This window comes from Felis catus, chromosome B1 (assembly GCF_018350175.1).
Source record: "Felis catus isolate Fca126 chromosome B1, F.catus_Fca126_mat1.0, whole genome shotgun sequence".
NCBI classification, from domain to species: domain Eukaryota; kingdom Metazoa; phylum Chordata; class Mammalia; order Carnivora; family Felidae; genus Felis; species Felis catus.
Window position 1 is genome coordinate 145,063,253 of NC_058371.1, and position 288,358 is coordinate 145,351,610.

At 39.6% G+C, this 288,358-nt stretch overlaps 5 protein-coding genes, 2 long non-coding RNA genes and 1 pseudogene across 9 annotated transcripts; 3 read left to right on the forward strand and 5 right to left on the reverse strand.

Annotated features, from left to right (window-relative positions):
* Positions 1–4,434: 4,434 nt before the first annotated feature.
* EREG (epiregulin) lies at positions 4,435–25,132 on the reverse strand. The gene is made up of 5 exons (XM_045056224.1): positions 24,780–25,132; positions 10,538–10,624; positions 7,942–8,065; positions 6,935–7,084; positions 4,435–4,724 (listed from the first exon to the last, which is right to left on the reverse strand). The coding sequence occupies exons 1-5, from the start codon at positions 24,826–24,828 to the stop codon at positions 4,643–4,645; spliced, it is 492 nt and encodes a 163-aa protein (XP_044912159.1). The 5' UTR covers positions 24,829–25,132; the 3' UTR covers positions 4,435–4,642.
* A 29,809-nt stretch (positions 25,133–54,941) lies between these two features.
* On the reverse strand, positions 54,942–67,395 carry EPGN (epithelial mitogen). Its single transcript, XM_019829365.3, has 5 exons — positions 67,071–67,395; positions 66,410–66,499; positions 63,576–63,696; positions 62,685–62,837; positions 54,942–61,038 (listed from the first exon to the last, which is right to left on the reverse strand). The coding sequence occupies exons 1-5, from the start codon at positions 67,111–67,113 to the stop codon at positions 60,984–60,986; spliced, it is 462 nt and encodes a 153-aa protein (XP_019684924.2). The 5' UTR covers positions 67,114–67,395; the 3' UTR covers positions 54,942–60,983.
* Positions 67,396–72,678: 5,283 nt separating this feature from the next.
* On the reverse strand, positions 72,679–218,450 carry MTHFD2L (methylenetetrahydrofolate dehydrogenase (NADP+ dependent) 2 like). Of its 3 annotated transcripts, XM_023253046.2 has the most exons (8): positions 218,151–218,449; positions 200,170–200,354; positions 199,028–199,150; positions 168,671–168,823; positions 167,369–167,476; positions 146,242–146,334; positions 101,751–101,876; positions 72,679–74,244 (listed from the first exon to the last, which is right to left on the reverse strand). In XM_023253046.2, the coding sequence occupies exons 1-8, from the start codon at positions 218,291–218,293 to the stop codon at positions 74,132–74,134; spliced, it is 1,044 nt and encodes a 347-aa protein (XP_023108814.2). In that variant the 5' UTR covers positions 218,294–218,449; the 3' UTR covers positions 72,679–74,131. The 3 variants fall into 3 exon arrangements, with proteins under 3 accessions (XP_023108814.2, XP_023108815.2, XP_023108816.2); XM_023253047.2 differs by lacking the exon at positions 167,369–167,476 and having other exon boundaries at positions 218,151–218,450; XM_023253048.2 differs by lacking the exons at positions 72,679–74,244; positions 101,751–101,876; positions 146,242–146,334; ... (2 more) ...; positions 199,028–199,150; positions 200,170–200,354 and adding an exon at positions 215,443–216,088 and having other exon boundaries at positions 218,151–218,421.
* LOC102899829 lies at positions 102,203–104,411 on the forward strand (annotated as a pseudogene).
* A 170-nt stretch (positions 218,451–218,620) lies between the features above and the next one.
* On the forward strand, positions 218,621–228,300 carry LOC109499120. The gene is made up of 2 exons (XR_002156262.3): positions 218,621–218,702; positions 227,944–228,300. It is a non-coding gene; the product is annotated as an uncharacterized LOC109499120 (long non-coding RNA).
* A 22,166-nt stretch (positions 228,301–250,466) lies between these two features.
* LOC102901432 (formin-like protein 5) lies at positions 250,467–252,868 on the reverse strand. Its single transcript, XM_023253049.2, has 4 exons — positions 252,424–252,868; positions 252,195–252,318; positions 252,003–252,086; positions 250,467–251,216 (listed from the first exon to the last, which is right to left on the reverse strand). The coding sequence occupies exons 1-4, from the start codon at positions 252,851–252,853 to the stop codon at positions 251,201–251,203; spliced, it is 654 nt and encodes a 217-aa protein (XP_023108817.2). The 5' UTR covers positions 252,854–252,868; the 3' UTR covers positions 250,467–251,200.
* Positions 252,869–252,899: 31 nt separating this feature from the next.
* Positions 252,900–257,054, forward strand: LOC109499121. The gene is made up of 2 exons (XR_002156263.3): positions 252,900–253,617; positions 256,800–257,054. It is a non-coding gene; the product is annotated as an uncharacterized LOC109499121 (long non-coding RNA).
* Positions 257,055–262,813: 5,759 nt separating this feature from the next.
* On the reverse strand, positions 262,814–264,850 carry LOC111560177 (growth-regulated alpha protein-like). Its single transcript, XM_023253050.2, has 4 exons — positions 264,631–264,850; positions 264,408–264,531; positions 264,216–264,299; positions 262,814–263,443 (listed from the first exon to the last, which is right to left on the reverse strand). The coding sequence occupies exons 1-4, from the start codon at positions 264,716–264,718 to the stop codon at positions 263,428–263,430; spliced, it is 312 nt and encodes a 103-aa protein (XP_023108818.2). The 5' UTR covers positions 264,719–264,850; the 3' UTR covers positions 262,814–263,427.
* Between the last annotated feature and the right edge of the window lie 23,508 nt (positions 264,851–288,358).

Sequence of the window (288,358 nt, forward strand, 5' to 3'; positions counted from 1 at the left end):
ATCAGGGGGCTTGCCAGATCAGTGATGGGGGACAGGAGATATTAAGGAAGATCCAGCCTGAGACTGAGCAGCAGGTGAAAAGCCAGTTGAATGTCGTGTCCTAGAAGCCAAGTGAAAAAAGTATTTCGAGGAGTTCTTTTTCTTAACTCTCTGGGTTCTCAGACTTTGAACAGGGTCAATCAATGTGAGGGTTCTGTGAGATTCATTTTAGAAAAATTTTTGTTTCTCCCAAGAATATTCTAAACTACCTCTGAGACTTCACTCACCTGATGGCTCTGCCGCCTCTGACATGGCCAGAGCTGCTGTGGAATGGGGAATCAGGAGACCTTATTACTCATGCCAACTCTACTTTTTCCTACCACTGTGACTCTGAACAAATTACGTTTTATCTCCCTATGAAATGGTCCTAGCTATGCCTCCCTACCCTATCCATAGGCCAACGAAATGATCCAAGGAGCTAATAGGGGGGTAGAGTATTCTGTGGGTTGTTGAAGTATGTACAAGGATACCATCACTGTAACTGGGGTCCAGCAGGACCAATATTTCTTGCTCTGAAGGCCCAGGGAAGCCAAGCCTCTTGGTTGGCGGATGCCGAGGGAATCATGAAACACATTCTGGCTCACGTGTCCTTTCATAAATTACTTCTCAGTAGGGTATCTTTTGCTTTTAGAAATACCTTTTTTTAAATAGTCTTTAAATATATTCTTTAAAAAGATAATAACAGCTGGGGCGCCTGGTGTCTCAGTCGGTTGAGCGCCTGACTTTGGCTCAGGTCGTGATGTCACTGTTCATGAGTTCAAGCCCCCTCAGAGCCTGCTTCAGATCCACTGTCCCTCAGATCCTCTGTCCCCCTCCTTCTCTGCCCCTCCTCGGCTTGCACTCTCTCTCAAAAAAAAAAATAACTAAAAAAATAATAACCACTAAAATTTTATAATTAATGCAACTCCTTTTATTTCAAAAATCTTCATTGTGGTAGGCCATAAGTGCAATAAATTTATAAGCTACTTTCCCAAACTAAGACCTTTATCTTTCTATATTTAGAAGTCTTTATATCTAAACACATTGTAGTTCTATCACTGCTTTTAGGCCCTCCAATTTATTATGGAAAAAAAGAAAAGAGAGAGAGACGGTATTTATCAGCGAAACTCCTTTGTGCATAATACTTAATGCATTTTTATTTTTCAGTTGTCTTTTTTTCCAGTTCCCAACAAAAATAAATAAACATTAACAATATCTCGTAAAGTAGCTATATTCTCCTTCAATATCTTAAGGTACACAATTATCAAAGCTGATATTGAACACAAACAAATTGATACAATTCAGTACTCTGATAAAATCCATTGTCAAATAAGTTAAACTGCATACAACTTTATGGTCCATAGCATCTTCAATATAAACTGCATACCAAAATGGCTCTTCAAACTTAAAAAGTGCAATTACAGGTGCAAAAACAGCAAAGAGGAAAAATACACTATCTTACACTTAACCTCATCCAGTTTGAATAACGGGTATGCTTTAGATAAAATCACTCTTTTGCTAGAACAGTAAAAAAGTACACTGCTTATGCAAGTTGTTACTCCCCTTCTCCCATATACATAAGAATAGAAAAAAAAATCAGAAAATATTGAGCAGCCAGTTAAACACATTTTTTCCCTCCAAAGTCTACAGAGTGGATATAGGAGCAAAAATGACCACGTGGATCAGACATGAGCTTTTAAAAATCAGATTATTGAATTCAACAGAAATTAGAAACTGATACATATATCTCTAGCATGAAAATTGGTTTGATGCCTGACAGCACGTATTCTCAGTACTTTGGAGGTATATAGAGAAATATGTATCGTGAGAAATCTGTAAAGCAAGAAAGACGAAACATGAGCCCAAATCTTTCCATTGTTGGAAATTTGAGCTGATGACAATCATCGTCGATACCTGCTCAGCATCGTCCTCATTAAAACAATTACTTCTGACATATTGTCACTGGCAAAAAGCAATCTGGGTCGCATCCTTTCATTATTTAATATACATTTATAAACAAAGATTTAACTTTTATAGGGGTTAGTTTTTTAAGCATTCGTAAGCAAAGATTAAAAACACCCCCAAACTACTTACAATTTGTTACTTAGTAAGGACTGAGACGTTTAAGAAAAACCAATATAACCCTCTTTGGTAAGCAAAATAAGTGAATTGCTATTGATATCTTGGTAAGTCAGTACATTTTCTTTGACACCGACAAGATCACTTAGAGTAAGCAGACTTCATTTACATCTAGGAGGCGTCAGTAACAATGTGTAGGGCTTAAAATGTGTTCTTACACAGCACTTTTGATTTCAGCTATATTAAAAGGGAAATGGAAATATCCTTTTAGGTCTAAAAGTTTTATTTCTTTTTTTTAATGTTTATGTATTTATTTTGAGAGAAAGAGAGAGAGAGAGTAGGGGAGGGTTGGAGAGAGAGCAAGAGAGATAGAGAGAACCCCAAGGCGACTCCAGAGTAAGGCTCAAACTCACAAACCACGAATGAGATCGTGACCCAAGCGGAAGTCAAGAGTCAGACTAACCAACTGAGCCCCCCCCCAGGTGCCCCTTATTTTATTTCTCTTTATCTTGTGTTTAAATTTTATGCGCTGTTGAATGGGCAACAAATGACTACAATTCTATGAATGAGCTCATGTGTCCATGTGTATTTGCATATGAATTTGTATATTACATAATATGCATATATATATGTTTGCTTATATATATGTTTGCTTATATATATGCATATTTTATGCACACACGCAAGTGCGCGTGCGTGCGGGCGCACACACACACACACACACACACACACACACACACGTGTTTTTCCTCTAATAGTGAGGGACCAGATCCAACACTTTAGAAGAGTCATGTGAGAGCACCATGGTACAAATAAAGGGATACATATGGCGGCAAGTCCTGGCACCTAGCACTTCGGAAGTCAGCTGTTGTTTATTTTCTCTTTGTTGCCCTAGCACCTGCCAGGAAAAAAGGTGGACAAAGAGGAGACCCTCCCTAACAAGGTGTGCGATCCTGAGGGACTCTACCCAAAGGTCTAGTATTCCAAGAGGCAGTGTCCCCTGAGACCTGGAGGTGTTGACAGCTGTGGTTCCTCACGCGGTTGCCCCCAACTACCCTTAGTAACGCAACGAGACCATGGGCTCAAGCATAGGAGGAATCTTCATCTTCTCCAAAAAAATAAACAAAAGACAGCAAGCAGGGCCCTGGTTTCACCTCAGTGTCCAAAAGAAGGCATGGTTAAGTCTCTAAATTTTAAAAGTTTTCAAATGAATTTGTTCATTTGGGAAAATACACTATGGTCTGTATTTCTTATTGTTTTCCACTTCCTACATCAGGATATGATTTTACACATTTAATCTTAAATTCTAGAAGAAGCTACTTACTGCATTGTTTTAAATTAAAACTCTGTTGCATAGAAGATGAAATAACCATATTTTCCATCTTTAAACAATATACAGAATTACTGTCTTAGATTTTAAAATAATGATTAGTCCATCAAATTTTGGACTACGATTTAATCTTAGAATTCTTGGGGCGCCTGGGTGGCTCAGTCGGTTAGATGCCCGACTTCAGCTCAGGTCATGATCTCGTGGTTTGTGAGTTCGAGCCCCACGTCGGGCTCTGGGCTGACGGCTCGGAGCCTGGAGCCTGCTTCCGATTCTGTGTCTCCCTCTCTCTCTGCCCCTCCCCCACTCACACTCTGTCTCTCTCTCCTTCAAAACTAAACATTAAAAAAAAATTTTAAAAAAATCTTAGAATTCTTAATCAAAGTCCCTATGAAAACAAATACTTTTAAAAAGAAGCCCAAATTTTGGCCTCAAGTGGGGATTTTTTTTTAATTTTCTCATGAACATATGTTTCTCAAGAAACATCGTGAAGCTAGAAAACACCTACTATTTACATAAAAGATGGCATAAAATGAAGTTGTCAATTCCTTTAATGCAAGAAGAATCTGCAGCTGGGTGACTCGTGTCCACAGTTGTGAGCTGGCAGAGGGCACTGTCCACTTGCCCTCCAGGCCAGTCACCATGGAATCAGAGCTGAGGGTAGGGACTGAAGGATACAGCCCTCCTGGGTCTACTTCGTTCCCCGCGTGTAGTGCTTAGCACATGATATAGACTCGCTTCTCCCCAATTCCCATTGCATTAGTGTTTTAATACATGACACAATACATCAAACTGTGATACAGTCAAATCAATTATCGCTCATGTGAGGAGCAGGAAAATATTCACTCGATTTGACCATATATATTTAGGCTTAACAGGAATCTGTCATTTGCTGACCCTTCCTGAGTCATGAACTGGACGTCGCTCACTCCTAAGCATTGTGTAGCTGGCAAGTGAGCTTTGAAGCTAAAGCATTTGGCCCCGGAAATGATTTCTTACAAAAATAGGACTTCTTTCCATATTATATATTTTGTATACATTATACATTAGCAAATAGTCTGTCAAAAATAAAACAAAAATAAAAAACTTTTCCAAGTATATTACAAATGCACCATTGTTGACTTAACACATGATCCAACATAAATATTATTAATAAAATAGGAATATTAACATAATCAGGCACGCTGCGCATCCCTGCCCATAGCTGGACGGCAGCACTCAGACTTGTGGCAGTGCCGGATCCCCTGACGTCACCCTTTCGTATTCCTTCTTTGGTTCTTTACTCTTTTGATTTCTGTACCTAGAAATATTCAGAAATTGAAACTGTTAGCACTGTAGTTAACAGTAAGAAGAACAAAGTATGCTAACAAAACAAACCAACATATGGACTCAAAAGAAACATCAGCACAGTGTTTCCAAAATGACAAAAGTCGACAGATTTAGGTTGGGCAAGAGAAAAAAAAAGGGGGGAGAAGGGGTAGGATTCTGTGGTCAATTTGGGGAGGAAATGGTGAAACACAGTTAAAGGACTCTTCAGAGGTTTTAACATGTCCTGAAAATTACCAAATTCCAGGAAAGCATGTGACCATATTTAAGCCTGGGTGTTTTATTCTCTGTCCCTCTTTCTCTTTCTCTCTCATTTGTTTCTTTCCTTTCCCTTCTTTCTCTCAATCTCTCCCTCTGTCTTTCCTTCCTTCTTTTTTCTTCCTTCCTTCCTTCCTTGCTTCCCTCCCTCCCTCCCTTCCCTTTCCCTTCCCTTCCCTTCCCTTCCCTCCCCTCCCTTCCTTTCTCCTTCCTTCCTTTCTCCTTCCTTGGTTCTTTCATTCTTTCCTTCCTTCTAGAAAACTAGTATGTGAATACCATACTACATCATTACATTCTATCCATCACATTGATACAATGTTATCACCAAAAGCAATTAGAATAACTTGTTATTATTTATCAAGCACTAATTAGTGGCTGACAATGCCCGAAGTGCTATACATTCATTACTCATTCTATTCTCACATTCTCACATTGCCATTATCATCCTCATTTTATAGATGATGACAGTGAAGTACAAATGGGTTACATAAGGTCAAGTTCTGCCAGCCAGGATTCAGAATCTTCATTCATTCATTCGTTTGTTCAAGCTATCCTCCTAATATTTTGAATTCATTTTCTACCCATTTCGGAGATGAGGCATGTAGCCTTGAGGAAACTGCACGTGTATGCTTAGTGGAGGAATACAATTTGAAAGCTTTTGTTCAGACACAGACACAGTTCTGCCACTTGCCAACTATATGAGCTGAGGCATGTCAAATGACCTCTCTAGGTCTCATTTCCCCCATCTTTATAAAGGAAAGGATTGTAGTCAAAGATCTTTTAGGGGTATTTCAGTTTTAGTAGTGTTCAGTTCTGTGATCATAACTAATTAGGAAGGCGTTTTCATTTGATGAATACTTAGAATCAATCATGGGCAAAATAAATTTAATCTTATAAAAGTAGCACACTTTCCGACCTTCACAAGTAGAAGCACATTGCTTTCAGCAAACAAACAAAATGACATCCACTCAGATCTTCACTGAAAAATTTGTACCAGCCCCAAAATAAGAAGGATTTCATGGAGACAGTTCAAGGCAGCTGTTATTAACTAATTCACACTGTTCCCAGACCCTGGTCTTAAACCCTAAAACACAGCCAACAGTCTGATACACTGTCAGTAATTTCAAAACTCATTGTATTTTTTTTTTCTCAGTGATCAGCCTCCGTCAGTATAGTATTATACAACAGGGTGGGGTGTCACTGTTCTGGGAGACGGGAAAAAGTAAGCTCTTAACAACTGTCCGGAAATTCCTGTCTACAGGTCTGCCTTAAACTTTAAAATCCTAAGCCTCTAGGGTTATTAATTTACAAAGCACATGCTTTATGAAACACAAAATTTAACCTAATAATTAAATACAAATGGTTAAACATAACATTGACATCATGCCTTATGGTTTCTTTAACATGCATGATAATACTCAATGCTGAAAATGGTCCTGTCATTAACGTAGAAGATTTCTATCTGTATATTATAGAAGAAAGAACTGATACTCTAAGCTTGGCTTGTACAGCTTATAGAGACAATAAATAGCAGAGCTAATATTAGAGTCAAATCCATATGATCTGCCACGGAAACTTCTTTTTTGTAAATATCATCAGTGGGGGGCGCCTGAGTGGCTCAGTTAGTTAAGCGGTCGAACTTTGGCTCAGGTCATGATCTCACAGCTTGTGAGTTCTAGACCCACAACGGGCTCTGTGCTGACAGCCCAGAGCCTGAAGCCTGCTTCAAATTCTGTGTCTCCAACTCTCTCCGCCCCTCCCCCCCTTAGAAATAAATGTTTTAAAAAATTAAAAAAATACGTATCATCTGTGCAGAGTCCATCGTATCTCTCTAAATCACACTTTGTCCATAGTCTTACCCAGTTTTTTAGCCTGCATTGTATAAACATAATACGTAGAAGCAGAGTGCAGAAACCACCGGCTTACCATCTGCAGAAGTAGTATATGGAACCGGCAACGATGACGAGAAACAAGAAAACGAGAATCACAGTCAAAGCGACATATTCTTTGCTCAAGGGCTGTTGGACGGTTAAAAAGAAGTGCTCGCAGCGGACCCCAGTGTAACCCACTTCACACCTACAGGAACATGGGAGAGAAAGATCGGTTATTTAAAAAAGAAATTATCATTAAGAATTCGTTTTGTAAGGAGCCGTCTCACACTGTGATACAGGAAACCGACGAGGGTTGCTGACAGCTGTAAAGAGGAATTCAAAGACTGGCCTCAGAGCGGGGCCCACATTGATATCAGAGCTCCACACAGCTCTCAGCTTAACTGTGGTGCTAGGTGACAGGCTGGCCCAGCTGCCGGGGTGGCTGACAACCCACAAGGGGGTTTGGAAAGTTTTCGTAGGGTGGAGGTGCATTTTGTCTTAATCAGTTCAATCAATCCTTAAAACAGGGGCTGAGGGGCACCTGGGTGGCTCAGTCGGTTAAGCGTCCGACTTCAGCCAGGTCACGATCTCGCGGTCCGTGAGTTCGAGCCCCGCGTTGGGCGGGCTCTGGGCTGATGGCTCAGAGCCTGGAGCCTGTTTCCGATTCTGTGTCTCCCTCTCTCTCTGCCCCTCCCCCGTTCATGCTCTGTCTCTCTCTGTCTCAAAAAAAATAAACATTAAAAAAAAAAAAACAAAAACAAAAACAGGGGCTGATGTAGAAGTCCAGTGGAAAGACTAAAAGCAGAACCACCTTCACGGTCTATGAGAAGGAGGCATCAAAGCCTACCCGACTCTGTACCCTGGAAATATCGGTACAATTTGAGAGCTACTGTTTCTTCCAGAACTTAAAAAACAAACATGCTTAATAACGTTACTAATAGCACATATAACTGCATGCTAATAGTATGTATAAACTACAGCCCCTGGAAACACATCAACTTCAAACAATTAAAAAAAAAAAGAGTATACGTCTAAAAAACACTTTTTTTTTTTGCCTATTACCTGCAATAATTTTCACTCATGTCCACCAGGTAGATGCACTGTCCATGCAAACAGAAGCCATTCATGTCAGAGCCACACTTTGTTATTGACACTTGAGCCACACGTGGATTGTCTTCTGTCTGAACTGTGAAGGAAATGGAAAATTGGGTATATTCCGCTGCCTTCTTCGAAGCATGAATCACCCTTTCATATAGTCATTGCTGAGATACTGTAGCAAAGCAGGGCAGGTACTAATCAGTCGAGGAGACTTTTCAGGACTAAGTCCCTCTAGTTATCACAGTTCCTAGGCCCATAAACAAACATTTGACCCCTAAGGAGAAGGACCAACAGACTAAACAAACAAAATAAGACCTAGGCATTTAATTCACAAAGGATAATCTTGAAGGATAGAAAAGGAAAGTTTACGACACACCAAAATCATTACCCTCCAAAGTTATTCACTTAACCCAAATGTGTCTGATGTTTTTCAAATCTCAAAATAATTCTGCAGTTCATTACTCCAAAAGCAACTGCAAACTGAAACCATTACTTAGTTCAAGACAGCAAAGTTTTATAGTGGGTTTTCTTTATTTTATTTATTAACTAACTCACACTGTTCCCATACCCTGGCCCTAACCCTAAAACACAGCCAACAGGCTGATATACTATCAGTAGTTTCAAAACTCATTGTATTTTTTTTCTCAGTAATCAGCCTCTGTCAATACAGTATTGTACGACAGGGTGGGGTGTGAGTGTTTTGGAGGACTGCAAAAAAGTCAAAGATCTTTTAGGAAGGCATGTTTTGGTGTATATTCCCAAATTTTTGAGGGTACCATCAAAGAAATCAACCAAAGCCTCCCCAACATCTGTAACCATGAGAACTGAACTAGACAAATTTTGACTTCCAAATGCCTGGGGCTGGGTAAACACAACAGTGAAAATAGAAGCCTTTTTAGAAGTAGTGTTGCAACCTGTATGTAAAATTCATTTTAGGATTTTTAGTTACTGAAATGTGAAGGATGCTTATGAAATAATCAAATAATAGCATCTTGATTGTAATACTCCTGCTGAAAGAAATAAACAAGCAAACAATAACAAAAAAAGGGAGGGAGGCAGACCAAACTTCTGAAGAGTCCAGTGATGAAGGAAGAAAAGAGAACAGAAATACTAATCCAAAGGAATGCATACGTCCCAATGTTGATAGCAGGGCTATCTACAATCGTCAAACTATGGAAACAGCCCAAGTGTCCATCGACTGATGAATGGATAAAGATGCGGCATACACACACACACACACACACACACACACACACACACACACTGGAGTGTTACTCAGCCATAAAAAAGAATGAAATCTTGCCATTTGCAACAACGTGGACGGAGCTAGAGGCTATCATGCTAAGTGAAGAAAGTCGGTCAGAGAAAGACAAGTACCATATGAATTCACTCATATGTGGGATTTAAGAAACAAAACAAATGAGCAAAGGGAAAAAAGAGAGAGAGAGAGGTAAAGCAAGAAACAGACTCTTTATACAGAACGAACTGATAGGAGGTGGGTGGGGGATGGGCAAAATAGGTGGTGGGGATTAAGGAGGGCACTTGTGATGAGCACTGAGTGTTATAGGGAAGTATTGAATCACTATATTGTACACCTGAAACTGATCTTACACTGTATGTCCACTAACTGAAATTTAAATAGAAACTTAAAAAAAAAAAAAACCTAAATAGTGGAGGCATAACAAAAAGGAGGGTAAGAGAGAAGTAAAATTATTGTGGGAAATACCCTGGTACCTCAGGATAACCTTCGACTCAATATTCAGACTGAGTCTAAAGTAGAGCTCTCTTGAACCACATCCAGAGTCCTCAGGGGTCCCCGAGGAAAATAGACTATGCGTGACTTCTCTCTGTGTTCCTATGCCTATGCACAGTGTTTGGCATGTATTAAGTACTCCATAAATATTTTCTGAATGAACGTTGTAACGGAAAGAAAGGACATCATTTGTTCCTTTTACAAAAAACAACAACAAAATATATTGATTATCTACTGTGTACCAGGTTAAATTAGCCTACTTTGCCTGGGATCTAATCTCTAGCAATGGTTTCACAGCAAAGTTCTAAGGAATGGCCAAAGGGCATCTGATTTTCCTTGTCCTATCTCTTTAAGATCTACTCATTCCAGAGAACTAGATGCCCAATCCCTCTCCCACCAGTTATTCTTTTATATCGTTTTTCCAGATCTAGTTCATAAATAAGGTGCTAAAAAATTATCAGTATTATTATTTAAAAGTTTATTTATTTTTGAGAGAGAGAGAGAACACAAGTGAAGGACGGACAGAGAGAGAGGGTGAGAGAGAATCCCAAGCAGGCTCAGTGCTGTTAGCACAGAGCCCCACTCAGGGCTAGATCCCTTGAACCAGGCGATCATGACCTGAGCTGAAACCAAGAGTCAGACGCTCAAGTGACTGAGCCACTCAGCACCCCCCCCCACAATTATTTTGTTAACACAGAAGCTGTTCCTCTCCCCTTTCTCTACACTGTCACATATTCATAGTCTTTGAGTTCATTTCTGTTAAGAATGTGTGACCGTCCGGGGCAGCACTGGCAAGGCCGGACTCACCTAAAGCTGTACAGTTATCTTCGGATTCTCCTGGGATGCATGAAGGAATCACGGTGGTGCCGAAAACTGCTTGGAGAAGATGGCAACCTAATAACGGGGGGAAACCAAACATATAAACAGTGCTTCAAAAAAAGAAACCTTGATCACAGTTTCATGTAACCACACTACTTACAGGGTTGTTTTAATGATTTCAAGAATTTGATCCATTGAAACCATAAAAGAAACTGATTTGTAAAAACAGGAAATAATTAAAAATCAGTGAGCCCCCAGCTCTCGGTCTAGGGGTAAAAACCTTGGCATGACATTCCTAATTTCAGATTTGCCCTGTTCCCAGGGTCAAAGACCTGATTTTGAAATTTGATGTCCTAGAAGCTTAGCAACAGAAATTGTAGAGACTTTCCACTATTTTGCTCCATGATGTATTTGGAGCAATGCTCCAAGATAGAGCTTATTACACACACGCATACACACACACACACACACACACACACACACACACACACAAAGGCTTAACTGACAATCAGTTTCTATTTACAGTAACCACTAAACAGGACTCTCAACCATCGATATGTTCCTTTGTTGATTTAAGTGCCCAGCTTACTGTTTGCATTGTATTATGCACAAAAGTAGATCTTAATTAATAAAATGTAATCTAAGTAAAGTCAGAATATATCTTATCTAACGTGGGAGCGAACAAACACGATAGATGAAGCACTGAGCCCTAGAATCCAGTTTCTGTCAGCCCAGTAAAAGTTTGAACAAGGCATTTCATCGTGTGTCCCCACTTGATAGGCCAATGTTGGAAAACAGGCTCCGGAATGACTTAAGTAGTTTCTGAATTCCATAGAAAGTGTAAGAAGAGTCCTTTCCATTGCACAGATGTTTACTGAAGAGGGTTTAGCTGCTTGTGTTCAGGAGTCAGGCATTTGTACTTCACCCCTCTTTCTAGGCTAGACGAGTAACTTATATAGTAAATACTAATGGTGGTGATGCAGTTGTGGATAGCAGTTAACATTTCTTGAGCATGTACTATATGCAGGCGTGGCTCTTGTCCTCTTTATCTATATTATCTCATTTAATCCACCCAGTGACTCTTTGAAGAAGCTACTACTGTTATCCCCACTAAGCATATGATAAAACTGAGACTTAAGGAGTTTAAGTAACTTTCCCAAGGGTACATAGCAATGTTGTTAATGGGCCACATTACGGAACCTGGAAAGGGGCAATAATACAGACATCACACAGACAAACCAGGGTAAATATGATTGAAGCAGAGTATTTTAATGCTCTAGGGAGGCAACCAAGTGTGATGGAAAGGCAATCCTGGGGGAAAACTTGGGTTATGTGATTTTGGACAAATTAATTAGTTTCTCTGGCTCTAGATTTCCCGCACCTTACAGAGTTTGGGGGCGAATTAAATTAAATGATCTTTGGGGCGCCTGGGTGGCGCAGTCGGTTAAGCGTCCGACTTCAGCCAGGTCATGATCTCGCGGTCCGTGAGTTCGAGCCCCGAGTCAGGCTCTGGGCTGATGGCTCGGAGCCTGGAGCCTGTTTCCGATTCTGTGTCTCCCTCTCTCTCTGCCCCTCCCCCGTTCATGCTCTGTCTCTCTCTGTCCCAAAAATAAATATAAAAAAAAAAAAGTTGAAAAAAAAATAAAAAAAAAAATAAAAAAAAAATTAAATGATCTTTTTCCAAAATGCCTAACACACCAGAGACTCCCACAAATGTTCCAGGATACTCAGGGTCTAGCCTCTAGTTTTAGCAGTATGTGTGCGTAGTGCCCTCTCCTGGTCTATAACAAGATTACAGATCTCTTTGTAATTTGATATTTTAAAGTATGATTTAATCCAAGTAATAAAAGATTTTATCTTATTTTTTTTTCTCGATCAGAGGAGACATGGATATGTTAAACATACTGCATATTATTGCTAAAAACTACATTACACATCTGCATCATAGCTTCTAATTTCATAAGTTTCAAACTTGACCCTTAGAACAATCCTATGAAGTAGTTAGTAGCCCCCCCAAATTTAACATCAGGGAAGTTAAATTAAATGTCTTGTCCAAGACCGATTACATAGTGAGCATAGAAAATAAGAGTTGGAATCTATGTTTGGACAGCAAGTCTCATAATCTTCCAATGATTTGACAATGCCTTTTTTGAAAAGTTTAGAACTATCTCCTTCCTACCCCTTATTTCTCCTACAATATAAATAACTGCTTCAGTTGCTCATAAAGGAAAAAAAATCATCTTTCTTAAATAACAAAAAAAAAAATCCTAAAGTCTGGATTTCATTGTCATTTGAACAGAGATAGAAAAAGATAATTTGTTCCACAAAGCTTTTTTTTTTTTTTTAATATTTATTTTTGGGAGAGAGAGAGAGAGAGAATGCACTCACGAGGGAGGAGCAGAGAGAGAGGGGGACAGAGGATCCAAATGGGCTCTGTGCTGAGGGGCTGGAACTCAGGATCCCTGAGATCATGACCTGAGCTGAAGTCAGACGTTTAACCGACTGAACCACCCAGGTGCCCCTCTCTATATATCTTTTTATGAAGAATGAGCCATCAACCAGGCCAGCTTTGTTCTACTTCTCAATATAATTTGGCCATGCATTTGCCTATGGCAGAATTAAACCCTTTAACTTATACAGTCGGCTCAACACAAACAGGAGCTCTAGCTGTGTGTTTTTACATTCTTGGTGCCGGTCTTCCTCCATGCTTCTTCATCTGAGGAAGGCTTTGGAGAAAACGTTACCAGTGCTCCTACCAAGAACTTTGCCCGTCAGCCCCGTCCACCGTGCAAACACACATTGGAAGCTCATTTCTCTATCCTTTGTGGAAATCAGAAACTAGCCTTTCCTGTTCGGATCTGCTTACACCTGCAATCTGCAACCATTATAGAATTCAGCTAATTGTTTTGGGGTGTTGCTTCTTAGTCTTTTTTTTTTTTAAGGTTTTTAGTAGTTGTTAGTTTTTCCACTGTTGGAAACTTTGTTCCACCTGGTCAGGCCACAGGTGACATATTTGTCTTTGTGAATTAAAGAATGTTCAGTGCAGGGCGTGTCTCCACAAAAACTGGGCTCTGGTAACCTGTGACGCTCCCTTGGACATCGTCCACCGCTTGGGATGGTTTCTGCGAGACTAGCTCTCGCTGCATGAATTGAACATCCGGGTCTTGTACAGATGAACTGGTAAATAATTTTAAATGCTTTCCTCAAATGAAAGACTGCAGCTCCATCATGGATGTACATAGCCAATAAAATAGCAAAATTGGTTCTAAAGCTGTGTCCCTCTGCAAAGCTCTGTGTCTTTAAAAGAATGATTCTCGAGCTTCTGTCAAGTTCGTCTCTGCTCCAGGCCCTTGCAAACTCGAGTAGGTGGAGCTGATCAAAATATTTAAAAAGGGAACCCATGGAGAATTCTGACATCCACCACCTTGTCACCCTTAGGAAACACTACTCATTACTTTAAAGTCAGACAGGGAAGGAATAGACGCTAAAGTCATATACATACATTTCCTTATCTTACAGGTTTATTCCCTGCCGTTAGTGTTATTTGAACAATGATGGTCTATGATTCTATTGCAAATATTGTATTTGAGTTTTTGATTCTTGACCATGGGTCTCTGCTAAGAAAATAATTCACTAGGATATTAAGGATTTTGGATAGCGTGTGTCCAGAAGACAGATCTGGTGACAAGCCGTACGTTGGTAACTGAAGTATAGAGGAACTGCGTGCAAGGTGGGATGGGGCAGACGATCTGTAAACTCAAAACGGTCTCTTGGCACTCTGTTTCAAGAAATGCAAGAAAAGTCAAATTTCCATCAGAGGCTATTATTTCTGTCAAATTTCCCAAATGAGTTTTAGGAATTTGATGCACACCTGCTCCTCTCTGTACCTTAACCTTTCAGAGATTGTGTTTCAATGAAATCTCGAAGGTGCCAGCAGGAAGTGGTGTAGGTGATTCACAGGATACAAATCACCTCTACTCGGTGAGTCAGGGCCGAGCCCACATCCTTACACAATATTGGGGCACCGTGCGTGGGAGAAGAAGTTTGAGGATCATTATCTGAATGGGGGCAGCACGAAATGCCATGGGCCCTGAGGCGCCAAGAAGTGCTTGCCCAACAGTCAGGAGGAACGCCAGATGTAGAAAATGTCTTTCTTACTGGATGGGGTTTCCTTCACCTTGCTCCTTACGGCTACACCGAGGGGCTCAATTAGAAGGAGGCTGGGATTTGGGGATTGGCTGACCAAGCCGATACTGCAAAGTCAAGGGCAATTCTCCAGGAGAAAATGGCTTTCCTGAATAGCAATGAAGCAAAGAAAAATGACCCCAAATAAAATGAGGTAGGTTACAGAATGAAAGAAATCATCTTATTTTCCCAATTTAACCTTTCAGAATATTTAGACCAGAACGGTAAACTCATAATGAATCATGATATTTGCCCGTCCCAAGCAGGTATCAAAATCCGCTTTGTTCACGCTTTTGGTGTGGTCACATGCCTACCCTGCTCACGGACTGTTAGTTTTCTACCTTCTTCCATGGCAGTCTATAATTTTAGAATTTGTCTGTAACATAGTAGGCTTGTTAGGTCTTGTATAATTTCAAAGAGTGAATATGCTTTCACCATTTCCAGATGCCTTGTTGTTTAAAATTAAAATTTACTATTAGATAAGGTGTGGCTTCACCTTGGCTAAAATAACTATAAACTCTTTATCATGTCAGATCCCAAAAAGAACTCTGTCAGTATTTTTGAACATAGTCTCCTTCCCAGAGAACTACATGAAAAGAGAGGGAGACAGAGAGAATATAAACCTTGCCTTTTTCCAGAAATCATTCTCTTCCTACAGCTTTTCAGTGCTAACCTCATAACTAAGCTTCATTAAAAAATAAATGTAGGGGTGCCTGGGTGGCGCAGTCGGTTAAGCGTCCGACTTCAGCCAGGTCACGATCTCGCGGTCTGTGAGTTCGAGCCCCGCATCAGGCTCTGGGCTTATGGCTCAGAGCCTGGAGCCTGCTTCCGATTCTGTGTCTCCCTCTCTCTCTGCCCCTCCCCCATTCATGCTCTGTCTCTCTCTGTCCCAAAAATAAATAAACATTGAAAAAAAAATTAAAAACAAAAATAAATGTAGGGGTGCCTGGGTGGCTCAATCGGTGGGGTGTTCGATTCCAGCTCAGGTCATGATCTCGCCATTCATGAGTTCGAGCCCTGCGTTGGGCTCTGTGCTGACAGCTCAGAGCCTGGAGCCTGCTTCAGATCTGTGTCTCCCTCTCTCTCTGCCCCTCCCCTGCTCTCACTCTATCTTTCTCAAAAATAAACATAAAAAAAATAATAAATGTAAAAACCAACTATAACTGTTCAAATCAACAGGATGAAACCAGAAGTTGATACATAATAACAAGTTACAAATAAGTATTTTTTTTAAGTTTATTTATGAGAGAGAGAGAGAGAGGAGGGGAGAAAGGGGGAGAGAGAAAGAATCCTAAGTAGGCTCCATGCTGTCAGCACAGAGCTCAACGTGGGGTTCAATGTCATGAACTGTGAGATCATGACCCGAGCCGAAACCAGGAGTCAGGAACTTAACAGACTGAGCCACCCAGGTGCCCCAAATTAGTATCTCTTTTAATTTTGAGTCTTAAAAGGTCGCCATAGGATCTTCCTTGCCAAGTGGCAAGAAAAGATTTATTAGGCCATGCTTTTTAATTCATAGGCATGAAATAACACTCTTCAATTCTAGTAGTAATTCCTAAATCATACTTCAATGTACTCATATATTTTAGTCATCATACAATACCGTACTTAAAGCTATTCAATTGAGAAGCAGTGAGTTAAAATGTGAAGGTATAGTTTACTTCACCCTAAAAATGGATTTAAAGATGAGTATCTTATTCACAATGGAAGTATTCTCATAATGCAGGAGAATGCATATCAACTCTTGTGGAAAAGGTACAATTTATACTAACCTGGGTGTTTGGAATTTTTTGATGAAGAGCTCTAAATGTGGGACTTGCATTCCTTAAAAGCCAAAGTTTTGGGGTGCCTGGGTGGCTCAGTTGGTTAAGCGGCCGACTTCGGCTCAGGTCACGATCTCGCGGTCCGTGAGTTCGAGCCCCGTGTCGGGCTCTGTGCTGACCGCTCAGAGCCTGGAGCCTGTTTCAGATTCTGTGTCTCCCTCTCTCTCTGACCCTCCCCCGTTCATGCTCTGTCTCTCTCTGTCCCAAAAATAAATAAACGTGAAAAAAAAAGCCAAAGTTTCATCTCTAGAGTATTCCAAATCTCCTATTGAAACTATTATTTTTAAGTTGTTAGGTGGGAAGTATTTTTATGACCCTGTCTGCCTCTACTCCCTTTCATCTTTCTTCTCACACCTATCCCTACTGAATTCAGAAATTCAATTCAATTCAATTCAGACATTGAAATTACTATCACATTACTGTCTCAGAAGAAAGACCTCGGAAAGGAACAAGTCTGTACTATAACTGCTCACCGTGAGCCTCCTTTTCATTACGGCCATATTATGGCCTGAAGCTTTGAACGCTTAATGGTGTTTTTAGAAGCGCATTGGCTATCATATCATTCATTCTTTATAGAGGCCTACTGCCAAAAATGAATTTGCCAAAACACAGAGTTTTAATAAGTGACCATCAAGAAAGAAAGGAGAGAACAAATACATAAAAGGTAATTTTTAAAGCCTCAAAGTTAATTATACTTCATGCACAGGAACTGTGTAATGTAAGCAGCACATAGAAGCTGCTAAGAAATTTTATTTTGTGAAAATACATTTTTTTTTGGTTAACTTGGGGGATTTCAGTGAAAAGCCCATTTGCATCGGTAGTGTGGTAGGAAGGTGGAAAGGGCTTAGTTATACTCTATAAATGGAAAGGCAGAGGGTAGCTTACTTACTTTTAGTAACCATATATGTCAAATTCCATAAATATTGAGATTTTTCTCTATGCAAGAGATTGGACAAAATGCTGACAGGAAAATTAATGCAAAAGACATAGTTTCTGTCCTCAACAGAGTTAATAGGCTAGAGACCTGGCGGGGAGAAACAAGGAGAGAAGTGAGAGGTGATGCCAAGTTCCTGAAAACACCAAGGATGGTGATGCCATTAAAAGAGTAGAAAACAGGGGCGCCTGGGTGGTGCAGTCGGTTAAGCGTCCGACTTCAGCCAGGTCACGATCTCGCGGTCTGTGAGTTCGAGCCCCGCGTCAGGCTCTGGGCTGATGGCTCAGAGCCTGGAGCCTGTTTCCGATTCTGTGTCTCCCTCTCTCTCTGCCCCTCCCCCGTTCATGCTCTGTCTCTCTCTGTCCCAAAAATAAATAAACGTTGAAAAAAAAATTAAAAAAAAAAAAAAGAGTAGAAAACATAGGCAGGGCAACAGTTTGTGGTGGCATTTGCAGCTAGGGGGCGTGAAGGGGGGACAGAATGAATAAAGGAATTTGAGATCGTATTTCATATATTACCTGTTTTTATTTATGAGGCATTTGGGAATACAGTTCTTTTTTTAAAGTTTGTTTATTTATTTTGAAAGAGAGAGAGAGAGGGGGGAGGGAGAGGGAACACGAGCAAGAGAGGGGCAGAGAGAGAGAGAGATTGAGAATCCAAGCTGGCTCCACACTGTCAGCACAGAGCCCAAACCCATGAACCACAAGATCATGACCTGAGCCAAAGAGTCAGAGTCTGATACTCAACTGACTGAGCCACCCACGCGCCCTGGGAATATAGTTCTTAGATAAAAGAATAAGAATGGATTTGTGGAGTCTATTTGAAAGTCATATGTGGAAATACGACCTTTAAAGGCATAGGAGTGATTCAGACGTTCCCAGATTTTGGGAAATGAGTGATGAGGAATGGATAGAAATGGCCAAGAAAACTGGAGAAAAAAAATAAGTTCAGTGTTGTGGGATCCAAGAGAGCACTGAGTTTTAAAAGGAGGCATGGGGTGGTCCGCAACACAGTGATTGTAGAAAGTCATTCATTATGATGAATGGCTCCATCGTAAATAAGATTCACCTTTATTCAAGGCAACTGGTGCTAAATCAGCAATAAAAATTGCTAACTGGATTTTTTTTTAAACACTAGCATTGATTTTGTATTTGCACCTACCATTAATATTAATTTTACTTGTCTTGGCAACTCGAGCACTAATTCAAACTGTGAATTATGAGTGGCAATGTGTTATAGCAATGGAAAATACATTAAGCTTGTGGTTCTCAACCTGGAGTAATATTGTCACCTGGGGAACATTTGGCAATGTCTGGAGACATTGTTGTCACAACTGCGTAGGTGCTACTGACATCTAGTGGGTAGAGACCAGAGTTGCTGCTCAACTCCCTGCAATGCACAGGAGAGCCCACAACAAAGAATTAGCTAGTCCATACTGTAAATAGAGCCAAGGCTGAAAAAAAACCCTGCACTAGACCTGTTAGGTATGGAGTCCACCTCTAGCTCAGATAATACTTTTATCCCACTGTAGCTCCTGCAACTGAGTTATCTCTGAAAACAGAGACCTAAGGAGTGGAGTGGACTGGGGAGGGCTTGGGGGGAGATGGAACTTTTAGATTACTCTAAGGTTCCTTTCATTTCTAAAACAATACTTCTCTTTCTCTTACTATCCATCATCCAGTCATATACTGCTCAGTCCCTCTCTCTTGTTCTCTCTCTCTCTCTCTCTCTCTCTCTCTCTCATACACACACACACACACACACACACACACACACAGTGCAGATATACTTAAATTTTATTAGGTATACCATCAGTGAACACAGACTATATTAAGTGTTAGAAATGAGAAAAATAGGGAAGAAAAAACACTAAACTTTATTATTAAACACACTGAATTTTCAAAAACTATTGCATAGTCTCCAAATATTTTGCTTCTCAGACACATTTTCAAAAGACAGCTTCGAGTTCGACACATAGTGATGAGAACTTTGAATAAAGTACCATCCTAATCGTCCATCCAACAAACCTGTACTGAGTGTTGAAAATAAGTCAGTCATGAAGTGGATGGTCAAAGAGGAACACAGTACCAGTAAGGCGACTTGGGGCGGACACAGACTTACAATGGGACTTAAAAAGGGCAGGACCCAGGATGGGCGTGGTGCAAAGGAGGCAGAGGTAGGTTGCACATTTATTTTGGAGTGGTGGGAGAAAGGAGGAGGGGGGTAACTGAGAAGGTTTGATACTTCTCTTCAGTCTTTTTTTTTTTAAGTTTATTTATTTATTTTGCGAGAGAAAAAGAGAATATGAGCGAGGGAGGGACAGAGAGAGGGGGAGAGAGAGAATTCCAAGCAGACTCTGTGCCACCAACATGGAGCCCGACATGGCACACGAACCATGAGATCACGACCTGAGCCCGAATCAAGAGCTGGAGGCTTAACGGACTGAGCTGCCCAGGTGCCCCACTTCTCTTCAGTTTTAAAAGGTGAGTAAAGCATTCGCCAAAAGGGAGTGTGAGCTGGGGCACAGTAGAGGGCACAGCATATTCAAGCATGGAACCTTACACACTGGGTTACTCACTTCTTTTTAAGTCTGTTTTCTCCCTTGAAAACTGGGAATATTAATACATTTCCCAGCCTAAAGGGAGTTATTGTAAGGATGCAACGAGGCTTTTTCTAAGAAAGCACTTGATGATGGTGATAATGGTGATAACAGCTCTAATTTTAAAAGTGCTTTTTATTATTTTATAATATCATCAGAGTAATTAGATTTGTATACAATTACCTGACAACATAGCTGCTATGATCTCCATTTTACAGATGAGAAAACTGAGGCTCAGAGAGGAATAAATCTTTCTGAAAGTATGAAATAAAGGAACAGGGGTATGGAAACTGTCTTCCATACACAATGTCTCTTGACTCAAAACTATGTTTGACATATGTAAACATGTGTGTGTTTATATATAAGTATGAGAGGGGGGCTTTTTCCCCTTCCTTGGGGGAAAGTTATATTTATATTCAGGAGATATTGAGATTCACACACACATATATATATATATATATATATATATATACACACACACGTATATATGTGTGTATACATATATATATCAGATATATATATCATATATATAACATATATATATCAGATATATATATCATATATATAACATATATATATCAGATATATATATATCAGAATATAACTCAGTTATATTCAGGAGGAGTTATATTTAACTCACTTTCATGCCTCAAATTTAAAATTCAGGATTTTGGGGCGCCTGGGTGGCTCAGTGGGTTGAGTGTCTGACTTGGGCTCAGGTCATGATCTCGCAGTCTGTGAGTTCAAGCCCTGCGTCGGGCTCTGTGCTGACAGCTCAGAGCCTGGAGCCTGCTTCATTCGGATTCTGTGTCTCCCTTTCTCTCTGCCCCTCCCCTGCTCGTGCTCTCACCCTCTGTCTCTCTCTCTCTCTCTCTGTCAAAAATAAATAAACATTAAAAAAATTTTTTTAATTCAGGATTTTGACCTAAGAAATTAAGGGTTAACATTTTTTTTTCATGACAATTATCAAAGCATCTTGTATATTGTAAATAGTAGCCTGGTTAATGAAATCATGACTTTAACCTAGAATGTCACTGAATCTTCACTGGCCCTATCATTAGACACCCAATTTTACATAAACCGTATCACCAGAGGACACGGAGTCTGTTACGTTACTTCATTTTTTGCAAAGATTCCAGAATTGCCATGCCAAGGTGATGGCTGTGAGGATCATTCTCCCTAAGAATCCCTCCTATTACAGCTTTGGTGAATCTTCCCATTCTCGTCCAAAGCAATGGTCCCCACGGCAGTTGCAGCCATATTACTTAGACAATTTGCGTAGGCCAATACCCAGAGCGAAGACTGACAGGTGTGGAAACCACACCTTCACTTCCAATCTCTGTGAAGGGGATTTCTTACATGTCATTTGCATCTCTCAGCTTATCATGAACTAGGAAATGGAAGATTCTTGGGCAAAAAATGGACAGAAGGCATTCAAGTTCATTTTTTCCAAAACGAGTTGGTGCGTATTGTACTTTTTTCTTCCAAGGAAGTATGTTTATTTTCTCACTGTTGGAAGAGATGTGCTATAGATTAGATTAGATTCCATCTTAGTTCCTTATTGGTATTATGTTAAATTCACTATAATATAAAAAGATACCGGGAATGAAAAAAGGCATAAGTACGCTTCTCCTTACCTATACGTCTAGGTACATGCAGAAATAAGGCCTCAGTTGATTGGTATAATGACTCCTTGGGAATAAAAGTCATTTCCTAGAAATTGCATTCATTAAAAATGCTGAATGTAGGGTAAGTAAAAATTCAACATATTTTAGCACCGCTTAAGAAAACAGTGACATGTTTTCTGGGCTTGATTTTGAGTGACACCTTACAGATACCATCTTTGTACATATGCTTGTCCTGATAACGGATTCTAAGCCTTGGGGCAGCCTCCAGACTACTCTGAAACATCTTTATTAGAACCTGTGATTTTTATTATGCTCCTGACGATCCTGAGACCCTCTGGCTCCTCCCACATCACTCCCGAAAGACCATGCCATTGACTATCATCTCTAAGTCCTTGTAAGGTATTTGACTTCACTTAGGGTTAGTCTCTTCATTTGTCACAGGGCTAATCACACCTACCTCACAGAGTGATTTTAAGGAATAAATGAGATGATTGTGCATAAAGCACTCAGCACGCAACGTGGTTAGCTCACAGGTAGCATTTGGTAACTGTCCGTATCTTTCCCAACTCCCGGATTTGGGCCCCGGTGCTGAACCACACACCCCAATTACCCAAATTGTTTATATGGTAAGATGATGGAGGAAGGCAGACAGGTGATGCCAATACTCAGGCAGTTCATAAACTCTCAGGGTCAACAGGAAAGATCCGAGACGAGCCAATGTCTCACTGAGACGTGTGCTGCTTATATTTTCAGGAAAGAATGCTTATTCTGCTCAATTCTCTGTCGTTGTGCAGTGAGGTAGGACTAAACTATCTTAGAGATGGCATTCGGGAACATGCTCAAAAGCGCATCTGGGTATCAGTGAAAATGCTGGATTTTAGATTAAGAGCCTTTCTAAACATTAGCTGCAGAACTCAAGATAAAAATTTCTCCTCTTTGTTCTGGGCCAATCACAAGATTAGAAATGATAGTTCAGCTCTAAAACGGCAGATTACTTATAAATACGTTATCTAGTTTGGGGAATCTCAACCATGTACTTAGTATTGAGTAAGCTAAAAGTGCTGACAAATCCAGGTGTGACCTTCCTCAGTTGAGCCCTGCTTTTCTACAGGAACTTGGGTCACACTTTCCCGGCATATAAAGCAAGAACATCAATATCAAATACTTACAAAATTTAAAAGTAACCAATTGATTGTATGAATGTGTAGCAGTTTAAATCTGCACGTGTTGGAGGCAGAGGATGAAACCGAAGGCATCTATATTTTTTCCACAGTCATACACATACTTTCCACCAAAAAAAGCAGGAACAAAATATTTGCTGAAGTCTGAACTAATCTTTGGAAGAACAGGCATTTGGGAAAAGTATTTCTAGGTAATCTTTCATTGGGGGTGGGAGTCAATTTCAAAAATACCAGGTGGCCTTGTCTTTTGTTACATATGCTTTAGAATAAGACTATCGGACTTGCATACCTGATTAGAGTATAGAGATATGGCAGAGAACTTCAAACAGGAACTTTCCTAGTGGCAGAGAAATATCTAAACAAACTGGGAAAACAGAAACTGACCTAGCTCATTTGGAAATGGGCTTGGCGGCTGATGAAATAGGTGAACTATAATTAAGTAATGCAATAAAGGAGTTAAACACTTTCATGACAACAAAAACACACACAACACACTCTCTAGGTGGGTAGTCACCAGGTTATTCATAGGCTCTTGCTGTCTCAAATTAGAATATTCAATGAGTGGCCCAGAACAGACACTTGCATTGTTCCCAGGCAGCCCTACAGGTGGAAAGAAAAAAAAGCACGGAGCCTTTCTGACCTCTAGGTTCATTTCTAGCTCTAGGAAGACAGTCCCCTTTCCAATTGTATTTTTTTCACAGACCCTTCAAAGCAAAGATAGCCAAGCCAAATCATTTACTGAGAATCTTCTAGCAAATCACTCTTAGCACAGTTTTGGCAGAAACCACAGACCCAGTTTCTACTTCAGTTCCTAAACTTGTACAAGTAACTTCCAACTATGCATAGTATGCATGCCATTAGGTCTCCCAAGCCCTGAGATAAGGCGTGTCGAAATCATAATTTAACTGTCACATCCTGCATAGGTAGAGTTAATTTGTTAGGGGAATTTGCCCCATTGCAACCCCAGAAGGAATGTGCGGCTGGCAACTTTTATTTCCTTATTAAGGTTTTCCTATACACCTCCAAATCCCTCTTGAAATTTAAGGAATTAGAGAGAAACGATATTTTTTTTTTCAAACCAGAAAGTTTACAAAGGATCCCCTTCTCCCCCTTCCCCCCCCCGCCCCCCATCCGCAAGAACTAAATCATCTCAAATAGGCATCCAACTCATCAATTTCAGGCTATGGGGTGCAACAAACAGCAAGAGAAAATTGCCTGACCGGTCTCCCGCGGTGCAGGCTGGGGGGCGTGGGGGTCCAAGGGCTGGAAACAGCTCCAGGACCCGCCCATGTCCCTCCAGCTTCTCGGACGCCAGACCACGTTTTAATTCCGTGGCGCCTGGAGCTCCAGCAAAGCTGCCACCTGCGTGCACCAGCGCCCCCGTGAACAACCAGACACGACAGAGAAAACCGAGGGCGAGACCGGAGGAAAAGCGCTTCTCTCCAAAAGGTCTCTTTTGCCCGGGTCCGGTCTCTACTCCTGCCCTTTGACCCGGTCCCCACCCGCCCCCCTCCAACAAGAAAGAACAGAACTTGAAATGTTAACAGTGCTTTCCCGGCCTCTGGATTTCCAGAACCGGCAACGTTTCTAAAGAAAGAAACAAAAACTTTGCAACGTCGTCTGTGGCCTGTTAGCGAGCTGCATTAATTCAGGCATAACATTTGTGGCAATGGTTAATTCATCGATGAAAGGCATTTTTAACACCGATACCCCCCTTTCCCATCCCACCCCAATCGGTCCCCGGCTTGAGGACAAGACGGACTCGCGGAACGGCAGACGTCATTTTAAACGGGGCGCACTTCACCCTGTGGGGGGGAGGGGAGGGGGGAGCTCCGGGCTTCAGCCAGCCCCGCGGAGGGGAGGCGCGGGCGGGGTCTTACCCAGGCACAGCAGCAGCGCGGGGACGCGGCCCGCGCGTCGCGCCTCCATTGTCCTTTCCGCCGGGAGCAGGGAGCAGCGGCGCGGGCGCTCGGGCAGGGCAGCGGGCGGCGGCGCGGGGAGAGCGCGGGGCTGCGGCTGGAGCGCGTCGGGGAGCCCGGAGCGGTCGCGCCACGGCCGCGTCCCTCTGCCACCCGGTCTGTCCGGCAAGTGAGCTCAACCGGCCGGCGCTGCCACCTTTATAGTTGTGGGGAGGGCCCTCGGGCCGGAGGACACACTAGCGGGGTGAGGTAGAAAGAGTCCAGAGTTTCATAACAGGTCCGGGGGAGGAGCGGCCGGAGACTGTCCGGATGTCATCCTGTCATCCTCCCTTTCTGAGCACCTGAGAGTGCTTGAGGAATTAAAAAAAAAAAAAAAAAAAAAAAAGCCCTTCTGCTTAGCCGGGGACTACTCCCCAAACTTTTCCATCCCCATCTCCGACCTCTGCGGGAGGAGGTGGGGAGCGTGGACCAGATGGATCGGTTTGCTCCGTGGGGTCACCTGCCCAGGAGCGGGTGGTGTTAGCCGCTTGGGTGACAGGCCTAACTTGAATCAAAGTCAGTCTTCCAGCCAGGGCTGGCGTTGGTCCAGCGTGCGCTTTTGGAGAGCCGCGCGTGCCAGTGAGTGACTTGTGATTATCCCTGAGGTTTGTCAGTGGCTCAAGAGTCCTCCTGGCCTGAATTCGCCACTGCCCGGAAGCGCCTTTCGTGTCCCCACTCTCCTTCCCTGCAGCTCCGCTTCCAGCGTGGTGCCGGCATTTACAGCTTCCAAGTCTAGTCATGAACAGAAACCCTAAATTATCCGATCTCTGTCCAGTTTGCTGTCCATCAGGCTGCCGCTTTTGATTTTGCTTCAGCAGATTGCGCCTTAATCCCCTCACTTCCCTCTACAAACTCTTTGCGTGAGCCACAGACCTGCCGCAGTGTGGACCAAACCAGTCTTTTCAAACTCGGCTTCCCGCTGGTATACCAGACGAATTGTCTCTCAGCTCTGCTGGGCTGCAAAACTCTCCTCCTGCCTCTGCTGATGGGGTCACAGTTTGGGGCAATGACGGCCTTTTACTGGAGCTGGCCAAGTCCTTCTCATCTTGCTGTTTCTCCAGAAGGGCCTGGACTTCTTGAGCCTCCGGGGATCTCTTTTCGCTCTGATCTCTTATAGCTTGTATTGTTTTTCTTCCCCCCCCGGAGGTTCATAGAATTCTAGATCTCATACTTCACACGTGGTGAAACTACTTTGTGTTGGGTTTTTGGTTTGTTTTCTTGTTTGTGAGTCTTATGTTTAGATCTGTATGAATACATAAATTGTCTTACTTTTCCTTGTATTTCCCTGTAGGGCATAAGAAGTGAGTCAATTTAGCGGTGATGAAAACATATTTGAATAGAAAATGGAATCTGCCGGATGGTGAGAGCCCCTTACCTTTCTACATTTTTGTTTTGTTTTGTTTTCTTGTTGTTCCTTTCCTTTTTTTGTTTTGTTTGTTTGTTTGTTTTGACTTTTTTCTTCCTCACCCCAAGGGGTGCCTGGTAAGGTCCAGAACTCTCCCGTTGGCAACAACTGCTTCATCCCCCAGGAATGAAGCTCCCGGGTCTTGCATTTAGGCTGTCTGCATGTGAATCCCTGGACAAGTTCTTTACTCTCCCTCAGTTTCCTCATATGTAAAACAAGGGTAATAATAGTATCTAACTCATAGGAAGATAATGAAAGTGCTTCCCACAGTGCCTAGCACAGACTTCACATGTGTTAAAAATACTTACGATTGCACGTAAATACTGATGCATAGCATGATAGTACTTGGACAGTATTCATGACTTAAATGAATTAATGAACAGTAGGATAGAGATAAGATTTGGGGTTCCTAAGTCTAGCTTCTGAATCTACCAAGAAACGAGCAGTAAGTGACCTCTCACTTAACTGGTCTTTGGTAAAAGAACTCGTGGAACCAAGAAAAGATGATCCTGGCGATGCGTTAGTTTTATGGAGCGTTGAGAGGGATCCCAAGTTCGCTAAATTAGAATTTGGAAAAGGGACCACTGGCGACATAATGCCTTTTAAAGTTTTCCACCTGGTCTCTGGAAAAGAAATAGCTCTAGTGGCTAAAAAACTAGAGCAAAACTTGAAAGAATGGGGTGTCACCTGGAAATGTTTCCTTATTCTGCACACAGATGCTGTCAGATACTTGCAAGGAGTGACCGGAAGAGGAATTTTATTAGTCCTGATTAATGTCCTGTTTCATCAAATACAGTGTTGCGCTTTGTGCTCAAAAGAAGGATGGGGTGGGAACGCGTTGGGGAGAATGGGGTCATGCTGCAACAGTCAACTCTGTGGCATTGACATGTGGGGAGGAATTTTTTCACTTTGCAGCTGATGCCTTGCAAGCATGAGATATCATCGTGAAAAAATCCCTGTGCTTATCCCAAAATTTTCCATGGCAGCGTGCTCTTCCCTGCGCTGATTTCACACGGCGTGAAGAAATCTCTTCTTTATTGCTTTATTGCTTCTATGTTTACTCAATTTTCTAGCCATTAGTTTTTGAGAATGACTCCGTCATGACACATCAGGGCATATCTGCCACTGCCTCCGCAAAACAGTCTTCTTCTTTTTTTTTTTTTTTTAAATAATTGGGAACAATTTTCATTAATCGTTCATTTAAATATATATACATGGTATGAAGTACAATCATGATTCCTCTTAAAGGCACAAGACATATTTGAAGATGGAACAGTTTGGGAAGACAATACTCAAGTCATAGGGAGTTTTTTAGCTAGGAGGTTACTTACAGACATCAGATCAGCAATTCTCAATCCGAGAGTCCTCGTGATTGTTTTTCCAAGGGGTTGGTAAATCTAAATAACATCTATAGACTAAATATATAATATATCTATCTAAAGCTGTTTTAATGTATTGAGGTTCTGTTGTGATTCTTAAAATACATTCATTTTAAATTGATCCTGAGTTCAAGGTGGCTTGATGCCATATGTTTTTTCAGTTGACACATAACAATCATGCAACTGCCATCAGGCAGGGAATATGTTACAATAATAATGTCTGTACATGAGAAGGGGATCCTTTTAGAAGAAGTGAGGACATCTGGACTGGCATATACATACAGGCCCAAACTGGTATTAGGACTGCAGACTGCAGCCAGGGCAAATCCTGGGCCCAAACAGAGAGCCAAACGTCTAGCCTCAGAGAAGAACTTGGAAAATTCGCAATTCTTTGATCTCTTGCTTTTTCCTTCAAGTTAGGGCTGTCTGGGACTGCAACTGGCACTTGTTTATTATGAGATCACTGCTTTTCAAACTGACAACTAAGGATACCTACTCTGGTGAATTAGCTTTTATATAACACAGGATGTTTAAAGTTGTTTATTAGCTAGTCCTTCGCAAGAACCACTGGGATGGGACGGTATCGGATTGCTTTTCTACAGGGAAGGCATTGACAAATACAGGAAAGTGTCCAAGATCTGATTGTTAAGTTTAATACTTAAAATTGGAGGCATTGAACATGAACTCTGTTCTGTCGGATGCCAATTTTTGGAAAAACCGATTTTATTCGAAACTTAATCATCTGGGGCCTTTTTAACAAGTTTCATTTAAATGAAGAATTTATGTTTTTTAATGATAAGTATTTAAATATATGTTTAAATTAAATAATATAAAGTACAGAAAAAGCACAAATTTCCGAGCAAAATTCTGGACTCTCTTTTTCCCCATAACCTTCACAAGACAGTGACTGCTTTGCTTTTCTCCTTAACCAAAAATCAACGGACTATAGTGCTATTTAGGGACGTGTCTCATTTGTTTTTGTGTTCAGCAAATATTTACTGAACGTCTCTGAAATGGTATTATTACATTATTACCTGATATAGGTAGATAGAGATATAGAGATATATCCCTAAATCCAAAGAACGTTTAATCGACTTAAGAGATAAAAGAGAGAAAAGGAGGAACATATATTGAATGTAGTGATATTCTTTTTTATTTAAATAGCCTCTATCATAGGCTTTTAAAAAAGTGTCTTTTTCCTCTGGATTAATCCATTCTTAATAGAAAAGTAGTGTAAGAATTCAAAATGGAAAGCTCCCTTGTTTATGTTTCATTGTATAATTAAAGAAGTAGAAAAACTTAGATATTAAGGCATTTGGGTGGCTCAGTCAGTTAAGCATCCAACTTCGGCTCAGGTCATGATTTTGCAGTTTGTGAGTTTGAGCCCCATGTCAGGCTCTGTGCTGACAGCTCAGAGCCTGGAGCCTGCTTTGGATTCTGTGTGTGTGTGTGTCTCTCTCTTTGCCCCTCCCCCTCTCAGAAGAGGGGCTCTGTCTCTCTCTCAAGAATAAATAAACATTAAAAAAAATAGATGTTGGGGCGCCTGGGTGGCTCAGTCGGTTAAGCATCCGACTTCGGCTCAGGTCATGATCTCATGGTCCGTGAGTTCGAGCCCCATGTCGGGCTCTGTGCTGACAGCTCAGAGCCTGGAGCCTGCTTCAGATTCTGTGTCTCCCTCTCTCTCTGACCCTCCCCCGTTTATGCTCTGTCTCTCTCTGTCTCAAAAATAAACATTAAAAAAAAACAGAAAATTAAAAAAAAATAGATGTTGAGAACATTTTAAAGTCTACTAAATAGTAAATTATATTTTCTCATTGACCAGATAATTTGAGGTTTTTCTTAAATTAAAAGTGATTTTGCATTTGCAACTACATGGATGGAACTGGAGGGTATTATGCTAAGTGAAATTAGTCAGAGAAAGACAAATATTATGTGACTTCACTCATATGAGGACTTTAAGAGAAAAAACAGATGAACATAAGGGAAGGGAAACAAAAATCATATAAAAACAGGGAGGGAGACAAAACAGAAGAGACTCATAAATATGGAGAACAGAGGGTTACTGGAGGGGGGGTGGGAGGGGGATGGGCTAAATGGGTAAGGGGCATTAAGGAATCTACTCCTGAAATCACTGTTGCCCTATATGCTAACTAATTTGGATGTAAATTTAAAAAAATGTAATTAGGGGCGCCTGGGTGGCTCAGTCGGTTGAGCATCCGACCTCGGCTCAGGTCATGATCTCACGGTCCGTGAGTTCGAGCCCCGCAGCGGGCTCTGTGCTGACAGCTCAGAGCCTGGAGCCTGTTTCAGATTCTGTGTCTCCCTCTCTCTGACCCTCTCCCATTCATGCTCTGTCTCTCTCTGTCTCAAAAATAAATACACGTTAAAAAAAATGTAATTAAAATATTTTTTTTAATGTGGAAAAAAAAAGAAAAAAAATTAAAAATGATTCTGGAGCACCTGGCTGGCTCAGTCAGTAGAGCATGCGACTCTCTTGATCTTGGGGTTGTGAGTTCAAGCCCCACGTTGGGTGAAGAGATTACATAAAAATAAAATTTAAAAACAAGTGATTCCAACATATTTGAAAATGTACATGTCTTTTAAATGTTGAATGGATGGTGTGTATGGCTAATTAACTGATTAGGTGAGTAGAGTCACTAAAAACAATATCTTCTGTTTGTGGTTTAACTTAGATTCAGAACTATAGGTGGAAAGGAACATGAAAGGAGTTCATATTTGCTCTTAAATCTAAATGAGATGTGCCTAATAATGTTGCTAATCATAGCAACAAATATTCATATCTAACATTTCTAATTCACTAGGGAGCTTAAAATATATTTGCTTACTTATTCCTCAAAATAACCCTATATTTTATTCCATTTTACAGATGAGACTAAGGCAAAAAAAAATATTAAGAATTAGTCCAAGGCCCTTCAGCTTATAAACAACAGAGACAGGATTCAAATGAGACTGACTCTAGCCAGCACTAAACTTCACCACATACTACGTTGGTTTTACCTGTAACATTTAGTGCGCTGAAAGTGCAGGGTTTGCTCTATGTGCGATGCTCTCATATATTTTCATTAAAATCGACGTTTCTGGAGGGCACCTGGCTGGCTCAGTTGGTTAAGAGTCTGACTTTAGCTCAGGTCATGATCTCGCGGTTCGTGAGTTCAAGCCCCGCACTGGGCTCTGTGCTGACAGCAGAGAGCCTGCTTTGGATCCTCTGTCTGTCTGTCTCTCTCTCTTTCGCTCTTTGCCCCTTCCTGACTGCCTCTCTCTCTCTATCTCAAAATAAATAAAAAAACTTAAAAAAAATCCACATTTCTGGGGTTCTCTAGTCTCAGATTACTTACAAAGAGTATTCATATCCCTTTGTGGATAGTTTTGATACCCTTCCATTAGGAATAACGTTCTATGTTGTCATTTTCCCGTTTAGAAGAAAATCATGTGTACCAGTCTCCCAGCGTCCAATGCCAAAGCATTTGTTAATCTTACTTTTTTATTGTTCATTGTGCTTATGAAAAACATTTTTTTTTATTTTTTAATTTTTTTTCAACGTTTATTTATTTTTGGGGGGACAGAGAGAGACAGCATGAACGGGGGAGGGGCAGAGAGAGAGGGAGACACAGAATCGGAAACAGGCTCCAGGCTCTGAGCCATCAGCCCAGAACCCTACGCAGGGCTCGAACTCACAGACTGCGAGATCGTGACCTGAGCTGAAGTCGGACGCTTAACCGACTGCACCACCCAGGCGCCCCGAAAAACATTTTATTCTAAAAACGTCATATTAAAATGCCATCTGGGAATCTCATCAACAGAATCCTCTGAAAAGTCGTTCAATAATCACAGAATGTAAAAAGTTCCAGATACTATTTGATCTTAGGAACCAGCTGTTTCTGAGGCTGCTACTTCTCCTTCCCGTTTTTGCCCCAAGTTGTGCCCTAATAATGGAAGATCTTCCCCTCCCATCACTTATGCATGCCCACAGAGCATTAATTACACACGTAGTGATGATGAATTAGAAATGCAGCTATCCTATTTAAAGCAGTGCTGTTTCATGTTTGACTAACACCTAGTTGCAGGGAATGATACGTTGTCTACAGCCAGGCTGCTATTCCCCTTCAACTTTTTAGCATCAAAATGTTAACTTTCGTAGTCGTTGGTTCAACAATCAGTTTATATGTGGTCATTCAACAAACCTTTTATGTCTCTTATGACCACAGATCAGCCTTTGAGGAACTTTGCATTGTACTGCTAAGCCATTTGTGTGATGATTGCATGATTACATACAGATTTACATGGTTTTATGAGTTTCTAATGTTAATGTTCATTGTAGATGTGGAAAGAAAGACAAAATATACACAAGAGACATTTTAGCTTGAAACTCTCTTGTCTTTCCATCTCCCAAAGACACCTGAATTACGTTCTAAATTGAAGTCTCCATGAACCTTACCTAGGATGGCCAAATTTATGCAGACCCTGGGGGTAAACATATCTAGGAGGCAGAGTGGAATGCCTCAAAAGTCCTGGGAATGTTTTATGATTGGTACTTTTTTCTCTGTTTAGCACTACCACTAACAGACAAGTAAAAATTGCTAGTAAAGCAATAAAACAATAGCTATTAAAGTCTTTGATTTTATTGTATTGTATGTCACTGGGAATATTTGACTTAGAAAATATCACCAATAAAACTACACATAAATAAGATTATATACTATCTTGCAATGCACCTTTTCTATAAAGAATTATTTATGTAAATCGTTAATATTTTGCTGTTTGGCTGGCTAGACACACATTCTCACCCATGGCTGTACTTGAAAATCACTTGGTCAGGTTCAGAAAAAGTAGATGCTAAGGCCTTATCTTCTCAGAGATTCCGATTCATTTGGTTTTGGAAGGGCCTCAAATAAGTGTATTTTTACAAACAGACAGCCTGATGCTTTAACTAAAACATGGAAAGAGAGAAATAATACCAAAGCACATATTTTAGACCCAAGTTCTCGTCCTAACTGAAAATAAACTGTTGAGTGGTCTTGTATAGGTAATTTAACTATTCTGGGCCAGACTCTTCTCATCCTTAAAATGCAAGTTTGAACTTCAGGATCTCTAATGGAATGGCTTTCTATGACCTCTGAAATACGGTACTAAGATGTAACCACAGTTTTATTATCTCTGGATTATATGTGCTTTTTAGCATTGAGCAATTTTAGGCAAGTGTGCAAAGGCATTGGCTTAAATATCCTAGAGTGATAGCAGAGATAATGCCCTCAGGATATGCAAAAGTAGTTCATCTTATAAACAGGCTTCTCCAGTTTTCTAAAATCGTGTCTCAATCTCCCCTGGATCTTTGCTTAGGCCTTGTTTTCCTTTTATTAAAAAAATTTCTTCCTCCCTTTGCTCACAACTTAAGAATCGTGAGCTCCACCAAAACAAAACCAAAACAAAAAAGAGTGGGAATTTAGAAACTAGAAAATCTAGACTATATTCATATAATTTCACTGATATGTGGAATTTAAGAAACAAAACAGATGAACATAGGAGAAGAGGGGAAAAAAGAAGGAAGCAAACGATAAGAGACTCTTAACTATAGAGAACAAACTGAGGCTTGCTGGAGGGAGGTGGGTAGGGAATGGGCTAAATGGGTGATGGGCATTAAGGAGGACTCTTGTTGGGATGAGCACTGGGTGTTATAAGTTAGTGATGAATCACTAAATTCTACTCCTGAAACCAACCTTATACTATACATTAACTAACTAGAATTCAAATAAAAACTTGAAATAAAAAATCTTGTAAGTAGTTTTCAAAACAATAAAAAATAAAGGGGACTGTATTGTTTTATGACCCAAACCCTATATAAAGAAAGTTTCGCCCTTTCTGTTGGAAAAAAAACCCCGTAAAACTTGGAGACAGTTCTTCCTGTCTTTCGCTCATCTCAGTATCTTCACGGGACTCAAATGAGATAATGTTGAATAAAATCGTGGTATTAATTGTTAATTTTAATAAATATCAGGTATGTATTTAGTGCCAGGATATATAGCAAAGTCACACGAGCTTAAAGGACGGCCACGCCAGTGCTGCATTCCCAAAGCAGAAGGAAGTGGGAGTTACAGAGACAACGCAGATGCGTGGGTGAGACAGTAGGAATGGAGGAAGAGATTTGGCAATAATGAGGTCACCGGTAACCTTTCAGGAGAAAGTTCAGTAGAATGGCGAGGACAGAAGTCAATACCAAATATTGCTCTCGGAAATGTGTTGCCTGTGAGTCTCAACATGGGAATACTTACAGCCTCTCGTAAGTCGTCAGAACTAAGCGTAAAAGCCATGCGGTAGAGATGAATCATTCTTCCACGTGGGCCTTTCTTTAATCCCCACGGTATTCCAATGAATGAGACAGAGAAGCTGCTGCTAGTGGGTTTCACTCTGACACACATTTCTTATCTTTTCCTTATAGATTTTGGACGGAAACATCCCAAGTAATTTTTCTTTCAATATTACGTAGCTCTAAGAAGCTCTCCTTATACATTGCAATAGGCAGATTAGGGACAAAGCGATTTTCTGCGATGCTGAGATTCTATACTTGTTATCTCACTCACTCCTTATTTAAATTTATGGGTCTCGCTTCTTATTTACTTTTTTCCCCACTTACCCCTATTCCACTATTTGTGTGTGTGTGTGGGGGGGGGGAGAAATATACAACGGATATTTTATATACAAATATATTTATATGCATATATAGTATTCTGTTTTATCTTCAGTAGGGGCAATAGTTGCCTCTAGAGAAACAGACATACGTCAACATCCTCAGTCTTTTTATGATGCTGTGGAATATAAACTGATTTGGATTTCAGAATGACATAAGATCAGAAAAATGATGACATGAAAGGAATATCAGTTTTATGACTGTTAGATGATACCCTCAAGTTACTGTGTCTGTCGGGCCATAAATCTAGACTCTGAATCCTTCAGAACTCCTGTCATCTCACCAAGCAACTCTACAAATTCCCTGGAAAAGGATTAATTTTCCTTCCTCTAAAGACACCTCCTAACACATACCTATTTGTGAAATCCGGTTATCTTTCTACCTTTGTACTAGAGGAAATAGTATTTCAGATCTTCCCTTCTTGGCTTAATGCAGCTTCTGTGTGCCTAAGAGTTTATGAAAAATGAAGTTAAATAAAACCCAAAATCTCACCAGAAGAAAACCTGAGTTGTGTGGGTTTTTTTTAATTTTTAAATTTGTTTTTTTTTTTTCCAACGTTTATTTATTTTTGGGACAGAGAGAGACAGAGCATGAACGGGGGAGGGGCAGAGAGAGAGGGAGACACAGAATCGGAAACAGGCTCCAGGCTCTGAGCTGTCAGCACAGAGCCCGACGCGGGGCTCGAACTCACGGACCGCGAGATCATGACCTGGCTGAAGTCGGACGCTTAACCCACTGCGCCACCCAGGCGCCCCTTAAATTTGTTTTAATGTTTATTTCTGAGAGAGAGAGCACGAGAGAGCACAAACAGGGGGAGGGGCAGAGAAAGAGGGAGACACAGAATCTGAAGCAGGCTCCAGGCTCTGAGCTGTCAGCACAGAGCCCAATGTAGGGCTCAAACTCATGAACCACGAGATCATGATCTGAGACGAAGTCAGACACTTAACCGACTGAGCCACGCAGGCCTCCCTTTTCTATTTTATTTTTAAGTAATCTCTCCACCCAATGTGGGGCTCAAACCTACAACCCCGAGATCAAGAGTCTCATGCTCTACTGACTGAGCTATCCAGGCCCCCATAAAATGTGTATTCGCAATACCAAATTCTAATACTCTTGAAATCAAAATGATGTCTAAGTTGTGTTTGGATAACTTGTTGTCTCTAGTTTAGTGTCTTGCGTACAGTAGGGACCAAATACATACTTGCTGAATGAATTTGTTGATTACCAAAGCTGAATTCCACATTATACATTATAGGAAGAGAAGGAAATTATGTTGGGACTCAGTTGTCCTATATTTGGTAGTGATCAGCCATTACGATGTTAATAATTATTGCCATTGCAATTCCTATTATATTAATGATGGGCATATTATCTCAGCTAGCTCCTGGACCAGTTTTGTTAGACACCTGTGAATCAGATTTAGGGCTGATGGTAAGGAAGACCTGACCATTAAACAGGCTTCTTAACAATACCTCTCTGCTTTCATCAGAACCCCTCACAATGCCATATGATGGGTTAGGTGTGAACAACCAAAAGCCTATTGATCAGAAGAAATACTGCAAGCAATCTTCAGAGTCTGCTGCCTGTTGAAGACTCTGTGACATTTTGAATCATGCTGAGAACGGGTCAGAGACGAGATGAGCTGTTTTCAGAAAACACTACAGCTTAAGGAGCCAAGGGACCGCTTCTATTGGCACCCCACCAATTAGGAGGTCCACCGACACAAGGTCCTGTGTTCCATATTAAAAAGACCTGTTGACATTTGGATGCCCCCTACTATGAAAATTCACAGAGGAATGATTCTGAGACCAAAAAGATGAACATATCTTCAATGTTATTAAGAGAAGTGGCATCACTAACTCCATGGATTAACCAACCTATTGTTATTGCCACTTTTTACATTTTTCCCTACTTATAACTGGAAGCAATAGGATCACCATGTTTTAAAGATATTGTGGGTCTTCAGTAAGCATGTTTAGAACTGCACTGGGCTCACTCTAAGAATTCTGTCAAGTTTAGCCACTTGGAGTGTAGCAACTTGGAAACTGTAAAGCGTGCACAGTTTTTATTGTTTTTAAAAAGACCGAGATGGGATAAAAGGCTAATGTGATACAGTAAACCCATGGTATTTGACTGGTTAATAATTTAAGCGTGACTGCTGATATTCAGTCCCAAAGGTAGGAACTCGGAGTAATTTGTAATTTTACCTATTCATGAATTTCAATTGCTAGTACTGTTGGTCTTGCATGCGAGATGAATCTTTTCTCTGGAGAGTGTGCCCCAAAACATTGCCCTCAGCATCTGACACCTCCTGTAATTACATAGTCATTACCTCTTTTTCTAATAAGCACTATAAGGACAAGGATGATGCCTGTCTTATTTCTAGAGCCTAACACAATGTTAAAAATAGCTGGGGCGTCTGGGTGGCTCAATTGGTTGAGCGTCCAACTTGGCTCAGGTCATGATCTCCCAGTTTGTGGGTTCGAGCCCTGCGTCAGGCTCTGTGCTGACAGCTCGGAGCCTGGAGCCTGCTTCAGATTCTGTGTCTCCCTCTCTCTCTGCCCCTCCCCGGCTCATGCTCTGTCTGCCTCTTTCTCAAAAATAAAAACATTAAAAAAAAATTTAAAAGTAGCTACAAATTATGGCACATGGCAGCTTCTATGCTAAGAGCTTATATAATTGACGTCAATTAGTATCTCATCCAATACAACATCTCTTCAAAGTTGGCACTATTATTGCAACAGATTATTGTTCAAAAATGTTCACTCCCCTACCCCCATTTTCATGTGTAGAAGGTACTTTCCTTTTGATTGTGGGTGCAGCCATATGACTTGCTGGGACAAATGGGATGGAAACAGATGTGATTCAAGCTGAGGCTCAAGAAGCAGGTGCACGGATGTACTTGCTCCCTGGCCATCTCTGCCATTATCACGACAAACAATTCCTGGTCTAGCCGCTGGTCCCAGGAGAAGGGTGACAGACATGTGGAACAGAGAGCCAAGTCCCCAGCCAAAACCACTCAGGATCATCCCACCTCCCGACAAATTCCAGTTATTAGGGAGCCCATCCCAAATCAATAGAACTTCCCGGGACCCCATAGAGGCACTGTAGCCTACAAATTTTAGTAAGTTTTATTTTTATTTCACTTAGGTCAAAATTGTTTTAATTTTACCTGAGACTTCTTTGACTTGTGTGTCATTTAGAAGTGTGTTATGGGGCACCTGGGTGGCTCAGTTGCTTAAGCATCCATCTTCAGCTCAGGTCATGATCTCATGGTCTGTGAATTCGAGCCCAGCATCAGGTTCTGTGCTGACAGCTCAGAGCCTGGAGCCTGTTTGGGATTCTGTGTCTCCCTCACTCTGCTCCTCCCCAGCTCACACTCTGTTTTTCTCTCTCTCGAAAAGAAACATTAAAAAAAAATTTTTTTAGAAGTGTGCTATTTAGGGAAGCCTGGGTGGCTCACTTGGTTAAGCGTCAGACTTTGGCACAGGTCATGATCTCATAGTTCCCAAGTTCTAACCCTGCATTGGGCTCTCTGCTGTCAACGCGGAGCCTGCTACCGATCTTCTGTGCCCTTCTCTCCCTCCTCTCCTGCTAGCTCACAAGTGCTCTCTCTCTCTCTCTCTGTCACAAAAATAAAAAATAATTAATAACATTTTTTAAAAAGTGTATTATGTAGGGGTGCCTGAGTGGCTCAGTTGGTTAGGCGTCAGACTCTTGATTTTGCCTCAGGCTATGATCTCACAGTCTTGAGATCAAGCTCTGCATGGACTCTGCAGTGCTAAGCATGCAGCCTGATTAAGATTCTCTCTCCCTCTCTCTCTGTGCCTCCCCTATTCATACTCTCTCTCTCTCTCTCTCTCAGAAAGAAAAAGTGTGTTCTTTAATTACAAAATATTGGGGATTTTCCAGCTATTTTTCTGTTACTGATTTTAAGGTTAATTCCACTGTGCTCTGAAATCAGTCTTTGTATGATTTCTAGTCTTTCAGATTTGTTGAGGTATGTTATAGGGACCAGTATGTGGTCTACCTTGGTGAATGCTCCATGTGAACTTCAGAATAATGTGTTTTCTGCCTGTGTTGGATGCAATATTTTATAAATGTCATTTATGTCATGTTGATTGATAATGCTCTTCAAGTCAACTATATCTTTCTGCCTGCTTGACCTATTAACTACTGAAAGAGATGTTGAAGTTTCCAACTATAATAGTGTGTTTGTTTGTTTCTCTGTCTATTTCTTCTATCAATTTTGCCTTACATTTTTAAATACAGTTATTAGGTGCATACATATTTAAGATTGTTTTGTCTTCTTGGAGAATTGAACCCTCTATCATTATATAATACTCTCTCTATCCCAGGCAATTCTCCCTATTCTGTAATCGGCCTTTTCTGACATCAATACAGCTCCTCCTGCTATTTTTCATTAGTATCAACATGGTATGTGTTTCTCTATTTCCATACTTCTAATTTTTTGAGTCTTTATATTTAAAATGAGTTTCTCATAGACAATGTGTACTTGAGTCTCTAACAATGTCCTTTAATTGCTCCATTTAGACAATTCTCATTTAAATTGATTTTGTTTATAGTTAATTCAATATTGACCATGCTCGTAGCTGTTTTCCATTCATTGCGTTTGTTCCTTGTTTCTATTCTTGGGTTCTACTATTTTTCTGTCACTTGCTTTGCCTGTGTTTTTTCTTGCCTTTGATCATACCTTGTAATTTTTTGTTGAAAGTTGTACATTATGTATCAGGTAACAGAAACTGAGGTGAATAAACCTTTAGTGTGAAGTTTTATGTTACTCTGGCTAGGAGTTGGGCTGTATGTAATGTTTGCTGCAGTGGTAGGAGTAAGAGACTTAAAAATTCTTCTAGAGTTTGTGTGTGTGTGTGTGTGTGTGTGCACGCGTGCGTGTGCACTCATTACTTTGGACTTCCCTAAGTACTCTTCCTCAGAGAGTCTGTATATCTTTCAGCTCTTCCAGTTATAATCTTCTCTTTTATACTAGAATCCTATTGCATTGGTATAAGGTGTGTGAGAAGAGACGTGTTCTATAATCTTACGATGACATCTGCTTTTTCATGAGTCTTTGTCTCTGGTCTGTGAGCTTCACAAGTGTTCCTTAGCTTGTTTTTTCCTCCTTCGGATGAGTTAAAAGGACTAGAGGGAGCCAGAATGGTTTAAATGCCTTTGCCCCAGGAGGGATAAGGCTCTGATAAAATATTTCCTATGGAAAATAGGTTTTTGTTATGGAGAATGTTCTATGCATATTTTGTAGGGTTATGCTTCTTGTCCCTAGTCAGAGCCAGGAAGGTCTCTTCCTTAGCTCTTCACCAGGAGAAACCTAAGACTTCCTGAAGATAAAATCCATTGAAGTATGAAGACCTCCACCCCCAAGACTATAGCCCCCAGATGTTTCTCGCTCCCATAGTATTCCACACTCAGCCTCTAACAAGTCATCAAAATTACCATCTATTGACTATTAACATTTGATGAATTACCTGTTCATCAAAATTACCTGTCAGTTTATGGCTCCAGGGTCTTGTGCCTCAGATAGAAGCAGCAGATTTCAGCAGTGGTTCTCTAAATTTATTTGTCTTTTCATCTGTTTTTTTTAGATTTGGGGGTAGCAGTTGGTCCTGCGACCTCAGTTCTCTGATCAGTCAAGAAAATTTGTTGATTTTTAGTTTGTTTGTCTTTTTCTTATTGTCAGGATGGATGTGATACCTCCTAAGCTCTTTACATGTTGTAGCTGGACCCAGATAACCATCCAATCATTTTTCAAATAGTGAAGATGTTAGTCATCAATTACCTTCTGACTTGAAATAGATTAATCTCATTCTTAAATTTTTTTTATGTTTATTCATTTTTGAAAGACAGAGAGAGACAGAGCACAAGCAGGGGTGGGGCGGAGAGAGAAGGGACACACAGTCTGAAGCAGGCACCAGGCTCCGAGCTGTCAGCGCAGAGCCCGACATGGGGTTTGAACTTACGAACTGGGAGATCATGACTTGAGCTGAAGTTGGATGCCCAACCAACTGAGCCACCCAGGTGCCCCAGATTAATGTCATTCTTAACAGCATCCCTCAAGCCCTACTCGTGTATTTTCCAATTTGTAAAAGCCCTGTTAAAAAAAATCTGGGACTCAGCAATTTTGCCATTATCAGAAGACTATGTGTATTCAACTTTTATCTGTGAACTTTTTTTCTGCTTGGGTCCTCCCCCCTACCCAAGATAGAACCTGTGAATTTAATTGTGTGATAAAATTGTACAGTGACATCAGAGACCAGATAAAGACAGCATCCAGAGAAGAAGTGCCTATGAATCTACTGTTTGTACCTGGAAACAAAGACAATGTTGGACATTCTAAGAAACCATGTAAGGGGCGCCTGGTGGCTCAGTCGGTTAAGCATCAGGCTTTGGCTCACGCCATGATCTCATGGTTCATGAGTTCGAGCCCCACATGGTGTTCTCTGCTGTCAGCACAGAGCTCCTGCTTTGGATCCTCTGTCTCCCTCTCTCTCTGCCCTATGCACTCTTCGCTCTCTCTTTCAACAATAAAAATTTAAGAAAAGAAACTATGTAAAAACGATTACCATTATCATCACATCAGAATGAACAATAATTATGTCATAGGTATGGTTATAGGAATATCCTGGTAAGGATATAAGTAAAACTCATTGGATTTCTTTCATTGATCTATTTGGGGAAATTTTTATGTGTTTAACCTCATCCTATTATTCCTATTCATCTCCTTGTTTAAATAGTCAGTCATGCAGGTAGTTGTGATAGGCTGAGTGAGCTCCAAGAGAGCTAGCCCAACTTGGAGCCATTTCCATTGGAAATAAAAGCATGGATTAAGGCTCGCAGTTAGACTGTTCATGTGAGTACAGATGGACTCCAAGAGTTTGCTGGAACTGTGATTTGACAGCAGGATCACCCAGGGAAGCCATGACAAAACCTGAGAACACACTCAGATCAGTGCCCGCGTGGGAATTTCAGGGCTGAGCAGAAAATCAAGCACAGCCACAGGAATGGGGTGTGTTGAATGGACAGAAAATCTTTAAGTTTTGAGTGGTGGTGAACAGACTTTCCCTCAGCTGAAATGAGACAGATTGGGTTGTTCTCAAAGGCTAAGATGTTTCCGGGAGGTACTCAGGCCTGTAAGTGTGGAGACTAGACTAGATCACAAAGGATCGGTGTAGGGTTGTCTTAGAAGACTAAGGTAGGGTGGGGGAGTCAGACTGCTATCTGTGGTTGAGGTGTAATTTTGTCAAACGACAGCAAAATGGATCAGATAACTTCTTGAGGGGATTGACTCTGCTAATAATGATTTTCACTTTTTTTTTAAACTTCATTCTTGAACTCCAGCTCCTACAACTTAGCTTGGGGTTGTTTAATGATTTCGAATCAGTTTTTATCCGTAGAATGGAGTTAACAAGTTACAAACACTCATCCCAAACAAGAGCAACATTGTAAGCAACCTGAAATTTATCGGTAATCGATAAATTCTGTAGTTATCTATAAAACTGCAGGTTAAGGGGCGCCTGGGTGGCTCAGTCGGTTGCGTGTCTGACTTCGGCTCAGGTCGTGATCTCGCGGTCCATGGATTTGAGCCCCGCATTGGGCTCTATGCTGACAGCTCAGAGCCTGGAGCTTGCTTCAGATTCTGTGTCTCCCTCCTTCTGCTCCTCCCCTGCTCTCAATCTCTCTCTCTCTCTCTCTCTCTCTCTCTCTCTCTCTAAGAAATAAATAAACATTAAAAAAAAAATCTAAAAAAACCTGCAGGTTAACTAATATTGGCTACAAATACTCATTACATTTTTTTCCTTTACATTTAAACCTTAGTCACAGACCACATGATTTTATTGCTGGCTTTAAAATATAACAATTTTTACAGACAATTATTTTACATCTACAGGGTCACTATTTTTGCATACCTTTACCATCTCTGCCAGCTAAACTAATTGTGTTGGTTTTGTCAGTTTTGAGTGAGAATAATTTTGCACTATCAAGATAAAAAACGATATCATTTGAAACAGAATAGATCATGATGTGTGTCATGGGCTGAATTTTGTCTCTCCAAAATTCATTGCGTTGACATCCTAACCCTCAGGACCCCAGCATGTGACTATTTGGAAATAAAGTCTTTCAAGAGGTGATTAAGATGAGGCCCTTAGGGTGGGCCCCAATCCAATCTGGCTGGAAGCCTTACAGGAAGAGGAAGTTTGGAAACAGGGAGAGACATCAGATATAGCCATGGGCACAGAGAACATGTGAGGACATGGCAGGAAGGCAAGCCCAGGTCAGAGACCTCAGAAGAAACCAAACCTGCCAATACCTTGATCTTGGATCTACAGAACTATGAGAAAGGAAATTTCTTCTGTTCAGCCTACCCAATCTGTGGTATTCTGTTATGGCAGCCTTAACATACAAATACAGATTTGATTCCTACAAACCACTAAGAGGAAAGTACAACTATAATTTTTTATTTATTGTTATTTTATAGAGAAAAGGAAACAAAACAAAACAACTAAAGCACAGGAACCAGAGTTTGAACACAGCAGGAAAGGATCAGAACCTTGTCTTTGACCTCCAAGCTTTCTTCCCCCTGGTGCACTATGCAATGCTATTAAAATAATATTTATATTATACATATTTATTTTATCGTCTCATTGAGTATATTGTTATGGGAGGAAAAAACATATAAGTTATGGGAAGAAAAAAACCAAGAAAAGCAACAGAGAAAAAAAATGCAGGTTTGGAACATCCATAAGAAAAATATTTCCACTGAGCAGATAAAAACCATGACGATACATTGCCATAAACTTTCATTGCTTAGAATAATAATCAAAGTTCACATAGATAACATGGAAGGCCTCAGGGCCTGTGTGGAGGCAACAGAATGACTGGAGGCATGTTGTCAGCACTCAAGAAAAATTACAGAAGATAAGTAAACTTTTGTATGAATGAACACCTTTTTGAAATAGAAAAAAAAGACAATATGCTTAAAACACGTAGGGGACATAGAGCACAGAATTGAGAAACAAAAGTAAAATAATACTTGTATTATATATATATAATATATAATATGTATAATATATAATATATTATATATTATATAATATTATAATATATTATATATTATATTATAATATATTATTATATTATATTGTATTATATGTATATAATATATATTATAAATATATATAATATATATTATAAATATATATTATGTATATGATATATATTATAAATATATATTATATATATTATATATAAATATATATAATATATTATATTTATATAATATATAATATACTATATTATATATAATTATATATATTATATTATATTATATTATATTATATTATATTATTATATATTATTATATTATATTATATATTATATATTATAATTATGTATTATTATATATATTATATATACACACAATATATATTATAATATATATAATATGTATTATATATATTATATTATATATATTATATATATTATATATTATATTATATATATAATACTTGTGTATATAAACAAAATTAAAATAATTACTGAGCAGAAAACCTTCATTTGTTTAAATTTTACATTAATGATAAAGAGTAGAGACACTATGGTATTTTGAATTAACCTTTCCACAGAGAATCACTAGAAAAATTGGAGCAAAATGAAAGAAGGCATTTATCTGAAGGCATCAGACAGCTGGCCAGGCAGTAAGGAATTGATCCCCACTTATGAGGGAGGGTGGTGGAATCCCACTTTGGACTGCTCTTCCATCTGGATGATTCCCAACACAGAAAATAGAGGATGAGGGACTGAACGGGGCTATTGACATGCTTACAAGCACAGGAGCAAACATTAGACTTTAGAACCAAAACGGAGGTTCCTTGTTACCACATGTCCAGACTTTCATTTGAGAATTGAAGAGTTACATCCTACTAGTAAAGAAAGAACCAGAAATACACCAGGTCTCATATTTTACAAAGAAACCAGTACACAGAGAGGTTAAATAATTTGCCAAAGGTCCTACAATCACTAGTAGCAGAACTGGTATTTGAACCTGGGTAGTTGGGCTCCAGAGGTCATGCTTTTTATTATCATATTACAGAATTAAGTCTGCATAATATTGATACCCAAATCCAACAACGACAGCAGAAATGAAACTTGAGACCAATTTCATATAAAAATTTTGATACAATAATCTCAAAACAACCCAGAAAACAAAATTCAGCAGCACATTAAAAGAATGTTATAAGACTGGGCACCTGGGTGGCTCAGTCGGTTAAGTGTCTGACTTCAGCCCAGGTCATGATCTCACAGTTTGTGAGTTCAAGCCCCGCATCGGGCTCTATGCTGACAGCTCAGAGCCTGGAGCCTGCTCTGGATTCTGTCTCCCTCTCTCTCTGTCCCTCCCCATCTTTTACGTACTCTCTCTCAAAAGTAAACAAATAAACATTAAAAAAAATTTAAAAAGAATGCTATAAGAGAAGCAGGCATGATTCAGACTAACAGTGCAAAGAGGATTTACCATGAAGAAAAGTATCAATTCAATTCAAAATATTAATACAATAATGGCAAAATCTCAATAATATCCGTAGGTATTCAAAGTTATTTTTATAAAACGTAATATCCATTTTTGATTTGAGAATACTCTTACTAAAACATAAACAAAAAGATGTTTTAATTATACATAGATGAACTCAAGAGTCCCTATCATATTAATGGAAAACACAAGATATATTCATACTAAAGTTGTAAATGAGACAAATTATTACTGGCTAGTATAATTATCAGGATTAGATCAGAGAAAGAAATAAGAGGCAAAATATTTGAATAGTGAGAGGTAAATTATCATTATTAATAGAATAAATTCTTTTATAGTTTTAAAAAACAAGAGAATTGCCTTATAAATTGTGATCAAAGAGACATTTTAGTAAGATGGCTGACACAAATATGATATACAAAATTTTATGGCCTTTCTATATAGAATCAACAAACAGAATATGAAATGGGAGAAGATCCAAGTTATAGTAATACCAGTATGATTTTTAATGTTTATGAATAACTTTAACAAGAAATGTGCAAGAGCTCTGTGAACAAAATATGAAAATGCTATTATTAGATATAACAGAAGACTTGAATCAATTGGAAGATGCACCCTAATCTTGGATAGAAATACTCAAGATCATAAATACATAAATTCTCTCTAAAATAAGGCCATGCATTTGATACAATCACAACAAAGTAACAATATTGCAGTTTTTAAAAGAGACTAAGTAAATCAATGACAGGAAACAGAATCCAAAGACAGGAAGCACTATGGGAGTAGTCTAGAATATTAAGGTAACATTGCAGATCAGTGCATAAGAACAGAGATTACTCAATAAATATTGAGAAATCCAAAAAGGCATTTAAATAATAAATGACTTTATTTACTTACTCCTTGCACTAAAACAAGTTTTAGATGGATTAAATTTTAAGCCATAAGAGTCCTAGAGAGCACCAGGGAAGCTTTTCTTTTCTTTTTTCTTTTCTTTTCTTTTTTCTTTTCTTTTCTTTTCTTTTCTTTTCTTTTCTTTTTTTCTTTTCTTTTCTTTCTTTTCTTCTTTTCTTTTCTTTTTCTTTTTCTTTTCCCTGGTTGTTTTGTTTTGTAACCTCCAAGTGAAGGCTGCATTAAGTATGAAAAAAGAAACAGAAATCATAAGATAAAAGATGGATAAATTCAACAACATGTAATGTTACAGGTATCAAAAAGCGCCATAAATATTTTAAAGACAAACGACAAATATTTGCAAGATATGTCTAAAACAAAGGGCTACTTTTCTATAAATGGTGCCTATTACTGACTAATGGTGTGGGCCCTTGGGCTGATAAAGAAATGGAAATACTAATATATTTTAAATATAGGAAGAGATGTGCCTTTGAACTAGCAATCCCACTTTTAAGAACCAGCAACTTCATTTCCAGGAACTTATCCTTCCATATTTTCCATATGCTTCCATTTCTGTAACCAGGTGTGCATTCAAGGATGGTCCTTGCAGCCCTATTTGTTGTGATGAAACTAGAGGCAATGTAAATATTCATCGAGTAAAGACTAGTTAATTAATACGGTGAAGCTCTGGAATAAATGATGTAGGCTTAGATGCACTTGCATGAAAAAATCTGCAAAGATACAGCGTTAGATAAAAAACAAAAACTAGTATATATAGTATGGTTTGGTTAACTTGTAACCTAGAGATCCAAAATGTTTGTTTTAAAAACTATACTTGTTAAAATATTTACTGCAGCAAACTATTCACTTATGCTTGTCATAGAAAACTAATGTGAAAGAAACCCATTATGTAGGATATCATTGAATTTTTGTAATCTCAGTTATATCCAAGTGGTTTGAGTACACTTTTTAGAAAACATTAACATCTTTTGTGGCTGAGTGTCTTTATTTTGTTCTATTAAATGGGGTAGAGTTCCATGGGAACATTGATTTTACCTAATTTCATTTCATTTCATTCCATTGTATAATAATCTGTTTCTCTGATGGGAAATTTGCTGGAATTCTGATTGACTTCTTTAGGCAATCTATCTTCTTTTCTTGGCAAATTGGAAGAGTTTTTGGTCTTTCATGTTCTGTAGCAATTGTGATTTGTTTAGGTGTGGATTCGTTTTCACTCATTATCTAAAGAGCAGGCATACATCTTCAATGTGAAGGTTCATGTCCTGCTTTGGCTTTGGAAGCCTTTAGCCATTACTTCTTGAATATTTTCTCTGACCTATTCTTTCTTTCTGGAGCTCATATTAGACTTATTTTGAAAGTTTTCATGCCTTACACATCTTTTTTTTCTCTGTGCTACATTCTAGATGATTTCTTCCAATCCTCCCTCCACTTCGCTGATTCTCTTTGATGTGCCCAAACTACTGATTACTCTAGCTACAGGATTGTTTTTAATCTCAAAGACTGTATTTAAGATTTTCACTTGTCTAATTTTTCAGTTCCTGGATCTTATTTTATGATTTCTTTTATTTCTTTGAACAATTTAAGCTACGTATTTTAAAAAGCCTTTTAGATCACACATCCTCTACTTAGGTATTAATTCTACATTTCGTGGTTCTGTGAACTCTCTTCTCTGATATTCTTCATATGTTTTATAGTTTTGGTGCATGAGGTCATCTTAATGGAAAATATGTTCTCTAGAAGGCCATCATATACAACTGGCTATGAGACCTCTTTGTAAGGCATTATGATGAATTCTGCTTAGGTACAATTAGGGCCCTAGGTTTTTAGTCTTTCTCTTTTGTCTTACACTCAATTTCTCAGATTGGGATTCCCATACTATATGAGCAATGTGATTTCAGGCCCCTGTACCTTTATTTAGTACATATTCAAGCTCTGTTTTCTTGAAATCGATTCTGTTTCTACTCACAGCCTAAATTGGGTATTTTTCCATCGACCAAGATCCTGGCTGTCTGGTGGAACTTGTCTCGTCTTTGTACATAAATTGAGCAAAGCTTTTCTAGCTCAGGGCTCTAAACATTTACCCAGAAGATCTTAACATCTGAGGCCCTAAAACATATATCTATTATAGATACTTATCCTTTTCTTCCCATATAGCTTCAACTTCTGCTCCATGGCTCTGAGATCACTCTCTTTTTGATACATAATGGTAACCATTTCTTTCTACTGAGTTCAGTGATGCAACAGCAATTTCTGACACTGAACTCATTTTCCAGGTTAAAATATAAGCATAACATGATGCATTTGTGATGATACCGGAAACCATAGGAAAATAACTTTACAAAGTTATGCTTTGAACCCCAGTGATGGCATCAGATTCTGCCGCTGTGCTAAGTGAGAAATATGACAGATCTGTAATGCATACTTTTGTTGTGACAGAGTTGTATTAATGGTAAATGATCATTCTTACTGAGAGGATATTATTGAAGTTCAACTTGTCTCACTTTGTACTTCAAAGTTTTCAAAGTACTTCAAAATAGAACTGATTGTTGAATAGTCACCTGTATTTTTGAAATGATTTGACTTGGATAACATGATATGCAATGAAGGAGAAATTACCAAAATGAATAGGCTGAAAGGCAACAATTCGACACAAAAGAAAGTGTAGAACATTCTCAGTGCCGCACAACAGGATTTGACATCGATTTACATGTCAGCACATTTTCAGATCTATTCTGAAAAGGAAATTTTCCCCTCATTTATTGTGGTGAAAGTGACACTAATCACATTTTATTTGGCCTGACAGTCCCACATTAATAAGAATTAGCATATGAAAAACTTTACATAGATGACACATAGGAAAAGTCATGATACATAATTTTTACCTCAATAAGATTTGTTTCCTGTTTTATTCATGCTGCTGTTCAACAAGTTAGAACAAATGTACTCATGTAATTTTGAAGCCAAAAAAAATAAATCCTGTGGTTAAATTTTACATAAACATCTCTTTCCACATCCTTTGAACAAGAGGTTTTAAAAGCAATCTGTTTGAGGGGTACCTGGGTGGCTTACTCGGTTAAGCAGTTAAGCATCTGACTCTTGACCTCGGCTCAGATCAGGATCTCGTGGTTCATGGGATTGAGTCCTGTGTCGGGCTCTGTGCTGACAGTGTGGAGTTTGATAAGGATTCTCTTTCTCCGTCTCTCTCTCCCCTCCTCCTACAAATAAATTTAAAAAGGAAAACATTAAAAACACTAAAACATTAAAAAAGAGCAACCTGTTTGAAAATCTTTGATGCTAAACCTTTCAAATTTGTTCCTATTTTCTAAGAACATAAAGAAAACATGACAGAGTTAGAAGCAATAGTCTCCTTGCAAAGAAAACACTTTTATTTTCTGTTTTTCATCTCTGCTATCAAAGATCTCCAGGATGCCTGGGTGGCTCAGTCAGTTAGGTGTCTGACTCTTGATTTCAGCTCAGGTCATGATTTCATGGTTCTTAAGATTGAGTCCCATGTAGGGGCGCCTGGGTGGCTCAGTCGGTTAAGCGGCCGACTTCGGTTCAGGTCATGATCTCACAACTCGTGAGTTCAAGCCCCGCGTCGGGCTCTGTGCTGACAGCTCAGAGCCTGGAGCCTGTTTCAGATTCTGTGTCTCCCTCTCTCTGACCCTCCCCTGTTCATGCTCTCTCTCAGTCTCAAAAATAAATAAACATTAAAAAAATTTTTAAAAAAAGATTGAGTCCCATGTCAATTGGGATTCTCTCTCTCCCTATCTCTCTGGCCCTCTCCTGCTCTCTTTTTTCTCTATCTGTCTCAAAATCAATAAACTTAAAGAAAAAATATCTCTAACAGTGTGTTTCTATGACTAAGTGGGACTGGGGAGGGGTGTGTACAGTACCATTAAAAGTATCGATTGGTAGGCACTGCCTCCTGGAATTCTGGTTCTCTTAATCTGTGTTGGAGTCCCCAGATCTGCATTTTAATGAATGTCTCTTCCACATGATTCCTGTGCTCACTAAAGTTTGAAACAAAAATACTAATTCGAAGGGATACATGCACCTTAATGTCTATAGCAGCATTATTAATAATAGCCAAATTATGGAAGAGCCCAAATGCCCATAAACTGATGAATGGATAAGGAAGAAGCAGAATACACACACACACACACACACACACACAATGGAATATGACTCATATAAAAGAATGAAATCTTGCCATTTGCAATGATGTGGTCGGAGCTAGAGTGTAATATGTTAAACAAAATAGAGAAAAACAAATACCATACGATTTCATTCATATGTGGAATTCAAGAAACAAAACAGATAAACATAGTGGGGGGGGGGGAAGAGGCAAACCAGAAAACAAACCCTTAACTGTAGAGAACAAACTGAGGGTTGCTGGAGGGGAGGTGCGCAGGGGAAAGGATTAAATGGGTGATGGATACTAAGGGGGGCACTTATTGTGATGAGCACTGGGTGTTGTATATTGTGCACCTGAAACTAATATTATACTGTATGTTAACCAAATTTAAATAAAAACTTGAAAAAGAAAAAAACAAAAAGACAAAACATATCATCCTGCCATTTAAAACTCATACACTCTAGGGGCACCTGGGTGGCTCAGTTGGTTAAGCGTCCACCTTTGGCTTGGGTCATGATCTTATGGGTTTGTAGTTTTGAGCCCCAGTCGGGGTCTTGGCTGACAGCAGGGAGCCTGCTTTGGATCCTCTGTTTCCCTTTCTTTCTGCCCCTCTCTGCCTCTCTGCTCATCCCCTACTCACGCTTGCTCTCTTTATCTCTCAAGAAATAAATAACAATAAATAAATATTTAAAACTAATTAAGTAAATGAATAAATAAAATTTATATGTTCTATGCTAGATCTGCAAAATCGAATCAGGAAAATACCAAGAACATTTTTTTCAGGGGGAAACGGTACCAAGGAAGTGATTAAAATGTGAATGAATATAAAGAAGTATGTGTGAACCACAGGGATTTTGATAATGAATCAACCCTAACATATCTGATGGGAATAATTTATTGATGGATTAGGTAAAAAAAAAATACACAAATTAATAGAATTTATAATTTAATTGAATTCAAGTACTATGATTCCTAGAATATTATTGGCAGAAATTAACTCATAAAGTAAATGGTTGAAATTACACAATCAAATTTATTATTCATGAAAGCATTTATATTGGGTGATTGAGCAGTCTTAAAAATTTTATTTGTCAAATAAGCCAGCTTTTAAACTTAATGTTATTAAGATAAGCCATGAATTCACTTCCTCTTTTTAGCTTTTAAAAAAATTCATTGTTGCAATATTATTACTTTTTAATCATTATGGTTAATGGAGAAAGCAAGTATTCAATTTTAGGTTTGAAAATTGATAGGCACCTTTGCTCCTCTGTACTGCATATGAATAGAACAAGTTTTCAGAGTCTTCTTATTTTATTGCTTCTTAATTAATTTTTATTTTCTTACACACTTGTTGAAAACAAAAACATTAAAAGCACTGTAATTTTATTTATTTATTTATTTATTTATTTATTTATTTATTTTCCAAAGGTTATTTATTTTTGAGAGAAACAGAGACACGCAATCGGGGAAGGGGCAGAGAAAGGAGAGAGAGAGAATCCCAAGCAGACTCTGCACTATCAGCACAGAGCCAGATGGGGGACATGAACTCACGAAACTGTGAGAGCGTGACCTGAGCCGAAATCAAGAGTTGGACGCTTAACCGACTGAGCCACCCAGGCGCCCCTAAAACTACTGTAATTTTAATAAATGTCAGCATTTATCCGCACCCATCAGTCACATGTAGAGAAGCACAAAGCAAACACTTTAAGACAAGGGGAGTCCAACTACAGTGCACAGTGGCTTTGAGGTGGGACGTCCCATCAGAAATTCTGCATCATCATCATCTTTATCCATACATGTAAACATTGCACGTTTTTCCCAAGCAATACCAAGGATACCAGAAAACTCTTTAAAATGTCTTCAGTTGTTTCACCATAAAGAGTTCACAAATGTGTATCTTTACAAACATCATCCACAAATTTCATAACAATGTGCAGCAATTTAATTCTCTGTTTCCATCCAATCTTAAGATTAAACAAAATTGGATTGAGCTCAATCTTTTAATCGTTTGCTTACTATTAAAATGTGAGCTGTTTTATGAAAGTACCTTCATCGGCTCGGCCTGTTTGTGGCTGCATGAGCAATGCGGGGGCTCCATAAAATATTCTCTGGTTGTATCCGATTTACTGTTCAATGTGGCTCTGAAATTGACTTTGAAGGCAACGTTAAACAATTGTAATTTGGTCCTCTGACTGGGTTTTCTATTCTACCTAGTTAAGACTTCTTTCTTTGAAGCTGCGAAATAAATGGAGGATTTTTTTCAAGTGCGCATCATGGTTTTGAAACACACAGTAAGGGGCACCTGGTGGCCCAGTCAGTGGAGCATCCGACTTGAGCTGGGGTCATGATCTCAAGGTTCAAGAGTTAGAGCCCCACATTGGGTCCTCTGTTGTCACCTCAGAGCCTGCTTGGGATCCTCTGTCCCTTTCTCTCTCTGCCCCTCCCCATTCATGCTCTCTCTCTCAAAAATAAAAAATAAAAATAAAATACACAGCAAGATGGATGATTTTGTGCATTTGTATCTTTCGGTTTTCTTTTTCTTTTTTTTAAAAAAATTTTTTAACTGTTTATTTTTGAGCGAGCGAGCGAGAGAGAGCTGGGGAGGGGCAGAGAGAGAGAGAGAGAGGGAGACACAGAATCCGAAGCAGGCTCTAGGCTCTGAGCTGTCAGTACAGAGTCTGACGTGGGGCTTGAGCCCAGGAACCATGAGATCTGACCTGAACCAAAGTCGGGTGTTTGACTGAGCCACCCAGGCGCCTCTCTCTTTGGTTTTTCTCACCAAAGAAACACCAATATTTTGGATCATTTGCAGCTTCACGGCAACAAGGCTGACCTTCAGTTGAGCATCTAAGTGTCTCTTACACTTTGTAGATGTGCTGCTCCCGCTTGCCCCTGTTGGTTCACAGTTTGTGATTGACAGCCTGCTCTCAATGGCTTCACTTTCAAGTTCAATGCAGGAGGCCAACTTTTTTTTTTTTCTTTCTGCATCATTTGAAGACTTTTGAACAAAAGCAACAGTCTCCTCAGAGGGTGAAAAAAAAAAGAAGAAGAGAATAAATCACTATGAAAGGAAGGAAAATCAGAACTCTTTTCCTATTAGTACAACAGTAAGTCAGTAATGTTTGGGGGAAAGCCATCTTAGTGTTAATTTCAGAAGAGTCATGAGGTCTTCTATCCATTTAGAGCCCAGCAAAGGAAGGAACAAATGTTGTGATACCAAGTTTGTCTGAGAGAACTTGGATCCATAGTAACATGGGCCCTTGGAATTATGCCCTTTTTTAAAAAAAAATTTTTTTTAATGTTTATGTATTTTTGAGAGAGAGAGACAGAGTGTGAGTGGGTGAGAGTCAGAGAGAGAGACACACACAGAATCTGAAGCAGGTTCCAGACTCCGAGTTGTCAGCACAGAGCCCGATGGAGGGCTCAAACTCACAAACCACGTATCATGACCTGAGCCGAAGTCGGACGCTTAACTGACTGAGCCACCCAGGCGCCCCTGAATTATGTCCTTGCCACTGCTGTAAAATTTTACTTGGGGAAATGAGGGCTTTCGTAATTCTCCTTTAGTGCCTAATATAATCAGAATACTTCGCATGCCTGATAATTATAATTCAGTTTTAGTTTGAGAGACAAAAAAGTTGTGATAATTTCAAGGTAGTTCTGTTTGAAAGCGTATTTTGAAAACATCCATTTGTTCCAACATAAACGGACAATTCGAGCATTATAAGGATTTTGTGTTTGCTCACGCATGATTTCAGCCAATAGAACTGCTAGGTGAGCGGTCCGTGGGTGTCTCAGTCAGTTAAGCGACTGACTTTGGTTTTGGTTCAGGTCGTGATCTTGCCGTTCTTGAGTCCGAGCCCGGAGTCAGGCTCTTTGCTGATAGGGTGGCCCCAGCTTGGGATTCTCTCTCCCTCTCTCTCTGCCCCTCCGCACTCATGCACTCTCACATGCGTGCTCTCTCCCTCTCTCTCTCAAAATAAGTAAACTTGAAAAGAAAAGAAAAGAAAAGAAAGGAAAGGAAAGGAAAGGAAAAGAAAAGAAAAGAAAAGAAAAGAAAAGAAAAGAACTGCTAGAAGAAGCCACAAAGCCACTGCGCCAGCTACATGGGCTGCTCAAAATACACACACGTGCCTGGATCACAAACATCAACCGGCTACCTTGGTTCACTTTTGTGTCACAAGCTACCCTCATCCACATCTGCTGGTACAATTCTCTGTCCCGTTTGTATAACGCTTCCTCCATCATTTGACAATAATTCACCATCAACTCTCCTGACACCCACTTCCGCAAGCAACGGCTTATGTTCTTCAAGATAGAGCGCCCTATATACTGAGGCGTTGATTTCTTAACCATTTAAAATGTAGGAACTGCGCTGTGGTTTTTGGTGGATTTCCTTTTTTTTTTTTTTTTTTAACGTGTCACTGACAGTTGTCGAGCGTCATACCCCTAACCTCAGTTTTCCTGTGAGCACTATGGTTTTTGTTGCTCAATTTTACAGTGTGAGGATTTTTAGGAAGGCATTTGTCCCATTATAATAAAACCAACTGTAATGAGTAACAATACAAGCTTCAACAGAAGTTACAAATATTAAGTAATTATAAGTAATATTTATTGAATGAGCTCTGTGTCCTAGATTTTTACATATATTAGCCATCTAATTTAACTTAGTCTTAAAATGACCCTAGGGAGGTGTAGTTGTTATCCCCATTTTATAATAAGATTTAGTGCAGTTAAATAATTTATTCCCCATCACAGAACTAATAAACAGTTGGGATTTAAAGCCCAGCTCTCTTAGGTTGCAGATCCTGCTTCAAACTACAGGGCCAAGCGACAGCCATGGTCTAAGTCGTGTGCCTAGGGAATAAGGCCTTGAAATTGGCCAGCCTTGGGGTCAAATCCAGGTTCACCACTCACTAGCTGCATAGTATTAAACAAGTTACGTCAACTTTCTAAATTCAGTTTTCTAATCTGAAAAATGGAAGGCGATCATAACAAAAGAGCTAATATTTATTGAGCACTTATTATTTCTCCCAAAACACTTAAGGAGATAAATATCATCCCCTTTCTACAAAGGACAAAACTCAGGCTTAGAAAAGTTGAAGAATTTGATCACAGTGGCACAGCTAGTAAGGGGGTGGAGCTGGGGGGTAAGCCTCAGTCTGTTTTCCCGAACCACTCTTCACCGTAACCCCCAACAAAACCTTCCTCCTGGCTGCTGTCTCTGAGGGTTAAAAGGGAGGCTGTAAATAAATGACTCAACACTGTGCCCAGTCTAAGGCATGAACTTAGCGAATGAAGTCAGTTATTATTACCACTGGCAGTTAGCCAGGAGCAAAAATCATTATAAACAAGGTAAAATGTAAACGCTGCTTGGTTTGGGACGCGAAAACGTTGGGGGAAGCGGGGTGTAAATATCCAGGGAGTTCAAAGGAGGAAAATGGGGTATCTGTGACTAGGCAGACAGAGATGGAGAGATAATATATGTAGAGCAAACGGCAGAGACCCTAACTAACATAGATAGGAACTGTGAGTCTGTTCAGGGAACAGAGGGCAGCTGAGGGATGGTCTGTGTAAGGAATGCTGGAAGGGTAGATGAGAAAGAGAGACCACCTGAGCGTCCCTAGGGAGGGCCTCCCGCTGCCAGGCGAGGAGTCTTGGCCAAACATGGGGCACGCTGGGGAGTCAGTTTGGTCTTTGAGCAGGGAGGTAACATAAGCAGGGTTGAGCTCCGAGGAAACAAATCCGATTAGGATTACAGCAGAGAATGACCGAGGGCGTGGGCAGGGCAGAGTGTCTGAGTCATCAGACGCCTCCCCTGCCAGCTTCCAGGTGAGTGTGGGTTCTCCTGACGAGCACATTCCTGGGCGACCTGGCCTCTCGTGTTCCTTTATGGCTTGTTCAGTGTGCGGTACAACAAGGCCCTCTGCAGGCAGCCTGCCGGCTAGACTCAGAGGAACTGAGATGAGGCAGGATCTTACAATTCATCCAGTCGAAGAACCAAGGTTGCAGACCGTGGAGGCCCATAGAAACCCTGAAGAAGCAGCACTGTGACAGAAGCAGGCTAGGTGTGGAGAGCACACTTCTGACCAAAGCAATGGAAGCGTGGGGGACCAGCGCTCTGTATCCTCTGTTTTCCAAAAGCAGCTTAAAAAGCTAGATTCTTTTTACAGGAAAATATCTTGTTCTCTAAATGTAATCTTGTTTTAAAGGAAACACCATGAACGTCAAAGGAAATGAATCTGCAGGCTGAATCTGCCGTAGAGGCTGCGTGTTTTTCACATACCACTTTCAACCAGGGACGCGATGGAGAGATGGTCCTTAGAGTCTAACAGACAAGAATATCATGTGTGGAGGTTCCCAACAGAGTGAAATAAGCACGCAGCTGGACCAGATCACAGGTCGTTCAAGTGTCCATCCCCCGCGGAGGGTTTTTTAGTGGTGCTTCCAATTTTTGCCCCTCGCTTAGACTGCTGCCATTGGCCATCTTTCTTCAAAGTGTTTGTGGGACTCGGGGTAGGGTTGTGTGCGTGACATGGCGGGAAGGAAGTTGATGAGATTTGTCTGTGGATGGGAAAACCACTCAGTCCCCATCCCCTCACCAAACCAAGCCAGCTGTGCCCCAGTTAGGGGACCGGTGCCAGAGAACCCTTGTTCACAGCCTGGGGTCAAGTGTTTGCAAGTAACCTCTTCATCCCCTGAGTCCTGAAGATAAACCAGGGTCTATTTACAGCCCACAGTCTCTCCCTGGAACGTACATTCATCTGTCAGCGGGCACTTAAAGGCTGTTCTAGCCCCACCCTCAGGATGGTATGCATATCTTAATAATCAGCAGATGACAGCAGGGAATTTTTGTGGTTGATCCATGACCAAGGTTATTATTTCATACATTCTAAAGAAAGGAGCTTTTTTTCATTTGCATGCAAACCACTTGGGTATTATCTCTAAGCTCATCAAGAAGCCAACTATTAACATTAATATTTTCCATAACATTTAAGGAAGCATTCTCAGACAGAGTTTAGATGAGGGACTTGAGCGTAAGACCTACCTGGCTCAGTTCTAGGCTCTGCCACCGAAAGGCTAAAGTGACCTTGAAAAAGCAATAGCCTTTTCTCTGAGCCTCAATTCCATACAGGTGTGAGTTAATTAAAATAATGCTAATAATGCTTTTCAAGCATTGTAAGTGCTCATAAGTGATCGCTATATTACACCATTTAACTTGATTTGTGAGGAGACTTAGTATTGAATCAAAATTTTCGGGCAATTTTAAAGATCTGTAGATGCCATTCTTTCCAGAAAGATGTAAAGCCTAATTGCCATCCTCTTAAAGATCAAAAGCACTGCTAGTTTGATACCTGCTTGACTGCGGTCCTAACCAAATTTCAGTCTAAGTGATTTATGCTCCAGTAATATCCGAGACACAAAAATTATAAAGAAAGGTCATGAGATATATTAGCGATAAGACCTGACGAAACAATGCGATTCCCCCTCGTTACCATATAATCATATTCCTCATCTTTATGGGATGTTTCTTTGGAGGCTGTGGGTGTTGCCCACAGTTTGGAATATCCATCATGTTTAGTTTTGGCAGAGGAGTGAAGTAGAAGGGTAGTACTCGTTTATTCACGTGGATATTCTCCAGGGGGCCTAGCCTTTGAATCCCGAGGAAATGAATGGCTTATGCTCTCGTAGTCTGAACTGTGCATTCATTCCTGAATTGAATAATTAACAGAAATTTGGAGCTGAATTTGGAAGATCTGCTTCTGACCGTGCTACTGAATAGGGCCGCACCGAGGCTTGGACAGAAATGTGGACTCACCCAGATTAGCAGTGCCAGACTCTGACAAATTAAATTTCAACACCTCCGGTTCATCTTGGCAGATGCTAGTAACCTGATGTCATGCAGCCATGATGTAAGCCAGAAAGAGTGGTATTTTGCAATAGAGAGATTCTGGTAACCCTTCCCATGAATGTGGGTTGCAGGATATCAATATTTACATCACACTACAGAGGGTTTGTTACATTTTGCAACGCAAGAAGTTAGGTGGCTTACTCATGGTCTTCTGCAGAGACAAACTGCCCTTATGTCCAACATCAAAAGCTTAGATTGCTGATGTTTGCCTTGTTATTTTCTGAAGACACTTTCTCAATTACATATAATGAATGGAAATCTCCTTGACATCACCAAAATGGACATTTCCGAATTAAAGGATTAGATTTGTATTGTGGCCAGAAACACTAAAAGATAATCTATGTTATAATTTCATCTACTTCCGGGATTATAAAAAACATAACATACAAAAAAGTAATTTGGGAGGGGGCACCTGGCTGGCTGAGACAGTAGAGCATGTGACTGTTGATCTCGGGGTCATGAGTTCAAACCCCGTGTTGGGTATAGAGATTACTTAAAGAAAAAAGTAATTTGGGGAAAGAAGATACAATAACAAGTAATTATAATTTTCTCTGTGAATTTACTGGCTCACATATGTTTGAAATTATGGTGTTTGCCCTCACCCTTATCATGCTCCGAATGTGAATTAATGAAGCACTTATGAATATTGATGACTTAAGGACGTGTTCTCAGAGATTGAAGGGTAGATATCTAAAGAAGACAGAATGGGAAATGAATGAAATCGGTGAACCCCTTATCCTGCTTGATTTAGTCCAAGGTGCCAGAAACATGTTTTCCTTTCTTTCCTGAATGAGCCACACCACCTAATAATTCATGACTGATAGCTGGAAATGTAATCTTGATGCCAAGGGCTTCCCTGGCAGGCTTTTCTCAGGGTCTTGCACAGGAAAAAAACAGAAGATAAAGAAGTTTGCAGAACATCTTGTATTTATATGCATTGTCTCACTTAAGTCCTACGTACATGTGTAAATATTGCCATAGGAATGCCGGAGATTCCTCTCTGCAAAATGAATTCTAGGCTTCAGGGGACCAGACGATTACTTTGTATGACAGACCACCAACAGATGGCTTCTCATAAGCCACATTCTAAATGTCTGTATGGTCTCACGGGGGGGATTTTATACTGTTAATGCACACTCTTCCACACTGAAAAACTCAGAATCCCTATTGGTTTCTGTTTTGGTTTGGCAATCTGGACATTTTAATTCTCTGTCTGGTGTTTCTTAGTTTCAATTATATTGTGTTTACAGTTTAGAAATATTTATAGACAGCAGATATTTATAACTTTTTAGGTTATCACCTCTCCAGACTCCAGCGTTAGTTCCTCTTTCCTTTCATCAAGAGGCAGTCCTTAATTAAGCTTTATTGTCTCTTCCTGGACTCTCCCCAGCGTTTTAACACCTTTTTGAAAAGCTCGGGAAGATCATAGCTTTCTAGGTGCGGTCGCTGGAGTCACTGGGAGGAAACTTCACCTCCCCACTTTTTGGTATGATGTAACCTTTGCATACTTTGTGAGGACAAGCAGAAAATGCTGACGTGTAATTCATCGGCATTAAATTCCTTATGAAGGAAAAACAAAGCTGGCGAAATGCCTTCTACTCAAAGGAAAGCAGAATGTAAAGTTTTGTTTAGGAGCGAATGGAAAAGTCATTACAGAAGTGAAAGTCTTGTTACCATTGTAGGCACATTCACGTTTGATCCTCCTTTAACCCATCTTGTGATCAGAATTGTTTTGCTTATCTACATGGCCATGGAGAAAAAATAAGGTCCACAGTTTTAGATTGAATCCAAGAGAAAATTGGTAGATATTCTTCTTCTTCAATTCCATGTTTCACTTCCTCTAAAGACAAAATTTTAAATGATTGTTTTGCAAACCAAACACTCAAATAGACACCTAAGATGACATCCGGTGGTGTGTTTTGGGGTTTGATGTGGCGTGGGGGACAGAGGTGGTGTTGAGAATAATTCCACTTGCGGGACAAATATGGAAAAATTTCTCTTGACCCACAGTCAAACTCTAAAAACTAGCAGGGCCTTGTAGAAGATAAAACCAAAGCCTGAAGAAATTAAAGGACCTGCACGAGGATAATCCTACTGATGTGGAAGAAGTATGATTAAAGAGGAAGGGACCCTAATTCCCAAGTGGGGATTTCTATCATTGTTCATTTTCTCTCGCTATGTGCAAATCTGCTGTCAAGCGTTCAGAAATGGCGGAGAAAGTTTCCACAGGTTGTCGGCTGGTGAAACAAGTCCTATGTCCGATTCTTCAGTTTCTATTTCAGGGCCGATGGTAGAATTTTATTTATTAGTAGAATTCTACAATTTCAGGCCAAATGGATAGTCACCAGGTAATTCCACTAACAATAGGAAGAGGTGATGAACATAAACATTAGGGGACCACTGAGTCCGACACAAGGTTTTATAATCCATGCAGAAACAGAAATGTTTCCCCTACTCAGGGCTCAATATCCAGATAGCTTTTAGTCATCAAAAACTCTTCAACTCATTCCACATTTCACAGATACAGGCTACACAGTGTTGTCGCGAGCTGGGTATGGTTTATGTTTGCCTTGGACATTCCATTTTCTTTTCCCTGGTTTAGGCTTCAAGCACTCGCTTGCATTGCTGGAGGTGCCATAACACTGACCTCATCCTAGCATTAGACACCATGAAAGCAGCATGCTTGGGACTAGGTCCGTAGCGCAGTGATCTAAACTACTGGTGGTAGCCAGCACGTGAAGAACCCAAGCTTGGCATTGCTTTGGCTTGCTGCAAGGTTGGTAATTATTCCCATGAAAATTCACATCTGACGTGGTCAGAAGCATGAAGCTCAGTCTTTCTGCAGTAAGAACAATAACCACACAACAACAGCAACACACCCAGAGTAGGACTATGAACTTGACTTCTGTCACAGTAGCTTGTTCACTCGATTCCCATGGCACCCTAACGATGGCAAAGTCTGAAGACCAACGTTGAAGTTTATAGTCTCATTTCATCACGATCCCAACGTCCTTTATTTTCGAGTCCAGTCAGCTTGGGAAGTTTTGTTGTTTCATTGGAAGATTTCAATTTGGGGCCCACTGATTTTTATACACGCCTCACGAAAATTTCTTACGAAGGCCTCACAGTGGTCTTCCTCCAGAACAGATGTTGTAAGGTGATTTCAATTTTAGACACCTAAAAGAGAACATTGGTTTCCGTGTGAATTGGACGGCTGCTCGTATGGTTTATTGAGAATGATATATATGCTCTGGTACAACAGTTGCTCTGGGTTCTCCACCCAGGTCCCCTTTCCCCACTGGTGGGCCCATCCCCCATTGGCTATGCACGTTAACTGGCTCAGAGCCAGATCCTTCTCCAGAGGATTGCCCTTGGCCAACAGCACCTAGCCTGAAGATCCCTGGGAGATTCCAAGCTCTCACCTCCTTTCCCATGCTACCCGTACCCTTTCCCATACTGCTACCCATGCTTGATGACACAGAGCACTAAAACCAAGATCCCTCACCTTCTTGGGAAAGGTCTACTGTGCCATCCATATCCTAGATCTCCCTGTGGAACCCAACTGAGGCCACATCTTTGCTCACTGTCTTCCTCTGCTCTGGTTTTCCTTCCTCCATTACAGGGTTCACCTTTAGAGCACTCCCTCAGCCAATGACTTGCACAAGAATCCCCATCTTGGGTTTTGCTTCTAAGGAACTTGACCTCAGACAGCTGTCTTGTTGGCATTAAAAGGCCTGACTTCCTTCCCCTCCCCCCACCATTCTTGGTCTCTTAGGCAATTGATGTAACAGATTTTATCTCAATTTATCTACAATTGACATAACAGAGGTTATTCTAAGATACAGTTATTAAGCAAGCAAACCTTTTCTTATTTTGCACACTCAGTCTTGGTCATTTTAAAAACGACAACTTACTTAGTAGGCTACAACAAAGGAAATGTGTTTGCGCTTTTTCCTTTAATGTATCTCACATTATTTCTTGACTTTTTCCAAGTTACATGGATTTCAGAAAAAATCACCAGTGTGGATAAAATAGAAATTAGAACACACAAGTAACTTATACTTGTGGATCAAGCTTATTGTCTTAGGTTTTTAGCAGTAGACAGAATCTCCTGTATAAACACTCAGCGGATGTCTGAAAAGAAAGTGGCCCATGTTTGTCATCCATTTTCATTCATTTAATACTCATTTCTAGAATTGTTCGTTCAACACATATTTTCTGGGTGTCTACTGTGTGCCAGACATGGTATTTTATCACTGATACATAACTGTGAACAAGATACACTTAATCTCTACTCTTGTGGGGCTTGCTGTCCTCCTTACTCATAACTTCGACGTAGGCAGAGAGACGAGGTTGAAGGGAAACTGTAAATTGGAGCTATTGTATTGCAATTGCAGGTAGATTTTTACTGCTTGTCTATGTTTATAAGAAAAAGCACCAGGGGTGCCTGGGTGGCTCAGTCGGTTAAGCGTCCGACTTCAGCCAGGTCACGATCTCGCGGTCCGGGAGTTTGAGCCCCGCGTCGGGCTCTGGGCTGATGGCTCAGAGCCTGGAGCCTGTTTCCGATTCTGTGTCTCCCTCTCTCTCTGCCCCTCCCCCGTTCATGCTCTGTCTCTCTCTGTCCCAAAAATAAATACACGTTGAAAAAAAAAGAAAAAAAAGAAAAAGAAAAAGCACCAAAACAAATCTATGTAGGAAGTTGCCAAATTTGCCGCCATTTTTCACTAAAAAATTCTACATGTCAGTGTTTGGTACGATGTAGGGGCTCCATAAATATTCATTAAGTGAACAAGTGCCCAGTGACTTCATATTTTTTTTCATACCTCTTTGTTATGTAGCAGTAAAAAATAGCAAGAAAACCACTTAATAATAATCCAACACCAATCCCAATTGCAATGTATTTTTCATAAGAATCCACAGCATATGAAGTTAAGGTCAAGTGTTCACACCTTTCTCCAGTATAACCAGTAAAACACCTTTAAAGAAAAAAAAAAAGAAAAGAATGTATAATTTGAAAACTCAGAGTGATAGAAATTCAAAGAAATGGCCAATTTCAAAGAATGACACATTTCAATAAAAAGTAAGTAATTTAAAGAGGAAAACACCAAATGGAAGCCAACTGCTAAATGTATCGAAGAAGCTATGTATTTTACAATAATCAATTCATTAAAGCCCCGTAGTAATGTAACTCCCCTCATTGGTAGAAGGGAAAGGTAGCTGCTTGCATGAGTTGATCCAGAAAATTATTAACCTACTCTTTCGTAGGAGATTGCCCAGAAACCAATGATCATAAAAATAGTACTTAATTGTTCTAGAACTTTATATTCCTGAAGTGTTTTTGCTATAGTCTATTTCATCTCATCCTGTAATCAACCCCGTGAAAACTCAGAATCCTCTTCGCAGGTTGCTAAAACACACGTTTGCATTCAGGAGTCTTGAGGTAGGGCATAAGCTTCTGCATTTCTGACAAGCTCCCAGGTTACACAGAAGCTGCTAATGTGGGAACTGTATTTTTGAGTAATGTGGGTTAGGTAGTTTGGAAAAAGACTCCTTAGATATTCAAATATAGTGAGTCATGTTCAGATGATGTACCCTTTTTACAAGATAAGAGAGAGGTGTGTGGAAATGTACTAGGTGAAACACATAGAAACACTAGGTGAAACACAAATGCATCTCCTCCCATCTCTAGGACTTGGAAAGTTCTTTGCAATTACCTGCAGATGGCTTTTTCCAGCTCATGGTGGAATGCACAAACACCATTGATGCAGTAACTATTGTGGTCTTCCAGGCAAGGATGTGAGAACTTCAAGGCTATGGGCCCTTCTGTGTAGTCAGCTAGGAGAAGGACATACAATATGAACAGATGAAGGGGGTCACACTTTTATAGTAGGTTTGTTACACACGTGTAAAGAGACCTTTAATTTGAAGAATATTCTTTGGGTGCTCTGCCATTTAAACTATTGGCTGATTCCAACAGCAGGCTATATTCACAAAGGTTAGGTTAATATCATTTGGACACATCACTAATTAATTAGGGGATGGAGGTGGATTGATTGTTCTATTCTCTAGAAGCTACATAATAAGGTAGAGATACAAGGTGGCCAAAAGGTGGCAGCATTGATTCTCATTTTAGCAGGCTGTGTTGAGCAAGTCTCCCCAAAAGTATGCCCAAATACGAGTAAACGTAGAAGATCGCACCCAATTTTTCATTCTCCCCTTTACACCCGAGAGTCTGCACTTAGGAAACTTGGATTTACAGAGCTAATGAACTTGATTTCTCTTCATTCCCCCAAAGAAGACGAGAATTGCCTGCTTCTTCTTCTGTGGACTACCACTGAGAAGGTAACTGCAAAGGAAGCACTTCAGTGCCGCATTTCAGAAGAGGCATTATTATGACCTATACAAGAACCAGAAACAAGTTATGGCTCAAGCTTCGCATAGTTGAGACAACATCTTTGAATATTAATTGGCAATTTTACTCAGTTAAAGATACATTACAAGACAGTGGGAAATGCCCTAGAAACAGAATGAGAAAATCTGGGTTTTGACTTCTAACACTGTGCAAATGACCACATCTGGCAAAACTTTTGTGCTCAAGTGTCCAGAAGCCTCTGCATGGGAAGCTTCCTCTTGGGAAGCTGTGTTTTGGCAAAACAAATACATTTCAGGATGTTTACTCCTCATTCCCTGATATACTGAAGACATATACCTATGCCACCCTTGGGGTATATTCAGTGGGGATGACCCTTGGTTAAAGCACAATTGGGTCCTTTTTGGTAAACATTTAATTACCGATCTTTAAATTTGTCCCAGGCAGAATCAGTAGTGTTTTATTTTGTCGTTATTATGAATAAACATACCTCCCCGTCGTTAGTTATCAAGTTATGTCATATTTGCCTTTGCTAAGTAGATTCACAGAATCCTACTTATTTGTTTTAAGGGGAAAAAATCTAAAAAGGCATGTATTTTTTATATTGAAAATACTAAATCTTAGGTACTAAGCCACCAATAAGACACTGTGTCATATAACTCCATGTCGATTAAGAACACAACAATATTACCTTAAAATTTGCCTTTATCTTGTTGAGTGTGGTGTTGTGAATCTAGCGTCTCATTTTAATAATTAACTCTCAGCCCGTGAGAATTTCCCATGATAAACTGGGCTAGGTTCTTCCTGCTTCAAGACTAAATTAATTGAATTAGCCAAGCCTGAACCAGGATTTGCTAGGAAATGTGAGAACTGGAAGACACCTCCAAAGAAAGAATGTGCCAGAGAGACTCCTCTTTCCTCTAAAAAGAATATTAGTTTTAAGTTTATGAAAAATTTCCTAAGATACTGGATGCAGATGTTTGGAGTAAATTTAAAAATGGAAAAACTGAGGTTCTCTATCAAGAAAGCAAAGGACAACTGTAGAGATGATATACTTGATCCCCTGTTTTCCATTATTATTATCTGTAACTTGGGAATCTTGCCTTGCAATGTCATTGTTAAGGACGTAAGAAGGTGGTGCTGTGTGCACTGTTCCCAAGTCAATCACTGAGAGGAAAGTCTACTTGAATTTTCTACCGTATTATCTTCCAATGAAGATCTTTTCCTCTTTGCTCAGAGGCTCAGAAGACATGAAGACGTTGGCTAAAAATGATCCTAAAGCTCACACGGAGTTTGTTTTGCAAACGGATAGACATTTAAAACTCAAACTGGCAGAATATTTTAAGTAGATGTTTTAATTTAAAATTATTGGTAAAATGAGGCATGTTGAAATATTACTATCTTTCGTATTCAGAAACAAAGTATCTGACATGATCTTCTTTTATTTGCCTGGCTCTGAGCATAAGCTATGGCGTTTCCTCTGTCCTGTCACATCACCAATCTTCACAAGAGGGGGTGGTGATTTGGGTGAGAATCATAACCACCCGGTACACAGGTCTTGGCAGGTAACAAACCTTCCAAGTTCACCTCTGAGAGTTCAAACAGGTTCGAAAAAAATACTGATGCTCGCTCAACAGCAGCCAGAAGCTATTCTAATAATAACAGTAATAGCGATAATACAGGAAAAGAAACACACCATCACCATAACAACAAAAATTGGGTACACGTGATTAGGAAACAGAGCATACGTTAAAACAACAACAAAAACCCCCCAAAACAAAACAAGAAAAATGATCTTTCCGAAGATGGATTAAGTCTTCGCCTTGTCCTAATTTCTTCGGCTGCAAAGTCATAGTCACAGATTAAAATATGATACCAAAATATCAGTCATCAAAAATGCCCAAATGGGGACAAACTGCCTCGGGACACAAATGGATTATTGGGGACCAAGCTGGAGTCAAGCAGAAGGCAATTTTTAAAAGGCATGTCCTTGCTTGCACTTTTATCTGTCACGTCTATTTAACAGCATCCTGCTTAAAGAGTTGAATGTCTAATAATAAAATGCACATTAAAAGATTTCCAGTGTTGCTTTTGATCACAATCCACATTTCTCTCAAAAGGTAAAAAAAAAAAAAAAAAAAAAAAATCACTGAAAATACAAAAGTGTGAAGAAAATACCTTCTGTTTTGTTAACTGTCCAGTTGCTTTGCTGGGTTGTGTTTGAAGGTGTTCCAGTCACGGCTGCCTCTTCAGTCAATGCTGTCATTGCTATATGAAGGGGTGGGGGGGTGGGGGGTGGGAGGGAAAGGATGTTTAGCAGGTGAGCCTCCTTCTATGTGCAAGCAACAGATGGAAAGTTATGGACAAGCAACAGATCAAAAGTGATTCTTACTCTGCTTATTCGCACTTTTGTTCTTTTCCCCATCGATGTACATTTGAAAAGCATAACCTGATTAGGACAGTTTCCTGACAGTTTCTCATCCATACCTACTTCCTCGACTACCTTATCATTCCAGAAAACAGAAATACATTCATTTTTAAGAGCACGTGGATTCATTTATATACTAATTCAATCGCAAGGATGCTATGGCATAGTGGTTAAAATGTATCAACTGCTCTTCGGTTACAGAAAGCAAACATACAGGTCTCAAAAAAGGGGGTAGCATAATCTGTTAGGAGTCTGTATTACATAATAAAACTCAATTAATTCACAGGTGGCTTGTGCTGTTCTTTGTCGTGAAGAACGGCGGTTAAAAGCCAACTTCTCACTAAAACAGAACAAATCCTATTCATAGTTTACATTGAGACAAAATTAACAAGACAAAAACAAACTTCCTACCTTTGAATAAGAGATAGACTGATATTGGCACTCCGAAAGCCATTTCCAGCTGTTGTTAAACAGTATCTTTCTTATCCTCCCAGACTGACGGGTGGAAGGTTTTTATTGAGCTCTCCCGAGTCTTTCTTGCATTTATATTTCATGAAGCGTCACCTGCCGTTCTTACCAATCAAAAAAATATGTACTTTTGGCAGGAGCTGTAGGTAAAGCCCTTGAGGCGCTCACACACTTATTTAGGATACCTGCGTTATCTAGCAATGTGATCAAGTTTTCTTTTGAAACACTGGTTTCCTGTTACCTGTGGGCATAATCGTGTGTGTAAAAGTACTTAAAACAACAAAAAAGAATCTAAATTCAGGAAAGGCCCCATTGCTGCGAACAGAATTGTACCAAGCTCCAAAGTTACTAGGGATTTACATAGGACGCCAACAAGGGGGAGTTCTGATAATTTGCAAACCAGGAAACAGCATAACCTGTAAATGAATCAAACATCTCTGAAACTGCAGTCAGTTACACCACCTCTCAGTACAGACTGTGTTCTATCGCAAATTAAGATATTTTGTAATTTAGCCGTGGCGGGGGTGGGGGGGGGATTAAACTTGTGTTAAAAACAGAGGATTAATATTCCATTTTATTTTTTGCTACTCCATGTTGCTATTTTCAAGCTCTGTAAGGACAATTATTTTTAATAGCATAACATTTACCTTTATGTCATTCTGCCATTTAAGATTTTTCGAATAAATGGAATGTGCTACCCATCTCCTTAGGACTACAATGCTCCAATTTGTGTTCCAGTGATTAAGCTAGATAGAGCCAGTAAAGTACCAAGATGATGGTGATGATGATGTCTCCACTCAGATAAACTATTTAGGTTTTGAATTTTTTTTTTTAACGTTTATTTATTTTTGAGACAGAGACAGAGCATGAACGGGGGAGGGTCAGAGAGAGTGGGAGACACAGAATCTGAAACAGGCTCCAGGCTCTGAGCCATCAGCACAGAGCCTGACGCAGGGCTTGAACTCACGAACCGCGAGATCATGACCTGAGCTGAAGTCGGACACTTAACCGACTGAGCCACCCAGGCGCCCCAAAATATTTAGGTTTTGTATGTCTAGTGAATAAAACATTTTATTTATTTTTTTATTTTTGAGAGAGAGAGAGAGAGTGTGTGTGAGTTGGGGAGAGGGGCAGAGGAAGAGAGAGAATCCTGAGCAGACTCCACACTCTGTAGAGACCGAGGCGGGGGCTCAATCCCACGACCCTGGGATGGAGACATGAGCCGTTGGACGCTCAATTGACTGAGCCACCCAGGTGCCCCCAATGAATAGAAAGTGTTAAATTCAACACAACATTCAAATTGTTCTCACTGTTAATCTAGCTGTAATTATGAAAGTGCCATTTTAACGGCCGACACATGTGATTATTGCTATTAGATTTTGTGACTGTAGGAGCTTCCCATAAATTTTCACCTGCCCCAGATTATTGTGAAGAACTTATGTAAATGTGTTGTACTGTGGTGTTGTGCTTTTTCGCCAGGAATTTCAATTGCTCATGTTTTCGGTACCTTGAAAACCCGTTTCAGATAGGTTACCACTTGCATCGTGTCCATCCCGTAAATTTGGTTTACCAGAACAGATCTCTTTCGCTATTGAAATATGAATTTGGCTTTAGAAATCACACAAGAATGAGCTTGTTGAACTCATTATAACTTGGGCAATCACCACAGGAGTCATCATTTTAAAGTTAAAAGAAGATACAGCACTTGGCTCACTTTAAATGGGCCTGCATTTTGTATTTCTACTTTTGTGGGTTTTTTTTTTTTTTTAACGTGATTGTTAAGATAATTTCCGGATAAATGTTTTTCCCGGGACAATACTATTTGAGTTATAAATCAAATAAGCATGCTCTGCACCTCTGGCGTGAATTTAAGATGAAAACATTTACAAGGGGTTAAAGAAGCCATTAGAACCAATAGCAGTTTTTGGAGGGAGATGCTAGGCCCAATGTGAAATATCTTTATTTGTAAGGTTGGGATATAGGACTACAGCCATGTTGGTTATAACCGTTAACTGGAGTTTGCATAGAGCTTTGTGTTTTGCAGGGTTTTCACGCACATCTCGAGTATTTCTTCAGTGGTCCTGGTCCCAACAAATTCAGTGCCTAACATATAGTATGTACCTAATGACTCCATCTTGAGTGAATAAAATAATAAGCAGTAGGCCTTCTATCTAGTCCCTTGTGACAACTGAGGAATGGAGACCCGAAAGAATTAAGTGACTTACCAAAGGACATGTCCTAGAGTCAGGACTGGGATCCATGTTCAGATTCCAGATCACATGTCCTTTCTTTTTTCCCAGCCGTGTTCTCTGGTAGGAACCCGTAGACTGATCCCAGAGAAATTCTCTGAATTATGTCCTAAAATCAAACCTGAAATAAGTTACCTCTATCCTAAGAATCTAAATATGAAATGAACTGTGACTTTCATTCACATTTGGGCTGAGAGGCATGGACCATGCTCTTTCCTGATGTTTCCCCGCTCTGGTGAATCAGGCCATATAACACAGGCCTACCACTTTATTGAAGGCTCATAGCAGAAAATAGCTCTAGTCACCTCACATGGATCTTTCCTCCAGGACTCCTACTGATGGATCCCAATTACACTCGCTTCAGGAGAGTCTCCTGCCTTGGCTTCTTCAGTCTCCTCACAAAAAGTCCTTTCCCCAATCCTGAAGAATGGGGAGATGGATATTGTAAGGTGGCCTCACTGATGCCTTCATTCATTCTTGACACACAGTGGATCAGGTTGGAAAGAGAAAGGGGAAAGAAGGCTAAGTACTTCAGCACCCCACCGTCAATTTTCCCTCCTTCCATTTTTTCGGTCTTCTTAATTTATTCATCTCTCTCCTCTTGTCTACCATCTCTGAAAGTGTCTTCTCTTCCCCGCCCTTCCTGTCTTTCCCCTCCCTTCCCCTCCCTTCCTTCCCTACTCCTCCTTTCCCCTCCCTTCCTTTTGTTTCTTTCCCTCTCCTTTCTTTTCTTTCTCTTTCTTTCTTTCTTTCTTTCTTTCTTTCTTTCTTTCTTTCTTTCTTTCTTCTCTTTCACTAACTCCACCAAAATCTGTTGCTAGGCATTGGCAGGAAATGCTCATCAGGCCATTGTTTTCTCTCTCTTTCAACTCATTCTGTTAATTCTCATGGATGCAGTTGTCATTCATTCAATCATTCGTTTATTCATTCATAAAATATTGAATGCCCACAACATCCATGGCCCTGGGCTGGGTGTGATGTTAGCAAGAAAACTGGACAAATCGTTCATGGACTCTCACCTCAAGGACCTAAAGGGAGTTAAGGAAGGCACAGACATAACTACAGGACTGGGTGAGAACTGATCAGTGCCATGACTGTGTGCAGAAATGGCTATGAGAGTTCAGGGATGGGATTGAGGCAAATTCTCAAGGCAGTTTCATGGACAAGTTTCATGTGAATTTTAAATATCAAGTGAGATTTAGATGTGTAATAAGAGAGAAGATTCCAGGTGGGGGAGGGCACTGACAGAGGCAACATGGTGGAATGAAAAGAGTGAGCTCTGGCTCCCATCATCCCAGACCTTGCTTCGAATTCCAATTCCACATCTACTCTCCATTTAGCCCTGGCCAAGGCTTTTTAATAACTCCAAGGGTCAACTTCCTCATGTATAAAATAGAGATTGTCAATAACAACAACAACAAAAGTAAAGCATTTAGCACATGATGGTGCTCTCTTAAGGAGAGCTTTTATTACCAAACAACAGTCGAAAGACACAAGCTGTGTATAATGGTCAAGAAGATCAGAGTTTAGTGATGAACACACTTCACGAAGTCCTGAATTTTCATCACTAGTCATGAGTTCTTATTCTCTTCCCAGACTGATGTTAAGTCAGGGCTTAAGTCTGGATTCTGTCATCACCTCACACTCAACGTGTCTTAAAGTGAACATATCTCTTCTCCAGCATCAGCTCCCCTTTACAACTTCCTCGTGTTAACCAAAGAAAACATCTTCCAGGCTCTAATTACAATTCTCCTAACTTATGAAACATGGTCTGAATTATCCAGGCTGTCTCTAATCTATCTCTGCATACTTATCCAGCCGTATTTCCACCACTCTCTTAACCTCTCTAACACACACTTTTCATTTTAGTCTGACTGTGACTCTTGCTTTCACACACACACACACACACACACACACACACACACATATATATGTATATATCTGCTAAACCCCTTCTCACCTCTATCTTTGTATTACTATTCAACCCCCCTTAATTCTTCAGGGTCCTTTTTACAGATAGTTGCAGAAGGAAGTTACTTCTCCAAAGCTCCTCTACATGGCTAACATATGTCTACCTTTTATGCACCCCAAATATCCATAAATAAGGTCATGGTACAAATGAACCAACTTCATCTCCTTTATGTGTTGACAAAGGCTTCCTTCTTGACTGAACTTGAATCAGTTGCCTGTGAGTCCTCTTCTCAACCAGGCCTGCTGAGCCCAGTTGTAGCAAAGGATCCTGCTAAGTGAATTTATAGAGACCCCCCCCCCGCAACCCTATATATTGTCAAGTTCCCCATGTTCCACCCTTGATATCTGGCCTGCCTTTAGCAAGAATCCTGGTAAGCTAGTTTAGCAAGAATCCCCCCACCCTTGAAATCTAGTCAAGTTCCTCTTATAGTAATTTTGTACCTACTGATCCCTCTGCTCATTGGATATAGATCCATAGCTACCTTTGCTGTATTTGGAGCTCAGTTCAATCTTCTCTGTTGCAATAGTCTTTTTTCTTTCAGTGTTTATTTATTTTGAGGGGTGGGGAGGAAGCACAAGTGGAGGAGAGGCAGAGAGAAGGAGAGGCAGAACCCCAGGCCCACTCTGCACTATCAGCACAGAGCCTGATGTAAGGCTTGAACTCAAGAACGGTGAGATCATGACCTGAGCCGAGATCAAGAGTTGGATGCTTAAGTGACTGAGCCACCCAGGTGCCCCACAATAGTCTTGATCCCATTACAATAGTCTTAGATAAAGTCTTCCTTACTATTTTTAACAGATGTCAGAATAATTTTTCTTTTATAGTATTTTAGTCTCTAGAAAGTCTCACTCCTGGATTGTAGCCCAGCCAAAGGGTAAAAACCTTCCAAAATTAATTCCTCTTGCACTTTGAGGGTTTGGGGCAGTACTCTCAAAACTACAGACTTCACCTTTTCCCATGTACATGCATTTTGGGTCATTTTGTCTGTTTGGGGGAATTTGGGGCCCATATGGATAAAACAGGCCCTTTCTGAAATGTTTGCTTGGGAGCTTTGAATTTAAACTTCTGTTGGGGTTATCAGGCCAAGACTGGTCTGGACTGATGGTAGAATGGGCTATAGACCCTTTTCTTGCATGTTTAAAAAACTTGTGCATTTCCCCAGCATGCTGCAAAGAAATAGGTAATAATTCTACTCCTGAAACCAATATTACACTGTATGTCAACTAACTGGAATATAAATAAACACTTGAAACTACAAAAAAAAAAAAATAGGTAACAAATATATGAACAAAAAAACTTATAAATGTCTTAAGGAAAAAGAAGACAGGTATTCTTCAAATCGCTTTTATTATACAGTTGAAATATTAATTATAAGCCTCTAGTCTATTTTCACACAATTGATCAGGAGCACACACTGATAAAGCATGCACTGGGTATGAATCATGGTTGGTACATTAACACACTGGGATAAGGCATGAAAACAATACAATTATGTGCTTAGGGTAGGTTCAAAATCGCCTTCAACTGACATTCAGTGTATTTCCTAATTTACATTGTGTTAGAAATATGGTATCTACTTTGAAAACCAAATGCTGTAACAGAAGAGGGAAGAACTGTGGGCAAGAGAGTGGTAGATTTCTAGTTATAGGCTAAGGTTTAGCTTTGGCATATTGTGTCATATTTTCCTATTACTTTCTGAATCTGTGAACAGCCATTTGTTCTTTAATGACGTCCTTGCTCATACTATATCCTATTTTTCTAATATTTGTGGGAGAATACAACCATACTTTTGTTTTCTATGTCTGTTTTGGGATTTTTTCCATTATTCCTCAAGGAAGAGATTATCCAAATATTTTTCTGGAAGGAGAAAGAAATTACACCTTAACCTAACTTATTCCTATTAGGCTTTTACTATCGCAAGCAGTCATTTACAGTTTGAAATGATCATTACCTTTTTAAAAAATTTTTTTTCAATGTTTATTTATTTTTGAGAGAGAGAGACAGAACATGAGCCGGGGAGGGGCAGAGAGAGATAGGGAGACACAGAATCTGAAGCAGGCTCCAGGCTCTGAGCTGTCAGCACAGAGCCTGACGCGGGGCTCGAACCCACCAACCGTGAGATCGTGACCTGAGCCAAAGTCAGACACTTAGCCAACTAAGCCACCCAGGCACCCCTGATCATTACTTTTCCAAGTAGCACTGCGTATTTTGCTTTCTTCGTTTATTTTTCTTTCCTTGAATAGAGTGTCATTTCTCATTAAGATACCTCATAGGATCCATTTATGAGATATACAAGATCAAGATTTTATTTTTACTGTTTTATCTTTCTTTTACAAGTAAGCTCTTTTTCAGCATATGAGACACATAAAATATATAAAAATTGAGCATGCTTATGTCCAAACCTAAATTACAATTTATGAGGGCACCCATTTGGCTGACAAGACATTTGTTGAAAACATACTTTGTGTGATATTTGTGTCAAAAATATATTCATTTATTATGAGCCCTTTATTGTTTAATATTATGAACAAATAGTATTCACAAAATAAACCGTTGTTACCAAAGTTTTCATTGGAATTATTTTGTTTTATCCTAAAACTCAAAATCTGTTAGCAGGAAATGCATAAAGTCGTATGAATCATCTGGTCCAGTATGATTCCATCCATGAAAAAATAAATACAATGTAGAAATAAATAGCTTTGTAGTAAAATATAAAGGTGTTTACACCCTTTGTCAAATAAATAAATAGCATGACTTCAGTTTGCTTTATTCTTTCATGTGAATTAGTAAATGAGTTTTTTAGCTGCCAGAAGGGTGTTCTTCAGAAGCATTGCCACTGTCATGGGTCCGACGCCTCCTGGGACTGGAGTGATATAGCTAGCCTTCTTCTTAACAGCTGATGGAGAAAACAGAAAGCCATCTTTATTTTTAAGTTTTTTTTTCCTGAGAATACGATATTTTTAAACATACTGAACTATTAAAAGATAAACTGAGATACATAAAAATTTTTTTTCAGATTTTATTTTTTGGTGGGGGGGGCACTTAGGTGGCTCAGTCGGTAAAGAATCCAACTCTTGATTTTGGCTGGGGTCATGATCTCAAGGTTGGTGGGACTGAGCCCTGCATCAGGCTCTGTGCTGACAGCATGGAGCCTACTTGAGATCCTCTCTCTCTCTCTCTCTCTCTCTCTCTTTGCCCCTCCCCGACTAGCATGTTGCTCTCTCTCTCTTAAGAAATAAATAAACATGATAAAAAGATTTTATTTAAAAAATTTAAAGTAATCTCTACATTCAACGTGAGGGCTCGACCTTACAACCCTGCGATCAAGAGTCATACTCTACCAAGTGAGCCAGCCAGACACCCCTAAAATTTTTAAAGTTTATTGCAGTATTTACCAATTCGAATTGGACAACAACAAACTGGAAGTGGTCAGGAGTGCTCCACCAACAAGGAGCTAGCTAGAGATTTGTAACAGAAGAGGCAGAAACAAAGCAAGGTCATTATTGATTGGCTACAACTTAAAGCCTAATTGGTATTGGTGACTGGTCGTTCTTAGGTTTTGATTTTGTAACCTGGAGGCGTTTATAGGCTTAGATTTTGGTTTGCTTACACACGCTGCCATGGCATTAGAGCCATATGAGTCTAACAGCCTCCTTGTTTAACTAAACAGAATAGAGTGGATTTTTCTGCATTACACATATCACTCTAACAACGTCAAAACATTTTTAGAATGATTAGGCTAGAAACACTCACACACTTAGATAAACAATCCTGTGTATGATGTCTAATCATCCTAAGACTGTAAGTTGAATCTCCATGCAGTTGGCTTGACATGATAAAAATCCGTAATCCATGATTGACCCAACTACCCGTAATTCTCATTAACTACTCCTAAAATACATGCTATTGGTCACAAAGGGGGAACAGGACATAGACAGTTCAGCACACGCCATTTGTTAAATTGGAAAATGCCTGTCGTAACAACAGCATCATTTATGTGTGGATAATACATTCCAGTGTAAGTCTAATAAAAATCATCAAACATATCTGAACTACTGAGCATATACACATAGTCCTGTTCTAAGGTATGCAGACTTCTATTCAGTGAATAGACTCAAAGAAAATGACAGAGAACTTTCAGCAAGTTTTATTTAAGAATGTTTTCACACCCACATTATTACACATGAATGGCTCCATACTTTGACCTGCTGGTTTAGCGCTTCACCATGTGAATATGAACAATGAAGTTTTCCCAGATAACTTACAAAATTAGCATAGACAATGCTTCTTCAACGCACACTCTGGCATTCTTAATCACATGTTATTTAAGATATATTGCCTTTTACAAGTTTGCTCGTGTGTGCTTCCATATGAATCAAAAGTAACAGATCTTAAGTATTATTTACTATTATAGTATTAGACTTTGTAGACCTTAAGTATTATTTTTGCAGAATTTATATTGCCTTCTTGAAATAGGGTTTGTAAAATTTACATTTATCTTACTTGAAGTTAGTAGTACACAAGCAAAGGAATAATATTCTTTTACTTGAAGAAAAGTCCAAATAGGCTTAAAGACATCACAAAAAGAAAAATAGTCTAGCTACTATGTATTATCAGCCTTCTCATGGTATGTAACCAAGAGGAGATAAGAATACTTATGATTTGGAAAGTAGTAGATTAGTTTTCCAAAAAGCCTCTCTACACATGAACGTGCCATTTCCCTCACCACACTTCTATCCAACGTCAAACACTCGGCTAGGTCAACAGCCATTTCACAAATAGCCATGAATTATCAATACTTTCTTCTTGCACTCTAGCTATTCCTTCCAACTGGAATATTCTTCTACTTTATCCATATAAGAAAAATCCTTATTATTCTTTAAAAGCCAATACAATGTTACCTGTGCATGATTTTTCTCAAAAACTTCCCCCTCCAACGTTGACTTCAAAGCCCCACCATCTGGGTTCCCAGTAACTTTATACGTTACTCCGTTATGGAACTTAACACACTGTGGTGTCTGTCCCCTTAACTAGACCCTAGCACCTGGAAGGGAGAAACCAAGCCTTGACAGCTGTTGCTGTCGCCATTGTTTTTAATCTCAGGAGTCTCTCCATGCACAGATTAGCCATTTGGTAAATTTTGTTAAGGTGAACTCAATAGCCCTTGAAATTTAAAATCTAAAATCAATTTGCAGGAATGTGTCAGAGGATGCAAACAATTTAGTTCATGCTAATTTACTAAAAAACTCAAGCTACTAATTTACTTGATCATGACAAACTCCATTTTTTTACTATTTTTTAAAGTTTATTTGTTTATTTTGAGAGAGGGAGAAAAAGAATGAGTGGGGGGAGGGTGAGAGAGAGAGGGTGAGAGAGAGAATCCCAAGCAAGGTCCGCACCGTCAGCGTGGAGCCCGATGCAGGGCTTGAACTCACAAACTGTGAGATCATGACCTGAGCTGAAATCAAGAATTGGATGCTTAACTGACAGAGCTACCCAGTCACCCTTACTTTGTGATAAGCTGACTTACTAGCATGACCAGTGCCTTCCAGGACCTTTTCGATAGACTTGGAAAAGCCATGCCTTTAAAATATCAGCAGATTTCGAGAAGAAATGTACTATATTACTACTATTTACACTGATTGTATAGAAAATCATGTATTTGTAAAGTACTAACTTTGAAACATTAATGGTTAAAAATAAAAGACTACTGAATGATATGGTAAATGAAGAATCAAGTATAAACTAAATCTTCAGTGGAAAACAAAATGGTTCATTTCACAATCAACAAGTGGATAAAATTCATTGTGTCAGGGAATCTGCTGTGGGTAAATAGTCATTTTTATATAATTTGGTTTTCAACTTGGAAACGTAAAGCAGCTTGGAATTATGTGTATATAAAAAATAGTAATAACCCTCAGTTATTGAGTAATACTGAGTAATACTCTCAGTTGAGTACCTACTTCTTGCCAAAAACTTTATATATATTATTTGAATAATTCACATTGAATTATTACTTCATTTTAATAGATGGAGAAAGAATGTCTCCCCGAAGTTAAAGTGACTTACCACTCCCTTGTATGGTAGAGACATTATTTACAGCCAGGTTTGAAACATTCCACGATGCCATCATTCCACCCCATAACCCTGTGCAACTGCATTACCATGACCCGAATAAATATAAATATCCCAAGAAAGACTCAGGTGCCAGAAATGAACTCAGTTTTCTCAAAGGGGGAGGAGGATTGTCTGAGAAAAGAAACAAAGCGGAAAGTCCGAATAAAACATTTTCCTGCATATTTCCTGTGAGTCCTCACAGCTCGTCGTCTTTGAATTACGTCCAGCACATCAAATTACACAGCTGGCTTAGCAGTCTGAACTGCTTTCTTCCTGGGCGTCAGATCAGATAAACCACGGGTCTGCTCAGGTATCATGACACTCCTCTTCCAAATTATGTTTTTCACAATATGCTTACCATTGCGTTCTTCTGCTCCAAAAAGTGAGGTTTGGAATGTTGGGAGAGGGAAGGGGAATGAGCTGTTGTGCAAAATAATACCTGCTGGAAATCTGGAGCTTATGTCTGCTTTTTTTTTTTTTTTTTTTTTTTACATGTTTTCCTGGTAAAAACTAACACACACGTATCTTGTCCTGCCTATTACTTCATAGAAATACACTACGTGATGGGTAGTGGGCCTTCACCTGATATGGGCTAGGGGTTCTCTGGACGTTCATAAGCATTCAGTTGCATCAGCTCTGTACATTACTCACTAAGCAAAGGATTATGATATCACTATGAACACACACCTGGCTATCCAAGTCCTTGCTTCAAATATTTTTTATCTCTGAAATAAAGTGGATGAATATGAAAATGAAGTGGGTATAATCACGAGAGGCCAACTGTGAGGAGTTTGATTGAAAAAAAAAAACATCTTGGGTGTTTATCCCTTTTGATTGGATTTTCATGAGAATCTACATCTGAGAAAGAAATATAACTGTATCTGCTGCTGGCTAGTGTTAATATATCGTCTATTTACATAACAACCAGGATATGGAAATATTGATTTCTCAAGAAAGGTAGGGAATTTTCATTGGCAAATGCCAGTGGGTACAGATGCCAATGCTTAAAAGCATTTCTATAGTCTAATGATTTTGCATGACTATTCCAGGGCTGTCCTACACGACATATTTATGAAGTCTCAGAAGTGGCTTCTGAGCTAAAATTAGTCATGTGAGAAAGAGTTAAACTCAATACGTTTGATGCTCTGAAAAGCATCTTCCCCAATCATGTCTGCAAGAGAGTAAGTTAACAAGCATTACATCACCAGAATAATCTCTCATTGGCTGGTCTTTCCCTGAGGGCAGACAAAGGTTTGCACTTGCTCATAGAAGATGATGCTTTTAAAGATTAATCCTATTCTGTGCGGGGGGGGGGGGGGGGGGGAGCGTTCTATATGCTCTATTGAAAAGAATTATGGAAGCACTTTAAGGCAGTAATTTCCTTCAGAGACTTATTTACTCTGTGTTTAGGTGTGAGGGAGTATGTGTGTATGTTAAGGGAAATGCCAAATTTTCTGGATGTATGAGAACAAGGTTCAGGCTCCCCCTCTGCTATCCAAAAGTAGAGCATTCCTACGAAAACTTTCATAAGTCAAAATGGTATGAAGCTGAGGCAAATACTATTAATTTGTATGGAAAAAAATGTGAGCATTTCCAGACCTAAAAACAAACAAATGAACAAACAAACAAACAAACAAACACACCTCTCTGGCTTTTCTGACACCTTAGGACATATTTTGCTAACAGGTGCACAAAATAAATGAAGATAAGCATAGATGCTCACAGACACAGTTCAAAGCTATGGCGGCTAGATGTTGCATTGTTCCCGACGAAGGAGCTTGGTGGGGCCGCTCAGGGTGCACACTGCCTCTGTAATGCTCACTGCAAAACAAATGCTGAACGTTTTTCGTTTTGCCCTTTTTTTTTTCCAGAAAAGCTAAAATCCTCGTTGGATTTCTTTCACTTAGGAAAAACAGATACTAACGTAGGTTTTTTTGTAAAAGCAAAGTGGCAACATGAACATTCAACCAGCGGGGGAGCACGCATTAGCTCTTGATCAGTATCAGGATTTCCATGAGAGGCTCAGGGATGGCAAAACCAGGTTGAGATTCAATTTTGTGAAGTTAACACGATTTCAGAGTTACTGAAACTGTTGGACAATGGAGGCAAATAAAACAATCATCAAATCCTACTGTTATCTGCATGGAATTTGCTCTGGGGAATGAGATTCAGATGGAAATGAGTTGGTCCTGGTTAAAGCAAGTATCTGAAAATAAAGACTATTTTGAAGAAAGGCAACAATTAGCATGACAATCTATTTGAATGACCTCCCTATAAACTTCAGACACTGCAAAGGAAATGCTATAGATTTCCTTGAGGATGATTTAGAATATTAGAGAGTCCACATTCAGTTGTATAGCAAGAAAAGAGATGACCAGTTAAAATCAGTTATTTGAGTTGCAAGATTTGCCTCTGTACATACTACTCTCTTTCTTTGACATACCCTTTCTGCATTTCCTCACCTGATGAATATTTATTCTTCCCTTGCAGATTTAGTTAAATGTCACTTCCTCTGTGGTGCTCATTAACTCCCCAGGCTGAGTTCACTCATCGATCCATGAAACTTAGCAGTGATTTTCAATTCGCAGTCACAACGTATGCTGGAGTCTCCTGAGAAAAGCAGTCAAACTACATCTACTTTCTCCCACCTCATGATGTTAGGGCACACCACTGAGAATCGTTGCTGAAGTGAGAGAGATTTCTAATAGTGGTTGTGTGAGGGAGAGGGTGTCACACTCACACATGTTAACAGCAGCAAAGGGGAAGTTTAAAACATGGTTGAAATTCATTGCTTCATTAAGGATACTTCACTTGGAGACCTCCAGGTCTCCCAGTCAGGCCCCAGGCAAACCCTGATGTTCAAATGCTTGAATCACAGTTGCTAATGCCCCATCCATCAAAGCAAGTTACAGGGTCAAACTCAGATTTGAAAGTCTGGGGATAAGGATGTTGGTAAAGTTGCGTCACCGAAGAGATGAATATATGGGGACAGAAGAAATGTTTACTCATGTTTTTATAATCTACCGTAGTAGTCTTTGGGTTTAGAAATGAAATCTCTAACCTGCTGCCAGATTTATTCTTTAAAACAGAGTAGATCATTTCAGCTTTGGAACATTTGATGAATCTTCACCATCTCCAGGATAAAGTATAAATTCTTTGTTGTGGCCGTTAAGGTCCTTTATGATCTGGCCCTACATCTGTGTCTTGCATTATTTCTGAATACTTGCATATTTTCCTAACTTATTCACTATTCCCACACTGGCTACAGATTGGCCCAGATAGAATCACCACAAACGTTTCCGGAGAAAGATGGCAGCCACAGCCACTGTCCCTTGGAACTTACAGTGTAACTGGGTGAGAGATATTAAAAATATAATCACCTAAATGATCACTGAACTATGGATATGAAATGTCCTACAAATGTGAATGTTAGGAGGGAGGACCTAACTGAGCACTACACGCATTTGTGGTATTTACCTATGCCAAGTCCAGAAACATGAAGGATAAATCACTGTTTCCATGGGAAATGGAGAGGTGGGGAGTAGACAGTGTTCTTGGCAGGGGGGAACCATGTCTGTGACAAAGGTGGAAAGAAGCCTCCCTCGGGTTGGAAACATGGCAAGAAGGCCAGGGGGGCTGACATGTAGAGTGAAGAGGAAGAGTCCTGCTCATGTAGAGCCTAGAATAAAATGTTAATAATTTTAGATATTAACCTAAGAGCAATGGTTAAAGTACTTTTAAAATTTGAGGAAAAAATACATTCTGAGGCAATATAAGATCAGATGGGGAAACTGTCTGTTTTGTATTGGCACATTTCTCAAATGAGTTTATCATCAGGGGTGGAGGAAAGGGAGATAAACAAAAAGTAGGAACATCGACTAAAATGTGTAGGATGGTAATAAATGCTGGTTGTATGCGAGTGACTCAAGGAGGGAACAGGAATCAGATATGGGCATCAGAGAAAGATTTGTAAAGTGACAGAAAAGCTTCAAGATCTGATGGATGCCAGCGTGTTAAGAAAAAGGAGAGAATACAATGCGGACATAAGGGAATAGTAAAAGCAAAGGAGGTTTGATCCGACAATGAACTTGATGCAGCAGAGGAGCTGACAGAAGTTCGTCACGATGGAAGTACATGAGGAAAACAGAGTAGATGAGGCAGGGGAGGTGGACACGGGCTACGTGACCCGGAGGTGAGGAGTCAGGACACTTAGGTTGGGTGATGACAGCTGTAGTTATTGTGTCCAGATGAATAAGCTTTTAGGAAAGACCGTGAATGAACACACTTCTATATGTAGGAATAGCCAGTTCTGCAAAGTGAGAAGTCGGGAGTGAAAAATGTATACAATTTAATAGTTTTTAAATCAGGTAACTAAATTACGGAGACATTCATGTTGTATTTTCATAAAGTTTTAGGTCCCTGAATGTCATTAAATTATTATCCAAGAAATCTTTGTTTTTGTTTTTGAAAGAGAGAGAGAGAGAGAGAGAATGGGAAAGAGGGAAGGGCAGAGGGAGAGGGAGAGGGAGAGAGAGAGAGAATCTAAAGCAGCCTCCACATCCAGCACAGAGCCCAACATGGGCTGGATTTCATGACTATAAGATCATGACCTGAGCTGAAATCAAGAGTCAGGCACTTAACCGACTGAGCCACCCACGCGCCTCCTCCCCCCAAGAAATCCTTTTGTAGTCTGAGATCTGGAATCTGACCTGTTGTGTTCCTTTTTCTCCACCATGTGGATGACTGCTTTTTTTTCAGTTACTGGCTTCAGATTTCTAAAGCAAAGAATTAAGATCGGCGCGCTTGACATCTTTTCCATTATTCTTACTTGAAGACAACCATGCTTCAAGGTCAGGACTAGAGCCAGAACTATGGAGCAGAGGTTGTTTCATGTTTCCAATTTGAGGGGATGACAGGGATGATGGAAGAAACTAGGTGCCCAGTCCAAGGTGTGGAAAGATTACTCACGAAGGATACAAGTAGCAACTTAAGAGACATCAAAATGCCCTCTAACAACTTAGGTAAGAATAAAAGAAAATGTATGGGATCGTTAATCTTTGGTACCAGTAATGCATGCCTCATGACAGTGTGTCTCTGGCTTGTATGTTTATTTCCCCTGGAAACTTTACGTTCTCAGGTTCCTAGCGTCTGGACTTAATAACCCAAACTCTCACCTAACATACTTTGTTAGGAAGACTCAATAATTCTTTGGCAGATAGTGAATTTCTGCTTCAGCACATTATATACTACTCCAAAGGTTCCAACTAATAGAGTTTCCGGATATACCTACACCATTAATTTTGCTATTATGGCTTGGAAATTGTATATTCTGGCAAAGTCAGAGAATATATTTGTGCTTTATAAATGTATTTTTGGGTGGAGGATGAGAAACTGGTGTCTCAAGTTCCTGTAATATTGTTTTATCTCTCTTTGTATTTTGTCCAGTTCTCTGTCATTCTTAAGGAAGTACTCTATGGCCATGTCAGATTTGCAACAATGCCACAAATAATTTAAAACAATTTTTTTAATGTTTATTTATTTTTGAGAGAGAGAGCATGAGTGGTGGAGGGGGAAGAGAGAGAGGGAGACACAGAATCCGAAGCGGGCTCCAGGCTCTGAGCTGTCAGCACAGAGACTGGAACGGGGTTTGAACTCATAAATTGCAAGACCATGACCTCAGCCAAAGTTGGATGCTCAACCGACTGGGCCACCCAGGCGCCCCTGCCACAAATAATTTTTAAAACCAACTTCCTTCCCCAAAAGGAAAAGGAATGATTCCTTATGTGTGGCAAGACAGCAGATGGAAATTTTCTTGTTTCTCTCATATGAATTTCACCAGTCTAGTATACATGGGTAATTGTCTAAATTAAATGCTTAGAGAATTTTCCCATGCTTCTAAATGCAGGCCATTTAGACATGACTTCTATACACATCCACTATAATGAAGTGGAGACAAGCTTCAGGAAAATGAAGTACATGAATAACAACCAGAAAAACCTGACTGGCATAGGACTGGAAAAATAGTATGACTCAGGCGGTAATATGGAAAACACTCCACTTTCTCATATAGTTGATATAAAAATGACACTTAAGAGCATTTGATGGTGAACCAGAGAGAGTAAAGGGCTCCTTGACAAGTGAATGGCTCACCATTGAACTCTTGCAAGGCAACAAGGAATCAGATGCCCCAAAGGTAATTTACTATGCTTCCTCTTGCATTTATCTGGTTGGCTGATTCTGGGGTTTCTACAAGATTTCTACATGTATGAGGACATTCATTATCACAGCACCCTTTGGGGCACTAATGGGATGGACAGGATTAATGTCCTGATGGATTACAAGAGAAAGAGACTCTGATCCACATTTCTATACAAAGTGCATTGGCTTCAGTAGTTTGGTGGGCTGCATTTAGATCAATGCATCCCTCACCTATTTATAATGCTATCTGTATGTGTAGGGTGGCTAAGCCTTTTTTTCCTTTACCTTTCTCCTTACATTAAATCAAATCTCGGGGCGCCTGGGTGGTGCAGTCGGTTAAGCGTCCGACTTGAGCCAGGTCACGATCTCACGGTCCGTGAGTTTGAGCCCCGCGTCAGGCTCTGGGCTGATGGCTCAGAGCCTGTTTCTGATTCTGTGTCTCCCTCTCTCTCTGCCCCTCCCCCGTTCATGCTCTGTCTCTCTCTGTCCCAAAAATAAATAAACGTTGAAAAAAAATTTTTTTTTTAAAAATCTCTATATACCCAGCGACCTGTCTCATAGATGTGAATACCAAAAAGTACTGCTCAGACCACCCAGAAGGCATTCGATGGGACCAAACAGCAAATCAATCACCAAATGAAAATTTGAAATTGCTTTCTGTGAACTCTGTCTATGACCCATCAGTGGAACCTCCTTTCTGACCATGGAGGGTGTCAGCTACCATTGCCAATTTCCATTTTGGTAGGCCAGAGTAAGGATCACTGCCATGTATGTTTCTAGTACTCTACCAAAAAGACTAACAATATGTCCTTTTCATGACTTCTTTAAAAGAAACATAATCGTCATTTACTCCTGTCATTCTTCCCAGTCCTTTTTCCTCAAACCACTGAACATTCCTATCATACAGTGACACATCTGTAAACTAGATGGGTTGTTTGGAGCATCCTCCAAATCTCCTGGCAAGGCCTTAATGTTGGTATCCTGCCATAATCAACCCAAGATAGTAGGAGATAAAATATCCTCCCATCGATATTTGTATTGTAATATGGGGTCCTGACAAGCAACTACAAAAAAAAAAAAAAATCTCATCATTAGGCGTAAAAGAAGAAGAGAGACTTACAGAATCACTGGGCACTTCTCTTGTTCCTGTGGATGTCCTTTTTATGTTTCGACTTTATTCTCTATAAAGGTAGGTTGCTCGATGTCAAATACAACCTTCTGAAAAGATCTTTAAAGCTGACCTGATTTCAAAGATCTAGACTTCGCAACGAGCATCGCGTCGTAAATTGTAGGCATGTTGTGAGCCACAGTGGGGGCAGCTGGCTCACTGACAGAGATCTCACAGTGACCATTACTACTTGTTTTATGAAATGAGCTGCACGGGCACTATGACCACAGCGTTAGTAACAGTCTCTCTCAGAGAAGCTTTTGCAAATTTCCATCAACTTTTTCGAAACGACTGGAAGAAATCACCTCTGGGTTAAAGTGTTAGGCCTTCCCTTATACTTGAGCCGGATTTGGGGGCTACCTTGTAATTACCTACCACAAAAGTTGATATCTTGAGTCAGATTGACCATATTGTTATGAACTGAATGTGTGGGTACCTCCAAAATTTCTATGTTAAAATCCTAATCTAGGATGCGATGGAATTAGGAGGTGGGACTTTGGGAGGTGATTAAGTCATGAGGGTGGAGCCCTCAGGAATGGAACTCATGCTTTTATTGAAAAGACTCCACAGAGCTCTCTCACTCGTTGTACCAGATGAGGGTACAATGAGAAGTTAGCTGTCCGTAACCCAGGAGAGGGTCCTCATCCGAATCCGACTATGGTGGCACTGTGATCTTGGACTTACTCCATCCAGAACTATAAGAAAATAAATGCTATTGTTTCAGCCACCCAGTCTGTGGTAATTTGTTATGACAGACTGAACTAACATCCGTATCATCAAATTAAATGATTAACACTGAAAATCGTGTTGGTAACTTTTTTTTTACAATAGTAATAATAATAATAATAATAATAAAGTGATCAAGTTGTTCAAAACTAGTGCCATTTCCTTAGAAACTGGCAATACTCTCTGACTTTCCCATCTTGTATAACACACACTTGGTAGTAAGCAGTGCCAAACCATTTCCAAAAGATGCTTACTTTAAAATAAAACAGATGAGGGGCGCCTGGGTGGCTCAGTCGGTTGGGCTGCCGACTTCGGCTCAGGTCATGATTTCACGGTCCGTGAGTTCGAGCCCCGCGTCGGGCTCTGTGCTGACAGCTCAGAGCCTGGAGCCTGTTTCAGATTCTGTGTCTCCCTCTCTCTGACCCTCCCCCATTCATGCTCTGTCTCTCTCTGTCTCAAAAATAAATAAACGTTAAAAAAAATTAAAATAAAATAAAACAGATGAACATAGGCGAAGGAAAAAAAAGAGAGGGAGGCAAACCACAGAGACTCTTAACTACAGGGAACAAAATGAGGGCAGCTGGAGGGGAGGTGGGTAGGGGATGGGTTAGATGGATGGTGGGTATAAAGGAGGGCACTCACAATGAGCACTGAGTGACAGAAGTAAGTGACAATTTACTAAATCCTACTCCTGAAACTAATATTGCACTGTATATTAACCTACTGGAATTTAAATAAAAACTTGAGACATTACTTTTTTTTTTAATTTTTTTTAATCTTTATTTATTTTTGAGAGAGAGAGACAGGGTGCGAGCGGAGGAGGAACAGAGAGAGAGGGAGACGCAGAATCTGAAGCAGGCTCCAGGCTCTGAGCCGACAGCACAAAGCCCGATGTGGAGCTCGAACTCATGGATTGTGAGATCATGACCTGAGCTGAAGTTGGACGCTTAACCGACCTGAGCCGCTCAGGTGTCCCAAAAGAACCTCACTTTAACATGTAATCTGGAGAATAGAAATTCCATGAGAGCAGGAACTTTATATTGTGCATGGCTATATCCCCAGTACCTTGAAGATACGTTGAATGAGAAATGTGTGTTGAGTAAATCCACGAATGTCTCAGTGGACGTATTATTACTGGATCTGGATTGTTGCAGGTTAATAATATGTTTGATGCCACCTCAAGTGGCAGCTTTTGTCCCCATTAAGGCAACTTTAAGGAATTACTCCTGTAATGTAATTGTAACACTAGAGATTTGTAAGTACAGAGGATGATCATACATGTGACCCGTGGTATGACTAAGAAGGAGAAAACCGGCTGTGGGATGGAGATACAAAAGGAATACAGGGCAAGAAGCTTACCTTACAGAGGCATACAAGGCAGGAGGGAACAACCAAGTGAAAGTACAAGGTAGTACAGAAGCAAGAACAAAATGAACAAGGCAGGTAAGACCTTCTATGGGAGTTTCGAGAAGATGGGGATAAGCATGAGTGCCTTCAAGTTGATTCATATGATATTGGGGTGAAGAACAGATTTGACCAGAAGAGAGTGGAGGTCAGAAAAGCAGTGAGGAGCAGGATGGTAACTGCAACGCAAAGTTAGGTGCTTCTGGATTAGTACCAAAGTAAGACTGGAGAGAAAAGGCAAATAATGAGCATACACACAAACACACACACATACTGTCTTCTGCCAGGGACCATACTCAGCAAGCTACATACATTAGCTCATGTGAGGTGATTATTTCACATAATCTTCATAACAACTTTATAAGATAGGCATTATTATCTGTTTTCCAGATGATAAAATCAAGTCTCAGAGAGGTGAAGGGATTTGCCTAAGATCATAATTGTTTTATGCAACAGAACTAGGATTCATACCTAAGTCAGCCTGACTCCAAATTGAAATCGTTTTAAGAAAGATTGGACATAATCTACGAAGAGCACGGACAGAAAAGGTAACCCTCAGGTTTCAAAGGTGAAATACTAGGCATACACAAGAGATCTATGGTAAAAAAAGGGAAAATGTAGATTAAAAGCTGCTTTAAAAGCACTCCAAGGTTTTAGTTTCACATCTAGTAGTTTCTTAGAAAATGGTACTATATAATTCTAGACCCCCGTTTGTCCTCATATTTTGACTATGGGGTTGGAAGTTTGAGGAATAATTCTGACCAGATAGAGTCCCAAATTATAGACTCCCTTTTGTTGTAGGAGGGATTTCCTGTCAAGTAGAGATGCTTTGAAAAATGCAAAGTAAGCCTCCAGCTGCTTGGGGCACAATTCACAATTGTTTACAGTGTCATACTTCCCTACTTCAACAATGTTGAGCTACTTTTGAGTACAAAAGACCTTTTGCAATTTTTCTTCTTTGCCTTTGATCCGCTCTTTCTCACCTGGAAAGAGCCCCTTCTTCTCCCTCTGCCCCCTCTCCACCTTATATACGCACACTTAGGTGAAATTCATTCATCTTTTCAGACTCATCTCAAAAGGGTTCTAGAACTGGCACCTTCGCTCTTGCTTATTTGAAAACTCTTAGAGTCATAATTGATTCTTCTCTTTCTTTTATATCTAATCATTCAGCCAATCATTCCGACCCTTCCTTTAAATTATATCTACCATCTAACCACCTGTTAACACTTTCACCCATTACCATGCTGGTCCACACCCCATCTTGGATAATTTCTTTCTTGGATAATTACAATAGCCTCTTAACAGGTATCCTATTTATATCCCAGCCTCTCTAAGGTCTACTTGATATTCAGTAGCCTTGCTACTTTACTTTACTTTACTTTACTTTACTTTACTTTACTTTACTTTACTTTACTTTACGGTAAAATCCAAATTCCTTTCCATGGCCTCTAAGGACCTACATGATATGGCATCCCTGCTGCTACCTCTTGGACTTTATTCCCCCCGATTCGTCCCCTTATTTACTCTGTTCCAGTTACAATGGTCTTATGGCAGCTCATGAAAGCCATTAGGCATGCTGATCCTCTAAATCTTCACACTTTCTGCTCTGCGTGGGGGGATATTCCTCTCCCATAAATCCACAGCTCCCTCCGTCACTTTGTTCAGGTTGGCAGCGAGTCTTCCCTGAACACCCTCTTTAGCGACCTTACTCTATTAATTCTCTAGCCTCCCTTATCTGGTTTTATTTTTGTAACACCAAACACTGCTTAATATATTACATGGATGTGTATGCATTTGTTTATTATCTGTCTTCTCCAACCTGATGTAAGCTACCTGCGGGTTAGGACTTTGCCTATTTAGATTATCGTTGCATCTCAAATGCCTGTCACAATGCCGGACACATAATATCCCTTCAACCCCTACTGCATCCCAGCCTCAGCCCTGCTCTGGCTTCCAGGAATTCCTGAGAGGGCCATGGGTGGCTCCTTCCCTTCTCACTGTGCTCGTCAGTGCTATTTGCAAAGGGCTCTTGTGAGGGGCCAGAGAAGCCCCTCAGACTGTACAGTGCTGGGAATCATGGGACAAGAACAAAAAATCATTGGCAGGAAATGTAGGCTCAGCTGTTGGGACCCCTGCAAGACTGGGGTGTACCATTCTTGATGTAGTTTAAGAAAAGAGCAGGTTGTAAGATGGACAGATGAACCAGCCCAAGATCTGGGCCTTCTCCTTTTCCTTAATGTCCAGGGCAAGTCAGGTTAGGAGCTCCCTTTCCCTCCCTCCCTAGGACCATCCTCTCCCCATCCACACATTTCTCCCAAAGTTTGAGCACGGACTCTCATGAAAATTGTTCCCTCCAGTAGTTCAATGAGCTGGTGTTGGTCCTGTGTCATCCCTCTACTGCCTACAGGGTGAGATAAGCTAGCTCCAGGAGGACACTTGGCCACACTGCTCTCCCAGCCTATCCATGGGAGGGTGCACACAGAATCCCATGGGAGGCTCCAAAGAGCAAGCAGGGCACTGAGGAGCAGACAGCAAACAAATAACACTGGGAAGGGAAGGCCCTACCCATGCCCTAGTCCCCACTGTGTCCCAGCCTGAACTTAAGATTCCCCGCGCTGTCGTTTTTTTTTTAATTTTTAAAATTGAGATATCATTTATATAAAACATTGTGTAAGTTTAAAATGTACAACAGATTAATTCGATACATTTATATACTGCAATATGATCACCATCATAGCTTTATTTAATACCTGTATCACACCACATAATTATCATTTCTTTTTCGTGGGAAAATACTTAAGATCTAGTATTGTAGCAATTTTGAAGTATATAATATAGTATTGTTGACTAGATTCACTATGATGTGCGTGAGTTCCAGAACTTATTCATTTTCTAGTTGCAAGTTTGTACCCTTTAACAGCATCTTCCCAGCTTCCCCCACCCCTGCACCCAGCCCCTGGTAACTACCATTCTACTCTGTTTCTACAAATTTGGCTTTTTCAGATTCCACGTATAAGTAATACCACACAGCATTTGTCTTTGTCTGACTTATCTCAATAAGCATAATGCCCTCAAGGTCCATCCATGTCGTCACAAATGGCAGGATTTCCCTCTTGCTCATGGCTGAAAATATTCAATTGAATATGTATATATGCCACATCTTCTTTACCCTTTCATCTACTGATTGACACTTTTGTTTCCATATCTTGGCTATTGTGAATAATGCTGCAACAAACATGATTACATAGATCTCTTTTTGATATCTTGTTCTCATTTCCTTTGGATGTATACCCAGAAGTGGGATTGCTGGATCATAAAATCAACATGCAGAGGGGCACCTGGGTGGTTCAGTCGGTTAAACCTCTGACTTCGGCTCAGGTTATGATCTCATGGTTCATGAGTTCAAGCCCTACATTGGGCTCTCTGCTGTCAGCACAGAGCCTGCTTTGGATCCTCCGTCTCTCTGTTTCTCTGCTTCTCCCCCCGCCCCCTTGTGCACGTGCATGCTCTCTCTCTCTCTCTCAAAAATAAAAATAAAAATAAAACATTAGAAACAATTAAAAGAAATAACATCAACATAAAGAAATTGGTGTTATTTCTATACACTAACAGTGAAATATATGAAAAATAAATAAAGAAAACGATCCCATTTGCAACAGCATCAAAAGCAATAAAATACTTAGGAATAAATTTAACTCAGGAAATGAAGAATCTTTACAATGGAAATTACATGACTTTGAAGAAGAAAATTGAAGAGGACACATGCAAAAAATGGAAAGATATCCCATGTTCATGGATTGGGAGAATTAATAGTGTTAAATTATCCATATTACCCAAAGCCATTTATAGATCCAGTGGCATTTGTCACAGAAATGGAAAAAAAAAATGTATGAGACCACTAAAGACATTGAATAGTCAATAGCAATACCGAGAAAAAAGAACAAAGCTGGAAGCATCACACTTCCTGATTTCAAACTATACCAGAAAGCTAGAGTAATTAAGACATTATGGTACTGGCATAAAAACAGACACATAGAACCAATGGAACCAAGTAGAAAGCATAGAAATAAACCCCTGAATGCAAGGTCAACCATTATTTGACAAGGGAGCCAAGAACACTTAGTGGGGAAAGGATACTTTGTTCAGTAAATAGTGTTGGGAGAACTAACTACATGTAGAAAAATGAAATTGAACCCATATCCAATACTACTTATAAAAATTAAGTCCAAATTAATGAACTTAAATATAAAAACCAACACTATAAAATTTCTAGAAGAAAACAGGGGAAAAGTTCCTTGATATTGGTCTTAGGAATGATTTTTTTTTTGGATATGACACCAAAAGCACAGAAAACAAAAGCAAAAATCAACAAGCAGGACTACTTCAAGCAAAAAAGGCATCTGCACAGCAAAAGAAACAGTCAACAAAATGAGAAGGCAACGTACAGAATAGGAGAAAATATTTGTAAATCATATATCACATAAGGGGTTATTACCCCCAAATACCTTATCAAAAATACTTGAGGAATTCAAACAACTCATTACAAAAAACAAAAAATCCAATTAAAAAATGGACAGAGGACATAAAAAGACATTTTTCCAAAGAACACATCCAAATGACCAACCAGTACATGGAAAGATGCTCAACATCACTAGTTATTAGCGAAAATACCGGGCTGGGCATACATACAAAAACTTTAGTACTCGAACCAGGAGACATGCAGCGTCTATGTGGGCCCTGAGCCCAGGAACAGCAGATGGGACTTTCTAATAGGCTTTCCCCTAGTTCCTGCAGGTTTCACTAGAGCTTACTTAAAGTACCACTGCCCTCACTACTGGAGTCTCTCTGGGGTATGCCTGGCCAAGGCCCTTGGTCTCTAGCTGAGCCCCACAGCAGCAGCAATAGCTCCATTTCTTAGGGTTGGGGACCCTGGGTCCACTGCAGATTCACACCCTGAGGCCTGCAGCCCTACCTCTTGTTCAAATGACCCAATTTAGTCAAGGCTGGCCTGTCTCTGCTATTACCCTATCTATCTGGGATCTTAGTATCACCCGCTCTGACCTACCCTGGGACACTTTGGGAACCCTTGCCCAAGAAGCAGGTCCCCTGGGGCCAGTTTGTGCCACAGCAAGACCAGCAGGGGCAGAAGGAAGCTCAGGGACCACCTAGCTGGCTCCCTTCCCAGCAGACCCTAAGTAGACCTCATGCTCTCCTGCCGTGTCTCACTTTGTGGGTTTCTCTTTCTTTTCTGGTCATAGCAGGTGGTAACTTGCATGTCTTTCCTATTCAGGATGAGTTGCAGATGGTGGCTGAGTCAAGGCAGGTATCTAGATCTTCTCCCCTAGCTATGTTTCCAAGTCGTGAACATATTGTATGACATACATTTCAGTAAAAAAGTATGACTCAAAGAATTTGCAGGGCTATACTGAAAACATCAGTAATGACCAGGAGATCAAAAGTAAGGTCAGTAAAGAGACATGAAAGTGGAAACCACAAAGGGACCTGATATAATTTTCAATATTGCATGAAGTCGTCAAAAAGTGTCTTGTCTTTACCGATGATTGAATAATAAAAATGAGTTTAATTAGAACTGAAGACATTTTGGTGAGATTGTACTATCTACACTTTGCAACAAAACAAAACAAAACAACAACAAATATATATATATATTTATATATATATACAAATATATACAAATATATATATATATTTATATATTTCGAGAGTGTGAGCAAGCAGGGGAGGGGCAGGAGAGGGAGAGAGAGAGTCTTAAGTGGGCTCCACACTTAGTGTATATATTTTATATACAGAGTTCAGAGTTAATATTGTAAGATCTGACCCAAGACATGACTTCACTGATATTAGGCATCCACTGACCCCACAGGAAAGAGTTAATACGTGGATCTTGTTTTGAAACTGACTAAAAAAGCAATGAGGTATTCACAACTAAAAGAATTCAGGGTAGACTGAATGGTATGTAGATGCTGGATGAGGAAATCTCTCTGTGTCTTTGTCTCTGTCTCTGTCTCTCTTTTGTCAAGAGATTAGTCTTCAAGTTCTTATGCACAGAATGGATCATTATTCATCCAAGTATGACTTCCCATCTAAAGCCTATGGATTCCACATCCTTTTTGCTCCCACATAGAGTAGCCATGTGGCTATATTCAGGTCAACAGGATGCTCGCAGAAGTGATGCATACAACTTTCAGTTCAATTTTCTTAAAGGTAAAGTCACATGCCCTCGTCTCTCTTTTACCTTTCGATGGAAGAAAACACGGATGAGTAGGCAATTCAATTTCAACTGTGTGGATAAGAAGAGGGTTCAGGTGGAACAGTGTTATGGGCTGAATTGTGACTCCCCCAAATTCACATGTTGAAGTCCTAACCATCAGTCCCTCAGAATGTCACCATATTTGGAGATAGGGTCTTTACAAAGGTAATTAAGAGGAGGCCATTAGAGTGGACCCTAATCCAAGATGACTAGTGTCCTTACAGGAAGAGAAAATTTGAACACAGACATGTACAGAGGAAAGACAAAGTGAAGACAGGGAGAAGTTGGCCATCTACAAGTCAAGGAGAGAGAAGCCGCAGATGAAATAACCCTGGGGACACTTTGATCTCTGACTTCTAGCCTCCAGATTTGTGAGAAATAAATTTCTGTTTAAGCCATGCAGTGTTTGGAACTTACTTATGGCAGTTTTATCAAACGAACACAAACAGCAAGATGGATGAAAACAGTCTCCCTGAATGAAGAAGGGCTGTCTAACTCCATAGACTTTTGTAGAAGACAGCTAAGCTATCTTGGAGTTCAGGTATTTTGCCATTCCTTTGTTACAGCAGCCTCATCTATCATCTGGTATAATACTGAGAGAGGGGAAAAATAGAAACAACTGATAATTTAACAAAGAGACAGAGTGAGGCAAATTATGATATATTCACTAAACATAACCAGGAACCAGGACTAATGGGTGGAAAATGGCTGATAAAAATCTAAAGGTATAAGACATATTCCTCAAGCAACATAAAATATGCAGACGCAAAACATCTGGAAGCAACTATAGTTTAAAAAAAATTGCTTGTGTTAGAGTAGACCCTCTTTTCCATATAATGTGGCTTCTTTACTTTTATAATTTAAATTGGTTTCATCAACACTGTAATGTACCTTTAGACTTAGCTCTGTAATTTCTATGTAGTCCTATACCTGTAGGGCAGCAGAGAGGATCACTCTTGGACATCAGCCCCACCTATTCGGACTCTGAGAAAAGAGCCTACATGTTGTTCCTGCCTCTCTCCTTCCTTTTTCAGCAGTTCTTTCCAGCATCATTCTATTCCCTGTTTTGGTACAGACCAGTGAGTGGAGAGGTGTGGTCAGGAATGGAAGACAGGGAGGTAAAGAACAAGGAGCAGACAATCCAGTCCCTTTCATTCCATTGCAATCCCTGAAGAATTCATCATAAAACTGAAGCAAAGCTATTAAAAGCTTCAGAAGACTACAGAAACATCTGTGTGGTAGCTAGGAGGTGCAAATGGGGCCTGAGAACTCGCCAATGTGAACCAGGTTAGCCTGAATTAACAGCACGGGAAGTCATTAATTAGATTGTTCAGTTCACCAAATCCATTCAGAGAACTGCTGTCATAAAAGCAGCATAATTATGAGCTTGTCCAAGACTACAGACTACTTTCCAGTCAGAAGAAGCAATTTACAACTCATACCACATAATCTCTTGTTTCCATCTTATGAGGATACAGTCTTATTTGTTAGAAATGAATGAAGTTTCTCTCAAAGCTACTAATAGAAAATGACCAGGGGAAAGTAGACAGGTTCCACTGCTGTTATTATTTTTTTTAATCTGTATAGGAAATCTAAATTTTTCAGATAAATTACTTGTTGCATGATTGTTAGTTATTACAAAGAATTCTTAGACATACAAAATAATTTTTATCACAGATGCTTTTTAAAATACTGGTCTTCTTTTACTGCTTTAAATTAGAAGGGAGAGACATATTCAGGTAATGGAAGGGGAATGGTGGTACCTGTCAGAGGCTGGAAGCAATGATGTACCATCTTGAATTCTATGATCGAGGATCAATTCAAACCAAAATAGCATTTCAATTCAGTAATAACTTTAAGTCCCCATTAACTCCTCAAGGGACCCAGAGAGGAATGGTGTTGAAGAAAGGTCCTAACTTGGATCTATTATCAAGAAAAGCACCAGTGTGGATTCCCTAGGAAAGGTGCTAAGCCAAGCGTACCTGCAACCCTCAACAACATACCTGGGTAGTAATCCTGAGACACTATAATCAAACACAATTGAACAGTCACATAGTAGAGGCGATCACGGCATTGGATCTGAATTTGAACTCTACGACCACTAATTTCCCTAGACATAGAGATAAATATGGGCAGTGCTCACTTTTCACGGTAGCAGAAAAAAAAAAAAACCATACAAATGACTGTGTAAGCTGAAACAGCGCAGAGCAATTTTAATAATCATTGGAGGATATTACATTTGTTCAGTAACCTTTAAAAATGTTGGTGAAAACATTAAAAATTCTCTCTCTATGGTTTATAAACGTATAGGGAGTTGAAAATAGTAAAACATTTATTTAGTATGCCATAACTAATAACTAAGTTATAACTAAGTTATTTAAAATATTAGAAACATTGAGTATTAAAGCCTTTTATTTATTTGTAAAAACTTATCAAGAGTAGTTTGAACAATTTTTGTGTTCTTCTGGTCATATACCATGCAGTATATGGTGAGCATCTTTCCTATGCCTTGGTGAATTTCAGATTCCTTTCCAAATTTGGATCAGCTTCTAACATTTTGTATTTGCATGTTAATGCCATTAAATATACCTGAGAGTTCTTTTATTTATTTGATTGATTTATTTTAAATGTTTAATTATTTTTGAGAGAGAGACAGAGCACGAGCAGGAGAAGGGCAGAGAGAGAAAGAATCTGAAGCAGGCTCCAGGCTCTGAACTGTCAGCACAGAGCCAGACGTGGGGCTTGAACCCACAAACTGTGAGATCATGACTGGAGCCAAGGTCAGACACTTAACCGACTGAGCCATCCGGGCACCGCTCTGAGAGTTCTTTTTATGTGAAGTTTTATGCCAGTGTCACTTCCTCTGGGACACTGTTGTCCTTTTAGCAGCAACTACTTTTCTCATTTACATGGAGAACTTCACCTTTGCTAAGTTCCTCTGGCTCCATATCCAGAATCTTTCAGCATTATCACTTTTTATATCTTTGCTGGCAATTCCCTCTGTTTGTGATCTACTTTTATAAAATGTCATGTGGTTTATTAGTGGGAAAAAAGGAGTCAATAGAACTGCACACTTCACTGAACTGAGTAAGATGTCCCATGAACAATCACCAACAGACTTAGGAGAAGTGATGTCATTGGCCGCAGATCACTGTGCATATTTGTTATTTGCATAATGATTTCTACGTTGAAGAGCTGGCAGAAAAGTTTGCACTTAATGCAGTTATAGGTAATATAGCAAACTAACTGAAATTCAAACCACTGTGTTGCAGGATTGGTGTTATTTAACTAAACCATGGTAACTGATATCTGTGCATATCAGAACCACTTAGAGTGAAGACAAACACTGATACTCTTGTCTAGATACTTTTAAACCTTGCTATTGTATATATCCTAGGGGGAACATAAAAGAAATAACTTCATGTCTTAAAAGGAAGTATTGGGGCACCTGGGTGGCTCAGTCGGTTAAGCATCTGACTCTTGGTTTCAGCTTGGGTCATGATCTCATGATTCGTGGGTCATGATCTCTGACAGCACAGAGCCCGCTTGGGGTTCTCTCTCCCTCCCTGTCTCTGTCTCTCTGTCTCTCTCTCTCACAAACACACACACAAAATAAACTTTAAAAAAAGAAAAATGGAAGTATTAACATAGTTAAATACAGAATAGTGAAGACAAAGCAGGGTAGAAATTCCAAATGCCTGGCTATGAACACACAGTGTCCCATTATGTGTCATCTCTGGGCAAAGATGCCCAGGCTTTGTGTGCCTCTGTAAAATGGGGGATAATAACAATACCTTATACGGCTACCTTATAGGGCTATCATAAGAATTAAATGAATAATTTAGGGGTATAAAAGGCTGAGAATGGTAACCACCTCTCAAATGCCAACTACTATTATCACTGAATAAAGAATAATTCCAAATGACCTGAGAAGAGGGTTTCCCCATGCAAGAAAGCCTTTCCTACCTTCCTTACTCTCCGCATAATTTTCTACTAGATTTGCCTGCCTCCTCTCTAAGAATATTGGCAATTTTGTGACCAAGGTGGAAGGGAGTTGTTGGAGGAATGGTGGAGGGAGGGACAATTATTTCCCTCTAGGCCACCAGCTCAGGAAGGGCCATTTGACTCTATCCTGGGCTCAGGAGAAGGAGAATGGAGAAAGAAGGAAGCAGAGAACAGAGCAGAGAAAAAAGTGAGAACAGGAAACCCTAGAAGATGAAGGAAGATGTAGTCTGGAGACAACTGTATTTACACCAAAACCAAAACCTGACATTAGCAACAGAAAGAAATATTTAGGATGATTTATGTCTCCTTCCATCAAGAACTATAGTAAAGGGTGATGCAAGCCTCACGCTGTATCTGATACAAAATAGCACTCAGAGGAGAGGCGTCTGATTCAAAACCGAGGCCAAAACATCTAATAATAAAGATTACACGTAGGCATCCATATTTTCTTAGAAAGAAAATAGATACAAACGACTCCTGGTTTCACAAATCACTGAATTTGCAAATATTTACACATTTCTAATATTTCTCAAATGGGGTCCATGAATGAAATTATTCTTTAAAAATCATTCCCACCAACGGCCACCCTGTTTCCTTTATTCGAGAGCTGAAAATGTCTGCAAGGACACTTTACTTTAACATTTGACTTTACCTACACCCATTTGTTTATCTTGGCTATACAGTGAGAGGGAAATGTTCACCGATACTCACAAAGCAGCCACACTTTCCCTCTGGCAACCTGCAGCCACAGCTGCCTACAAGTTTTACGGCATAACCCAAGTTGGAGTTCCTCCCTTGCAGCCGAGGGATCATCCCTCACCTCAGGTTAAGTCCCGATGAAGAACCTGAAGAGCAACATGTCAAAACCTATCACTTGCATGTTCCTCCGGGTGGCTGAGTCACGGCCTCACTGGCAAGGTCTTCTTTACCAAGTCCAGGTCTTCCTTAGGGCCCTGGTTCTGTGATCCAGGGGGTGAGCAAGGGTAATATTATCAATAAGATGGGCGTGGCCTTATGACAGAAGCAGAAAAGCCTGACCTACCCAAAGTTTCTGTGTTTCTACATAACCGTTTGGTAGCACTCAGCTGGATGTCCAAGATGCAGCACACACAAGGGCTGGAAGGAGCCACTCCTGTCACTGCTACCATTTAACCGATAACACCACTGACAGCCAGGGAGGCTGCAAAGTTCCTGGGTTACGATGCTAGGTCTAAAACACCTCTCTGTCTCCCAGCCCAATGCACTTGCCTGTTTATCTTACGTCTTTGTTTCTCTTTGTCATTTCCCTTTTTTATTTCATTATATACCTAGATATGCATAACTGCAGTTCAGTTTAATAGATTCCGCCAAATGGAATGGTATGCGATCTGAAGTGCATATTCGTGTGTGACTAAGCATACGCGCACACCCCCAAAAGCTCATTTTTAGTGTTTTTATAATACCCCACAAGCAAAAAACATTCTTAGCTAAACATAAGAATGCGTGTAGGGGCGCCTGGGTGGCTCAGTTGGTTAAGCGGCCGACTTCGGCCCAGGTCATGATCTCGCGGTCCGTGAGTTCGAGCCCCGCGTCGGGCTCTGTGCTGACAGCTCAGAGCCTGGAGCCTGTTTCAGATTCTGTGTCTCCCTCTCTCTGACCCTCCCCCGTTCATGCTTTGTCTCTCTCTGTCTCAAAAATAAATAAACGTTAATAAAAAAAAAAAAAGAATGCGTGGAAAGGAAATGCTTTGAGACCAATGAACAATTATACGAGAGAAGGGTCTCAAAAGATGTGTTGCACTGCTGGGTAAGTTTGCTCTACGAGCAGAGTCAAGGTTGCGAACTGCAAACATCTCTGCTTTTCTTGCCTCGAGCTGGCTATCACGTTCTGTCTGTGCCATCTGGGTGCACCAGAAGCGTACGGTGATTTTGCAATAAACACGTGGTAACTGTAATGTCACCAAGAAGCAGAATGACAGTGCAAAAATAAAGAGAAAAAACGAGGTCAGGTTTTAAAACGAAATGTATCCTTACCCTTTGAAGTTGATAAATTCACATAAATTATTGATATCTGATATTACCGATTGAACATGACAAGTGAAATAAAGAAATGAGGTCACTTCCTGAGGAGTTCAGCACGTACACGTAACACGCACATGTACACAGACAGACAGCCGTGGTTACCCGCAGGGATCTCCCTGCTGACCTGAATCTCCATCACTGGCAGGGACCTTGCGAATGACCGCCTACGAGAGCAGTGTGCTGTCGGTACCTTGCTCTTATTCGCCATTCTGTCCCCAGAATGTATTGCTGCACATGTGTCCTCAGGTTTTCCTTCCTTCCTTCCTTCCTTCCTTCCTTCCTTCCTTCCTTCCTTCCTTCCTTTCTTTTTTAGCACCAGGCTCAGACTGCCTACGTGATACAACCTGCAATCTCACAAACATGGGACCAATACCCTAGAACACTTGGGTGCCTGCATGTTAGGTTTCATTCAATACCATGCTAGGACTTCGGTAAATCATTGCCTGATGACCAGATTCCAAGAGGAAATGTACAATTGGAATTGTTTTAAAAATCACATCATCTAGGGGTGCCTGGGTGGCTCAGTCGGTTAAACGTCTGACGTCAGCTCAGGTCATGAACACACGGTCCATGAGTTGGAGCCCCGAGTTGGGCATGTGCTGACAGCTGAGAGCCTGGAACCTGCTTGGATTCTGTGTCTCCCTCTCTCTCTGCCCCTCCCCCACTCACACTCTGTCTCTCTCAAAAATAAACATTAAAATTTTTTTTTAAAAATCATGTCATCTATTATTCCTTTTAGTTTATCTATAAAGACACACCTATGGCTGATAAAGTTCTTGACATGGCCCTGCTTTTTTGGCCAAATGATTAATCTAATATATATGTATACATTAGATTTCTAATATGAAAATACCTCCATTTACTAAATTTATATCTTATTGGACAACTAAGGATTCCTAGATTATACTGAAAATCTGAATGCATCCAAGTATCTGACAAAGATATGGAAGTAAAATTGGATTAGGGGTCAGGTATCTAAAACTATCTGTGTAGGGGCTCAGTAGAGATAAGGCATTGAGTTACAACTGTTTTTTGTTACTACATATTTGCTGCCTTATCCCCTTCAATGGCCATAGAAATGTTATCCTAGTTCCTCTTCCTCATCCTCTTTAAAATACAAGTGAGGAATGTTGACTTGAATTATCCAGGTAACTCTCCAGATCTGAAATATAGTTAGGATTAGCAAACACACCCCAAGATGCCTTCTGGCTTTACGAGTGAATGGCTGAAATTGTGGAAAGAGCCTAAATGTCCATCAACTGATGAATGGATAAAGAAATTGTGGTTTATATACACAAGGGAGTACTACGTGGCAATGAGAAAGAATGAAATATGGCCCTTTGTAGCAACGTGGACGGAACTGGAGAGTGTGATGCTAAGTGAAATAAGCCATACAGAGAAAGACAGATACCATATGTTTTCACTCTTATGTGGATCCTGAGAAACTTAACAGAAACCCATGGGGGAGGGGAAGGAAAAAAAAAGAAAAAAAGAGTGGGAGAGAGCCAAAGCATAACAGACTCTGAAAAACTGAGAACAAACTGAGGGCTGATGGGGGGTGGGAGGGAGGGGAGGGTAGGTGATGGGCATTGAAGAGGGAATCTTTTGGGATGAGCGCTGGGTGTTGTATGGAAACCAATTTGACAATAAATTTCATATAATAAAAAAATAAAAAATAAATAAAATGCGCCTCAAAAAACAAAAAAGAGTGAATGGCTGAATATATAGCATGGATAGCAAAGTATAGAGACACTCCAAAAAAAGTAAAAATAATGCCTGGTACAGAAGGCCAGCTGCATTCTTTCACTAAAAACCTGCAAAACCTGTACCATAAGGAACTTAATCTTTTTTTTTTAATGTTTATTTATTTTTGAGAGAGAGACAGAGCATGAGTGGGTGAGGGACAGAGAGAGAGGGAGCACAGAATCTGAAGTGGGCTCCAGGCTCCAAGCTGTCAGCACAGAAGCCAACACGGGGCTCAAACTTGCGAACTGAACTGGGAGATGCTGACCTGAGCAGAAGTCTGATGCTTAACCGAATGAGCCACCCAAGTGCCCCTAATATAAAACTAAATATTAATGGTGTAATTGTATTTTCCTCCCAAGAAGTGAGAGAAGGAAAGAAGGAAGAAGGGAAGAAAGACAGGCAGGGAGGATAGGAAGGAGGGAGGGAAGAGGGAGGGAAAAAGGGAGGGAAGGAAGGAGGAAGGTAGGAAAGAAGGAAGGCAGGAAGGCAGGAAGGCAGGAAGGCAGGAAGGCAGGAAGGCAGGAAGGAAGGAAGGAAGGAAGGAAGGAAATATGGAAGTGACTAAACTTTTGCCTCAGAGGAAACAGGTGTAATGATTATCAACTTAATAATGCTTGAGTCAAATACAAAGTTTCTCTTTCTACCATAAAAACATGCAAAGTAGAATCTTTCATTTTCTTCACTTATCAAAAGAGGTAGTTTATTACCTTCAAAGTCCACATCTCCAACCAGTTTTGTCTTTCCTGTCACTGGGTCGTGGACATAGTTGATACCCACGTCAATTACAGCAGCACCTTCTTTAACCATATCAGATGTGATCAACTTAGGAATACCTGAAAGCAAAACACAGTTGTAAAACACTCTGGAAAATATTTAAACTTTGTCCTTGAGCATACCAAAGGTTTATACAGCTAATGTTTTGTTGTCATGGCTTTAAAAAAATATACAACAGACACTGTTTCTAGGAAGAGACCAACGGCACTTGATCATTTCCGATGAAGCAGAAGAATAAAGGCAGCACATGGGGACTTCTGTGCTTAAAATCCTACCTGGATTTACCCTTTCACCTCAGAGATTGCTATCAGATTTCTCCAGATGGATATCCACTAGAGTCGGCATCCTTGTATATTTCACATACTATAAATAGCATAGGGACGTCATGGCTATGAAGCAGGCTCCTGTTGAGGTTGGGTGGAATGAAAACTACTTGGAAATTGGAGGTAGAGACAAAGAAGGGTGAGATGGGGTGGGGGTGGGTTGGATAAAAAGAAAAAAATGAAGTGAAAATAATTTAAATGCTCAGGGTGGTGGTAAACTTTAAAGTGCCACACACATAATGGTATCCTATCAACTCCAAACATGAAGTGTTATTTTGAGCTTTCTTCTTATTTTTTCTTTGCTTCTTTGCTTCATTATGTCTGTATATGACTTGGAAAGGTATAAGATATACTAAACTCTACTATTTCTCCATTGCAGTTGGAAAGATCGCTCTACAGAGAGCTTACATCACCATGCATTTTCTATAATTATTTTCAAACTTTATTTCAAGTACAACAGCACCAGCTAACAATGGTTAATGTTCCAGTTATTTTTGTTAATAATTAAAAACCATTCCTAAGCTTAGTGACTTAAAATATTTTATTATTACATTTCGTGGTTCTGTGGGATGACTGAGCTCTGCTGGATGGATCTTCACTGGAGTCTTTCACATAGTTGGACTCAGACAGTGGCTGAGGCTGGAGTCACCTCAAAATGTGACTAGGCTGGTTGTCCAAGATGGCTCACTCACACGGCTATAGTTGTTGCTCATAGTTGGCAGAGCTCAGTTGGGGCTGTCAACTGGGGCATACAGGCATGGACTCTCCTGTGGCTTGGGCTTCCCACAGCCTAGCGTCTGGCTTCCAAGAGTCAGTGCTCCAAGAGACAGGAAGCAGAAGTTGCCAGTCACTTAAGCCTAGAACCTGGGAGCTGGCACAATATCATTTCTGTCATATTCTATCAGTCAAGCAGTGACAGAATCTAGTTAGATTTAAGAGGACAGACAGAAACTCCATTTCTCAGTGGGAGGAAAATCAAAGATTCTGTGGCCATCTTTAGTCTATCACAATGCTTCTGGTGGACACCATGTCTCGCAGGTGATTTACTCATTTTCACATTCTACATCCTTTGCATGAAAAGGACTCAATGTTGTGTGGTCAGAGGCTTTCTTCTACCTAAATTATCCACTTATGCATTCCAGATGGCATATGATTTTTAGTACAATTAAGATTTTAGTGGCTATAAAGAAACAGTCAGTGCTAAAATAGATGTAGCTACCTGATACATGCCTTAGTCACATAATAATATAACCAATGAGGCGTCAATGTTTGAAATATGTTTTTTTTTCTCATGCTCTCCTACCCTAGCCCATAGAACTTCTTCTTATCAGTTCTAGCATAGACATTGAGTATTGTTCTACAGATAGTAATAAAATCCCATTTTTTTCTTGGAATCCAATAGAAAAAGAAAACCTAGCCTTTTGGCTCCCTGAGCAGGGCCGTGGCAATCTGAAGAAGCACCTTAAGAAGAAAGAGCCAAGAAGAAAGTGATTGATCCATTTTATAAGCAAGATGGGTATAATGTGAAAGCGCCAGCTGTGTCCAATATAAAAAATATTGGAAAAACACTAGTTATAAGAACTCAAAGAACCAAAATAGGATCTGATGGCCTCAATCGTCATGTTTTCGAAGTGAGCCTTGCTGGTCTGCAGAATGATGAAACTGGATTTAGAAAATTCAATCTAATTACTGAGGATTTTAGGGCCCAAACTGCCTGACTAATTTCCATAGCATGGATCTTACCCGTGACAAAATGTATTCCATGGTAAAAAAAAAAAAAAAAAAAAAAAAAAAAAAAGGCAGACCATGATTGAAGCCCATGTTGATGTCAAGATTACTGATGGTTATTTGCTTCATCTACTTTGTGTTGGTTTTACTAAAAACTGAGACAATCAGATTCGGAAGACCTCTTATGCTCAGCAGCAACAGGTCCACCAAATTCAGAAAAAGATGACAGAAACCATGACCCGAGAGGTGCAGACAAATAAATGACTTGAAAGAAATGGCCACTAAATTGATTGCAGATAGCATCAGAAAAGACATAGCATCAGAAAAGCCTTATCAGTCTATTTATCCACTCCACGATATCTTTGTCAGAAAAGTCAAAGTGCTGAAGAAGCTCAAGTTTGAACTGGGAAAGCTCATGGAGCTTCATGGGGAAGGTAGTAGTTCTGGCAAAGCTGCTGAGGACGAGACCAGTGCTATATTGAACGAGCTGATGGATATGAGTCTTAAACAGTCCAAGAATCTGTTCAAAATTCAGACATTTAATGGTGACAAAAAGTCTTATGTGTGATGTTTAATTATCGATCATTCTTTTTAAATAATCTAAGCTTGGTGAATTCGATGTTCCGATGTGAACTTCTCTGAGTTGTTTGGATTTTATCCATTGCTCTTAGTTACTAAAGAGTCCTGAAAGGGTAGCGATCTATTTTAAGCTGTAGTGATCTGGATGCAAGTTTTATAGATGGTTAATAAAATCTTTTCTTTTTTTTAGAAAAGCCATAAGTTGATTATAGATAGCTGCCGAAAATATTTTTAAGATGAAAATGTTGATGAAATAGTTACTAAAATCCAGCTTTTGAGAAAGATCCAGATTTCTCTCTCGATTGTAATAGTTCATTACATTTGCTCTGAGAATATCAGACTGGCAATAACAAATGCACAATTTTCAAAATAGAGATAAATGTGAGCTTGATTTTAATTGTTACGAAAATTAAAAAATGGAAAAACCTTAAATATGTGTTTATTTTTTTCTGATGATGACATCACATATGTCCACTGTAGAAAATCTAGAAAAAATCTAAAAGTTTAAGATAAAAATAAAAATCACTATAATCATGCCATTCAAAGATAATAAGTATATTTTTATTGTATTTCTTTCTAGGATTTCAAAATATTTGTATATTAGATATAAAATATGATACCTATAACTTTGCTTATATTGTGACTATAAATCCTACCATTTTGCCATTAAAGTTAAATTATGAACATTTTTCCATTTTATCAATTATTTGAAATTTAAAACCTACATGAAATAATTTATCACATGGATTATCATAATAAGTTATCATAATAAGTTATGAACTCTAATATTTTGCTATCATAATTAAATGTGGTGATGACCACTTATGTTCAGAAAACTACAGATGGTTTCTTAGTTGCAGCATCAAATTTGACAGTTTTTCACTGAACCCTTATTTACACGATGGAAAACTGTGGGTTGGATGAAAGCTCCAATTGGTACAATCCTGGATAGTTAAATAACGTATTCCAAAACTATTGGTCAATGCATCTGTAGGAAGGTCTGCAGAGGTCTTCCATGAAAAGTATTTGTCAGTACCATTTTCCAAATTTTTAATAAAGAACTTGGAAGAACACACTGTCACTGTTATGGTTATTTTATCTTTGTTTTCCTCCAGGTCTATTTTCTGCCTTTCTCTGCTCTCGTCTATGCCAGCGCCAGGGCTAATCCTTAAAGAGGTCTTGTGTGCTACCTATATCTCCTGGAACCCTGTGACAGCCTTGAGGACAAGCTCAAGCTAGCCTACTGGAGGATATAAATCCTGTGGAGGGAAGCTGAGTCATTTCAGCTGAGGCCATCCTACACGAGTCAGACTCTAGCTAACCACCAGCTGAAGGCAGATGCTTGAGCAAGCCCAGTCAAGATCAGAAGAAACAAGCTACGGTCACTGTAACTGACCAGCTGAACCCAAATTCATGGGAAATAAAAAAAAAAAGTGATTCTTTAAGGTGATTGAGTTAGTTTTGTTTTTGTTTTTCTTAACACAGCAATAGCTGCATAGCCCTATTTGTAAATGAACAAAATTGGATAGAATAGCTAATAGGTAGCCCACTTTGGAATGATGGACTATACAAGTTGCAAGAAAAATTTAAAAGGGGATAAATGTATAATTCTGACCAGGTGCTTTACTTGACTAAAAGCTCATTAAAAACTATTAGGCTACTCTAAGACAAACAGTGTCCAGATATAAGGATATAATGTTTTCCTCTATATTTTTAGCAGACTCTCTCTGGAGTCATTGGTTACATCCAGGGGCTGGTCTAGAGAGGGATAATTAGAATGTATCTAGAACTCATGCCATATGGAGCAAGTGCTATCGAACTAGTTGGTTTAATTGCTCACTACCAGTCTGCAACAGGGTAAAAAAGCTTCTGCACAATGTAAAACAACTATATCACTAAACACATTGTTTGATTCAGGTAGCTTTATTTATTCATAGCAATGTGTTTTCAGTGATGTTGATTTATGTTCTGGTGCAGCGCCTTATCTTGTTGTGGACCTAAGGTTCCCAGAGGTAAGAAAGAGTCATGGACTAATACTGGTCCACACACTGAATACCTCTGAAATAGAATGGTTGAATAAACTCAGGTTGCCTATCTAAGGAAAAACAAAACAAACAAAAACAACTGAAAACGAAAGCAGAACCCAATAATCGTGGTCCTGTTGTCAATATGTTAAATGAAGAGTAAATTTACTCTACATGTTTGCAGAAAGAAAAATGAAAGAATGAGGGAACAAAGGAAATAGCTTTCGCTCATTATAGAGAATATTTTAAGAATAAGAATATTTTAAGAATAAGAAAACACTACAGAAAAAGAAACTGTATACTGCCCTTATTCCTCACTAGAAATATTTACTATAGGGTAAAGGAAGAATTAATTAATTAATGTCTTCTATTTCTATGATTTAAACATTGTCTTTTTGTGTCATCAAATTAAATGTTCTTTTCTTTCTTCTCTCAACTAATTCATTTCTGATCCTTGCAGACTTCTAAAAATTTTTTTTAATGTCTATTTATTTTTGAGGGGGGGGGAGGGAGAGGGCGTCAAAGTTGGCCACTTAACCGACTGAGCCACCCAAGCACCCCTGATCCTCGCACTCTTCTGACCCTATCATAGAAATAATACAGATTTTACTCAATGCTGGAATTATAACAAATGGACATTCAAAATCTGTTTTAGATATCTTAAATATTCTAAGTCATCCATCTACATTGTTGTCTTGTAGAGGCAAATGATTGGAAGTATAAAGTTGTCCATTAATTACATTTTTAAAGGCACTGAAATTTCTTAGACATGATATATTTAGTTCTCCAAGTATACAAATACAATATATTTACATTCTTACTGTTTGATAACAGTGAAGTAGAATTAAACGCCATTTAAATATTTAGTAAATATTTAAATATCAGTAGGTTTTTAATGCCATTAGTATGTGGAGTCAGATCGTTCTTTTTTTTTTACATTTTGTTAAATTTGCAAATGAACAGTGATTTCAACTATTTCCTATGGGATTTATTTATTTACTTATTTCTTACATTTTGCCAAGATAATTCTATGGAAACCTATCCTTAAATCTTATATAATTTGAAGGCTCAAGCATTATATGTGAGAACCGAAACCATCCACACCCACATAGCTTACTGTAGACATTAATATGACTTTACTATTCCACTGTTTTCATCAACATGACTTTATTATTCTAGAAAACCCTTGCTCAGAAAGGTAGAAGCTACAGATAATTTCACTGTCTCTGGAAGTTACTAAAAAACTCATTTAAATTATCATTAAGTTGTTTGACTTTTCCATGAGTCGTCCCAAACGGCTGTTTGTTCTCCAAGACTCTTGAAACCCCTTGCTTCAAAACCCTCTCCCTGTTGTACCCACCAATCCCTGTTATGCTCCTTACCCAATCCTGAGCAAGTCTCTGCATTAAAAAACTTGCTTTAAAACAAATTTTCAACCTCTAAGCATCTCAGCTTTGCTTCTATGCCACAAGACACTACTCAGATAAATAGGCTCTTGGGGTGGGGGTGGGGGCGGGAATCGCTGATTTGAGGAATTTGATGATTTCTGTGGCATAAATACTCCTCTATGGCATAAATATCCCTACCACGACTGACTTCAAGATAGCAAGTGACATCACTGAACGCAGAGTTGGAAAGAGATGCTCAGAACCAACCTTCACAGGTTGGCTGATGGTAGAGAGCTCTCGTGCACACGGCCCCTAAAAGACTGCCAAGACAGTGTTTTCCCATGCTTCTGTAATCATAAGCTCAGATTTGTCTTATCAATGGGCTGTTTGGGTGTTCAGGGAGAGCCAGTATTCAACAACATTGCGGATCCATGAAGATTTCCTCTGTTACCACTCTTAACATTCAAGACCTCAACTCAGAAACCACAGGTGTCTCTGTGGCCCCTTGAGTCTCTTGCTATGATAGAAAACTGTTAGTCTCTCCAACTAGAATGATAAGGTAAGTCTAGTAATAAGTCTGAAATTTGGTTTATTTTGTTAAAGCTCCCCAAATGCTGAATTTATTTCATTTTTTTTATGAATAAGGAACCCTTTTTCGGAATCCTTTGATTACCCAGTTAAAAATCTTTTATCCTTAGTGGAAATTGGTCTTATTACTTGCAATACAATTTGTCTATATCTATTATTTATTGTTGTATGTCTATATAGGAGAGGTGTGAGTAACCTGGACAAATCCATTCTTCAAACTGACCCTGAGGCCTGAAAAATTCAAAATATGTCTTTTGAACTTTGGAAAATCCTATGGAAAAACTTTGCCTCAGGTCACTAAGCACAATTTTATAGGAACTTTCCTCAGTCTCGTTTCATCTGTGAAATCTCCTGAAACCTTTCTCTCTGGGGAGAATGGCCTATTGGTCAGGTTTGCAGCTGGAGATGGGCCAGCCATTAGACTTGGGGGGCTGAGGCATGAGGTATATAAGTAGTACTTTCAACTGACCAGTCCCAGACTCTCCCGGATTTGCCTCAGTCTAAACCCAATACCATCTTCCCCATTTGATGTACACTCCTGCTTCTTACACATGTTTACACCATATCCCAAATTCTTTAAAACAAAATTTTTTAACGTTTATTTATTATTGAGAAATAGAGAGAGACAGAGCATTAGCATGGGAGGGGCAGAGAGAAGGGGAGACACAGAATCTGAAGCAGGCTCCAGGCTCTGAGCTGTCAGCACAGAGCCCAACATGGGGCTCGAACTCACAAACCATGAGATCATGACCTGAGCTGAAGTCAGACACTTAACTGACAGAGCCACCCAGGCACCCCAACCATATCCCAAATTCTTATACTTACCTTTCTAGATGGCATCACTTCACCAAGGATAATTTAGAATTATAATAGCCATTCTGAAGAACTTTTGAGGTGAATAAAAGTGTTCATTGGAGAGGTGTCTTAGAACATACAGGGAATACAATTCCACACATCCAGTGGTCTGCATTTTTTTTTAATTTTTAACGTTTTATTTATTTATGAGACAGAGACAGAGCATGAGCAGGGGAGGGGCAGAGAGAGAGGGAGACATAGAATCCAAAGCAGGATCCAGGCTCCGAGCTGTCGCAGAGCCCGACACGGGGCTCGAACTCACAAACCGCGAGATCATGACCTGAGCCAAACTCTTAACTGACTGAGCCACCCAGGCGCCCCTGGTCTCCATTCTTTAATGTTTTGAGGAAGTATCCAAAGGTATTCAGATTCCAAAACTGTTCCCTTAAAAGATGTCTTCACCATGACAAACAAAATGGAAAAACCTAAAAATGGTCTCTCTTCTAGATTCCTTCAAATCTCAGCACAACCCTAATAGCCTTCATCCTATTATTCCTCTTTCCTCAGCTATTTCCCCCATTTTCTTCTGACTTATTCCTTTCACTCCTGGCTGGCCAGAAACCCCCAAAATGCAGTTGCCTTGCAAAGTTAAATCCCCCTCAGAACAGGGAAAACTGCTTTGTTTTAAGATCTAGTTTTATTCTGAGCTGAAAGTCAATATTAAAGATTTTCCAAAACCTAGTCAGCTAACATTTGCAGAGGATTTAATAATAGTTTTAGGAACAAATAATTCAGTACTCCCAAATATATATCAAACAGTATATATATTCATATACAAAAGAAGTGGAGGGGCGCCTGGGTGGCTCAGTGGGTTAAGCGTCCGACTTCGGCTCAGGTCATGATCTCACGGTCTGTGAGTTCGAGCCCCACGTCGGGCTCTCTGCTGACAGCTCAGAGCCTGGAGCCTGTTTCAGATTCTGTGTCTCCCTCTCTCTGACCCTCCCCCGTTCATGCTCTGTCTCTCTCTGTCTCAAAAATAAATAAACATTAAAAAAATTAAAACAAAAAGAAGTGGATAGAAAGGTAGAATTCAAAACTCTAAATCACATAAGAAATCAAAGGAAATTAGATAAATTGTATATATTTGACAAGGTCTTCTGGAAACTATCCCTAAAATTATTCCTGTGAACATAGACTGGATTCTTACCCAGTCTTATAAGTAAAGAAAGGATCTGTCCATTGGGGAATTCAGAGACAAGCTCTTTGCTTTAGACAGAATTCAGAAGTAACTCCTGATGCAGATGTAGGGAGCTCTCTGTTAACTTTTTGTGAGTAACCTTAAGCTTGAAATAGGAGATTTAAACACAGGAAAAACCACAGTGGGAAACAGCCCCAATGCCAGACTTCCAGCACCTTTCTGAACATTCTGGAAGGGCTGAAGAACAAAACCAGAATAAGACTTGGAATAAATTTATAGCCTTACAAGGGAAACAATCAGACACTTCCAATCGTTAAACACAAAGAGGGAGTCACTTGGTAAAGACATCTGTAGAGACGATAAACAGAAAAAAAAAATTGACAAAAAAAGAAAAAAGAAGAGAAGAGAAAAAGAAATCTTAAAGAAAGGAAACAATGTACTTGGTTATTTGAGGAAGAGGAGGAGGAGGAATCAAATTCCCAATCTCCCATTTTCCCTCAAATTTGCAAGGAGAAAAGTTCTCACGATTGTTAAGGGACAATCTTTTGCTTGATCTGAGCACTACTTTACTAGCCTGAACTCTGCCATTTTTGTTCAACGTCTCCCTTGGAGTAAATGAATTACTCAGGTGGTGAGTGTCTAATAATCCTCAGACATTCGGCACGTCCTGGCCCAGAGCAGGGGTACAATCTTTCCTCTGTGACAGCACACCTGCTAACTTGATAAGAAGGGATGCAGTCTGAATATGGACTTTCCGGCAGATTAATGACATTTTGATGGTCTCTTTCTTAAAACCCCTGAAAACTCCCTATTCATAATGCGGCCACAGTTCACTTGACTATTGACTTAGATTTACTGGTACCTGTGTGTCTAACTCAAACCCAGACTGAAGATCTCAAAGAGGTGCCACAGTTTTCGTGGATGACACTTCTATGACATTGGCACGATTAATGAGGCTGAGCCCACCAAGGTTCACACTGACCTCTTTAAATCTCTATCTAAATTTACATAATACTCTTTAAAATTTTTTTTTAACATTTACTCATTTTTGAGAGAGAGAGAGAGAGAGAGAGAGAGAGAGAGAGAGAGAGAATGAGCGGGGGAGGGGCAGAAAGAAAGTGGGAGACAGAATCTGAAGCAGGCTCCAGGCTCTTAGTTGTCAGCACAGAGCCCAACACTGGGCTTAATCAAACCCACAAGTCAGGAGATCATGACTTGAGCTGAAGTCGGACCCTTAACCAACTGAGCCACCCAGGCACTCCACATAATACTCTCTTAAAGCACAAGCTAAAGTAATAAAGTAAGTGAATAAACAATTAAGTAATAGAGAATGGAATGATTTTTAAAATATTCATCCTCCTAGTTAAAAATCCCAGTGGGTGAGGATATAGATTCATTCAGGACTTTAGAGTCACAAGTAGAATATTCATTCCCTGGTCCCTGTAGTAGCAAACTCAAATTCTATTTTGTCTTTGTGCCTGCTCAGGCAATATATTTTAGTTTTAGATCTGTATTGTGTTTTCTTGAGAGTCCCTTTAGATCACAATAATCAATACTTATTCGTCTTCTTCTGAAATTATCAACACTATACCTATCTGGGCCATTATGCCCAGGGTTTACTAAGGCACCTCACCTTTCATTAAGTTCTCAACCAGGGCCTAAAGAATTCAAAAATTCCCTGGAATTCTGCTCTTTTATTCAGAAGCTGAATTTGAAGTTTCTAACAGTTCAAAGTACTTTTACATTACGCTGGTCCATCAGTGCATGTATTCCTGAAGTCCATACGACAGAAGAAACATTGTAAGTACAATAAACCAGCTATTGGAATTTACAGAAGCATTTGCTGTCATGACCTCCCACCTTGATACTTAGTAGTTTTCAAAACTCATATGGACCGGTCTGAGTTCCTGAGGAAACATTTCAATTCTCTATTCTGGGGTATTCAGTAAAAAATGAAATTTAATTGTTATATACTTAAAATGTCATCATTAAAACATTCTAGCTTTCAAATATAATTACACACCAAAGCCCAAGGCAGGTTTGGAAGCCTGCCAATTAATCCCAAGCCACTCAATCCATCTATGAATAGATTTCTGACAGAAAACAAGACCTATTATTAATACAAATTTTGAGAAATAACTGGGATAATTATTTTAGGGGGAAGTATTCCCATCAGAAAATTTAGTGAGAGGATTTCTGATTTATCTAAGATTTCTCAGTTGTAGGTAGAAAATCTCCTTGATTGATAAGTAGACTAACCCATGGGTTATCTACACAGGATCATGATATTTCAAAAGTTAGGGCTTTCTTATTAGGTGACCGCAAATCTGTTATTGTGTATTCCTTATATGACAGACATGAAATAAATCACCAGTGTTATCTTACCAAACTATAATGACAAAACATAACATCTTACAAACAATGCCAATACCTAAAGCACACACAGAGCATACCAGTATACTCTAGGAGCTAAGTTCACCCTGATATGAAAGTGTAAACATTACCCTTTGTGCAAGTCTGAGGCTATATCCTTATTAATTAGAACCCCAGCTGGGTATTTTTGGATGCCTATTTGACAATCTCAGAATCGAGTTCGCATGAGCTAAAAAAAAAAAAAAAAAAAAAAAATCCTTTCCTTAGGAATCCTATCATGGTCATCTTCAAGTCTTTATAAAATGGCTCAGTCAAGGCACCCTGATAAAAGGAAGCACCATATTTACACATCCATTTAATTAGTAGAGTTCAAAGGGCTGTGCAAACATTATCTAATTAAACTTCACAACAATTCAGTGAAGCAAGAGAAGGTTTACCCATTATCCTCATTCACAGAAGAGAGATTTTGAGGTGCTGAGAGGCCAAATGATTTCTTAGTTTCACAATGATGAGTCAGAGGTGAGGCTGGGAACAAAACCAGAACTCTTTTTCAGATATAAAAGTAACACCATGGAAATGCTTATTCAGGTGGATTACTCCTTCAGCTGGAAGCTGTCCTACTACATGAATAACAAGAGTAATTGCAGTGGAATTTGTATGAATGTATATGTTTCTTTGTAGATTAGAAAAACTTTCTTCAGCATTATTTGCTCTGGAGACAGTCCTATGGTGGCTAAATGCATCCTTACTAAATAGAACCTATAATACTAGTAAGAGGACTTCAGTATCTTCCCCCCAGAAGTCCCCCTGTTATGTCTAGGAATCCTCAAGAAGTATTTATAAACCAGTGACTCAGTGGCGATGACCACAGAGTACATCTTCTTTTTCCCTGGTTTCTTTGTTTCCTGTTGGATGTTTGTTTGGCTATGACGCCTATCATCAGAATACCGTCCATAACAAGAACAATTTCTGGATGCTTGCAAAGCTTCTTGGGATGCCAGAACAGTGCCAGATTCCTGACAGCACTGAGGGCCACCAGGGCCCTGCTCTGTGCCATACTTGATCATTTAGGAGGATGGAATCCCTTTGTTCCCAGAAATTCACAGGATCGCTCTTGAGTAGTTCCATTAGCTTCTGCCTTGGATCTTTTCTCTGCAAAATCCAGTGAACCTGTGAGGGCTGGATGCATGCTTCCCTTCCTTTAACCAACCGAACCTTGTTCCCTTCAAATAGGCATTGGTGCATCCGGGACATGAGCAGGGACTGGAGGGCAGTGGGGGTAATAGGCGAGGGTCTACATTACTAACCACCATGCTGTAGACAGAGTATTAAAGTCAAATGAAATAGGTTTCAAACATTTGTAATCCTTTCTTTAAAGGAAAAATGTTTACGAAGCTCAGTATGTAAAATGATCAAAGCGAGGAGAGATGTACCAGTTGAAAAGAGCAGATGGAGGGAGGGGCTCTACCGCCAGCCAACAGCCCCTTAGGTTTCCCAGAGTCAAATGTGAAAACCAGTGAGTACAATTCCTTTGCTTTAAGGACGTAGCTCCTGAAGGCCGCATGGTCTAGATAAGGCATACAAATGACCCGACATTCAGGAAACACAAACCATTTTTTCACAATCCCTCTAATTCCCTTTGTCTGTAGCGCTAATCTTCCCTTCTCCTGTCTTGTTATGTACTCGTCTCCGCCTGTCAGTAGCCAATATTGTGGCTGGACGAGCCCTTGTAGATTTTATTATGACTGTAAGACACCTTCAGCAATAACCATCATGCAACTTCGAGAAAAAGAAAAGTGTATTATTTGTAAGAGCTGGAAATTGCATAGCACACCAGGGGGCACACGCTGAGATCACGGGCAGGGAGAGAATGCACAGGCCTGGCATTCTGCTTTTATTGTGATCAACGGTAGGGGCCTAGGGTTTCCTGGGCTCACTCTTTATCGGAATTTGCGTTATTGTTATAAGTTATTGTGAAGTTAAAACACAAGAGTGGGAATTCAAAGTTCTGGAAGAGAAAATGTAAACAGCCCAAATGCTCAGTTATCAAGGTCAACCAAGATCTCTAAAACAAAGAAGTCTGGCAGGGAGAGGCAGCCTGGCTCTTTATCTAGTAGCTGGCGAGGTGTTTACTTGAGATAGCCATCTTTGAAATGGATGCCTCTTTGAATCAAAGCTCTTGGGCCTAACTTATTCGGCACTTGTATTACAAAAAGAAAAGCCAACTACCTATCAGGGCTTCTGCTACACATGTCCTTTGAGCCTTCCAGCAGCAGCTGAGACAATCTGTGCTTATTGATTCAGAGAAGTGATGCAGACAAGAAAGGGAACAGAGAACTTCCTCTCTGGCTCCTGGATTTCAAAGACTAACACTTAGGGAGGACAGAGGGACTCAAGCTAGAAAATGAAAGGGCCAAATATAAAGTCAGGATAGTTGGAAGAGGTGATGAGAGCTTAGACTTACGAGGTTCCAAGGGAAAGGAATGTGCCTTGGGCCGTGTCTTGGACGGTTGGCAAGAAACCCAGTATTGGTTTGGGATGGCCAAGAACAAACGAATCTTTTCCTCATAGTCTGGGTAGCGGGTGAGAAGGTGTCATGGCCCCAAATTCTTAAATGGATGCAAGAGGAGCCTAGGAAGATGCCTTAGAAACTTTTTAAGAGTTTCCTAGAGCAAAGTTATAAAGCCACTGGAAACAAAAGGACCAGCCTATGTGTAGACAGTTGGCCAAGGACCAGATGAGATGAAGGACAGCTCACCGGCCACATGTCCCAATTAGGTAAACTGCATTTCTTCCTCATCTACCACACAAGGTACTGCTCTAGAAATCTTGCTGCTAGACAAATGTTGATAAAGAGAGTATTAAACATGGCAGATGGTACAATATGTCAAATTACTATTTTACTAACCTATGTATTTAGGATTACCCATGACAAAAATACTAGCCACGGCAAATTTTAAGTGCTTGTCAAGTTTCCTCTGTTGCTTGGCCAATATCTAAGACTCAGGTTCAAATCCCAGGCTGTACAGATAAAACCTTAGGGAACCTTGGAGAAGTGCCTATTTCAGTCTCAGTTTCTCTATCTACATATCTAGAATAATAACAACTTCATAAAAGTGGCTAGAGAAGTAAATGAAATGATGTATATAAAGTACTTAGCACATGGCCTGGCATATTAGAAAATACCCAATACATGCTCAGGATACGCCAAAGTTATTCACAGATTATCCTGGACAAAAAAAAAAAAAAAAAAAATTGGAAGAAGAGAAAGCTACTGTATATGCACATGTTATGTTTAATGTGGTATTGACAGAGCAGGCAGTTAGTTAGACACGAGCTGGGGGCCAGGACAGTGATCAATAGGTTACATTTTAGAAGCCTGGGGGGCACACCATCCTACCTTAAATGCTTGGGTACACCACACCTTGACCTTGTGGCTTCCAAGACCCCAGGGCTAAGAAATCAAGAGCCACAGGTGCAAAAAAAAAAAATATGCGCTCTCTTCTTCCACCTCTGCCAAGGTAACCCTTAGACTCATTATAATGCATTTGCATTGTGATTTCAGCCCCCACCCAAGGCTGTCATGACAGTTGCTGTACAAACCTTGTAGGGTCAGAAACTCTGCCCTCCAACCTGTAGGAGGGGTCCCCCAAGTGATTAGAAGCAGCCTCCATTACAGATGCCCCATCCCTGACCTGAGACCCTGTTCACTTAAAAGGAAAGGACCCCTATAGCCTCAGAGAAGTTGCCACCCCAAGTGGGCGTGAGCAGTGGTGGGGCGGAGAGAGGGACAGAGAGAAAGAATCCCAAGCAGGCTCCACGCTGCCAGCCCAGAGCTGGACTTGAACCCACAAACCGTGAGATCATGACCTGAGCCCAAACCAACAGTCAGACGCTTAACCCACTGAACCACACAGGCACACGGGACTCTCCTCCTTGAGAGTGTACAGTCCCTAATAAACTGCTTTGTGCTTGCTACTTTCCTCCTGGCTGTCTTTGAGTGCAAATCCTCACGTAAATCTTTCCTGGGGAATCCAAGGACGGAAAGATCCATTCACACAACACAGCCTATCTCACTGGTAAGAGTATTTTTCAAACTGTGAGTGGTGACCCATTAATGAGTCATGAAACAATCCAGGGGCAATCAGCCTTTCTTTCTTTTTTTTTTTTAAAGGAATAGCACAGCATGATGTGGCACTGCATCAATCAAAGAGCAAAACACACAGTAAGGGAAAGCAATCCATCATAAAAATTTGTCTTATTTTATATATACGTATGTAAGTATATATTAAGTCATGAGATGTATTATATATTGCATTAAAGGCCCTGATTCTTTATCCCCATTCCCCCTGTATTCGAACTCCTTACCATGTGACTTTGCAGTTGCTTCATTTAAGAGGTGAAGTCTATTTTTCACGCTCTGGACCTAAGCCTGGCCAAGGGAATCAATCTGACCAATAGAATGAGATAGAATTGACAATGTGCCAGTTCAAAACCTAGCCTCAAAGGTCTTCGTATTGCCACTTGTGCTTTGGCAACCTTGCAATCACTGTGAGGTCACATCTGGGCCTGTTTGCTGGTCCTAGGTTAAGAAGGAGACACGCATGGAACAGCTACAACACATCACTCCAGCCCAGAGTAGAGTGGAGCCTTCAGGAGACTTGACGACACATAAGTAAGCCAGTCAACCTAGAAATACACGAATGAATCAATCTGAGATCAGATGAGCCTCGTCCAGCAGATCAGGCTCCCAGCAAACCACAGACTTGTGAGTGAAAATAATGACTGTTGTCTTAAGCCACTGAGTTTTGGCATGATTGTTCTGCAGCAATAGTGTGAACTAAAACAAATAAATTGGTCGTAATTAAAATGCTTGAAAGACACAGATTAGAAATGGATGCATATTCTATCAATTATAATGGGCACTGAATTTTTTTTCCAATGGCTCAGGTCATGATCTCACGGTTGGTAGGTTTGAGCCTGCATAGGGCTCTGCACTGACAGCATGCAGCCTGCTTGGGATTTTTTTCTCTCCCTCTCTCTCTGTCCCTCGCCCACTCATGTGCTCTCTCTCCAAATAAATAAATAAATTTCAAAATTCTTTTAGGGGTGCCTGGGTGGCTCAGTCATTTGAGCATCTGACTTCGGCTCAGGTCATGATCTCCCAGTTTGTGAATTCGAGCCCTACATCAGGCCCTGTGCTGACAGCTCAGAGCCTGGAGCCTGCTTCAGGTTATGTGTCTCCTTCTCTCTCTACCCCTCCCCACCACGCACTGTCTCTCTCTCAAAAAAAATAAATAATAAATAAACATTAAAAAAATTTTTTTAAGTGGTCAGAAGGTAGTCTTTGCCTTATTCTTGATCATATGGGGGAATGCATTCATGCTTTTACTGGAAAGTATGATGTTGGCTGTAAGGTTTTGATAAATGCTATTTACCAGGTTGAGGAAGTCCCCTTCTCACTCTGCTCAGAGGTTTTTTGTGTAATGAATGATGGATTTGGTCAAATGTGATTTTTAAGAATATTGAGATGATGATGATGATGATGATGATGATGATGATGATGATTGTTTGGTTTTAGTTTGTTAAAATGGTGAATTACATGGATTGATTTTCTAATGTGAGACCAATCTTGCACTTTTCTGTGGTAAACAAAACTCAATTTGGTCACGATGTATTATACCCTTTAATATATTACATTAAATTTGGATAAGTTTTGTTCAGAATATTTGCATCTATATTCATGAAAGTTATTGGTCTGTAATTTTCTTGTGATATATTTGTCTAGTTTGGTGTCAGAGTAATGGTGGCCAATTGGAAAGTGTTCCTTATTTTTCAGTTTTCTGGAAGAGTTGGTATAGAGTCGAAATGGTAATATTTGTTCCTTAAATGCTAAGTAAAATTCACCAGTGAAACCATTTGGACATCAAGATTTCTTTGTGGGAGGAACTTTATAAATGTAATCCTTTTGATAAATACACAGCTATTTTAGGTTCTAGATTTCTTTTTTTTGTTTGTTTGTTTTAATATTTTTTTTAAATTTATTTTGAGGGAGAGAGAGACTGAGCTGGGGGAGGGAAAGAGAGGGAGAGAGAAATCCCAAGCAGTCTCTGTACTGTCAGCATAGAGCCCTATGCAGGGCTTGAACCCACAAACCGTGAGATCATGACCTTAGCTGATGGACGCTCAACTGATTGAACCACCAAGGTGCCTTAGATTTCTTCTTGAGTAAGTTTTGGTATCTCACATCTTTCAAAAAATTGGTCCATTTCATCTAACTTGTTAAATTCATTGGCATATATTTTGTCATCATACTCCTTTGTTATCCTTTTAACATCTGTAGAATTTATAATTATATTAACTCTCTTATTTCTAATATTGGTCATTTATATTTTCTATTTTTTCCCCCTAATCAGTCTGGCTAGAGGTATGTCAACTACCTAGATTTTCTATGTGTTCTACCCAACACACTGTGAATCTTGAGTTTTTCCAGTCTGGATAGTAGAAATAGGTACTACTCCTGGTCCTATGAAGGTGCTGGGCACTATTCTCTCTATTCCTTTCAGGTGGTACCTTCTCTGCCATGGATAGTTTCCTTATATACATGCACCCTGAGTACTTAAGAGTGACCCTCTGAAATCCAAGTTCTCTCTCTGTGCAGCCTCTCCTCTTTAGTATTGTGTCCTGTGAACCTCAGTCGTGATGGTCTTCCCAGACTCTCAGCTCGTTCTCCTCTGCTCAGAGAGTCCAGCATGCTTTGCCGGGGCCACCCCCATCCCATCCCATGGCACAGCCTTGAAACCCTCATGCCAGTCAGATGGGGCAATCAAAGAGCTCACCTCATTTGTTTCCTGTGTCTCAGGGATCACTTTTCTAAGTTGCTGAATGTCTAGTGAATGTAAATTGCTTTTTCATATATCTTGTCATCTTTGTTTTTGTTTTTGTATTTCAGTTGTCTCAGGCAAGAAACAACCCCTGTTCCCACGTCTTGGTCAGAAGCAGAGTCTCATGATTATATGACTATAGGTGAATACATTTTTATAAGGAAGGTTCACACCAATACCTATAAACCTAGATTATTCCTTTCAAGTGTCATCCACTGTGTGTATGCACACCATTTTATTTATCTATTCCTCTACTGGTAAACACTTGTGCCATTTTCAGTTGTTCGCTATTAAAATAAACAACAGGAAACATTTATGTATGTATAGACAGATTTCCCTTTAGACATAAAAAAAACGAGATATCTAGGTCATACACAATGCACATTTTGAGATTTACTGGTATTTTCAAATTACCTTCTGGAGTGACTGAAGTGAAACATACCTTCAGCAGTGTATACAAGTATATGCTTTCCTACATTCTTGCCAACAATTAACATCATCGGATTTTTTTATTCTTTGCCAATCTGATGTGTGAAAAAGTGTCTCATCTTGTTTGGGTCTGCCATTTGTCTGCATTAGTGACACTGAGCAATTTTTCATGTTTACTGACCATTTAAACATCTTCGATAAATCACCTTTTTAAAATGTCCATTTATCTATTTTGAGAGAGAGAGCATGCACACAGGTGGGCAAGCAGAGGAGAGGCCCAGAGAGAGAGGGAGAGAATGAATCCCAAGCAGGCTCTGGGCTATCAGGGCAGAGATGGATGCAGGGCGCGAGCCCATGAACTGTGAGATCATGACCTGAGTTGGATGCTTGCCCAACTGAGCCATCCAGGTGCCCCTAAATCACCCTTTTTAAAACTAGGTTTTTGTATGTTCCATAATCATTAATTTTTTTTAATGTTTATTTATTTTTGAGAGAGACAGATACAGAGCGTGAGCAGGGGAGGGGCAGAGAGAGAGGGAGACACAGAACCTGAAGCACGCTCCAGGCTCTGAGCTGTCAGCACAGAGCCCCATGCAGGGCTCTAACTGATGAACTACAAGATTAAGACCTGAGCCGAAGTCGGTGTGTAACCCACTGAGCCACCCAGGTGCCCCCGTAATCATTTTAAAAAATTATTTATGAGATTGTTCCTTGCCATGGTAAATCCTTCTGTCACCATGGGCTACAGGGGGGCTTTCTGAGAGACCTGAGCTCACAGGCCCCATGCACTGCATTGTCTTCTCATAAGACTCAGGGTAATGCAATTTCTGGCCAGGAAACAAGGGCAGGATCATGGCATTCCCCAGTGTATTCGGATGGAAGCTGGTAATAAAATCAGGTACAACTCTAAGAGGAGACATGGGAATGGTCTATAAGCTGGGTCTATAAGGAATCACACAAGAAATGGCACATGTATTTGTGCTGTGTGAGGTCCCTTGCTCCTATCATATCACTCTGTAACATCACGTCTACCTGGATGATAGAACATGTTTTATTAGGAATACGATTTCCCTCTATTTCTATGCTTTTGCAATAGTAGATTAGTTTAGTGATAAACACGTGAGGCCTTTTGTTTGGATAATAAATAAAATTTAAAAATGTATTTGCATATGCTGGATATAATGCAAGTATTTTGTTACAATATAATGCTTGTATTTTAACTTTGTTTAGTGGGCACCTTGTTCTATAGGTTTTAAAAATTTAATGTGTTGAATTGTGTCAAGATTTTGCTGATTTTCACTTCTGTTTGTATCTGTGTGTTTGTGTGTATCTTTTCCAAGGAAGTTTTACCTGCTCTTAACTCATGAAGATATTTTCCTGTTAAATTCTCCAATAACTTATTTTATCTATTATTATTACTTTATTCTCCTATTCCATCCATAATTAATTTTTATGTATAGGGTAGGATAAGAATCTAGTTGGAATTTTTTTTCCTAAATGGGAAGTCAATTGTTCTAACACTATTATATTGAATTATTTCCCTCAGTGTTTAATGACCATACCTTATTTCATACATGTATATGTGTGTGTTTCTGGGTTTTTAAATTTCCTCTCCTCTTCTCCTTTCCCTTTCTTCTCTTCCCACAAATCAGTTTGTATAAGACACAATTATGTGTTCTTTAAAGAATAGAAATTTTCTCAAAATCATTTACTGCTTATATTTTTTAATATGAAGAACTCTACCATTTCTATTTTTTAAATATTTAATAACTTAATCAGAGTTCCTACTCCTTGAGTTAGTTTTGGCCATTTTTCCCCCTTAGGTTTAAAAATAGTATCTAGGTTTTAAATTTAGTGGCATAAATTTATTTATATATTTTTATTATAAAATGTTTCACAATCTCATAGTTACACACAATGAAACATTTTCTGATGTTATTTTCTGTGCCATTTCTCTCTCTCTCTCTCTCTCTCTCTCTTTTTTTCCTTTTCTTGCCCCTAACTTTGCTCCTAATGACTACTTTACATATGTCCATGAAAATTTTGGTGTATTCTAGTACAGATTATAAATTTATTTTAGTCAGTCTTCCTCTCTTGGTATCATACCCGGTTTGTGGGCTCCACTAATTGTCAATTGATTGCTCCATTGTCTCAAGAATACCTTGGGGGAATGAATTGCTTTACAGTCTGATTCAGTTAGATTTAAACTTCTTTAGAGGGATAGTCTTTGAGGCCAGTCTTTTGTTCTATTGGCAGGAGGTGTTCTCTTTGCTTTATTTTTCCTTGTTTTTCTCCATTAAACATAGAGCTGCTCTGTGGTTTAACAAGTTGCTCTGAAGGACTATCAGCCTCCTCTCAAGTTGTCTACCACCAAAATCTCCACAATTTTTAACAGTGCCTTTAGGCTTGAACTTCCTTACAGTCACTCCAGATAAAGTCATTTCCCTTACAAAGAACTATGTTGCTCTCTGTTCTTACAGCCTGACTTTCCCCCTAGACAAAATCTCTGAGCCACTCCTCCAGACCTGAGGGTGGGGACAGTGAGTTTCAAAGAAGAGCCAGACACTCTGAAGATCTGAACTGATGTGGTCTTCTTGGTCCCATACTTTTACTCACCCTTCACAATCTTTCTCCACGCAAATCCTGTAATATTGTTGATTGGAAATTTTATTTCCAACTTATCAACCACGTTAAATTGAATGGTTAATGTTATTTTATACAGTCAGCACTCAGACAGACATATTTTTAGAGGAGAGCTCACTTTTACATCTTATCTTCTACTACTGTCTGGGAGACTCATTCTAAAGGAGATAAACTTTCTGAGTCCTTATATACCTGGAAATTTTTTTATTTCACTATCACTTCTGAGTGATAGTTTGGCTAGGTACACATTTCTAAATTAAAAAATTTATTTCTCCTAAAATTTTTGAAGATATTACTCTATGGTTTTCTGTAATCCAAAGCCATTGATAAGTAATCAGTCTTCAGTCAGATCCTTGTTCATTTGTAGCTACTCTCTTTTACCCTTGTAAATCTTAGGATTGGTAATGTACTGAAGTTTTTTAAAATTTTTTTTAACATTTATTTTATTTTTGAGACAGAGAGAGAGCATCAACTGGGGAGGGTCAGAGAAAGAGGGAGACACAGAATCTGAAACAGGCTCCAGGCTCTGAGCCGTCAGCAAGAGCCTGACGCGGGGCTTGAACTCACGGACCGCGAGATCATGACCTGAGCCGAAGTCGGCCGCTTAACCGACTGAGCCACCCAGGCGCCCCGGTAATGTACTGAAGTTTTAATACTACGTGTCTAAGTATAAATATTGTGCTTTAATATTTCTCATCACTTAGCAAATTTTTTCAAACTCCTATTTGTCTATAGTTTCATAAAATTATCAATCTTCCTTTGAGATGTTGTCTACATTATGCCTACTGTCCTTTCCTTGAGGAGTTTCTTAATTTATCAGCCATACTCCAAGCCATATTTTCTAGCTCTTTAATTCTTTGTGTTAAATTGTGGGATAAGTTCATTTTATTATCCCAGTGGGTTCATTTTTCTGCTATGTTTGCTGTATTCAGTCTACTTTTATAGTTTTATTTTTAATTTCAATAACTATATTTTTATCTTCAGTGTTTCTAATCATTAATTTTTTACAATTATCTGTTCTTGTTGCATAATCCTATATTCTTGTTTTTAAAGTTTCATTCTCCTCTCATGGCTATAATCTCTTATCTTGCTAATGGCATCAAAAGTGCTTATTCTGTGGGTGCCTGAGTGGTTCAGTCAATTAAACCTCTGACTTTGGCTCAGGTCACGATCTCACAGTTTGTGAGTTTGAGCCCCATGTCAGCACAGAGCCTGCTTCAGTTCTCTGTCTCCCTCTCTCTCTGCCCTTCCCCTGCTCTCACTCTCTCTCTGTCTCTCAAAAATAAAATAAATACATTAAAAAATAAAAAAGTGCTTATTTTGAAGTCCTTTTTTGGTTGTGCTCATATGCCTATTTTCCTTACTGTCAGCTTTTCTGTTCACCAAGTTTGCTGTCTGTCCATATTGTCTTTGTGAAGTACCTATGTAGTCATTTTCCATGGGATATCTCCTCCGAGGGCCTCCTAGGGCATCTCTTACAGCAAGTCTGTGGTGGCCTCTGCATAGGCTCTATTGGCAGTCTGACTCCCCTGCAAGCCTGGCACTCAAGGCTGCACTCTTCAAGTTCCATTTTCAGACTTGCTCCTGCTAAGGCTCAGCTCCAGACTCCCATATCTATACAAGCTGTGCTACAAGAGACCCAAGCTAAATGGCAGGAGGTACTGCTGTCCTAAGCTCAGCTGAGAGAGTAGAAAGCAGGTGGCATCTTTCCCAGCACGCAGTTTTACACAAGTTGCACACATGTGGCCCTGAGTTATGTACACAACTTGTGTGGGCATAAAGATGCCAGAGCCTTTTCCCCAGCATTCACCTGGGTCCCAACCCTTTCCTGCCTATGGACTGACTTCATAGCTCAGACTGTTCTGAACTTCATTTGTTCCCCATTGCTTGTTTCTTTTAGGGAAATATACTTACTCCAGTCTACAGAGATCTCTCTTTCTTGTTTTCTAGAAAAACTATGTTTATTAATTTAAAAAATGTTTTGCTCTGATGTTTGAGCTTGTAGCAGATAGGATAGGGTGACTTTCAGTATGTACTCAATGCACCATTATTGACCAGAAAATCATACAAATAATTTCTTTACACAAAATGTTCTATATTATCTGGGGCACCTGGATGACTCAGTCGGTTAAGCGTCCAACTCTTGGTTTCAGCTCAGGTCATGATTTCATGGTTTTGTGAGTTTCAGCCCCGCATTGGGCCCTGTGCTGACAGGGCAGAGCCCGCTTGGGATTCTCTGTCTCTCTCTGTCTCTCTCTCTGCCTCTCCCCCACTCACGCTGTCTCTGTCTCTCTCAAAATGAATAAACTTTTTAAAAATTTCTATATTATCAACACTATAATATATACAGCATCTATAACATATAAGTCATAAAATATGCAGAAATATAATTTCCCATACATACAGAAAAATCTTACCTAATGGAGAAGTAGGTTTTAAAATGAAAAAAAAAAATTTAAGGGTACTATGCTGGAAAACAATCTACTGCCTCTCAGTGAATCCAACGTGACTGGTTTTCTCTCCAGTACTTGATCAGATCAGTTTCTCTGGTTGATAACAGAGGTGATGGCTGGCTCAGGTTTAGGGGACATATTGAATGAAAAATTCATCTCCAAACTCTTTCATCTCCAAACTCACATACAATGCAGCACGATGCCTGAGTTCTAAGAGACACATAGGAACTGAGACTGTACAAAGGCAGAGCATATTCATATTTCTATTTTATGTTCACTCTTAGGCATAACCTAATTAAATAGAATGCCAAGTAATATAGCCTGCATTATTTAAAATACTATTTCTCACTCATATTTTTTACTCTTTCTGTTGCTTTAAAAATTTATATAGGTTAAGTGCAAGTACTATGCAATTCACCTTACCATATGTTGTGCTATATTAGTGATCTCATGTATTTCAAAGGAAATACTTGAGCATTTACTATGGAATGTCAGTGGGCATAGTTTCAACCATTAGGGAGATCGCATGAGTTGTGGTAACTGGACAACCCAAGAACGTAAGCACTCCCCCCAAATATCTGACTTATATGCAGGAGAGTACTTTCTTACATAGCAGCACCTAAACCATTTTTAACCAACCAAAATCAAAGTCGAGAAGCACAACATCAACAAAAAAACCTGCAGAAAATTCTAAACAGCCAGGGCACTGAATTAAAGTCAGGAATTCTTAGATCTGGGACGTGGTACATAAGAATGTATATGTATGCATGTAGGAGTATGACCCAAGATACACATATGACTATTTGGATATCACATGCAAAATACGAGTTATGAATATCTACTCCCTAAGAACACTTTGGATATAAATATTTCATAAAATATTCACTAATTAATTATTCCCAGCATATAATACACTTATTCACCTGTCATTCATCTACTTGACAGGCACTTATTGATGGTTTGTTACGCATTATGCTCTGTATGGATGCTTATCATTCAAAAATTAAGAAAAATACATGGTCTGTTTTTAGGGGTTCATGATCAAACAAGAGAGTCAGGCAACTGTAACAGAATATGGCACTGTGATGTAGAAATGTGCAGGATGTGGAGGAAAATCAATCAGGGAGGGAACCTCTACCCTCGCCTGTGGTAGTGAAGGTTTATTTTCTAGTGGACTGTGATGATTCTGAGATGCCTTGAAGTGTGTAAGGCAAAAGGGTGAGAAAAGCTGTTCTAAAGAGAGGTACCCAGCTCTACAAACAAATATGAACTTCCAATGAGCTTCATAGGTTTAAGGAAATGGAAAAGAGTTTAAGATTGTTAGTCTAGGGTGTGTGTTTAAGGCAGTGACTGGAGATGATGCCTCAGTTTGAACACGACCACCACGTGATACAGAAGATATTTTATTTCCCACTGTGCACTTAGGAGAAGAGAAAGGCTGATTCTCATTCAATTGATCCCATTCCAGTTCGGGTATATCCTGAATTAGCAAGAGACTTGTTTCTCCATTGAAATTACCAGAAGTAGTAATTACTAGTTTCATGAAACATTCAATTCTTGGGGGAGGGGAAAAACTATGGCTGGGTGTATCCAACGATCCAGAGGGATAGGCATGACAGAGTCCCTATGGAGAGGACTGAGGAGCCTCTGAGGGACAACCCACCCAGGTATGTACATTAGAATCATCTGGGGAGCTTTAAATATTCTCACTGATGAGGCTGCTGTCAGAATTTCTGTGGGTGCAGCATAGGTATCAGCACTTTGAAGTTCCTCAGTTGTTTCAAATATGTGGCCAAGGTTGAGATCCTGCTCTAAAGAAAGAAGTCAGGTGTACAGATGGGCTTATGCCAGCATAGCATTTATTGTTAGGGGAGAGATAAGTCTAAATAGATCTTCGTGTTCTTAATTCAGATTGGGCTCTACATTCTCCCACAGAGTTCATTCAGGGCCACTGGAGAGGGAGAAGCCACAAATAAACAATGGCAAGGGCTTTTTCCTTAAAAATCCCACAGTAGGCATGTCTGGGTGGCTCAGTTGGTTAAGCCTCTGATTTCGGCTCAGGTCACGATCTCACGGTTTGTGAGTTCAAGCCCTGAATCAGGCTCTGTGCTGACAGCTCAGAGCCTGGAGCCTGCTTCAGATTCTCTCTCTCTCTCTCTCTCTCTCTCTCTCTCTCTCTCTGCCCCTCCCCTACTCACACTGTATCTGTCTCTGTCTCTCTCTCAAAAATAAATAAACATTAAAAAAACTGTATGGTAAGTTTTGTGCCCCCCCAGAAAGAGTGCTGCGAAGAGGCATTCTTTTCCATTTTGCAATAGAACATCACGTACTTCTCCCTTGAGGGCTCCAGCATACCTAGGATGAGATGTGCAGTCAAGAGACCATGTCTGGCCATGGTGACAGGAAATATGGAATCTCATACCATATGAACGTGTTGTGGGAAGAGGGTGATAAGGGGGTTGAAGCAGAAGAGAACACTGTGTCAAAACTGATTGGATGTGTTCGGTAGTACAAAGACCCAAAAGAGACTCAAAACAACGGCAAAAGTGTGAGGCATAATCAAAAAGAATTACACATGGCATCTCTAAAGCTTTAGTACTACAGGGAAAATATCCACATAGGAAATATTTTCATTATTTCAACAGATATTTGCTGAATAGCCACGATGTGCCAGGTACTATAGTAGGTGAAGGAGATAAGGTAATGGACAAGACAGACAAAACTCTGTTCCCTAATAGAACCGACATTTTCATAGAGAGAATAGCTAATAAACACATAGATACATAATACAATGTCTGCTGATGATAAGTGCAGGAAACAAAACTAAAAGATTGCTATTTTTAGATAGGTGTCTCTAAACATATGCCATTTGAACAGAGACATGGATGGAAAGGGTGTTACTAGGCAAATTAGTGGTTTGAGAAACTTTTTGGTTTCAAGACTACTTTCCATTCTTAGAAATTACTGAAGACCCCAAAGAGTTTTGCTTATACAACTTACATCCATTGATTGTACCACATAAGCAATTTAAATTGATAGATTATTTAAATATTTCTTTAATTCTTCGAGAAAAAAAGACAATAATAAACCTATTACATGTTAAAATAAGCAATAAAATTTATTTAAAATAACTATATATCCTAAAACTAAAAAAAAAAATAAATTAGTGAGAAGAGAGGCACTGTTTTATAATTTTGATAATCTTTTAACGTCCAGCTTAGTAGAAGACGGCTGGATTCTCATATCTGCTTCTGTATTTGGCCCCACACCCATACATAGTTGGAAAAGGGAGAAGTGTTGTATTAGCCTTTTAAGATGATTGTGGTTGTCTTTCTTTGAATGTATGGCAAAACATGACAAGGAATAATTTCTCAAAGATCAGTTTCAACGTGGAACTGAAGCCATTTCAATAAGCTCTCCATACTCTGTAATACTGAAGTCCAATAGTGGTCTATCTTGCATTTTGAATGAATTTAGTGACATCGTGCATTGCTTATTTGGAAAACATTACTTCATGGAGTTAGACAGATCTTCCAAATGTTGTCACCTATTATTATACAATAAAAATATCCTATCTGTTAATATCACCATTGATCTCATGAGAAGAAAATGTTATATTGGGAAGCTGTCAAGCTTACAGCAGAAACACTCTTTTTTGCCATATTTTGATTTCTGTCAAGCTATCGCCTAACCTAAAGGGCTAGTACATAACTACCATAACTACTATAACTGCCCTGGGTGCCTTTTGTACCCCCTGTTAGTCTTTGCTTTGATATGTCCCTTCCCACTAACAAGAGCAGACCGTCGATTCATTTCCTGCAAAGCTTTCCATAGAAGGATCTCTCTCTATCAGTAGGCACAGACCTCCCCACCCCATCCATCTTTCTGGTCTAAAGTTCATATCACTTCCTAACAGATTGGAAAGACTGTGTTGATAAATATAACTAATGATCGCACATCTTCACTGGAGACCCCACCCACCCCCGACAAATAAGGAGTGGCCTTAATCATATAATCATGTAACAACAGTTGAAACAAATAGTAACAAGATTGTTCTGTCACGCCTATCAACAAACTGAATGGTGTCATTTTTAATTCTGGTCCTCCACGAAGCATAAAAACACTATCATTAAACAGTGACCAAGGCCAAACCTCAGAGAGTCCACTGCCATAGAGGAGCTTGGGGTGTAGGCCAAAGTCAGGAAAGGATGGGCACTTTGAGAAAATGAAGAAAGCTCTCTGTTCTCTTAGGGATTTAATGGGTGGCTCTGTTACCCTGCCTACAGCTTTGTTTTCGGAGAATTGCTAGTTGTTTATTATATGCTTTGTGATGTAAGGACCAAACAAAAAATAGGGGCAACGTGTTCATATTTGTTTAGAAACACTAAAAATATGCAGAGCGTGGTGCTCTGAAAAGGTCTGAGATGAAAGCAAGGAAATCACAGGGATCGTTTTTTAATTAAAATAAAAAATGCTCATTAAAAACAAACAAGATGACACTACATACCAAAAAAGGGCCAATGTTCATTTTAAAGAATGAACAAAATCCACAAAAGTGGGTTTGAGAAAGCTTCAAGACTTTGTGGGAAAGTTCCTGTGCTGCCATAACAGCCCCCTCCCCAGGCAGTCTACCAGGAGCGCGAGGAGACATTCGGCTGACAATTGCAAGTTCGAGGGTCACTGACAGAGCCCCTGTCTCCAGGGGACGCGAATGCACTGTGTGGAACAGACTTGTAAAACTGAAACACACTGCAATAAAAATGTACCAGATGGGGCGCCTGGGTGGCTCAGCCAGTTGGGCATCCGACTTTGGCTCAGGTTGTGATCTCGAGGTTCCTGAGTTTGAGCCTCACATCGGGCTCTGTGCTGACAGCACAGAGCCTACTTCAGATCCTCTTTCTAGACGCTCTCTCTGCCCCTCCCCTGTTCACCCTCACTCGCTTTCTCTCTCAAAATTAAATAATAAACATTTAAAAATATATATATACCAGATGTACTAGCTGAAGGTGGTAAAGGGAAAGAAAACTGCAAGGGTCTTTCTTGCCAATTATTAACAAACCCTTGAAAAGCATATGCCAGTCAAATAGCCATTTCCTCTGGGATGTCCTCTGGGGCTACACTGATCTTGATAGTAGGTCAAGTCCCTGTCTATATATGCATCTGTGGCCCCGCATTTCCTCACCAATTTTCAAATTTTGCCATTACATTTGCATGTTGTTACTTGATTAATATCTATTTAAACTATAAGCTCCGTGAAGGTAGAAACTAAGTAGTTTCGTTGTGCAACCAGCACCTAACAGTTCCTGGCACTACTAGGCACTCAATAAATGTGTTGGGTTGATAAAGGGAGGGAGGTAGAGTGTAGCTTTGCACCAGCTTGATGTGTCCATCCTTGGAGGTGGCACATTAATCTAATTGGGAGAAAGACAAAAGGGAAAGAGTCCCTTTGGAAAATAGGAGAATTATCAAGGCTTCTGTCCTGGATACCTGAACTTGGTAAAGAGGAGTTAGTAGGAGAAGGCAATTGAATACAGTTCAGTAATCACATATCGGACATCTTCAGATAACAGATAAATCCTCAGAATTCAAAGTATTTTTTTAATGCTTATTTATTTATTTATTTGTTTATTTACTTATTTTGAAAGGGGTAGAGAGCTGGCAGGGGAGAGACAGAGAAAGAGGGGGGACAGAGAATCCCAAGCAGTTTCCCACTGTTAACGGAGAGCCCCAGGCAGGGCTCAAACTCAGGAACCGTGAGATCATGACCTGAGCTGAAACCAAGAGGCGGACGCTTAACTGACTGAGCCATCCAGGCGCCCCTCGAAGTATTCTTTATGAGATAAATTTCTTTTCTCTTGGTAGTCGGGAGGAAAGAGCCTCCAAGAGGACAGTAAACATTGAAAAGTTTCTCTCATTTGTGCCTTATCATTTAATTGGCTTGGCTGGCACTGCAGGGCCATAGAGAAGGAACAAGAAGGTGAAACAGCTCGAAGTGTCTCTGCAGGTCTTGGGAGTGTCTTACCGGGCTGCGACAGCAAGGACAGCAGGAGGGGAAAGAGAAATGAGTGGAAATTCCAGGAGTTCCAAATCCCAAATCCCAGGGGGAAATGTGGATGTATGCTAGTTACTCCGCTCCATGTGGCATAACAGGACTCAGTAAGGTCTGAGTAATTCTTCATGTGGGAAAACAGAATGATATTGACAACTCGACATTGGGAACTAGTAGTTACCCTGCAGGTAGTCAGCTTGGCCATCTGGTCTGCACAAGCATGCCATCTGACTCACTGGAAAGAACTTAGACCCTGGAGGCAAACAGATCTCCACCTTGACAACTATAAATTGTGTGATCTTACACTAATGGTAAGATTATATTCCACATTTACAAAAATAAGCACCATAACACTTCCTACCCCTTGGCCTAGGTTTGCTGTAAAAGTAAAATTAAGTAGAGGAAAGCACAGAGCATGCTGCCTGGCATACAGTAGCATTCAATGAATGACAACTGCCTTTGGCTTCTCAGCTTTCTAATGAAAATCTCAAACACAATACGAATCTTGTGTTATACACAGCTTTACTAACAATAAATGACTGTAAGTGACCTTCTTTCTATGTAAATAAAACATGTCTTTTTTTTTGTGAGTCACTTCAAACCTCTTATTTTTTCTCCAAAAAAAAAAATCAAGGTATAATTAATTTTCAAAAATAAATGTCATTGCTAATCTCCTTTTGGCAATTCTAGCCATTCAATTTAGTTTCTGAGTATCTCTAGCCATTACGGTTGGGTAAAAAACAAATTTTGCTGAAAGGATCAAATATAAATGAACTAAAATTGCCCTGATTTGACCTGTTTTAGCCACTATTGTATTGGGACAATGATCTCCGCTAATTTTAGGAAACCAATGTCATAATTAGTGAATCATTATTTTTTGTCTCTTTGAGGTTGGGGGGAAGCTTTCTTTTCTTTACATAATTATTCTAGGATTAGCAATATACCAACTAGTTTCCATCTAGAGTTTATAGGCCAGAATCCCTAATGAGGTACATTTGATGATAAGAAAAGATAAGCATTGGGTGTTATATGTAAGTGATGAATCACTGAATTCTACTCCTGAAATCAATTCTGCACTGAATGTTAACTAACTAGAATTTAAATAAAAATTTGAAGAAAAAAAGGGAACTATTTAATGAATATGCAAAAATAAATAATGGGTAAAAAAAAATCTTGACTTGATAAATTAATTCCTTGGCCATCAGAGTCATACTAAAAATGTACCAGGAGGTTAAGTTTTTCCAGTGGAAACACATATTTTCCTAGAAACAAATATGGGTCTTTGACAAAAAAAAAAAAAAAAAAAAAAAAAAAAAGAAGAAGAAGATGAGGGGATAATTTTGCTGTTTTTAAACAGGTTATTAATTTCTAAAGAATGTTAGCATCACTCCACGAGAGTATGTTCTTCATCATGACCACCCATGAAAGGGACATATATGGCAGGGCTGTGTTTCACAAAAGCAGGACTAGAAAAAAGATGTAGTGATACTCCACTCAGCTGAGAAAAATGCCAAGGTTTTTTTTTTTTTTGCTATCTGAATACATGAATGTGAAATGTTATTTACTCCAGAGACTTATAGAATTATAGCCCCAACTCTGCAGGCTTTGCAAATTCAAACACATGCTCGATTTTTGTCTGCCTTAAGTTCGTCCCTTTGGTTCTAGTAAAAAAGTGTTACCGATAAAACGTGGAGTGTGACCAACATAATGACAAAGTCTCGAGAAACTGCTCTGCATGCTGGATGCCTGCTCTTGCAATTACCGTAGCACCTGCATGTAAGATAAAGCAAATAAACAAGGAAGATAAAAGCATGCCCCACTTCCCCAAATCATGGCAGGAACAGCCAAAAGCAGAATGGAGAATCAAGATTGGAAGCTCTAGAGTAAGATGTGGTTCGCAGTCTTGGTTCATATGACCACGGACAAATCAATTCACTTGAAGTCTCAACTTTTTGCATCTATTCTACAAGGATAGTAACCTTACTCACCTGCTAGGGATGTTGTGAGATTCAAATAATATAATGTTTCAGAAATGCTTACGAAGTATTTGCCATTGTTAATATTAAAATAAATATTATGAACACTGGGGCGCTGGACTGGCTCAGTCGGTGGAGTACGTGACACTTGATCTTGGGGTTGTAAGTTCAAGCCCCGTGTTGGGTGTAGAGATTGTGACTAAAATCTTAAAAAAATAAAATGAAATAAAAATTATGAACACTGATTTTTAAATAAATAAAATGATGAAATGCCTATACTGAAAACTTTCCATTCAAAGATTATTTTAAATTTCTTTTTGATAATCACTACATTAAAAAAAAAAATCTCAGAGTGCCTGGGTGGCTCAGTCAGTTAAGTGATGGACTCCAGCTCAGGTCATGATTTCAGGGTTCATGAGTTTGAGCCCCACACTGGGCTCTCTGCTGTCAGCACTGAGCCTGCTTCAGATCCTCTGTCTCCCTCTCTCTCTGCCCCTCTCTTGTTCTTGTGCACTTTCTCTCTCTCTCTCCCTCTCTCAAAAATAAATAAACATTAAAAAAATATCATAGGGGTGCATGGGTGGCTCAGTTCATTGAGCATCTGACTTCAGCTCAGGTCGTGATCTCATGGTTTGTGGGTTTGAGCCCCGTGTCAGGCTCTGTGCTGATAGCTCAGAGCCTAGAGCCTGCTTCATATTCTGTGTCTCCCTCTCTCTCTGCCCCTCCCCCACTATGTTCTGTATCTCTTCAAAAATATAAACATTAAAAAAAATTTTTTAAATATCATAATACTTAGAAACATGAGAATGTGTTAATTATTTAATGTTATAGAAAAAATCTGTTAATATCCTTGTACATCTTTTTAAGAAACATCAAGAACTAGCTAGTGCTAGAGATAAATCTGATAAATTTGAAACTTAAATAGGTTTTCCTAATGTTTAAAATATTTATATAAGGGGAATGGGATGCCTGGGTGGCTCAGTGGGTTAAGTGTCTGACTCTTGATTTGAGCTCAGATTGTGATCTCATGGTGGTGAGATCAAGGCGGGTGTAGGGTTTTATGCTGAGTGTAGAGCCTGCCTGGGATTCTCTCCCTGTCTCTCTGCCCCTCCCCGACTTGTGTGTGCACACACTCTCTCCCTCAAAATAAATAAACATTTTTAAAAATAATAAAATATTTATACAAGGGCAAAAAAATATGAATAAATGTGCCCGCATTTATTGCAAAGCTTGCTAGAGTTAAAAATCTGGATCTGCCCTCAGCTGACTATAGAAGAAGGACGTATGGATGATATGTGAGTAGCCCCGGGGTCATGAGGCAAGGAGAACTTCAGCAGCAGGGAATGTTCAAGACAGAAGGTAGGAACTACAAGGAGGGCAGGGAGAGCTTTTCCGTTCCTATCTCTTTCCCTCGTATTCTTGTCCCACTCCGTCCTCTTGGTGCTAACTGAAAATTAGATGACTTCTTTCTACTGTATATTTGAAAATGAATTTAAAAGCCACCATCACCCTCAGTTTCAGCATCCCCAGCTCTTTCCATTTCCCATTTCTCTTTTTTTAATACACCTTATTGAGATATAATTTATACCTCATACCATTCATCCAGTCACATCTCTTTTCATTTCTCCTTTTCTCCCACGAAAAGCCACTTAATGAGCATATGTGGCACTTTGTAGGAGATGAGCCATTTCAGTTTAGCAAACTGCTCCTCCGTTCCTCCACAGTAAAAGGTCAACAGCCTCAGAAGACAAACGGACAGCCGGCAGAATCTTGCCAGGAACAGGTAAGATTCTCAATCATGTCAATATTTTTTATTTCCTTCATAATTATAAAATCGATATGTCTTGAGGATAATTTACATGGAGAATTCAGAGAAAGCTGAAAAAGGAATCCACATTTATCTATCACTTATTAACCATTCGCCAGAAGTAACTACTCCATTCAAATTGTACTTTTTCTTCCCTCTTTGTTTTTCTGTCAGTGTGTGTGTATATGTATGTGTGTGTGTGTGTGTGTGTGTGTGTGTGTGTGTGTTCCTATTTGGATTTCTATCATAGATGCAATCTAATATAATTATTTTCAAGTATAATTGCCCGTAAGAATTCCCTTTTATAACTAGACCGTCATTCAGAGTAAATATTCCCATGTTGTTGGATGCTTAGGCTGTTTCCAACTTTTGGCTGTCAGAGATGAATCTGTGATGGAGATCTTTGAACATCATCTCAGTAAGCCTCCTTACAATTCTCTTTAGGATAAATTCCTACATGCAGTGTTTTGGAAGCTGAGATAATGTCCATTCACAAGCTTCTATCCCAAACAAGTTTTTAACTCTATTTATTGGTATTTGAAGAAATTTACCCCAGTTTACTATCTAGTGCCCATGGTAAACGAGTGGCATTTTCTGAGTTCTTTCCAAGCCACTGAGTATTCCTTTGCAGAGCTTCCACTAAGAAGTCAGAAAATTTATAAGAGGGGGGAAATGCCTTCAAATCATTTTTTATTCAAATAAAGTTAAGTTTGGGGTGGTATCTTAGTGACCTAAAATAACTCATGGTACTCTTAGTATACAAGAGGCAATCTTCATTCATTTTGACATGGAATACCACATTATTTCACCACAAATATCCTCACCAACTATCCTGGGAAGAATGTATATTATAATGTATCCCTTGTTGTGTGTGTGTCTATGTGTTGTGTGTGTGTGTGTGTGTGTGTGTGTGTGTGTGTGTGTGTTTTATAGAGACAAGAAACCATCCTGGCTATTTTAAAAATAAGTGTAAGTATGAATTATGTAACGCAATAGAAACTGAATAGAAGTATTATTGAAATGCACCTGCCTTTTTCTTGCAGTGTGATATCTGATCCCTGATATTGATGACTACCTTGATTTAATGGGCACATGTAAGGATATTAAGGCTGAATTACCTGCAATTGGCACACTCAGAGAAGGACTATGCGTATTTGAATTCGTTCCAACCACAGGCATAAAGCCCACATTCATGCATAGTACTCATTAATCCTCAGGTTTTGTAACAAGGGTAAGTCATTCTAAAATAAGCAATTATTAATTAGCCAAGTCAGAAATAAATTTGGGGTAAATGCACTTAGGTGTGGGATGAAGAGCCAGGGCCAGAAACTTTTCTCTGACCATATAAATGGGTAAAAAGAAAGGACTTTCATAGAAAGCTGCCTGAGGAGATCTATGCCAACAGGGTGCTTCCTTACTTCTTATCGCTCCCCTTCGGAAACGAAGCCACACCTAAAGCAGGTAGCCAGGCGCACAGTCAGATCACCCATTTCAAACACCGCCTCTGTGTGGATTATTACACGAGTGTTGATATGTGACATTTTGATCCCGGAATTTTTTTTTTTTCCAATTTTCGCTTTTCCTGGATGAGGTGAATGGATGTTATTGCAAAGCCACAACGAATAATGACCGACTGTAGATCTAATGAAATCATTTCACTTTCTGCCAGTCAACACATGTTTGGAGGAGACATCCCACAATACCACACACTCGGAATCTACCACAGGAATGATGACTTCACCAAAGAAGGGCTCATATTGTTACCCACACTAGAAGGGAAAGCTGCAATATTTTCTTGTTCTTTCACTGAAGACAGTCATCGTTTCTCAGTTGTCTCTCTGCCTCCTCCCTGCCTTACCTTTGAATTCTGCAGGTGCAAGCTCTGAGTCAAGGGTGCTGATGGAATGCCATATTAAGCCTTCGTGAAGTGGAACAGCCCCAAACAAGGTATTAAGGAGAATCTAAGGCTGCACGGACCTGAAAGAGATCATCTGCTTCTATGAAGGCCCTCCTCGACTTCTAGGAAAAAGGCTTTCAACCAAGCACCTGAATTCTAAAGAAGGAAGCTTATTCATTCCACAGCGAGTTTTCTAGTCCCCAGTGCAAAGCTCTTCACTAGGTACAAAAACTACAAAGGTAAATAAGACACGGTCCTGGCTAATGGAGGTCACAATACAGCAGGAGTCACTTTCAATGCTGTCCCTGTAATTCTCACTATTCTGCCCTCATCACATATCTCATCGAGGTCCTCTGTATTTCCATTCCCCTTCTTCTCTTTTATTATCCTGTTACACTTCAAAACTTGTGCCCCCCCCCATCTTCAACTCCTCCCAAACCTGCTTCCTCTCTATGTACGCTCCCTCATCAATGGTCACACCGTATGCCCAGGATGCGAAGACAGAAAAACTTTCTCGTCTACCTTCTGTTTCTCTGTCTCACTTTCAGCTACTGCTGTATTAGTTTAGGGCCACGTCAGTGCTACTTCCAGCCTCATCCCTGCCCAGAGGCTACCAGAGTAAACATTCTAGAATTTAAATATGATTATGTTACTCCAATACCTACAACTATTTAAAAGTTGCCCCCAGCTGGTAGGATAAAATCCAAATCCCTTCATTTATTCTGCTCTCTGGCCTTTCCTAAATACTCAGCTTCATCATTCACCACTCGCAGACAGACATCTATCATTTTGACAGGCATCTAATATTTTCTTTGATATGTGCATAGTGTTTTTCAGCTCTAAGCTTCCAGAAGTCCCCTTCTCTTAGATTCTGCCCAGTGACTTTCTGTTCATGCTGTGGCTGGGGCCCAGTTCTACCCGTTCATCTTCAAAACCAGTGAAGCAGGGCTCATTCCTCCTCAGTGGTGCTCTCTCTCTGTCGCTCTTGGTCTGGGTCTCAGTCTTGGTCTCTTCCTCTATATCTGTCTCTGTCTTTCCCTCTCTCTGTGTGTCTCCATCCTTCTTGGTCTCGGTCTCTCTATCTCTCTGCCTCAGTCTCTATCTCTCTCTTTCTCCATTTCCCTTTTTCTAGATGATGGATAGACAGACACACACACACACACACACACACACACACACACCCCTCTAATATTATGTTAGTGAACCGTACTTTACTAATTTGTTTGTACATCTTTTCCTCTGCTAGACTCCGAACTTCTCAAGAGCTGGAATTATATTTTATGCATCTTTGTTTCCCAGCACCTGATGTAGGGCCTAATATATGCAGTGGCAAAATATGTGTTGATATATCAGACTTACATACCACAGCACTGTGTGTAATAGCAATAAATTAGAAGTAACATGCATATCTATCAACAGAAAATGGATACTCAGTCAACTGAGTATCATACAGATAGTGCTACCTCTAGAACATAACACTAATAGCATAACATTAATTAATAATTAATTAATAAATAACATTAATCAGAACAAAACAAGTTGCAGAAACGTACAGCATGTAGAAATTAAAAAACACCTCTAAGCCAAAACATAAGAGACTCTTAAAAACTGAGAACAAACTGAGGGTTGATGGGGGGTGGGAGGGAGGGGAGGGTGGGTGATGGGTATTGAGGAGGGCACCTTTTGGGATGAGCACTGGGTGTTGTATGGAAACCAATTTGACAATAAACTTCATATATTGGAAAAAAATAAAAAAAATAAAAAACATCTCTAATGATATTCAGGTTTGAAAATCTGGTGGGTAGGTGTTAGCGTTGTTTTTTTGCTCACTTTGATGTGCATTTTTAAATGATGCGCATTTTTAATACTTCATAATGTAAATTTTTTTAAAGACCTGGCCATGAAAACCTAACAGAGATAATGCCAATGGCTAGAGACATTATCTTGAAAGGATTCTTCCTCCCTGTGATCCACATATATGCAACCCAGTGGAATTAGCTCTAAATGACATTATCATTTAACAATTCAAGATATATTTCAAAGAAAATCTCTATTTCTCCATAATAAAGATAGATCTTTGATCTAATTGCTCTTTACTGAAGTACCCTTAGATATTGCTGCTCAACACTTGTTTTGCTCAAGAAAATCAGGAAGCAGAAAAACATGTAAAGGAAAGAACCTCCAAAGAAAGATCAATCTCTGCTTCCCACATACTGATATCAGCTAAAAACACTTGGTGACGAAAAGATCATAACCCCTTTTGTCCCAAGTCCGTGCAATCACAAGTTGAGAAAAAAATTATAAGGGCCTCAGGAAAAATGAAGAAAAAGAAATAAAGCCTTGGGATGCTTCTTAGGTGCTCAGTTTGGGGGGAAGGGCATTTTTGCTTATTTGAAGATAACACGGGTCAAGGAAAAATTTACAAGGTCATACGCACCTTTTACAGTCTACGTGTCAAAGTAACAGCAACTTGACCTTTTGGTGCTGCATGACAAATTTTCATTTAAAGCATATGGTAATTTTAGTCAGAGGGTCACAACACAAAGTCAGACTGAAGGGAAGGGAAACTACATTTCTTTAGCACCACTTATGTGCTGGGCACTTAATTCTTACGGCACCCTGTACCATTGGTATTATTACTTCCATCTTACGATAGTTTCAAATGAAGCCCAGAGAATTAAATGTGATTTTTAAATTCGAACTGGGTGAAACTGGATTTGAACCCAGGTCCTCCTGACTTTAAAGGCCATGCTTCTATGCACATCCTGCTTCCGATTCTTGTCCCTTCCCCCTTACGCCACACCCTGCCATCCTCCTGTGTGCATCCCTAAGGCCTGGTGGCATACTGATGTGTAATGGCCGATAGGCCTACAGAAGGGGTTACAAATAATACACGTCCATTACTTTTGTGTGTGGTAAGGCTGTTTAACAACGCCCATGAAAGGCATAAAATATCGCTTGGTATTACATGCACATATATAGTTTCTGTTATACACAAAGCTTTAAATATTAGTTTTGTTTTTGAAAATACAAGTAACCATTCGTTAGCAAATAAAGCACTTAAGACCAATATAATAGATATTACAGGTTCCTTGTGCAAATAATCACAGGTGCTCACAAAGGTGTTCACAGTTGTTTACTACAATGTTCATAATAGTAAAAACTGGGAATAATCTAAATGTCCCCCCATCAAGAACTGAATAAATAAATTATACCCAGCAGCATAGAATACTATGAAGCCATAAGAAATCACGTTTCAGAAGAATGCATTTTATGAGGAAACAGGTACACAGTGTGGAGCTGTAAAATGCAAATGGTACAGGCAGGGTGAAGGAACTATGTAACTATTTACATTTGCATGCAAATATAAAATAGTGGAAGGCCAAACACCAAACTGTTAACTGTGGTTGACTTTGGCTTATGGTACATGTTTGCTAGGTTCTCACGGTAGGGATGTACTACTGACATCAGGAAAACAGTCAATAGTCAAGCACCCTCTCACACTGTGAGGAAGCTTCTGTATTGTGCATCAGGGAGGCTCTGGGGATGGCTTAGTTGGTGACGAACTTTCACCAACTATGACACTCTGTTAATGTGCAAGTGGCATTGATGGTGTGGGCTAGAATGGGAGAGGGAGACTGAAAGGGTGGACAGAGGTCTGAGAGAATAAACCCCTTCAGCTAAGTGTCTCTCCTTCCCTAACCTCTCCCAAAGTCATACTGTACCACAAGACAAAGGCCACGAGGGTCTCATCCAGGGAGAACAGAATGCACAGCTACGAGCAAAAGGCAGTATCCCAAGAAGCCATAAATCTTAAGTAAAAATAAATCTTTTATGAAGTTGGTCTCTTCTCTGTAAGTCACTTCATTCATTAATTTATGTTTATGATGACCAGTCGACTTTGATACTATGGTAGTATCAAAAGTAACCAAAAGTCTTTTCCCTTAGTTATATCAGAGTTGTAGCTTGCTAATCAACTGATTTCTTATTTCCAAATCACTTTTAAATTCATATGCAATGGCCCAAGAAGGACCAACAGATAACATATTAGCATATGATTTGTATCGGGCATTTGCAATATGCCAGGCACTGTGCCATGTTCCTTCCCCGGCCTGGCTGGCTTCACAATACAGTGTTAGAAACCATAATTCTTTACACCAATGATCTGAGGCTCAGACACGTGGGGTGACTTAACCAAGGTTACACACTTAGCAAGTGGCAGGGCTGGGATTTAAATTCTGAAAATTCTTACTCTATACCATTGAAGATAACTGACAAGATTGAGATAGATGATGCATTTAGGAAGGCAGGAAGGACTTCTAAGTGGGGGAACTGAGGCTACAGGGCCAATATGGAGAATAAGAAATAGCATATGGAGGAGCGCCTGGGTGGCTGAACTGGTTGAGCGTCTGACCCTTGATTTCAGCTCAGGTCATGATCCTGTGGTTGTGGGATTGAGCTGAGCATGGAGGCTGTTTGAGATTGTCTCTCTCTCTCTGTCTCTCTGACTGTCTCTCTCTCCATCTGCCACTCTCCCCTGCTTGTGTGCATGCTCTCTCATTCTCTCTCTCTTTCTCTCAAATGGAATAAATAAATAAACAAGCAGGGGCGCCTAGGTGGCCCAGTCTGTTAAGCGTCCGACTTTGGCTCATGTCATCATCTCACGGCTCATGCCGGGTTCTCTATCTCATGGTTCGTGGGTTTGAGCCCCACATCCGGCTCTGTGCTGACAGCTCAGAGCCTGGAGCCTGCTTCAGATTCTGTGTCTCCCTCTCTCTCTGCCCCTCACTCACTCGTGCTGTGTCCCTCTCTTTCTCTCTCTCTCAAAAATAAATAAACATTAAAATTTAAAATAAACAAGCACACAAACAAATAAGATATGGAAAGAACACTAGCATTAGTGAAACCATGAAATGTGTTGGCATCCACTCAGAAAGCGCCCAGGGCTGTAAGGAGGCAAGTTCCACTCCTGAGTTGCATGAGCTGTGGATATGGTGGAACAGAAAGTTTCCATGCCCCACCCCTTGGAATTTCTCAGTGTCCTGGCATCCAGAAAATTACTAACCCTGCTCCAAGGAAGAAGAAATCCACCAGAGGGAAAACTCTATTGAGAACCTAAGATGATGTTTGATGGGAGTGTATCCAAAACCTGATGATATGATGGGAAAAGTCGTGAAAAGAAATTGGTTGGTCACCTTTATTTTATGACGAGTAAGTATGAGTACTCCAAATTACTCTACTGAATTGCCTATTTATCCTGTTTTATATTACAGTGTCTGTCATTAAAAGTGTTGCAATAGAGACGCTAGAGTTACGACTGTGAAGGTTCATTCATCACGCTGGAGGGGATGGCTTAGTGGACAAAACGCCAGCTTTCACCAACTATGACACTCTGTATCCAGAGGTTAATATGCAAGTGGCATTGACTCAGCAGCTCGTCTTCTGAATGAAGCTAGCTCAGTTTACTCACATGGGTGGGGGGTCTTCCGGACAATGTCTGGAAAAAACCTGCCTATCCTGCTTGAATAATGAAGATTCCTAGAACTTTTATAGACTTAGGGTTTCCCCCAGTCTCCTGGAAGCGTGAGATACAAATGAGTCAAAGGATCTTCTAACGCACTCTTAACATCGGTGCCCTGTCCTGGCTGGCTTTTCCTTCTTTATCACTAGCCTTGCAGAGCCAATGAGGCCTTCCCTTAAACCATTTCTTTCCATTCAACGGTTTAACAGTCTTACTATATTTTAGATGTCTACGACAGTCTCTTTACTGTGTTCACCCTGCTCAGAATTTCTTAATCTTAATATTTCAAATCAAATCAATCCAAACATCCACTTAATGACACAAACTGCTCTTGTATGGACAAATCTTTCACCTTTATGACTTTATCAATTTACTTTACGATGACAAACTAGGAATGTTTCGTAGTTACCAAAGTCATGCTACCACTGTGTGATGCAATCAGTAACTAGAGAGATGATTCATTCCACCTTTATAAAATTATATTCTTAACAATTCATCAGCTAAATTTGTATCAGTTTGACGAAGTCCATGCTCCAGTTGTAATTTCAAAATGAATATGGCACACACTCATTGAGTACCCACTATGTGTCAGATTTTGTCTGAAGCACTTATATACCAAGTTAAAAAAAAAAAAAATACCAGTCCCATCCCTGCTAGAGTCTAGTGAAGGTGACAGAAGGTGATAAGTGCCATAAACATGGTACAGTAAAGTGCCCTAGAAACAGATTCATTCTCTCTGTGAACCTGGAGAGTAGTTTTGAGGAGGGACCTGAAGCTTCTTATTTCAGAATGCATAGTTTGACAGGATCTGATTTTCAGATTTGAGCTTTGAAATTAAATGTCCAATGTGCGGAGAGGTGTTTAAAAAGTAAGTGATTCATTGTTAAACCTATAAGGATAGGACTATGGGAATTTGAGAAGCTAGAGGGGTGAGATTAATATTAACATAAGCTAATTTTATTCATGCCTCCGGATCTTTACACAATGATTTCCTTTTTTACTTTTTTCTCCTGCAAGCCCATTCCAAGATTTCATCACTCACTACATTCTTTTCTGTCATCCCTCAGACATTGTCGAAAGACATTATCGATCTCTCTGATACATCACACACCACTCCTCCTTCTCTTCCTGACTTCTAGATGGGACTGTTTCCATATATGCTGACATTCTAGTTATGACAACAATCCAGCCCTCCCTGTTCCAGCTACCTCTGCCATTAGATCACTATCTTCTTCTTTAATACCCACTGCTAATTGTAGTTGTTTATTTCCCACACATAATGCATGATGTGGTCATTTTTGTAAGATTTCATTCCTATCGTCCGATGATACGGAGTTTCTTTTTTATGTTAATTCATGCTTTCTTTAGAATTTCACTGTAATTTACCAATATCTATATATTTTATCCTTCAATTCACCAGGTAATTATTAGGGACATGGAAATGTAGCAATCTTTAGTTATTTTTTATGGACTCTCAATTTTCTTTCTCCAAACTTCCCACTATCCAAATATTTATTCCTTCAGGACAGCTGCAGGGTTATCTACGGGGCTGTCTTCTAGCATTCTACAAAATGCCTTTGTTTCTAGTTACAGGCATTAGAGCTGGAATACGAGGCAGGCACAAGACCTGTTCACACTATCTTCATCCAAAATGTCCTCCATGACTGGGATGGAGTGTGGTAAACTCCATGGACTGTGGATGGAATGTGGCTGTCTATAATAGCTGGCACCTGACTGGTGCCCTCTGGTGGTAGCAGGATGCCTTGACTGGGATGGTTGCTAGACAGCCTCAATACTGTCTCCACACCTACGAGCCTGAGTACCTCCTGGCTCCTCTCTTGTTAATTTTATAGAGGCTTGGTCCTCCTTTCCCTTCCCTTCCTTCATTTCCCTTTTTCTTTTCCCATCTTATTTTTTAACACATTGTTCTCAGTGCTGATTCAGGCCTCTACAAAGGAGCAAACAGTGAGTCTATAAGAGACACTGACGGATGATGACAGTGATGGTGATAAGGACTGTGACATAAAGTTTGCTTTATTCACAAGAGAATGTCAGTGGTTCTTGAAAGAGGACCACCCATCTGCCATTTCTCATGGCAAGAAAAACATAAGCATGAATGTACATTGAGGAATTTTTGCCCCACTAGAAAAAAATATTCATTCAATATTTTAATTGATAAATAGAAAGTAAGATTGATTGTGAAACATTCTTTACCAGTTAACATTAGAGTCAAGTAGCACCTTGTAAAGAGAACGTAAATTTCACTCTGTCTAAAGTTTGGGATGAATGAAGATGACCAAATTCTTCTCTACTCACTGAATTCTGACTCTTGTAGGTAAATCCAATGTTTCTAAAAAGAAGTCAATTTTCATAATCTTCTTTCATAAAAGAAGTCAATATTCATAATCTTCTATGCATATATCAGTTGCTGCAGTAGTATTTCACTGTAGTCTGACACTTTTTATTGCATCTCTAAATATCTGTCTTACTCCTCTCAATCCTGTTAAAAAGTTCTCATTTAATATTACCTGAATGTAATTTCTCAGAAAAACTGGAAATGTGGTTAGCTGTACCAGCTTACTGGGGACTTCTGGAAAAGGGAATATTTCTTTTTTTTTTTTTTTAATTTTTTAATGTTTATTTTATTTTTGACAGAGAGAGACAGAGCATGAGCGGGGGAGGGGCAGAAGGAGAGGGAGACACAGAATCTGAAGCAGGCTCCAGGCTCGGAGCTGTCAGCACAGAGCCCAACGTGGGGCTCGAACTCATGGACCGTGAGATCATGACCTGAGCAGAAGTCGGACGCTCAACTGACTGAGCCACCCAGGCGCCCCTGGAAAAGGGAATATTTCTATGTTTACTCTATCAGGAGGCAAATTACTCTACCTGGAGTGATCACATGTATATTCTGAGTTCCTGAGAAGGGCCTATAACAGAATAAGAAAGTAAACTAAATTTGGGTGAAACTAATTTAAATGACCATTATCCGCTTCATCAAACTGTTTCTTCTGGAACTTTTGCTTTGCTTTCATAGTTTGTAACTACTCAAAAATTCAGATGTAAAGTCTAGAAAATACCAATAACATCTAATTGATAAAATACAAAAGGCTCTCGTTCAGCCTTGGATAAACAAGACGATTCACAATTGTCTGCAATGTAGAAATCCTATGTGTATGTAGCAAGAGGAAAGGTAGAAGCAAAGGGTAGAATCATTTTTGTACGTGTGAATAGAAAATGAGGAAAAATCCTACATCCAGTAAATGAAAATGCAGTAACTGTCCTCTGTTCCTACTCTTGCTCCTCTCGAATACTCCTTGACATAGTGTAAGCGCTCTTCTAAAAACATAAGCCAGGCCATGTCAACCTCCTGCTCTCAGCCTTTCTTGGCTTATATCAAAGTCCTTCCAAGGGTCCCACAGGAGCTAGCCCTGGCTATCTTATCAAGAGCATTTCCTACCAGCCTCCCCATAACTCATTCACATTTAGAATCAACCATGTCTATGAAGGAACTGGCAACCTGCACATTTGTTCTTGTGCTTAACCTGTCATTCCAAAGGCTACTTGGGTTTTCCATAATGAAGTGACAAATGTTAACGCAGGCACGACAAACCACTATAATAATTGCCGAGAGACAGAATCCAGTCGATGGAAGTTAGTCATACATATACCGAACTCTCCCAAGAAGCTGTTTTTACAGACATGTCAGCAATTAGGGCAGGAATTACTCTGCTGATGACATTCCACCAAATAACAGCCACCAAAGACTTACCGGCAGCTACTATGATAACATCTGCCAGCTGCATATGGATCTTCAATTGTTCTTTGGGAGTGTATCTGTGAGCTATTGTCACGGTTGCATCACCTGGAATGGAGAAGAGCTCCCATTAATAGGTACTGAGCTTTTTCAAAAGTTATGGATGCTGTCATTCTAGGGGAGATTCAGTTATATCCTAAGAGTAGGAAAATTGCTTTCAAATGATTACAACACTTTAAGAATAAAAGCTAAGATAAGAAAACCTAGATGACCGAAAATATTATACCCTCCAATCAACCAGTGGAAAATCAAATAAGACCAAATGAGAGTATGTGCTGACCATCAAAAGAGAGATCTAAGTAAGGTCCTAGAAACCCAGCACGTGAAAGTTCTGTATTGAGGTTAATATGTAAATACGTGGGATACTTGTTGGCTTGATAATTAGGTATATAAGCTCTGAAAACAGCAAGTAAGTGCATCCAAGATGGGGCAATGCATTGTGGGAGCACAGCTGAGAGATTAATTCTGCCTCCTCCTGAGGAGGTGTCAAGGAAGGGTTCCTAAAGGAGGCAATATACTTTAGGTCTCAAAGTATGAGCCGGGGTGTACCAATTCAAGAAAGAAGAAAAGGGCATTCCAAGCCAACAGAAGAACAGGAAAACTATGGACCAACTTTGAAATTACGTGTTTAGGAAATAATGAAGAGGCTTTAGATATAACAGGAAATATTCATACATGCTTTAACGACGTGGTATATGAATAAGAGAGGTTACCAGCCTGACGGCTTCCAGTGCTTTAAGTGTGAGCCAAGGAAGAGAAGTGAAAGAAAGGCAAGGATGAGAGTAGTCAGAAAAGGACTTCCAGTCAGAGCGTGGCTGTGTGAGACAGTACCTTGTCTCTTCTCCTAGATAACCTACAAGTGCTACACATTTAACAACAACAACAAAAACTATATAACCTCCATTTTTAGCAAAACCAGAAAGACATATTTTCCATAGATTCCAAAAAATATGTGCGAGTTACCCAGAAGTAGCGGAGTTAATATATACACACAGGGAGAAAGGCAGCGAAGAAATGCAGAGAATAACAAGATGGCCAGTAGCAGCACATCTCTGAAAATGACCGCAAAAATACACTGTTCGAAGGCGCAGGGTCCACATCAAAAATACAAAATATATCTCTTATCTGTAGCAGAGAAGAAAGAAATAGAGGCAGAAGAGGCCCACTCGGACCCAGGATGGTTCACACTGCCTCGTAACTGAAAGACTCAAGTGGAGGGGCCATTTTAACGGGAAGCGGTTTGACTTTGTGTAAGTGGTGAAGAAGGGACCTGAAGGCTGCCCAGCACCTTCTCCCCAGTCCCCAGCAGAAGTACCTGACCCACAGGAGGTCCAAAAGATCTAACTCACTCAATGATAAGTAAGCAAAAAATATTTGACACAGAATTAGTAAACGAATGCTATGTAAAAATCAGCCCAGGGAAATTTTGAGGGTGATGGAGCTGTTCTGCTTCTAGTGGAGTTCCGTTAAATTTTATCTAAATTTATGGCACTGTACACCGAAAAGAGTGAACTTTACTATACTTTTTAAGTAAATAAAAGAATATATTTTAAAACTGGCAGCCCCCCCCCCAAAAAAAAACAGAAGGAGTTTTTTTTTTTCAAGAATTTTCCAACGTACCGGTGGGCCCGGGGGGCTCAGACAGTTAAGTGCCTGACTCTTGATTTTGGCCCGGGTCATGATCTCAAGGTTAGTGAGATCAAGCCCCATGGCAGGCACTGTGCTGACAGTGAGGAGCCTTCTTGGGATTCTCTCTCTCTTTCTTTCTCTGCCCCTCCCCTGCTTGTGCTCTCCCTCTCTCTCTCTCAAAATAAATAAATAAACCTTTTTAAAAAAAAATAACTTACCAACATACCAATACACTCAACAACAAAAAGTGTCGCAATGGAAAAGTTGAATGTTATGACCAAACATTATGCCAAAAATTTAAAAATTAAGAATGTAAAGTCACAGGACCTGGGGAAAAAAACGACTTTGAATCCATACAAATTGACCATAATGGTCAATATTGAGAAAAATTTCAGTAAAGTAACTGGATTGTAAACATCAAAGAAGAAGAGTATTACGAGCAAAAATTCAAATTTGTATCTTCAACTCCAGAAAACAGAAGAGCAATATTTGCAAGAGACTCATGTAAAAAAAAAAAAAAAAAATGGGAGTCACAGTCAAATGATTCTCCAAGAATAAAGGTTACAATTTTGAAATTGTAAGCACTCAGGGAATACTGTTCCCTTGTGTTTTTCCTAAAGAACTTGTTAAATGATTAATTTTAATGAATCAATATCATATATCTAAGGAAAACAGCAAAAGGACTATTAGAAAGTTTGGAATATATTTTTTTTCAACGTTTATTTATTTTTTGGGACAGAGAGAGACAGAGCATGAATGGGGGAGGGGCAGAGAGAGAGGGAGACACAGAATCGGAAACAGGCTCCAGGCTCCGAGCCATCAGCCCAGAGCCCGACGCGGGGCTCGAACTCACGGACCGCGAGATCATGACCTGGCTGAAGTCGGACGCTTAACCGACTGCGCCACCCAGGCGCCCCAAAAGTTTGGAATATATTTAATCATAAAAGTAAGACTAAAAAAAAATGAGAGCTGGGTGATGGACAAAATGTAAATCCTATTTGCTCTAAATATGAAAAAAATGGTATAACTAACAAAATTGGAACGGGAAGGGCAAAGATGAGAAAGTTTGCTGATTGCGAACTAGATTAACATAACATTAATTACGTTATCTAATGACTAGGATCAAAAAACATTTAAAACTGATCAATCAACTAATAGAAGAAGAAAAAGATTTAGAAGTACAAGGTAAAAACATTACAAAGATAATTTTTATTGGCAAATATCAGGTCGGAGACAAAAGAAATGGAATCAGGGAAGAAAAATAAAAGCATTTTATCATTTTTATTTATTTATTTATTTATTTTGAGAGATAGAACTCACACGCATGCACACCACACACATGTGCAATTGGGGGAGGGGCAGAGAGAGAGACAGAGAATATGAATCCGAGGCAGGCTCCACGCTCACTCTGGAGCCCGACATAGTTGGGGCTTGATCCCGACCGTGAGATCATGACCTGAGCTAAAGTCAAGTGTTGGATGCTCAACTGACTGAGTCAGCCAGGAGCCCCCATTTTTTAAATTAGACTATCAATAGATACCATATGAAGAAATAGACAACTAAGAGTACTGCATAAAGTTATAACTATTAGAGTAATGACTAACTTTCCTAAATATCAGAAGAACCATACATAAAAAAGAAAAACAACGTAAAAAATAAGTAAAAGCCATAAAAACAACAAACAGAACAGAAACTAATACACAGCTCAGATCAGATATATTTATCTTCATAACAAATTTTCCTAAGTTATCTATTTAAAAGAATCCTATTTCCAAATTGGCTTGCAAACCAAAAACAAAATCTAACTCTATACATAAGGTACATCTAAAACAAAGCTGTTTGGATGTCAAAAATAAAAGATAGGCAAATGCGTAGCAGGGAAAGGACAAAAAAGAGATGATGTTCTTATTGTCAGATAAGGAGAAATTTACCATTAAATAGGACAAAGAAAGTACACATTAAAATGGAAAGATGTGGGGCGCCTGGGTGGCGCAGTCGGTTAAGCGCCCGACTTCAGCCAGGTCACGATCTCGCGGCCCGGGAGTTCGAGCCCCGCGTCAGGCTCTGGGCTGATGGCTCAGAGCCTGGACCCTGTTTCCGATTCTGTGTCTCCCTCTCTCTCTGCCCCTCCCCCGTTCATGCTCTGTCTCTCTCTGTCCCAAAAATAAATAAACGTTGAAAAAAAAAATTATAATGCAAAGATGTGATTCAAATGAACTCACAACAATGAGAAATACATAAGTAACATGTAAGAGAAATATAATTTATACAGCAGAAATTACAAGGGATACAAATCAAAAAAGAAACACATTGTATTTGCTGAATTTAATTCACCTTTCTCAATCCACAACAGATCAAAGATAAAAAAAATGCAAATAACATAATTAATGTTATGTACCTTATTGCAATATATCAAATTTTGAAAGCAGAACATACATTTTCTTTTCATGTAGCCAAAGAATATTTTTTAAATGGTATTCTCTTTGGCTACAAAGAGAATTTTAATTAATACCAAAAAATAGGTTGATAAACTTCAGATATTTTCTTTCATCACAAGTCTATAAAGTTATAATTATTGAAAAAGTCAGAAATTAAAAGGTTCTTTCTGGACTCCTGGATGGCTCAGTCGGTTAAACATCCAATTTTTCATTTCGGCTCAGGTCATAATTTCATGGTTTGTGAGTTCGAGTCCCGCATCGGGCTCTGCACTGGCAGCAGGGAGTTTGCTTGGGATTCTCCCTCCCTCTTTCTCTCTTTCTCTCTCTCTTTCTCTCTCTCTCCCTCTCTCCCTGCCCCTCCTCTTCTTGTGCTCTCTCTCTCTCTCTTTCTCAAAATAAACACACAAACATTTAAAAAAAGAAATCAAAAGTTTTTTTTTTTCAGTGGGATTTTTTTAAACCCTATTTTAAATAATTCTTGGGTCAAAAAGAAAACACAAAACAACAGTGCAGAAATTCTAGAAACATTTATAATGAAATTACTATATATTAGATCCTATAAAATAAAGATAAAACAAAGAACTAAAATGATTAAATCAATAAAAGAAAACAAGTGAATCAATCACTTAACTTAAAAAAAGTAGATAAGGAACCAAAAAGAAACAAAAGGAATGAGAAGATTAGTAAACATAAAGTCAAGATTTTAATATTAAATAGGTCTGAAAATTGTAATATAAGCAGTGAGAGAATTCAACAAATTGCCAAATAAAAAGTAAATATACAGTAATAAATAGCTTTCATATATAACAAGACATTAGAAGATAAAATGAAAGACAAGACTCCATTAGAATAGCAATACAAGAAGTAAAATACTCAAGAAATAAACTTAACAAGAAATGTGCAAAACCTATGTGGTAAAAAAAAAATCTCCAGAACAATACCAAGAGACATCAGTAAGACTGAAGAACTAGAAAGATAAACCATGTCTTATGTAAAAGACTCAATATCCTAGAGATAACAATTCTCCCTACGTTCATTACAAATGGAATACAACTCCAATAAAAACTGGTAGTTTCCATTTTTTTGGAAGAATATAATTTCATCCTGAAGTTAATAAGGAAAAAGAAAAGTCAATAACCAGGAAAGCTTTAAAAAGGAAGAACAATGAGAGACAGCGGTACTTGATAGCAGTCTTTTTTTTTTTTTTTTAGTGAGAATAGGCTGGGGTTTTTTATTTTTATTTTTTTATTTTTAAGTTTATTTGTTTATCGAGATAGAGAGAGAGAGAGAGAGAGAGAGAGAGAGAGAGAGAGAGGGAAAGGGAGCACATGAGCAGGGAAGGGGAGAGAGAGAAGGAGAGAGAGAATCCCAAGTTTGCTCCACACTGTCAGTGCAGAGCCTGATGCAGGGCTCAAACCCATGAACCGTGAGATCATGACCTGAGCTGAAATGGAGTGTCAGGTGCTCAACCAACTGAGTCACGCAGGGGGCCCTGTTAGCCGTCTTTCTCCTTTCAGTTCATGACACCACCTTCTGCTCAGCTACACGGAGCGGAATCTGTTTACGAGTTTCCCTTGTGTTTCCTCTTCTCTTTGACTTGCTATAAACCAGTAATAAATAAACCATCTCTACCTTAGTACAGCTTCCCTATATGCAGAAAGGTCCTCTCAACCATGGAAGCGTGTCTTCTTGCAGGGGAGCTTCCCAAATCCCCACAAAACCAAAACCAAACAAAAACTTCCCACTTTGTCAGTACTGATGGTTTCAGCAAGGAATTGAGGGATACATAATAATCCACTGAGTTGTATATACATACAATGAACAACCTGTAAAGTGTCAAGCAGAAGAAAAAAATATTAAGATGAATTTCAATAAGCGTATAGAAAGATCTTTTAGGTAATTCCACTCCCCCGTCAATAATATCTTGTGAACTTGTTACTCCTAAGTGAGTTGGGCTAGTGATACCCATGGGAAATATCAAACTCATATTTCGACTTGATCAATGAGTTTCTGATTATAACACTATCCACCCGGGGAAAGGCTTTCAGCCTACTATGCAGGAGACCACAGTGTGATAGCAAAAGAGAGATAAATCAAGGGAATTAAATATAAAGGTGTTCAAATCATGCCTCAGTCTCTTCTGCCTTTGCCCCTTGCAGATGAGCACCTTGATACCTGTCCCTGCTCCTGAGAGCTGACTATCCGGCACATGATATGCTAGTTAACCTGTGAAAATTCTTGTCGTTCCTGTTTTCAGTTCTGGTGCCCTATTACTTTTCTCCCGAGAATCCTCTGGCTTGCTGTACCTAATCCTTTCTAACTCCTCAACTCTTCCCTGGGTAGCCAGTACTGACAAGTCGGAGCAGCTACTCTGTAGAATGATGCATATCTCTGACCCTCAGATGACTTTTTCCCACACTCAGTTTTATCCTCTTACGGTGCACATGCTATCAGCCTGGGCGAGGGCCTAATTTTTCTAACTATCACACGGACCCAGATAAAAACGTTTATAAGCAGAGTCTTAAGCAACTTCTCGGTGCCCAGTGCTTTACATCATGTTTGTAAGATAGAGCAAGAATAAAAAACTTAGAACCTATCTCCTAGAATCTGAGAGTTCTGTTAGAACTTAATAATTAACTGCTGGGCAAGATAGGCTTCTTACTATACAAGAGTCCACAGTCAGTCACGAATGGTCTACTGGGAGCTGTCTGAGCAGTTTTCTAGGCTATCATTACACTGTAATTTATGCAAAATTGCAGATTGTGGCGAAGAGTTGCTGGCAACTAACCCAGAGTGCCAATTTGAGGGATAAAAATATTTGCTATTTAAAAAGAAGCTGGAACAAACAGCACAATATGCTTCACAATAGAATAGCAGTTTTTGCTTAGAACAACTTAAAATGAGGAGTTTCTTTTTGTTGGACATTTCTAGGTCATTCCCTACCTTCATTTATTCAACGATCAAGAAAGAATCCCAGAGCTATGTGAAGCGATGGAGACGCACGATTCCACACTTTCATATGAGAAACAGATATGTAAATCAGAATAGGAACACAGCGGGGGAAGTTCCACGCTAAAAGGAGTTTATAAGTTTTTAAGTTACATGTTGGCACAGAGCATCTCTCTCTACTCTGGCTGAGAACAGCAGAGGGGAGTACCGCAAATTCTTAGAGAAGACAGATTTTGATGTGAGTAGGAATCTATTTTGTTTCTGTATGCTTTCTCCATCCTTGCCCATCTGTAAATTAGTTTCTATAAGAATGTAAGAAAAGCATGTCATTTAGCCCAGATGGTCAGAAACTTCTTCCTCGCAAGAGCTGAGGTCTACCTTTTTGCAAGATCTACCATGATTCTAGATCTAACTTGGACAGCACCACAGAACAAGTCTCAACTTCCTTTTCCATGAGACAAGTCTTCAAATACTTGCTTGTACCTGCATCCGCAGACGAAGCAAAATGGCAAGTCCAGTAGGAGCTAGAATCTCACAGGTAAGGTTTTGCTTAGTCACTTTCTCTGGATAAGACAAAACGGCATCATTCTCCCTGCATTAACTCATACCATGGTCTGTTTTTTTTTTTTTTTAAGTGTTTATTTATTTTTGAGAGAGACAGAGACAGAATGCGAGTGGGGGAGGGGCAGAAAGAGAGGGAGACACAGAATCTGAAGCAGGCTCCAGGCTCTGAGCTGTTAGCACAGAGCCTGACGCGGGGCTCGAACTCATGAGCTGTGAGATCATGACCTGAGCTGAAGTCGGATGCTCAACCGACTGAGCCACCCAGGCGCCCCCATGGTCTGGTTTAAAGGAACAATCACTGAAGACATTACAGGCAGGAAAACTCAGCATTCATCACCAGAACAGCACCCAAAGCAAGAAAGAAGCCTGAGTTCTGTTTTTGGACAAAGGTCTCCAGAGGCCCAAAGACTCTGGATTAGAACGCGTGTCTCTTATTCTCTTGTAAACTGCTGTTCCATCTCATAGCATAAAACAAACAAAAACCTCCCTACAGGGAAAATCTCTGTGGAAGCTAAATGGACAGAACCTACATGTATGTGATCAAAATGGCCCTTATGTGAGAATTTACCACATGTCTATCATTGTTTTACACCTCACGCATGTTATCACACATTTTCATATCATACAGTCTTCACAAAACACTGTGAGGGTATTTTTTATAAGGTAGAAAATAATGCTATTTGCACTTTACAAATGAGGAAACTGAGGACACACACAAAGTCCAATAGTCTGTCCAAGCTCATACAAACCATATAAGGGTCAGAATTCAAACTAGTTTAGCCCAGCTCTAATGCCCTGGCTCTTTTTATTTAAAAAAAAATTTTTTTTAACGTTTATTTATTTTTGAGACAGAGAGAGACAGAGCATGAACGGGGGAGGGGCAGAGAGAGGGAGACACAGAATCAGAAACAGGCTCCATCCAGGTTCTGAGCCGTCGGGCTCGCCCGACGTGGGGCTCGGGCTCAGACCTCGAGATCATGACCTGAGCTGAAGTTGGATGCTTAACCGACTGAGCCACCCAGGCACCCCAAATGCCTCGGCTCTTAATCATGTCACTCTAGAGCCCCCATCTACACTGGGCACAAACAAAAAAGCATTGCTGAGTTCATAGATATAAAAGCAGAGCTGGCCAACTGCTACATTTTCACTTCAGTCAGCAGAGCAGCATTTCTGGACCACTGTCCTGCCTCTTTTAGGAAGCCAGGGAGGGATCTTCGATGACACTCTGCCTTCTGATCCTACCTGGTGTGCACTGGCAGTACTGGTAAGAGACCAGCTAAGGACCGAAAACACACGTGCCTCTATCACAAAATTTAATTTTTACCATTTGTAAAATGATCAAGGGGCCCATTTCCCAGATCTGGAAACAATACTGCATTCTCTTGACTCCTGCATTCCATTTACTGTAAGTTTTCTATTTCCACTTGAGCTGCCTTTTCTGGATTAAATCACTTAAATAATTTCGGATATATTTACAGAGCACTCAGATCTAAGCCCTCCTTTCATGCTTAAAATGGGCCAGGCTTTAAATGTGTTTGTATCTGGTCAAGACCTGCTTGGTCTGATTTGCTGTTGATCAGTCGTTCTGTTACCTTCCAAACACCTTGGGCCATTAGGCAGATGACAACTAAGGAATATGGCTTCACTTTTAATTAGTCAAATGCCCTTTCAAGCTCACTCCTTTTAGACAACTATCTCAAAGTAACTTTGAGAGAAAGTATTAGGGAAGACTCACTGAGTCCTGACAACCAGTGTCTCTAGAGATTTAAAAAAATCTACCCCTGGACTCGGCCAAAAATTATTGAACTGAAGTCATGGACTCATTTTTTCAACAAAGACAATATATAAGTGAAAAACACACATATAATAAAATTCTATGTAGTAATAAATGTCATGAAGAAAGAAATGCAGAGTGAGTACAGAATAATAGCATGAGTGTTATTTCGATAAGGTAGTGAGGGATGGCCTTAGGAGATAACATTTGGGCAGAAACTCGAAGGTAGTTAGAAAAATAATTTATTGTAAATAGCTTCAAAAAAGAGCATTCCAGGAAAAAGGAAAACCAAGTCAAAGACCCAGATACAAGAGCATGTATGATGTGTTCTAAGGAAACAAAGGGCAGCCACGGCTGGAGGGCAGTGACAGAGGGTTAGAATGGTAGGAACCGAGTAAAAAGATGCAGCCCAGGTCAGGTCCTGTAAGGTCTTGCGTATTGTTTCAAGGAATTTGGATTTTATTCTGATGTTATGTGTTTCTGAATGTTATGGGCACCCACGGGTGATTCAGAACGACTGTGTGAAATATAGACTACGTATGGGAGATAGGACAAGGGTGAATGCAGAGAAACTAGTTTGTAAGTTTAGTAGTGCCTCAAGTGAAAGATAATGGCTGTCTCCACTAGGATCTTTTTGGTGGAGGTGATCATGGGTATATTTTATACAGACTGCTAAAGGATAAGACACAAGGTGTGAGAGACAGAGGTCAAGGGTGGCCTAAGCAACTAGGTTGCATAACAGTGCCACTTCCTAAAACAGGACAGATTATAAGGAGTAAAATTAAGATTGAAGATCTGTATATGGTACATTTGAAATGCCTACTGGTCATCCAAGTGGGCTGACATGTCGAGTAGACAGTGGTTACATGGGTCTAGAAACATGGGAAATACTGATGGTATTTAAAGCATTGGGACTAGAAAGGATGACCTAGAAATGGCTCTGGAATGAGACGTGAACCCCGAGTTTATTCCAATGTTTTGAGCAGTTCTCCTCAATCCTGACTACATTAGAATCTCCTATGGAGCTTTCTAAAAAATACTGATACTCTGGTCCAACTCGAAAGATTCTGATTTAATTGTTCTGTGTTGGGCTCAGGCAGCTATATTTTTAAAAGTCCCTAGATAATTCTAGTGGGCAGCTAAGGTTGAGAACCACTGGTTTAGAAATTGGGAAGAACAGAATGACCCATAAACAGAGAATGAAAAGACATGTCTAGTGAAATAAAAGATACACATGCCAATGGTGGCTTTATGCTTAAACAATGAAAGAAATAGTCCTATTAGATGTGGCCATTTCCTGAAATTAGAAAGCATGTTATGAAGATTACTCAGTTCATTGTATAGTTTCCTGTGTATAAGACCCCTCAGGAGAAATTATTTTTCAGTCTTAATATCAGAAAATGTTTTCTTTATCTTGAACATGTATTTATTTTTAATCCTAAAGCCATTTAATTGGGTAAGTAGTCTCTCTCTTTTTTTTTTTCCTGCTAAAGAGCTCTCAAGATGAAATTTGTGACCCAATCATAGAAAGTATAGTTTAGGCTCAAATAAATAAATTCACCAAACATATATTCAGCACTAGTATACGAAAAGCAGTGTGCTTGGCAGTGGTAGTATATCTATGAAGATTTAATGATATGCCTATTTTTAAAATTTTTAAAGAGTGTTTCTTCTTTTTTTTTTTTTTGAGAGAGAGAGAGAGGAGGGGAGGGGGAGAGAGAGGGAAACACAGAACTAGAAGGAAGCTCCAGGCTTCGAGCTGTCGGTGCAGAGCCTGATGTAGAACTTGAACCCAAGGACCATAAAATCATGACCTGAGCCAAAGTCAGATGCTCAACTGACTGAGCCACCCAGGGACCCCGATATGCCTATTTTTAATAGCTTTATTCTTGGCCCTGTTTTAGTTCTAGGCCTTGCTTCCTCCTTTTCTTAACTATTTCTCATTTGCATTGTGTTTTATACATTGCTGTGACCCACCTTAAATACTCTTTAGAATAAGCTAACATGTACTCAACACTTAGAATGTATGAATAGTAAACTCTTTATAGGTATTAGCTCATTTAACTCTCCCAAAAACTGTACATACATGTGAGATAAGGGACATGCACGAACATAATGTGCAGTCAGGCAAAATGACCAAAGAGTCAATGCTCATTAACAATAGGTTTTCCTGCTCCGAGAGTCAATCTTCATCAATCAAGACTGCAGCTATGGTGTGAACAACATGGCAGTCATAAATGAAGATAAATGGCTTTGAAGCCTTACATTCTAGGATTACTTTCTTATGAGTAGGGATGAAATGTTTTGAGTCATCTACATGAATCAGTTCCCCAGGTGGCCAAATTTCCCATGGTACCAAATTGCCAAGTCATGATTGATAGTAGCATTTCTGACTGTGAAACAGATTTTAAACTACGCAAAGCTAACTAAGGCAATCAGACCCTTTCAATTCCTAGCCAAAATGAGCTGGCCAGCTCAGCCATGAGACAAGGGTGTTAGCATGAGTCAAAGTATTGCTTTTCCTTTCTAGTTGCCTTGGCTAGAAGGGATGTGTGTGTGTGTTGGTAGGGGAGGATCTGTTTGTTACAGCTTTATGTAAGTTTTGCATTTATGCTGTGCTCTTCAAGATCAACAGTTGAAAATAAACTCAGGGATCTTACTACAATTGCAGGATTCTGTAAACATGCTTGAAAGAGCATATTCAAACACTAAGTATTCCCAAGGTTTCTGTCTGCATTTGAGAGTGAAAAAATGCAGACATGTCAAAGAACAATGTGCTGCTTACTGTCCTTTCTATTCTTCCTCTCTGTGGAAAAAGGCTAGACCTCTGGGGGTATACTAATACGAATATAGCAAAAATATAGATATAAATATACATACTTTGTTAGGAAAAAAAAAACAACTTCCAGAGTGAAATACTAAATACGATTACCTTCTCAAAGATTCACGGTGCTCACTATGTTAAAAGCTATGCTGTGCTATATTACTATATTAAAGTCTCCAAGAAATATCACAGTCAAGTTGGATGTTTGATTTTGTTTAATCCAGATTTCCCAAATTTATTTGACCAACTAACTCCTCTCCTCTAAGAAAAGAATCAAACCCATTTAAGATTTTGCAGTACATCAGTGTTTCTAAGAATGTGTTTTATTAATAGTTGTATTAAAATTTTCATTACAGAGGTGCCTGGCTGGCTCAGTCCGTTAAGCATCCAACTCTGGATTTTGGCTCAGGTCGTGATCTCATGGTTCATGGGATCAAGTCCCCTGTCGGACTCTGCACTGACAGTGAGGAGTCTGCTTGGGACTCTCTCTCTCTCTCTCTCTGCCCCTCCCTGGCTTGTGTGCATGCTCTCTCTCTCTCTCTCTCTCAAAATAAATAAATAAACATTTTTAAAAAACATCTTTCATTACAAATCAAAACCACGATGAGATACATATCACACGTGTCAGAATGGTTAAAATTAATAACACAAGAAACAACAGGGGTTGGAGAGGATGCAGAGAAAGGGGAACCCTCTTGCATCACTGGTGGGACTACAGATTAGTGCAGCCACTCTAGAGAACAGTATGGAAGTTCCTCAAAAAACTAAAAATAGAAATGCCCTATGATCCAGCAATTGCATTAGGTATTTACCCAAAGGAAACAAAAAGACAGATTCAAAGGGATACATGTACCCCAATGTTTATAGCAGCAATATCAACAATAGCCAAACTATGGAAAGACCCTAAATATCCACCAACTAATGAATGGATAAAGATTTGTATCTATCTATCTATCTATCTATCTATCTATCTATCTATCTATACAATGAAATATTACTTAGCCATCAAAAAGAATGGAATCTTGTCATGTGCAACAACGTGGATGGAGCTAGAATGTATTATGCTAAGCGAAATAGTCAGAGACAAATACCATATGATTACACTCATTTGTGGAATTTAAGAAACAGAACAGATGAACAAATGGGAAGGGGTGGGGGGGTAGAGAAAAGAGGGAAACAAACCACAAGAGACTCAACTTGTCTGTTGGGACAAATAGAGAACAAACTGAGGTTGATGAAAGGAGGTTGGTAGGAGATGGGTTACATAGGTGTTGGGTATTAATGAGGGCACTTGTTGTGATGGGCACTGGGTGTTGTATCTAAGTGATGAATCCGTGAATTCTACTCCTGAAACCAATATTGCACTGTAAAATAAAAACAGAAACAAACACAAAAGCAAAGACAAACCTTTCATGACACTCTTGGTCTACAAATAAAGTAAATTTATCCATTCATTTGTTGAACAAAGACTTTCTAGGCAGCCATTGGGTTAGGTGCTGGAGATAAAATGGGAAGATACACAGATGTGGTCTTTGCTCTGGTGGGGTCAACAGTCCAGTGAGTGTGGTGAACATTAATCAAATATTGACGCGAAGAAATGCTCATCACAAACTGATAAATGATGTGAAGGAAGAGTTCTTCAGATTCTCCACAGTGGGGTGTGTGAGATGGTAGGAGAGGCTATCAGAGAAGCCTGATCAAGAGGCTACATCTCAGTTGAGCTGTATATACGTGAGGAGGAGGGAGCACTCCTATCTGCAAGGCTGAAGGATGATAGGTAAGGGGTTAAATCAGAATAAGGAGGGAGGGAGCAAAGAGAAGCAGTGCTGGAAAAGTCCAGAGAGCCTGAAGAAACGTTCACGATGGGAAATAGAAGAAGACCTCAGAATAAGAAGAGCAACATATTATAAGAACAAAAAATTGGAGAAACTTCCGAGATATTTACTGATCAAACAGAATAGAGCCGACACTCTTTTAAGGATATTTAGTACCTTTGTATGAGAACCCTCTTGGCATTGACTTTATTTTTTTTTTAATCACCAAAGCATCATTTGTATTCATGGTATGAATTATTTATTTTGAAGAGAATGAAGTTTTTTCTTCCACATTTTAGAAATTTTTAATAATTTCAAGTAGAAGATATTTTTGGTTTTGCCTCTTAGGTGGGATTTTTTTTGGTCTGAAGGGAAGAATCGTAACAGGAGGGTAGACAATAAAAGGGTATCAAATTCACACAATTAGAAATATAATTAGAAATCATTCACTCCTTCCTACAGCCAAATTTTTCATTATAGAAAGCTCTACCTCTCTTTTGCAGCACTTTGCACAATTATAGTGATTAGTCATCATACCTAACTGTTTCATGGTTGTCTTTCTTACCAGATGGTAAGTTCAAGAGGACAGATCAAGAGCTGGTTTAATCGCCTTCTTATTCCCCACACTTAGTAACAAAGAAACCAGCTCCTCTGTAAGAAGAGGCAGTATCTGTCAGTAGCCTGAGGCAGGGGGAAAGTTGGTCTAAAGAAAATGATACATCCTAAATGTTTTCCCTGGAAAAACACTGTGACCTCTTTCAATTAATGCTGTCAGCAATATCCTCTCCTCCCTTCCAGTGACAGGAGATCTCTCTCTTTCCCCTGACTCTTCCCGCTATGATCTGATTCTTGGGGGGAAGAGCGTCTTAAATTATATTTTCATATAAACTCCTCTAATTTTATTTTTTTAATTGTTTTTTTTAATGCTTATTCATTTTTGAGAGAAAGAGTGGGACAGAGTGTAAATGGGGGAGGGGCAGAGAGAGAGGGAGACACAGAATCTGAAGCGGGCTCCAGGCTCTGAGCTGTCAGCACAGAGCCTGATCTGGGGCTTGAACCTCGGAACTGTGAGATCATGACCTGAGCCGAAGTTGGACGCTTAACCGACTGAGCCATCCAGGCACCCCTAAACTCCTGTAATTTTAAAATATGAAGGAATTCAGGCGTGGTAAGCACCTATCCACTTCTCTCTCCTACCTCTTCCTTCCCAATATACAGGGATTTTCTTTTTCAGTAAACAACAATGTTTTATTTTAAATTCCTAGCCTGTAATTTTATTGTCTACAATATTAGCACAGTACTTGACACACAGGAAACACTAAATAAACTTTTCTTGGTGGACTGCCCAGTTGCCTTATTATATGCCAAGCCCTGTGCTAAATTTCAGAGCTACAAAAAGCAAGAGACAAATATGTGTCATTAAGAAGTTCATGTTTCCCAGGCCATCCGGGTGGTTCAGTGCGTTAAGCGTCTGACTCGTGATTTCAATGCAGGTCATGATCTCACAGTTTGTGAGATGGAGCTCCAGGTCGGGCTCCGTGCAGACAATGCAGAGGCTGCTTGGGATCGTCTCTCTCTCTCTCTCTCTCTCTCTCTCTCTCTCAAAATAAATAAATAAATAAATAAATAAATAAATAATAAAATAAACTTCAAACAAAAAAGAAGTTCATGTTCACTATGCGTGTGTAGGAAAGGAGAATAAGTAGACATAAGTAGACGATCAATATGCAAGAGGAATAGTATTGTGATGGCAGCATATACAACATGCATACAGTCAGAAGATTTGGGCTGCATCTTGTAAGCTGGGGGGGGGGGGCAGGAAAGCAGGTGAGTGGTGGGAAACAGCGTTCCCTACAGAGGGAACAGGCGATATGAGGGCAAGGAGGCATGGAAGAGAGGGCATGTTTGGGGACCAGCATGTAGTTCTCTGGAACTTCAGCATCAGGTGCCAGGAAGGCACCGCCAGGAGGAGTGGCTTGACAGGCAGTGTGGAACAGACCACAATAGCCTTACGAGTGACTGAACAATCAGGCTTACAGACACTAGAAAAGGGACGCTTTGTTCTGGCAAGAAAACAAATGTCTCGTACTCTGAAGTCATGGGGAAAGAGAGAAAATGAAAGGGAAAGAGAAAGTTTGGGATGCCACTTTACACTTTAAATAATGTTTAATGTTAATTGCAAGAGTGTAACTGTCCCAACTGTCCGATATAAGAATACATGATATTTTCCAGGCGTGCCTGGGTGGCTCAGTCGGTTAAGCGTGAGTTTGAGCCCCACGTAGGGCTCTGCACTGACAGCTCAGAGCCCAAGCCTACTTTGGATTCTCTGTGTGTGTCTCTCTCTCTGTGCCCCTCCCCTGCTCATGCTCTGTCTCCCTCTGTCTCTCAAATATAAATAAACGCTAAAACAAAACAAAACAAAAAAGGAACACATGATATTTTCCAAATACAGTGCTTTCCATATAAGAGCTGGCTGAGTTAAGGAGGTATTAAAAATGAAACAGTACTCTCATTATTCAGCTTAGAAAAGGAGACTAGGGGTTACCCGGGTGGCTCAGTGGATGAGGCGTCGACTCCTGATTTCGGCTCAGGTCATGATTTCACAGTTCACAAGACTGAGTCCCACATCAACCTCTGGGCTGACAATGTGGCCTGCTTGGGATCCTCTCTCACCCCCCCTCTCTCTGCCCCTCACCCCCTCACCCCCTCACACTCACTCTCTCTGTTTCTCTCTCTCTCCAAAAATAAACAAACTTTTTAAAAAAAGAAGGAAAGGAGACTAGAAGAAGCATCTTTTTTCCTATGGCTTTCCACTGTGCAAGCACAATGCTGGAATTCAGTCAAGCCTAAACAACACAGGGGCAACACAAGACATAGTATATCTCCAATAGCTTACCATGGGTGTTTCTAACTCAGGGGTAGTGGGACGGGAGGAACAGAGACCGAAATGCCTGCCATTCTCCCTGCCCCAGTTTGATAATGGTTCATTCCACGGAGATAGGGAGCACCTTGCTCTACTCTGCTGCTGACAAGACTTAGAGTCTCACTCTGTGCGGTGTGATCCTTTGTATGACTCCTGCATTCCTAGGCGTTCCTGTTTGGCTCTTCTCTTTGAAACCCGGGAGTGCCTGGCCCAACCTGGCACTGGACTGAGCTTAATGACGCATACCACTCATAGTATGTTCCGGCTGCACCGCCTGGAACATCCACTCCTGTATTACCGCCTGAAAGCACTCCTGTAGGTGAGAGATAACGCTCCCAGTCTGGCAAAAATGTTCATTCTCACAACGAGAGCCAATCGTCCCAAAGGAAGGGCATTCTCTTGGCAAAAGGTCTTGTGGTTTTCTACTCAGGTAGGAGGCGCCTTGCATGACAATTATACCCGAGGCACGGAAAGTCGCAGCACGAGGACGGTGTGAATTCAAACACTGAACACCAATGCGGAAGCAGTGCTTTGAGAAAACACAGTTTTCTTTCGGAAGAGGAGCCCTAAGGATGCAAACTGTCATCTTCCAGAAACCAGAGAACTAAGTCTTTTCTACCACTGTTCCCCACAGCGTTTCACAGAGAATTGAGAACTGAATGCGTATTGCCTGAATGAAATCAAGAAGATCTCTGGGCCCACAGGACTCTAAGCAGGGCTGATTCTTTCGAAATGCTCTTTGAAAAGGTCCCTGCACCAATGCAGGCACTGAAGTGACACCACAACCTTTCAGTTAAAGGAGAAGCATGTGAGCCCATGCTGTGGGCATTTGGGGGGATCTATTTGGATGAGATGCCCTACATAAGAATTGAAAATACGCAGAAAGAAATTTACCCTAAAAAATGTTGAAATAAAATCCAGTTCTGCATTCTTTTGGCGACAAGTTAATCATCTTAACACCTGGTCACTAGGGTGCTTTGTTATCTTGAAGGAGTTTCTGTTTTAGCAGAACTGAAGAACTTCTCTTTCACTTCCTCACCGTAAAGCTAAAAATCAAGACGCTGGGTTGAGACCAATGGTAATCAGTTTTCATTCTGAAAGAAGGTGAAACGGGGTAGGTTACTACGCACAAAGAAGTTAAAAGAACACGCAGTGACCTACAGGCGGTCGCAATGGCACTTAAGCATCCTTATAAGTAGTGGAGTTCCTGAGAAGAGATTGTCCATTGTCAGTATCTTTATGCCCCTTCAATTAACCATAGGCTTTCCTAAGCAAATGGAATGTTTGCTTAGAGATGCCAAATTTTATTTTGTGCCATTGAACATTTACAATTTAAAACAACTTGTGTATCATGCACCTCTGTATCTACACCCCCTGTTAGTACCAAGACTATAAGATCCTGAAGGACAGGAACCATCTCTCACCCACTATAAACTACAGAGCACCTCAGACGCCATGTCCTCTGTGATAACATGTCCTCAGCAGAAGGTAATGTCCCTGCAGCATCCTGCTGTGTTGAGCATCAACACTACCCTTTACCCCAAGATTGTAGCGCATTCTCTGTCTAAATATTCCAAGCCATTCTCCGTCTAAATATTCCAAGCCCTTGAGGAATTAAAAGAAGTTTTTTCTCACCAAACAGCTGGGATTTATGTCCCACATGATCAAGACTGAAAGCTAGCCAAGAGTAGACACATATTAATCAAGTTAAATTACAGTATGGCCATTTTTCTTCCAGGACAATTATCGTTGGCTTTAAGACACAAATGAATCATTAGGGTTCTGAATCTCTCTGGCAAAGAAATACAGTGTGAGCTGAATGCTCAACACTGTGAGTGTCATCAGAACAGCTCTATAGATATGAATTTGCCGAGTTAATCCCCCTTCATTATCTCCATTAGCTAACAATGCACTTGTAGTCACCGCACATAATTACTGCTCTAACAGACAGGGACGTTTGAAATATTAACTTTCCCACAGACTCCAAATCTTCAGTAAGCAGCTCTCAACAATTCATTATATTAATCATATATGTCACCATACTCCTATTAAATATGCATGAGATTAAACAACACCCATGTTGCAAACTGCCCAACATCATTTTTAATACAATTTATTACTTTTTGGATACTGTAATTATAACGGCACCTAGGTGCTGCTATGAGAAATGTAAATTTAACTACCTGGCTTGTAAGTAACCGGTATTATAACCAATTCCACGTTTATTCAATTTTTAACATGCATTCAAGTGAGAATATTTTAAAACACAAAGTATAAAATATTTATGAAGTTAGTATGTACTAGGACATACTGATGTCCAATTTAAAATTGCATAAAGAAGGGATAAATTGATTTTCACAGACTTAATTTTATAGACAAATAAGTAATTCAAAATGGAAATTTATCCAGAAAGCAGCATGTAATATATTGATATCTAAGAGAAAAAATGCAATGAACTATATGATTTGGAGTATTATGGTGTCATATTTCTAATCAATACTTTATAGACTTTATAAATTCTATGTTTATACAGATTAGTACAACAAAGACTAGATTTGATCCAAAAACAAAAGGCAAACATAAATCCCACCAGAAAAATACAATAAAATTTCAAATGAAGGTGAAAAATACATTAACCTTGGATCATATTACTCTAAACTCTATAGTTAGTATGGTCACAGATTATTAAATTAAGCACATAATGGAAATAATAGTAATAGCCACAGTCCATATGGACCAAGCAAGCTCTTACTTAATTTATTGTGTCAGGCAATGTAATTAGAGCTTCCCATTCTTACCTCATCTAAAATTCACAATAACCCAGTGAAAGAGATATTAATATTATTTGCACTTTACAGATGTGAAAAGTGGAGACTTGCATGGATTAAATGTCTTATCCAAGGATACAGAGCATATGGCAGGAGAGGGATCTGACTCCAAGTACATCCTCTCAAACCCGGTCAGCACCCAGCTCCCAGCTCCCTGCTCCGGATTCACTACTTCTTGAGTGGCCTTGGGCAGGTCACCGGAAGTCTCTAAAGCTCATTTCTTTTAGCTGCAAAATGCAAATACTATTAATATATGCCAAAATTACTGAGAACGAAATAAGACAGTTTATTAGAAAGTACCATACGAGTCGTGGAAAAACATAACGCTGATTGTTATGTTATTGATGAGATTGGAAAATAAAGTGGTGAAAAGGAAGAAAAAAACTCCATGTACCGACAGAGACTCAAAATTTTCCAACAAAAATGGTATACCTAGGTAAAAACTTCTGGTTGGTTTACCTTGTTTAACATAGAAACAATTGCATAAAGGCCAATATGAATCAATATCTTTATTATACCTAAAAGACAGATGGATAAGCACTAGCAGATGAAGTTACAAGTGAATAGTAACAGTAGAATTGTAGGCATTCACCACAAAAATGATGTTCACACTACTAGACTTGGCCTTTCCAAGAGTTTCTTGAAACCAAGGGTTTTAAACTTACCTGGAGTCATTATCAGGCCCTAATTTACTATGATCCCGATACCCATTTTGATTTGTGGCGATATTTAAATGCTTAGGCCCAGGAAGGAAAAGTAATATTCAAAAGTCTCATCAATCATCATTTTAGATAAATGATGCAATATCACTGGGCTTCTTTTTCCATAGGGCATTGTGGCTTAAAAAATTATTTCATATGCCTTATGACAACAAAGATCCTAAAAGAAATCTTTAAAAATTTAAGGTCAAGAAAGTGGAATTCACCAAGGTTAACAATGAGAAATAATCTATATATTTGTACATTGAACCCTAAAGATGCAGACTGTGTGTGTGTGTGTGTGTGCGCACGCACACGCGTGAGGCAGCAGAAGGCTATCAGCATGTGATTGTCATGTATCTAGTGGCTTTCCACTTTTCTTAATGTTTATATTATCAATTATTTAAAGAAAGTGTATAAGGCCAAAATAATAGTAGTAATAGGAACAAAGGGGCCATATATGTCTAGCAATTCTTTTATTCACTTTCAAGGTGCTCATGTCACTGGATGAAGAATAAGGGGAGATTTTATCTGCATAAATCCACAAATATGCCAAATCACATTTTCAAACATCCTTACTTGATGATTTTAAGAATGAGTAAAATTATAAGAGTACACAGAATCTCCAAGGTCCTACCTACCTCCTGGCCGTTCGTGCTCTCCGTCAGTGTGTAAAAGCATGGCAATGGGCATCCCTACATTCTTGGATCTTCCAGCTACAACCACATTTTTCCCAAATGTTTCAATCCCTTAAAACACAGAGTTTGATTTAAATGAAGGATCAACAACAAGAAGCAAATTAAGCATGTGAACAGCCAGCTGAAACATTCTTTAAAAACTTCTAATTAAATTTGAATTACTGTGTGGCTTGTCTATAATGCGCCCACATTCATTATTTATAAATATTCTTTTTATGCTTCTCGGATTTGTCACTTCCTCTGTAATTGCCCTCATTAAAAAACTGCATTTGCAAGTTGCCATTAAATTACTTTTAAACACAGAGATTCACGTGAAGATTTAGACATGCAAAGACTTACTCTATATTAACTACTAATTATGAAGTAAGCAAAGTACGACAATGGCAAGCTTAACTGGCAATCAGACTTTCAGTGAATCTGGAACAAAATGAGGTGGGAAAAAGCATATTTTTTACAAAGTTCATGCACTTTACCCCCTAGAGAGCTGCTGAACTTTCAGGGACCCGGAAAGGATGAAAGATACAACCTGCAGATACAATGCACTCTACCTCCTTGGGTATGGTTTCTTCCTAAGTACAATGAAGCAGTTAGAATTAAAGTTTTCACAAGTACTAATGTCCTAAGAGGGTGGTTCTAGGATCTGCTTTCTCTTGGAAATTTTCAGGTTAAATAGTAGGTTAGAAAGGAGAAGATGCTGTCAGAAATGGAAGGGACAGCGATGAAGGTGGGGCAATTACAAACATAAGGGCAATTTGGTCTTGCTTAACATAGCGGTAAATATCTCTATACACCTCAAGGGCCCAAGAGAGTATCACTGTATTTAGAGCACAAATTCAAATGCAAATGACTATAGTAAAACCGTAGGGCATTAGAGATGGCGCATATATGTTCATCAAATTTTGTTTCTAAAAGTAAGGACACACAGAACTCATTTTGGAAAGTGTCCACCAAAATACATTAAGTTTACAATTTAAAAGCAGGGAGACAAACCTACTAGTTGAAAAATTCATGCCCAAAAGGGGCAACAACAGTTACCTATAACCTGGCACATATCTCTCATTTTATTTATTTTAGATTTGTTTTTTTTTTTTTTACTTTTGTCACTTTATAAGTTTCTGTACACCGAAGTTTTATAGCTGATCATTTTCTTTTACTCAGTAGGATGGAGATGTTTCCAGCAAGGCAATGTACATGTGTTCAGTTTGGCATTCAGCACCCCCATCCTGCAGGCCACAAATTACCAACCTGTTCTTTTGATTATTTCCCAAACAGCACTGGCAGTGGCCGGTATGAGAGAATTCTGGTCAAGGCACAGTCTTCCAATATTGATAATATGAAATCCATCTACATCTTTTTCAGGGGCAATTCCATTGCATACTGTTCGCTCATCCACGTGGTCTGAAAAGCAAATAAAATCGGTCTTAATTTTAAAATGGTCAGTTATTTGGAGGTCTGGAAAATGAAATCTGAAGACCTATATTATGATTCAGTATCAGGAAAGGTGTAAAATTCTTACTCAATTCCTTTTTCTTTCCACCAAAACAGTAAGTCAAAATGCTTTTGACTGGTGGTTATAATTAACCAATCATAAGAGTGTATGCGATTACAGGGCCAGAAGTGGCTGGCCTGGTGAAGGGGAAAAAACTGGTATTTCACAAGTTTTATTTTAAAACAATACCAATGAGATCTGGAAAGAGGCCCTAAGTCTTTGCCTCAATAAGTTTACCTACGTATGGTTTAAATTTATGTTTTCCCCATATAAGACACTTATACAATAGGCCTCTATTGAATATTTCTAGGATTACAGATTAAAAGGACTTGTTGGTGCTAAAATAATCATAACATCATGAATGCCTAACTTCCTCCCAAATGACATAATAAAAAACAAATCACACACACACACACACACACACACACACACACACACACACACCTCCTTTCTCTGAAGAACTAGCACACTGATATCCAAAATACCATTTTGGTTTTCCATTTGGAAGGAAAATAACATAGTAAGAGTAATAAACCAAGCAAAAGAGATAGAAGATGGCAATCATCATCTCATTTTGAAAAGTAAGTAGTAAAAGTGAATATTAAAATCAGGGGCTCCTGGGTAGCTCAGTCAGTTAAGAATCTGACATCAGCTCAGGTCATGATCTCACAGCTCTTGGGTTCAAGCCCCGCATAGGGCTCTGTGTTGACAACTCACTGCCTAGAGCCTGCTTTGGATTCTGTGTCTCCATTTTTTCTCTGCCACTTCCTCTCTCTCTGTATCCTTCTCTGTCTCTCAAAAATAAATAAACATTAAAACATTATTTAAAAAAATTAAAATCAGAAGGGACCCCACATCCCTTCTAATCAAGACATTTGATAACCCTAACGTATCCCAAGGAATCCACTGTTTCTTCTAGGCCTCCAAATACAACAGTATTCCTAAGTTAACTAATACGTGCCTAAACATATGTAGAAAAGCATCAGGTATTTTACAACCAATACTTTCTTTCCTTATAGGAGTAAGGGAAATAGATTTCATGTTTTTGACTGACTGCTACTTAAAGTCCCCTAAAGTTTCTCCCTTGGAGCCATGACTTGAAGAAACAATCATGAGATTCAATAGCATCAATTTTTTCACAATGGTTGTAAAACATTTTTGACCCATAGAATATGTGCAAAAAACTAGCCACTTAAAATCCTACCCAAATGAATAGGAAAACTGGTATTATTCACTCTGTGTTTCACCTCTATTTACAATCATGAGGTAATTAAATCATACCACAAAAAAAAAAAGTCCTCAAATTATAACCATAATATTACAATAGAACAGCTCAGGGACTGCCTTGAGAGACCGGTCTATAGAACCACAACACTGTGTGTTGGGTTGTATGTATGTGTGTCCATATATGTGTATGGGTTTATATGTATTTAGCATTTAATTGCCTTTGGACAATGAACAGGAAAAAAAAAAAGAACAAATTATTGGTTTACTTTCCATCCAAGGATTTTTACATGTCTATTTAAAAATACCTCCTTCCACTGCCTCAATGCCTGTTGGCTAAGTGTAAGCTCATTAGCATAGTAAATAATCCCTTCCTCGACCTGGTTGTATCTTCTTCCTAAAGCCTCCTCTCCAAGCACTCCATCCCTTTCCCAACCACCATTATGACTTCTTCTTCTCTAGTCACACTAAGCAGTGTCCCATTCCCAAGCCCTTAGCATTAACTTTTGCATTTTTGTGCTATTGTTCGTAAAATGCATGATGACCTTTCCATAACTAATTCCTTCCTCCCTGTTCTTTCCCACCCTAGTCATTCCTAACAACACATTGATCGATTGCCACCTGTTCCTTCATCACAAATTGAAATGACACATTTTCCTCCTCTGCTCTCCCACAAAGCTGCTATAAAAAGTACTTACTACATGGGCGCCTGGGTGGCTTGGTCAGTTAAGTGCCCCACTCTTGATTTTGGCTCGGGTAATGATCTTGTGGTTCATGAGATAGAGCCCCAAACACATCAGGCTCTGCACTGACAGTGAGAAGCCTGCTTGGGATTCTCTCCCTCCCTTTCTCTCGGCCCCTCCCCTGCTTACAAGTGCTGTCTCTCTCAAATGAAAGAAATAGACTTAAAAGAAAAAGTACTTAGCACATTATTTCAGTTAGTTGATAACATTAGTTATTAATTATCTCTCTGGCTTATGAGTGTGAGCCTTAAAGGGCACAGACCTTGTCTTATTAAACCAATTCACCCATCGCTTTCTCCACTCAGTTGATGGCAATTCCATCCTTCTGAACTGCTTGCCAAAAAAGTCTGGAGTCCTTTTGACTCACAGTCAACATCCACTCCATTGGAAAATCTGTTGAATATTCCTTTATAATGTATCTAGCACCTCATTAGTCTCGCCGTGTCCACTGATACTAGTCTGGTTTGAGTGGCCATTAATTCGCCTGTGAATTCTTATGACAGCATCCCAATTAATTCCCTGCTTCTACATTTGCATCCATACAATCTATTCACAGAATAGCAACATGATTACACTTCTGAAATGCACATCGTATCACAGGAGTCTTCTTTCCAAGACCCCGCATGATGTGTACTGCTCCAAAACTTTAGTTGTCTGTCTGATCTTATACTGGTTACTCTTCCCTTGTCTTGTTCTTTTGGTGTCACTCTGCATTTCTTGCTATTCTCCAAATATATCAGGCATTTCCCACATTGGTTATAGTTCTTCTGTCTGCCTGGAGGCTTCAAAACAAACAGTCACTTTGGCCAAAACCCCCCCTTCTTTCAAATCTTTCCATAAATTCTATGTTATATGTAAGGACTATTCTGACCACATTATTTAAAGAAGGCTCCGCTTCTGAGGATGGTGAAGTTGTTTATCTTGGACCAAACTTCTCACAGACAATAACTGTAAACACTGGAAAACACATGTAAAAAAACAATGATCTATAGTTGTAATGTACACCATCGTGCACTGTACCTTGCTGGTGTAATATACAGCATGATCACCATAGTTAATAATATTGTATTTCATATTTGAAAGTTGCCAAGAGAATAGATCTTGCAAGTTCTCATGACATGAAAAAATATTTTGTAACTACATATGGTGACAGACGTTAACCAGACTTACTGTGGTGATCATTTTGCAATACGTACACATATGGAAGCATTGTGTTATATACCTGAAACTCATAGAATGTTACATACCAATGATACCTCAATAAAACTTTTTTAAACAACTACTATTTAAAATGAGCCATCTGGAAAACCCTGGAGAGTCACTAGAAGCAGGCAGATTTGGAGGAGAGTGGGCCTCTGAAAGAAAGGGACGCCACTCAAAGAATTCAAAGGACAGCTAGAATTTGGATAATAATCTGCAGTCTTACCTGCTTAAGGAATCAAAGCACAAAGTTTGTGGCTACCAGAGCAGCTTAAAATTGAAGGGATATAACCAGAAGGGGAGAAAGCCACAGAGCGGAGACTCAAAATATATCTATAAATTCTCAAATCTCTGACTCCTGAACAATAAAAACAGGAGGAAAAACTCCAAGAAGCCCATCCAAGGCTAAGAGAACTAAACACAAATTGCAGCTGTGGTTCAGCAAAGACAAAACAAAAAGCTTAAAGTCCTCAGTGTGATAGGCATTTATAAAAACACAAAACCGGGGGGCCTGGGTGGCTCAGTCGGTTAAGCGGCTGACTTCGGCTCAGGTCATGATCTCACGGTCTGTGAGTTCAAGCCCCGCGTCGGGCTCTGTGCTGACAGCTCGGAGCTTGGAGCCTGTTTCAGATTCTGTGTCTCCCTCTCTCTCTGACCCTCCCCTGCTCATGCTCTGTCTCTCTCTGTCTCAAAAATAAATAAACGTTAAAAAAAAAAAACACAAAACCTTACAGCAAATATTATACTTAATAATGAAATATTGGATCTCCCTCCCCTCCCCAAGACAAGAACACAAGGGTGTCCACTCCCACCACTTCTTTCCAGTGTTTTATGGGAGATCCTGGCAAGTGTAATAATATAAGGAAAAGAAAAAAGAGGCCTAAGATTAGAAAAGAAGAATTAAAATGCGCTAGTCACAGATGGCACGGTTATCTATGTAGAATATCTTAAAGAATTTACAATACAACAAAACACGATAACTAATAAAGTGGATTTAGCAAGGCCAGAGAGTGCAAAGTCAAAATTGATACCAAAAAATCAATGGTATTTCTGTATACAAGCAGCAACTATTTGAACATGAAATTTCAAAAATACTGCTTACAGTAGTTTACAAATCATACCCTACTTAGGAGTAAATTTTTTAAATTTGGAGGGTGACACCTATAATGAGAACTATAAAACACTGTTGACAGATGACCTAAATAAGCAGAAGGTATGTTGTGTTCACGGACTGGAAAACTCACTAGTGTGAAGATGTCAGTTCTTCCAAATTGATCCGTACGTTCCATGTAATCTCAATCATAACTCTATGAGAACTTGTGGTAAAGGTTGACTGCTGCTTGAAACCATATGACTATGCACAGGAATATCCAAAGCAATCTTGAAAGTGAATGAAGTTAGGGGACTTACGATCCCTGACTTCAAGACTTGCTACAAAGCTGCAGTGGTCAGGACAGTGTGGCACTGGTGTAGGGACAGACAAATACATCAACGAAACAGAATAAAGAGCCCAGCTTCAGATTCACATTTATATAGTCATATGATTTTTTACAAAGATGCCAAAGCAATTCAATGGAGAAAGTAAAAACTTTTCAGTAAAAGCTACTTGAACAACTTGTTAGCTGTATGAGGGGAAAAAGTGAACCACAATCCCTACTTCATACCATACAGAAAAATTAATTATAAATGGATTATAAATCTAAACATAGAAGCCAAAACCGAATAGTTTCTGGGTGAAAACTTTAATTTGTGTGCCGGGTACAGGCAAAGTTTTTCTTAGAATACAAAAGCATAAGGTACAAAAGAAAAAAAAAACTGATTCATTAGGCTTCAGAAAAATTAAAATGTAATGCCTCTTAAAACACAACATTAACGAAATAAATACCAAGCCAAAGGCTGGGGGAAAATATCTGCAAAATACATACCTGACAAAGAACTCGTATCCAGGTACAGAAAGAACTCTCAAAACTAAATCATGAAAAGATAAATAACTCAGTTTTTAAAAATGAGCGAAATATATAAACAGGCATTTTACAAAGGAAGGTATTCACATGGGCAATATGCATGTGAAAAACACAGACCAGTGGATCCCAGAGGGTGAGGATGAAGGTAAGGACAGGGTTGACTGGGAAGGAATCAGAGAAAACTCTCTCTAGTGATAAAAAACATTCTACATTCTGATAGGGGTTTAAGTGACAAGAGAATTCACATTTTTTTTTAAACTTACAAAATAGTACACTTATGATATGTGTGCTTCAAGGCAATATAAATTTCACATAAAAACAAATATTGATCTGCAGTGAATGATATGCACCCTGAAGTTTTAGGGATACGTGTGTGTTCCTACCTGTAAATGTTTCAGAAACAAGATGGAGTGATGAATGAATAAATGGATAGACATGTGACAAAGCAAAATAGCAACATGTTAACGGTTACGGAATCTAGGTTGGGACCATCTGGGTGTGCATGTGCCATTCTTTCAACTCTTCCGTATGTTTGAAAAGTTTTCATAATAAAATGTTGAAACAACAAACATCCAACCTGTCCCCCAACATCTTGATCCCCTTTACCATGCTCTACTTTTTTTTTCCTCATAGCACATTAACTTCTAATAAATATGGATGCATATTTATTATGTTTACTTTTTATTGTCTGTTTCTCCTGCTACTCCACAAGGACATAAAGTTTTGTCTTTCTTTTTTTTTTCTACTGTATTCCTAGCACAAAGAACAGTACCGGAAGAGGAGGGACTCAATACTTGTTGAATCCATGACTACTAGCCCTGAATTACAGATGAAGAGACTAAACCAAACCAGTGGACAACTAGGAACAATTAGAACATGCTGCCATAGGGATTCTTCTGCAACCTCTGACATCCATCCTTTAAAAATATAATGAGGGGCGCCTGGGTAGCTCAGTCTGACTCTTGATCTCGGCTCAGGTCATGATCTCACGGTTTTTGAGTCTGAGCCCTGCATTGGGCTCTGCGCTGACAGCCTGCTTGGGATTCTCTCTCCTTCTCTCTCTGCCCTTCCCCCACTTGCACGTCTCTCTGTCTCTCTCAAAATAAATAAACATTATATATATATATATATATATATATATATATATATATATATAATGAAAAACCAATTAAAATCATTAAAATCTTTGTCAGTATCTTTACATCTACGTTGTTATGTATCTGGCATTTTATATCTTCAAATATAAATTTGAAGTCAAAGATTCATGTTTGTTTTTCGTTGATGTTTTCCTTTTAGGACTTGCAAAATTAGAAATTTCAGGCAAAGCTTTATGCTCATAGGTTCAAGTCCACACTCTGAACATAAATATAAGGCCCTTGAAAATTCACTCATTTATTCATTCAGTAAATATTTACTGTGCATCCACCATGTGCCTGGTACTGTTCTGAAGATTCATGAAACACAGTGAACCAAAGAGACACAATTCTTACCCTCTGGAGCCTTCTTTCTAATGGAGTAAATGTCTGCCTAATCAAATTATTTGGCCATAGTCTCTTAAGGAGTTAATTATTTTGTAGGAGTAAATAAGAGAGATACTTTTGGAAGCGGTGTTTCCTGTTCTCAAGCCAATAAGTAATATTTAAATTACACCCTTTGGGTTCCACATCAAGGTTTCGAGACAGAAAATACTTATCAGGTGCTTACCACTTACTTGCCCAACATCGTTTAAGAGTTGTTTCATCACTGAGGAGTGAGGGGACAAAAAAGGAATGGGAAGTGAGTCTAATCTCGCTGTGCTACTCCACCCCCAAATTTGGGAATTAGTAGAGCTTGGAGGTGGAGTAGGAGGTGTTGTCGAGGCCAGAAAGGGGTGGATCTGGCCCTCCACCCTTCCTTAGCCTCTTTCTCCTATAGCCACAGAAACTGCACAGGACATTGCTGGGAAGACTTACTTCACCGGCTGTGAACAAAAATGTAATGGAGTGGGAACCTACATATAACACAAAAGTTGCTACCTTTGCCCCTCATAATTCTCTTGAGTGACCTGAAGAGTACATGCAGATCCAAACGTTGCCTTAACTCTTCACTAGTGGTATTGAAGACACCCTGGTTTATTAAGCCCTCAGCTTCCTAGGCGCTAGACACAGTGACTTCTGTCTAATATGCCATACTGCCCTCGAAGCGGTGCATATTCCATGGAGGAAGACACTCGGATGAGCAAGCAGGTCTATTCTAATGAGCTTCTCTTACACACAAGGGAAAAGAAGAGATGTGTTTTGGGGCCCTTGCCTGCCAACTTCTCAAGGACAGTTCGTCTCCACTGTTTCCTAACTACTTCTTACCCCTGGTGCCCGGCACTGAGTTATGTGCAGATTGGAGAAATGCTGTTTGAACTGGTAAATGAATGAAAAGGGTCAGAGAGCAATCATAGAAGCAGATCTTTTCAAAGGTTTTGACAAAGAAATATTCAGATGTTTCAAAGGGTCTTTTGATTTGGTAAATTCTTTACCAGTGCTGAATGCGCTCAAAAATAGATGAGGACATCAGGGTAAAGGAAAAAGAAAAAGGTGAAAAGTACAAGAAGTAATTACTCTTGTTCCAAGAAATTCTGGATTTTGAAGATACTCTGGGTGTCTTCAAGTTACATCATATAACCTACTTATGACAGCAATTGCTCAAAAACAGGGAATTCTATAGATCTTAGGGACCTCCGGAGGGTTTCCACCTGGGAATGAATAGGAAAAGACATACATGGCTACAGGGATCAACCCACCCTACTAATATGTAAATCATATCAAAGTAATTTACTCAGCTTGCAGTATAAACCATTAGCCTTTTTAAAAATCACTGCTTGCTCAATGCTGCCACCATTTGGTTAACATACCCCACTTGTAGGACAATTATCTTCCACTTTGTTCACCTTGCACATAAGTTTGTTGATAAAATGTTACCTATAAGAAAAATTTTTTACGTAAGTGATGAACCACTAAATTCTACTCCTGAAACTAATATTTCACTATACGTTAACTGACTGGGATTTAAATAACAACTTGAAACAACGAAAAAAAAATTTTTTTAAGTGTGGGGAATTTAAAATTTTAATTTTAAATTTAAATCAGAAATCAATATTGTTTGAAATCTCTCTTTTTTCCATATGAATAAACTTCAAATGCACAAATTGGTTACACCATAATTCATGGCTTGTGACACAATCTCAATATTGATCCAAGCATGGTCCAACTTTAAAAAATTGTTTTTCATAATAAGCTAGGCATATGCAAATCCACTACCCAAAACAAAAATTATGGCCTTGATAGTAACCTATATTTAAGCACACAGTACATCTATTAACCCATCCCTTTTCCTGCTCCGACCTAATGGAAACTTCACCCCATGTGCTGGGCTTATCATTACCTTGACTTCCTTTCCTTGACAGTTTTATTGCATTTATTTGTATTCCCAATAGATTTGTTTTTCTAAACACAGCTTTAAGAATACTTGAATATAATAGACCTCACATATTTAAGGTATATAATTTGATAAGCTTTGACATATGTATACGCCTATGAAACCATCACCACAATCAATGAACACATTCGCTACCCTGAAATTTCCTCATGACCCTTCCCTCCCTCTCTTTCCTCTCCCCTCACCTCCAACCACCAGTAACCATTTGCTATGGGCTGAACTGTGTTGCCCCAAATTTATATATTGAAACCCCAAACCCTATTGTATAGTATTTAGAGATGGGGCCTTTGGGAAGTAATTAGGTTTAGATGAGGTCATCTAAAGGTTTAGATGAGGTCATCATCAGGATAAGGTCCTCATGATGGAATGGGTGGCCTTATGAAAAGAGATACCAGAGGCAGTTTGCTCTCTCTCTCTCTCTCTCCACTGTGTGAGGATACAAGGGGGGGAAAGGGGCTGTCTGAAAGCCAAGAAGAGAGCTCTCACCAAATCCAACCATGCTGGCTGGCACTCTGATCTCAGATTTTCAGCCACTAGAATTGTAAGAAAATAAAGCTTCCATGAACATGCATATACAAGTCTTTATTTTAATATGTATTTCCTTTTCGTTTAGGTAAATATGGAGACATAGAGTGGCCGCACCATATAATAGATACATTTAAGACACTGCCAAACTATTTTCAGAATGAACCATTTTGCATTCCCACCAGCAACACATCCTCACCAATATCTGGTATGGTCAGCAGGCTTTCTAATTTCAGCCACCTTAGCAGGTGTGTAATAGAATCTTCTGACAGTTTTCATTTGAACTTCCCTAATAACCACTGATGCTGAGCATCTGCTCATGTGCTTATTTCTTCTGTGGTGAAGTGTCCATTCAGATCTTTTGACCATTTTTGGTATTTATCCTACTTGAAGTTCTCGACAGTTTGGTGTCGGTCACTAATTTTGGAAAGTTTCAGCCATTATTTCTCTTGCCCTGTTTCTCTCTTCTGTTGGAATTCCAGTTGCGACTGTGATGTACCTTTTGAAAATGTCTTCTGGTTCTTGGATGTTCCGGAGGGTTTCCCCACACCCCCTTCTTGTTTATGTCTTTGCATTTCAATTTAAGAAGCTTCTCCTTGGGGCGCCTGGGTGGCGCAGTCGGTTAAGCGTCCGACTTCAGCCAGGTCACGATCTCGCGGTCCGGGAGTTCGAGCCCCGCGTCGGGCTCTGGGCTGATGGCTCAGAGCCTGGAGCCTGTTTCCGATTCTGTGTCTCCCTCTCTCTCTGCCCCTCCCCCGTTCATGCTCTGTCTCTCTCTGTCCCAAAAATAAATAAAAACGTTGAAAAAAAATTAAAAAACAAAAACAAAAAGAAGCTTCTCCTGGCATATTATCAAGTTTACTGATTCTTTTCTTGGCATGTCCAGTCTACAACTGAGCCCATCAAAGCATTCTTTATGTCTGTTAGAGTAGTTTTGATTTCTAGCATTTCTTTTTGATCATTTCTTAGAGATTCCATTTCTCTGCTTTCATTGCCCATCTGTTCTTGCATGTTAGCTACTTTTTCTACTAGAGCCCTTGGTATATTAATCACAGTTATTTTAAACTCCCTGTCTAGCAATTCTGAAACCTTTGAATCTTGTTCTGATGCTTGTTTTGTCTCCTCAGACTGTTTTCATTTGCCTTTTGGCATGCCTTGTGATTATTTTGTTGAAAGCCACACCCAGGACTAGGGGCCCAGGAGCTTCTCATTCTTATTACACCTTCTGCCTCCAAAAATTCATCCAAATTCCATTTAAAAGTTCCTATCAGTTTACAGCTCCAATAGCTTCTATTCAGTGTGAGTAGATCCTGGTTGTGAGTCTCTGAATTTGCCTCTCTCCAGATTTTGGGATGCTGGTTTGCCCTACAAACCTCAGTTCTCTGACGAGTCAAGAAGAGGACTGATCTTCAATCTGTTCAGTTTTTTCTTGTAAGGACAAAAGGACTTACATTATTCTGGCTAGGACTTGGGTTTTATTTAACTGGGTTGTTTTCATTTTCTTGACAGTGATTTTTGAGAGCTCTTCTTTTTAAAAAAATGTTTATTTAGTTTTAAGAGAGAGAAAGAGAGAGAGAAAGAGCATGCACACACATGGGTGAGGGGAGGGGCAGAGAGAGAGGGGACAAACCCAAGCAGGTTCTGCACTGTCAGCACAGAGCCCAACTTGGCGGGCTCAATCTCACAAACCGTGATATCATGACCTGAGCTGAAATCGAGAGTCAATGCTTGGGGTGCCTGGGTGGCTCAGTTGGTTAAAGGACCGACCTCAGCTCAGGTCATGATCTCATGGCTTGCGAGTTCAAGCCCCACATCAGGCTCTGTGCTGACAGCTCAGAGCCTGGAGCCACTTCGGATTTTGTGTCTCCCTCTCTCTCTGCCCCTCCCCTGCTCATGTTCAGTCTCTCCTTCAAAAATAAATAAACATTTTTAAAAATTAAAAAAAGGTGTCTCGCGTCCATGAAATATAGCCAGAACAACACTAAACCATCCTGCATACCTAGAAAACTGATTGGAGGATTAACACAACAATCTGCACAATCTGAACCACAGAATTCAGCAGGTACGCGGTGCAGAGAGGTGAATTTGGGGAGAGGCTGCAGAGGGTAGGGAGCCGCTTTTGTGGGTGGAGAGGACGCAGACTGGGGCGGGGGGAGAATACGGGAAAGGCACCCCTCTCCAAATGCAGCTGGAGGGAAAGTGGAAAATTAGAAATAGCTGCAGGGACTAAACTAAAAAGGGAGAAAGGAGAAAGGAGAGGGTTTAAATGCCATTAAGACTGTAAACAAGGGGAGCGCAAAGTCTGCAACTCCGCAGCTCAATACCTGGTGGTGCTCTGGTGTGAAGGGCGAATCCCCAAGAACAGAGTGGGGTCTGGGAGGTTCTCGGGCCACATGGGGAAAAGCGGTTCCACTGCTGGAAGGACATTTGGTAGAGACTGTTGAAGACACCTGGTCCCAGCAGACCCCTGAAGGCCGCCACATTTGCTGGTGCTGGGGCAAGGTCGTTGAGGGTGAAGCCTGGTGTCAAATGTGTGTTGTAATTTTCCACAATCCCTGAAACGCTGCTGCTACACTATCTCGCGAACTTTTTCTGGGGCGGCTGGTGTCTGGCCGCAGTCTGGGGCACCAGCAGCAGCAGGGTCCAGCAAGCGTTCCTGGGAGCAGCCAACAGTCAGCCATTGCTCATTTGGCCATTGGTTGATGAGACCCTCCTGCAGAGGGGCGGAACAGGTCAAAGCTGCAGTCCTTCACAAGGGGCCAGGGAAAACAGCCACATCTGAGACAAAACTCGGGAGACAGGTACTGCCTGGGGCCTGGTCACAGAGAGTGAAAAAGCATGGAGTGGACGAAAGATGAAGACAGACAACGGGTGCACAATTGCTGACCTGGGAGAACAGACTGGGTAGCTGGGTGGCACCATTTTCACCACTCCTGCGCATGCACGTACACACCTATGAGCACAGCAACAATCCACCCCAGGAGGCTAGCACCGCCATCTAGTGGAGAGCAGAGCCATTACACTGAGCCCCGCCCAACTGGGCCAACTTGGCTCTTCAGGAACACAAGTCTCACCACCGGCTTAGTTTATAGACTATAAAGTGCTACATAGACTGACTTCTAGGGGAAAACCAAGTAATTTCAGTCCTACTTCAATCTGTTAGCAGGTCCATCTATTCAATTTTCTTTCTTTCTTTTTTTCTCTTTTACACTTCTTTTCATTTTCTTGAATACAGAAAGAGAAACAATTCATTTTTATTTTCAATTTTTATTAAAAATATTTTCCTTAATTTTTATTACTATATTTTTTACTTTTGTGTAAATTTTTTCAAATTCTATTTTACTTCTGTCATTTTATTTTAGTCTACTTCAGTGTAGTCACTCTTTCAAATTTTCAAACAATTTCCTTTTTTTCTTTCTGTTTCTCTTTTCTCTTTTTCATTCTCTTCTTTTTCTCAAATACAGAAAGAGAAAAACTTAATTTTTACTTTCAATTTCTATTAAAAATATTTTTCTTTAATTTTTTTACTACATTTTTTGCTTTTATGTAATTTTTTTCAAATTCTACTTTACTTCTGTCAATTTATTTTAGTCTACTACAGTGTATTCACGTTTTTAGATTTTCAAACGATTTCCTTTTTTTCTTTTTTATCTTTTTTATCTTTTTTGTTTCTTTTCTTTTTCTTGAATACAGAAAAAGAAAAAAATTATTATCTATTTTTAATTTTTATTAAAAATATTTTTCTTTAATTGTTTCTACTATATTCTTTACTTTTATGTATATTTTTTCAAATTCTATTTTACTCCCATCATCTCATTTCAGTCTGCTTCAGCGTATTCCTTTTTTTCAAATTCTCAAACGATTTCTTTTTTTTCTCCCCCCCCCTTTTTTTTCTCTATCTGTCAAACCACTTTCAACACCCAGACCAAAACACACCTAAGGTCTAGCATCATTTATTTGATTTGTGTGTGTGTGTGTGTGTGTGTGTGTGTTTGATTTTTTAATTTTAATATTTTTTAATTTTAATATTTTTTAATTTTAATATTTTTTAATTTCAATTTTTCTACCTCATTAATTCATTTTCTCCCTTCAAAATGACAAAATGAAGGAATTCACCCCAAAAGAAAGAGCATGAAGAAACGACAACCAGGGATTTAACCAACACAGACACAAGCAAGATGTCTGCACCAGAATTTAGAATCACAATAATAAGAATACTAGCTGGAGTCGAAAATAGATTAGAATCCCTTTCTGCAGAGATAAAAGAAGTAAAAAATAGCCAGAACGAAATTAAAAATGCTATCACTGAGCTGCAATCATGGACGGATGCAACAGCGGCAAGGATGGACGAGGCAGAACAGAGAATCAGCGATATAGAGGACAAACTTACAGAGAATACAGAAGCAGAAAAAAAAAAAAAAGAGGGAGATTAAGGCAAAAGAGCACGATTTAAGAATTAGGGAAATCAGTGACTCATTAAAAAGGAACAACATCAGAATCATAAGGGTCCCAGAAGTGGAAGAGAGAGAAATAGGGGTAGAAAGGTTATGTGATCAAATCAGAGAGGAGAACTTTCCTAACCTGGGGAAAGACACAGACATCAAAATCCAGGAAGCACAGAGGACTCCCATTAGATTCAACAAAAACCGACCATCAACAAGGCATATCATAGTCAAATTCACAAAATACTTAGGCAAGGAGAGAATCATGAAAGCAGCACAGGAAAAAAATTCCCTAGCCTACAAGGGAAGATAGATCAGGTTTGCAGCAGACCTATCCACAGAAACTTGGCAGGCCAGAAAGGAGTGGCAGGATATATTCAATGTGCTGAATCAGAAAAATATGCAGCCAAGAATTCTTTAGCCAGCAAGGCTGTCATTCAAAATAGAAGGAGAGATCAAAAGTTTCCCAGACAAACAAAAATTAAAGGAGTTTGTCACCACTAACCCAGCCCTGCAAGAAATTTTGATGGGGACTCTCTGAGGGGGGAAAATATGAAAAAAAAATATCTATATCTATATCTATATATCTATATATCTATATATCTATATCTATATCTATATCTATATCTATATCTATATCTATATATATCAAAAGCAACGAAGATTAGAAAGGACCAGAGAACACCACCAGAAACACCAACTCTACAAGCATGATAATGGCAATAAATTCATATCTTTCAGTATTCATTCTAAACGTCATTGGACTCAATGCTCCAATCAAAAGACCTAGGGTAACAGAATGGATAAGAAAACAAGGTCCATCTATATGCTGTTTACAGGAGACCCACTTTAGACCTAAAGACACCTTCAGATTGAAAATAAGGGGATGGAGAACCATCTATCATGCTAATGGTCAACAAAAGAAAGCCAGAGTAGCCACACTTATATCAGACAATCTAGACTTTAAAATAAAGACTGTATCAAGAGATGCAGAAGGGCATTATATCATAATCAAGGGGTCTATCCACCAAGAAGACCTAACAATTATAAACATTTATGTGCCAAATTTGGGGCACCCAAATATATAAATCAATTAATCACAAACATAAAGAAACACATCGATAGTAATACCATAATAGTAGGAGACTTCAACATCCCACTCACAGCAATGGACAGATTATCTAATCAAAAAACCAACAAGGAAACAATGGCTTTGAATGACACACTGGACCAGATGGACTTAACAGATATATTCAGAACATTTCATCCTAAAGCAGCAGAATATACATTCTTCTCCAGTGCACATGGAACGTTCTCCAGAATAGACCATATACTGGGACACAAATCAGCCCTAAGTAAATACAAAAAGATCGAGATCATACCATGCATATTTTCTGACCACAATGCTTTGAAACTCAAAATCAACCACAAGAAAAAATTTGGAAAGGTAACAAATACTTGAAGACTGAAGAACATCCTACTAAAGAATGAATGGGATAACCAAGAAGTTAAAGAGGAAATTAAAAAGTATATGGAAGTCAATGAAAATGATAACACCACAATCCAAAACCTCTGGGATGCGGCAAAGGTGGTCATAAGAGGAAAGTATATAGCAATCCAGGCCTTCCTAAAAAAGGAAGAAAGATCTCAGATACACAACCTAAACTTATGCCTTAAGGAGCTGTTAAGAGAACAGCAAATTAAACCCAAAACCAGCAGAAGACAGGAAATAATAAAGATTAGAGCAGAAATTAATGCTATCAACACCAAAAAAACAGTAGAACAGATCAATGAAACCAGAAGCTGGTTCTTTGAAAGAATTAACAAAATTGATAAACCACTAGCCAGTTTGATCAAAAAGAAAAAGTAAAGGACCCAAATAAATAAAATCAAGAATGAAAGAGGAGAGATCACAACCAACACAGCAGAAATAAAAACAATAATAAGAGAATATTATGAGCAATTATATGCCAATAAAATGGACAATCTGGAAGAAATGGACAAATTCCTAGAAACATATACACTACCAAGACTGCAACAGGAAGAAATAGAAAATTTGGACAGACCCAAAACCAATAAGGAAATCAAGTTAGTAATAAAAAATCTGCCAAAAAACAAGAGTCCAGGGCTAGATGGCTTTCCAGGGGAATTTTACCAAACATTTAAGGAAAAGTTAACACCTATTCTCTTGAAGCTGTTCCAAAAAATAGAAATGGAAGGAAAACTTCCAAACTTTTTCTATGAAGCCAACGTTACCATGATTCCAAAATCAGACAGAGACCCCACTAAAAAGGAGAACTAGAGACCAATTTCCCTGATGAACATGGATGCAAAAATCCTCAACAAGATATTAGCCAGCTGGCTCCAGCAATACATTAAAAAACTTATTCACTACGACCAAGTGGGATTTACACCTGGGATGCAGAGCTGGTTCAATATCCACAAAACAATTAATGTGATTCATCACATCACTGAAAGAAAGGACAAGAACCATATGACCCTCTCAATAGATGCAGAGAAAGCATTTGACAAAATACAGCATCCTTTCTTGATAAAATCCCTCAAGAAACTAGGGATAGAAGGAGCACACCTCGAGATCATAAAAGCCATATATGAATGACCCAATGCTAAAATCATCCTCAATGGGGAAAAACTGACAGCTTTCCCCCTAAGGTCAGGAACAAGACAGGGATGTCCACTCTCACCACTGTCATTCAACATAGTATTGGAAGTCTTAGTCTCTTCAATCAGACAACACAAAGAAATAAAAGGCATCCAAATAGGCCAGGAGGAGATCAAACTTCCACCCTTCACAGATGACATGATTGTCTATATGGAAAACCCAAAATATGCCACCAAAAAACTGCTAGAATTGATTCATGAATTCAGCAAAGTTGCAGGATATAAAATCAACGCACAGAAATTGGTTGCATTCCCATACTCCAAAAATGAAGCGACAGAAAGAGAAGTCAAGGAATCAATCCCATTTACAGTTGCACAAAAAACCATAAAATACCTAGGAATAAATCTAACCAAGTAGGTGAAAAATCTTTACGCTGAAACTATAGAAAGCTTATGAAAGAAATTGAAGAAGACACAAAAAAATAAAATGGAAAAAGATTCCATGCTCCTGGATAGGAAGAACAAATATTGTTAAAATGTCAATACTACCCAAAGCAATCTACATATTCAATGCAATCCCTACCAAAATAACACCAGCATTCTTTACAGAGCTAGAACAAATAATCCTAAAATTTGTATGGAACCAGAAAAGACCCCAAATAGCCAAAGCAATCTTGAAAAAGAAAACCAAAGCCAGAGGCATCACAATCCCAGACTTCAAGCTACACTACAAAGCTGTAATCATCAAGACAGTATGGTACTGGCACAAGAACAGACACTCAGACCAATGGAACAGAATAGAGAACCCAGAAATGGACCCACAAACATATGGCCAACTAATCTTTGACAAAGGAAGAAAGAAGATCCAATGGAATAAAGACAGTCTCTTCAGCAAGTGGTGCTGGGAAAACTGGACAGCGACATGCAGAAGAATGAACCTGGACCACTTTCTTACACCATACACAAAAATAAACTCAAAGTGGACAAAGGACCTCAATGCAAGACAGGAAGCCATCAAAATCCTCGAGGAGAAAGCAGGCAAAAATTTCTTTGATCTTGGCTGCAGCAACTTCTTACTCAACACGTCTCCGGAGGCAAGGGAAACAAAAGCAAAAATGAACTACTGGGACCTCATCAAAATAAAAGCTTCTGCATAGCGAAGGAAACAATCAGCAAAACTCAAAGGCAACCACAGAATGGGAGAAGATATTTGCAAATGACATATCAGATAAAGGGTTAGTATCCAAAATCTATAAAGAACTTATCAACCTCAACACCCAAAAGACAAATAATCCAGTGAAGAAATGGGCAAAAGACATGAATAGACACTTCTCCAAAGAAGGCATCCAGATGGCCAACCAACACATGAAAAAATGATCAATGTCACTCATCATCAGGGAAATACAAATCAAAACCACAATGAGATACCACCTTACACCTGTCAGAATGGCTAACATTAACAACTCAGGCAACAACAGATGTTGATGAGGATGCGGAGAAAGAGGATGTCTTTTGCATTGTTGGTGGGAATGCAAGCTGGTGCAGCCACTCTGGAAAACAGTATGGAGGCTCCTCAAAAAACTAAAAATAGAACTACTCTACGACCCAGCAATTGCACTAGTAGGCATTTATCCAAGGGATACGGGTGTGCTGTTTCGAAGGGACACATGCACCCCCATGTTTATAGCAGCATTATCAACAGTAGCCAAAGTATGGAAAGAGCCCAAATGTCCATTGATGGATAAATGGATAAAGAAGATGTGGCATATATATACCATGTGGCAATCAAATTATGTGGCAAATCATATTATGTGGCAATCAAAAAGAATGAAATCTTGCCATTTGCAACTATGTGGATGGAACTGGAGGGTATTATGCTAAGTGAAATTAGTCAGAGAAAGACACAAATCATCAGGACTTCAGTCATATGAGGACTTTAAGAGACAAAACAGATGAACATAAGGGAAGGGAAACAAAAATAATATAAAAACAGGGAGGGGGACAAAACAGAAGAGACTCATAAATATGGAGAACAAACTGAGGGTTACTGGAGGGGTTGTTGGAGAGGGGTGGTCTAAATGGTTAAGGGGCACTAAGGAATCTACTCCTGAAATCATTGTTGCACTATATGCTAACTAATTTGGATGTAAATTTTAAAAAATAAAAAATAAAATTAAAAAAAAAAAACTAAAAAAAAAAAGAGTCAGATGCTTAACAAACTGAGCCACCCAGGTGCCCCAAGAGAGCACTTTATATATTCTGTATATTCATAAGTTAACAGATACATGCTTTGCAAATATTTTCATCTGGTCTATGGCCTATCTTTTCATTCCTTTAACAGAACACAAGTTTTACATTTTGATAAAGTCTAGTTTATTAAGTTCTTGTTTCATATCTGTAAGTAGTCCAATTTTTCAGCACCAGAATCATACCTTCCTGTGCTACTTTGTCTTCCCACCTTGTCAAAACTCAGATATTGATAGAGGTCTGGACTTTGAATTTCTTTGCTTGATCTGATGATTCCAATTATATACTGCCTTGTTTATTGCAGCTTTATAATTAAGTCTGTTTTTAAATTGTTTTTATTAAGGTATAATTGACCTCTAACATTATATTAGTTTCAGGTGTACACCATGATTTGATATTTGTATATATTACAAAATGATCACCACAACAAATCTAATTAAATCCATCACTATACAGTTACATTTTTTTTTTCTTGTGATGAGGACTTTGTTTTTGAGAAGGAAAGAGAGAGAGACCCAGGTACCCCAAGAGATGAAAAGTTTAAGATATACTCTCTTAGTGACTTTCAAATAAGCAATATAGTATTATTAATTTGAGTACATGTAGTACATTATATCCCCATGACTTACTTATTTTATAACTGGAAGTTTGTACCTTTTGATTTTAAGATTTTTTATTAATCTTCAGATTGGGTGGTGTTACTCTTCCAACTATGTTACTCATTTTCAAAGTTATTTCAACCATTTTTTTTTTTTTTAAGTTTACATCAAAGTTAGCTACATTATAGTGCAATAATGATTTCAGGAATAGACTCCTCAGTGCCCCTTACCCATTTAGCCCATCCCCCACCCACAACTCCTCCAGCAACCCTCTGTTTGTTCTCTAAGAGTCTCTTCTGTTTTGTCCCCCGCCCTGTTTTTATATTCTTTTTGCTTCCTTTCCCTTCTGTTCATCTGTTTTGTCTCTTAAATTCCACATGAGTGAAGTCATGATATTTGTTTTTCTGTGACGAATTTCGTGTTCTGACTATTCTAAGTATTTTGCATATCCATATAAATTTGCCCATCAGTTTGTCAACTGCTACAAAAAAGTATGATGGGATTTTAATTGGGACTGCCATGAATCTACAAATCAATGTAAAGACGACTACATCTTAACAACATTTAGTCTCCCGATACATGGACGTTGTATGTTGATCCACTTATTTAGCTTTTATTTAATTTATTTTAGGAATGTCCTGCAGTATTCGATGCATAGATTTTTCACATCTTTTGTCAAATTTATGCCTCAAGATTTCATTTTTGGATGTTATCTTAGTGTTTTTATTCCAATACCTGGTTTTTGATGCTAATAAATGACAATTGCATTTTGCATATTAATCTTGTATCCTCCAATCTTGCTAAAAATCACATCACTATTAGTTTTCTTTTTCTGGATTCCATTGGATTTTATACATAGACAGTCATATTATCTGCTTTTTATTTTCTTTCTCTTGCCTTATGGTGCTGCTTAGACTCTCCGATACAATGTTAAATAGACATGATAGGAGTGGACATCCTTGACATCTTCCTGATCGTAGGAGGTTAACGCTCAGTTTTTCATGATCAACTCTGATGACTGTAAATTTTTCAGATGTGCCCCTTATCACCTTCAGGATATTCCCTTTACTATTACTTATATGACAGCTTTTTATCAGGAATCAATGATAGTCTTATCAACTATTTTATCTGTATATAATGAGTTAACCATATGGTTTTTCATATTTAGTTTGTTAACGTGATTAAATACATTGTTCGATTTTCTAATGTTAAAGCAATGTTGCATTCCTCGAATAAAACCCTTTATTTCATGATGAATGATCCCTTTTCTATATTGTTGGATTTTGTTAGATTTTGATCACATCTTTTACACTGATGTTCATGAAAGAAAGTGGTCTATGGTTTTCCTTTTTTGTAATGTCTTTGCCCAGTTTTTGATATCAGGGTAATGGTTGCCTCATATAATGAGCTCAGGAGTACTCCTTCCTTTTTAGCATTTTTTGTTTCCTCAAATATTTGGTAGAATTCACCAGTGAAGCCATCTGAACATGGAGCTTTATTTGTGGAATGGATTTTAAGTACAAAATCAATTTTTTAATAGAATTCTTCATATTACCTACTTCTTGAATGGGCCTTGGTAGTATGTGTCTTTCAAGAAAGTCATTTATTTCATCAAACTTGTCACATCACTTGCCATAAAGTTGTTCAAAATATTCCCTTTTATCCTTTTAATAGCTTAGAATCTATAGTGGTGTTACCTCTCATTCCTGATACTGGTAATTTGTATCTTTTTTTTTTTTTTTTTGCCTTGATCAAACTAGCTTGTGTTTCATTTATTTTCCTCATCATTTCTGTTTTCTATTTTCTTCCTTGTCCTTCCTTTGTCTTTAACTTGCTCTTTTTTCTAGTACGTTAAGGTGGAAACTGAGATTATTGCTTTGGCACCTTTCGTCTTTTCTAAGATAGGTATATAGTGCTATATATATCCCCCAACTACTATTTAGCAGCATAGCATAAATTTTGATATGCTGTGTCTTCATAAAAAGTTAAAAAATGTTCTAATTTCCCTTCAATTTTCTTATCTGATGCATGTGTTACTTAGAAGTGTGTTATTTAGTTTCTAAATATTTGGGAACGTTCCAGATATTTTTCTGTTAGTGATTTTTAATTTAATTCCACTGTGGTCAAGGAAAACACTTTAGGCAGCATGAATCCTTTATATGTGAGATTTGTTTTATGACCTAGAATGTGCTATTTTTTTTGGTAAATGTTCTACGTAAACTTGAAAAAAAGGTGTGTATTCTGTTGTTTGCTGGGATAGTGTTTTACAAATGTCAATTAGGTCAAATTGGATGATACTCTACTTCAAATCTCTATCCTCACTGATTTCCTGTCTATTTGTTCTTTCAATTATTGACAGAGAGGTACTAAAATGTATGATGATAATTTTGGATTTATTTTTCTTGTAATTCTATTAGTTTTTACTGAAGGTTTCTTTTTAGGTATATAAGTGATTAAGACATTTCTTTTTGTAAGTTTACTTATTTTCAGAGAAAGAAAAAGAGAGAGAGAGAGAGAGAGAGAGAGAGAGGCCATGAGCAGGGGACGGGCAGAGAGAGAGGGAGAGAGAGAATCCCAAGCAGGCTCCCCATTGTCGGCACAGAGCCCAACGTGGAGCTTGATCCCAAGAACCATAAGATCACCACCTGAACTGAAATCAAGAGTCGGCCACTTAACCAACTGAGCCACCCAGGCACCCCAAGACTGTTATTTCCTTTTGATAAACAGATCCCTTTATTACTGGGGAATGATCTTCTTTATCCCTGGTGATATTCATTGCTCTGAAATATACTTTGCCTGATATTGACAAAATCACTCCAACTTTCTTTTAATTAGTGTTAGCATGGCATATCTTTTCCATTGTTTTGCTTGTAACTTCTCTGTGTCTTTATACTTGAAGTGTGTTTTTTGTATGCAGCATACAGTTGGCTCTTACTTTTATCCAATCTGACAACCTCTGACATTTTATTGGGTTATTTACAACATTATGTCATTAAACTTATCATCTTGCTATGTGTTTTCATTGTTGTCTTTGCCCCTTTATTCTTCCTTCCTTTGGAATAATTGAATATTTTTAGTGATTCCATTTTATCTCCTTGTTTTATTAGCTACAACTATTGTGTGTTTTAGTGGCTGCTTGTGGTTCTATAGTATATACCTTGAATTTATCTCAATCTACCCTCAAGTGATATATCACTTCCCATATAAGAATCTAACATTAATATCCTACCATTTCTTCTCTCCCAATGTTTGTGTTACTGTTGTAGATTTTACTTATATATGTTACAAATCACATATTACATGGTTTTTGTTTTTGATTAAACATCAATTATATTCTAAGATGATTTGAATGGTAAGAAAAATGTCATCTATATTTACTCATGTAGCTACCATTTCCAGGGCTCTTTATTCCTTTGGATAGATACATATTTTCATCTGGTATCATTTCCTACTGTCTGAAGGACTTCCTTTAACATTTTTTGGTAGTATGTGTCTGCTGGTGATTGTTTTCAGCTGTTTCTGGGTTCTCCCCTCCCTAAATTTCTGGAAAAATACTTTTTTTTGCCTTTGTTTTAAAAGATATTGTTACTGAGGATAGAATTCATGATTGACAGGTTTTCTTTTAATACTTTAAAGACCAAGCTATTCCCTTGTCTTCTAGTTTACATTGTTTCTAGCAAGAAATTTGCTTCCTTCTTTGTGTTCCTCTCTATGTAATGTAATTTTTCTCTCTCTTGTTACTTTTCATACTTTTTCTATCACGCTGGTTTTGAACAATTTGATTATGGTGTTCTTTGGTATAGTTTTCTTCCTATTGCATAGGCTTAGACTTTGTTGAGCTTCTTAAATTTTTTTTTTAACGTTTATTTATTTTTGAGACAGAGAGAGACAGAGCATGAACGGGGGAGGGGCAGAGAGAGAGGGAGGCACAGAATCGGAAGCAGGCTCCAGGCTCTGAGCCATCAGCCCAGAGCCCCACGCGGGGCTCGAACTCACGGACCGTGAGATCATGACCTGAGCCGAAGTCGGATGCTTAACCGACTGAGCCACCCAGGCGCCCCTGTTGAGCTTCTTAGATGTGTAGGTTTATAGTTGTCATCAAATTTGTGCATATGTATGTGTGTGCTTTATTCTGAAATCTGAGTCACTTATGAAAGGATATTTAATTCTTATTCATGTAAAGCTCCATAAGAATCCCACTTCCCAGGGCACCGGTGTGGCTCAGTCAGCTAAGCATTTGACTCTTGGTTTCAGCTCAGGTCATAATCTCACATCAGGATCTATGCTGACAGCACAGAAATTCCTTAGGATTCTCTCTCTCCCCCTCTCTCTCTCTGCCCCTCCCCCACTAGCACTGTCTCTGTCTCCCTAAAATAAATAAATAAACTTAAAAAAAAAAAAAGAATCCCACTTCCCTCCCTCCTATAATTTAAAATCATCTGTAACATCTAGCTTCCATAATAACTGCAATAAAAAAAAAAGGAGGGGCCGTGTAGCACAATAGCTTTTAACCATCTCAGTCAAGAAATGGCTCACAAAAGTCACTTCCCCTCACAATCCAGCTGAAGGTAGTCACATGGCCCCAACGTAACTGCTCTGAGAAGCTGGGAAATGATGGGAGCATGTAGATACTGGAGAACTTTTCCTGCCACAGAAAAGGCAACTCTGAAATAGAGAATAACAGAATTAAAATAATTTCAGAGGATGTGGGTTGGGAAGGGTTCTCTGAGGCAGTGTGGCATTTAAGCTAAGACCTGACGGTTGGAAAGAAGTCAGCTCTGGTATGTGTGACAGATAATCAATATAGTTAAGAGGTCAGAGGCTAAAGCCATATTCAATTAAAATATTCCATGCAGAATTGTTCTGAACACTCAAACACAGAACTGGGCTTTCTTCTCCCTAGAGAAAGAGGGAAAATGTTATAACAAAGGTCAAGTCAAAATTTGGAAATCATTTAGAAATAAACAGAATAAAGGGTTCTACAACCATGAAGAAGTCTAGGGTGATGAAAATTTCCCACTCTGGTCAAGAACACGAAAAATACAATAATAAGTATTCTGCATACATACATTGCATAACCTCTTAAGAAAAGCAATTATGGCAAGGACTTTTTTTCTCCAAATGAGGAATTAAGATTTAGGAAATACATATATCTATATGCTAATTAATTAGGTCAATCTCCCCATTTTGATGCCTACTAATTATTAGAAAAGTTGATCTTTGTTAAATCTACACACGAGACTTTAACTCTTCTTACTCACTCCCTCCAGATTCAATCCTTTATTCCAATATTTTATTCTAATATCTTTTTTTTAAATTTTTTTTTTCAATGTTTATTTATTTTGGGGACAGAGAGAGAGAGAGAGAGCATGAACGGGGGAGGGGCAGAGAGAGAGGGAGACACAGAATCGGAAACAGGCTCCAGGCTCTGAGCCATCAGCCCAGAGCCCGACGTGGGGCTCGAACTCACGGACCGCGAGATCGTGACCTGGCTGAAGTCGGACGCTTAACCGACTGCGCCACCCAGGCGCCCCGCTAATATCTCTTTTTAATCCCCTTACATAAACTGGAAGATGTTGATATTCAAAGATGTCACATTCAATAGCTGAAAAATGATTTTAGAAAATGATGGATAAGATGGAATAAGTCTTCTCCTTCTACCTAATCATTTTATTTTAGAAATAAATGAAAAGTAGACTTTAGAAAGCAAGAAAACACGAGATGAGCAAACATCTCCCTTGGTATGTGCCTTGAAATCTCCATTGGAGGACAGTGATGGCAGCTGAAAGGACAACATCATTGCTTCTGCCGGCATTGTTCTGCTACTTACTACCTCCCTGATCACATAAGTTACTCAGTTCTTTTACTATCCTTCACTGCAAACCACAGATTGAAAGGCATAGCACCTACCGGTAAGAGTTGTTGTAAGCATTATACAAGTTACCATATATAAAGCACTTTATAGTTTCTCTTTTGTTGCTTTAGTTAGAAAAAATTGCTTCTGAATTTTTAAAGATCATTATTATACCTTTTTTTAACACTATAGGCTGATACATACTCTACAAATGACATAACTTTTAATATAATATCACTTTAATAGATATAACTCAATAAAAGCTAAGAGCAAATAATACATGACTGGGAGAAAAAATACATAGAACGTGAATAGCAGACATCTTTCTGGCTTGACAAAATGACCACTTATTGATACTAACAGACTCTGATCACAGTCAGGATGGGAGTAGGGAAGCATTGCATGTGGTTGTTTTTATTTCTCTGTGGTTTGAGGGTCAACTACAGGAAAAACAGCCAGGCTGTGTGACCAAGGACACACGGTTATATCCTGAATACTGCCAATCCTGACCCAAGTTGCAGAGCTCCTGAACATGAACAGAGGTGTAGCTTGAAACAAACTTATCACCATCAAATAGGGAAGAATTCTATCCCAGTTCTTTGGTTTTTATCTAAGTGAGAGGCACGGAAACTATCTGTACATTCTGAGTCATCCCATGCAAAATTGTCCTGCAACATCAGAATTATAATTCTAATTCAGAATTTCTTTCACTCAAGATATTTCCCTAATGGTGAATAATAATCCCCAATTTCTAATCATGAGACAACCTGGAATCCAAATTATTAACCAAATGATATAAAATGCAAGGCATGATCAACTCGAATCACCTCATCTTTTTCATTTGCTCGTTGTTTCACTGGTTCCTTCTAACAATTGTATTAAGACCGGGACAGGAGACATTAGCTCAACCTACTTCCACATAGCCAACCTACTGCCATGACACAAAGAGTTCCATTTCTTCTGTAAAACATGAAAGCTGATGCTCAGAGCTCACAGAACAAATCAGAAAGTAGTTTAACTATGCCTGCCCCTACCAGTTGACCTTCATGATAATCAAGTCTTTCCCAATCTGTTTTTGCTAGTTCTTTCACAGTAAATAATGTGATGTAATTAAAACAGTATAAACATGACAACAGAGTGTGAGAAGAAAACAGCTGTTATTTCTATAAAAACTAAATCGAATGTTCCGGAAAGGCTCTTGAGAACTAAAATGAATTAGTAAGGATTTAGATATGAACAGGACAATCATGAAGATTGGGAGATTTTTTTAAACATTTATTTACTTATTTTGAGAGAGAGCTCATACATGCACATAGGTTGGGGGAGGCGATGGGCAGAGAGAGGGAGGGGTAATTCCAAGCAGGCTCCACTCTGTCAGCACGAAGCCTGATGTGGGGCTTGATCCCACAAACAGTGAGATCATGATCTGAGCCGAAATCAAGAGTCAAGGGCTTAACCAAATGAGCCACCCAGGCACCCTGGGAGCTATTTTAAAAAGCAGTAAGAATTTTCACTGAGATAGTTTCACCTCAAACTGAAAATCAGAGGCAATGATTCATAGGTATTATTAATACCAGAAGATGATTCAAAATTCCAATCAGTAAGTTCCAAAGATCTGTGGACCCACATCAAAAGACTGATGAATAACTGAGTATTTAAATGATTTATGTTATAAAACAATATTTAAGGTAAATATGCATTGTTCTATAATTTTCTACTTTAACCAATTTTTTCTATTCATCAACACACCGTATGTCCCAGTATAACATAGGTTAAGTAATATAGACGAGTCTACTCATATGTAAAATAAAGAAAATAATTCCTACTCATAAGGCTGCTTTGAGGAGTAGATAAAATTATCCGTATAAAGGAATACTTGCCACATAGTATGATACATTACTCACTAGCTACCACCAATATGCTGGTGAGGGTAACACGATGGTTAAAAGTAATGGCACGAGGAACCAGTCTTCCTTCCATCCCAGCTCAATTACTTATCAACCCGGTGACCTTAGGGGAAGTTACTTAAGCTTTCTGTGCCTCAAATCTTAACACCAGTGAAATGTCCATAATAAGCGCTCCGACTACCCAGGATTAGTATCAGGATTCAATGAAGTAATAAATGTAAAGTTCCTGAGACATAATAAATAAATGTTTAATGTAATAAATTTTAGCCATTCTTATTTTGTATATTATTGGCTTTTCGGCAACATAGAGAATTGTTCTTTCTTAGAGCATCAAGATATTTGTTATTACCACAGTCCCTTTGGTTCTATGCTTCTCACTCTCTAGAAGGAACACAGGACGCAAGCAATTTTACTACAGACAGACCAACAGTGCCATCTAGTGGCAATTTTCTAATAAATTCGCCAACAGAGAAAGGTTGCCCAAAACAGGTAAAAATTTCTACAGATATGAATTTAATTTTTTTAATTTGTTTATTTTTGAGAGTGAGAGAGAGATAGATAAAGGTTGTGAGCGCAGGGTAAGGGCAGAAAGAGAGGGGGACAGAGAATTCCCAGCTGGCTCCGCTTTGATAGCAGAGTGGGGTTCGAACTCCTGAACCGTGGTATCATGACCTGAGTGGAAGTCGGATGCTCAACTGACTGAGACGCCCAGGCGCCCCTGCATTTAATTTTTAAAACAAACTAAATCTAATGTTTTAGATTTGTAAATTTGTAAATTTGTGATGTGTTTTTTAATAATTATTTGAATTCAGTACAACTACAGCTGGGAGAAATTTTTTAAAAACTACAAACCACAAGAAGAGTGCTTGGCAATTATGGTACAAAGAAGACTGTTTTTTTTGTTTGTTTGTTTTTGTTTTTGTTTTTGTTTTTTAATATGAGCCAAACAATTGGGCTTAAACCCACTGCCAAATTTTTTTGTACAGATTTGCAATGCTAATAAATCCGTATGAGAATTAGAAATATGAATTTTTGGTACAATTTAAATAGCACGAAAGTTATATACCAAGGAATTAAGTTATATTGTTGGATAAAGTATAATCAATACCATACAAGGATCTCATGCAATAGCACCATTCACTTTTTACTTTCTGCAAGTCAAAACTTATAGATGAACTCAAAACTACTGTAATCTAGGGGCGCCTGGGTGGCTCAGTCAGTTAAGCATCTGACACCGGCTCAGGTCATGATCTCATGGTTCGTGGGTTCGAGCCCCGTGACAGGCTCTGTGCTGACAGCTCAGAGCCTGGAGCCTGCTTTAGATTCTGTGTCTCCCTCTCTCTCTGCTCCTCCCCCACTCACACTCTGTCTCTCTCTCAAAAATAAATAAACATTTAAAAAAATTTAAAAAAAAAAACCTTCTGTAATCTATACTATATGGCAGTCCTCACTTCACTCAGTTGAAATACACATGAATTTCAGAGCCACAATTTACTTAAATAGCACCAATCGTCCAATAGCACAGTTCAAAGTTCAGTTATCATGGTAAATTAACTGTGAGTAATTATGCAAGAGCTGCTGGCCCTCTGGTTCACAAATCACCGTGTAAATAAAGATGAGCATCATGTTCCCTGAGCAACACGTTTGACACTTCTTTAAAAGTCCGTTGATGATTGATCACTGCACATTTGTTATTCAGGTCAAACATCAACAGCAAATCATACTTCCTCCTGGTCTCCCGGTGGTCAACTTACAAGACATTTCACAAAAGTAGATAATCAACAGAGGGAATTAACCTGTAAAGGTGACAGGGCAGCAAAAAAATAAAATGTGGTGACACTGGAAGTGAAATGAGATGTGAACAGAAGGTCTGAAAATGGCAACAGCAAAGCAAAAATAACAGAAACCTGTGCCCCCAGCAAGGGAAGAGCTATGATTAAGTGCTCCGGTAGGACTCTGATTGAATGGAAATGGGTTGTGCAGGAATGAGGTGACCCTGGAATGTTGACTCTGGGCCCTTCGGAGCAATGTGGATATGCAGCCACAGAAGCTCTGATGAAGGTGGACTGTCTCCCGTACATGAAGAAGGTTCTTATGACAAAACGATGACAACATCCCAGAGGAAGTGGCACCAGCATAAACCATCCCATAAAAGAAACTCTCAGAGAGATTTCAGAACCATGGAAAAACTACGAACCATAAGAAGACTGCTTGGCAAATGATTACAAAGGACGAAATGGAAACTGATCCAAACTTAGAGAGGAATATGCAGTTGAATTCACCAAGGCCCAGGAAAGACGCTTGCTCCATATTGTAAGTTACATGATGAGAAGGCAAGCTCCCGTGCAAGCTCCTCTGAACAAGTTTTTTGCAAAGAAGTAACACTTTAATTCTCGATGTTTCTAATGTTTTAATTTATAGTGTGCTGAACAAATATTAGCTTCCCTCTTTTTTGTGTGTTCCATTTCCCTATATGTTTATGAACCACAGAAAGAGAGTTTTTAATGTTTTGGGAGAACATTTTAAAGGTCAGAGAACAAGGGGCGCCTGGGTGGCTCAGTCGGGTAAGTGTCCAACTTCGGCTGAGGTCATGATCTCATGGTTTATGAGTTTGAGCCCCACATCGGGCTCTGTGCTGACAGCTCATCCTGGAGCTTGCTTCGGATTCTGTGTCTCCCTCTCTCTCTGCCCTTCCCCCACTCACACTCTGTCTCTCTGTGTCTCTCAAAAATGAATAAACGTTAACAAAATTTTGTTTAAGGGGCTCCTGGGTGGCTCAGTCGGTTAAGCATCCGACTTCAGCTCAGGGCATGACCTCACAGTTCGTGAGTTCGAGCCCCGCGTCGGACTCTATGCTGACAGTTCAAAGCCTGGAGCCTGCTTCAGATTCTGTGTCTCCCTCCTTCGCTACCCCTCCCCCACTCTCTCTCTCTCTTTCAAAAATAAATAAACATTAAAAAATATTTCTTTTAATTTTTGTTTAAAAAAATAAAAAAATAAAGGTCAGAGAATGACTGTTGTTTTTCCCATTGGGTTTTTAAGGTTGCTTTGCCTGGTTTCAGCGTGCACAGTCATTGTCATGGTCTTGGGGCTATTGTACAAAGTAAGGACTACGTGTAATTTTTGCCTACATTTTTCCTTTACAAGTTTCAGTCATTGCAAGCAGAAGTCATCCAGGCTTTGCCAACAGTTACCTGCTAGTGTAAGAGCTAGTCCCTTCGTGAACGTATTTCCTAAACTACTTGCAGTATCGTGATAGAATGTTGAAAGACGCCCTTTTTCCTCACCAAAGCAGACGTATACAAGAGCCTTAGGTACCTGGTAGTGGTAACTGAACCAATATACCACTGACTCGTGGGTCCATATTCAATTGATCAGTTATATCCAAAAGTTCTTCCTGAGAAACATCCTTTGGTTTTAGAATGATCTCACTACGGATCCCTGGAAGAACAACAAACACAGAGAGAGTCATTTGACCAGCAAAGATGTGGTTTTTCAACAACGGTGTCTTACACGGTGCGTAAAAGGTTTCCTCTGCGCCTTGCCTCATTGGAAGCAAAGGACCTTCTACAAAAATGATGTTCAAACCACCACTAAAAGGGATGTCTCAAAGAGTACAGATGTTTTCTCATGATTCACACGCAATTTTGGCCCAGTATCTTATTGCATTTATTTGTGATAAGCTACTGTTAGGGGATGTGAATCTAGTAAATATGTTAATACCCCTCACCACCATTATTAGGCCAAGTTCAGCAGAACGAACTGGCCAGGTTTATTATCTGATTAAAGCAAGTATAATAAAAATAGGCCTTTTAAAAAAAAAATTGAAATACAGCTGACACACAATGTTACACCAGTCTCAGGTATACAACATGGTGATTCGACGAGTATGTTCATTTTGCTAGCTAGGCTAATCACAAGTGTAGCTACAATGGTCACCATACAATGCTATTACAATATCACTGACTACATTCCCTATGCTATACCTAAAAATGGGCCCTTTAATGTTTATTTCGTTTTGAGAGAACGCCAGTGGGGAGGGGCAGACAGAGGGGGACAGAGGATCTGGAGTGGGCTCTGTGCTGACAGGCTGACGGCACAGAGCCCGATGTGGGCCTCGAATTCACAAACTGCGAGATCATGACCTAAGCCAAAGTCAGACGCTCAACCGACCGAGCCACCAAGGCACCCCTAAAAATGGGCTCTTTAAATGTGCAGTGTTCCTCTGACATATCACCATAGGATCTGAAATCACATCAAATTAATTCAGTAAGAAAGCTGGAGAAAAACATTAAGAAATGAACATAAACTTGGGTAACTCATCTCTAATAGTAATGGTAATAATGATAAATGTTATTCAAATGGCACTTATTTGGCAATTCTCACTGATAATTATTGCACTTTGAAGGAACACAAGAAGACATGACTTAGTAACAAGAACAACTAAAACGCATCCCCACCTACAGCAGACGCAGCTCTGATCTTCTTCCTGACGTACGTGTGGCTTGCTGGGTTATCACCCACTAAAATGATACTGAGGTGAGGTCTTCTGTTCCCAAGGGAAATCCATGATTCCACACCTCTCTGTATTTCTTTCTGGATTTGTTTGGCCATTTCAGTTCCTGAGATAATGATGGCATCATGTCTGTGGAAAACAAGGAATAAATATAGCACTAAAAAGACAGTAAGGAACATTCAACCACATAATCTTCAGTTACAAGAGTGAACAACACGTCTGTGATTCTCCAAGTGAGCAACCTTAAATCAACCCCCAGAAAAGCAGAAAGAAATACATATATTGAAAAGGCTTTCTTGCTCTCCGTGATCTCAAACTTCAAAGTGGTGAATTAATGTTGCTCTTACTGTGTGTTTGTTTTTTTAAGGTACCTGATAAAGTATAAGATGGTTCTTTCTTCCTGCTCCCCCTGTCCTTTCACTATTGAAAGGCCTGGTGGAAGCAGATCTGTATGTAGCACATGATTATTACACAAAACCCCAAACGCAGGTCAATGAATATCGTGAAGAATGGAAAAGGAGGTGGGGGAAGAAGCAGAAGAGAAAAAAGAGAAAAGGAAACCTTACAGCGCCTGAATTCTTTCTAGTACCTGTACACTTTTTATTTTCTAATGAGAGCAGGCAACATGAATATCAACCAACACAAAAAAAAATGCAAATTTCCTGCCCCTTTCAAATAAGTCAACTGTCCTTTCTAAGAGGACATATATATACGGGGGGGGGGGGGCAGGGGGACAATGAACTAGATCAAGAATACTCCTTTTCAATCGGGCACCAGTGGTCCAAAGTGTCTATCCAAGTTTGCACCATTTTGACGTGAACATTGTTCTATTAAGAAGTGATGCTGCCCGTTGGTGGGAATGCAAATTGGTGCAGCCACTCTGGAAAGCAGTGTGGAGGTTCCTCAGAAAATTAAAAATAGACCTACCCTATGACCCAGCAATAGCACTGCTAGGAATTTACCCAAGGGATACAGGAGTACTGATGCATAGGGGCACTTGTACCCCAATGTTTATAACAGCACTCTCAACAATAGCCAAATTATGGAAAGAGCCTAAATGTCCATCAACTGATGAATGGATAAAGCAATTGTGGTTTATATACACAATGGAGTACTACAGGGCAATGAGAAAGAACGAAATATGGCCCTTTGTAGCAACGTGGATGGAACTGGAGAGTGTGATGCTAAGTGAAATAAGCCATACAGAGAAAGACAGATACCATATGTTTTCACTCTTATGTGGATCCTGAGAAACTTAACAGAAACCCATGGAGGAGGGGAAGGAAAAAAAAAAAAAAGAGGTTAGAGTGGGAGAGAACCAAAGCATAAGAGACTCTTAAAAACTGAGAACAAACTGAGGGTTGATGGGGGGTGGGAGGGCAGGGAGGGTGGGTGATGGGTATTGAGCAGGGCACCTTTTGGGATGAGCACTGGGTGTTGTATGGAAACCAATCTGACAATAAATTTCATATATTGAAAAAAATAAAAATAAAAAAATTACCTTTTTTGCACCAAAAAAAAAAAAAAAAAAAGAAGTGATGCTGCAATGTGATCTATGGATACATACACCAAAGTTGCCTGGGAAGCTTGCTCAAGTTGCAGATTCCCCAACCCATGATTGAGAACACCCTGGAAATCTGCATGTCTGACAAGTTCCCACAGGTATTCATGTGCATGACCATGTTCAAAAACTACCTGCTCAATTCAATACAAAAGCATATTTTAAAAATAATCATTACCATAGGTAAACAATTAATTGAGCAAATAAACAGATTAGAGAATACAATTACAACTAGACTTTATAGCTGTAAGTAAACTCAACTTTTGATTCTGACTTGTCTACGTTTCACCAAAAACTTGATAGCTTTCAAGACAAGGAAAATCGTGGCAAATTTATTGATCAGTCTTGCTCCACTGTCCTAATTTTATAATAGCTGTATTGAAGTATAACTGACAAGGATGCCTGGGTGGCTCAGTCAGTTAGGCATATGACTCTTGGTTACACTCATGTCATGACCTCATGGTTCATGGGTTCGAGCCCTGCATTGGCTCTGCACAAGCAGCGCGGAGGCTACTTGGGATTCTCTCTCTCTCTCTCTCTCTCTCTCTCTCTCTCTCTGCCCTTTCCCTGCTCTCTCTCCCTCTCAAAATAAATAAATAAATTTTAAAAATAATAAAGAAGTATAACTGACATAAAATATATTGTACATATTTAAAGTGTGCAATTTGATGTTGTAATATATGTATATACCTAGGAAACTATCACCATGATCAAGCAAATGAAACTCCTGTAAGAATTCTGGTACTCTTTTCTAAATCTCACCATTCCCCCTGTCCTGGCCATGTCCCTCCTCAATCAACAGGCAACCACTGGTCTGCTTCCTGTCACTATATCTTAGTTTGTATCATCACAAATTTTGTACAAATGGAATCATGCACAACATACTCTTTTTTATCCAGCTACTCTCACTCAGCATAGTTAAGATTCATTCATGTTGTTGCATGTATCCATAGTTCATTTCTTTTTATTGTTGAGTAGTTTTCCATTGTATGTATATACCAAAATTTGCTTATCCATCCAATTATTGATGGATATTTGGGTTGTTTCCAGCTTTTACTCATGGCAAATAAAGCTGTTATAGACATTCATGTACAAGTCATTGTATGCACAATGAGCAAATACCTAGGAGTAGAATGGCTGGGTCATACAGCAGGTATATCCAAGTCCTTTATCAGAAAAGTGATTTGAAATATTTTCTCCTACTTTGTGCTTTGCCTTTTCATTCTCTTAACTGTGCCTTTGGAAGATCAGCTCTCAATTTTGATGTATTTCCATCAATTTTCCTTTTCCTTTTATGGTGAGGCATATAAGAAATCTTCGCCTAACTTAAGGTCACAAAGGTTTTCTTCAACGTTTCCTTCTAGTTTTATGTGTTCAGGTTATACATTTAGTTCTGTGATTTAGTTTTACTCTTAGTTTGATGGAACTTTATTTATATCAGGATATTGTCAAAGTTTTTTTAATGTGTGTGTATAGAGATAATCATATGACCACATGATTTTTTTTTTTTTTTTGGTTTTAGTCTGTTAATATGATGAATTATATTGATTGATTTTCAAATGTTAAGCCAATCTTGCATTCCTGGGATAAGCCTCACTTGGTCACGATGTGCTTATCCTTTCCAGATATTCAGGATTTTATCTAAAATTTTGTTAAATTTTTTGCTTCTATGTGCATGACAGGTATTTATTTATAGTTTTCTTTTCTTGTAACGTCTTTGTATGATTTTGGTATCAGGGTGATGCTGCCTTTATAGAATGAGTTAGGATATATCCCGTCCTCTTCAAATTTCCAGAAGAGTTTCTGCAGAATTGGTATTATTTCTTCCTTAAATGTTTGGTAAATTTCACCCATGAAGCCATCTGGTCCTGGAGCTTTTATTCTGTTAAAGTTTAAGATCAAGTTTAAATGAAGTTAAGATAACATACTTACTTCTGAGTTTAAATGTTATCTTTCAAGATTAGGTAACAAACTTTTTTCACTATTTACTATGAACTTCTAGTGCTCATTTTTTATTAATTCATTTAAGTGATCTTTTAATTCTAAGAGAACGAGGAACTCTTCTATTATAAAATACTAAAGGCTGCAGTAATTCCAGAATGACTCATTTCTAAGAGTCATAAAAATAATAAGTCAATAAATAAATCAATAAATACTTTCCATAAATTAAACTGTGTCAACATATTCACTTAGGGTAAAATACCTAAGCTTATCTGCTGATACACTAGAATTCACTCTTGTAACAAAGAACATGCATTTGTATTTTAAATTACAAAATCACCTGAGCCCTATGTTACATTTTATAGTATATGAATAGAAACTGCTGCTGCTGACATGTTTTATTAGTTGATTCTGTTACAATTCGTTCATAGGTTACCGTGAAACTGGCAATCACTGAACATAATCCATGATAATTATGGCTTAGATATTACAAAGCTGTGTGACCCTGAGAGTGTCAGAGTTGACCGTGGCATAAATGGACTCATGACTTCCAAAGACAGACAATCTATATACAGATTAAACTTGACTGCACCATGTTGGGGTCTGAGAGAAGACAGGGCTTACTTTACAGCACAGATGTGCTAAGTGAGTTTGCTAACTATAGCTGACACGTTATAGCCTGGTCTAGTTGGTATTTATGGGTAAATACTCAGAAGACTGCCACCCAATTATAAAAGGAACTTTGAGGATTTTTCAGTAGCAGCTGGCTCCGCCTATTGGTTCCCTCACTCCCTGCAGAGCCTGGGCAAGCCTGGATTTGTGGGAGATATGATATAAGGATAAATGAGGCAAGCAGGAATTAGTGGAGACTCAAAGGAAGGATGCCCTTATCAGCCTATATGCTGGAAGAACTGGTAAACACACACATTACCTAGCTCAGTGCAAAAACAAATGAGACTTTTCAGCACGCATACTGTTGAAACATGTTAAATATCAATACTAGTGTGAATTTCAGCCATAGAAGCCCACAGCTCCTAAGAGTTTCCCTGGCTCAAGTCAATCTCTACCATCCATTATCTGCACCACAGCCAGAGTGATTTTCCAAATCTAATCATGCCGCTTCCTTGGTTAAAACGCCTCACTTACAAGCCCAATGTTTATTGACTTAATAAATACACACTGAAAACCTTGTATCTGCCAGGCACTATTCTAGACACTGGAAATATAAATAACAGTGTACAAAACAAACTGCCCACTTTTACGGGAACTACAATCCAGTTGAAGAAGACATAATAAGCACATTTTTTAAAAAGGCGAATATTTATATCATGTGTGAAGAACAGAGGGAAAGGGCATATCTGGGGGCCAGAGCTGTCATATTATACAGATGGGTTAAGGTGTCTCTTAATTCTGATTAATCTGGTGATATTTCATCATAAATGAAGGAAATGGGTGGCTCAGTCGGTTAAGTGACCAACTCTTGGTTCCAGCTCAGGTCATGATCTCACAGTTTGTGAGTTCCAGCCCCACATCTGGCTCTGCACCGACAGTGTGAAGCCTGCTTGGGATTCTCTCTCTCTCCCTCTCTCTCTCTGCTCCTCCTGCTCTCTTTTTCTCTCAAAATAAATAAACGTAAATTTACAAAAAATGAAGGTGAGCCAGAAGTGGCCGTAACAGGGATAGAAACAGCAGCGGGGGCAATCACCACGCCTGCTGTCAACCCGGGTATAAAGCATCACCAGGAGCCCACCCAATGAGGATGCCTCCTCCATTCCCAGGGGGCTTTAGGGAGCCCTGAGGGGCAAAGCGGCAGGGACACCTCTCTTCAGATGCTGCCAGAGGGCATGGGAATGGAGCTCAGAGGCTGCGAGGAGTGCCTGCTGGAGGAGAGCAGATTTTTCTTTTAAGAACTCTGTACACCCATTGTGGGGCTTGAACCCACAACCCTGAGATCAAGAATCACATGCTCGGGGGTAGGAGTTAAGATGGTGGAGAAGTAGGGGGGCCAGGATTTCCCTCGTCCCTCAAACACAGCTGTACTGAGGTCAGAACACTGGGAACGCCCTGGCAATCAATCTGCCAGGCAATCAATCCGGCAGAAGGATCTCCACAGGTGGAGGGAGGCAGCTTGGCAGAACAGAAGTGCATGTACGTGAAATGGGTGAGATAAAATAGCACAGGCACGGAGGAGGGGAACCCCTTCTGAGGAGAGGCAAAAGGGAGCACAAGAGAAGCTGTGGTCTGCGGTCTAGTGTCAGGACAAGAGGAAACCCTCTCCGGACCGGGTACTGGGGAACGAGAAATACAGTGCATTTCTCCTTTGCAAACTTGTGACAAATGCTGACTTTCTAGGAGTGAAGCCGCTGCCGTGTGTGAACGCCTGGGGAGCAGGGAGCTGGCCCCAGGGTGCGGTAGCGATCTCAGGGGCGCACTGGGAGAGGGCAGTCCCCTCCCTTGAGTACTGTGGGAAGAGGGTTTATTGCCCCCTCCCCCCCTCAAGGACAAAAGACCCTGCAGGAGCCAGACAGAAGTGGAGTGGAGCTACCCCAGGATCGGTCCACGCAGAGCGGGATCCAAGACATCAGGTTTTGAATCCCGGCCGAGAACCTAGGCGGCGGGGGAGACTGGAGCAGGACAGGCTGACCGCCCAGGCTACTCTCTGAAGGCTGCCTGGGCAGCGTGCTTTGAGACACCCATCTGGGGAGGAGAGATTGGGGTGTCCCCATCTATCGCCACCCCGCCAACACAGTGGGGCTTCAGGGAACAGGACAGCGGCCCCCAGTGGAAGCAGGATGTGCTTACACCAAACCCCACCCCTCCCAGCCTGGCAACTGCTTATCTACCAGACTGAGGCTAACCCAGGTGGCCTCTCTGCCCGCCACCCCCCCCCCTCCCCCCAGCAGTCACCGGTCCCCGGCAGGTCCCCGGCACCAACAGACAACTGTTTTGTGTTTTTGCCTGTTAGTCTCTCTTTTCTTTTTCTCTATCTCGTTTCTTTCCTTCTCTTCTTTCTTCACTTCTTTTTCTTTCTACCTTTTTCTTGTTTTCCCTTTGGAATCAGGTTCATAGTGTCTGATTTGATTTTTGGTCAATTCTTATTATATGTATATTTTTTTCGCTCTTTATCTGTTTTATTTCTTTTTGTTTGTTTAATCAGGCATTTTTACTCTATACTTCTTACACCTTTTCTGTATCTCCTTCTTTATTTTCCTTTCACTCTCTCTGGATTAAGCCTTATAGTTTCTTTGATTCTTTGCTTGGTGTCTTTTTCTTTTTTCACCGCTTTCATTTTTCTCTTTGTATTGGATCGGGTCTCCTGCCCTTTCCTTTTTTCCAGGTTATTTCAACGAACATTTCAAGGCACACCTGATTGAAGCTCCAAACACTCCACCACCATGAGCAAAGAGAAGCTTTGCCGAGGACTGATCAGTGGGATAGAGCGGCCAAATACGCAACAACAGAGAGGATGTGACACATTCCAAAAACACCTCCTGAAGGGCCAGGCCCTGGACAGTGTGTGACCCATTTTTAATATAGTAGTGTTCACATGTACAGGATACATAACCAGCTATTCAAACACGTAAAAGACAAAAACCTACCCAAAATGATGAAACGGAAGAATTCTCCTCAAAAGAAATTCCAGAAAGAAATGACAGCCAGAGAATTGCTCAAAACAGATATAAACAATATATCTGAACAAGAATTTAGGATAACGGTCATAAGACTAATAGCATAAGACTAAAAGCATAGAAGACAGCAGAGAATCTATTGCTGCAGAGATCAAAGACCTAAGAAATAGTCACAATGAATTTTTTAAAAATGCTATAAATGGTATGCAAAATAAACTAAATACAGTGACAGCGAGGATGGGAGAAGCAGAGGAGAGAAAAGGCAAAGAAGTCAAACGTTCACTCTTCGCAGATGACATGATACTCTATATGGAAAATCCGAAAGACTCCACCCCAAAATTGCCAGAACTGACATAGGAATTCAGCCAAGTTGTAGGATATAAAATCAATGTACAGAAATCGATTGCATTTCTGTACAATAATGAAGCAACAGAAAGAGATACCAAGGAATCGATCCCATTTACAATTGTGCCAAGAACCATAAAATACCCAGGAATAAACCTAACCAAAGAGGTAAAAGAAATACATGCTGAAAACTATAGAAAGCATATGAAAGAAACTGAGGAAGACACAAAGAAATGGGAAAACATTCCATGCTCTTGGATAGGAAGAACAAATATTGTTAAACTGTCAATACTACGCAAAGCAGTCTACACATTCAATGCAATCCCAATGAAAACAGCACCAGCATTTTTCACAGAGCTAGAACAAACAATCCTAAAATTTACATGGAACCACAAAAGACTCCAAATAGCCAAAGTAATGGTAAAAAGAAAACCAATCTGGAAGTATCACAATCCCGGACGTTAGCCTGTACTACAAAGCTGTAATCATCAAGACAGTACGGTATTGGCACAAAAACAGACACACAGACCAATGGAATAGAATAGAGGACTCAGAAATAGACCCACAAATATATGGCCAACTAATGTTTGACAAAGCAGGGAAGAGTATCCAGTGGGAAAAAGACAGTCTCTTTAGCAAATGGTGCTGGGAGAACTGGACAGCAACATGCAGAAGAATGAAACTGGACCACTTCCTTACACTACACACAAAAATAAATTCAAAATGGCTGAAAGACCTAAATGTGAGACAGGAAACCATCAAAATCCTACAGGAGAAAATAGGCAGCAACATCTTTGACCTCAGCCGCAGCAACTTCTTATTTGACATGTCGCCAAAGGCAAGGGAAATAAAAGCAAAAATGAACTATTAGGACCTCATCAAGATAAAAAGCTTCTGCACAGCAAAGGAAACAATCAACAAAACTAAAAGACAACTGACAGAATGGGAGAAGATATTTGTAAGTGACATATCAAATAAAGGGTTAGTTTCCAAAATCTATAAAGAATTTACCAAACTGAACACTGAAAAACAAATAACCCAGTGAAGAAATGGGCAGAAGACATGAATAGACACTTTTCCAAAGAAAACATCCAGATGGCAAACAGACACATGAAAAGATGCTCAATATCACCCATCATCAGGGAAATAAAATTGAACCCACACTGAGATACCACCTCAAACACGCAGAGTAGCTAAAATTAACAACTCAGGAAACAGATATTGGCAAGGGTATAGAGAAAGGGGAACCCTCTTGCACTGTTGGTGAGAATGCAAACTGGTGCAGCCACTCTGGAAAACAGTATGGAGGGTCCTCAAAAAATTAAAAATAGAATTACCCTACAACCCAACAATAACACTACTAGGAATTTATCCAAAGGATATGGGAGTGCTAATTTGAAGGGGCACATGCACCCCAATATTTATAGCAGCACTGTCAACAATAGCCAAATTAAGGAAAGAGCCCAAATGTCCATCAACTGATGAATGGGTAACAAAGATGTGGCTTATATATGCAATGGAATACTACTCAGCAATGAAAAAGAATGACATCTTGCCGTTTGCAACAACATGGATGGAACTGGAGGCTATTATGCTAAGCAAAATAAGTCAGTCAAAGAAAGACCGGTATCATATGAGTTCACTCAGATGTGGCATTAGAGAAACTTAACAGAAGACCATGGGGGAAGGGAAGGAAAAATAAGATACAAATAGAGAGGGAAGCAAACCATAAGAGACTCTTAAATACAGAGAACAAACTGAGGGTTGATGGGGGTGGGGAAAACGGATGATGGGCATTGAGGAGGGCACTTGTTGGAATGAGCACTGGATGTTGTATGTAAGTGATGACTCACAGGAATCTACTCCTGAAGCCAAGACTACACAGTATGCTAATTTGACAATCAATCAATCAATCAATCAGAAGGAAATGAGGGAATATGTCATGTGGCTATGTGTACAAAATACTTCTAGGCCAAGGGGAGTGCAAAGCAAGTACAAGGGACTCTAGGCAGGAGCATGACTAGCATGTCTGATGAATAGCAAGGCCAATGGCTGCAGTGGAGACAAGTGTGCCAGGCCAGGACATAAAATCAAAGAAGTCACGGAACTTGAGATCACATAAGGTCCTGCAGACTTTTGAAGGGATATTGGCTTTTACTGAGCTAGAAAGCCATTTGACGATTCTGAGGAGTGCTATGACCCGATTTTCATGATTCAATAGCTGGTTAAATGTGGAAAACAGACTCTGGAAGCAAGGGGCTTAGAGTCATGCAGCTACAGACCAAGGAGAAGTAAGAATTTCCAGCAAGAAGAGGCGGGGAGAGCACAGCTCTGCAGATACCTTCATTTCAGACTTCTAGTCTCCAAGAGTCTGAGGATCCATCCTGTTGCTTCAAACCATCTAATCTGTGGTACTTTGTTTACAGTGGCCTTAGTAAACAAATACATGCATAATCCTAATTTAAAATATTCAAATTTGTAGGAAGAATCTTTTGATGGAGCTGTTTTTCATCGAATAGATTTGTATTTTGGAATGCAATGGCATAGAATTGAGAAGACCTGTATCTACTGTATCTAAACATGGCAAGATATTAGAAAAGTCATAAATAGAAACAACTTATTTGATGACATGTAACAAGTATTTGTCAAAGAAAGGTACTCTGAGACACTAAAACAGCAACTGTGAAAATATTTAGGCTAAAATATCTTCACATTTCAATATGAAAAAATCTAGAATTGAGACCATGTTCCATTTAGCAGTTTGCTCTGAGCTTGCCAGGTGCTTTGGTATCTGTAGGGAAAGTACTTTCTTGAAAACTAAAAATACTATTGTCTAAAGAAAAAAAATAATAAGGTTTGCAACTTAAAAAAAAACTGCAGCAAATTTAATTTTAAAATTAAGTGTAAGATCCTTTTTTTCCCGAAAATGATCACTATCGACATATTAAAGATAAGGCTAGGAAACCGATTCAAGTATATGTACCAAGAATTCAGCATGTGTTAAAAGTTAGTAATCACATAATTAACATAAAAAATGAAATATATTATTATAAAATTAAGATCAAAATTTTCAATTGTCTAAATGCATAAGGGTATATAAATTACCACTTAAAATGTGAATTTTGAAGATACTTTTGAAGAGGACTCTTTTATAGGTCCTAATATATTTACAAATCAATAAATATTCCAAATATGTCATTTTCACTACTTTAACATCTCTTTTTACTCCTAAAAATGTGGTTTGGTCAAAAAATTATATAGCCACATTGCCATTAATACACACCAAAAGGGCAATTTGACTTAGGTATTTTTCACAAGTTGTACCCTGCCATTACTTGCTCAGGCAACATTTCCTGAAAAGGTAATGTTGCAAGTGACCCCCAAAGAAGGCAGGACATAGAGCTCTCTGTTTCACCATTCTCCCCTCATTGCTGGGCTGGTACTAACATGTGACTTCATTAAAAAACAATTAAGTCATAGTGGGGGGCATGGTGAGCAATAAGGGCAGGATAATGCTGTATAAATTACTTCCTCCAAGTCAGAAGTCAGTCCTGGTTCACCATTAATAGTGTAAAAGATTTCAAAATGGAGCAAGCGAGCCTAACTCAGTCTTTTCACAATTGGATGGAAAAGCCACAAGGGAGGAAGAATTTATGCAGGTCCTCATTGGAGGAACTATGAACTTTTTGTCAGTTAGAAGCCCTCTGCCTAGACTTAACTTCCTCCTCACCCAGACACCTGAATTGTTCCATTCTTTACTTTGGAAGAAGCCAATGGGGTTTAACAAGCATCAATCCCTTATTTGCATATTAACCCAACCAATCCAAATTAACCTAGTTTCAATCTCTGTTTTGTATCAAGGACCCAAATAAGAGCTGCACTTGTGACTTTTAGCTTTTTTGTAATTCTGTCCCCTTTGTCTTCCTCCAAACAGGAGTCAGATTTCTACCTGAATCTGGGTTTCCCAAACTGCAATTCTAATTGCCCAAATAAATGTCTGTTTGCTTACATTTCCAGCGACAGGAGCTAGAATATGGTAGCACAAGTCACTTAACGGCTCTGAAAGGAATGCAATTTCCTCATCTATATAATGGAAATGTTCTCTGTTTAACTTACAGAAAAGGATTTGGCTAAAAGTTGACTGGCTGATTTGCAAAAATTGCTCTTTTAAGTGACACATGGTGCCAATACTCAAGTACCCGGCAGCAATAGGAGACCAAAAAGCCACCATTTAGTGTTGTTTCCAGGAGCCTGTTTACTCACCCATATTTTCCAGGAAGTAAACTGTAACCATCCTAATCTATGGTTACTAGAACTAAATGTAGTATGTAATTAACTAAGGCAAAATAGTAAATAGAAGGAAAAAATAATCACTACTTTTCCTGGGTATCAAAATACTCCTTCACAAAATAGTAAAATAACAAATAAAGTCCACCCAAGATCGAGTGTATTTAATTTGTATACTTGGCATCTTGTGTCTGCATCTAGGTTTCAATCTCATTTTCAGCCACAGCTGTAATTAGAGCTGCAATGGACTGTTTTATGATCTATAAAGATGAAAAGTCTAGTACAATCATTAGCAGTTAAAATTTCTCTGGTCATACCATAGCTTAATCACTGTGTATTTTAGGACTCCACCTGGAGATTTTGAGTTTGAATTAATAGAAATGAAACCCAAGGGAACCAGGCCAAAATTATATATGGAATAAAACCAATCACTAAGTACTAGGGAGCCTTTTGAAGTAAATAAAATGTTTTTAAGTGAATGAATACTTAGGAATGTTAAGTTTATGGTCTTTTACAATCATTTCACTTCACATCCTAAATACTATACTTACACCTTAAAGTTATTTTATCAGAAATTACGCTTTGGTAAGCCAGTAAGAACATACCTAAGAGCAAGTTCTTTTCATCATGCATAATTCTGTTATTCAATTTTTCAACTCAACTCTTTCAGGACCCTAATGTGTAAATCAGAACATCAGTAGCTACCTAAACAACATCTATGCTTATTCAGAATCTTAGATGCTAAGTTTTGTAACATAAGAACACTTGGGCAGTCTGCTCAATCATAGGGACAGCTTCTCAGAACAACCTTTTGAATGTTTAATATAAAATACACAAGTTTATAAGGAAACCAGTTTTACTGAAATATTGTTCTTTTTTTTAAGCATTAAATAACAGCATGTAGTGGCAGGTCTAATAACTACCATAATAACAAAGCAGTGGTGTGTATGATATTTTGAGATCTTTGCATCAACTCTGTAATATTAAAGTATCTCCGACTTTTATTGGCAATATCTGAAATACTGCTAATATTACTGTGGTTTGTTGCCAACATTCACAACTGAAGAAAACGCTAAATTTGTTAGAGGTTAGTGATGTCCTATCTAAGTTTATGGATCCCCTAAAATCTATCCAGAAAGTCTCAGGTTAAGAAATACCCTTCATTAGAGGAATCTGACAAGATGATTTTTTTTCTGACAAAATATTTTTAAGATTTATATACAAAATTAGCTTTCCTGATTCACAAAAGTTCTACAACATTTGATAAATGTTTTCAAAAAGAGGAACAACAATAGTGATATGTCAACAATGCCAAATTACTAATAGAGCAAAGCACTGGGTAGACCATCAGGTTCAAACCCTGTCTTCACCATTTATTTACTGCTAACATGGGCAAGTTATTTAATTTCTCTAAGCTTCAATCACACAATCTACTAATTACTAATACTAATAGTCTACTTCAGCTGTTGTGAGGATAAAAGGATATACTTAGGCAAAAAATCTCAGCACAGAGTAAAGGCTCACTAAACACTAATAAGAATTTATTTTTCAACAACACACTGGATTACTTAAAGGCAAGATGATATTCATTGCAGGTTTTCATAACCAACGTGGGGAGGAGACATCTAATTTAAACTATATATACCCTAACTTTAGAATTATGAATCTTTGGATAGTCTGTTGGTTCCAGGCACACTCTGTAACGTAATTACAGAAACCTACATAGATCATTTTCGGATCATTAAGTGAACAAACCTCATTGGTATGATGTTGACAAGACCATGACCTGAATCTGAGAATAAATGATTTCCTATGTTCTAAGAACTAGACATTAAACGATAGCAAGATGGTTATGTAAGTTATGACCAACAGACTTAATGTAATAGAATGTAGCCAATAAAATGTTAGTAAAAACAGTAGCAACACAGGAATGCACTGACGTAATGTTAAGTGGAGTAGCTGGATAATACCCAACCCTGAGTTCTCGGACACTAATTTAGAGTTAGATTATGTTCCATTCTGACCACAAAGTTTCCTACCTTTTAGGTGTATTTTTCTCTGGTCCAAATTGCACTTCTTAATAGTTAATCTCATTTATTCTCATCATTAATTTATCCCACTCATTTGACATTTCAAATTTCTCCCAAGTGCCTCCCTCCCTATACCTCCCTCTCCAAGCCAAACTATCTTTAAAAACTGTCATCGGCTCTATGGAATTCCATTAAGAGTCTGTGACCATGGAAAATTAAGTGTTTTTGTCTTTTTCCTACTGTTTTTATCATCCCATCAAGGTATTAACATGAAAAAGATAACTTTCGAAAAAGAAAGATTCAGATCATTAAAGAAACTGCTAAATTATCCCTAAAACCATGACTAAGTAACAAGATCTGAGATTAATAGTAGTCTTTTTTCATCTACTGATCCATTTTAATCAGAAAACTTGATTTTGGAGATATTAGAACACATTATCTCTGAGCAGCTGGGATACAGACATAGAGCTCAGATATAAGATAGTAAATGGTGAAATATTTAGGTTCTAAATTTAAAGTGACATTGAGAACTGCTTAGAAATCAATACCATAGCAACAGCTATCTCATTAAATAGGTAAGGCATTAAGACAGGAAAACCGCACAATCACATTTTCCAACAAAATAGGATTTTGAGAAACTGCTTTTGCTACTCATTGGAACTCTTATCCTAGTTGAAATCAGTCTGTGGAAAATCAGCTTTAGTAAGGGTCCTAACTGGAGTCTGGGTCCTTCAAGCTTCCCACGAGGGTAAGAGGATCTTTAAATCAAATAATTCTATTGCAGAGATGGAAACACTGAATAAGTACTAGAGGGGAGAATCTGAATAAAAATGAACAGCCTTACTGATAAACTTGAGTCTGCTTTTCAGTTATTAAATTCAACTCCCCCCTCTACGAGCCATGAATATTCAACTAACATAAACCAGTATCTTTTACTATATATATATATATATATATATATATATATATATATATATATATGCTGGCCTAGCTGCAAAATTTATAAAGCCATTGGCAACGAGACATAAAGAAAGGTGAGGTTTCTGTCAAGAGCTGTAGGCTGGTACACACAATTTTACAAATGCTAAAATAGCATTTTAGCAGGAGGGGGTGCCAAACTTATGATTTTATGATTTTAGGAAATCACTTTGCAATAGGATAAAAGCTTAGGATACCCATTTAATTACGAAAATGAGTTCAGGGGGGATCCAAAGCAGCATTTGGGAAGTCCCTGTTTCAGGATATCTGCAAATCTGCTTTGACCGTGGCATTAACGTATAAGGTCTGGACCTTCCCCTCCAAATGGGAACCGCTTCTGCCTAGCTCTATACACGGAAAGCACTGGGCCAAAGACTCATGTGGTATTTATAATCCGATAACATGTTGAGTTGTACACTCACACAGCAAGGCAAAATAGTACAAACTTAATCACTAAAATTTTTTTATTTTTAACTTTTTGGCTGTTTAGGTAATTCATTTCAAGGAACAATAGTGGGCAACAAATAGAAGGGCTTATTTATTTCTTTGACAGTAAATATATTTTCTTCCAATTAATAATATCTAATTTCTCATGAGTTACTAAGAAAAAAAAACTTACTGTAAATTTTAAAAATAAGAGAAAACTCAAATGATACTTCAAGATTTTATAATTTTCAAATTCTGTCAAAGATTACTTCTTGAAATTCCAATTAAAAAAAAACTTCATTAAAAAAGCATTATATGTTCCGCTATCATAGGTATCTAGTCAAAAATATGAAAAAGAATCAAAAATGTTTTTTCATTTTCATTTAAAGCTCCATAGAGCTCAGAAACTAATAAATCTGTTAATTTAGAAGAGTCAATACTGGCGAAGGAGCTTATCAAACTCCAAGATAATTTTCACTAAAATAACACTAAGGCTCAAATTTCAAGTCAATAGAAATGATATCAGATATAAAGCACATTCACTACGAAGAACTAGACAACCAATAAGTAGCTATATATTTTAAAAAAGATGACTGAGGATGGGGACAAGTGGGGAGGCAGACAGTGGCGACCTCTGGAAGATGGAATCTCTTCTCTCTGCTGGTCCTAGAAGAGAAAAGAGACACCAATAAGCATCAACACACTGTCCGAATTCCTCCCCACCCGAGACCCAGCAGTCCACAGGTGTTTCTCAACCTGACAGCCAACTTCACCTTCATAGATGGTATTCAGTGCCAAGAGGAAGTCAAAAACACCACCGTATCCTAACTTGATTAGAGCTGCCTTAAGAAAAATAAAGACTACCCAAAGTACTATTTATAGCTATTATCTATATCAAATGGGGCCTAAAGCAGCTGGGTTGAAAGTCATACTCCTTTTTATTAAGACTAGCTTTCCAAAACTATTGCACTCAACTATTTTAAATTATAAAGAGACAATTAAATATAATCTAAAAGATCTGAATTATCCCTTTGCTTGCACACATTTGTACGAAGCAAGTGGCTACAAGCAGATGTTTGGGTTATAACCGTTGTGACTCTCAATCAACGCCCACGGAGAGGATTGGGGTGATGGGTCCTTTACACCAAGTTGACAAAGGGAAATTCAACAACTTATATAATTTGGAAAAGATTATCCTCACTCCGCAAAGCAGCTCTAGAACAAATGAAACTCAAAACATGATTACCTAGAGTGACTACAGTACATAATACCTTCAATTCTGCAATTCAAACAGCATTCTACAGAATCTGCTTTCCCTAGGGAGTACAGCTGGCAATTCCGAAACAACTGGCAAATCCTTGCAGAGACCATACAGCTTTCATAACCAGAACTCAGAATCGGTTACTTTCTCCTATCTTTGTGGAAGAGCTAATCACTGGAAACACGTCTAGAGTAAACCCAATATGAAATATTCTTTATTATTTTAGTCACTCAAGACTGAGACAAATATATGTATAAAATGATGAGTTGGGGGCGCCTGGGTGGCGCAGTCGGTTAAGCGTCCGACTTCAGCCAGGTCACGATCTCGCGGTCCGTGAGTTCGAGCCCCGCGTCGGGCTCTGGGCTGATGGCTCAGAGCCTGGAGCCTGCTTCCGATTCTGTGTCTCCCTCTCTCTCTGCCCCTCCCCCGTTCATGCTCTGTCTCTCTCTGTCCCAAAAATAAAAAAACGTTGAAAAAAAAATTAAAATGATGAGTTAATCAATTAAAATGAAATAAGTAGTAGCTATGTTTCCACATTATTATCACTTTCTTCCAGGTACTGTGCTGCTCACTGGGGATGCAAAAAGATAAGATACAATCTCTGAGCTCATAAAACTGCCGTGAACGTGCAATACTGGAAACCCTGGAAGTCTGAAAACTGAATCTCTTGTCGACTCGCTGGCTCTGGGTCAAGGGAATATATTTTTAGATTCTTAAGTCTAAGTCTGCAACTCCAACAAGTAGATGACCGCAACGCGAAGAGGCCGGGGCACCACTGTGTAGAAGAGTTAAAACCACAACACGTTTCGTACGCGCAGTGTACTAGCCGGCAACGGGATCCGAAGAGATGCAATGATTCTAAGACTGACTACTTCAATGTTAAGATTGAAGAAGTTCAGGAAGCACCACACAGAAAAAGACTGAGAAATCAAGATTATGTTTGATTTTGTGAAATCGCTACGAATTTTAGGGCTGAAGGAGACCTCGGAGTTCCCATCAACAAAGGAATTCAGAATCCCAAACACGAGCAAACCATCTGAACAATGCCCACTCCTTTGTTTACAAAACACAGCAATAACCAAACCAAAGCAACCGCTAGAAACGAGCAGACCACCTGTTTTTAGGGCACCTTTCCTGAGGGCCTCCAATGTCTTCTTAAATCTCTCCACTGTACCTGCTGCAAAGTAAGAATATTCTTGGCGCCAGAGCCCAAAGCCGATCTCGTCCGAGTTGCCCGACTTGAGGTCGACGCGACCAGTCCGCGAGGCCCGCAAGGTCAAGTTCGGAACCTAGGCAGGCCTCACCCCCCAGCCCTGCGGAGGCGCGCGGCCGCCCGAGCCTCTGGCCTGACGCGGGAGAGCTCGGCCGGCGCCAGCAGCCCGCGCCTCGCCGCCCCGCCCGCAGCCCGCGGCTCCGCACGCGCGGGCACCCACACCCGAAGACAGCGAGCGTCCGGGGCGCTCGTACCTCACGCCGCTGCTCCGAAAACCCCGGGACGCGCAGCCGGCTGCTCCCGGCGCCCGCAGGGGCAGCACCACGCTCCCGCAGAGCATCAACACGCGGCCCAGGCGACGGCGGAGCAGGGAAAAGCCGCGGGCCGGCACTGCCATGGCCGCGAATCGCAGGCTTCCGGACGGAGACTCCACCTCCCGCCGCTGCGGTCCTCGCAGCTGCAGGCCGGGCTCCGCCCCCACGCGGCCGGGCCGGAGAGCGGGTCCCTGCGGCAGCCGGTTCCGGGCGCCATGCCGGGGCGGGGCCCGGAGCCAAACTCAGGGCTGGGGGCGGGCCCGAGACACACTGGGAGGCGGGGCCAGGAACCAAGCTCTGAAAGGGAGGGGGGCGGGGCAGAAGAAACTCCGGGACTGGCAGGAGCTGGGCGAAGACCCTGGACGCGGGCTGTGCGAAGTGGGGGGGGAAGGGGGGGAGGGGGGCGGGGGGGCAGTCTCTGAGACTGGTGGCTTGCGATGTGGCTTCTCACCCACCTGACACACCTTTGATCTTCCCATAGCGAGGACACAGGTAAGGCGTCTAAAGTAATCACTCCAAGCAGCAAGCCTTCTTTTTCCCTAGCCAGACTTCCGGCCTACCACCTCCGAGGCTATATGATTTAAAGCCAGAAGGATGTTACTGCTTGTTTCCTACCCCACTTAGTAAGATCTTGGGATATCTGGGAGCTGGAGAGAGAAAAAAAAAAAGGTGTGAGTGTGTGGAGGGAGGAGGGGGACCTGGCTGAAGAAGGCCTGAACTTTAGAATTTCTGTTGTTCTACCTTATCTCCATATTTGGAAGGAAAAAATCGTTTTCCAGAGTTTATGACCAAGTTAACATAGCCTGGGAACCTGCATTGTCTGGTGAATGGACAGCTACTGAGAAAGCAAAAATATCAACTACCTCTGGAAAAGTAAAAATCAGACTGGCCATTCACTATGCTGGGATATGTTAAAAGGTAAATTGAAGCAGACTTTTAAAAATTAAGAGTTTCTTTGAGCAAAAAATCAGTTTGAACCAGGCAGCATCCAATCTAGCAGATAGAAAGGCACTCTTGGGAGCTGTACAAAATAAAAGACTTTTTTTTTTTTTAGGCTGAAGGGAACAGGAACAAGAAAGTTATACTAGCAAAAAAGTGGGTTCTTTGTTGCAAAGTTACTTTCCTTTAGGGGATGGCAGGGCACAATCAGGCACAATACCTGACTAGGGCTGATCAGGTGATTCCTGGTTGACTGATTTAAGATTCTGTTTCTGGGAGAGAGGAAACTAACGGGGAGGAAGAATTTCCTCTGCCCTTTAAGGTCCTAGTTCTAGCTAGATCAGAATCATATTTTTTTAATATGAAATTTATTGTCAAATTGGTTTCCATACAACACCCAGTGCTCATCCCAACAGGTGCCCTCCTCAGTGCCCATCACCCACCCACCCCTCCCTCCGACCCCCCATCAACTGTCAGTTTATTCTCAATTTTTAAGAGTTTCTTATGGTTTGGCTTTCTCCCTCTCTAACTTTTTTTTTTCCTTCCCCTCCCCCATGGTCTTCTGTTAAGTTTCTCAGGATCCACATAAGAGTGAAAACTGGTTAGATCAGAATCATATGGACATGAGATAGATTAACAGAGGAAAATCAAGTTTAATAGCATACATAAGGGGAATCAAAATCAAATTTAATAGCATTCAATGGGGAATCCACACAGACATTGAAATTCCAAAGATAGGCAACATGATGCTTATATGAGTTAAGGAGAGGGGTAGGGGTCTGAGGGTACAAAAGGGAGAGATATCATGAACAGGAAAGTGAAAGGAGATGTTTGGAAAACAAAGATACCCTGTTATTCAGATAAGTTTCTCAGGTAAAGAGGAATTTCTATTAATAGCTCTCTTCCTGGTAAAGCAAGCAGTTGAGGGGGAGGTAAAGAACTTTTTCTGACTCTGCTGGGTTTGGATTATTTTTAACTCAAAATAATGTTCATGCCAAAGTGGCCCATCTAAGGGTGGCCTTCCCTTGTCCTCTACAGTGATTAGGTCTCAGTTTGGTGAAGTGGGGCTTAGCATAAGTGACTCCATTTTGGATCTGTTGTCTTGTTTTTTAACAGGTAACAAACACAGATAAGAGACAGATAGAACCAGATGCAAAGGTAAAGGAAGCAATATTTCTCCCAAGGTCAGGCTGCAGCTGTGAAGTATCATCACAATCCCTTTGACCACTGCATTCTTACTTAAAATCGTTCTTCTCTAAAATCATAACTGTCAGAAAGTGTGCTCTTTAAAATCTTATCAATAAGAATGAAACATCCTATCCGTCCTATTCTGTATGATGTAAGTCAGTTTCACACAAAGAAGCAGCCTTTATTTCCAACGTAGGTAAAAGCTTCAGATGAGGGATTCCTGAACACATTCCACATCGATCTTTATCAATTCCAAGTCATAGGCCCCTGGATCCCCTTTGCAGTTCCACTTCATGTTGACCCCTTTACACACAGCTCTTTCCTGCTTTGAGCCTCCCAAAATGTTGCTTTATTTAAATTTCACCTAACCTCTACCCTTCCCCAAATCTTATAAGATCCCCATATCTCCCCTTAGTTGATGAGACATTTCTCAGGTTTCCTCTGGTGTGCAGTCTCCTTCATTACAAGGAACCAGTTATTCTAATTTTGTCTTTCTACAGTTTTGTCCCTGCCGGTTGAATCTGATTAGGCTAGGATAGCAGCCTGGAGTGATGATCGAGGGTATTTGCAGCCCAGAAGCGGTTATCAGTCTAGCAAAGGCAATATCGTGTCCCCAGTGTTCAGTAATTTCTTGAAAACTAGTTCATTAAGGTTTATAAGGAATCCTAAATGGACACCACCACATTTCAAAACATAACCACATCAATTCAAAGCTTTCTTTAATCATCTGGCCTTGTCAAGAATATGTAACGGTCTCGTATGGAGATGCGTTGATCATTTCTTTTCCCCATCCTTTGTGTCTCATACTAGACTCTAGACAGCTCTCTTTGCACATAAACTTCATGTGCTTCCTACTAATGGAACCTGAATTATTGCACTCAAAATAAGCCACGACTGTGACAGGAAGGAAAAAATTGCCTCCACCCTCAAGGTTCTCCAGCAGGACTAAGAATTAAATTTACATGAGACAAATTACCAGGAGAGAAAAAACCCACAAAGTTTTATTATGTGTACACGGAGGTCCAGTTACAAAATTGAGACCTGAAGAAATGACCAAAGTACGGTTTTTGAACACTTTTAGACAAAGAGATGATACATTTATTTAAAAAATTTTTCTAACGTTTATTTTTGAGAGAGAGACAGAGCATGAGAGGGGGAGGTGCAGAGAGAGAGGGAGACACAGAATCCAAAGCAGGCTCCAGGCTCCGAGCTGTCAGCACAGAGCCGGACGCAGGGCTCAAACCTACTAACCGTGAGATCGTGACCTGAGCTGAAGTCGGATGCTTAACTGACTGAGCCACCCAGGCACCCCAAGAGATGATACATTTTGGGGGAATTTATAGAATAAGGAAAACAGGTGTTTGGGCTGAAATGGTAGATTAGTAAAAAGTAATAAGACTTCTGCAGCTTTTTGTAGTTTTAAAGTCATTACCTCTGGTGATATCTTTTTTTTTTTTTTTTAGTTTACTTGTTTATTTTGAGAGAGGAAGAGAGAGAGAGAGAGAGACAGCGTGAGTGAGGGAGGGGCAGGGAGAGAGGGAGAAAGAATCCCAAGCAGGCTCCATGCTGTCAGCACAGAGCTCAACACAGGGCTTGAACTCACAAAACTGAGACCATCACCTGAGCTGAAACCAAGAGTCTGATGCTTAACTGACTGAGTCACCCAGACTCTTTTCACTTCTCAGTGTAGGGAGGATATTTTTCCTATGAGACATTTGTTTCCTGCTTTCAAGGAGACAGAGGAAGGGCTGAATGTCCTTGTACTAGTTGTTACTTAAGTAATTTTTATTTGAAATAATGTGCCAGCCCCGACAGCTGTTTCTGAGTAACTCATTAAAGTCATCTTGAGGTAAGAGCTTGCATCAAGCAAAGGAAAGCAAATACCCTCTGTCATCTAAAGGTAACCCTACCCACAAGTCTACATACTATCTAATCTCGGTGTGACCTCCATGGCATTATCTCCAGAACCTAGTCCAATGTGTGGCACACATTAAGTGTTCATGAAGCATCTGTTACATGAGTGAGTGAATGAATTGAACCTAGACTCAGCAGGAATGGAATGAAATGCCCAATGAACTCCGAAAGAGCCACCTCTGACGAGATGTGGGCAGAGCTGCTCCTCCTCCTAGAGACGCGGAGCATATAACTGAACCTGTCCCAGAGATTTTAAGTACACCAGAAAATGTGTACAGTGGCCTATTGCCAGGCTTTGGGTGACTATAAGTTTTCTGACACCCATTGGATATCCTTTCAATAATAAAATACCCCTGTAGAACATTACGGCTACTATTCTTGCAAATGGAGAAGTTAATGCCAGTCTACTGGGTTGTACCATGAGAAATTTTCCCCGTGTTTCTGGATGGTGCCCTGGTCATCAGAAATGTAACTCCCGTGAAAGTTAATCTAGATCATCACTGGACTAGAGTGACATTTTTAGCTGTTTAACTGAGAAATGTGTATATTAATATTGATTTTTATGATTCTGAGGTATCACAGAGGACATGAAATGTTTTTTGACATGATTAGAGGAATTGTTTGAAGAAGAGACTTTTCCCCATAGCACTGAATATGAAAGATTGTGACCCTATACTCAAAAACAATTGGATTTGGTTTTTAAACTATAAATTATATTTTCTTATATTTTGCTTTTCTAAGCTAACTTTAGCTGCAAGCATAAGCTTAATTCTGGCCACTACCTCAACAACATTAATCATTAGGGAAATGTAAATCAAAACCACAATGACACAACATCTCACACCCATTAAGATGGCTACTATAAAGAATAAAACCAAACAAAACCAAAAAACAGGTGTTGGTGAGGATGTGAAGAAAGTGGAACCCTTTGGGGGTTCTCTTGGTGGAACTGTAAAATGGTGCAGCCACTATGGAAAATCAGTGATTCCCGGGGCTAGGGGAAGGGGAATGGGGAGTTGCTGTTTAATGACTACATAGTTTCAGTTTTGCAAGATCAAAAGAGTTCTAGAGACTAGTTACATAATAATGTGTTTGTGCTTAACACTACAGAACTATATACAGTAAAACCTTGACTTGCCAGCATAATTCAAGCATAATTCGTTCCAGAAACATGTTTGTAGTCCAAAGCACTTGTATATCAAAGTGAATTTCCCCGTAAGAAATAATGGAAACTCAGATGATTCATTCCACAACCCAAAAATATTCATATAAAAATGTTTATACTACTGTAATATAACACAAAATAATAAAGAAAATACAAAACAAAAAGAAAAATAAACAAATTAACCTGCACTTACTTTTGAAAACCTTTGTGTCTGGTGTGAGTGAGGGAGACAAGACAGGAGGGTTATTGTGGAGGAGGACTTTCGCTATCACTGATAGAATCATCGCTATCCATTGGCTCAATGGAATCTTTTTCTGCATGGGCACCATTGTACATGCTCTCATGGATACTGACTATAGTACAATATTAATAAACTCTTGTCATATACTGTATTTAACGTAACTGCAATAAGGCAGCAGAGAAAAGGGTCTATATCCACAGGCAGCCTAATCTAGAATGAAGCAAAGCATTCCTAAGCTTACTCTTACATGGAAAAGTAAAGGACTGTCCATAGGTGCTTTGAAGTCACAAAAAATACACGAGTGCCAGTTGTGGGCACCTTCCAACATTCTGAAAAATCACTGATTTCTGCCAAACACCACGGCCTGACACAGGAGCGTCTCGGCATCGGCCTGAGACTGAGCATCTGAGCATGGGAGACGATCACCCACAATCCCACAGTAAGAGAGAGACAAAGAGAAGAACCATTGTCTCAGTTGTGATTATGTGATGTTGGGTGTCACATATCACTCATACTGAAAGACATGGCTCATTTTCAAGTTAAAATTTATTAGAAATGTTTGCTCATCTTGCAGAACAGTCGCAGAACAAGTAACTTGTAATCCAAGGTTTTACTCTACTTATACATGGTTAGGATGACAAATTTTATGTCCTGTATATTTTACCACCATTTAAAATTCCTTTGATGTAAAAATTAGTGACAAATATTTTATTATTAACTTAGGAATTTTTACTTCCAATGGTAGTGAATAAGACTAACTGGGCCACATCCTTAGAAAGATTTTGTATTATCAGTCTTTTAAATTTTAGTCCGTTTTGTGAACAACAAATAGTATTCACTGAAGTCTTCATTTATATTTTCCTGACCATGAATGCGTGAAACATCTGTTTATTAGCCATTTCAATTTTCTCTTTTCCAGTGGGTTTGTTTTTTATTGATATAGGAATTATTTCTATTTTCAGTATCAGTACTTTTTTGTCACTTGTGTGTGTGACAAGTAGTCAGATTTATCAATCTATTCTTTTGTGGTTGGAGTTTAATGTTTATGCAGTCTCTACATAATTTACGATTATAGAGATGGATTCCTGTTAATTTACTCTAGAGCTTTCAAAGTGTTGCCTTTCACATTTAAATCCCTAATTAAGTATTACAATGTGCACTGTGAGGTAGAGATAAAATTTCTTTAAAAAAATGCACCAGAAGCACTTATTACTAATCCATTCTTTCTTCCTTATCTGCAGTGCCACCTCTTTCTACTATGAGCTTTCTATATGGACATAGATCTGTCCCTTCTCGCTGGCAGGATGATGTGGCAGAAATCAAGACTAGTGAACTTGAAGCAATAGAAACTATCAAAGGCGAAGTGTATTTTTTAAAAAAGGCTAAAAAATATATCAGTGTATCAGTGAGCCTTGGGACAACTTCAAGACACCAAAGATAATATAATTGGAGTTCCCAAAAGAGAGGGGATGAGGACCAAAAATTTTTTTTAAAGAATTCATGTGAAATATTTTCCAAATTTGGTGAAAAGTACAACAAACCCATCTGAGAAACTCATTGAAGCCAAAGCAGAAGAAACATGAAGAAAACTGTACCAAATTATATCATAATTAAATTGCTCAAAACCAGTGACAAGCTGAAAAAAATTTTTTTAAGCAGCCAGGAGGAGAAAAAACATTTTAGGACAGAGGAATGCAGATAAGAGTAGCAGGTTTCTCAACAGTTTAGCACAGTAGTAGAATGTAAAACAACATACCCAAACCCAAGTTAGCAATATGCCATATAATAAGTTTTGAAATCAGAAAGTGTGAGACCTCCAACTTTGTTCTCCTCCTTTTTTTCCCCCAAGATTATTTGCCTATTTAGGGTCTCTGGAGATTCTGTATGGATTTGGGGATGGGTTTTTCTATTTCTGCAAAAAACACTTTAGGACTTTGATAGGCATTTCATTAAATCTAGTAATGTAAATTGCTTGGGTATATTGGCATCTTAGCAATACCAAGTTTTCCAATCCATGAACTCAACATCTTTCCATTGATTTATTTCTTTAATTTCTCTCAGAAACATTTTGTAGCTTTTTAGTGTACAAGTCATCCTTGGCTGGATTTATTACTGTGTATTTTATAAGTTTTGATGCTGTTATACATGGAATTATTTTCTTCATTTTCCTTCTGGACTGGTCATTTTTGGCAACTACTTTTGCCATAACAAGTTTCTTTGTCTGGGAATCTCATGTCTTCTGTAAGTGTTCCTGAAACTGTGGAAAGCTAACTTAGTAGATTGTGGGTAGGGTGAAATTTACTCCCTCATAAGCTCACAAATTGTCATGATAGGAGAGAAAGAGGGGATATCACTATAGATGCTAAAAACACTAAAATATTAATAAAGTAATAATACAAAAAGCTTTAATGCAGTGTATTTTACTACTAAAATAAAATAGACAAGTTTATTGAAAAACACAAATCATCTTAAACTGACCCAAAAAGAAATTTAAAAATTTAATAACTATATAGATTTTTAAAAACAAATTAGCAATTAATAACTCTCTGGCAAAGAATCTTCGGTCTTAGTGGGTTTCACTGATAATTTCTCTCAAATATTTAAGAAAACGATAATAACAATCCTATGCAAATCTCTCAGAAAATAGAAGAAGGAACACTTTCCAACTCACTTTGTAAGGCCACCATTGCCCTGATATCAAAACATTACAAGGGAAGGCAACAACAGACCAAAAATCTCCAAAACAATAGCAAATTGAATAGCAATATGTATAAAAGGTAATCTATCCTGATATCCTGATCGAGAGGGGTTTATTCTGGGAACGTAAGTCTGGTTCAACATTCGATTAATGTAATTCACCACAGTAGCAGATTAAAGAAGAAGAAACAATGGTGATTTCAGTAGATGTAGAAAAAGTATTTGACAGAATTAAACATTTACTCATGATAAAAGTAACTTTCAGAAAACTAGAAATAGAGGGATATTCTTCAAGCTGATAAAGGACATCTATGAATAACCAACCCACAGCTAACATTATACTTCATGATGAAAGATCCCTAAGATTAAGAACAAGGGAAAGATAACTTTTCTCACCATTTCTATTCCATATTGTACTGCTCATCTGGGTGATGGAAAGGGGTACAAAAGAACTTTGGAGGGCGATGGAAATGTTCTGTATTTTGATCATGGCATGGCACATGTGTATACAATTGTGAAAACTCATCAAATTACATACTTAAAATGAGAACATTTTATTATATGTAAATTATACTGAATCAAAATTGATAAAACACAGAACTTAAACATTTGTTGGTTCTCTTTAGATGTAATCCACATCCCTCTCTCACTAAGAAGCCTCTTTTCCATGAGTGTGTATGTATCACTTTGATTTTCTGTTATTCATTTGGCCTCTAGAGGGAACCCATATATCATGAACTCAGAAGCTTGGCACATTTAAAAAGCACATCATCATACTCTGGTTTCTCTTCAGATCATATAAAAAGCACATCATCTATGGATATAAATGCACAGAAAAGAATGGTACAAATGAAAATTCTTCATTAGCAGATTTTTAAGAATTTAGTAATGAAATTTCTTAAAACCCTTGTTGGCCATAGTCATACGGAGGATAAACATGTTACTTGTGAAAGAGATGAAGCTTCTTTCATCAGTGTATTTAAATAGTGGACTCAATCTTGACTTTCATGTAGATGGTGTGGGTCAATTAGACATAACCTTGGTATTTTTTTTTAAATAAAGGTTATATTTTTGGTTACAAAACTTATCCATGCTCATTACAGAAAATGTGATGAGAAATTTTTAAATACCATTATATAAGTAAATTAAAATAATAATATATAAATATTATTATATTTTATATATTTATATATTATTTTAATATATTTTTATATATTTATATATAATTTATAAATATATATAAATAAATTATTTTAATATATTTTATATATTTATATATAATTTATAAATATATATAAATAAATTAAAATAATATATAAATATATAAGGTATATATTTATATATTTTATATATTATTTAAAATATATTTATATTTTTATATATTATTTATATGTATAATTTATAAATATATATAAACAAATCAAAATAATAATGCATAAATATTATTATATAATATATATTGTATATATTTTCCTTTATTATTATATAAAAATATATAAATAAAATATATAAATAAATTTAAAAATAGAGAAAAATTTTAAATACCAGGTTATACTTTTGGTTACAAAAGTTATCCATGTTCATTACAGAAAATGTGAAAGTTACAGAAAAATTGAAAGAAGAGAAAGAGGAAGAGGCGAAGAATCCATAGAAGTCACTATTGTCATCATAATCACTGCCTGCAGACATGAATACTGTCAACATTTGGGCATATTGCCCCAGAGGTTTTATTTATACATTATTTTTACTTGATTGTAGTCACATATAACAAAATGTTAGAATTTAACCGCTCTTTGATATCTAACCATGAAAATGAAGCATAAATTATCTTTTTGTAATGTAGAACGTTCATAATTAATTAATTATGCCCCTTTGAAGTGCTTTTAATAGTACTCAACTAGAAAAGTTACAATAAAATGTTATTAATATTTAGTAGTCACATTAAATTGTCCATATTTCTTTGGCGGTTCTCTCTTATGCAGGAAATCGACTTGAATAGTCGTTACAACTGGAAAGAGCTGGGCAGTGGATGGCAGAATTTTTTTTCCTTATCCTAAATAATCTCCACCTAAGTTGGTAGAGGAGACAAATGTAATCTATGAGCAGTAAAAAGTCTCAGATGAAAAGAACATTTTTAAAAAATAATTTACCTGGTGGTCTTATGGTATATTCCCAAAGGGAAAAGAAACTATGCATACATTCCAATTCAGCTTTACCTTGTCACATAACAATGTATTCGTGTTTAGGTAGAGGGGACAATGAAATAGATGGTTAACAGTGACTTTTGAGCCTTGTTTGTGGAATTACCTGTACTTTTATTTTTATTTTTTTTTAATTTTTTAAAAAAATGTTTATTTATTTTGACAGAGAGAGACAGAGCATGAGTGGGGGAGGGGCAGAGAGAGAGGGAGACACAGAATCCAAAACAGGCTCCAGGCTCTGAGCTGTCAGCACAGAGCCCGAGGCGGGGCTGGAACTCACAGACCACGAGATCATGACCTGAGCCCAAGTCTGACGCTCAACCTACTGAACCACCCAGGCGCCCCTGCCTGTACTTTATTAAAATCCACTTGGCACAGATGAATTGTATGTAGATTTTAACTGACACAAGTGATAAAGGGAAGAGAGTTAATGTGAATGTTAACAATTAAACAGTATTTACTAATATTTATTGAAGACATAATATTTCTGGTACTGTAGGTATCTTATTACATGAATCACCTTTTCTTTATTTAATCGTTACAACAACTTTATAAAGATTTACAGGGAGTAACTATTTTCTTTCTCATTTTACTCAGACAGAATCTGAGGCTCTTAGAAGTCAAATAACATTTTCAAAGTCACACAGAGGGGTGCCTGGGTGGCTCAGTCGGTTGAGCTTCCGGCTTTGGCTCAGGTCATGATCTCACAATTTGTAGGTTCAAGCCCCGCATCCGACTCTGTACTGACGGCTCAGAGCCTGGAGCCTGCTTTGATTTCTGTGTCTCCCTCTCTCTCTGCTCCTCCCCGCTCATGCTCTCTCTCTCTCTCCTTCAAAAATAAATAAAAACATTTAAAAAATTAAAAAAAAAAGTCATACAGCTAATACATGCCAAAGTTGGGGTTTGCACATAGGTCTATGTTGCTATAATAGTCCTATCCTTAACCCATGGCCTCTTCTTTCCAGGAACTTCACATATATGACCCTTTCAAAGCAGGACTTCTTTTTTCCACTTAAAGTACCTTATTGCCATCATCATGTTGTGTTCAAAAAAACCTCAGCCTAAAAAATTAATTTAAGGGGTGCCTGGGTGGCTCAGTTGGTTAAGCATCTCAGGTCATGATGTCACGGTTCGTGAGTTTGAGCCCCCGTGTCGGGCTCTGTGCTGACAGCTCCGAGTCTGGAGCCTGCTTCAGATTCTGGGTCTCCCTGTCTCTCTCTGCCCCTCCCCTGCTCATTCTCTCTCTCTCTCTCTCTCTCTCTCTCTCTCTCTCTCTCAAAAATGAATAAACTTAAAAAAAAAATTAAGAAAACAAAAAGAATTAATTTAAAAGAACGAATATTCAGCCCCTGAAAAGAACTCCAAAGGGCAATTTCATTCCTAATACAAACCACAAATGAGGTTCTTGGTTTAAATCTACCACTTTATTAAATAACAAGGTAAGGAGTGGTTTGCTCTTGTACTTATGATTGTTATTATTTCATCCATTGTCTCCAAGCTATTATATTCTGATAGCTATAACATTATTAGTATACACAAGTAATTGTAGTATATCAATTGGTTCTATGAGACACCTTTGGAGTAGAAATGAAACCCTTTCTTAGCATCTAAAACTAGAAGAGAACAAACCACATCCCCATGATGCTCTTTATTGAAGGCCTTTAACTGATATGATGTGAAAATGAGTAATTTTGGGAATCATATCTGAAAGCACCTAACGGTGAAGACAGTGTTGCATTTACTTATGAATATATAAATACAGAGATTTAAGATGTAATTAAATAATTATTCAGCACATACTAGGCACCTATATCAATAAGCTGGCAGTTGATTAAATTGTCCGTGGTCATTGTTAAAAAATGGATTAAACATCCATTCTAGATTTTTTAAACTTAAAAAAAAATTGTTTTAAGTTTATTTATTTATTTTGAGAGAAAGACAGAGAGAGTGAACAGGGGAGGGGCAGAGAGAGAAGGAGCGAAAGAATCCCAAGCAGGCTCCCCACTTCTTCAGTGTGAAGCCCGATGCGTGGCTTGAACTCATGAAACCGTGAGATCACGACCTGAGCTGAAACCAAGAGCCAGATGTTTAACCAACTGGGCCACCCAGGTCCCCCTAGATTTGTAAGACTTCTAATAAAAAAAGATCACACACTTACTGTTATGATGTCTAAAAAGCTCAAAAAAAAAAACCACTAAAAAGAATAAAGGAAAGAAGAAAAGTGAAATGAGAAATGAGTGGTGTTTGGGATAAGACACCAGTATATAATATAATAGGATTACAAATGCGTTGGAAGATGTAGCTTAGTATGTGAGTCAAAAAGACTGCCAACTGAATGCCACAAATAGGCAACCACTAAGCATACATGGAAAAGATGACCATCTACAAACCAAGGAGAAAGGCTTCAGAAGAAAACCCTAAGGATACCTTGACCATGGCCCTCTAGCCTCCAGAACTATGAGAAAAACAAATTGCTGTTGTTCAAGCCACTAATACTCAACCTAGGCTCGGTGATATTGCCTGCACGTGATGAGCAGCCACTGAAGAATCTCAAGTAGAAAAACCACTTTTTAAGGTCTGCTCTGTAGAACAATCACTTTGCAGTGAGTAAGATTGACCGGGGAGACTAGTTAGGAAGTTACATCAATGGTCCAGGGACAGCTAATGAGGGGCATATTTAAGGCAATTTCACAGGGAAGGGAGAGGAGGAAGTAAGGGAGTAGACGTTACAGGGTCCAGAGCCCTGTTGGATGCAAAGCAGAGAGAGAGGGTCAATCTGTGATGAAACTGAGGTCCCTGGCTTAGGCAGCTCAGTGAATTTGCTTAATAAAGCAAAACAGAGAAACAGAGGAGCAGTGGGTTCCCCATGTGAACTCTGGGAGAGCTAACTAAATCACAGTGGTTACATGTTAATACTGGCAGCAAGGAGAAAATACAGGAGATAGGCATCAATCCAGATTAAGATCAAAGCATTTGATGACCCAGTGAGGGGAGGCGCATAGAGCTGGCACGGAGTAGCAGTCAGGATGTCTTAGATGGCCTGGTGAATTACCATGTCATGGAGAAGAAATGCACCTCACCCAGAAATACACAGAGGGTCTCTTTGTGGAGGGAAGTCTCCACATTCCACAGAGGCAGGTGCAATCAGGGTGTAGCTGGCCTTGCTAACTGAAGCAGAAATAATGAAAGAAAAAGGAGATAACAGCCCTGGCGTCATGCCTTAGCTCTGCCCTTAACAGGCCTGATAACCTTGAGCAAATCAGTGGACTTCCCTTTGCCGCATTTCCTCTCACTAGCAAGTCAGGGTGAAAATGAAATGATTGTTATTATGACACTTCATTAGCTAACTGATACTTCGAGGGCTCAGAATAAGCCTCCTGGAAGAGGTGATTTATAAACTAAGAGCTGAAGGGTAAGTAAAAACTGAACCAGATGGAAGGGCTAGGAGGTGTGGAGGTGAAAGATGTTCTAGTTAGAGGGAACAGCATCTGTAAGACCCTGAGCCCAAACAGAAAGTGGTATTTTCAGAGAACCAAGAAGTGATTTGATGTAACTAGAGTATAGAGTTTCATCAGGACAAAGTGAGAAAACAGAAATTGCAAGCAGTTAAGTAATTTGTTCAAGTTCACATACCAATGAGTCTGATCTGTGAATGGAGCCTCCCTGCACCAGAACTTGCATTTAAACTTTTTTAAAACTATTATTAATCCTGTACAACCTCCCTGCAACACTATACAAAGAGGAGACGACCATTGCCAAGGGTAATACAGGCTTAATAGTTATGAGTGTGTTTAGAAAGTTACAGAATGAATATTCACTGAACTTAAATAGAAAGATCCAAGTGAGAATGTTAGAACAAGTGTCATTAGGTATACAGAATGAGACCACAAAAGCAAGTAAGCTAAAATTAGAGAGAGTCTACTAACCCTTTTTTCCACTCCAGTCCTCCAAAAAAAATATAGAAACCATCTCAAAATAGATTTGTGACTAACACAAGATTTTGATGATTGATCTTCTATTGTAAATAATTGCATTTATTTTACAAACCAAACAAAACCCAGATCCGGATCAATTCGGTTTTATAATGGACTTAGCAGTTGGGTTGTTATATACTATCCAGAGACTGGACTGAACTGGTTTGTCTATGCCTTTTCCCTGGGGCATTGATCCACAGAAGATTATACGTATTGATTACAAAATCTTCTCTTTGTTCTCCGTGTTCTCATGTTATGCTATGAAGCGGTAAATTGTGGAATTCTTTCTGTTTGTCCTGCATGTGATTTGTTGGGATTCCTGAATCTGATGCTTGTTGTCTGATGCATGTTGTCTGATGACCACGGAGGTACATCCCTCAGATCTTCTTCCAATAGAGGGAAGCTGCCGGAGGAGCTCAGTTGATGTCCCAGGGTGGCATCTGATTTAACAATGCACCATCTCAGTGTTGTTTTTGTACACTTCTCTGCTGGCCTCCCCTGCACCTCCCAAATGCATACTTGTACTTCAACCCTGGTCTCAGAGTCTGCCCTCATTATCCCATTTCTACCCAATGATTTGTCAACTGAGCTTGAAGTTGGACTTCCAGCAACACTTCTTGAAGTTAAAAGATTTCATACAAAGGGGGGAGAAAAGAAAGGAAATTTTGCTCAGAATCTCTCTTAGCTGAAATACCTTTGTTTTGGTCTGCATAAGACCACTGATGGCCGTTTTAGTCACTTACATGTTCAGTAGGGTTAATTATAAGAGGACATGCCACATTACATGAAAGGTATAGTCACAATTCTTTCAGATCTGTAGCAGAGCTTTTGTTTCAATACTACCTACTTGGTGGGTCCATCGGTTGAGCATCTAACTCTTGATTTCAGCTCAGGTCATAATCTCAGGGTCATAGGATCAAGCCCTGTGCCGTGCTCCACAGTGAGCACTGAGCACAGAGCCCGCTAAAGATTCTCCCTCTTTCACTCTCTGCACCCCCCCCCCGCTTGCTCACACGCTCTCTCTCTGAAAATAAATAAATAAATAAGCAAATAAATAACTAAATATCAGTCCTACTTAAGAAGAAAGACTTTTGTCTCAGGATACCTTGGCAAGCAGTGTAACTGTCTTCAATCTTTTTTAATACTATATCCACAGGAGTCAAGCATCTTTCCATGCAACTCTGAAAGGAGACCATTTGGATTACTAAAACTGGGAGCATTGCGTTTTAAAAATTGGTTCATTTAAAATTCTGAAGTGATTTAATGTTATTTATTGGCTTTTAAAAATAATTATAAAATACATGAGCTTCCAAACAAATTTGTCTCAGACGTTGCACCAACCATATATTGAAGATACAGTGTTTTGTCTGCACTGTCACAATTTTCTACCATTCACTATGAGTAATGTCAGTTAAAATGTTAAGACAGAACCCTTTCAGCAATAAGCCATCAGAAAGCACTTATTACTATGTATGTAATATGTACATAATACATGTAGTTCTATGCACAAGTTTCCGTGGTAGGCTTGCTAACCTACACGTGGATCTCCCAAGCTGCCACCATAAACTATCCTTCATACATTGTTTAGCAGTCTTATTTGGTCTATTTCTGTTTGCTTGTTTGTTCTGCCTCCAGAATCTCACTAGTAAGTAATAATAACTAGTAATAATAACTAGTAAGTAATAAACTAGTAAGATCTAGTTTATTACTGAGTAGGGAGAGCCTATGTTGTCCAAATCACAAAGAAAGTGTCCTGTGTTCCTATTTAAGCTCCCATTTAAAGTAATACTGAAGCGGGGCGCCTGGGTGGCTCAGTCGGTTAAGCGTCTGACATTGGCTCAAGTCATGATCTCGCGGTCCATGAGTTCGAGCCCCACGTCGGGCTCTGTGCTGACAGCTCAGAGCCTGGAGCCTGTTTCAGATTCTGTGTCTCCCTCTCTCTGACCCTCCCCTGTTCATGCTCTGTCTCTCCCTGTCTCAAAAATAAATAAAATGTTAAAATAAAATAAAATAAAGCAATGCTGAAGCCTCCGCTGCTGTGCACAGACCACAGGGCTCCACCTACATCACCAGAGTCCGAGGCTGCTGTGCACAGACCACAGGGCTCCACTACATCACCAGAGTCCTCAGAAGTTCATTAAGCTCACACATGACCAGCTCACCATAGTTTGAACTCAGGGCAGAAATTCCAGGATTTTAAAATAATGTATTCAATAATCACGGTTTAAAAAGAAACTCTTGGGGCACCGGGGTGGCTCAGTCGGTTAGGCATCTGACTTCAGCGCAGGTCATGATCTCACGGGTTCGTGGGTTCGAGCCCCACAACGGCTGTGTGCTGACAGCTCAGAACCTGGAGCCTGCTTCAGATTCTGCGACTCCCTCTCTCTCTGCCCCTCCCCCACTCGCACTCTGTCTCTGCCTCTCAAAAATGAATAAACGTTAAAAAAATTTTTAAAAATAAAAAAAAAAAAAGGAAAGAAAGAAACTCTTAAGAAATTATTATTTGGAGCGCCTGAGTGGCTCAGTTGGTTGGACGTCTGGTCAGGTCATGATCTCATGGTTCGTGGATTCAGGCTGGCATTGGGCTCTGTGCTGACAGCTTACAGCCTGGGGTCTGCTTCCGATTCTGCCTCCCTCTCTGCCCCTCTCCCCCTCACACTCTGTCTTTCTCTGTCTCTCAAAAACTGAAAAATAAATGTTACATTTATAATAAATATATATATTTATATGTATTAAAAAAAGAAATTATTAATAGCAAGTGACTTCCTTGACCTCAAAAAGCTATAAAACATCCACAATAAGTATTACACTTAGTGGTAAAATGTTTAAGAAGTTTGTTGGAAAAAAACCAAAAGTACTTGTTATCATCACTTCTATATACAAGCTTGTACTGAAAATTTTAACCAGTGCAGTAAGGCTAGAAAAAAACAAACATAAACATTTATAATGAATGGGGAAAAAACTGCCATTTGAAGCAGATGACATAATTGTTTATGTGAAAGATGGAAAATAATTAAAAGATACATAATTAGAAGACTGATGGGCATAAAAATAATACACAAAACTCAGGAAATGTGATCTTATAGACCCTGCTTAAACTAAATAGCACCTGGATGCAAGTCTCTAGAAATAAGATTAACATGTAATGTGCAAGATGAAAACTTAAAATGTTACTTAAAGTCTTCAATTTATGGTATGCCTGGGTGGCTCAGTGGGTCGAGTGTCTGACTCTTGATTTCGGCTCAGGTCATGATCTCACGGTTGGAGAGTTCGAGCCCTGCGTCAGGCTCCTGGCTGTCAGAGCATCTGCACTGCTTGGGATTCTCTCTCTCTCTCTCTCTCTCTCTCTCTCCCTCTCTTCCTCTCTCTCTCTTTCTCTCTCCCCCTCCCCTAGTCATGTGCATGCTCTTACTCTCAAAATAAATAAATAAACTGTAAAAAAAAGACTTCAATTTATAAACTCTCCTAAGTTCTCAAAATGGAAGATTTGTTCTTTTAAAGATGCATCAACTACCCCTACCCAAAATGATTTATAAATTCAATTGCACTTTCACTCAAAATTCCCAAATCTACAAGCTGATTAGATCTAAGGTATATATGAATACGTTAAGAAGGGCTAAGACACTCCTCAAGTAGAACAATGTTAGGGAACATGCCTTTCCGCTCATCAAGAACTTACAAGGCTATAGTAATTAAGCCAGTGTGGCGCTGCTATACGTATGAACAGATGGACGAGACGATGAGGAAAAAAAATAGAGTCTAGAAACAAACCTGCATATGTTATCTTGACTTATGGCAGAGATTGGAAAATGACGGACTTTTCTTAAATGGTGCTGGCACAACTGGTTATCCATATGTGAAAGATAAAAGTGAATATCTACCTCATGTTGTGGAGAAAACTCATGTCTGAGTTCTAAGCATAGAAGACAAACTATCCAACGTTTAGAAGGCAATACAGAGTATTTTTATGATTTTGAGAAGACTAGACATCAGAAAAACATTATACTATAGAAAAGTTATTTTAAGAAACACCACAGATACAACTTTTTGTCGCATATATAAATGACAAATGATTAGTACACAAAACATGTTTTTAGAAGCTTTTATGAATAACAAATAGCATAATAGTACAAATGGGGAAAAAGTAGAATTTCACATAAGGCAAAATGCAAATGGCTCATAATCGTGTAAAAAGATATTCGCTCTCATTTGTAATAAGGGAAAGGCATATTAAAATCACCGTAAGGTACCATTTTATATTGTCAACAATTTTAAAAGTATGACAATTACAAGTGTTGGCCAGTAGAGGGAGGAAGAGGAACATTCATAAATTGCTCATGGGTGGAATAAATCAGTACAACCATTTGGAAAATAGCATTGTTTGATGAAGTTGAAGATGTATATACCCTATGAAGGAGTAATCCCCCTCCTATATGTTCATTCCAGAGTTTCTCTTACACATGTGTAGCCAGAGAGTTGTCCAAAAATGTTGACAGTTGTATTGTTCATACTAGCAAAACTGACCACCCAAATTACCACCCAGCAGTGGACTGGATAGATAAATGTTGCCAAAAAATGGAATAGCAGTCATCTGTAAAAATGAATCAGCCTAGATTAAACTCACAAACATATTTCTGAGTGAGAGAATTAATTCATATTTATACATCATCTCATTTACTCACAATTCAAAACCCAGCAAAACTAAAGAGGATTTTACTCATAGGCGTAAACTTACCAAGATAAATGATGAATGATTGAGACTGAGTTGAGGATGAGGATTAAAGTGGGTGCAGGGTGGGGTCAGAGGCAGGGAAGGAGAGGGATAAGATTTGAGGAATGTACAGAATGCTTCCGGTATCCTGGTGATGTTCCAGGTCTTGGGCTTGGATGTGACCATAGTTGTTCATTTTGCTACTGTTCCTAAAACTGTACATGTCTGTATGTATATACACACACACTTATAGTATACATATGCATACATATATAATATTTCATACTATCTTTTATATTTTATATAAAACATGTATACATGTATTTTTACAAAATATGTTTTTATTATAATCTTTTGTATCTATGCTATGTTGTACAATTTTAAAAAACCTTTTTAAACCTGCTAAGTTATACTGCATCTTAGTTATACTGCCTGAAATTTTCTTTGGATTTTGTGTCTCCCTTTCTCTCTGCCCCTCTCCTGCTCACACTGGGTCTCTCTCTCTCTCTCAAAAATAAATAAACATTAAAATAATAATAATAATAATAATAATAATAATAATAATGGAATGGGACCTTGAAGAATGCACAGGTTTTTCATGCACTTAAATGTATAATGCCCAAAGCCTTGGTCTCCTGTATTCTCAGGCTGGCATATTTTTATAAGCATTTCAGCTTTGAAAATTCCATTATGAGGCTCTTATTTTCCCCCTAATGATTCCTACTTACATGATCTTTTTCTTCTGATATAAACTAGCTTATAGTTTAGCTTCAGATATAAACTAACTGGGCATTCTCAATGGGTTTAGGAGAAATAAAAAGTAAGCAGACATTAAAGGCATCCAAATCAGCCAGGAAGAGGTCAAACTTTCACTCTTCACAGATGACATGATACTCTATATGGAAAACCCTAAAGATTCCACCAAAAAACTGCTAGAACTGATTCATGAATTCAGCAAAGTTGCAGGATATAAAATCAATGCACAGAAATCGGTTGCATTCCTATACACCAACAATGAAGCAACAAAAAGAGAAATCAAGGAATCGATCCCATTTACAATTGCACCAAAACCATACAATACCTAGGAATAAATCTAACCAAAGAAGTGAAAAATCTATACACTGAAAACTATAGAAAGCTTATGAAAGAAATTGAAGAAGACACAAAAAAAATGGAAAAAGATTCCATGCTCCTGGATAGGAAGAACAAATATTGTTAAAATGTCGATACTACCCAAAGCAATCTACACATTCAATGAAATCCCTATCAAAATAACACCAACGTTCTTCACAGAGCTAAAACAAACAATCCTAAAAATTTGTGTGGAACCAGAAAATACCCCGAATAGCCAAAGCAATCTTGAAAAAGAAAACCAAAGCAGAAGGCATAACAATCCCAGACTTCAAGCTATACTACAAAGCGTGATCATCAAGACATTATGGTACTAGCATGAGAACAGATACTCAGACCAATGGAACTGAATAGAGAACCCAGAAATGGACCCACAAACATATGGCCAACTAATCTTTGACAAAAGAAGAAAGAAGATCCAATGGAATAAAGGCAGTCTCTTCAGCAAGTGCTGCTGGGAAAACTGGACAGCAACATGCAGAAGAATGAACCTGGACCACTTTCTTACACCATACACAAAAATAAACTCAAAATGGATGAAAGACCTCAATGTAAGACAGGAAGCCATCAAAATCCTCGAGGAGAAAGCAGGCAAAAATCTCTTTGATCTTGGCCGCAGCAACTTCTTACTCAACACGTCTCCAGAGGCAAGGGAAACAAAAGCAAAAATGTACTGGGACCTCATCAAAATAAAAAGCTTCTGCATAGCGAAGGAAACAATCAGCAAAACTAAAAGGCAGTCGACAGAATGGGAGAAGATATTTGCAAATGACATATCAGATAAAGGGTTAGTATCCAAAATCTATAAAGAACTTATCAACCTCAACACCCAAAAGACAAATAATCCAGTGAAGAAATGGGCAAAAGACATGAATAGACACTTCTCCAAAGAAGACATCCAGATGGCCAACTGACACATGAAAAAGTGCTCAACATCACTCATCATCAGGGAAATACAAACCAAACCACAATTAGATACCACCTTGCACCTGTCAGAATGGCTAACATTAACAACTCAGGCAACAACAAATGTTGGCGAGTATGTGAAGAAAGAAGACCTCTTTTGTATTGTTGGTGGTGCAGCCACTCTGGAAAACAGTATGGAGTTTCCTCAAAAAACTAAAAATAGAACTACCCTACGACCTAGCAACTGCACTACTAGGTATTTATTCAAGGGATACAGGTGTGCTGTTTCAAAGGGACACATGTACCCTAATGTTTATAGTAGCATTATCAACAATAGCCAAAATATGGAAAGAACCCAAATGTCCATCGATGAATGAATGGATAAAGAACAAGTGGTATATATATACAATGGAGTATTACTCGGCAATCAAAAAGAATGAAATCTTGCGATTTGCAACTATGTGGATGGAACTAGAGGTTATTATGCTAAGTGAAATTAGTCAGAGAAAGACAAATATCATGTGACTTCACTCATATGATGACTTTAAGAGACAAAACAGATGAACATAAAGGAAGGGAAACAAAAATAATATAAAAACAGGGAGGGGGACAAAACAGAAGGGACTCATATATGGAGAACAAACTGAGGGTTACTGGAGGGGTTATGGGAGGGGAGACGGGCTAAATGGGTAAGGGGCACTAAGGAAGCTACTCCTGAAATCATTGTTGTGCTATATGGTAACTAATTTGGATGTAAATAAAAAAAGAATTAAATTAAAAATTAAGAAAAAGTAAACAGACATTAATGTCTGAACATACTAACATTCAACCATTGGCTTTCACAGGCATCAGCTAAGTAAGATAAGTAGATCAAAACTCTGAATGAAGATAAAGACAGCCATGATTCCTAACCTTTAGGTTTTAATATTTTAAAGTAAGGTAGCAGGCCACAATATTGGATTAACAATTCAACAGTAATAACAAAATAATTCATAATAAATCATAAAAGACCAGTTATTTGCCAATATCATATAATAAACACATTATTGAACTGCTCCTATGGAACTGTGTTATACATTCTATAACAAACATCTGTTCCTAATTTTTTAATGTTTATTTATTTTTGAGAAAGAAAGGTGTGAGTGAGGGACAGAGAAAGAAGGAGAGGGAGAGAGAGAGAGAGAGAGAGAGAGAGAGAGAAGGCCAAGCAGGCTCAGTGCTGCTATCACAGAGCCAGACACGGGGCTCAAACTCACAAACCATGAAATCATGACCTGAGCCGAAACCAAGAATCAGTCACTTAACAGAGTGAGCCTCCTAGGCACCCCAGTTTCTAGACATCTTCAATGTTGAAAAGAAGAACAAATTTTTCTCTACTGTCAAGGTCTTCCAGCTGGACTGAGTTAAATTTACATGAGACAGATTAACAAGAAGAAAAAACCCAAAGTTTTATTATGTGCACAGAGAGGTCCTATAATGAAATTGAGACCTAAAGAAATAACCAACACAGGCAGTGTTTATACCTTTTAGGCAAATAGAGAATAAATCTTTGAGGAATTGACAGAACAAAAAAAACTTAACTTTGGAGTTTCAAGTAGGAAGAAATTCTAAACAGATTTTGGACTGGGGTAGTAAATTAGTAAAAAGTAACAAGGATTGTTTGTACAGCTTTCTTGCCCCTGAAATTCCTATCTCTGGTTATAAAGATATCTCTTCACTTCCTGATACAGGGAGGGTACCTTTCACATGGGAGATTTTTTCCTTGTTTTCAGGGTGCACAGAAAGTCACATCTCTGGTGATAAGGATGTCTCTTCACTTTCTGGTACAGGGAGCGTACCTTTCACATAGGAGATTTATTCCCTGCTCTCAGGGTGGACAGAGTCTGAGTGTCCTGGCATAGGCTGTCTCCTAAGTAACTTTTATTTAAAATAATCAATATGCCAAAGGGGAAGCCTGCCCTTTGCTCCTACGGTGTCAATAAGAAAACCTATGTAAGCATAAAATGAACTGTTTTATTCTGAAAGTTTATTAGTATGATAATTAAATGTGAGATCTCAGATGAATAGAATAGTTTCACCTGAAACCGACATTAAAATAAATGTCCTAGATTGATTTGCAGTCATATTACTACTATCATCCATAATCAGAGAAGAACAAACCATTGTGGTCAGTATTTCAAGGTAATTAAGGACATTCTGTTCTGCCTTTACATAAACTTCTTGGACACTTGGCAATGTGCAGGTATGTCCTGCTTTAATATTTCACAGTTTTTGGTTTCACTTACAACCAAAAAAAAAAAAAAAATCTCCTTAGATCTGGGTTTCTTTTTTGTGAAATTTGACTTCAGACCTTGGTGGATTCAACATTATAATGTTTCTTTATGCACTGCAATCTGAAGATTAGTTTTTATTGCTCTCTCTTTCCCTGTTCAAGAATGAAAGAAGCTTATCAAAGGGGTAGTTACCAGTTACAAGCCAAAAAGGAAGTATAATCTATTTATTTGGGAGGGAGGGGAAGCGTAGAATGTAATCAGTTTGTTAACAGAGATTGAAACTTTTGTGCTGTATTATTTTGGGGAATGACACTATGCAAATTTGAAGGATCTGTTAAAACAAAACAAAACAAAACAAAACAAAATAAAACAAAACAAAACAAAACAAAACCAACAAAACCATAGGCCCAAAATGGTATCACTTACATTAAGGCCCCAAGTCAATAAACCAAGACTTACTATCTTACCTAATTGCAGTTTCAACTGAATTCCCCCAGTAATAACCTTTAACCAGTAACATGGAATCTCCTGGTCAACACTAGGAAATTTACAGATAGACCCACTTTCCTTAGGACAGCTTTGTCTAAACAATGCATTCTTTACTAATAAGTTTTTCTTTCTTTCTTTCTTTCTTTCTTTCTTTCTTTCTTTCTTTCTTTCTTTCTTTCTTTCTTTCTTTCTTCCTTCCTTCCTTCCTTCCTTCCTTCCTTCCTTCCTTCCTTCCTTCCTTTTCTTTCTTTTTCCCCCCTCCTCCCCCTCCTCCCCTTCCTCCCCCTCCTCTTTTTCCTTTTTTTCTCCTTGTCCTCCTTCTCCTTCTCTTTCTTTTTCTTCTTCTTCTTTATGCCCTCTCTCTGCCATTTTTGTTGTTGTTTAGCTCAGTGGAGCTCCCCATTACTTGCTAGATGGAATGCTTCTTGATTCATGAATCATCTAAAGAAACCAATTAGAGCTTTGAATTTACTTGGCTGAATTTTGTTTTTTTAGCAGATCCAATGCCATTTTCAGCTGATGATGATTTAGAGAATATTGTAATGAGAAAGTCTGTGCATCTTTTTAATTTTTTTTTTTTAACGTTTATTTATTTTTGAGACAGAGAGAGACAGAGCATGAACGGGGGAGGGCCAGAGAGAGAGGGAGACACAGAATCCGAAACAGGCTCCAGGCTCTGAGCTGTCAGCACAGAGCCCGACGCGGGGCTCGAACCCACGAACCGCGAGATCGTGACCTGAGCCAAAGTTGGATGCTTAACCGACTGAGCCACCCAGGCGCCCCTGTGCATCTTTTTAAAAATCATGTTTGCAAAAAGCAAGAAATTAATTTGCTTTAATGTATCTTTGCCTTTTATGTCTATTTGCCCAATCATATTTCAGGTCTTATTAGAATCTGCCATCACTTGATAAATTAATAATTCTTGTCCTATTAAGAGCAGTATGTTAAGCTTCAAAGTTCTCAACACTGAATTACTAACCATGGCTTATGATCTCAAATTCTATTCATTGTTTTGTTAAATGGTCTTGGTTATGTCATATTTAATACCTTTTTTCTGCATAACGAAGTCAAACCCTTTAACTAAATAATACAGTTATTGATACAGTGTCACTTTATGCATAACCTCAATAATCACAATATCTCATTTGTCTTCACAAGGGTCGGTATCGTTGAATTGTGTCTATAAAGATGAATAAAACCTCAGCATACAGAGAAAAAACTGATTAATATTATAGATAGAATCATGCTCCAAGAAGCACAGCTTTTTGACAGGGATTATTTATTTATTAGGGAAAAGTCTCAACATTCAATAAGATGGAATGAGTCTGTAACATTGAACTGATTGCTGGGTTCTTGAAATTTATGCTAAATAAAAAGCTACCACAATGAATCAGAAACACTTTTCAGACATAACCTTGAGTCTCAGTTCTCTATGTCAAAGTAGTGGGGACTATATTGTAGGTTATTAGCATTTGTGGCCACCTTGATGATAAGAACATACATACACAAATATAAGATAAAAAAAGGTGTGAAGAATTAGAATAAAGGGGTAGTTTCTGGCATAGAATTACAGTTTAGGATTTAATGGAATTAAAATTAGTTATTATGGACTTTGCCAATGTCATGGTAGTTAAGTTTGCAGGGATCTTTACTTTTTTTTTTTTTTAATTTTTTTCAAATGTTAATTTTTTTTTTTTTTTTTGAAAGAGAGAGAGAGAGAGAGAATATGAATGGAGGAGGGGCACAGACAGAGGGAGACAAGGAATCCAAAGCAGCCTCCAGGCTCTGAGCTGACAGCACAGACTCAGATATGTGGCTCAAACCCACAAACTGTGGGATCATGACCTGAGTGAAAGTTGAACACCTAATCAACTGAGCCACCTAGGTGCCCCAAGGATTTTTACTTTCAAATATGGGTCTTTAATTTGAGAACTTTGACTCAATGCCAGATTGATATGATGGTATATTTCGTTTGCAATGAATTTCCAACTCTTAATTTTCTAAGATGATCAAATTCTCGGGTTTTTCTAACAACCTATTACATTACCATGGTCTTCCAGCTGCTGTGAGACCTATGTAAGTTTCTAAGTCACATCAAATACTCCATTTTTAAAAAAAAAATTTTTTTTAAACGTTTTATTTATTTTTGAGACAGAGAGAGACAGAGCATGAACAGGGGAGGAGCAGAGAGAGAGGGAGACACAGAATCGGAAGCAGGCTCCAGGCTCTGAGCCGTCAGCCCAGAGCCTGACGCGGGGCTCGAACTCATGGACCGTGAGATCGTGACCTGGCTGAAGTCGGACGCTTAACCGACTGAGCCACCCAGGCGCCCCTCAAATACTCCATTTTGAACTGTGTCATATATTTCAAAAATAATAGTTTATTCTGACATAAGAAGCATATGTAACAACCATTTGTTGAGTATTGTCTTATGCCAGTACTACTTACGCAATTTCAGTGTATTAAATGCTACATGGATCGTTTTTACTGTACAGATGAGGAAATTGAAATTCAGATGAGGTAAGTAATTTGGCAAGAAGAAGACGATTTTTTTTTTTTCAAGTCTGTTTGGCCACAACGCCCATAACTTTCCTTCAGTCCACACTGCAGTGGCTCATTGTGAGGGACCCGAGGGGAATCTGCAGAAACGGAGGGAAACTGGTTCTACCACCATGTGCTCGTAGACAAGGCTAAAGTCAGAGTCAACCCACAGGCCTCTTGGATGGTCATGTGAGCTGGACTAATACTCAAAAATCCTGATTCTCCTCCTTGTTTTCTATTTAGATAGCTCTGTGGGAGGCACTGAGTTGGGCGGTCTGTGCACTTGTATGTTTTGTGGCCTAAAGAGCGGACTTCTCTGAGCTCTAACTGGCTACAAGTCCAGGTTCATTTGATCTGTTCATGACTGCCTGGGCCAGCCTCATTTTCTTTTTCAGAGGACTGTTAAAAGTAAAAGGTATGATCCCAGTCACCTGTGGCTGTCACTCTGAAGGCAGAGGATAAAACATTTCCATAGGGATACCCTGCACACAGGTATGAAGCTAAGGTCCGGGAGGCAGGCTGGTGAACTTTTGCCTCAGGCTCTGCTTTATGGAAAACTTAAGGTAAGAAAGGACTCTCATCTTCTAATTTTTCTGTTCCAGCAGAGAAAACATTGCCCTGTCTTGGTATTACAGGACCTCCACCTCTCCTATCCTTCACAGCCTGTTGGTTTCTGGAAGTCTCTAGAGAGAGCTCATAAGAACTCACAAATAAGTAATCATATTCACAGAGCGGGATCATCCATCATTCTTCTTTTTCTGCCTCTGGCTTCTCTGCCCAGGAAACCTCAGGGACTGCTGCCATCACTGTTTCCTGATGGCCTCTCAAAGTCAAAGGTCCTACTGGCTCTCACTGTTCTAAGACTGACCTGGAGGAAGAACATCTTTCCCGCCCTCATCACCCTGTGACCATCCTCTCAAATACTCTGCCCTCCACTTCCTGTCTTGAGGTTCCCAATGGAAGGCTGTCTTGTACTCCAAAGTCTCAACATCATGTGGACAACTTAATGTGATATCTTTCCTTACCATTTCTGTTTGCTCTATGAATGCATTCGTATCTATGAGAGTGCCAACCGAGAAAAGGAGGCGAAACCGAAAAAGAAACAAAGGCTTTTATCTGGAGTCTCAGAATTGCAAGTCCGGAAGCACGGATTCCAGTGTAACCAGAAAAGTATTGCACCTGAGCGGAGAGAGCAAAGAGTTTTTATGACAGAGAGGAAGAAGGATGGGCAGTTATACGACTTGAATAAGGGAGGAGAAGGAAAAAAGAGCCATGACTGCTTCTAACACATTAAGCCATCTTTGTTTACACTCTGACAGACTAAATATATCCGTGTGGTCTAATGAGACCACTCTCGGGATGCACTAATCACTCTGCTGGCAGAAAGTCCATACTAGCAGTTTTATGGTCTGGCCGCCAAATGCCCTGCCGGTTTTATGAGCAACTGCTTGCAAAACAATCATCCCGACTGGCCCAGTTTAAAAGTTAATTTGGTGCCGTTCGGAAGTTCATTAGAAAGGAAAAGGAAGCTTTGAAATGGGGTTGCTCATGTCCAGAAATTTTATCCGGTCTCACAAGCGCAAGCCAGAAGACTTGGTTAATGCAGACCCAGACCCTCGTCTTGTTCTTCCAGTCATTCATGTGTTCCCTCCAGTTGTGTGATAAATATATTCCGGTTCACTTTGAAGCTTTCCAATAGTAGCAGTCTGGAGAAAAGACTCAAATCTCCTTCTGTTTAACTTAGAACATTAACTGTAATCGCATTTATTGAACATCAGGCAAGTGTTGGTACCATTTTGGTTCCTCCCACAATCTCCAACGCCGCTTCTTCTTTTTTTTTTTTTTTAACGTTTATTCATTTTTTTTTTTTTTTTGAGACAGAGAGAGACAGAGCATGAGCATGAATGGGGGAAGTCCAGAGAGAGAGGGAGACACAGAATCGGAAGCAGGCTCCAGGCTCTGAGCTGTCAGCACAGAGCCCGACGTGGGGCTCGAACTCACGGACCACGAGGTCATGACCTGAGCTGAAGTCGGACGCCCAACCGACTGAGCCACCCAGGCGCCCCAACTCCCCGTCTATAATATGTGCATTTTGTTAGCTTAATGAAAAGTGCTTTGAACCCTGAAATTCAAGTGTCCTGTGGAAGGCTGAATAATCATTCCCCAAGGATATCCATATCCTAATCCCCAGGACCTGTGAATACTTTTACCTTCCATTGTAAAATAAACTTTGCCAATGTGATTACATTAAGGGTCTTGCAGTGGGAAGATTATTCTAGATTATCCTGTGTGGACCTGATATGATCACAAGGATTCTTATAAAAGGGATGTGGCATAAGTCAGACTCAGACAGCAAGGGATGTGGCAAAGCACAAGGACAGGAAGAAAGAGATTGAAGAGGCTATCCTGATCACTTGGAAGATGCAGGAAGATGGCCATGAGCTGGGGAATGTTGATGGCCTCCGGAAGGTGGAAAGATTAAGGCAATGGATTCTCTCCTGGAGTGTTCAGAAGGAACCAGCATTGAAGGCCACCTTGACTTTAGCCCAGTGGAACTAATTTCTGTCTTCTGACCTCCAGAAGTGTAAGAGAGTAAGTTTGTGTTTAAGCTACTACATTTGTGATAATTTGTTACAACAGCAACAGAAAACTGATGCACTGCCTCCACTCTCAGTCAGACTGCTCCCCCTTTTTTCCAGAAATTCAGGAGCCACTGTCATCTTGATGTGGTTGGAAGTGTTGGGATTTGGAGCTAATGGCCAAGAAAGAATTCTTGAGATGTCTGGTGCAAAAAAGTGGTTTAATTAAAGCACGGGCCAGGACCGTGGGCAGACACAGCTACACTGAGATTGTGAGGGGTGGTTGATTTTATACTTAGGAGTCTTTAGGATATGAAAGTCCTTTTTGGAAACTTCCCCCCAAAAGACTTTCATATGCTAAAGACTGTCAGGATCCCGGAAGCCTAGCTATTGTCAAGATTGTTTTTCCTTCTAGCAAAGCATTAACATTGAGACAGTTGGGAGTTCCTGGAAGAAATCATTCTCTGCCTACCTCAAGTATCTGTCAACGTGCTGTGAGTTGTAAGGAAATTAATTTTATCTACATTTCTTTCTGCCTTTGTTTCCCACATCAATCTCTTAGGCACTGCTTAGCTCTTTACTCAAATTATTAATGCTCAATTCTAGTAACAACTACAAAAAGGAGATTCTATTATCATACCTCTTTTATGAAAGGGGAAATGAAGTTTAGATTAATCAAGAAATTTCACCTCAAGTCTCATAGAAGGCATTAGAACTGGAAAACTACAGCCAGAACAGTCTTAATTCTTCATAGCCTGTGTTCTTTCTTTCTTTTCTTTTCTTTTTTTTAAGATTTTAATTTTAAGTAATCTCTACACCCAACGTGGGCCTTGGACTCACAGCCGCAAGATCAAGAATCGCACACTCCACTGACTGAGCCCGCCAGGCGCCCCTTCATAGTTTGTGTTTTTAATCACCATGTGAGCTAACTGCACCTCTTTTTTTCCTGCTTTTCCATTCACCAAGTTAACAAGGCCTATGTTGAATTTTTCATATTGACATTTAAAAATTTTTATCCTGAATGTATAAAGAGATGTTCTGGATCAGACAGATTTCGTATTGATTACCTCCCATGAATATATGTCACTTCCTGCTTGCCTCAGGCCTCACTCTTGGGGGGTGATGTGATGAAAGCCAAGCCAGTTGTCCTATTCCAGGAGCTAGACACTCCATAGGCCAGGGAAGGGAGTGGAGGGGGGAAGGGGAGATACAATTGTCCCTGCTTATAAAAGGGAATGAGGACTTTGTCCCACTGCCCTCCTGAAAGGGTTTCCTTGGAAACACAATAGGTCTAAATCCCAATCATAACCCTTTGTCATATAAGTAAATCTTTCCAAGAACCAGATTGCCCCTTTGTCTCCACCGTTAAGACCTATGTGTATCTCTAAATTCTGTGGCTTTATCTCTTTTGACATGTAAATACCTAGGGAGATAGTATTCCAGTCTCCCCAGAACCCTGAGGCTTAGCCTGACACCTAGCCCTGGATATAACCATTGAGTCATCCTTCAGATTAGAAAAATTGTGTTATCCCTGAGGATCAGAGCCATTAACTAGACAAATGACAGATTTAATACTCATGGGACGTGAGGAGGCTAGGACTTTTACAAGAACACTGAGAAATCCAAAGAAGTTTTATTTCCCACAGCCTAAAATATATTGCCCTTGACTTAGAGTTAAAGGAAGGAGTCCCTGCTGACATTTATAGAGCTACCAGAATGGTTTGTGTTTGTTTACCTCTACAAAACTTAAAAAATTGCTGTTCCATGTTATCTCATTCTGAGCCAAGTACAATTGGGGTAAAGAAGAGGCTATTCTACTTAATTTTCAAGGGAGGACACAGAGGCTCAGAGTAGCTGTTGCTTGTCTATGGTTACCCAGCTGCTTAAGACAAGTGTGGGCATGTGCCCACACTTTTCCTCCTGCCGAAGGTTACAAACGTGCCCAGGAACAGGTCCAGTGAGACAAGCACAAATCTTCCTGGGCCTTCCCCTCAGGAGCACAAACTCTCCTCCCTTTCAGATTGAGAATACGTTATTTTCCAGGTGGTTCATATGGTTCCATATCAGGAGATAACAGTCTTTGTTTCTACTGTGGGAGCTGGATGTATTCCTGTTGTCTTGGGGCCATTTAAATTCAAATTTACAGGTTTAGCAACATTTCAACTATCACCAGACTTGTGAAGCCATTGGAACAGCATTACACTGGCTGATTGTTTCTCTCCATGAAGGTTATAAAATAAAGACCTTCTCATTTAGACCTTTGGACAGATGACACTCAGCCAACTCACTTTTTCCTTTTTTGTTCCCATTACACGAATAATGATTGAGTTCGAAGATAGAGTGCAATTTACAATTTAGCTCCCAGCTTCACGAAGAAGAGGGAAAAGAATGCGGAATTGAAAAACCTTTTAAGATCATTTAAATGAGAGTGCTTTTGAAAATATGGATAAACATTTGAAAAATTTTAAAGAGCTAGAACTAAAGAACAGTTGGTTATACTGAAACAAAATGAGTATTTTATGTAAAACAGAGATTTTTTTTTCAATATATGAAATTTATTGTCAAATTGGTTTCCATACAACACCCAGTGCTCATCCCAAAAGGTGCCCTCCTCAATACCCATCACCCACCCTCCCCTCCCTCCCACCCCCCATCAACCCTCAGTTTGTTCTGTTTTTAAGAGTCTCTTATGCTTTGGCTCTCTTCCACTCTAACTTTTTTTTTTTCCTTCCCCTCCGCCATCGGTTTCTGTTAAGTTTCTCTGGATCCACATAAGAGTGAAACCATATGGTATCTGTCTTTCTCTGTATGGCTTATTTCACTTAGCATAAGTCTCCAGCTCCATCCATGTTGCTACAAAAGGCCATATTTCATTTTTTCTCATTGCCACGTAGTATTCCATTGTGTATATAAACCACAATTTCTTTATCCGTTCATCAGTTGATGGACATTTAGGCTCTTTCCATAATTTGGCTATTGTTGAGAGTGCTGCTATAAACATTGGGGTACAAGTGCCCCTATGCATCAGCACTCCTGTATCCCTTGGGTAAATTCCTAGCAGTGCTACTGCTGGGTCATAGGGTAGGTCTATTTTTGAGGAACCTCCACACTGTTTTCCAGAGTGGCTGCAAGTGAACAGATTCTAAAGATGGGGAGGCACTGCAAGGACTTTGAAAAAAATATGGAAGGAGCGCCCACTAGTGGCAGTCTCTACGTGGGTGTGCCCTACAGTTCGTTATAAATTTCCAGGGCTTGCCTATTCAGGAGGAATAACAGATCAAGAAGAAAAAAACAAACCTAAGCAAGAAACTTTTGTAAAAAGCTTTATTTTCATGCAATTTGTAAAAATACACCAATAAATATTTAAACTTCTCTATTCCAAGACATAGAGAAACACTGCATAATTACCACTAAACAAGGCATTATGCCTTACAAGGAAGACATAAAATGTCCAAGGGATATTTAAAAACATTGTGGAGTTTTCAAAGCTTCAACATCAGAAGTGTTGACCACGTACTGTAAAACTCTCTCAATAAATAACAATTGGCATTCTTCTGAGCAGTACAAAAATAAATGCACACATACATTCCACAACCTTAACAGTGACCTGTGTGCTTGGATCCCAAACTATTTATCTCCAGCCTTTATCATAGGGAATGACAGGGCGTGGTTTCCCCTCCCCTCCCCCCAACACATAATATAGTTTAATGAATGAAGAACATTTAAGACTCATCACTTACAAACTAAAAGGAACTGAACTAACTTTAGCATAAAAGTGACCTTTAAAAATAATAGTACAGCAAATTACCAAATTCGTATCTTTAAATATTAGCTAGAACATTACTATGCTAGCTTTGAAAAATAAATAAATAAATAAACAAATAAATACATATGTTGAAAATAGACGAATACTCATAGGGAACAGTCAAATAGATTGAACACAGTCCAGATGGTCCCTGGAGGCTTTGGTTTCTTTTCTTCCTATCCCATTCCACTGAGGCTGCCACAGTAAGCCATGAACTTCTGCCTTCTCTCTCTAGCTCAGTTGTTGCTGCCCCTGTGATTAAAAAAGAAAGAAAGAAATGGTTGCCATTAATAGGACTCCATAAATTGACTGCATAGTCCTGTGACATGTGGTTGCCACGTGGTTACCACCTACACCACTGCGATGGGTGGCAGGAAAATGCCGGGCTCCTGGATGGTGTTTAATTAGGAATAAGGTGCTGTCTGTGATCCCAACTGGATTATTAGCTTCAAAAAGCTAGAAGGTAATGTCACAGTGGGCTAAAAAAGTACATTCAGGACATCATTTAAGCCCCACGGCAGACCTCCTTAGGTCGCTATTTTTATTTCTTCTACATTACGGAGACTTGAACAGATTAAGTACTTTCCCTGGGGACACAGGAATAATCAGAGGTGGGGCCTAGGTTACAGCTAGGGCAGGGATTCACAGCAAAGTCCTTGCTCTTCACGACTAAGCTTCAGCGGCCCACGTTGCCCAAAACCAAGGGTGCCACTTTTCAGAGCAGAAGCTCACCAGGGATGGAGCTGAATACTGTGTGTTCCTCAATGGGTGGGAAGCATTTGAACATCACTGGCCAAATCCAATTCGGCTTTTAGGAACACACATGCACCCACACTCATTTGCGTGGGGAGAGAGGGCACTGGAAATATCCTTCTGGCATAGGAGAGGCTTAATGACCTTAATAGCAAAGGTCATTGTGAATGAATAATTTTGTTTTTCAGCGAAACCTAGGTTTCCTTATCAAACTTCCCGGACGCATTTGCCAGGATCCGTGAGCAAGGACTCTAGCGGCACGCGTCAACAGAAAGCATAACTCACTTGCTTAGCATCTTTTCGATGATTCTCTTGACCACGGGGGCTTCGGGGTTGAGACAGGCTTCGTGTCCGTTCTTGAGAGTGGCTCTGCGGAGACAAGGCAGAGTCCCCGTTGGCGGGAGGCCGGGCCGCGGGGTGGGGGACACGGGGGCGGGGGGGACGGCCAGGACGGCGGCAGCGCGGGGCGTCACTTACATGACTTCGGTGTGGGCGCAGTGGGGGCCCGACGGCGTCACCTTGACGCTCTGGATGTTCTTGGGGTGAATGCCCTGCACGGTCTGCAGGCACTGGCAGCGCAGCTCGGTGACGACGGGCGCCCCTGCGGGGAGAGCAGGCCGGGTGAGCGGGCGGCCCCGGGGCGCGCACCCCTCCCCCACCCCCACTCGCACCCGCACCCCGTCCCCCCGCGGGCTCCGGGCCTCACCTGCGGCGCGCCGGGCGGCGGGGACCAGGAGCAGGAGCAGCAGCGCGGCGCCGAGGAGCCGGGGAGCGCGGGGCGCGGTGTGGGCCATGGGGCTCAGCTCGGGGAGTCGCGGCGGCGGTGGCTGGAGCTGGACGGCTGGCGGGAGGGCTGGCGGAGCGGACTCTGTGGCTCCCCGAGCCGGGAGAACCGCTTTTATCCCTGGTGGACTCGGCGCGGCGCCGGGCGCAGCGGGGGGGTGGGGGGGGGGTGGGCAGGGAAATTCCCGGCGCCCCGGGTCATTCCCGGGTGCGGAAGGTTCGCGCGGCCCCGCCCCCGGGGTGGAGGGGGACCCGCGTGCCAGGCCTCCCGGGTGTCCAGGCGACTCGGGCGTGTTCCCTTTCCGCCCAGTCCCCAAAGAGGGCGTGAGTGGCCTTGTTTGAGTCTGTGCCATTTACGCGAGACCGGCGTCTGTCTTGACGAATGTTAGTTATCCGGATGGGGGAATAACGCCCGGAGAAGGGGTGACATGATTTTCTACTTGCTACTTAACGCATAAATGTGTTTTGGTTTGATTAGTTTGCTTCCGTCTGCATAAGGAGACTCTGTTAAAATACATTTGTCATCTCACAGCAGACATAAGAACGTTCGTTCGCCGGTTCCATTTTACATTCACAAACAAATCATACTTTGTGTCATATCCTGAAGGGGTGAAGGGATGAGGGGATGGCCGGTGTCAAGAGGTCAATTTAATGTTTAACTTAGGACTGAGTGTCTTATCCCTACTTATCTTACTTCCTCTGCAATTCTGGAACTTCCAGAGTTGGAGTAAATCCATGAACACCACCTTTTTGGTGTAGACGGTGTGAATTAGCCGGTGAAGTATAATGCTGGTGGTCATATCCGAGCTGTTGGGGGGTGGGGGGAAGGCTGCGTTGGGCTCCTGGGGTCCAAGGGTCGGAGGGACCAGGAGCTGATGCCTAGTGGGAGTAGCACCCTCTGCTCACCTGAACAGCGAAAAGAGGTGTTCCTGTGAAATACTTAAGCGCTAGATCGCCACTCCAATGGCACTTCCTTGTTTTATGTTCCCAAATCTCATTTCCTTTCCCTGTTGTGTGGACTGGCCTGCCTCCGGGGGTTTGAAATGCTCTCTGGAGAAGTAACTGCAGTCCTATTTTAGTTCTGACTGACTTCTAATCAATCAGACCTTTGAGGCCGGTAAGTCGACTGTGTCGTTCAGCAGCTCATTTCTCACCTCAGTGTAAATGACTTTTGTTGTTGCTGGATTACGTGTAGGTTTCAGATGGCTTCGTGTGATTCCAGGTGCAGGTCTGGGAGGAGCGTGGGGTTACCCGCTGGATGGGTGTGGAAGGGAAGCAGGAGGAGAGAGGACTTGCTCTGGAGCTGCAAAGTGGCACCGAGCAGCCCTCTGCTTCACAATGGCAGGGTAGGAATTTCGTTTAAACCGTCTCTGCCTTAGTTTCCCTCCTGCAAAATGGACGTCAGAGATAGTATCTACTTCAGCAGATTGGTAGGAGGAATAAGCGTGTGAACATTTATAAAACGCCAGTACACACAATGCATACACTATAAATCATTTTTAAGTAAACGTAATTTAAATTGCTGTTTCCGCATTCTTAAGCTGGAACTCACCTGGGGATAAAATCCCTGTACAAACAGAAAAAAAATTTTTTTTTAAGAAAAAACACCTCCTTCAACCAACATAAAAGTTTTGTACTATTTTTTTTTCTTAAGAGAAAACTCAGAATGAGTTTTTTGCTGTCTAGTTTAATTGATCAGTAATTTTATAGTTCTAATTTTATAGTAATTTTATAGTTCTAATTTCAACTACAAAGTGCAAATAAAACTAAATATATTCTATCTTATTAGAAAAGATTATGAGGGTGCCTCATAAACATCTGACTCTAGTTGAGATCCTGTCCAGGTCATGATCTCACTCTTGGTGGGTTTGAGTCCTGTGCTGTGGGGTTGAGTCTGTGCTCACAGCTCAGAGCCTGAAGCCTGCTTCAGATTCTGTACTTCTCTCTCTCTCTCTCTCTCTCTCTCTCTCTGTCCCTCCCCTGCTCATGCTTTGTCTCTCTCTCTCTCTCAAAAATAAACATTTCTTTAAAAATTAAAAAAAGAAGAGATTATGAATTACTAAATTATAAATAATGATTTGTCTTTACATTTTTTTAAGTAATCAGAACAGTCCTTTGTGGGAAGGGGCAAGAAATATAACTTTAAAAAAAAATAACTGGAAAATGAAAGACGACCTAAAGTTTATAAAATATGAATAACTTAGCAATAATTGAGAATTTGTGTAGGTACTACTGTCATTATCCTTATTTTTCTCAGATTCTTATTTTTTTTATTTTTTTAATGTTTATTTATTTTTGAGAGAGAGAGAGAGAGAGAGAGAGACAGTGTGTGTGTTGGGGGGGTGGGTGGTTGGGGGAAGGTCAGAGAGGAAGGGAGACAAAGAATCTGCAGCAGGCCCCAGAGTCTGACGTGTGGCTCCAACTCATAAACTTCCAGATCATGACCTGAGTCAGTCACCCAGAGCCACTCAGTCGCCCCTTTCTAGGATTCCTAATTGAAAATACTATGGATTTTCTTTCTTTTTCTTTTTTCTTTTCTTTTCTTTTTTTTTTTTTTAGATAATCAGTAGCTCAGAATTATAATAGCTGAAGAGATTGCTATTCTTTCCACTATTCTTCAGTATCTCCAGTAATTTACATATGTTTACGTGCTTATAAGATCAACATAAAGTATTACAGTAAATAACACTTTAATCTAATAGTCAATGTCCTCAATCTTTTGCATATATGAAACCCACTTAATCTTCTCAACTTCCCCACAAAGTAGTTACCAGCTTTGTCGCCACAGCTTTTCTCCACAAGGAAACAGGGAATTTAGGTAATTGGCTAAGGTCTCACAGTTAATAAAATTCACAATTTGAGCTCTAGCCAGTGCTGCTTTTTTTAAAAAAAAATTTTTTTTTCAACGTTTTTATTTATTTTTGGGACAGAGAGAGACAGAGCATGAACGGGGGAAGGGCAGAGGGAGAGGGAGACGCAGAGTCGGAAACAGGCTCCAAGCCATCAGCCCAGAGCCTGACGCAGGGCCCGAACTCAGGGGCCCTGAGATAGTGACCTGACTGAAGTCGGACGCTTAACCGACTGCGCCACCCAGGCGCCCCTAGCCAGTGCTGCTTTTAACCCCTACATGTTAAGAGAAAAGAAAAGAAAAGAAAAGAAAAGAAAAGAAAAGAAAAGAAAAGAAAAGAAAAGAAAAGAAGAAGAAAAGAAAAGAAAAGAAAAGAAACTTTTTTCTAAGAAAAGTAATAGATAATTCAGGAGAGCAGGTTTGTTTTTGTTTTGGTTTGTTTAAGTATGCTTGTTATTCTCGCGGTTAAATAGTTCAATGCCACATTTCCTAAAGCTTAAAAATAGCGAACTGCTCAAAAGTCTCCAGTGTTTTATTTCACTAACAGCAAGAAGTTTCTTTCGTGGAATGAATAGGATATACTTAGATTCAATAAAATCTACATCTGTCTATCTATCTATCTATCTATCTATCTATCTGATTTTCCTCATCAATGGATTATGCCTCCAAAATCAAGTCAGTGGGATGAACACTCTACACTGAGATTTTACCAGAAGGGAACTGGGCATTTTAGTTATTTGCTGAAATAAGGATCATGGTTTTCTGCCTGACCCAGTTTGCGTACTTTATCATGATTTAATAATGGAAATATTTTGCCTTCGGCATTAACAGGAAGCTACCCAGAACTTTACTCTCTTTATAATTAAAAAAAAGAAAGAAAGAAAGAAAGAAAGAGAGAAAAAAAAGAAAAATATTCTCCTAATGCTTTCCAGATCCAATCCAAAGTATGGACATATGCAAATACTCAGGGTGAATGAATAGGGCATCAAAAAATTTATAGTAGTGGCCAAAGGGATGAAACAGTTCAAGAAGCAGCCTCATATTTATAGAATTATCTGTAATTTTATGTCTAAGACTTGCTTGATAATCATCACTTGCTAACAAAATAAAGTACATAAGAAAGGGCTTTTTTCTACCTTAATATATCAACTCTCATAATTCAATCCCTAGCAGCCCCGTATTTATTTTTCAGAAAACTTAAAAAGCAAGGATGTTCTGAAGCCTAAAATCAATCCCCTTCTTTGTTTTTGCAAGTGTCTCCCCCAGATATTTACTCATTTTATGAGCTGAATGACAGATTTCTATGCCCAAACTTTAAACTAATGCAATCACCAATCTTAAAAGAAGAGAGCATCCTTAAAATAAAATGGGTTATTAAATCCCATTTACAGCCACCATATTTACTGTCTTCTTGTTCGATTGACGCTATCTGATCTGCCTTTACAATCCAGACTTGGTGCCGTCTCCTGAGATGAGGGAGCCGTCGGAATGGGCAGTGCAGGACTGCTGTCCCCACTGTGGCCCTGGGAAATTGTGACACCACAAATGCCACGTGCTGCGTTTACCGCTTCTGGTAGAATGACTCCGGCTCTGAGGGGAGAAGAATGAAAATGTCCGAATGTGGCATTAAATCGCTCAATCCACCCACTTCTTCAGTCCGAAGCGTGTCGTCCAGCGTTCATGTCATAAACCCGATCCAGTCTCTAGTACGGTGGTCATTTCTACCCGGCTTGAGCTCCTTCCTCCTTCTGGTTATGGAATCTTGGTTTTCTCTTGGGGACCATCCCTTCTTCCTCCCAGCCTGGGTAGTTCAGGGAGGGGGACCCTGCTCCAAAGCTCCAGGAGTGTGCTGGAGACCCAAAGTACCATTGGTTGGTCTTTCCAGTCTGGGTCTAACCCTCAGGCAAGTTCTAACAGGTGCAGGGTGGGCAAGGGACCTAAGCCTGGCCAAGTCAGAAAAATGTCCTGGAGTCCTTGTTGTCAGGAAATGGTGGGAAAATCAGCCCTTGCTTCCTGTGGGGTTCCACCTGCTGGAACAGAAGCTTGAAGCTTTGTCAGTGCTTGAGGGGAGCCTGCCTGAAGTGAAGCAAGCACAGAGAAAGGCAGCCTGATGTGGAGTGAGGCTAATTGCCGGCAAGAATTTTTGAACTGCAACATGCAGTTTTAAAGCATCCACACATGAGCCGTTTACTTTTAGAGGCCCAATGATTCTCCTTTTCTTTTTTAATTAAAACTTTCTTTTTTTTTTTTGTTTTTTATATATGTTTTAAAGTGTATTTATTTTTGAAAGAGATAGAGTGCGAGAGGGAACCAGGCAGAGAGAGGGAGGCACAGAATCCGAAGCAGGCTTCAGGCTCTGAGCTGTCAGTGGAACAGCTGTGTCAGCTCTGAGCTGTCACTTGAACTTGTGAACGGGACATTATGACCCGAGCCAAAGTTGGATGCTTAACCGACTGAGCCACTCAGCCACCCCATTCTTTTTTAAAAAATTTTTATTTGTATTTTTTAAAATTTATGTATTTGAGAGAGAGAGAGAGAGAGAGAGAGAGAAGAGAGAGAGAAGCTTAAGCAGGCTCCATGCTCAGCTCGGAGACCAATGTAGGGCTCAATCCCACAACCCTGGGATTATGACCTGAGCCAAAATCAGGAGTCAGCATTCAACAGACTAAGCCACCTGAGTGCCCCCTCTCCTTTTTATGAAGCCATCTTAAACCGGGTTTTGGTTACTGACTCCACTTACTGTTAGTTACCTTTCTAACCGGGAGGGCAGTTCAACTCGAATTGAATTCCTTTCTTTCTCCCTTTGTTTCAACATTGTCATCGATCATTTACTCAGCATTTATAAGGTGGGAATAAAGTTTGGCCAGGGATCCGGAGAGGAATAGGACTCTGCTACCCTCTGACTCTCCACGCAATAGGGGAAATGAGTGGACAAATAGAAGATTTTAGAAAAGGGACACCTGGGTGGCTCAGTCAGTTGGGCATCCGACTTCGGCTCAGGTCATGATCTCGCAGTCTGTGAGTTCTAGCCCGCGTCAGGCTCTGTGCTGACAGCTCAGAGCCTGGAGTCTGCTTTGGATTCTGTGTCTCCCTCTCTGCCCCTTCCCCACTCACACTCTGTCTCTCTCTCAAAATAAAATAAAAATATTAAAAAAAAAAAAAGAGATTTTAGAAAAGCCTGTGAAAACCATGGCAAACCATTCCCAAGATGCTGGTGTGAGGACTACCTGATCTAACACTTAAAGAGTGGGTTTATGAAACTTGTCAGAGAGGTTCCTGAAAGAGGTGACCATTGATGTGACTCTCGGGATGAGGAATTTTCCAGGGAAATGGGGGACACTGATGGGCAGAAGACGTTCAGGAGAGGGCCAGATAAGCAGAGGCATAGAAATGGGATGGAACATGGTGACTACTACTGGGAGCAGCAAACGGTTCGTGTAGCTGGAACTCACTCTGTGAACAGAGACTGGAGAGAGGCTGAGGCAGGAGGAGGTTGCAGGCCTCTGACACTGGAGACCATGTGCTGGAAGGACCCTGTTTGTTAGTCAGGATCCAGTTTGGATGGTATCTAACTGGGAGGCCTCTGTAGGCATTTCAAGGTGTTTCCATGGCCCTGTTGCCCAGACCACACTGTGACCTTCATTGGCTATCTACCATAGGGTGGTTGAGGTATAACCTAAGATTCAGGATATGTGCAAAAAACTGAGGGCATGGTAGATATTAAATTAAAAGACATTTACTTGGGGTGCCTGGGTGGCTCAGTCAGTTAAGCTTCTGACTCATGATTTCCACTCAGGTCATGATCTCACGGTTTGTGAGTTGGAGCCCCATGTCGGGCTCGGTGCTGACAGTATGAAGCCTGCTTGGGATTCTCTCTCTCCCTCTCTCTTTGTCCCTTCCTGTCTGTCTCTCTCTCTCCCTCAAAACAAATAAATAAACTTAAAAAAAAGTAAAATAAAAGACATCTGTTAGGCACATGCAAGATACAAGGAACTGTGGTCCATTTTGCAAAAAAATGTATAGTGGATAAAACTGAAACTCCAAATATGAAATTCTTCTTCAGTACTAACCTGCCAACTATCTTCTGCAACACAGCTAGTCTTTCCTTCTGTTCCTGTGGTAAGGCCAACCTGACGATTTTAACCATGTATAATTACTTAAGTTCATTTCAGTTAACTCTAAAAAACATCCAATATATTAGATTTGGGCATTATTCCAAGGCTTTAAAAATAATATATTTCAATATAATGTTTGTATTTCCATTAAGATTTTTGAAAAACTTTTGAGAAATAGTAATGAGTAATTAAATTATATTACATGCAATACGAATCAAAGAAGTATAGAAATGCCAAAATTACAAAAGGATGTGTGAAGAAAAAAATATAGAAATTGAGGAAATGTCTTCAGGCAAATATTGTTTATCATACTTGGTTATAACAGAACAGGCATGAGAACAGCGTGATGACCCTGCTTTGATGTTTCCTGTATTATGGAAGTGAAATTTGGGAAGTTGAGATGAGCTATAAACCACAACAAACGTATTACACATAGTGTGTGTGGATACATGGTCAGCCAGGGGACATGACAAACGTAGAAATTTTGATGATCAGAGAATGTCCTCTGTAACATTTCAACATTTTGAAATGTGTTATTACATTCTTTATGGCTCATATATGGTCTTTATTACAAAATGTTCCCTGTGTGTTGAAAAAATATACGTGACTTACGCAGTTTTTGGGTGAAGCATCTGTATACCATGCTCTGGCCAAGTTGGGGATCATGTTGCTTTACTCTTCTGTACTGTTACTGATTCTTTACTGCTGTGACCTCCTAAGTCCTGAAAAGAGGCCTGTTAGAATCTTTAACTATGATAATCATTTCATCAATTGCCCCTTTTAGTTTCTCTCTTAATATAATTTGATTAAATATCAAGTTCTTGAAATTTAGAATTGTTTGTTTCTTGTAGAAGTACCCCCTTTTTATTTTGAATCGGTCTTTTTTTTATCTCTAAGACTCCTTCTTTCCTTAAGTCCTAATATCTTCTCACCTAATGCATTGATTTTTTTTTTCTTTTTAAGAGAGAGAGAGCATGAGCAGGGGAGAGGAGGAGAGAGAATCTTAAGCAGGTTCAAGGCACATCGTGGAGCCCAATGCAGGGCTCGCTCCCATGACCCTGGGATCATGACCTGAGCTTAAATCAAGTCAGATGCTCAACTGACTGAGCCACCAGGTGCCCCATTGGATTAGTAATTTGTATTAATAATAGATTAATAGTCATTAGCAAGTAATACATTAGTATATCCATACTGTTTCTTTCAGTTAATTTTAGCATGATATAACACTCTTATTCTTTTAATTTCAAGTTATCTAGGTCTTAATATTTAAAGTATGTCTCTTTTAAGAGGCATAGATTTTTTGGTCTTATTTATACAGTCTTTGTATGAAAAAAAGTTGATCTTTGACTTTTAATTAGAGTGTTTATTCCATTTAAATTTACTATAATTCTTAATATAGTTGGATCTAAGTCTCCTCTCCTGCTATTCTATTTGTCCTATTTTTTTAAAAAAATCAACTTTCGATTTAAGAGTAATTTTAGATTAAAAAAAAATTTGTATAGATAGTACAGAGAGTTCCTGTAGACTTTTTGCCCAGTATCTCCTAATGTTGATATCTTACATAATTATAATACACTTATCAAAACTAAGAAATTAACACTGGTACATTGCTGTTGGCTGAACTCCAGTCTTTTATTCAGATTTCACCAATTTCCACTGGTGTCATTCTCCTATCCTGGGATCCAAGTTAGCACAACTCACTGGATTTAGTCATCACGTCTCTTTTGTGTCCTCTAATCTATGACAGAGTCTCAGTATTGCCTTGATTTTCATGACTCTGACAGATCTGAAGAATACTTTTTTTTTCTTTAGTGTTTATTTATTTTTGAGACAGAGAGAGACACAGCACAAGCAGGGGAGGGGCAGAGAGAGAGGGAGACACAGAATCTGAAGCAGGCTCCAAGCTTTGAGCTGTCAGGACAGAGCCCGGTGTGGGGTTTGAACTCACCAACCAGAGAGATCATGACCTAAACCGAAGTCAGACGCTCAACTGACTGAGCCACCCAGGTGCCCCTGTGAAGAAAACTTCTTAAGTATTTTGTGGAATGTTTCTGGATGAGGATTTTTATGATGATTTTCTCATGATCATGTTAGGGTTATGGGTTTGGGGGAAGAACATGGTGGAAATGAAGTGCCCTTCTTACCATATCACATAGGGGGTATACATGATATTCATATGATACCAAGGGTGATAACCTTCATCACTTGGTTAAGGTGGAATCTGCCAGATTCTCCAGTCTAATGTTTTTTCCTTTTCCTAACCTGTTCTTTGGAAGGATCTCACAAAGCCCAGCCCACACTCACATGGGGAGGGGATTTAAACCCACCTTTAGGAGGAGACTTTTTATTGTCAGACCTGACAATAAAGAAGATTTTTTCCTTTTCCCCATCTGCCATCTGCTGTTTTGTCTCTTTATTCCTTAATTTCTGTATTCTTTTGTATTATTCAGATATTTTCTCTTATTCCATTTTATCTTCTTTTCTGATTTTTAAATCTAACCTTTTCGTTTCCCTTTTAGTGGTTACCCTAAAAATTGCAATATATATTCCTGCCATGTTACAATGTTCCTTCAGCTTACACTTTCTGCAACAATTGAAGACATCTCTTGTAGTCTAAATCCATTTCTTTCCCTACCTGTCCTTTGTTATTTTTGTCATGTATTTTACCTTATGGCATGGATTTATCTCCATAGATCATTATTATTATTAAATAACACAAATTACTCAAGTTCTTAGGAAAAAATCCACCTTTCTACCATTTGGTCCCAGCCTCATTAAAAGGAAAAGAATTGCATAATTGTCTGAAAAACCACTTACCCAAAGTATTTAATAAGAGCTCTTTTTTTTTTTTAAATTTTTTTTTTAACGTTTATTTTACTTTTGAGACAGAGACAGAGCATGAATGGGGGAGGGTCAGAGAGAGGGAGACACAGAATCGGAAGCAGGCTCCAGGCTCTGAGCCATCAGCACAGAGCCCGACGCGGGGTTCGAACTCACCGACCGTGAGATCGTGACCTGGGCTGAAGTCGGACGCTTAACCGACTGAGCCACCCAGGCGCCCCATGAGCTCTTATTACAGTTTGTAAAAATCCAAAAGTTTATAAAGGCACTAATTTTTAATAATGAATCAGTGTGAAAAGCAGCCATATTTTATGTAAAACTAGGTTTCTCAAGCTGGTTGGGGAGGGTAGCCTGTCAAATATTCTTTAAGTAATAGAATTGTAAGGAAAGTAATGGCTAGGAGCAGGCATAAAGTTAGGTGTGACCTATAGTCTGTGTAATGGTATGATACCTTGGGCCCCCCCAGTAGGAACCAAGGATCAAGAAGAATAAAACAAAACCTAAGCACGTGATTTTTTGCAAAACGTTTATTTTCATGTCATTTGTAAAAACATAACAGTAGTTTTAACGTCTCTGTTCCAAGACAGAGCAACACTGCGTAATCAACATGAAACAAGGCATTATGCCCTACAAGCAAGACATAAAATGTCCAAGGGAAGCTTCAACATAAAAATGTTGACTATAGAATGTGAAATAATTTCCACAAATGACAACTGCCATTCTTTTAAACAAGTACAAAAATAGATGTATACACACTAACTTCTTCGGCTCCCTTCCCCCCTCCCCCCCCACACTCAGTGCTGTGCCCTGGCACCTGATGGAGTCTCCCAATACATAGTGGTTTAATGAGACCTTAAAAACCCATCATCTTCAAATTAAATAACAATCAGGACGGAGTTACGTCTGATTCAACACAGTCAGATCCTTAAATACTAATATGTAAAATATTAAAATACAAGCTTTGGAAAATAAATAAATACAAACAAATAAATAGAGAACTCGTAATAGTCAAACACAGTAAGGCCTTCCTAGCTGCCTGCAGAAGCCAGCTGTTCTCTCTTCATTTTCAGTTCCTAGAAGGGCCTTTCAGGAACCACCAGCCAGCTTCTTACTGGTCTCCAGGTCAGTTGGTGCTGCCCCTATGATTGGAAAAGGGTTACTGTTACAGGTGCTAAGGAAAAACTGCTCCTCTGTCACACTGGCCCCTAGGGCTAGAGGGAGTTTTGCTGTAGACCCTGGCCCAGTCCTGCACCCACAGAAGGTCCCACAGTACCCGCTGCCCCCTACTGCAGAGAACTTGCTCTTTACTGGCTGTGGACTGAACTATTATTGACTTGAAAGAGCTAAAACCTAGCGCTCAAAGACTGTCATCCTGGGTTAAAAGTTTACATGCAAGACCTCACTTGAACCTCATGCATCCCATGAAATTGTTGTTATTCTCTATGCCCATTTTGCTGAGACTCAAAAGGATTAGAAAACTTTCACAGGGATCCTAGACTTGAACTTAGGAGGATCACGCTGCAAAGTCTTTGCTCTTCACGACTAAGCTTCAGTGGCCCACGTTGCCCAAAACCAAGGGTGCCACTTTTCAGAGCAGAAGCTCACCAGGGATGGAGCTGAATACTGTGTGTTCCTCAATGGGTGGGAAGTATTTGAACATCACTGGCCAAATCCAATTCGGCTTTTAGGAACACACATGCACCCACACTCATTTGCGTGGGGAGAGAGGGCACTGGAAATATCCTTCTGGCATAGGAGAGGCTTAATGACCTTAATAGCAAAGGTCATTGTGAATGAATAATTTTGTTTTTCAGCGAAACCTAGGTTTCCTTATCAAACTTCCCGGACGCATTTGCCAGGATCCCTGACCAAGGACTCTAGCGGCACGCGTCAACAGAAAGCATAACTCACTTGCTTAGCATCTTTTCGATGATTCTCTTGACCATGGGGGCTTCGGGGTTGAGACAGGCTTCGTGTCCGTTCTTGAGAGTGGCTCTGCGGAGACAAGGCAGAATCCCCGTTGGCGGGAGGCCGGGCCGCGGGGTGGGGGGCACGGGGACGGGGGGGACTGCCAGGACGGCGGCAGCGCGGGGCGTCACTTACATGACTTCGGTGTGGGCGCAGTGGGGGCCCGACTGCGTCACCTTGACGCTCTGGATGTTCTTGAGGTGAATGCCCTGCACGGTCTGCAGGCACTGGCAGCGCAGCTCGGTGACGACGGGCGCCCCTGCGGGGAGAGCAGGCCGGGTGAGCGGGCGGCCCCGGGGCGCGCACCCCACCCCCATCCGCACCCGCACCCCGTCCCCCCGCGGGCTCCGGGCCTCACCTGCGGCGCTCCGGGCGGCGGGGACCAGGAGCAGGAGCAGCAGCGCGGCGCCGAGGAGCCGGGGAGCGCGGGGCGCGGTGCGGGCCATGGGGCTCAGCTCGGGGAGTCGCGGCGGCGGTGGCTGGAGCTGGACGGCTGGCGGGAGGCCTGGCGGAGCGGACTCTGTGGCTCCCTGAGCCGGGAGAACCGCTTTTATCCCCTGTCGACTCGGCGCGGCGCGGCGCAGGGCGCAGTGGGGGGGCAGGGAAATTCCCGGTGCCCCGGGTCATTCCCGGGTGCGGAAGGTTCGCGCGGCCCCGCCCCCGGGGTGGAGGGGGACCTGCCCGTGGGTGCCGGCGACTCAGAGACCGTTGTCCGCCCCAATGCGCAAAGGGGGCGTGAGTGGCCGCCCCGCGGCGGCTGCCACCGCGGGGGAGGGTGCGGCGCCCAGGGATTCCCGGTCGCAGGACCGGGAAGATCGGACCCGTTAGTTAGACCCGTTAGAGGAGAGAATTGATTCTCAAAGACGCTTCAGTCGCTGGAACTGGAAGAGTTGAGGCGGAAATGGCAGCCTCTCTAATCTATCCTTTGGCTTTAAATTGGGCTTTCCGGGTGTTTTTCATCTCTGGAATAAATACACTCTTTAAAAATGTCTGTCGTCTCAGATTGTATGTGAGAATGTTTGTCTTGTTTCTGTTGTGTGGTCAGCTCTGGTAGGTCACACTTGGTACCACGTTTTTGCCCAGTGGGCATGGGGGTAGGGTAAGGGAATGGACCGTGGCGCAGGGTAATTTAATTCAGCGTTTATTTTTAGGTACAGTTTGCAATGTCTCCTATTCCTTGTCTTCGAAATTCTGGGACTTCCTACACTCTAGTAATTCCTGGAGCCGCGCTGTTTGTTGTCTAGGAGACGGTGTTTTCATTCATGGCAGTGGTTCCAGAGCTGCGAAGGCTGTGCTGGGATCAGGGGGCCCTCCTCTGTAAACAGTCCGGGGAGAGAAAGGATCATGGACACAAGAAATCGGGTACCTAGCGACTCTCACCTTTGCTTCTCTAGGTAGCAAACAGATGTGTTTCCAAATGTGTAAATACTAGATTACTAGCATGTTCCACTCTGCGTCACCTGAATATGCCTGCCTCCTGAGAGTGATTCTCTTGAGAAACAGCTAAGCTATCAATTACTTTAGTTCTCTAAGAATGCCAGCCCATAAAGCATTTCAGTCCGTGCAGCTTGAGGACTTCTCACTGAGTAATTCACTTTTCTTCATCAGTTTCAATATCCCTTTTTGGATTAAACTGGGTAGTTTAAATTGATTCTCCAGGGTAGTGCAGATCTCGGGGATGTGTGAGCTATTCTGCCGGTGCCGGGAGAAGACCTGGATGTGGAGGATGCTGGTCTGTCTCTGGCACAGAGACAGTCTGGTGAGGCTGTGAAGGCTGGAGCCTCAGCGACACCACTTACTTGCCCCATGACCCCTGCTTGTGGGTACTTTATTTCATCTCTCTGGGCTGCTGTATTTCCTCTGTACAAGAGAGCAAATAATGCCTGCCTCGCAGGGTTGTTATGAGTATTAAATGTGTTAACATTTATAAAACATCAGCACATGTTGTGTTGCATAAATATTTGTTAAATAAAATAGAATTAGTGTTCTAATACAATCTTACTGTTATGGACTCAGTATGCTCTCCAGAAATTCAGATGTTGAAGTCCTGTACCCCATTGTGGTGATATTAGGAGATGGGACGTTTGGGGGGTGATGAAGTCTGTATGAGGTCATGAAGGTGGGATCCTCCTGATGGTATTAAGTGCTTTTATGAGAGGGGACACCCAGAGGGTTTGATCTCTCTCTTTGTCATGTGAGGGTACAGCAAGTCAGTGACTATCTACAAACCAAGAAGAGGGTTCTCACTAGATACTAAATCTGCAGATAAGTATCTTGGACTTGGACTTCCCAGCCTCCAGAACAATGAAAAATAAACGTTTATTATTTAAGCCAGCCAATGTACGGTATTTTGTTTTAGCAGCTTGGACTGTTTAAGACGCTTACCTGAACAAGAACACTCGGTGGTGAATCCTTGTGTAAACAGGAAAAAAACAAAAGACAATCTTTTCATTTATCTCTTAAAATTTTCAGCATCCGAGGTTGTGAAAGGAGGGCACATCTGCATTCTTCAGAGATCCTAGAACAGATTTTTCAAATCCAGTGTTTATTTGCAATTTCAGTTTCCCACGTAAAATGGAAGTAAGAATAAAAATTTTCCCCAATCCTTACACAGAAAAATATTTCAGATGTGACTGTCTCTCTGCCTTGGGCATTAACAGCTGGCTCCCAAAACAATAGCAAGTATTAGTTGTAATGATTCCCAGACCCAACCCAAAGTATTGACGTTAGCAATCATACAGGAAGAGTAGAATTTCAGCTTTCCTACGATAGCAGCCAAGAGGATGAGACGAGTCAAGAATTAACCCATTGTCTGTGGAATTATCTACAACATGGTTCCTACTACCTGTTTAATCAGAATTATTGACTTTCAGGAAGTAAGTAGAAAGGTAACTTTTTTCTTTCATAATGTACCACTTTCCATTATTTCACTCATGATAGCCCCATACTAAGTTTCAGAAAATTTTAAGAGTTTCAGAAAATTTTAAGAGGTCCAGTGTTACAAAGCCCGCCATGATAAACAAATTGCTTCTTGTTTTAAGATGTGCTGAATGCTACATTTATTGTGCAAGCTGTAAATCCCTGCAACCACTAACCCAATGAAATTATCTCTAACCTATGTGTTTCAGTTTACTAAATCCTATTTTACCCTGTCATTGTTTATTGTATCTTTCAGATTTGCCAAATTCTTTGCAATATGTCTGTAAAATCTTGGGTCGCTCTTCCGTGCTGAGCACTCATCTTGCTAATCAACCAGCAAGAATGAGTGGTTTGCCTTAAGCTTTGCCAGCATAATTGCCACTCCCTGACCCCCCTCCCGTCCCTCCCATTTCCCGAACATCTATAGTTTGTTGTATAATGGTTCTGCTCAGAAAGGAGAAAATTAAGATGCCTAAACATGTCGCTAAACCCTAAGATCATCTATCCTCTTGTCTAAGGGCACTCAGTTGCGCATCTGTGCTAACCTCTTTAAATCTCTACAACATCTGCCTTTTCTGTCTGGCGCCCACTCTTTCTTAGAATCCTAGATTTCCTTCAGAAATCCTTATCTCTGCCCTTATAAGCCCACATGATTAAAGCGAGGTGACTTCGCTTATGAGCTCAGGAGGGGGAGCTTTCGACCCTATGGCCATGTTGGTACCTCCCTCCTGCCTGTGCCCTTCGTTGCCCAGGCCTGTATGGGTTCAGCGTGGAGCCAGTGATTTAAGACTGGCCATCAGAGAAGATGCTGGTCGTGCTGGAACAAAGGGAATTGAGAAGCTCTTGCTTCTTACCAAAATTGCTAAGTAGGTAGGATAGAAACTTGGAGTCTTGCCATTGCCTGGGGGAGCCTGCCTGAGAGTGGAGCCGCCACAGAGGAAAGCACAAGCACACTCAGACTCAGAATTACTGGGGACGTTGTGGGAGCGCGTGGATCTAGCTTTGCCCAGCCTAATCCACTGACTTTCATTGTCATACAGCAGTTGATTTTCTTTCCTTATTGAGCCAATTCGAGTCATGTTGCCATTACTTACAATAAAAGAGCCCTGAAAAATATGTGATCTTTCATATTGCTGCTAAAATTATCAAACACGGATTGATTTCTTCACCATTTAAATCCTTCCCTCCCTTCCTTTCTCCATCTATTCACTTGTAAGGTAGCATTTATGAATTTGGAATCAAATTAGGTCCCAGGAATGCAAAAAAGCGTAAGATACAATGTACTACCACCTAAGTTTTAGTCTCCTAGGAGAAGCAGACATATAAATAGAATGCTACGAAGTAGTCTGGTAAATCACATGATAGAGTATGCCCAAGGTATGATAGCAGCATATGGAACCCCTAACATTGGTTCTCAACGGCATGGCCTGAATTCTCAGAGAAGATCTTCTGAGATGTCTCTAGGAGAGGTGTCCCCTCCAAACCAAACCTGACAGAAGAGATTTTCCCAGGTGAATGGGGAGATGAAAAGGTGGGGAAAACATTCTAGAAGGAGATGACCAAATGCACCAAGTCATAGAAGCTACAATGAGCATCGTGTCTACTGGAAGTCCCTGGCACTTTATATATCTGGAGTTTCACCAGTGAGGCAGGGAGAGGGGAGAGAAGGAGGCAGAATCCAGTCACTGAAGGCTGTGCGTAGGCCCTGCTTGTTGTTCAGAAGTCAGTTCAGATGTTACCACCGTTGAAATGCTCTTAAATCCATCCAGAGGTGTTTCCAAGACCCTACGTGTGCAAATTCACCATTTACTAAGTGGCGTTTGTGAGGGCAGAGTGTATAGAAATCACAGGACGTGGTCAGACTGGAGGAAGTAGTGAATATGAATCCAGTGGACCTTTACTGAGCACTCATGGTGTATAAGGTGCTACAACAGATTTTACAAGACCTGCAAAATTGGAGAAACGTCAAACTCTTAACTGGACATTATTTAACATCTATCCAATATACTCCCTTATGTATGTTAATTTCAGTTTTTGCTGCGCAAGTAGGGAAGATTCTAATGATCTGAGCAATTTGTAGTTATTTAAAATCATTTCGGGGCGCCTGGGTGGCTCAGTCGGTTAAGCATCCGACTTCAGCTCAGGTCACGATCTCGCGGTCCATGGGTTTGAGCCCTGCGTCGGGCTCTGGGCTGATGGCTCAGAGCCTGGAGCCTGCTTCCGATTCTGTGTCTCCCTCTCTCTCTGCCCCTCCCCCGTTCATGCTCTGTCTCTCTCTGTCTCAAAAATAAATAAACGTTAAAAAAATAATTTAAAATCATTTCAAGTTACACTAAGGGACATTACAAAAATACTGACTTTGGACGAGATTTAAAGGATTTTTAAAAAGTTGCTGTAAATTAGGTTTTCACCTCTAGTTTCTTGAACTTGTTTTCTCAATGTTTATGGAAGTAGTCCTGGTTATGTAAATACTGTAACACAACAAGAAGAAATGGCGGTATGACAAATTTACAAAAGGGAAGTAAACACAGGAAAGAGGAAACTTCCCCGTGGAAATGGCTAATGCTACAAGAAGACATTTTTGGAGCACGAAAACATCATGACTTTGGCTTTATGGAAGTAAAATTGAGGAAGTTGGCAGATGACTGTATAAACCACTAATAAAAGTGTCACCCATAGTGTCACGCTAGCATTATGAAAACAGAGTCAAAAACTTGATTTTTAAATGTTGCCTATTAGAGTACATCTTTCAGTGTTTGTCACTACAATTTGACATATATATATATATATATATATATATATATATATATACACACATATATTTTTTTTTACCAGAAATACTTTAAAAAAATTTTTTTAACGTTTATTTATTTTTGAGACAGAGAGAGACAGAGCATGAACAGGGGAGGGGCAGAGAGAGAGGGAGACACAAAATCGGAAGCAGGCTCCAGGCTCTGAGCCATCAGCCCAGAGCCCGACGCGGGGCTCGAACTCACGGACCGTGAGATCGTGACCTGAGCTGAAGTCGGATGCTTAACGGACTGAGCCACCCAGGTGCCCCAGAAATACTTTAAGTTTTGTTTCTATTCTTCTTGTCTCTGTGCATGCATTTTTTTATGGAGATATGCAGAGATGTGCATACGTATACAGGATTGCTCACAAGTAGTTGGAACCTTATTAAACCAACATAAGCAACAAGAACGACAAAATAACAGCAACAACAACAAAAGGTCTTGTGTGCCAGGGTGGTGGTGGTATTTAGTTTTTATTTGGTATAAACAGCAGGCCCCAAAGGCCGTCAACTGAGGGCCAGGGCAGGAAATAAGAAGTTACTACAGAGGGCTGGCACTGAGAACTAGAAAAGCAGGAATAGAGCTTATACTCTCCGTTTTTCCTGGACCATGCCATCTCTCATTGTGGCTTTTCTCTCTGTGTCTGCTTCATATTTTGTCCATTCTGTGTCCCATGAGCTTAGCCAAACTAAATATTTGTACTCCTTTTAAAGCCTTGAAAATAGTCCTCATAGGATTATTCTGAGAATCAAATCCATTTACTTGTGTAAAATGTACCAGAAAATAAATTCTATATAAAATATTGTTAAGTAAAGAAAAAAATAAGAAAATAATGAAATAATTAAAATTAAGAATATGTTTTAAAAGTAAAGTGAGTAAGTTGTGCAAAAATTTGATTTCCGTTTTTAATCAGTATTCTTGACTGCTTATATTTAGCAAGTGGGGTCAAGGTGGGTTAATGTTCTTCTGTATCAAGGAGATAGACTGGGGCGCCTGGGTGGCTCAGTCGGTTAAGCATCTGACTTCGGCTCAGGTCATGATCTTACGGTTCGAGCCCTGCAGCCGGGTCTGCGCATTTGAGTGCAGAGCCTGCTTCAGATCCTCTACCTCCCTCTCTTTCCGCCCTGCCCTCTCTCTCTCAAAAATAAATAAGCATTAAAAAAAAAAAAAAAAAAGGAGAAGGAGAAAAGGTAAAGATGCAGGGAGATGGAGTATGAAGGGAGGTAATTTAGAGATCATCATAGGAAAATGGGAGAAGAGGTCATTTCTTGAGTGGCCAGGGCTAATGACAGGGCTGGGTATTTGAAGTGACAAGGATTTGGGACAATAGTTTGTGAAAGTCCAAAGGTAGTTTGATTTCAGGAACAAAAGTGTTATAAAATAGGAAAGCTCGCCTGGAACTAGAAGGCATTAAATTACACTGATACCAACTCACACGATTTCATTTCTTCAGCAGTATTTTGTAGCTCAGGGCCAAAACAGAGAAAGACAATGGGAGTGAGCAACAATGAGGGATTAACCTGGTTGAAACTATGGAGAGAGTAATTTGCAGATGTGACGAACCACGGAGTCCAGGCTGAGCTGGAAGGGGAATGAAGCAGAATAAGGTGGGAGAAACTGAAAAAATGATGGTGGGGGGACTTTCGAGGGACTTTTCAGTCCCTCGGTAGAGAAGCCTGAGAGTAGGGGCACCTGGGTGGCTCAGTCGGTCGAGCATCTGACTTCAGCTCAGGTCATGATCTCACTGCTCCTGAGTTTGAGCCTCGAGTCGGGATCTGTGCTAACAGCTGGGAGCCTGGAGCCTGCTTCTGTCTCCATCTCCCTGCCTCTCCCCTGCTCACGCTCTGTCTCTCTCTCAAAAACAAATAAACATTTTAAAAATTTAAAAAATTAATAAATAAAAAAAATTTAAATGGACTGTTTTCAGGGTGCCTGTTTGGCTCAGTCAGAAGAGCTTGTAATTCTTGATCTCAGGGTCATGAGTTCTAGCCCCACGTTGGGTGTAGAGATTACTAAAAAGTAAACTTAAAAAAAAGGTTTATGGGTAAACTTTAAAAAACAAATTAAAAATATAAAGTGTTTTCTAAGAAGGCTTATATAATGAAATACACTCAATAGAATTAACATTAACATGGTCTCCTTCTCAATTGTTTCTTTGGGCAGAAAAAAACACTGGCTTTGAGTCAGTGGGCTTCTGAGTCAGACAGTCTTGAGTTTTATTTTTAACTCCACTTTTAAGATCTCTTATTCCTGTTTCCTGATCTATAAAATGAGAATAGGATGCTTGAGTGGCTCAGTCAGTTAGGTAGCCAACTTCAGCTCAGGTCATCATCATCTCACAGTTCACAGGTTCGAGCCCCATGTCAGGCTCTGTGCTGACAGCTCGGAGCCTGGAGCCTGCTTCAGATTCTGTGTCTCCCTCTCTCTCTGCCCCTCCCCTGCTCACACTCTGTCTCTCTCTCAAGAAAGTAAATAACATTGAAAAAAATTTTTTAATAAAATAAAATAAGAATAAGAATATCAATCCCATAGCATTCTTGAAGTAATTAAAAGGATATTACAAAGAGCTCAAGCACAGCATCCAACCCAGAGTTAGGGCCTGAAAAATATTACTCTCCTTATCTTCCCTCCGTGCTTACACTCTGAATACATATTTCCAAACAGCAGTGGCCACATCCCTGCGCTAACAAGCAACCCACTAAGGGCACCACAGGCAAGCAAGAATTTTTCTTCAACAGAACCACAACCCAACGCTGGGGTCCTAGAGTCAAGAAAGAAACATGTAACACAATCCATATAAGCCACATTTCCAGAAAAATCAAATAGAAAACCCTGCAAAGCTTGTCAACCACTATGTTTATAAGACTATGAAGTATACAGAGTATCTGGTGATTGAGATCTGGTCTTAACTTTCCCTTTAGTGAAAAGAAGAAGAATGAGAAGGAGAAGAGGAAGAAGAAGAAGAAGAAGAAGAAGAAGAAGAAGAAGAAGAAGAAGAAATAAACACAGTATGCAATCATATTGATTCTTTGTTTTTTTTTTAACGTTTATTTATTTTTGAGACAGAGACACAGCATGAATGGGGGAGGGGCAGAGAGAGAGAGGGAAACACAGAACCGGAAGCAGGCTCCAGGCTCTGAGCCATCAGCCCAGAGCCCCACGCGGGGCTCGAACTCGCGGACCGCGAGATCGTGACCTGAGCCAAAGTCGGACACTTAACCGACTGAGCCACCCAGGCGCCCCGATTATTTATTTCTTGACTGAGTCAGACACGAAAAGGGATTTTACCAGTGTCCGGTTTCATGTGGGTGGCAGCAAAGCTTGAAAGCAAAGGACCCACCAAACATAAACAGAGTTAGGACTATCAAGTCTTAATTATCAACAGCCTTGGGTAATTTGTCTTCTACTCTGTGATTCCAAAGCACCATCTCCCAACCTCCCTCAGATCTAACTCCAAACTCTATTGTAATTATTTGTCCTTCTGATTTGTTCCTCTATAGGATCCAATTTACCACCCCGCCCCCCACCGTAGTATATCTACACTCTAGGAAAATGCCAACCACAATAAATGCTAAAACGTATTTTTCAAATCTTAACCACAAGGAGGAGAACAATGTGATTACTGTAAAAGTTTTGGGTAAGGACTTTTCTTGTTGCCGGGGTGAGCAACTCAACTAACCAAGAATAACACAAAATGGGCTCGCTAAATAATATTTAGGTGTATACATACATATTTAACGTAGAGTGTATCATATGTGATATATAACCAAACCATTCGCCCTCCCTTTTCCTCTGTATTTTCCACCCATCGGTCATAATGGGATCTCATATTTCCTTAATGTCCTCTACTTCAGAACAGTCTTATGACACTAGCTTATCATCCACAAACAGAAGTTCGCCTTTAACACCATCATATTCAGAACAATGCCACAAGATTATAGACAGTGAAAGGCCCTTCTGAGACCACAACTTTTTGTTCTTCTAACTCTTCTACTCTCAGACTTTTCTTTTTCTTTCTTTCTTTCTTTCTTTCTTTCTTTCTTTCTTTCTTTCTTTTTAATTTTTTTTTTTTTTTGAGAGAGAGACAGACAGAAAGAACGTGAGCAGGGGAGAGGCAGAGAGATGGAGACAGAATCTGAAGCAGGCTCCAGGCCCCCAGCTGTTAGCACAGATCCCGACTCGAGGCTCAAACTCAGGAGCAGTGAGATCATGACCTGAGCTGAAGTCAGATGCTCAACCAACTGAGCCACCCAGGTGCCCCTACTCTCAGGCTTCTCTACCGAGGGACTGAAAAGTCCCTCGAAAGTCCCCCCACCATCATTTTTTCAGTTTCTCCCACCTCATTCTGCTTCATTCCCCTTCCAGCTCAGCCTGGACTCCGTGGTTCGTCACATCTGCAAATTACTCTCTCCATAGTTTCAACCAGGTTAATCCCTCATTGTTGCTCACTCCCATTGTCTTTCTCTGTTTTGGCCCTGAGCTACAAAATACTGCTGAAGAAATGAAATCGTGTGAGTTGGTATCAGTGTGATTTAATGCCTTCTAGTTCCAGGCGAGCTTGCCTATTTTATAACACTTTTGTTCCTGAAATCGAACTACCTTTGGACTTTCACAAACTATTGTCCCAAATCCTTGTCACTTCAATCAAATACCCAGCTCTGTCATTAGCCCTGGCCATCCCCAAAACTGTCCATTTTTAAAGACTCAATCTAGTTTGCACTAGGAACCAAACAGAAATGTTGGAGTAATGACAACTACTGGCCTCCAGAGTTTCAATAGTCCTAAGATTCTCCTATTTTCTGTGTCATCTCAGCTCCAAATGCTCCTCCTATGGAATGCTCAGAGACTTCCAACACTAGGTGAGGATCTGAAAATCATTTATTCTGGAAGCAGACAATAGGCAGGGTGTGCAAAGGGCCTAGCCAGTTTAAACATTCTAACCTCTACCGACTCTTCTAACATCTTGGGACACATTGACAAGGACATCGACTCTACTGTGGAATGTCAGTTGGCTCTGGCATCAGGAGATTATCACAATGCTTGTAAATTGTAAGTTATGATGCAAAATCATACATCGCAAAATCAATCTTGTGGGTTATAACTAACCCATGTAACTATAATTTGAAAATATAATGGAATTAAATATGATAGGATAGAATATAAAAAGAGAATATACCATAATGCATCGCTTATGATTAGCTTGTCTTATTTTGTGTAACTTTTGTTGCTTATATACATGGATCACTGTAAAACTAATTCCTTGATGCACAAGATGTAGGAAATGAACCTCCATAAGCAAAGATATCCCTTTAGTAATTCTGTTTCATGAATCCAGTTTGTGACTATGTAAGTCCCTGGTTTGTAGATACTATCTGCTGAGAGTTTCAAGTCAGAAAAAAAATAAACAGTCGAAATAGGGCCACTTGAATTTCATCACTCCCTGAAAGTTTGCACAACAGGGAGCTACAGTAAATTGCAATACAACCTGTGCTTTTCCCGACAGAGACTCGGGCTTTAGATGTTCTTACTGATAAGGTGACAGCCATACAGAGCTCTCAGCAGAGTTAATCTAAAACAAAGATTAATGTGGAGCAGAATTTGCTTTGGTCTTTTGGCCTGTTGGGTCATACTCACTGATTATTATATCCAACTAAAGATGTTGTGTGTGGCAGGCATCCGAAGAGAAATAAAGAAGGAAGTTAAAACCGTAATACCTTACCTTGCACCCCACTTCCTAGTATGTTCGGTTTTCAAAAAATTTGTTGATGTACTTGCATTTCAATTCCAACACTCTGCTTATGTCTGGCTCAACCCACCAGACTATGATAGTACAAGGAATAGCAATCACAATAACATAAATATTATAATTATTAATAATCACGAACATTTAGTAAAAACACACCATTTTATATGTTTTTTTTATGACACGGGGCTGAGATTGTGTATGCGTGTGTGTGTGTATGTGTGCATGCATGTGTGTGTGCGTATATGTGTAAAATCTCCTTATAGTAACCCAAGAAATAGCTATTCAAAATATACCCATTTCAAAGACTAGGAAAACCTGGTCTTATAAATTTGCTGCTTATAAATTTGGGCCTTATACTCGGGGATAAAGAGAAACCTAGAATGTTTGTACATAGATGAGTGATATCGTTGTTATCTGTATTTTAGCAAGATAATTCTTGTGGCATGGAAGTAAAACATTAAGAGGGAAACACAAAATGGGGACAAAACTCTTCAAGGAATGATTGCCTACTGTCTCCAATATATCTCTGCCCCTCACATATATTCTACCTACACAGAATGAGAAACTCTTCTCTAAATATGCAACGATTTTTCACACTTGAGTGTGTCTGTACTCATTTCTCTCTCTTTTTGAAGTTCTGTTCTTCCCTTGGCCACTAGTAAATTCCAGCCCCTTTTTCATGATCAAGCTCATCGGTTGGTACCTCTATGAAACAATTACTTCCATATTATTTGCCTGGATGAGTGTCATGATATAGTAGAAAGACTAGAGGGCTAAGTATGAGCCAGATTTTCTCTGCCTCTTACATGTGTGAACTTGAACAAGTTTCTTAAGGGTTTTTGTGGTTGCTTCCTCATTTGTCAAATGGAAATAATATTACCTGCCTTGAAGTTATTGGGAGGATTATAGGATCGTTGGCATCTAGTAAGTACTTATATCATGATATCATTTATGATTGTTTTTCCAGAGTTACCCAGAGTGAATCCTTCTCTTCTCTTTTTATGGCTTATTATTCCTAATCCACACAAACATCTGGCACATTAGAATGGAATTCTATTAGCCCAAGAGCAAGGACAGAGCCTCATTTTGAATCCCAGTATATAGCACAATGTCTGGCGGTGAGTGAGATGCCTTCCACAGACAGTTTGGTGAAATGAATGAATGGGCCTTTCCTGAGGGTAGTGATAGACAGAATGGATAAGTACCTGCCAGATATATGGGCAGACCTATAGGAGTTGATGATTGCAACACTCACTGCCTAATCAGCAGCAACAGTCTGATACTCAGAATGAAAATAAAACTGATGAGACATAATAAGCTTCACTGAGCATTACATTTGTTTAGCTTTTAGTAGGAACACAGGACGGATTCAACACTGCATGTGAACAGCACTATGATCAATGAATTGTGGATCTTTTCATAAGCTTTACTGAGATTTTATTTAAATAGATGACATTGATTAATTTTAAGTGAAAGATTTTATGATTTTTGCCAAAAATACCGCTTTTAACAACCGTTATTACACATTTACGATTGTTATATTCCCTTGAATACTTGACCTTTTATCATTACCAATTGACTCTCTTTACTCCTAGCAATATTTCTTGCTCTGAAACGTACATATGTCTGCCCATCCAGTTTCACTTTGATTACCTGTTAATATGGTAAATCTTCAATCCTTTTCCTTTTGAGTCTTCATATTTAAAGCAAATTGTTTTAAATAGCCTATGTTTGGATTTTGCCTTTTTATACAGTCTAGTAATAAACCTTTAATTTGGGTATCTAAATTTAATATGATTCTCAATATGATTGGGTTTATATTTACCATCGGGTTATTTTTTTCTTATTTGCCTCATGTATTTTCTCTTCTTTTTACCTCTTTTCCAGCTGGCTATCTTTTGGATTAATTGAATATTATTCTATTATTTCATTTCATTTCCTATCATGCCTTATTGGCTATGCATCATTTTTTTATTACTCTAAGATTTATCAATCTCTATCTTCCTATGACAACCGCACGTATAGTATAATAATCTTACAATGGTGTAGTTCCATTTCCCTCTCCCTGCCTTTATGCTATTGTTGTCATACATTTACTTCTTCATATGTTATAAACTCCATAATATGTTATTGCTATTTTGCTTTAAATGGTCAATTTTCTACTAGAGAATTTACTATCCCAGATATTTATTCTTGGTGCAATCCAAGTTTTTATCTGGTATTATTTGATTTCTGCATGGACTTCTTTTAACATTGCTCATCAGCTGGTGGTGATTTTTTTTCATTCTTTGTACATCTGAAAAAAATCTTTATTTTATCAGTTTTAGAAGTCTTTTTTGAATTTATGGTTTTAGATTAATAAATATCTTTCAGAATTGTAAAGCTTCTATTTCATTGCATGGTTTCTGATAAGTCTGCTCTCATTACTTTTGTTCTTCTGTTCATACTGTGGCTTTTTTTCCCTCTGGTTGCTTTAAAATTTACTCTTTGTCACTTTTTGGGTACAATTCGATTATAATGTGTTTTAATTTGATTTCCTGCATGTTTTTTTTTCTGCTTGGGGGTTATTATGCTTACTGATATAAGTTTCATCAGATTTGGAAAAATTAAAAATTTTGGTTATCATTTCTTCAAATACTTTTTCTGGCTTTCCTTCCTCCTCACCATTTTCTGAGACTCCAATTGTATGTATTTTAGGCTGCTTGATATTGTCCCATATCTCACTGATGGTGTCTTTGTTTTTTAGAAGTCTTTCCCTTCTATAATTCATTTTGTAGTTTCTATTGCTATGTCTTCGAGTTCACTATTTTTTTCTTCTGCAGTGTCTAATATGATAGTAATTCATCCAGTGTGTTTTTTATTTTGGCTATTGTATTTTTAATCTCTAAATGTTTGCTTTAGGCATTTTTTTGTTTTTTCCATTTCTTTCCTCATTATTCTTATCTTTTCTCCTATTTTCTTGAATATATGGATTACATTAATAGTAGCTATTTTAACATCTTTGTCTACTAATCTATTATCTGTGCCATCCCATGTCTTTCTCCTATCCTAGTTATGGTGATAGTTTCCTGCTGCTTTTATTATTTAGTATTTTTTGATTGGAGGTCAAATATTGTGAATTTTTTGTTGGGAATGGATTTCTAAATTACATATTTTTATATTACTTTATATATTTTTGCACTTTGCTCTTGGATGCAGTTAGGCTATGTAGGATCAGTTTGATACTTTCAAGACTTTATTTAAACTTTCATGGCATGGATTCAGAATACCCAGTAAGCAAAAATTAATTTGATGCCAGTACTGAAGCAACACCCCTGTGAGAATTCTACCTTTGAGCCTAAATTGTGCTTTGAATTCTTCAGGATAAATTTTGATCCTATAAAATAATAAATATATTGGTATTCTCTGTTTCTGTTATAGAATTTTGTTACAGTAAATATAGTTACACATAAATTGTCATTGGAAGCAAGTTGAAAATCTTTGGCTCACAGAAGAATTTCTTTAGTAATACGCTTATTTAGGGCGAAATCCTTTTGGGTCACATGTTTATAGCGTTTTTTTCCCCTGTACCTTGCAAACATATTCATAATAAAAATATATAAAAAATAGGCAAATCTTTACGAGGTAAGAGGCAATTTGCTCTGTTGTATGCTTATGACAACCACAATTAAAACAAAGGCAAGGTCAGTGGTTATATTTTAAATTCTGAGCTCCCAACATGCCCTTATAAAAATTCAATCTCTACTGCCTTTGAAGTCATTTTCTTGTGTCTTCAAACATTGAATGGTGAGTCTGAATTTTGCTCCATAAACTCAAGTGTTCAGGAACATTTACATTTCTTTTCTTTTTTTTTTTTTAATTTTTTTTTCAATGTTTATTTATTTTTGGGACAGAGAGAGACAGAGCATGAACGGGGGAGGGGCAGAGAGAGAGGGAGACACAGAATCGGAAACAGGCTCCAGGTTCTGAGCCATCAGCCCAGAGCCCGACGCGGGGCTCGAACTCCCGGACCGCGAGATCGTGACCTGGCTGAAGTCGGACGCTTAACCGACTGTGCCACCCAGGCGCCCCTACATTTATTTTCTTTAAAACTGATTAAATTTGACCTTATGCCTTCATTCCACCATGGAGAAAATTATTTAATCTCAGTTATTATTGTGGCTCCTTGCCCATACTTCTTTGTATTGCCAGAGATTTATGCAAAGCAAAACATCCGGGAATGTTCCTGTGTACTTTAAATTTAAGCTTACTTTCTATAAAAAGACAAAGATTAGCATTAAGATTATGCTTGTTTTCTATAAAAGGACAAACAGAGGAATGGTCGTTTGAGGTACAGCACTGTGTAGTTTTTTTTTTCCTATTCTGTAGCACAGAAATTGTTGCTAAAGTTGATAATACCAGTGCTTACTAGTCTTCCAAGTACCAACTACAGCCATTCTTCCATAGTCCTGTTATCTTCTTGGAAATAGAGCTGAGAGAAGGAATAAAATTGTTAGTCTTGGCAGTGTGTAAAAAACACTGTGGCAACCCCTTCCCTTCCCACTCTTCCATCTCTGTGAAATCCAGCAGGGAACTAGGTGGAGGTGAAGAGTTGACCGTGAATTCAAAAAGAAGGTGAGGAAAAGAGAACAAAAGATTCAGGAATGGCAACTATGAAACAGAAAATGAAACTGAGGATAGCCAAAATGGTGGAATGGAGCTAGGAGCCACTTCTGTATTCCAATGCCCTTTTCCTTCTCTATTTTAATCTTGCCCTTGTTGGATGTTTGCTGAATTCATATTAATACCATGTGGGACATGGATTATACTGTCTTCTCTCTTCCCCAGTGAGGGTACAGTTCTAAGGTTACACAGACATTAATCAACGGATTCATTTATTAAGGAGTGACCAGAGTGACCATGTTTCTAGGATTGAGTGAGGCTCTGATATCCAGAAATCATCCTTCCTTCCTTCCTTCCTTCCTTCCTTCTTTCTTCCTTCCCAAGAGCTACAAGGATGCCAACAGGCAATAAGAACACATTAGGTATGCCAGATATTATGTATGTAAAGAAATAGGGATTAAAGAGAGGAGTAAAATACTGTCCAGGGCTTAAATTCTAACAGATAGAATAGACAAAGGGAAAAAAAACATATCAGGAAACTCTACATGCCCTTACGCTTGGGGAAGAAGAGCCCCTTCTTAGCCAAAATGTCAGGAGAGCTCTCTATTACACACATATAGAAAAATAAATGTACTGAAGAACATATGAACACCTCTGCCACATGAGGAACCAGGGACCTGTGTGGACATCAAATGACCTTTAACATCTTAAACATCCTTGCCCCTAAATATCTACTCTCTTGACCAACAAAGTTTAGTTCCAAGGCTGGGTGTCCCAGGCTAAAACATTGGGGAGGCTAATGAATAATAAAGGTGGTAGTAAGGCTTTCTTCTATTCTCTTCTGTTCCGGAACACCTATGAAGAGCTGGAGGTGTATTTGTAAAACCAAAACCAAAAACAAAAAACTAGAATATTCGCAGGAGATTTGACCTAAGATGCTCGGGAGAACACTTATGATCCTCATGACCAACAATTTCCCCGTCCTCTCATTCAGAGATCAGTTAATAAACCTTAAGGAATATATTTGTCAAGGTATATTTGTCAAGGTAGAATTTTAGAACTATTTTATTTAACATTTTGTTAGCTTGTTTGGAAAGTTTTAAACATTTAGACAGAGGAATGCGGGTCTCTCTTTGCACTCTTCCTCAAGACCTCACAACTGTTAGATATGGGCCTGAGTGCATGGACACTGGGGACACACATTTGGGGAAGGAGTTTTGGAAAGGTATCCTAGAACAGATGACTGGGACATGAATTGTGGAAAAAAGTTGAGTATTTTTATAGCATATCTATATTTGTGCTTATTTTGATAACCCCTCAGGGGATTTATTGCTTTTTGGAAACAAAAACTATTTATTTTCTATTTATGTTTTCTCTACACACAGAGTTCATTTAATAGTGCTTGGAATGCAACAGTGCTTAATAACTTGAAATAAGAGATTTGGGGGAAGGAAGAGAAAGAAATGGAGCGTAGATAATAAATTTGAATGGTTAAGACCTAATGGGGAAAAGGCATACTAAGGGATGAAATGCATGTTTTTCTTTCAAGTGTAATTTCTTGACCAATTAATAAAATGTTATTTTAACTATAATCAATTCTTGATAACATAATACAATGTGGTATTGTTAAGAAAAGCAAGGAATTATCATCTGGTCTTCAGTGGTTCCTCAAACTATCCTTGAAAACTTGTGCAATGAGAGATAGGCTTATTATTATTATTTTTTTAGTCGTTGATGGTCTAACTGACTCTACTCACTTGTTCTAAGACAGTGAATTTGGTCTTGTTGTAAGCAAATCTCTTTTCATTATTAAAGTAAAAAACACTAGCTACTTCCGTTTATTGAAGTACTCCAAGGTGTAGGAATTTCGACAGCAGGAAGTTCATTTCTCAACTTGTTCTTATTACTCAAGAGACTTCAAACTGCTCACGAATTAACAGCAGGACAGCAGCAATGGTCATTTCCTGGTGGAGGACTTCCACAGCGAGGACAGAAGTCTGAACTGGTCATCCTGTGTCTTGGGATATGTAGTCACCCCGCTAAGCCTCATGTGAAATCCAAAGGAACAATATTAGGTAGAGAGGAGTCTGGAGTTTACCACAAAAATGTGGAGTCAGATGGTCCTACCAAGTGCATCGTTGGTACTTAACCTTTGACCGCAGCTTCTCTCTGACTGGCACTGCCACAGGAAATGCTACTTCATGGTTTGAACAATCCGTCAGGCTCCTGGCTCAACAAACTAAAAGTCAGCAAAATGAAATTTTATTGCACAATGTGCATTACTTAGAGCACACAGTTTTGGGGGGGGGGAAATCAGTAGGATTCAGCCTGCAGACTCAGAACTGCCAGGTTTGAGTCCACAAAGAACAGAACTGAAACAAGAGAGGAGATAGTCTGACTTCAGTTGGCTGCAAAGGGCAACAGGATGCCAGCCAACTCAAGGTCATGCCATTTTTTTCCCTCTTCAATTGAAATGGCAGGCCCAAGACAAATTTATGCAAATACAACATGGAAAATAATTTCTCCAAGACAACTTCCTTGTGCCAAATATTTTTTTGTCTTTGTCCTGGACTGTGAACAAGGTCAGCTTATTTTAGAGCCCAGCTCTTCCAATGTTCCTTCAAGCTAGGGCCAAGTAGTGTTTATTTCATAGAAAGCCAAGATTTTACGAGCAGGGCTGGGAGTAAGAGGGCTGGGGTCAAGGGTGAGGCTAAGGAGGACAAGGTGAGGACACAGAATGCTTTCCCTGATATTCCATTTCTTTTTTTTTTTTTTTAAGTTTATTTATTTATTTTGAGAAAGAAAGACAGCAGAGGAGGGGCAGAGAGAGAGGGAGATAGAATTCCGAGAAGGCCCAGTGTTATATAAATATATATTTAAATATATATGAGGACCATTTATTTTCTGTTTCAAAAAATATTTTAAAATAATTCATTGGATTATAAATATAATGGGTTTTTTTTTTTTTGGTTTTCACCTTTATTTTTAAAAATTTTTTTAGGTTTTATTTATTTATTTTGAGAGAGAGAGAGAGAGAGCATGAGTGGGGGAGGGAACGAAGTATCTGGCACTTGAGGGGTAAAACCACTTTATTCAAGTCTTCACTCAAAAAGCTCCTCTTGATGCACAGGATACTCTAGAACACTGATGACCTAAAGTAAAACATAGTCATAGTTTCATTAAAAGAAAAACGCAGAAGAAGTTAAGTCTTCTGTAACTGGAGAGTTGTCATCCCAAGGTCCCACAGGAACTCATCCTTAATCAGCGAGTGGTTCCCAGTCATTTACAGTCATTGGTGTGCTGAGATCAGCTCTTACTAGTACAAGAGCTGAGTGTTGAATTGAAAATTCTGTCAGCCAGTTGTTAATTTTTGGTAGCATAAATTTGGCCAAAGCGGGAGTGTTTGCACCATGGAAATTAGCAAATGCTACAAATCTGGGCTTTATTTATTTTTTTGAAAGCTGACTTATCAACACACTAATATGTCTAATCTTTCTTAACTCTGTATGAGCATGCTCACCTATTCCCTCCCCCCCTTCCTATTGTCTCTGTCCGCTGCCCCACTGCCCCACTGCCCTCTGCTCAGATCCCTTGGACACTTTTTTTTCCAGTTAGTTGGTTTCCTCTTTGATTCTTGATTTTTCTTGGGCTTCACCATTTAGAGAACTTTAGGGCACAGAAGGTTTTTTTTTTTTTTTTTTTTTTTTTTTTTTTTTTTTTTTTTTGGGGGGGGCACAGAAAATTCTTTTTTTTTTAACCTTTTTAAAAAATGTTTATTTATTTTTGAGAGAGAGAGAGAGACACAGAGCATGAATGGGGGAGGGGCATAGAGAGAGGGAGACAGAATCTGAAGGAGGCTCCAGGCTCTGAGCTGTCAGCACAGAGCCTGATGAGAGGCTTGAATTCATGAACCATGAGATCATGACCTGAGCCAAAGTCTGACGCTTACCTGACTGAGCCACCCAGGCTCCGTGAGGCACAGAAGGTTCTTAAGAGTTTGTACTCATTGGACTGATGGAGAAAACCACTTTTTTGGTTTTTTTTAAGCCAGAGAAGACATTTTGAACACATTTAAATATGTATGAGGACCATTCATTTTCTTTTTTAAAAAATATTTTAAAATAATTTATTGGATTATGAATATAATGGCTTTTTTGGTTTGTTTTCACCTTAGTTTTTAAAATTTTTAAGCTTTATTTATTTATTTTGAGAGAGAGAGAAAGAGAGAGAGAGTGAGCACGAGTGGGGGAGGGGCAAAGAGAGGGAGAAAGAGTATCCCAGGCAGGTTCTGCACTGCCAGTGCTGAGCCCAATGAGACTCATAACTCATAACTCATAACTCAGGAACTGTGAGATCATGACCCGAGCCTAAATCAAGAGTCGGACGCTTCAATGACTGAGCTACCCAGGCACCCCTGCTTTCACCTTTATTGAGATATAATTGACAAAACTGTAAGATTTTTAAAGTGTACTTCATGATGATTTGATGTATGCAAACATTGTGGAAAGATTTCTCCCATCAAGTTAGCTACTGTATCCATTACCTCACATATTTGTCTTTTTCTTTTTCTTTTTTGAGAGCTTTTACATTCTACTCTCCTAGTAAATTTTAGTTATATGTAGCACAATGTTATCAACATAATCACCATACGGTACATTAGATTCTCTGGACTTGTTCTTTTTCAACTATTTAACCAGTATAAAACTATTGTTTGGTTATCCTGAACACTTAACAAATATAAGAGAGACCACAAGAGAAATTCCACTAATGGATTTGAGATTGAGTTCAGAACGTTACTTTAAGTAGATTTAAATCTTGCAAAAGTAATGCAGAATTATTGTATGTGAAAAATATGATGGAGTTTCTGTTACACCTTAATAATGATATCTTTCATGTAATACATCACATATTTTGTGTTAGACATCGGGATAAATGGTTTCCAAAAATTTGCCTTCATTAGCCCTCATGCCTCTCCTCTGAGTTCCTTCCATTTCTCTTGTTTTACAGGTATGGAAATGGGGGCACAGATAGCCACCAGGTCTCCCGGTGAGTAAGCTGTCGCTGTGGTTCAAACCCAGGGAGAACTGCCTTTTCCACGGGCTCCTCTTGAGTGCTGGGTGATGCCAGGTGACTCCAAGTGAGGAGACCAGGACCACTCTATGGAGGACAAGGAAGGGCAATATACACATGAGACTTAAAAAAAAAAAAAAAAGAAAGAAATCATGACTTAGCCAGTTCCAGGTTTTGTAGAGCCTCAAGTTCATGCGATGATAGAGATGCTCTACAAGAAAGAGTGCAAATTATAGTGTAAGAATAAACATTTATTTTACTATTTAAAAAAATTTTTTTTTAAGTTTGATTTATTTATTTTAAGAGAGACAGAGACAGCATGAATAGGGGAGGAGCAGAGACAGTGGGAGAGAAAGAATCAAGTAGGCTCTGCACTGCTCTGGACTGCACAGAGTCCAACGCTGGGCCTGAACCCAGGAAACCACGAGATCATGACCTGAGCTGAAACCAAGAGTCGGACACTTAACCGATGGAAACACCCAGGGGCCCAAGAATAAACATTTATTTTAAATAGGAAATCATAAATCATAAGTAATTATAACATAAAGTTATCATGACATATCATAACAAATTATGAATTTATAAAGTAATCATAACAGATTATGAATTTATAAAGCTGGAAAGTACCACAAACAGAAAATCCAATAAAATAGACTATGCTTATGAAGTAACTGCCAGCAACATTTCTAAAAGCTTTGGCTCTACATTTGTAGTTACAATACGCTTCCATGTCTCCTTCATATAATGATGATGTTCAAGATAACCATCTATGCAAGTAATAGAAAATAGTTTATTCTCTTTATTAGGGTGGTTGACCAAAATTTCCTTTTTTAAAAACATCTTAGGGCACCTGGGTGGCTCAGTCGGTTAAGCCTCTGACTTCAGTTCAGGTCATGATCTCGTGGTCCATGAGTTCGAGCCCCGCGTTGGGCTCTGTGCTGACAGCTCAGAGCCTGGAGCCTGCTTCGGATTCTGTGTCTCCCTCTCTCTCTGACCCTCCCCCATTCATGCTCTGTCTCTCTCTGTCTCAAAAATAAATAAACGTGAAAAAAAAAAGAATTCTGATAGATTCTATGACACATGATGCCAGCCAAATAGAAAAAAATATATGAAACATTTTTGATTGTATACCTTGCATTATTAAGACATTCCTGAAATGGGGGGGGGGGCGGTGGTTATTTTGTCTAGTATTGATGTTAACTGAATCCTCTGGTGCAACTTTCCATTTTGATGACTAGAAGAATTTTCCCCAGACTAGCTCTGTCGCTGTGTATTTCAAGCTTGTTTCTCCCTTACCAGCACCATTTTGGTGTTGTGTATCTTAAGACCCATTCTCCACACCAGGAGTTCAGGGGAATAGGCATAGGAAGCAGAGGGATATTCCTAGAAGCTATTCTCATGCCAGGATGCCTAGTAAAAACAGAACCATTGATAACATGACTGTGAACCAGTAAATATGTCACTAAATCTAAACGAATACCCTCATCTTAACTTCCCCTTAGCCAGATAGCAAATGCACAACTACATCACATCATCCAATACAAGGAGAAAGGAAGTGAGAGTGAGAAAAAGACACACTCCTAACCAATGTGGTTAAAATACAAAATACATGTTATGTAACAAATATACATAAATAAACATTATATAGAAATATAAATTATAAAAATATATAAGTCTTGCTAGGGTCCCTGCCAAGGCCTGGAAAAAAGGCTAAACTACTTCTAGGTCCTGGAGCTCAAACTAAGTAGCTTCATGATACATCCACTCATGGTTGTGATCAAGTTCCCATCTATCTGAGTGACATCATTTCTTAAAACACGTACCAATGTTCATCCTTATGTTTAAGGTAGTAACTGTGCCCCTAGTAACTGAGAACATTGACAAACATAAGATGATTCTGTTGTGCGTTCAACAAATGGTGAATCAGATCTAGGTCACCAGATGATTTTATGACAAAGTATCATCAGGTTTGGTTCAAAGAGATTCTTGACACTAAAATGGTGTTTTGAACAAGTCATATGGGTTTCTATCTGTCTTTGGATCTCCACCCAAACCACTCTACACTTACTACATTAAAATTTGCATGTTAAAATTTTAATTTATCATATTTTTAAACAAACTCATTTGGTTTCCTCTTTCTTATCTCCTAAATGCAAAATTAATGTGGGGGATTTTTTTCAATAGGTGATTTATGCTCACGGTAACAACGCCCTATTATTCTTTTTCTCTGGAGACATCTATGATAGAAATGTTGGAAAAAGGGATTTTAAAGGGAGATTCTGAAATCCTTGGGAAATTCCATAAGTGGACCTGGCTTTATAGCTATGTCAACAAATGACATTGTCCAGGAATCCATGAGTCATGCGTTAAGCATGAGATGTTAGGATGGGGTCAAGGGAAGGAAACTGGCCTCAGACACAGGAACTTTTGGCTGCTGAGCCAGAATAACTATGAAATGTTTCCTCTTTTCAGAAGATTTGTCTCGAGTGTTTAGTCTCTGTAAGATGCTTGGGATTCGAATCTAGCTCCTGTTAATAAAGGGGAAAAAAAACCCCAAGAAGTCACTTAGAAAATGGCACAGTCAGTTCAAGAAATGCTCACAGACAGGGAAGAGAAGACCTTGAGATCCTAACCCATATACTGTGATGGAGATTAAAAGAACTTTCAGTAAGTTTCCAAGCGGTGGTCCTATCTGGATTGAATTTTACAGGATGCATAGGTTTTGTCATGTGAAGAAATGGAAAAGGTATCCCAGAGAGAATAGTATGAGCAAAGACTCAGAAGTATAAGAATTTAAAAGAACAAAGCCAAGGCACGGAGGAGAGACAGATCTGAAGAGGACTCTGGAGAGGCCGGAAGGGGCCACTCAGGAAACACTTTCATCAGTGTGAGAATGTAAAGTGTATTCCAAAGACCATGACGAGGGGGTGGACGCTGGGGACCGAAGTTGGGAAAAG

What these genes read in the sequence shown, in the direction of transcription:
- EREG (XM_045056224.1), bottom strand. Translation starts at nt 24,828, where the DNA reads ATGGAGGCGCGACGCGCGGGCCGCGTCCCCGCGCTGCTGCTGTGCCTG. An exon ending in CGCGCTGCTGCTGTGCCTGG is followed by an intron (nt 10,625 to 24,779) that starts GTAAGACCCCGC and finishes CCCCGTTATTAG; the next exon opens with GTTGCCATCTTCTCCAAGCA. An exon ending in ATGAGTGAAAATTATTGCAG is followed by an intron (nt 7,085 to 7,941) that starts GTAATAGGCAAA and finishes ATGTTCCTGTAG; the next exon opens with GTGTGAAGTGGGTTACACTG.
- EPGN (XM_019829365.3), bottom strand. Translation starts at nt 67,113, where the DNA reads ATGGCTTTCGGAGTGCCAATATCAGTCTATCTCTTATTCAAAG. An exon ending in AGTCTATCTCTTATTCAAAG is followed by an intron (nt 66,500 to 67,070) that starts GTAGGAAGTTTG and finishes CCCTTCATATAG; the next exon opens with CAATGACAGCATTGACTGAA. An exon ending in CTGGAAAAAGCCATCTGCAG is followed by an intron (nt 62,838 to 63,575) that starts GTAATTGCAAAG and finishes TTTTCTTTAAAG; the next exon opens with GTGTTTTACTGGTTATACTG.
- MTHFD2L (XM_023253046.2), bottom strand. Translation starts at nt 218,293, where the DNA reads ATGGCAGTGCCGGCCCGCGGCTTTTCCCTGCTCCGCCGTCGCCTGGGC. An exon ending in CAGAGCTGCGTCTGCTGTAG is followed by an intron (nt 199,151 to 200,169) that starts GTGGGGATGCGT and finishes TTGTTCTTCCAG; the next exon opens with GGATCCGTAGTGAGATCATT. An exon ending in GGAAATAATCAAAAGAACAG is followed by an intron (nt 167,477 to 168,670) that starts GTTGGTAATTTG and finishes CTGTGTTTTAAG; the next exon opens with GGATTGAAACATTTGGGAAA.
- LOC102901432 (XM_023253049.2), bottom strand. Translation starts at nt 252,853, where the DNA reads ATGGCACAGACTCAAACAAGGCCACTCACGCCCTCTTTGGGGACTGGG. An exon ending in CGCCGCCCGGCGCGCCGCAG is followed by an intron (nt 252,319 to 252,423) that starts GTGAGGCCCGGA and finishes CTCTCCCCGCAG; the next exon opens with GGGCGCCCGTCGTCACCGAG. An exon ending in TGCGCCCACACCGAAGTCAT is followed by an intron (nt 252,087 to 252,194) that starts GTAAGTGACGCC and finishes TTGTCTCCGCAG; the next exon opens with AGCCACTCTCAAGAACGGAC.
- LOC111560177 (XM_023253050.2), bottom strand. Translation starts at nt 264,718, where the DNA reads ATGGCCCGCACCGCGCCCCGCGCTCCCCGGCTCCTCGGCGCCGCGCTG. An exon ending in CGCCGCCCGGAGCGCCGCAG is followed by an intron (nt 264,532 to 264,630) that starts GTGAGGCCCGGA and finishes CTCTCCCCGCAG; the next exon opens with GGGCGCCCGTCGTCACCGAG. An exon ending in TGCGCCCACACCGAAGTCAT is followed by an intron (nt 264,300 to 264,407) that starts GTAAGTGACGCC and finishes TTGTCTCCGCAG; the next exon opens with AGCCACTCTCAAGAACGGAC.